The following is a 288,358-nucleotide window of genomic DNA, read 5'->3' on the forward strand; positions in this document are numbered from 1 at the left end:
TCATACAAATAAATAGTTAAAAAATCATAAATTGTGATTTCTGGAATTTTTTTTTTTGATTATGTCTCTCACAGTGGACATGCACCTACGATGACAATTTCAGACCCCTCCATGATTTCCAAGTGGGAGAACTTGCAAAATAGCAGGGTGTTCAAATACTTATTTTCCTCACTGTAAATACCTTGGAATGTCTACTTTCAAAAAAGGGGTTATTTGGGGGGAATTTGTACTTTCCTGGCTTGTTAGGGTCTCAATAAATTAGATAGGCTGCCAGTTCATTTAGATGTGATACATTTTTTACCAAATAAATGTAGCAGAATAAATTGTGGCCAAAATTTATGAAAAAAAGTACTAATTCGCTAAATCTTAGCACAGAAATTAGGAAAAATTTGTTGCTTTTTTTTCAAAATGTTCAGTCTTTTTTCATTTATAGCGCAAAAAATTAAAAACCCAGAGGTGATCAAATACCACCAAAAGAAAGCTCTATTTGTATGAAAAAAAAGGACAAAAAAATAATTTGGGTATAGTGTTGCATGACTGAGTAATTGTCATTCAAAGTGTGAGAGCACTCAAAGCTGAAAATTGGTCTGGGCAGGAGGGGGGTGCCCAGTAAGCAAGTGGTTAAGGAATAGTTAAAATGCGTGTCACGTTTTTGGCCATCTATATTGAGACATTTCCCTTCACTTGCTGTTCTGTAGACGCAACAGAATAGGAGAGAAAAGTTCTTAAATGTAAATGTAAATGCTTTCTGAGTTGTCATGGACGCAAGTGTTCCAATTTTCCCTCTGGTCACAACTTAACATTTTAGATGATACTGGTCACCAGAACAAGCAGAAAAAGTGTTTATTATTAATGGCAAGGGTTCTAACCCCTAAAACAAAAAATACAATAAATGTTGCCTTTAGATACACTTTAGCAGAGTTCTTGCTGAGACACACGTGTTCTTGTTGCTTAAAAAAAAATGTTTGCGCCTACAAATATTACATATCACCTCGCACACTGCAGTGAGTTCAATAATTCTAGGCCCATTATTCATGGTCAACTCTAAACTGATGACCTGCCCAAGGAAATTATAGGGTGTCAAAGTTTGTCGCTGTTTCATGGGAGCACAACATTTTGAGCCTTGGCATGTTGCATAACTATTTACTCGGCACAACCTCATCTTTAATATTTTACTAACAAATGAAACAATATATTGCAAAAATGTACTTTAGGCTCGCTTCACACTGGGGCGACTTAGCCGCCTGACAAATCGTGCTCCATTCAGTGCAATGGAACCGTTCTAATCAGAGTGGCTCAAAAAAAGGTTCCTGCACTACTTGGAGACGACTTCAGAGCGGTTTGCATTGGCTTCTATTACAGAAGTCATTTGTAAGCTGCATTGAACTCACCCTGTGCTGGGCGGCTTCAGAGTCGGACGACTTTGAAGCCGCCTCAGTGGGAACCAAGCCCAAGTGTATTTTTACTGAAACTTTGAGTTTCATAAACCGTTTCGCTAATATTATGTGATATAGAAAATTTTAACTATTGATGTTTTCTTCTCTAAGGTGTCTGCTTCCAGAAAATATATAATTTTTGCGGATTTTACGTAATATTCAGGCCTATAATGATTTTTTGTGCAAAAAAAATGCATAAATGGCTTTGGCAACAAAAAGGTTAATGCAGCGATTTGTGTTTTTTTTTATGTCCTTTTTTTACCTGCCTGGGGGTCAGTTTCCCAGGTAGAACTCTTCCTTTCTTTTAGGACTTGAATTCCAAAATGACCCTGCAGGGTACCTTTGGGCAGCTACAGTTCAGTTAATTAACAAGGCTTAATCCTGCTTTAAACAGGGAATGTATTAACTGCGTTGTAGTTTAACATTATCCTGCAGGAAAGATAAGCTTTTAATTGGTAACATTCACCAGGCAAAGCTAAAAAGAAAATACTTTAAAAAAATAATCTTAACCTTGTTTTTCACTCTAAAGGGTTGTGAAAGCAATCTTCATACGCCAGTTGTGTTTTTATTAAGAAGATGGAGAAACCGCCCAACACACTGCCAGCTGTGCCAGTGCTGACTTCCTTTCTGGAAAGCAATAATGATTAGACCTCCTTGAGATTTAGTTTGCAATTGCCTGTAGCTTTCTCATAGATGTCACATGGACATCATATCTAGCTAAACCTACTGGTACCTTAAAAGTCTTCTAAAAAAAAAAATGTATTGATAAAATCACGGCTACTGCTTAGTTTGTAAAAAATTCACGTGAGCAATAATTATTTAAAAAAAATCTTTATTGATTGATTGCACATTGTATTTGTTATCACACACTATTTCTTCTTTTCAAACTAGTGCTACAATGCTGTCATCTTGCAGATTGTGAACAGCAGTTTAATAAATTGTATATGGTCTTAAAGGGGTTGTAAAGGTTTGTTTTTTATTTTCTAAATAGGTTACTTTAAGCTAGTGCATTATTGGTTCACTTACCTTTTCCTTCGATTTCCCTTCTAAAATTTTTTTTCTTTGTCTGAATTTCTCACTTCCTGTTCCTCCTCAGTAAGGTGTTCAGTAAGCTGTTCTAAATGACTTTCCACCGCTCGAATGATGGTGGAAAGCTTACTGAGGAGAAACAGGAAGTGAGAAATTCAAACAAAGAAAAAAAACATTTAGAAGGGAAATCAAAAGAAAAGGTAAGTGAACCAGCAATGCACTAGCTTAAAGGAACAAATTTAGAAAATAAAAGACAAACCTTTACAACCCCTTTAACAATCCACCTCAATGGATAAATACATACATACACACACAGTGAACAAAAGTCTAGCTTTATTTCCTCAATTTTTTGTTATAGCTTTAATGATCAAGATGCAATGTTTGCTTGGCTATTATATTATTACTCTGTGTGTGGTTTATATTACAGTGAGTAATTCTTTACCAATCATACAAATTATGGCCTGTTTTACACAATATTGCATACAAAAATACTTCATCGCTAGCACAGAAAGAGGTTCTGACTTAGGCCGCGGACCAGTTTCAGCAGACATGTTCGATCGTGTGTACGGCCAACCGGACAGGTTTCCAGCGGACATTTGTCCAGCCGACCGTTTTCCAGTGGACAAATGTTTCTTAGCATGCTAAGAAACATGTCCGCTGGAAGCCTGTCCATCGGACATGTTTGGTCGTCTGTACAGACTCACCGTACATGTCCGCTCGGCCGCCATCCCTCGCATGCGTCAAAGTGATTTGACGCATTCGTGGAAGCATTGACCTTCCATGGCCGCGCACGTCGTCGCGTAATCGTCGCGCCGACGGCGTGGCCACGTCACCGCGTATCGTGTACGCACGGATTTCTGTCTGATGGTGTGTACAACCATCAGACAGAAATCTCCGGGCGGACATGTCCGCTGAAAACGGTCTGGCGGACCGATTTCAGCGGACAGTCCGTCCGTGTGTACGAGGCCTTATAGGTATATCAATCCAAACTATATTATCCATCATAAACCTCTTTGGTAAAGAAATGGACAAAACCTTTAAAAGGAGGACAGGATTTTCCGATATATACACTCTACATTTAGGTTTACACAATTTTTTTTTATTTTTCCAATAAATCTTAGTTACCAAACTTAATATATGTTATAGCCTATATTTCAGAGACTCCATATAGGTATCATTTTACTCTAATGAACCTAAAGAGAGTTTGGCACAGAAAAAAAAGGTATTTTCCATTTAGTCTAATGACGTGACCTCACTGGAATTCCTTTACTATAATACATATGGAATGTCTGTGTACTGCATAAAAAGCAAATGCAGGCCATTTAAAGGTAATGATCCTGCAAGGTGAAGCTTCAGACTAGTTAACCGTCTATGGAAGTTTAAATCTATTGTTTAAACAAAATATACATAAAAGGTGCAAAAAAAAAACAACAACTTTTTGAACATTTTAGATATTAAATAAAAAATAAATGATCTGTGTTTGACATGCAACATGTCAAAGTGCTTTAGATCAGTCGTTCTCAACCTCAGTCCTCAAGTACCCCCAACGGACCATGTTTTCAGGTTTTCCTTTACTTTGCACAGCTGCTTTAAATCAATATCAATGACATTGTATTGATAAGAACTATTTTATCTAAGAGAAGTTCCCAAAACATGGCCCGTTGGGGTTACTTGAAATCTGAGGTTGAGAACCACTGCTTTAGATGATGCCTTAAAGAGCACCTGTTGGCTAGAGAGAGAGTGGAAGCAGATATTTTATGTGCCAAACCAATAAACTAAAGCTGAACTACTGACTATAGAGACTTCTTTCATAAAGTAAACATAATTATGACACACTGTTTTTTAAGGCAGTAGAGAGCCACATTTCATGTATATGGGTTCAAAACACAAAATAGTTGACACCACTGTGTACATCACTGAATGGAACCTGTGACATTTCTGAGTTAGTGCAAGTATGACTAAGGAGTCAGGACACATAATGAGAAAAGGGCATTCCAAATAAAAATAGATTAAAAACTACCTTTGTTGCTACAAGATGAGGAGAAATCAGGTATAAGATTTCAGTTGGACTTTAAAATGTATGCACTTTTGTATTTCATGATAAATTTCCTACAAATGCTTAACATATTTGTGTGCTATCATTTATTTGCATGAAATGGGCACTTCATTTTTCATGAATTGGTATTTTATCACCATAATCAAGAAGTAATAACTTGTCCAATAATGTTTGTGCATTGCCTTTTACAGTTATGTTTGTCCAGTAACTCTTACCTTTTGATGTTAAAATATATATATATATATGTTTTACTTATCTAAAGGTAACATGTAGTATTAAACGTAACACGTGTTCTGCTTTTGTTAACTGAGCCTTGTGTCTTAAGTGTGCAATATATGCAACATGAGCAAAGCAGAGCCCAGTAGAGGTATGTTCCCGTGGCATATTTTAATTTAGTAAAGACTTAGAAATCATAAACGTCTGCAATGATTTTAAAAAAAAATAAACTGTTAAAAATGGGAAGTACCATATATACTCGAGTATATGCCGAGTTTTTTAGCACATTTTTTGTGCTGAAAATGCCCCCTCGGCTTATACTCGAGTCACCTTTTTGTGTCTGATGTCCCGGATTTTGGGGACCCATTAACGGCCGGCCGTAGGTCTCCTGGACCCCAACCTTGGCACACATGTAGCCCCACTCTTCCTCTACAAGTGTGCAAAGATTGTTGTCCTACGGCTGGGGAGCACCGATTTTTTAAAGCTGGGCACCCCTTCCATAGACTCCCATGTTAAACAGTAATTTCTCTGGTGAGGACACAGGGAACTCTGGTGGTACCGGCCGGTCGTAGGTCCCCTTGGACCTGGAACTTGGCACACCCATAGCCCCATTTCTCCTCTAGAAGTGTGCAAAGTTTGTTGTCTACGGAACCTACGGCTGGGGAGCACTGATTTTTCAAAGATGGGCACCCCTTTCATAGACTCCCATGTTAAACATCAGTCTAGTCATGGGCACAGTGAGGCATGGGCACAGTGAGGCATGGACACAGTGAGGCATGGACACAGTGAGGCATGCACATGGACACAGTGAAACAAAGTGAGGCACAGTGAGGCATGCAGACGAACACCCTAGGCCAGTGATGGCGAACCTTGGCACCCCAGATGTTTTGGAACTACATTTCCCATGGTGCTCATGCACTCTGCAGTGTAGCTGAGCATCATGGGAAATGTAGTTCCAAAACATCTGGGGTGCCAAGGTTCGCCATCACTGCCCTAGGCTTATACTCAAGTCAATATGTTTTCCCATTTTTTCGTGGTAAAATTAGGTGCCTCTGCATATATTCGTGTCGGCTTATACTCGAGTATATATGGTATATGGGAATTATTTCTAAATATTGGAGGGGCTATTGAAGCCAACAAATGTCTGTTTCATTTTACACTAGATAAAATATACTTATGGCCTACTTAGCAAACAGTCAAGAGTGAGTCTGTAGCATATTTAAATAAATACATAAGAAAAATATCTTCATAGGAAAGGAATAAAGTAAAGACTGAGCAGTCTTTGCTTGAACCATTTTCTTAAAATATGCATGGAAAAACTATATACCGCCTTTATCATTCTGAAACTTGTCTTTACATATTTAGATTCCTTTAAAAAATATCAGTCTTGGCCAAATACATGTTAGTCATGATATCTATGGTAGTATCCCTCATGGTGTCGATGATCATCCTGATAGCCATCTTCATATCCCTGGTGAGGATAACCATGGTAACCATATCCTCCATATTCATCTTCTGGGCAGCGCATGCCGAGTGACTGTTGTATAGCCATTTCCTGACGTCTGAGCTGCATAGAATCAATTAGATCATACACAATTGCCATAGACCACATGGGTGAAGGGTACCAAGATTTTACATTGCCATCTTTGCCAACCAGAAGCATGGAGAAATATTCAGGGCTGACTTGAAAGTAATTTCTTATGTCTTTCACCAAGTTAAAGGAAAGATCTTCTCTGTCAACACTGGAGCTTCCTGTGATGATCATAAATAGTTACATGTTATCAATCTGATTAAAAGAGTAAGGTTAAAGTAGACCTTTCTATAACAAGTCTGCATTAATAATTTCCTGACATGACACAATATATAGAAATAGGATGTTTTAAAAAAGCTAAACACATGGCTTTGGACAGGCTTTGTTAAAGCTCTCTGAACGCTAGTCAAATCCCCTGTCACTAAATAAAATGGTTAGCTTACAGTCCTGTTAACACCAGCTTTTGCTTTGATTTGGCTTTGCGTCAAAAATTATACCCCAAGCTTTAGTGGTACTTCAAAGCGTCTTCAAAGCCTCCATCGAAGTCTATGCAAAGCTCGCTTGAAACCCCACAGAAGCCTCATCGAAGCCTCACCGAAGCCTCATCGAAGCACCAAGCAAATTCAAGGTGTAAATGGGACTGTAAGCTCTGGGGAGAACTGGGGAGGCACACCTGGAAGCATGCAGTCAGAGATGGGTGCAGAGCCAGTAGTGAGGACTGCAATGTCATGGGCAGTGGAGCCGGGCAGCTGCAGACAGGAGGGCTGGCAGGGTCTGAAGAGGGCTAACTGGGAGCAGCAGTCCACCAGTAGGACAGCTAGCACCTAAGACTTTTGATTTCTTGCTACACCATAAGGACCTGTGGTCCCTTCCTGCAAAAGGCAATTAGTAAGACCTGGCTGAGCCAGTGTCATGCCTAACTTTAAATGTGCTAGCTGCTCCTGGGAGTGAGGAGTTGTGCATGAGGAGGGGAAGGAGAGTAGTCTGCAAGCAAGGAAAGTGCTGGAGGAGACTGAAGTAGTAACTTTGACAGAGAAGTGTACATAGTTGTCTCAATTGATATACAATCCACCAATTGATTGAGATACAATTTGCTGGGCATCTCATAATCCCCTTACCCCATCCAAGTTAAATTCCCTAATAAAAATAACAAAAAACAAGCACATGGACTGTTCATTGTCTCAAAGTGACTGGGAAGTGAATGCAGTGTTGACAGTGTGACAGGTGGGCCGCATCACTTAGCAGCCCCTATGGGGGTACCGCTAGACATATATTGATCAAAAATATATTTTATTAATGCTTCATACATGAATTACGAACAAGAAAGTACAAACTATCTTTAAAAAATATAAAGATAAATATAAACAATATTTTTTTAAATCAAAGCCTGTAGTGAATTGAGAATTAAATGTTTCCAAAATAAAAGGCTAATGAATTTTAACAAAAATACCATGTGTTATATAAATTGATCTCAAACAGTGGGTAAGTGAAGCACATGAAGGGATGGCTGATTCTACACTGTGAATTGGTATACGATTATAAAGAAATAGGAGAAGGAAAAAACACTGGAGGCCCATTCCATTAAGGTCCTAGGGCCAGATTCACGTACCAGCGCTGCGGCGTAACGTAACTCATTTACGTTACACCGCCGCAACTTTTCAGCGCAAGTGCCTGATTCACCAAGCACTTGCCTGTAAACTTACGGCGGTGTAACGTAAAGCCGCCCGGTGCAAGCCCGCCTAATTCAAATGGGGCGTGTACCATTTAAATTAGGTGCGCTCCCGCGCCGAACATTCTGCACATGCTCCGTGTGAAAATTTCCCGCCGTGCTTTGCGTGAAATTACGGTGCCCCGACGTGTTTTTTGAACGGCGACGTGCGTAATGTACTTTCGTATTCCCGGACGTCTTACGCAAGAAAAAAAAATTGGAAATTGGACGCGGGAACGACGGCCATACTTTAACATGGCTGGTCTAAATCTAAGCCATGAAATAGCAGGCTTAAGATTGCGACGGGAAAAAATGACTAGCGACGACGTAAGAGAATGCGACGAACGCGCGTACCTTCGTGGATCGCAGTAAACAGCGAATTTGCATACCTGACGCTGGAAAACGATGCAAACTCCACCCAGCGGCTGCCGGAGAATTACACCTACGATCCGAAGGTGTACGAAGTCATACGCCTGTCGGATCTATGCCAAAAGCCGTCGTATCTTGGTTTGAGGATTCCCTATCAAGATACGACGCGGAAAATTTGAAAATACGCCGGCGTATCCGTAGATACGCCGGTGTATTTCTGCTGTGAATCTGGCCCATGGTTCTTCCTATTGGATCTCTTGTATTACAACATAATTTTGAAAGAAGTGATCCTTGATAAAAATGATGGATTCATCTTGGTCTTGGATGGAATAAAACATTCAAAAATGTTTTTCAATTGCCAAAATAGGAAATTTGAACTTTTTAAATAGGCCACATGCATCCCATAATTCATCTTTTTATTCTTACCATTGATTGGGTAGAGTTCCAAAACACCACCGCCTTCAACACCAATGCCAACCATTTTCAAAATGGCCATGTGTCGTAGCCCTAAAAAAAACAGTTAATAATTTAGTAAAAGATAGAGATTTTTTTTTATCATGTAGCTCCTCTACTGCTAGTGATCTTCCATAATTAGTAACATATTACAAAGTTTATATTACATTAGTACATATTACACATACAGTATGCAGGAATAATCCAAATAATCTCAATGAGTAAAACATAATTTAAGGAGAAGTATGGCCAAAGCTTTTTTGTCCCTAACTCTCCTGTGGATCACAGGAGTGCAGTTTGCTCTGCACACCTATAACCCATTCTTAGACGACAGCAGGCTAAAGCCTGATGTCACTCAGTCAGTCCAAGCTCTGGCAAGATCCCAACTTTAAAGTCAGGATCCACCCAGATGCCTGGACTGGCAACTGGCTCAGCCTCTCAGTGACCTGCAGGAAAACTTAGCCAGCCGCTTCCACCCCTTCAGAACCCGGTGGTCCAGTGAGTGTTGGACGGCCAGAGCAGATAGCCAGTGACTGACAGATACCGGCTCTCTGTCATCGAAGATCGAGAACTGAGCAATCAGCGCGTCTTTAAAAGCACATTAGTCCCAGCCATAGGCCGGACTGGGAACATAAAATGGGGATCCTGCAACATTTAATGGACAGGCTCATTTGCAAAGCAAAACATTGAGAAATTGTAATTATACAATTCTCATTAACACAAGCAGATGTTGACTTCTGATTGTTGTGAATACATCCTCTAGTTATATGTTTGCTGCCTCTTATTTTAGGGTCAGTAGCTTTATTTAACCAAAAGATATGGACTTTTTACAACCTTATAAACTGCTCCCACCTAATTGTGGACTAAGTAAAGCTACTCATATGTATTGTAAGGGATTAGCTCTGGAGCGGGGGTGTGTGACCCCCTGGATGGGTTCACTACACACTGAACGATACAGAGAAACAGCCAAAGACGGTTGAAAACAAAGAATTTGGTTTATTCTTCCATCTAGCTGGAAACAATTGCAAGCATCCAAACAGCATAAACAAAATCAAACATAAAATAAACCCTGGCCACTTGGGGCGTCTACCTTCACCACACAGGAACCTATCTATGGAGTCTGGCACAGCCTAGTGCTGGGCAGACACTGCTGGTCATAAAGCAGAAAACAAATAGTCTTTTTGATTTTTATCACACAGAAAAATCAACAGCACCTCACCTCTTCAGAAGTATTTCTGTTCACTGCTCCCCTTCACTCAAAAAGCCTCAGGATGCAGCAATCAGTAGTAATCCTCTGGATTACTTATAGAGGCCTTAATTGCCTCATTTTGAACAGCTAAAGTTTTCCAACGCCCTTAAAAATTTCTGGCTACTTCTGCAGCCCGCACCCGATAATAATTGGTGTATTGTTAAACAAGGCAGAAATGTATCTCCCGTCTGTGAGTGAGTGAGTGAGAAATTTGTATAGCGCAACACATGCAAACTCTATTCGCCTGTGACAACACCCACAGATTTACCTGACTTCCTGTCACAGTATATAGAAATTACGTCACTCATATTTTCTTCTAGTCTAGTTAAGACCTTTGGTTTTGTTCAGGTCTAGGGGCGGAAGCTGCAGCTCTTTTTGGATACCAGTGTTAATGCCACAACACTTGCCTCATGTTTTCTGCAATATGCCCTGTCTCTATGTATTACTTATATACATAACATTTGGATCAGTTTATATATATGTTATATTATTTGTTTGTGAACATCTACATGGATCAGGTTTAGGAGGTCTAGCTGTTGAGGTTCAACAGGGCTATCTCTATGCTGCTGGCCTCATATATGTAATTCACTATCTGTGAGTCTGTACACTATGGGGGTTATTTACGAAGGGCAAATCCACTTTGCATTACAAGTGCAAAGTGCACTTGAAATTGCACTGAAAATGCACTTGGAAGTGCAGTCGCTGTAGATCCGAGAGGGGGACATACAAGGAAAATAAAAAACAGCATTTTAGCTTGCACATGATTTGATGATAAAATCAGCAGAGCTTCCCCTCATTTCAGATCTACCCCTGAGATTTACAGCGACTGCACTCCCAAGTGCAATTTCAAGTGCAAAGTGGATTTGCCTTTTGTAAATAACCTCCTATATGTCATTTTTATAATTGTCTGCTTTGTGGCATAGGTCTCATTTGCATACATTGATCCATGGGTTTTCCTTACATGAATACACCTCAGCATTGATTTCACTCATTCTGCAATATGTTTGTATTATTTAACATGAACAACATTGCAGTTAGCAGTGAACATCTGCTTGTCCTAGTCACTAACTAAACTCAAGTCTTCCTGGCTGAAAGGTGCACCCTAATGTTTTTTTTCAAAACAAACATGCAGCTCTGGTACCTTTGTGCGTTCTAACAGCAGTTAGAATTTTCACCCAGCAGCAGACTCTCACAACAGAGAACAAGAAAGAGAGAAAACATGTAATCTAAAAAAAAAGGCCTGTCGACAGCTAAGACTAATAAATGAGGTCTGGATAACAAGTACGATATGGACATAGGACTTAAAGTAGAAAAAGACAAATTAACTATAACTATTCTTAAAATGGTCCATTGCTCCTCTCCCTATCTATACTGCCTAACCTGTATAAAAAAAGATGTGTGCGCATTTCTAAGTTTAACCCGCTCCTGTCTGGTCACGTGATCCCACAGCTCCAGCTTCCTTGTGACAGGGAGAAGCTGCTGCTTGGAGAGGAAGGAGCACTGACAATGGATGGGCCATGGGAGCCAAGGATGATGTCATTTCTCCAGGAATTTACTGCCATTGTAAAGTGCTCCCTTACAGAGAGATGGAGGTATGTGTTTAGACTAGAGTGGATAGAAAAAAGGTAAGTGGAAGGAGGGGGAGGGTGCATTTTTAGGAACAGTTCGGCTTTTCTTCTACTTTAAGGCTTTATCCCACACAAAGCACTTATTAATGCATAGCAGACACAAAGTCCCCCTCCATGCATAGAAAGAGATAGATTGCAGCATAAGCCCCATATGACATTTATGTTTAGTAATGTAGAATGTTATCACTATCTGCTTTTGGGGATCTTCTGTGTAAATGCAAGAGTCTACTGTCCTATTGTTCTTTCACATTGCTCTTATGACGTTTATAATGTAGGATGTGATATATCCCTGTATCGGGTTTGGGAACAGATATATTGTATGCAAATCCAGGATCTGATTGTCCTTGCATATTGCTTAAATTTTTAACAAGTTCTGCTTTTTAATAGGCAGCGAGTTATGCCGCGTACACACGATCGGTCCATCCGATGAAAATGGTCTGATGGATTTTTCCATCGGTTAACCGATGAAGCTGACTGATGGTCAGTCGTGCCTACACACCATCAGTTAAAAAACCGATTGTGTCAGAACGCGGTGACGTAAAACATAACGACGTGCTGAAAAAAATTAAGTTCAATGCTTCCAAGCATGCGTCGACTTGATTCTGAGCATGCGTGGATTTTTAACCGATGGACGTGCCTACAAACGATTGTTTTTTTTTCTATCGGTTAGGTATCCATCGGTTAAATTTAAAACAAGATTGAATTTTTTTAACCGATGGATAAATAACCGATGGGGCCTACACACGATCGGTTTGGTCTGATGAAAAGGGTCCATCAGACCGTTCTCATTGGTTTGACCGAACGTGTGTACGCGGCATTAGAGCTTGTTTTTTTTAGACCATGTTTCCTGTTTTAGGGGGCGAAGCCACACTCTTTGATGTATTTTGTTCCAGGTTTTGAGTCTCAATAATTTCCATACAGTATATGAAGTAAATAATTTGCAATACTATACACTCTGCTGACTAGTGCATATATGTATTAATTTGTATGTCCCTTTATTGCTAGACTAATCTATCAGTGTAACTAATCTAGGCCTAATGACATAAGGTTAGCTATGAAGACAGACACCTTTGCTTAGTAAACAAGTTACATGTATTTCCTTTAAAAATAGGAATATCATATACTAACAACAGATATCTATAAAGTCTATAACAATAATAATAATAATAATAAACGATACTTATCCCCTCCTCTGGGTAAACCTTGCAGGCTGAGCTCAGATGGAAAAATAGATCTCTCTGATTCAAACCGTCCTATTTAAAGAACCTCAATCGTATCTCATTCAAACTCCCCCCCATTGCCAGCCCACTTGCCTTTGGACCAATCGTTGCATTCCCAGGACCATCCTCCTTATTACTGACTGTCTTGCCATACTTGGCCTTTGGGGGCAGTATTGTCCATATAATCTCCAACAGCTTGCTGGCCTTTGATGATTGCCATTTATGCTGGCAGTTGCACTTCCCTTTGTCTGTGGAGGGGCTAATCAAAGGATCTTGCAGACAGCTTGGAGCTTCTAGTATCATGTAAATATAGAGGTTTAACAGGCTACATTCCAACCTGGGGGGGGGGCATCCTGTCCTCCAGGGCAATGCAAGCCTCAGCTTGTCTGACCGTTGGTAATTAATATACAGATATATACAAAATCCAGAAATTATATTAATTCATGTTGCCTTCCAAACAGTATATATCATACATTCTTATCAGTCCCTGCCCTTAAAGAGCCTACACGCTTCCTTACCTCACATACATATAAGATGCATTAAGACAGCTAACCAACCAGCATGGAAACACACACACGCACAGAACAAACTTCATGAGGGTAGTGTCATGGCTGGGATTCAAACCACTAGCCTTTGTGTTCCAAGGCAGAAGTGCTAACCACTAAGCCACTATGCTAACTTGGAGCTATTTTTTTATTCAATTATTGTTAGCTTCAGTTAATAGTCTTTTAAAACGACCTGATTTGCAACAGCATTTTCTTCTAAAACAGTGAGATTGAAAAATATGCACTGTATAAAATGTGGTTTAAATGGCATTTGTCAGATGTCATTATCTTGTAATTTTGTTCTTCTAAGAGCTGCATGCAGTGTCTGAAAATGATATTGTGCTTTAGTGTGGTATAAAAGTTACTGGATCATTGTCTGCCTCCTTACACTTCTTATCCTGCTGCTACTCTCTTTGAAAAAGAAGCTACCCATTGATCCTGTAATTGTGAATCAGGAAATGACACACAAAAAAGCAAAGCAAAATTCAACTATTTGACTACAAAAGGGGGAGTATAGCCTCAGATAAAGAACATATAATATAAATAGAAATGTACCATCATCCCAGTTGTAGTAGAAAGAAGGGGAGAGTGGGAACAAGGGAATAGTAGCTGAAGCTAAACCCAACATTGCCCACTCAATTAGTTTTGAGGGGACTATCTCGGTACTCATAAAATACAATACAACTATTTGACTACAATGCTTGCCCTATAGTGATAAAGCTGTAGCCACCCACAACTATAATTGTCTTTACTTGTTGAAATTCGGTGCCACATGACATATCCTTTTTTATGTAGTCAGGAATGCAAACTACTACATACATATCCATCCAAACCTGTTTCCGGTGGAATATGTGGTCCGAACCTCATGAATGAAAATGGATAATGTGGACCGCATTTATAAAAGGTAGCACAGTCCAGCCACTTTACAGTGATAGCCTAAAATCCCATGTTTAATTGTCTTTGAGCCAGCTAAAGCTAATGTAAGATTCTTAACTCACTAAGGAAATTGTCTCAACCACAGCAAGGCTGGGTTCACACTATATGTGGAGCAACTCACAGCAGGGGGTCCAGTGCGTTCCTGTTCTTCATTTCAGGGGTGAATCAGGTCAGAATTTTTGCCTTAATTTGGACCTTAAAGTGAGCCAAAGAAACACAGGACCCTTCTACAGGAGATGTGTGAAACGACTCCATTGACTCCCTTAGTACTGCATTTCCATCTTCCACCCGACTCCCCTGCTGGCAAGACTCATGTTTTTTTTAAAGGGGTTGTAAAGGAAAAAATGTTTTCCCTAAATAGCTTCCTTTACCTTAGTGCAGTCCTCCTTCACTTACCTCATCCTTCCATTTTGCTTTTAAATGTCTTTATTTCTTCTGAGAAATGCTCACTTCCTGTTCTTCTGTCTGTAACTCACCACCGTAATGCAAGGCTTTCTTCCTGGTGTGGAGAAAGCCTCTCGAGGGGGGAAGGGGCAAGCAGGCAAGTCAGGACACTCTCTACTTTGCAGATAGAGAAAGGAGCTGTGTGTTAGTGGGCGTCCTGACACTCCTGCTCACCCCCTTGCTCCCTCAAGAGGCTTTCTCCACACCAGGAGGAAAGCCTCGCATTACTGTGTGGAGTTACAGACAGAAGAACAGGAAGTGAGGATTTCTCAGATGAAATAAGGACATTTAAAAGCAAAATCGAAGGATGAGGTAAGTAAAGGAGGACTGCACTAAGGCAAAGGAAGCTATTTAGGGAAAAAAAATCCTTTAAAACCCCTTTAAGGGCTCACTTAGTTCTCTGCAAGCCCCACTCCCTGTGGATTGGCTAAGGGCCCCTAAATATGCAAGACAACCCTCCTAGCTTCCGCCCACATATTTCCAGAATATTCTCCAACCTAGGGGGGAGGCACCAGAAAGAGAGAGTATGCATAAATATCTATGCAGAACAGCAAAAGAGTCCAATTTGAGCGATCAGAGTAACTTTCCACTGATTTCAATGCACCAGATGCAGCATCTTTGAAGTATCTCTAGGCAAACAGATAAGAAGAATAGCAGTGTGCAATCTGAGTGTAGTATATTAACAGGTTAATTATGGTAAAAAGACAAATGGCAACTCACATTGGGATTTATTTACTAAAGCTGGAGAGTGCAAAATCAGGCTCACATTTGCATAGAAACCAGTCAGGTTTTATTGTCAACACCTAATTGAACAAGCTGAGGTTAGAAGCTAATTGGTTTCAATGCAGAAGTGAGCCTGATTTTGCATTCTCCAGCTTTAGTAAATAAATCCCTCTGTGACAGTTAAATTCAGGCTCATCATGTAGTAAGGGCTTCTGATGGACAGTCTCACAACTACAGGGAACCTCAAGCCAAGATAGGATTACTGGGTAGATGGATACACCTGCAGGACCAAAAGAACACACCAGGAAGCACCAAACTAAGTGCAACATTATTAGTACTGAGAAATACTTGTAAATTAGTGACCTACATGTGTAGCAGGTACTTCTCCAGCCTGATATAATCTATTAGGGGACAGCTGTCTGCTGCAGCAGTGTGGGCTTTGTCACCCCCCTTTCTCTCTTCACACAGACACTCAGAACTGCTTGTTTGGAAACTCCCTATTGGAGGTTGTCTGTAAACTCCCTATTGGACGAGCCAGAGCCAATCATGAGACAGCAGCAAAGGACTGTGGGGGAAGGAGATAAAAAGCCAGAGGAACTAGGCCAGAGCTTCTTTTTGCCTGCAAACCATCAGGAGAGCATCTGCATTCTATGTGTGTGTGGAATCGCGGCCTACCAAGGGACACACAGCCTCCAACTCCAGCCCAGAGGAACAGATTGTTCATGCAGCTCCAGCCCAGAGGAACAGATTGTTCATGCAGCTCCAGCCCAGATGAACAGACTCTCCATGCTAAAGAAGGACACCCTGCAACATCTTAAGGACTGAATGTCACTGAGACACACCTGCATCTAAGATCGAAAGATCGCTCAGGGGAGGACCGCTGACTGTGTACAGGATTTGGTGAGGGGGCTTTGCCCAGAAACCTTTTAATGCTTTTCATAGAATACCACATCCAAATATTGTCCACAGAGCGCCTACATTGCCGGTGAAGATAATAAAATGCAAAGCTTTGCTCCAGGATATTATTGCGGTTGCTCTTAAAGGGGACACACCACGGGTATTGATATCCTTTCACTGGGTGTGTACTAGAGGTATTGTAGGCCAGCCTGGGGTTCCCCTTTAGCCACAGCATCCCACACACACCAAAAGTTATTGGGGAGTCTATTTAATCTGTACATATTGTTACCTATTGCTTTTGTTGTTTGCATAGTGTTCCTGACTCTTTTCTTTAAACTGTTTCAACCAAGTCCTGGGTACTTACACAGGTCCTGGCTTACTAATGTTAACCTGAAATGTACTTTTCTTCAAGTAAACTACAAGAAGAACTGTGTTGTGTATTCCTGCTGAGTTATACCATTAATCACATTGCTAGGTGTGCCAGAGGGGCTGGGACAGCTCATTGGGGTTAAAAGGCAGAGTAACGGACTGAACAAACAAAAGCAGCTCCCTCGGGGGTTTGCTACACATGGAAAGAAGAAATGGCACTGTTTGTATGTAATCCATGAGTGGTCGACTCATGCATCTGGGATGGGAAGCCTTTTCCTACAACTTGCAGCCTGGAAAGTCCATACATCAGGCTGAATGAGAGCTTAGATGAGGAAGTGGAAACAAGATGGCGGAGAGATTCTTGTGGGATGCAGAGCAGGTCAGATGTGATCGTCTGCTCTGCACCTGATTTTAATTGTCACAATTTGTGTTGCCATTTGTCTTTTCACCACAATAAATCTTTTAGTATACTACAATCAGATAATGTACTACTGTTCTAATTATCTATTGTGTACAACTGACATGTGGACATAATGTGTATGGTGGACACAGCAGGCCAGAGATCATACAGCTACCTGGCCCCTAGGGCAGCGCTCCTGCCCACCTGTATTTTTAGAATGGGGGGGGGGGGGTGGTTAAAGTCTGATGGCTTTCTATCTCTTTTAGGCTTGTACTGCTGCATGTTATGAATTTTGACATACAGTATTTTTGCTTAAAAGTGCCTCAAAATACCATTTTCTTTGGATAAAAGTGCTGCATACTTCCCTCACACGTCAATGCTCTGTGCTAGCAAAGCTGAGTTCCATTCTTTGGCACAGACTTTGTATTGCAAATAAGGGGAGGAGTGTGCTTTACCAGGCCTGTTGCAAAATATAGAGTGCATTGAGTCTAAAATTGACCATACACTGGTTCCTGATAATATAGCAGAAATACGCTCAGTGAGTGACCCTATCTGCTCCTCCCGCCCTACATCCCTCAATTGTAAAAAATCAAAGGAGCCCGGAGTAAATTGTCAGCTGCATCCAATAAGGCACTGTTTGAGTATTTTGACAGCTGGTGAGGATGGTTGTCAGAATACAGTAGCCACAGACAGGGGCAGACTGACCATTAAGGCACTCGGGCACTGCCCGAGGGCCCCATGCCACTAGGGGGCCCCATCAGGGTTGCCAGACTCAGTAAAACCAGGGACAGTATGTAAAAATCTGTGTTTTTTTTTTACATATGTCCCTGATATGTTCAAAATCGACATGCTTTTGATGTGAAAATCCTGAGATTTTAGCTGCCCCACCTGTACACTGCCTTCTGGCTTGGTGGCCATCTGTAAGCCCGGGGGCCCCATAATCTTCTATTGCCCGAGGGCCCCATGAGTTGTCAGTCCGCCCCTGGCCACAGGTGAGAGATGTCCATGCTTACTGTGTAGCATGGATGAAGGAATTTGCAAACCTAACTTTGTTACCTGCTCCCCCACACCTTGCTGTGGTTCCTCTTGCCAGTTCATATTCCCTTGTGTCCTGTAGTGGTGGTAGGGACCAATGGACTCATAGCAATTAAACCTGATAAAGGTTCAAACCTTTCTCTACTGTACCAAACAAAAGTTGTTTTTTATTTGTGTCTTTATGGGAGCAATTAGCCATCCCCAATTGACACAAGGGGCCAGATTCACGTAGATCTGCGGGGGGGGAAACGTATCGCATTTACGTTACGCCGCCGCAAGTTTTACGGGCAAGTGCTTGATTCACAAAGCACTTGCCTGTAAAGTTGCGGCGGCGTATCGTAAATTCTCCGGCGCAAGCCCGCCTAATTCAAATGATCCGGGTAGGGGGCGTCGATCATTTAAATTAGGCGCGTTCCCGTGCCGAACGTACTGCGCATGCGCCGTCCCTTAAATTTCCCGACGTGCATTGCGCTAAATGACGTCGCAAGGACGTCATTGGTTTCGACCTGAACGTAATTGACGTCCAGCCCTATTCACGGACGAGTTACGCAAACAACGTTAAATTTCAAAATTTCGACGCGGGAACAACGGCCATACTTAACATAGGATACGCCACCTAGGGGGCATGTTTATCTTTACGTATCTCTTACGGAAACAGCTTAAATTTACTGCGACGGGCAAGCGTACGTTCGTGAATCGGCGTAACGACTCATTTGCATATTCTACGCCGACCGCAATGGAAGCGCCACCTAGCGGCCAGCGTAAATATTGCACCCTAAGATACGACGGCGCAGGCCGTCGTATCTTAGGCATGTTTAAGTGTATCTCAGTTTGAGAATACATTTAAACATACGACGGGCTTAGATTCTGAGTTACGTCGCTGTATCTACTGATACGCCGGTGTAACTCTTTGTGAATCTGGCCCAAGGAATGGAAGTAAGGGCAAATCATCTTTAAGGGAACAAAGCAACAAAAACCTTTCCAATGCTATCAAATGTAATATTTGCAAATTAAACCAATCAGACTATTGGTTTTATTTTTCAGGGGCTAAAAAAAAATCAAAAAATTATTGGTAATTTTCTTCTCATTCTTCACATTTTTACAAAAAACAAACAGCCCACATAATGTAAATTAGGTTCCTGTGTAATCTTTTTATATAGTGTTGAGGTTTGGTGTAGCCATTAGGTGGAGATGTTGCCTTTGTTTAAAAGTAATGATCAGAAGCAAGGTCTTCCATGCATGTATAATGGTTATTCAGTGATATACATGCCACAGTACCAATCACTGAATAAGTTACATAGTTAATTGTGTTAAAAAAAAGACATGTCTAGCAAGTTCAACAGAGAAAAGAAATATATAAATAAAACCTGCATCCTCAGAACTGTAATGCCCTGTAAACACGATCGGAATTTCCGATGAAAAAAGTCAGACGGAATTTTTTCAAAGGATATTCTGTCCGTGTGTGGGCCCCATCAGACTTTTTTCGTCGGTGTTTAGAAATAGAACATGTTTTATTTTTTTCTGATGGAAAAAATTCCTATTGGAAATTCCTATCGTCTGTGTGGAACTCCGACAGAGAAAAAACCCACGCATGCTCAGAATCAAGTCGACGCATGCGCGGAAGCATTGAACTTCATTTTTCTCAGCTCGTCGTAGTCTTTTACGTCACTGCGTTTTGGACGGTCGGAATTTGGTCTGACAGTGTGTATGCAAGACAGCTTGAACGGAATTCCGACGGAAAATTCCATCAGATTTTATCCCATCGGAAATTCCGATCGTGTGTACAGGGCATAAGCCCACAGTTAATCCAGAGGAAGGCAAACAAATCCATATAAAGCATGATCCAATTAGGGAAAAAAAGCATTCCTCCCTGATCCCCAAGGTAATTAGATTCCCCCTAGATCAACAAATCGTTGTGTTATTTCCTATTAATAGTAGCAGACAGTCATATTTTGTGCATTTGGAAACACATCCAGTTTTTTTTTTTTAAAGCAAATTAGAACATATTCCCATGGAAGGGGGTCAAACTTTAATTTTCCTCCCAGACACTATGGCCCGGATTCACAGAGAGCGGGCGCACATTACGCCGCCGTAGTGCAAATAATATATGCTATGCCGACACAGAGCAGAAAGGCAAGCATGGAATTCACAAAGCCAATGCTGCCAAAACTGCGCTGGGTTTCGAAGGCGTAAGTCGGCGTAGGTGGAAGTGGGCGTGAGCCATGCAAACTCATGTAAATGAGGCGTGACCCCATGCAAATGATGGTCCGAGCACCAGACAAGTACGTTTACCGAACTGCGCATGCGTCGTGCCGTTGACGCATCCGCCTGCACATGCTCACAACCACGTCGGAACAACTGCCTAAGATACGCCGGATCACTGCCTATGCCATGAACGTATCAGCCAGACTCACTTCCAACGTAAACTACGTAAAATACGCCAGCTTGTATTACTTGGTGCAGACCTTTGCATGTCTGCTGCTGGGTTACACCTCCTTTATGGGGCTTAACTTTACGCCGGACGTACAACTTACGCGCACCAGTCGTAGCCTGCGTCGGGCGCACTTACGTTCCTGAATCACGGTATTTTCCTCATTTGCATATTTGAATGGCTGATCAATGGGAGCGCCACAATGCATCCAGCCTAAATATACGCCCACGCTACGCCGGCGTAGGCAAGTTACGTCAGCTGGATGAAGCCTATTTTTAGGCGTATCTTAGTTTGTGGGTCCGGCACACAGATACGACGGCGCATATTTGCAATTATGCGGCGTATCTTGAGATACGTCGGCGCAAGTGCTTTGTGAATTCGGCCCAAAGAGTTTTCAAATTGTGTTTTACAGTGGCCTCAAAGTGAACGACTATTCAAGTGTACCATATAGGCCATCTAATCACCCTCCATAGTTAGATGAAAATACAATTTCCAGGGCTCAATCATCCAATAATATTTAACAGCAGCTATGTATTTATCTCCTCTTACTTTTAGCAAGATTATGTCCGCTGCCACTGTTTTGCAGTGAAACTACCTGTATCTTAAAGCCTAGTACACACTATTAGAAAACTGGACATAAATATCCTTGTTCGATTTTCTGTTCATTAGTACACTGCTTTCTAAAGCCGATATGGACTGGTCAGGTGGAAATTTCCAAAGGGACATTTTAAAGGGGTTTTACATTTTCTGCATTAGGGTAATAAACTCCCTCTCTTGCTCCTCATTGGCTCAGACACAGCAGCGGGAGCTATTGGCACAGCCAGTGAGGAGGAAGCCAGTGGTAAGGCGAGGCCAGGCCCCTCTCTGTGTGTCATATAGACACGCAGCATGGGGCTCAGGAGCGAGCCTGCGCAAGTGCTTCCAAAGCTGGCAGTCTGCTATGGGGACACTTGATGTGGGGCGGAGCCAGGAGCGCCGATGGTGGACCAGAGAAATAAAATAAGCTCATCTCTGAGGATCTAGCATACTGACATCTGGTCATTCCCAAAACTGAGAACAGATTATTAGAATAAAGATCTGCTGTAAGCATGGGAAAAAAATCAGTGCCCTGCTACATAAACATTCTGATAATGGCAGCTTTGCTGTATCTCGATATACCTGTATGCAGTATCTGGATAGCTTTATCTGAATATGCCTATATACAGTATATAAAATGTTTTGATTGTATGAATGCACATCATAATAATAAGCATTTTACAGATATCATCAATGTTACATGCTGAGAAAGTGAATGCTGTTTTGCTGGGCTAACCCGCTTTAGCACGACATATCAGACATATCAGTGTAAACTAGCTATAAGCTTACTTTACATAAGTTATATTATGCTGGTATATTCGTCAGTGATTTACAGAGAACATAACCCAGCGTTAATAGTAAAAGGGGGAAGGGTCATGACCTCTATAGAACTTTTTTATGTCAGTGGGAAGATTTCTGTTTACTGTTTTGTCACTGGGACAAGAAATTGAGGAAACTTTCCGTAATGAGGACAAAAATAGTAATACAAATAATACAAATAAAAATTCTAATTGTTTCTGTATTAAAATTGTATACATGAATATGTTACCAATCCTTATCAGCCTGCGATGATGTAAGATGAAATACTCCCTTACTGCAAATCCCGTTTTTGCCTGAGTCTCTCGCTGACTATAAATAACATCATCTGAGACCGGGCAAGCAGTTACCCATGACTAAGTCACGTGTCTAGTGACGTAACGCGTGGGGGAGGAGTTACGAGTGGGACGGATCGCAGATCCGAATGAGGAGAGTGCATCAGACACGCTGAGCGGCTTTAATCGGAGGATTGGTGCTTTTGTCTTAATGCTGTCTTAAACTCGGAGGATTCGTGAGTGTGACCTTGTCAGAAATCATTTATCCCATTCGTTTTGTTCATGCTATTTGCGCTATGAGATTTCTTTCTCTTGTTTGATTTCTATGAGCTGTATCAGTGTGGAGGAGGCGCTGCATATATATGAAACAGAAGTCTGCAGAGTGTGATTACATCTCACATCTTTCAATCATTACACTGATCTGGGTGTTGTTCACAGAAGAAGCACTGGTGTATCCATGCAATTGGACTAATTGTTGTGTGGATCTGTATATATACATTTTGGATTTTGAATCACTTGTATTATGGTTTTCACATTATCTTAGTTAATATTCAGCGCATAATACTATATATAATTTTGCACTATTCGTTTGACATACATCACTTATTGCTGCGTTTATTATTTGGTAATTTTTTTAATGTCATAATTTTTAAATATTTAATTAGCGCTGTAGTACTATTTTTATATATAATACAAATATGACAAGAGTTCCTTACTCTAAAGAAAAAACCCTCTGTTATACATTCTAAACCTTTCCTTATTCTACTAAAAATGCAAATTTCTTATCACTTAAGCTTTAAGTGCTCACTAAACAAAGATGGGTACAACACAGTAATTAAGGGAGACGTATATCGAAAGCGTTTTTGGCTATACTTTTCCTATGGATCACAGAAGTGCAGTTCGTTCTGCACTCTTGTGACTCCTTTTCAGCCGACAGTTGGCTAACATAACAGACCCAGTCTGAAAACAGTAGACCGGACCAGAAGCTGGCTCAGCCTCTCAGTTCGCCGATGAGAGGCTGAGCCAGCCGCTCCCACCCCCTCCACAGCCCAGTGCTCCAGTGAGCGCTGGAGGCGCAGAGCAGAGGGCTAACACCTTCCTCTGAGTTCACAGGAGCCAGAACTACAGAGGAAACATTGGCTATCCATGTACACCGACAGTATTGACTGTCAGGGTGCATTGAGAACAACACTGGGTGGTATACATTAACCACAATGTTGATTTACACCAAAACCACTGGGGACCAGCAAAATTGGACTACTGGTTGGTGACTACTGGGATACATTATATATCAGAAGTTGAGGTGGACGTGTGCACGGATTTATCCCACACTTTACCCAAGGTCCTTGTGGGCCTAACCTTAAAAAGTTTACTGGCATTCCAGAGTGCCCACTCACATACATGGGTTACTACAGTATGTAGAATGTATTTGTGCCATTAAAAATACAACATAAAAAGGCATATAAGCTTGGTAACAATAAAAAATATAAGCTATTTAGGGATTCTTGTTTGAGTCCTTTTTATTTATTTGCAGAGGAATAACATTTATCCTTCTTACTACATAATGGCCTTTATTTATGCCTCCTGTATGTTTGCATTCTAACTTTGGCACACTGTCAGGTTTATTTTACATTGCAGTGCAAAGGGCACAGACGTGCAGTGTGACGTTAATGTTCAGATTTCATCACTCCAGTGTTGCCAAACTAGTTGATTTGTGATTTTATAAATGTAGAGATTATTTTATTTGCAAGTTAAAGTAGAGCTGCACATTCCGTTAGACTTAGAGCTCTATACACAGATCTCGAGTTGTCGATCAAATTATAAATGGGCACCTTTCCTGATCTGCAAAACCTTCATAAAGCCTAAGGACAATTGAAGAAAAAAAGGTATGTATACACAAAAAAATAAAACTGAGTGAGGGAAGTAAAATGGCTCTAAATAAACTCAATTTGTATGCCACCAGCTTCATACAGGACCCATTCTGACGAAGCAGCAATTTTATGCATATGTTCTTGTCTGCTCATTATGATTCCAGCAGTTTAAAGGATCTCCCTGTTAGAAAAGAAATGTGCTCTTTGACATCATTCCAGGCAATAATATATGTCTGGAAAACATATGGGTTTTGGGATAACCGCTTGTTGGGCAGGCAGCCAGGAAAAAGAAACTAAGTCATCAGCTGTTGAGATGAATTGTTTTAAAGTTGACCCTTGCCTAAAGTCACTTACTTTGCCAAAAACCCATCATAAAAAATTGATAAAATGAAAAAGTCTTAACTAGAGATACGGGTACAATATATTACTAATAGATCCACCAACAGCTACTACATAAAAATATTTTGTTTTGTCTTTTATCTTTTTTAATACTGTGAGATGAGATGTAGTGGTGTACCTCACATATCTAGAAAGCAACGGGTAGCAGATAGGGATAAGCAGAGAAGTGAAATTCTGGTTCATTAGAAGTCCTTGTAAATGTGCATTTTCTTTCATGGTAAACATTTCTAATCTATTAAAAGCACCATGTCCCCTCGCTTTTCCTTAATGGTCTGATGCAAAATTATCAGGAGAAGGTAACAAAATGAGGAAATGTTATTAGAATTTTTAGGCATTGTGGGTTTGTGTTGACTGCTCTAACCCTGGTGCCCTAGGCACCATCCCACAAGTGCCAATGGTAAATACAGCACTGTTTATCCTCCAGAATAATGCTGACTTTCTTCTATACATATGGCAACCTGTATGTTATTTAGCATTTAGGCTGATCTTTTTGGGAGGGGGCAATGAAAACATGTCCTAAGACAACATTGGGTGCTGGTGGACCTTTCTACTAGGAATACATTAATATAATAATACAATATTAATAGCCTGGTAGGTATTGGGTTACTATTTTATTTTTGGATTAAATTGACATGCTGCCTTGCTAATCTTCTGCAAATGCTACTATGCTAACTCACTTGACTTACCTGGAACAAGTATGTAAATCCGGAAAGCAAAAAACAATTATAAATGGTATATGTCCAGTAGAGGATTTTTAAGGTAGATATATCTCTCAAAGAAATATCACTACATATACTGTATATGTAAATGGCCCCTACCGACTGCCCTGGGTGTATTTCTTTAAGGGGTGTTTATGAGCCCCACATGCTGACGGACCTGAGGGTATTTTACCCCTGTCTTTCTGTGTTCCATTCTAGAAACCCCCTCTCACGAGGAAGCACCAAGCGAAATGTGTTGAGATCTTCAACTCCTCCACAGCCAACATCTTGATCAATATATTATTGTGCTATATGTCCATTATTTTTTGAGGTCCGAGGAGGATCACCCTAAATGACCCTCTGATTTAATGTAAATACCTACTGTGGATGGGTTTTTAAGGGGTTGCTGACAGGGGTTGTTCATATACACTATGTGCATACTTTCTTTTTGAGTGGATTATTATTAGTTTTTTGTTTGGTTTGGTTTCTTTGGCTGTTAATATAGCCACTATGTTTAGTGGTTATGTCTTAATAAAACTTGTATTTTAAAGATATATCCGCTGTAAAGTGATTGTCATAGTTATTTTCTTTTTAAATAGCATGTTATACTTACCTGCTCAGAGCAGCCCAGAACATTTTCTGCACGGCCGTCCCCCCCGTCAGTGATTCTGACTCCTCCTGTGTTTCAAGTGCCCCCATAGCAAGCTACAGTTTGACTTGGACCTACCCTTCCTCATAGGATTTATTTGACAGCAGCAAGAGCCAAAAGAGTCCTGTGAGGTAAGAGAGAAAGAGCAGTGCTGCTGCTTTCAGGCACAACGCTGGATCGATATTGAGCTCAGGTAAGTATTCGGGGGGAGCTTATCCAGAGAATGCATTAAATTGATTGTAAAGTCAGTTTGTTTCCCTCCATGTTATACTTACCTGCTCTGTGCAGTGGTTTTGCACAGCGCGGCAAAGATCCTCCTCTTCTTGGGTCCCTCTTCGACTCTCCTGCCTCTCCCTCCTATCGAGTGCCCCCACAGCAAGCAGCTTGCTATGGAGGCACCCGAGCAGAGTCACAGCTTCCTGTGTCGATTCAGGCATGAAGCCCGAGTTTGGCACTGCCCCCTCTCTCTCCTGACTGTCTAAGTGACATTATTTGACCGTATCGGGATACAATGGCGCTGCTGCTGTGTCTCAACCAATCAGGTGAAGAGTCCTGGATGGGCGAGGAATTTGTAAACATGGCTGAAGAGAGATGTGGCTCAGGTGAGTAATAGGGGGTGCTGGGGGGCAGCTGCTGCACACAGAAAGTTTTTTTAACTTAATGCATAGAATGCATTAAGATAAAAAACCTCCTGGCTTTACAACCCCTTTAAGGTAAAAAAAAAAATTCTGCCTTTACAACCACTTTGCATGTCTGTGCAGCTGCATGGGGGTGGGAATCAGCAGGCTGTGTTGACGACCACCACCACCACCAACAACAACAACAACATTAACGCCGCCTGTGTGTCTTTCCGAATCAAAGTTATTTTTCACCATATTAAAGGAAGCCCGGCATTAACCCAATAAAATTGTATCTTGGTCCTACTGGACATACAGTATATATCATTGTTTTTATTACTTTAGGGATGTGGTGGTAAGAGCTTGTATACCCCTGGCATTTGCTGTATATATTAGGAAAGTCAATTTCAGAAAGCCTTATCAAAATGCTTGTTCTGGGTGTGTGATTCAAAGTACAGAGCCGATGGAATTGGCAGCGAACTTGCATTTGTAGAATGAGGAGTCGACAATGGCAGTCTCAATGTTTCTTTAAGGAAAGGTTTTTAAACACGGTAGAAACAATAAAGCAAAAAAAGAAGAAAGAACTTTGGGACGTATATACAGATATTTAGGTCCCCATAAATCAACCAAAATCATATCAGATATGGCCTAGCTAATTCACATTTCTTGTTCTAGAAACAAAATGTTAGGAATGTTAACCTCACCTTTTCTAAAAAATGTATGATCCAGAGAACGAAAAAGAAAAAAAAAAATTGGCAAGACCGGTGGTCTTTATCTGTAGGCATGTTGTTATTTTGTATTCTGGCCAAGTGACTCATGAGGGAAAACCCTGAGGTATATGTTTACATGTACAGTACTGTATTGCGTTTCCAACTCTCCCCCTGACTTTGTAACTTGCTGATCTCCAGGAATCTACTACATGGATATAATTTATGTGTACCTCCATTCTGATATGCCTGAAAATGAAGTAAGGGATGGCTAATGCATGCATAGTTAGCTGGCCTTGTATATCTCTCAGGGTCTCCAGTGGCGGGGACTGAATTTCCTGCACTGTCCCTGTTTCTGCCATTAGAAAGCCAAACACAAAAAAGGCCTGGAATATTTCACTCACAACTGTTCCCTGAGCAGCCGCTAATCACCTGGAACACACACAAATTTCTTATCCGTAGGCTGCTCATTCTGTTAGGCACTAAAGCAAAACAAGGAATAAACAAGGCTCTCCTGTCTCTTCTTGGCTTCATTGGGAAAACTGGAAACTGTTTATAAATGTTCTCTTTCTACATGATACCCTTGCAAAATGCAAAGGAAACTACGGTCACATAATATTTTATGTAAATGTGATTAGCTTAAAGTAGAACAAGCAAAGTAACAAAAAAAATAAAAAAATATCCCACAGTCTGTTAAAGTGGTTGTAAACCCTCTGATACTACTTGCACCTACAGGTAAGCCTACATTAAGGCTTACCGGTAGGTGCTTGCAATATCTCCTTAACCTACACGGTTAAGGAGATATTTGCAGAAAATCTGTCACTGATGTATACAGCGCATGTGCGCCGTAAACAACGACACAGGCGCACTGAGCGTGCCGGTTTTATCAATGGGATAATGGCGGAAACTCTCCCATGCGAGGGGATCGTGCCGGTCCCGCACGCATGAGCCGGAGTGACGTCATCGCCGCTCCGGCCAGTCACAGCGCCGGAGCGGCGATACACAGAAGGGACTCTTAGGCAACATGGCGGCGGAGGGGAACGAGGAGCGCTTTGGGGGCTTTGATCTCAGGTAAGTCATTCATAATGAGCTACTGTAGTATGCTATGCATACTAGCTCATTATGCCTTTCTCTTGCAGTTTTTTTTCAGAGAACAAAAAAGAGGGTTTACTTTCTCTTTAAAAGTATTACCAAAGCAGTTTTTGTTTTTGTGTTTCCCGTAACATAGGTTTATTACATGTTGTTTATAGCAGTAAATTAACAATTGGAGTAGCAGCGTTGTCAACCTATGGGCAGAATAGACATTCTACAGTGCTATCCACTGCCTTGTGGCAACCCCTATGTGATACTGAAAGTAAGTAGCGGTGCAGGGGGGCGCTAACGCGTTTCAAAGGAACAATCCTTTGTCAAAAACCACTGCACCTTCCTGGATCTCTAGTGGAAGCTGCAGGATCCTTGTTGCATGACTACTGATCTCAATTTGGATCTTGCTGAAATTCCAGACGGACATTTCTGAAAGCTGGAACTTGTAGTGCACTGAACTGGTCTGTGGATTCTTTTTACATTTGCTGGCCTAAGCAGGGTATACATAAATCCGAAAATTCAGCTGCTTCAGTAGGAACCTGGCGAATTTCAGTCTGTGTGTACCATGGTCTGTTCAACTGAAGCTGTTCTAACAACCAGCTTCTGTTGAATAGTCATGCTGGAAAACCAACATGCTGATCTGTGTATTCAGATGGGGATAGTCCCCGCTGTCAGAATACAAAGGCACAGTGGGAGAGATCCCTGCATCAACATTGCTTTGATGCTTAAACAAGAAAACAACGTGTATACCCAGCAGTGCTGATCCTGACCTCCCTGGGGCCCTAAGCAAAATGACATGGCACATTAAAGTTGAGAAGCGGGGGGAGGGGGTGTTCTGCTGTCGAAAATGACATCTTACATTAAAGTGCGGAGCAGGGGGTGCTGACTTCTTACCTCTTCTCCCATGCAGCCAGTGAGTTGAGAAGCAGTGTGAGGGGCCGTAAATGACTTCTCACCAGGCGGGGCCTCTAGTAATTTGTGGGGCCCTCCGCCGCTTTGCGGGGCCCTAAGCGGCTTGTATAGTGAGCCTATAGGGCGGATCGGCCTTGATACCCAGCATTCCTAGCATTTTGGCTGTAATTATGCTACCTTGCCTTGCTCTTTCTGGCAGAGTGATCTCCTGCCTGGCAGAAAAATTATAGTTTTTCACAGCATTGTAAGAGAAAGGGAGCTTCACAGGACGTGGGCGCAGGTAATTAAAACTACTGAACACCAGTGATGTGGTATATGGTGCTGGGCGGTAGTTATTGTGTTGGGGGTTATTGTGCATGGTGGGGCTTATTTTGCTGGATGTTATCATTTCTGGCCCTGAAACTTGCTTGGGGTTATTGCTACAAGTTATCATTGCTCTTCCTGACATTTGCTGAGGGTTAATTTCTGGCATTTACTGTTTATTTCTGTTTCTATTATAACATGTGATTCAAGGTCATAGATTTAGCGCCCCACTTAGACTCCCAGCAATTTTTTTTTTTTTCATTTGGAAAAAAGGTTCAAACCATATGAATAGAAGCTGATTTTTATAAGCACCTCCGATACTATTATAGGTTATCTCAACCCCTGTAACTCACTTAAGCTGGCCAGCTTGTCAAATAATCTAAATAACGGCATTAAAAATATAAAAATAATTTGTATAGTGAATGCTATAATTACAAGTATTTAACCACAGTTACCAGAATACAATGGGCTAGATTCATAAAGCCCGCCGTAAGTTTGTGCGGGCGTAGCGTATCTGAGATACGCTACGCCGCCGTAACTTAGTGAGGCTGGGGCTGGATTCACAAAGAACCTGCGCCCTACGTTACGGTGGCATAGCGTAAATCTCTCGGCGTAAGCCCGCCGAATTCAAATCGAGAAGAGGTGAGCGTGTTTTATGTAAATAAAACATAACCCCACGTAAATGACGTCTCTAACGAACGGCGCATGCGCCGTCCGTGAACGTATCCCAGTGCGCATGCTCCTAATCACGTTGCAAATAGTCAATGCTTTTGACGTGAACGTAATTTACGCAAAGCCCTATTTGCGAACGACTTACGCAAACGACGTAAAATTTTCAAAATTCGACGCGGGAACGACGTCCATGCTTAACCACTTAAGCCCCGGACCAATATGCAGCCTAAAGACCCAAGGTGTTTTTACAGTTCGGGACTGCGTCGCTTTAACAGACAATTGCGCGGTCGTGCGACGTGGCTCCCAAACAAAATTGGCGTCCTTTTTTCCCCACAAATAGAGCTTTCTTTTGGTGGTATTTGATCACATCTGCGGTTTTTAGTTTTTGCGCTATAAACAAAAATAGAGCGACAATTTTGAAAAAAAAGCAATATTTTTTACTTTTTGCTGTAATAAATATCCCCCAAAAACATATATAAAAACATTTTTTTTCCTCAGTTTAGGCCGATACGTATTCTTCTACCTATTTTTAGTAAAAAAAATCGCAATAAGCGTTTATCGATTGGTTTGCGCAAAATTTATAGTGTTTACAAAATAGGGGATAGTTTTATTGCATTTTTATTTTTTATTTTTGTTTTACTACTAATGGCGGCGATCAGCAATTTTTTTCGTGACTGCGACATTATGGCGGACATTTCGGACAATTTTGACACATTTTTGGGACCATTGTCATTTTCACAGCAAAAAATGCATTTAAATTGCATTCTTTATTGTGAAAATGACAGTTGCAGTTTGGGAGTTAACCACAGGTGGCGCTGTAGGAGTTAGGGTGCACCTAGTATGTGTTTACAACTGTTTGGGGGTGTGGCTGTAGGAATGACGTCATCGATCGTGTCTTCCCTATAAAGGGAATGACGCGATCGATGCGCCGCCATAGTGAAGGACGGGGAAGCCGTGTTTACACACGGCTCTCCTCGTTCTTCAGCTCCGGGGAGCGATCGCGACGGAGCGGCTATAAACAAATAGCCGCGCCGTGGTCCCGGATCGCTCCCCGAGCGGACCCGACCTCCGCATGTAGCGGGGGGGGTCCCGATCGGACCCCCCACCCGCTAATAGGCGAGGACGTACGTGTACGCCCATGTGCCTGTACGTGCCATATTGTGGACGTATATGTACATGCGGGGGTCGGGAAGTGGTTAACATTGGCTATGCCTCATATAGCAGGAGTAACGTTACGCCGGAAAAAGCCTTATGCAAACGACATAAAAAATCCACCGGGCGCACGTAAGTTTCTGAATCGGCGTATCCAGCTCATTTGCATATTCTACGCTGAAATCGACGGATGCGCCACCTAGCGGCCAGCGTAAATATGCAACTAAGATACGACGGCGTAAGAGACTTACGCCAGTCGGATCTTGGCCTAATTTCGGCATATCTTGCTTTCTGAATACAGTAAGAAGATACGCCGGCGCAGCTTTGAATTTACGCGGCGTATCAATAGATACGCCGGCGTAAATTCTTGCTGAATCTAGCCCAATATCTTCAGCTATAGTGCGCATTTAATGTAAATAGTTCTATAAATATATAAATGTTTTAAGGAAAAATATATATATTTATAATTTGTAAATAAATTAATAATAAACTTTTATTAGGTATAATCTGAACATATTCTGTATAAAGGGGGATCCATTTTTGCTTTCAAGTACTGCACAGTGATTTTGCTTTATAGTTTTTTATCTATAACGAGTGCTCAACTTGTGGCCATTGGGGCCCTCTGATGTGCCCCTCAAACCAGGGAAGTGCTTGCCCAGGGTCGACAGACAACACATACACTGTGCTTTTGCAATGGGCACATTAGCACCAAGAAAATAATTAACATATATTAGGCTGCTTTCACACTGATCCACGGGTGCAGCACAGTGCATCGTTGGGTTAGCTGCATTGAGCCATAGACTTTTCTTATATCCAGTGGGTTTAATGCATTTTCAGAAAGTGCACCACACCTGCAGGATATAATATAAGTCTATGGCAAAGCACAGCTAATCTGCAGGAAAGCCAAAGGTGCATTGCACTGCACTCGTGGTACGGGTAAACCACAGCGTACCAGTGTAAAAGCAGCCTTATAGGGGGTTCAGTACAGTAAGGGCTTGTTTAAATTTGCAGTTTAGGGGTGGTATATCCCCATAGTTGAGACATCCTTTTACCACACCCTCCAAACATTGGTGCAGAATCAGGGGTTGCAATGATGACCCTCCCCTATGCTCCAGGGAGTCCCTGCAGCCTCCCTGTCACATTCTGTTTAACATTTAGACAGGAAAGGTAGCAGGGGCATATACAGGAACTCCATTTCCTTCCTGCAACCTCTGAAAGCCGGCTGCAGGAGGAAAATGTTCATTATTCTATTCAAAATTCAAAATTTGGAGCCATTAATTTCATTGTGGTGTGCGATTGGTTACCGTGGCCCCTGCTCTTCAAAAGGTTGAAAACTCTTACACTATAGCTTCCCTTTTTATTGCCTTTAATAAAGTAAACCTGACACAGAAATTATTTGTAGATCCTGAGAAAAAGTCATCTGACTGTATATAGAAATCCATCCTGTTCCTGCTCAGATTGCCAAGACCCTGAAACTGAGCTGCAGCACGTGGCCAAGACCATACGGCCTTCTAACAGGATAGAACAGGCCTCGCCATGGTCGACCAAAGAAGTTGAGTGCACATGCTCAGCATCACATCCAGAGGTTGTCTTTGGGAAATAGTGGTATGAGTGCTGCCAGCATTGCTGCAGAGGTTGAAGGGGGGGGGGAGAGTCAGCCTGTCAGTTCTCAGACCATACGCCGCACACTGCATCAAGTTGGTCTGCATGGCTGTCATCCCAGAAGAAAGCCTCTTCTAAAGATGATGCACAAGAAAGCGCACAGTTTGCTGAAGACAAGCAGACTAAGGACATAGATTACTGGAACCATGTCTTGTGGTCTGATGAGACCAAGATAAACTTATTTGGTTCAGATGGTGTCAAGCCTGTGTGGTGGCAAACAGGTGAGGAGTACAAAGACAAGTGTGTCTTGCCTACAGTCAAGCATGGTGGTGGGAGTGTCATGGTCTGGGGCTGCATGAGTGCTGCTGGCACTGGGGAGCTACAGTTCATTGAGGGAACCATGAATGCCAACATGTACTGTGACATACTGAAGCAGACCATGATTCTATCCCTTCGGAGACTTGGCAGAAGGGCAATATTCCAACGTAATAACGACCCCATACACACCTCCAAGATGACCACTGCCTTGCTAAAGAAGCTGAGGGTAAGGCTGGATTCACACCTATGCATTTTTTGTGCATTTTGCAGATTTGCACTACAGTCCATTTACCATGGTTTCCTATGGAACACGTTCTGTAGTGCAAATTTGCAAAATGCAAAAAGCACTAAATGCATAGGTGTGAATCCAGCCTAAAGGTGATGGACTGGCCAAGCATGTCTTCAGACCAGTGTTAATTTTGGCAGAAATTTAGTTTAAGTCTTATGCCGCGTACACACGACCGTTTTTCATGACAAGAAAAATGCAATTTTTTTAATTGGTCGTGAAAAATGGTCGTGTGTAGGCTCCAGAGCATTTTTCTCGACAAGAAAGATGGCCGTTAAAAATGTAGAACCTAGGCACATCTCATTGGCGCATTCGGTGTACCCAGCTGAGTGCCGCTATTTCTGGTGTGCCAGATAAACGTGAAGGTTAATTAGCAGTGCAACTGGCTGTAGTTGCAATGCCAGTCCCCTTCCTACATGAAAAAAGAATGAATGAAAGGCAATTCGAAAGCGCCGCAACACAAGCGCTTTTAACCCCTTCTTGGTTAAAAGCGCCCCGCTAGCGGCCGAAAAGGGCCTAAAGCCCAACTGGTCAGATGTAAAATGCACAAATTGATAAAGCTCTGTGTTCATAATTGCACCCTTAAAAGTAAATTTTTAAGTGCAAGCACGGCAGGTGCCTGAACTTGAATTGGTATCAGCCTCTTGCTTGATTAAAAAAAAAAAAAAAAAAAAAATGTAGAACCTGCTCTATTTTTTCTCATCATTTTTCATGTCGTGAAAAACGATCGTGTGTACGCTTTAATGTGAGGGAAAAAACGTGCATGCTCAGAAGCAAGTTATGAGACAGGGAAATTAGCATAAGCAGCCCAAAGGGTGGCGCCATTCAAATGGAACTTCCCTTTTATAATGCCGTTGTACGTGTTGTACGTCACCGCGCATTTTTTTCACGATCGTGTGTATGCAAGGCAGGCTTGAGAGGAATCACGTTGAGAAAAACTTCGTTTTTTTCCATGACATGAATAAAGGTCGCGTGTACGCGGCATTAGTCTTAGAACTGAAATGGCATTTTAGTTTTAGTCCCAATGTAGTCTTCTGCAATTGTTTTAGTTTTAGTCGTATTTAGTCATCTAAAATCGAATGGGTGTAGTTAAATTGTAATGCATTATTTAAGCATTTCTCAAAAATTTCCAAACTCATTATATACTGCTGGAGTGAAAAATCAAATATGTTAATATTTATGTTATTGAGGTATGAACATGTACTACAGACTTTTGATGTCAAATTTCAATTTAGTCTCAGGCCCCATACACACGAGAGAATTTATCCGCGGATACGGTCCAGCGGACCGTTTCCACGGATAAATCCTCTCAAAGATTTCCGCAGATTTCTATGCGATGGAGTGTACTCACCATCGCATTGAAATCCACGCGGAAATCCTCTGGCGATGACGTGTCGCGCCGTCGCCGTAATTATGACGCGGCGACGGGCGCGACGCTGTCATATAAGGAATTCCACGCATGCGTCAAATCATTACGACGCGTGCGGGGAATCCCTTTGGACGGATGGATCCGGTGAGTCTGTACAGACGAGCGGATCCATCCGTGGGATCCGATTCCAGCGGATAGATATTCTGTGCATGTCGACAAATATTTATCTGCTGGAATTCGGAAATATCCGCGGATAAATATCCGCCGGAGTGTACACATAGAATCTATCCGCTGAAACCCATTCGATGGGATTTATCTGCGGATAGATTCTATGGTGTGTACGGGGCCTTAGTCTTTTGACTAAAATGGCATTTTGGTTTTAGTCCCATTTTAGTCTTTTGACTAAAATGCCATTTTAGTTTTAGTCGTATTTTAGTCATCTCAATTGTTTTAGTTTTAGTCGACTAAAATGGTATTAAGTTAATCAACTAAAATGTTCTAGTTGGTTTTAGTCTACGAAATTAACACTGCTCCAGACCTAAACCCTATTGAGCATCTGTGGGGCATCCTCAAATGGAAGGTGGAGGAGTGCAAGGTCTCTAACATCCACCAGCTCTGTGATGTCATCGTATAGGAGTGGAAGAGAACTTCAGTGACATCCTGTGAAGCTCTGGTGAACTCCATACCCATGATGGTTAAGACAGTGCTGGAAAATAATGGTGGCCACACAAAATATTGATACTTTGAGCCCAATTTGGAAATTTTCACTTAGGGGTGTACTCACTTTTGTTGCCAGCGGTTTAGACATTAATGGCTGTTGAGTTATTTTGAGGGGACAGCAAATTTACACTGTTATACAAGCTGCACACTCACTACTTTACATTGTAGCAAAGTGTAATTTATTCAGTGTTATCACATGAATAATAAGATATAATAAAATATTTACAAAAATGTGAGGGGTGTACTCACTTTTGTGAGATACTGTATATATATCATTTTTTTGTTTGGGGATTTTACTTTTACAGGTATAATACTAGTACCATTTCCTTTCACCGCCCTCTCTTCTCTTTCCTCTCTTTTTCCTTACCAGGGATTGATTCAAAGTAACATCTTACCAGCGGCGCTTAGACGCTCACTTTACAGTGGGCATTTGGCGCCTAACTAATCTCAAAATCAATCAAGCAATTAATAATCAAAATTTACATGTAATTTTTTATACATATTTTAATAGATTTTTCATTAATTGAATATTCTTTGAATGTGTTTTGTTATATGTTTACTAACTGTATTCTCTGCTTAGAATATGCAACCTATTACCCACACACATGCATAAGCAGCTTGGATTTGCTTATTTTTTTATAATCACCATTTGAATAAATAAAATTCAATTTTTATAGGTGATTGCAGGATATTTACCCATATTACAAGCTTGTCCACTAAGTGCATACAGCTGCTGTTGATATGCCCACTCTTCATCATTGGCAGAAGATATGATGAGCAGTCTTCTTCTCCAGCGGAATCTATAAAAAAGAAAACAAGTTCATTTTCTATGCACTAAATCTATAATTCTATATCATTAATTTTTGCCAGGGAAGAAAAAGCATCATTATTAGGTTTTATAAAATATATAATATATAATAAAAATGTTGAGATGTTAAGACATTACATTTCTAGGATTACAATATTACCATTACCATTACCATAATTGGTACTAAGATTTTTAGTTTTTTGTGGGGAGGTTAAATTTGAAATTCGACGCGGGAACGACGGCCATACTTTAACATGGGCTGTCTATTGTTACACCACCTAAATAGCAGCTGTAACTTTGCGACGGGAAAAGCAGACTAGCGACGACGTAAGAGAATGCGACGAACGCGCGTACCTTCGTGGATTGCCGTAAACAGCTAATTAGCATACCCGACGAGGAAAACTACACAAACTCCACCCAGCGGGCGCCGAAGTATTGCATCCTAAGATCCGGATCTTAGCCAAATGCCGTTGTATCTTTGTTTGAGAATTCCAAATAAAGATACGACGCGGGAAATTTGAAAGTACGCCTGAGTATCAGCAGATACTCCGGCGTACTTTTTCTATGAATCTGGCCCTTATTTTCTATTTATCTTACATATTTTTTTGGACCAATTTAGACATTTCTTTTACACAATCCATTTTTTGCGCATAGTAGTGCAGGGGATCAGACACTTCTTATTTGAAAAATACCTGTTGATCTGATAAATTTTCAATTGAGCTCCAAAGTTTCTGTTGCAGGCTGACAATATAGGGCCAGATCCACAAACGAATTACACCGGCGTATCTATCGATACGCCGCGTAATTTCAAAGTTCCAGCGTCGTATCTTTGTTTTGTATCCACAAAATAAGATACGACGGAATGAGGGATCGACCTGACAGGCATACGTCTTAGTACGCCGTCGGATCTTAGGTGCATTTTTCCCGGCGGCAGCTAGGTGGTGTTTCCGTTGAATTCCGCGTTGAGTATGCAAATTAGCTAGATACGGCGATCCACGAACGTACGTCCGGCCGGCGCATTTTTTTACGTCGTTTGCGTTCGGCTTTTTACGGCGTATAGTTACCCCTGCTCTTATGAGGCGTTCTCAATGTTAAGTATGGCCATCGTTCCCGCGTCGAAATTTGAATTTTTTACATTGTTTGCGGAACTCATTCGCGAATAGGGATTTGCGTAGAATGACGTCACCGTCGTAAGCATTGGCTTGTTCCGGTTTAATTTCGAGCATGCGCACTGGGATACCCTCACGGACGGCGCATGCGCCGTTAAAAACTTTGTTTACATCGGGTCACGACGTATGTACATAAACCACGCCCCCATCACATTGATTTGAATTGCACGCCCTTACGCCGCCAAAGATACACTACGCCGCCGTAACTTACGGCGCGCATTCTTTGAGAATTAAAAAAAAAAGTAAGTTACGGCGGCGTAGTGTATCTTAGATACGATACGCCCGGCGGAAATATGCACCGATGTATGTGGATCTGCCCCATAGTGTCTTTTCTAAACTGAAAACACAACAAATGGTGTCAGCTCTGCCCAGTTGTCTTTTGCTAACTTACAAGATCCTTCCTTTTTTCCTCATCTCCACAACACAGAGGGCAGATTGTTTTGCAGTCCAAAGTAAGAACTAGGAGGGATGATTAGACCCAGTGAGATAAAACAGTTTAAAAATAATGAAGGATGCCATTTTTTTTCTGATAGGATCAACTGGTATTTTTTTTTTTGTGCACTTATCAAACAAATAAAATAAAATGCTTTAAATTGTATATATAACACACCAAAAGAGAGCAAATAAGATCAGATCAGATCCCCCCCCCCCTTCAGTGCCACATTTGGCACCTTTCAGGGGGAGATGGGAGCAGATACCTGTCAAATCCAGGTATCTGCTCCCACTTCTGGGCATAGATTTGTGCGGTGAACTACGCAATGTCAGGCCCCTCCCCCCGCTGTCTTCTGGGAGACACACACGTCCCAGAAGACAGCAGGGACCATTCAGATCGCGCAACCTGACACGGGCATGTGCAGTAGAAAAACAGGCTGTGAAGCCGCAAGATTTCACTTCCTGTTTCCCTTAGTAAGGATGCCGGTACCTGCAACTGGAGCCAATGGACAGGTCAGCTTCAGGTGAGGACATCGCAGGTTCCCTGAACAGGTAAGTGTCCTTATATTAAAAGACAGCAGCTGCAGTATTTGTAGACTAGAGCTGGGCGATTTTTCCCCCTAAAAAAAATCTGTGATTTTTTTTATAAAAAACTCAATTTACGATTCGAATCAAGTTTTTTTTTGATGGACACCGCGCCGGTCCTGAGGAGCTGCAGGCATGAGTTTTTAGGCGAGGCCGTGGCTTCAGCCTAGTCAGGGCCGAAGCCTAAAAACTCCTGCCTGCAGCTCCTCAGGATCGGCGTGGTGCCAGCGCCGCTCCTGGGGGGAAAAAACGATTTTTGTCAAAATCTGAATCGATTTGACCTACCAACTCGATTTTTTAATCAAATCGTTTTTTGCACAGCCCTACTGCTGACTTAAAAAAACTAAATCCCCAGCCGGAACTTCCCTATAAGCCTAGTACACATTATTATTTAATTTTTTCCATTCAGCCCGCTGGGAAAAAATTTGAAGATCTCGGGAGGACCAGCTGTACTAACTTGGGAGTACCTGCAGAGAGGTTTCGTTCTGACAGGGGGACGACCCCCCCCCCCCACCAGAATACACCGGTCAGTACTCTCAGCCATTGGCTGAGAGAGAGAACTGATCGGATGAAAATCAGCAGACCTTTTTTGATCATGCCCCTTCGGCAGAACTTGGCCAAATGATTGGCTTTTGTTGGATCGGCTGCAGGGTTGGCTTCTGTACACATGGGCCGAATGTCAGCCGGTTCAATAGTAATTCAGCCAGTTCAATTGTGTACGGGACTTTAGGGTTTACATACACCTTTAACATTTTGTCAATTCTTTGTGTATCAGTACTGCTTGCACATTAAAGAAAGAAGTACATTTCAAAAGCTTGTCCTAAAAAATGAACTGTTATGCCGCGTACACACGATCGGTTAAACCGATGAGAATGGTCTGATGGACCATTTTCATCAGTCAAAACCGATCGTGTGTGGGCGCCATCGGTTAGTTAACCATCGGTTAAAAAAAAGGCAACTTGTTTTAAAATTAACCGATGGATTCCTAACCGATAGGACAAAACCGATCGTTAGTAGGCACGACCATCGGTTAAAAATCCGGGCATGCTCAGAATCAAGTCGACGCATGCTTGGAAGCATTGAACTTTGTTTTTTTCAGCACGTCATTGTGTTTTATGTCACCGCGTTCTGACACGATCGTTTTTTTACCGATGGTGTGTAGGCGCGACGGACCATCAGTCAGGTTCATCGGTTAACCGATGAAAACGGTCCATCGGTCCGTTCTCATCGGATGGACTGATCGCGTGTACGCGGCATTAGTACAAATAGAAAAGGATTACATAAAGTACTAATTTGTGCTGTTACAAATGCACTACACGTGTTTTTGCATCTTTATCTGAATATCTGGATATCTTTGAAAATGAATACTAATTTAAACCGGCACACCGGTAATGAATTTAAAAATCTATAGATATTTATTTGTAGAAAAATATATAAAAAAATATACATTCATAAATAACAATATAATAATCGTCAAACTATGGCCCCGACAGGTACTAAAGTCACACTTCCACAACATTGTAATAGTATAGGTACAGAGGTGGCTCTAGGCTTTGTGAGGTCTTAGGCAAACCCTGACATGGGGCCCTACTCACGCCCATGATGGGAAAAATAATTCAAGGACAAGAGCCTATTCCCCACAACCCTGGCTGGTGGTTGTGGGGTCTGCGGGCAGGGGGCTTATCGCAATCTAAAAGACCCCTTTAACAAGGTGGCCTCCAGATCCTGGTGTCACCTGGTGAACCCGCCCGCTTGTGACGTCATTGACTGAGGGCATTCTGGGTCTTTGACATCACAAGGGGTGGGGTCACCAATATTCACTGGTTGTTAGGGACGCTGGCGGCTCTGCTCCTGAGTCAGGGCTCTTAACGATGCCTGAGCACAGCAGCGTTAAGGTTCCCTGTCCCTCAAAACTGGGTTAATGCATTGGGTAAGTTAGGCGGCCGAGAACCCCCTGTGAGCGCGAGGCCTTAGGCGAGCGCCTAATTTGCCTAATTAAAGAGCCGCCTCTGTATAGGTATACTCAGATTATGAGGAATACATAACCAACAAGCAATAATGATACATATGGGGTGTGTAGCCTTGAACAGGGGTCCAATATGCAGGATTTTTATTCTTGCTCTAGATATCTTTGACTGATAAGAATATATTTTGTGTGTTGCATGTGTATAAGGTTTTGTGTCAATCCCCTGCTGTCTAAGTTCTACTTGGTCCACATACCTGTAATGCAGTAATACTTTTTATATGCCCACAAACCAAATTATTTCCTATGGAGAGGAGCATAACATTCCTTACATTTTTGTAAGAGAAAATTGCTTTTCTATCTACTTTATCGGTAGCTTTCCAACAAGCACTGAAGCAATAAAATCTTTCTTCTGTATATTTCAATACCGGCTTTGAAAGCAGTTCACTTGCAAATTAAGTTTACTGTAAAAATATGAATAGCAAAAATATAATTCCTTTTGGATGATGGAAGTTTTTTTTTTTTTCTTCAAATCTATTGAAGTAACAGACATGAGTTATGTGACATACTGGGAGATCAAATCCTGCTCAAAGGCTGAAATCACTCTATCCAAAAGACTCCAGCAGAAAAACATATTAAAGCGTATTTCACTGCAGAAAAATGCTATGTGGCTGCAGAGGGAAAAAAAATCACATCTTTTGTTAATTGTTCTAAAGTCATCCTTTTTAACGATATGGTTATTAAAGTAAATTATTGCTCAATCTAATGAGTTTTCATTACTTACTCTCCACCTCATCTCATCTTACGGTGCTATAGTGCAAATGGTTATGCGTGGTACACTATTAAAAGATAAAATGACCATTTAAAGAATTTTAGCCTGCCTAAACTTGCAAAAATTCAATTTTGGAAAAATAAAACACTTCTGTTTCTTGCAATACTGCTAACGGATACATACTGTAAATTGCATTCTATCTCAAAATTGGAGTAAGATCTTAAAGGGAAGTTCCACCCACAATTTCACTTTTTAAATATAAATACCCCTGTAATACACAAGCTTAATGTAGTCTAGTAAAGTTAGTCTGTAAACTAAGGTCCGTTTTGTTAGGTTGTTACAGCATTTAGTTCGTTTATAATCTAGAAATAGACCGTGGTCATCTTAAGTGTGGGCATCATGAAGCCAGACTGTATGACTTCCTGGATTTCAGCCTTGCAGATCTCGCACATGCTCAGTGCTACACAAGCGATGTAATAGGTTTCAGTCAGGTTTCCATAGCAACGGGAGTGTCAGAGGAAGTTTCAGCCCCTTCTCTATGCACATAGGATATTTGCAAGGACTACTGGGATACATGATGCCTATCCCAGAAACCCTTGCGAATAGCCTTGTGACTTAATAGCCTAGGCTAATAAGGAGGAGGAAGTAATGAAGGACTACAAAATAAAGGTATTTACAAGCAACAAAATAAATAAAAATTGTCCATTCTGAACACTATGAGATTAGGGCATGCAGCACAGACAAACATAAAAAAAATGGGTGGAACTCCACTTTAAAGTGAAGCTGTGACCAACCTGTGAGCATTCACATATTTATATATTCTTAACAATCAGTAAATTAGCTTCAAACACATTCCCACTGACCTCTATAGCTGCAGACACTGTGGAACAATTCATACTAAAGGAAGCAGTGAAGTTGTTTAGGTTGGGTCTCAGCAATCTGCTCTGCTTTATTTTATTCATTTCTGCTCTGTGTTTAACCACTTTCCGACCACCGCATGCAAATGTACGTCGACAACATGGCATGGGCAGTCAAATGGACGTACCTGTACGTCCCTTTAAATTTGCCGCCCAGCGGGCGCGCGCGCGCCCGCCGCGTGCCTTGTGAGTGTGCTCGTGGGTCCCAGGGACTCGATGTTCGTAAACAGCCCACGATTGCGGTTGACAAAGGCAGAACAGGGGGATGCCTTTGTAAACAAGGCATTCCCCTATTCTGCCTAGTGACATGTCACTGATGGCTGTTCCCCCGTGATCGGGAACGGTCATCAGTGATGTGTCACTCGTAGCCACACCCCCTAACAGTAAAAATCACTCCCTAGTACTGACTTAACCCCTTCAGCGCCACCTAGTGGTTAACCCCTTTACTGCCAGTATAATTTTTACAGTAATTAGTGCATTTGTATAGCACTGATCGCTGTAAAAATGACAATGGTCCCAAAAATGTGTCAAAAGTGTCCGATGTGTCCGCCATAAAGTCGCAGTCACAATAAAAATCACAGATCACGGCCATAACTAGTAAAAAAAAAAAAATAATAAAAATGCCATAAAGCTATCCCCTATTTTGTAGATGCTATAACTTTTGTGCAAACCAATCAATAAACGCTTATTGCGATTTTTTTAACAAAAATATGTAGAAGAATAAACTGAGAAAAAAAATGTTTTCTTATATATTTTTGGAGAATATTTATTATGTAAAAAGTAAAAAATATTGCATTTGTTTCAAAATTGTCGCTCTATTTTTGTTTATAGCCCAATTTGCACAATTGTCAGTTAAAGTGACGCAGTGCCGAATCGCAAAAAGTGGCTTGGTCTTTGGCCAGCGAAATGGTCCGGGGCTGAAGCGGTTAAATTAGTAATTAGAAGGCTTTTATGTTTACCTTTGATACATCTTATTGTGTATACTTGTCTTTGAATGTACTATTTAGAGGCCTCTCCCCATTTTTGCATTTGCATTGAAAAATGTTAAAAAAAAAATATTGCCCAAAAAGGCCTGTAGGATGTTACTACCGGGAGGGGGGGTGCAGAGTGAGCTGAAATTGAAAGACATTAATGCAAAGTTTACATTGACGCTTTGCAGTATTTCCTCAGTCTTTCAGTTTGAGTAACACTGGATATCATTGAACCTGGAAAACTGAGAACTTCCTGTAGTGAAAATGACAGCACCAGAAAATTAATCTGGAGTTGGATTTTAACACATCCTTATTTCCTAAATCTTTCTGAGGCCCCGTACACACGGACGGATAATCCGCTGAAAACGGTCCGCTGGACCGTTTTCAGCGGACATGTCCGCCCGGAGATTTCTGTCTGACGGTTGTACACACCTTCAGACTGAAATCCGTGCGTAAAGTGGGCGGCCTTGCAGTTCAAAGCTTCCACGCATGCGTCGAATCAGTACGACGCATGCGAGGGATGGCGGTCGGTCGGACGTGTCCGGTGAGTCTGTACAGACGACCGAACACGTCCGACGGACAGGTTTCCAGCGGATAGATTTCTTAGCATTCTAAGAAATTTTGATCCGCTGGAAACTGGTTGATCTGCCGGACAATTGTCCGGTCGGGCCTACACACGACCGGATCTATCCGCTGAAACTAGTCCGTCGATCCAGTCGTGTGTACGGGGCCTGAGGCTGTGATATGTGTGGCAGTATAGCACGTGTATATATCCTGTTTCCCCGAAAATAAGCCCTACCTCGAAAATAGGACCTAGTGTTATTTTCGGCAAATGCTGCAATATAAGCCCCACCCCGAAAATAAGCCCTAGTTAAAGTTGTTGTAAAAACAGAACGTAAGTCGCACCCACGTATAAAAAGGGTGTTCAAACCACACATGTTAGGTATCGCTGCGATCATTAGAGAGTGAGAGCAACAATTCTAGCACTAGACCTCCTCTTTAACTCAAAACTGGTAACCTGTTAACATTTTTAAACGTTGCGTATGATGATTTTTAAGGGTAAATGTTTGTTGCTATTCCACAAGCGGGCGCAATTTTCAAGCATGACTTGCTGGGTATCAATTTACTTGGCATAACATTATCTATCACAATATAGAAAAAGGTTTGGCTAACTTAACTGTTGTCTTATTTTGTATGTAAAAAAAAAAAAAAAAATCCCCAAAAAATGTGCTTGTAAGACCTCTGCGCAAACACAGTGTGACATAAAGTATTGTAACAACTGACATGTTATTCTCTAGGGTGTCTGAAAAAAATAGATATAACGTTTGGGGGGTTCTAAGTAATTTTCTAGCAAAAAAATTAATTTAAAACTTGTAAACACCAAGTCTGAAAAAAAGGCGTGGTCCTTAAGTGGTTAAAAGAGAATAATGGCCAAATGTCTCTTATAGCTCACAGGAATGCAATTATTTTGCTCCAAGCTCTGGAAGGATCCTGACCATATTGGTGAGATTCACCCAGCTGCCTAATTGACAGCTGCGCCTGCCCCCTCCCCAGCCTAAGGCCCCTTTCAGACGTCCGCTCCGCTCGTCCGTTCATTACAAGTCCGTTTACGGACTTGTAATGAATCCCTATGTGATCGCGTCCGTTAGCGGATGGAGCATCCGCTAATGTCCGCGACCATCCGCGTCCGTCGGGATCCGCTTTTGTGAACGGAAGAAACCCTATTTTTCTTCCGTCCGGCGGAACGGATCGGATGCAGACGGACAGACGGTCCGTCTGCATCCGATCCCCCATAGGGGAGAGCGGAGCAGAGACAGGGCGGTCTCTGCACTGTGTGCGGGGACCGCCCTATCCGGCGACAGCTCAGCGGGCATGACGGAGGATCCCCGCTGAGCTTTGGCTGACACACGGAGCGGACACAGAAACGGTCCACTCCGTGTGAAAGGACCCTAACACTACAGTGAGCTCTGGAAAGACAGAGTGGAGATCGGCGACTGACCGTTACTGCTCTATGCTCAAAGTACATCAGAACTGAGTAATCCGAGTTCAGGTGATTACTCAGTTCTTGGGCTTAGAGCCGATATGGGACCGCTGATGATTTACACATTTCAACATACAAGTAAGATGATGTCTAATGCTTATGTGTTTGCCAGAATGAGTGTGCAGAAAGAAAGAGCCAGATTTGGTCACTTGTAAGCTGGACGTTTCTAAGAAACTATACAGTATTTGTCTTTTTATAATTAGAAAGGCTATCATGCTTTGCAAAATACAAGAGCCCTGGTTGTATTTGTATTGTATTGTATTTTGATAGTAATAATACTACTAATATTTTCATTAAACTATTTTAAAAAGGTTATAAAACATATTTCACAAACTAGTAAAGTTGAAGGAAAAATACTATGGGGCAGATCCACAAAAGAATTACGGCGGCGTATCTATTGATACGCCGGCGTAATTTTAAATTTCCTGCGTCGTATCTTTGTTTTGTATCTACAAAACAAGATACGACGGCATCTGGGATCGATCCGACAGGCGTACGTCTTAGTACGCCGTCGGACCTTAGGTGCATTTTTTCCGCCGGCAGCTAGGTGCCGTTTCCGTCGAATTCCGCGTCGAGTATGCAAATTAGCTAGTAACGGCGATCCACGAACGTACGTCCGGCCGGCGCATATTTTTACGTCGTTTGCGTTCGGCTTTTTCCGGCGTATAGTTAAAGCTGCTATATGGTGGCGTACTCAATGTTAAGTATGGCCGTCGTTCCCGCGTCAAAATTTAAATTTTTTACGTCGTTTGTGTAAGTCGTTCGCGAATAGGGATTTGCGTGGAATGACGTCACCGTCGGAAGCATTGGCTTGTTCCGGTTTAATTTAACGTATTTACATAAAACACGCCCCCATCACAGCCATTTAAATTCCGCGCCCTTACGCCGACAAATATACACTACGCCACCGTAACTTACGGCGCAAATTCTTTGAGGATTAGAAAAAAAAAGTTACGGCGGAGTAGTGTATCTTAGATATGCTGCGCCCGGCGGAGAGAAACGCCGAGGTACGTGGATCTGCCCCTATGAGTTTTGATTTTTTCTTTTACAAGGTACCGTATTTATTCGAGTATAACGCGCAAAATTTTATACCAAAAAAAGAAATCAAAGTTTGGGTGCGCGTTATAAACGAGGACTGGGGTGGGGTGGCAGTGGCGGCCGGTCCATTGAGGGCGCAGGCGAATTGTGAGTTCGCACTGCGCCTTTTCCAGGCTGCAGCCGCTCACTGTACGCGAGGGTGAAGAAAAAAAAAACGTCCCCACGTCGCGTACAGTGGGTGGCCCGAACTGGGGGTGAGAATTCTTATTATCCGCTGTATGGTCGCCACTTCATTTCCTCGCCTCGCCCACACGTTACGGTAAGCATTGCTTATGTACAATTCAGTGTTTTGCGTACCGTAATTCAGTGTTCTTCATATTTTAATTGATATACTGGTACCCGTAAGATGGAAACTCAGAGTATCAAGAGAAAACGTTCTGCATATGACGCTTCATTCAAGCTCAAAGTTGTTGATCATGCTGAAATTCACGGAAATCGAGCAGCTAGCCGAGAATTCACTGTACTCACTGTTTTGTCAATTACAATGATTTTATACCGATTTTTAATCGAAAATTAGGGGTGCGCATTATACACGTGTGCGCGTTATACTCGAATACGGTAGTTTATTAACAGATCTAAACGTATCATATATCCAGAATGCAACAAAACTTTTTCCTTAAGGACAAAAAATAAGTGAGGTAATCAAACACTGATCGAGGAAGTGGGAACACTTATTATGAATGTATGATTGATAAGTGCTTGGGCCAGTAGATTTTGTTTCATAACTATTAAGTCTTTGAAACTTTCAGGGATGTTTCTCAACCCTTGTGATATCAAGACCCCGCCCCCCCCTGTACTAGAACAGTATACAACTGAATAGTTTGCATGTGGCTTTAAAATCACGGTACGTCAACGAAGGCCAAAAAAGCTTCGGCCATACTTCACTAAAATGTCAGGCCCCGTACACACGACCGAGTTTCTCGGCAGAATTCAGCCAGAAACTCGATCGGAGCTGGATTCTGCCGAGAAACTCGGTCGTGTGTACACTTTTCAGCGAGGAAGCCGACGAGGAACTCGTCGGGCCGAATAGAGAACATGTTCTCTATTTCCTCGTTGTTCAATGAGGAAAGTCGGCCCGCCGAGATCCTCGGCGGCTTCAACACTGAACTTGACGAGGAACTCGATGTGTTTGGCACGTCGAGTTCCTCGGACGTGTGTACGGGGCCTCAGAGTTAGCCAAGATGGCATGCTCAGGCTGTGTTGTTACGCGACGGGAGCGCTCGTTCTGGTAAAACTAGCGTGAATACCCTGGTATTTGAGGTTGTACACCAACATAATATTTTTTACTTTTTGCTATAATAAATATCCCCCAAAAATATGCTGCAAGAATAAAGATGTTATACAACACATACAGAGATTTGCCATCAGAATACATGGATCAAGAGGCTAAAATCGTCTCCGCAAATTCCTGTGATCTGCCTTGGTTAGATATAACCTGCATGGCAGCAAAAAACAGCATAGCCACAGAACCAGCTAAACTCTGCGCTGGCACTAAAGAATATTTGGCTATTAGTCAGGAATGTCCAATTTGTCTAATGGGTTTCCTCTAGCTGTTTTGGTAGTTTGTATTCCATAGACTGCTTCCATATTCCATAGACTGCTTAATTGTTATCTAAAAGTGTGAAACTGAATGTGAACCCATTGCAACTGTATCAGGCTGTAGCAAACCATTGATTTCTATCCTCTGTATTCCTAGTATATTTGAGAGGAACATGACATAGATAAATTATAAAGAAAAATCACACAACGATCTAAAACAAAAGTGGCTTACAAATTAAGCGAATAAGATATTCATGCATATTGGCCCCACCATTGGCCTTGTATCAGAAATTCTGGATTCCATGTGTGTTCTTGGAAACCTAAATCGTAGAAGCTTTTTCTGTTGTGGTTTGGACACTCCTGTATAAAGTTCCAAGTTGCAATGCGCAATGAAACATCTTTTGCTGTGATTTTAAACTTTTCACCTATGTCCAATTCAGAAATCTGTATTATAAAACTGAACATTTTTGTCTTAGACGCCTATTTTTTTTAACTTTTTTTCTTGATGGAATTTTTATTGGCCATACATTTGCCAAACCAACTGACCATTTGAAATGTCTGTGTGGTCAGCAGTTGCATAGTTGACTAGATTTAAAAAAAACAAAACTTTTTCCCATTTAATTTATCACAAGGAGATGGGAGGGAATTTTCCTGTTTCTCCCAATACCAATATGTAAAAAAAATCCTTGTCTACAACACTGAGAGGGTAAGGGCCATTTCAGACGTGCGGATCGTATGTCCGTATTTCATCCATCCGTTTTCGGATGAAATATGGACATACATGTATCCCTATGGGATTGCGGATGTCAGCGGATGAACTTCCGCTGACATCCGATCTCATCGGTCCCCACTATGGTCCGTTTCTGCAGATGGAGGAAAATCCTATTTTTCCATCCATCTGCGGATTGGATCGGATGAACACGGACTGATGGTCCACGTTCTTCCGATCCCCCCATAGAGGAGAGTGGCGATCTGACAGGGCGGTCCCTGCAGTGTGCAAGGACCACCCTGTCATCTGCCGGCTCTGCAGGGATCAACGGAGTGATCCTTGCTGAGCAAGCGGATGTTAAAGGTACAGATCCTCACGGGATACGTACAGGTGAAAGGGCCCTAGGGCTAGTGCAGATCTTGTTTTACACGTCAGCCACATGTTTGTTTTGTTCAGTGATGATTCTTCTGGTTGGGGATTGGGATGTCTCTATTATAAATGATAAACATACCTCTTTTGCCCAGCTGTAAAATATTTAAAGCAACCCATCAATCACATTTTTTTTTTTTTTTAAGTATCAAATACCCTTTTTCAGCAAGTACGGTATGTACTCACACTTGCTTAGTTGTATGAGATAATGACGCAATTTCCCACAGTTGGCGGATTTCATACATACAAAGTGGGGAGACAGCTGTGAGTCTCAGGAAGTCACAAATGGCTCCAAAATGGCAGCAGGATCAACAGTTTTTTTTTTTTTATATTTGCAAAAAATATACTCATGATGAAAACCAGTGACAATCAAGAATCTAGTGGTTCAGAGTGGTTACTTATCGTATGATCACTCTTAGTTCCATAGGTGTGCGCACAGGGTGTGCCAGGTGTGCCTGGGCACACCCTAATCACCCTGTGCTGCGCAGATTCCCCCTGCTGCTTGGCTGCAGAGAAAGGGACTGGGGAATCTCTGTCCTCCACTCTTTCTCTGTCTCAGAAGTGAGTCATCAGGGGTCTATTTAGCCCCCTGATATTTCACCAAAGCCCCCCAATGGGGCTCCTTAATAATTGTAAAAAAAATAGTAACAAATAATAAAGAAAAAATTGTAAAAAAAATAAACAAATAATACAAATAAACTACTGACATCAATCTCTGCCCTACTAACATCATCCACTGCTCTACTGACACTGTCCATTGCCTTACTGCTATATATACTGTACAAACACACGTGTATTTGAGCTTTGGGGTGCACACCCTAATGCCATAGGCTGCGCACACCTATGCTTAGTTCTACGACAGTGATCACATGAAGACTGCAGGTTCATTGAAAGAAAGTCTTCAGCCTGCAGATTATAACCGGCAATAACGTTCACCTGAAGTGCCATCTATTTAATAGTGTACAGTTTTGCTTCTATGTCAGCCTATACATTATCTGAAAAAAAAAAAAAAAAAAATCTACCAAAATAGGAATTGAATCCTTATTTTTTTTGAAGAGTTTTAGCTATATTCATAATTGGCCAACACTTTTTTATATGAACATTTAAAATTGTCATGACATAATGTAATTGGATCCATGGTAATTTCTTTTGATGTGGCAGGGAGCTGAGGAACATGAGCTGGTTGTTTGATGAGATCACAGTGGCTCTTTTCCAATGCTTTTAATAAAAATGTTTATGGAAAATACATGTGTTTTACTTACAAGATAAATGTAATTTGTTTATATAAGATGTATTGTTGTACTTGCCATAGTAAACTTAAAGTAGAGGTCCACCCACCGCTGCAAAAATGAAAAGCCAGCAGCTGCACACAGGGCCGCCATCAGGGGGGTACAGCCGCCACAAGTGTAAGGGGCCCGGGGCCCGAGGAGCCTGCCCGGGCCAGAGAAGGCAGGACAAGTGGGGGGGGGGGGGGGGGGGGGGGAGCTGTGCTGTGCATTACACAAACGATCTCCCAGCTTCTGCTGTTCTTGTGTCACTGAGCTCAGACATCAAACTCTTTACTGCCACCTTTGGTTACCAAGTGCATGTTCACAGTTTGTGTGATCTGTACTGTGCTTCTCAGCAACAGGCCCAGGCCTAAAGCTGTGTAAGGGGCCCAAACATTTCTGATGGATGCCCTGGCTGCACATACTGCAGCTGCTGACTTTTAAATAATCGGACACTTGCCTGTCAGGGAGTCCAGTAATGTCGGCACCACAGCTGATGTTTCTACCAGCTGTCAGGTGAATGCCGCCTCCATTGTGAGTAGGGGAACCCGGCAGAGAAGCCTTAAAGCGGGGGTTCACCCTATAAAAAAAAATAAAAAATTTCTTCTAGCATAAAATTAAGCATAGTAGCGCGAGCTACAGTATGCCTGTATTTATTTTTTTTAGCCCCGTACTCACTGTGCTATCCTGTATTGAAGATTCCGACTCCCCGTGGGGAATGGGCGTTCCTATCCAGAGGGAAGGTGATTGACGGCCGGCTATGGCACGTCACGCTTCTCCGGAAATAGCCGAAATAGGACTTGGCTCTTCACAGCGCCTGCGCATAGTCTGTGCGCAGGCGCCGTATAGCGCCGTGAAGAGCCGAGACCTACTCCGGCTATCTTCGGGGAGCGTGACGTGCCATAGCCGGCCGTCAATCATCCTCCCTCTGGATAGGAATGCCCAATCCCCGCGGTGGAGTCGGAATCTTATCTATACGATTGCACAGTGAGTACGGGGCTAAAAAAATAAATACAGGCATACTGTAGCTCGCGCTACTATGCCTAATTTAATGCTAAAATGTTGGTAATGAGGGTGAACCACCGCTTTAAGGCTTCACGCCGGGAACCCTACTGTGCATGCGCTCTGCTCCTCTCTCCTACTGGCCCGGTGGCCGGGGAAGGAGGCAGGGGGAGCCCAGGCGGTGACGTCAATACCCACGGCTGAGGCTCCCGGAAGTGGGAACAGGATAACTGTGAAAGACAGGTATCCTTTCCCCCTTCCCCCCAAAAGGTGCCAAATGTGGCACTGAAGGGGGAAGGAGTACAATGAATTAAACTTTTGGGTGGAACTCCGCTTTAGGGTAAGCCTCTAAATACAAAGATATAATACAGGTCTTAGACAAAAATATGAAAACACCAGGTAAAGGAATGAAAACATTATCCAATATGGTGTTGGATCACCTTTGGCATCCAAGGCTGTCTGAATTCTCCTGGGATTTGACAAATATTATTTCGGGGTCAGAATCCTGCACAATGTTGTTTTTTCTCGTTTGTTCAGTTGACTGCGTCAGCTGCGCTTATGCTTATCAGATGATGTTTTCCTGGAAACTGTATATGCTGTCATAGGGAAAGGGAGTTACCGCTACAGGTGGATATGCTTCAATGATCAGTGTCCTCTTAGGAAATCAAGGGTGCCAGCAATGCACAAGGCACAAGGCAAACCTCTGACGCGTTTTGCCCTTTTAACTAATGCTTAGTCATAGCTATGACTAAGCACTAGTTAATAATGCGAAACGCGTCTGCTGTTTATCCCTTCATTTTTGCTGTGATTTTTCCTTTTAAATAAAGACAACCATCAAGGTTTTTTGGAGTGTGGCTGTCCATACATTTTCTGTTCCACTATATGCTATCAAAACCGTTGATACCGTACCTCACATCACCGCAAATAAATTGTCAAATTCAGCAGTCACACAGGCACCAGCTATGTGGGCACCAACAATTTGCCATCTTTGAAACTGAGTAAGCTCTGACATGACTCCTTATTACTAGCAGTGCATGCAGTAAATTAAGAAAGTGAGGCTTCCCATCTGTTAGATAGGTGTCTCAGACAGTGGAAGCAAAACATTTGTGAGGAAAGGGAGGATAGCCTGATTTAAGGTCTTCCTTTTCCTTTATGGGATGTTGTTGGCTGCAGTTTAAAGCCCCCATTGATTGATTTCAGGGGGGGGGGGGGGATTTGTGATAAGTCAAAAAAGGCCAGATGATTGGGAATGTTCTAGAAGTTCTGGGGGGTCCTCTAGGATAGGTCAGTTAAGGTCACTTGACTCCCCAGAACTTTCAGAAATTCCCAGGACCCCTATTTAGGCAGAAGGCTGATTTCAGGCTGATTTTGTTTACAGATTTAAAGTATTTTTTGATTAAAAGAGTTATGGTGAATTGGTAATATTTGTGAAAACCAATAAACAAAGCTGCACCGTTTGGTGTGTCTAGTGTTCTTTGTATGTTTGGAGTTTATGCCACCTACTGTCCCATGTTACATCACTTCTGCTTTCAACACAAAACGTGATGTCACTTTCAGGCTCAGTTCACATTTGAGCCACATGCGGCTCACAGCAGGAGTCCGATGCGTGCTGGTTCACCATTTCAAGTCTGATTTCAGCCCGAATTTAAGAACAGGCCTTTTCTGGAACTTTTTGCTTAAAAGATTTAACTATAATTTTTGCTAGAAAATTACTTAGAACCCCTAGAACATATTTTTTTTTTTTTTTAGCAGAGACGCTAGAGAATAAAACAATGGTCTAGATTCACACAGGGCGGCGTAAGTGTGGGCGGGCGTAGCGTATCGTATTTACGCTACGTCGCCGCAACTTAGAGACGCAAGTGCTGTATTCACAAAGCACTTGCGTCCTAAGTTACGGCGGCGTAGCGTAAATGTGCCGGCGTAAGCGCGCCTAATTCAAATTGTGAAGAGGTGGGCGTGTTTTATGTAAATAAAGCATGACCCCACGTAAATGACGTTTTGAACGAACGGTGCATGCGCCGTCCGTGGACGTATCCCAGTGCGCATGCATTGGATAGAATGCCTAAGATACGTCGAACACTGCCTACAACGTGAACGTAACTAACGCACAGCCCTATTCGCGTACGACTTACGCAAACAACGTAAAAAGATACGCTTGTTCCGACGTCCATACTTTGCATGGGCTGCGCCACCTAAAGAGCAGCTTTATCTTTTCGCCGGCGTATGTCTTACGTAAACGGCGTAACTAATTGCGACGGGCATACGTACGTTCGTGAATCGGCGTATCTTGCTCATTTACATATTCAATGCGGAAATCAATGGAAGCGCAACCTAGCGGCCAGGGTAAATATGCACCCCAAGATACGACGGCGTAGGAGATTTACGCCGCTCCTATCTTGGCCAAATCTATGCGTAACTGATTCTATGAATCAGGCGCATAGATACGACGGGGCCATTCGGACTTACGACGGCGTATCTGGAGATACTCCGTCGTAAGTCTTTGTGAATCTGGGCTGATGATTTTTGCAATATTTTATGTCACACCGTATTTGTGCAGTGGCCTTTAAACGCAATTTTTTTTTGGGGGGGGGGGGGGGATAAACTTTTTTGATTAAAAAAAAACAGTTAAGTTAGCCCAATTTTTTTTGTATAATGTGGAAGATGATGTTACACCAAGTAAATAGATCCCTAACATGTCATGCTTTAAAATTCTGCATGCTTGTGAAATGGCGTCAAACTACGGTACTTATAATCTCCATAGGCGAAGCTTTAAAAATCTTTACAGGTTACCTGTTTCTAGAATTATTGCTCTCACTCTAACGATCGCGGCGATACCTCACATGTGTGGTTTAAACAACATCGTTTACATATGTGGGCGCAACTTACATATGTGTTCATTTTTTTCTTAATTATTTTACTTTAAATTGTTTTATTTTTACACTGTGCCTTTAATTATTATTTTTTTAATCACTTTTATTCCTATTACAAGGAATGTAAATATCCCTTGTAATAAAGGGAGGTGAGGTGGAGTGGTGTTAGGCCGCGTACACACGATCGGTCCAAACCGAAGAAAACAGACTGAAGTTCATTTTTATCGGTCCAAACCGCCCATGTGTACGCCCCATCGGTCTGTTGTCCTTCGGTCCAAAAAAAGAGAACTTGCTTTAAAATCGAACCGATGGGCGGCTGACCGATAGGTCAAAACCGATGGTTAGTACGCAAAAGCATCGGTTCAAAACCCGCGCATGCTCAGAATCAAGTCGACGCATGCTTGGAAGCATTGAACTTCGTTTTTTTCAGCACGTCGTGTGTTTTACGTCACCGCGTTCTGACCTGATCTGTTTTGAAAACAATGGTGTGTACGCACATCAGACCATCAGTCTGCTTCAGCGGTGAACCGATGGACTGATCTTGTGTACGCGGCCTTAGACGTCGCTTCGGTCCTCCAAGGGCATAGAGTCGGTGCCCTCACTCGACTTCCTGACCATCCCTCCAGCAGATTGGATTGTTTCTGCCCTTTACCGAACCTTCCGAGAGGTCATCCCTCTGGTTTCTCTGCCCTCACGTTCTGTCAGCATCTTATTGTAAGCATATTTGCATTCAGGATACCAGATTGACTCCTAGTACTGGCCCTACCTCACCCAGTTTTAGTACTGCTGATGGACAGGGCAATATAAGAACCCGATAACAATTTACATTTAGGTACGTACACTGGTTAGATGAAAAAATAAATGTCACGATTAATTAATGAATATATAGCTGCGTACATTTGTCTTTTTTATATCTGCCTTGAGTTTAGCGTTAAAATAAGATTAATAGAACAAATAAAGAGCCTATTGAGTATTATCGCTGTATACTGCTCATTTAATCTTTGCAGACACTGATAGTTTTGTAGAGCAAAAGTAATTTTGTTATCTCGAGCATTGACTAATACAAAGAGCTGACACTGCAGAATGAGTTCACCCCGTCAAAGGAACAGAGACATTTCAGTTGGAAAATAAACCATTCACTTCTACATCTTAGTGACAGAAACAATAACAAGTGCAGGAATTCCAGCTCAACACCTCCCAAGAGATAATTCACTTTTATGAGTGACCTCCTCATTCTTTTAAAGACAGTTCAAACATCCATCATAGCAACTCATGAAACATACAAGATGTTAAAGATCTACAGTCGTGGCGAAAAGTATTGAGAATGTCACAAATATTAATTTTCACAAAGTCTGCTGCCTCAGTTTTTGAGATGGGAAATTGCATATACTCCAGAATGTTATGAAGAGTGATCAGACGAATTGCAATTAATTGCAAAGTTCCTCTTTGCCATGAAAATTAACTTAATCCCATAAAAACAATTTCCACTGCATTTGTGAAGAAGGCTTCAGGGTGCCCAAGAAAGTCCAGCAAGCGCCAGGACCGTCTCCTAAAAAGGATTCAGCTGCGGGATCGGAGTGCCATCAGTGCAGAGCTTGCTCAGGAATGGCAGCAGGCAGGTGTGAGCGCATCTGCACGCACAGTGAGGCGAAGACTTTTGGAAGATGGCCTGGTGTCAAGAAGGGCAGCAAAGAAGCCATTTCTCTCCAAAAAAAAATCATCAGGGACAGATTGATCTTCTGCAGAAAATATGATGAATGGACTGCTGAGGACTGGGGCAAAGTCATATTCTCCGATGAAGCCTCTTTCCGCTTGTCTGGAGAAGAAAAGGTGAGCGCTACCATCAGTCCTGTGTCATACCAACAGTAAAGCATCCTGAGACCATTAATGTGTGGGGTTGCTTCTCATCCAAGGGATTGGGCTCACTCACAATTTTGCCCAAAAACACAGCCATGAATAAAAAATGGTACCAAAACACCCTCCAACAGCAACTTCTTCCAACAATCCAACAACAGTTTGGTGAAGAACAATGCATTTTCCAGCACGATGGAGCACCGTGCCATAAGGCAAAGGTGATAACTAAGTGGCTCGGGGACCAAAACGTTGACATTTTGGGTCCATGGCCTGGAAACTCCCAAGATCTTAATCCCATTGAGAACTTGTGGTCAATCCTCAAGAGGCGGGTGGACAAACAAAAACCCACTAATTCTGACAAACTCAAAGAAGTGATTATGAAAGAATGGGTTGCTATCAGTCAGGAATTGGCCCAGAAGTTGATTGAGAGCATGCCCAGTCGAATTGCAGAGGTCCTGAAAAAGAAGGGCCAACACTGCAAATACTGACTCTTTGCATAAATGTCATGTAATTGTCGATAAAAGCCTTTGAAACATATGAAGTGTGTGTAATTATATTTCACTACATCACAGAAACAACTGAAACAAAGATCTAAAAACAGTTTAGCAGCAAACTTTGTGAAAACTAATATTTGTGTCATTCTCAAAACTTTTGGCCATGACTGTACAGGTACATTTGCTGTAGCACTTGAAATGCTTAAAAAAATGTAAAAGACATATATAAATGGAGCTGATTCCTGAAAGTTGAAGAAAAGAAAATGAGCACAAAAGAGTTACTGCAATAGCAACCAATCAGGTTTCACCTTTGTTCCATAAAATCAATTAGGCAGTACTTCTGCTTGGTTGCTATGAGCAATACCTCCAATATTGTACACTTTTTAAAGCCACTTTTCATCTCCAGGGAACAAAAAGTAAAATGATAAGGCAGCTTAAATACGAGGAACAAATGTATGGCCTACAGTAGAAGTTACACAAACTTTCTAAACAAACGGCAAGTTCACTATCTTTCAGGCTTTATGGGGCCAGGCTGTAGCCAGTGGGAGTCTAAAAATTCCCAGTGTCACTGGGTGTAAACAAAGTTTCAGGACCAATGATCAATGAGCAGAAAAAAAATGACCTAGCATCTATGGTCCAATGAAGGGAGAATAATCTTCCCCGTATGAGGAATAATACCCCCACTATTGGTGTCAGTGGGAGGAATAGTGCCTCATCTTGGTGTCAGTGGGAGGAATAGTGCCTCATCTTGGTGTCAGTGGGAGGAATAGTGCCTCATCTTGGTGTCAGTGGGAGGAATAGTGCTCCATCTTGGTGTCAGTGGGAGGAATAGTGCCTCATCTTGGTGTCAGTGGGAGGAATAGTGCCTCATCTTGGTGTCAGTGGGAGGAATAGTGCCTCATCTTGGTGTCAGTGGGAGGAATAGTGCCTCATCTTGGTGTCAGTGGGAGGAATAGTGCCTCATCTTGGTGTCAGTGGGAGGAATAGTGCTCCATCTTGGTGTCAGCGGGAGGAATAGTGCCTCATCTTGGTGTCAGTGGGAGGAATAATGCCTCATCTTGGTGTCAGTGGGAGGAATAGTGCCTCATCTTGGTGTCAGTGGGAGGAATAGTGCCTCATCTTGGTGTCAGTGGGAGAAATAGTGCCCTAAGGACTACTAGATAAAGAAAAGAGCTGTAATTTTAGAACCACTTGTGTTTAGAGTATTCTGCATGCGTCAAGTGTCCGCGTGACAGGAGAACACAATACAAATCCCATCAGCAACCCTCAGCATGCAACATTATCAACAAAAACTCAGAGGCTCAGAGCATACAGTGCCATTCCATTTGAAGGACAGTGAGGGCTAAATCTCTACATTTTAAAAGGGGGGGGACTCACATATGCATAGCTAGGGAATTCAGTGCATAGTGTACATAGCACACTTGCACATTATGACTCGGCTGCAGTTTCTACCCCATCCCATTCTTCCTGGTCCCACGCCGCTCTTTTTTGGGTATTGGACGGTCAATGACGATGTTAACCACTTAAGACCCTGACCATTATGCAGGTAAAGGACCTGGCCAGTTTTTGCGATTCGGCACTGTGTCGCTTTAACTGACAATTGCGCGATGTGGCTCCCAAACAAAATTGGCGTCTTTTTTTTTGCCACAAATAGAGCTTTCCTTTGGTGGTATTTGATCACCTCTGCGGTTTTTATTTTTTGCGCTATAAACAAAAATAGAGCGATCATTTTGAAAAAAAAAAATGCAATATTTTTTACTTTTTGCTATAATAAATATCCCCAAAAAAGGCAGGGAGGGGGGTGTTTAGGGTGGAGAGGCAGGGAAGGGGGTTATTGTTTAAGGTGGAGAGGCAGGGATGGGGTGTTTAGGGTAAAGATGCAGGGAGGGGGTGTTTATGGTGGAGATGCAGGGAGGGGGTTGTTTAGGGTGGAGATGCAGGGAGGGGTGTTTATGGTGGAGATGCAGGGAGGGGGGGTGTTTATGGTGGAGATGCAGGAAAGGGGGTGTTTAGGGTGGAGAAACCCCACAGCTGCCAGTCACTGCCACAAACCACAACACTCAGCAGCCCCTCCCCCCTCTGCAGCAGCTGAGAAAAGTGATCAGAGGTGGGGGGAGGGGGGGCCAGGATCACGGCAGGACACAGTACTCAGCTCACTGGGTGGAACAGTCACACTCGCTTTGCTGCTCTGCAGAGGAGACCGAGGAGGGGGAAGCTGCCCGGAAGCATGATGGTGCTGAGAGAGAGAGAGAGAGAGAGACATGCCATGTCGCCAACAGCAAATAGGGAAGGTCGGGAATCCTCTCTGATCCCCGCACTCACCTGGTGCTCTCTGGTACACTGCCAGCTCTGTGTCCATCCATCCGCTGCCATTATCCACACTTGCACATTATGACTCGGCTGCAGTTTCTACCCAATCCCATTCTTCCTGGTCCCACGCCGCTCTTTTTTGGGTATTGGACGGTCAATGACGATGTTAACCACTTAAGACCCGGACCATTATGCAGGTAAAGGACCTGGCCAGTTTTTGCGATTCGGCACTGCGTCGATTTAACTGACAATTGCGCGGTCGTGCGATGTGGCTCCCAAACAAAATTGGCGTCCTTTTTTTCCCACAAATAGAGCTTTCTTTTGGTGGTATTTGATCACCTCTGCGGTTTTTATTTTTTGCGCTATAAACAAAAATAGAGTGATCATTTTGAAAAAAATTCAATATTTTTTACTTTTTGCTATAATAAATATCCCCAAAAAAGATATAAAAAAACATTATTTTTTCTCAGTTTAGGCCGATAAGTATTCTTCTACCTATTTTTGGTAAAAAAAATCGCAATAAGCGTTTATCGAGCAAAATTTATAGCAGTTACAAAATAGGGGATAGTTTTATGACATTTTTATTAATCATTTTTTTTACTACTAATGGCGGCGATCATCGATTTTTTTGTGACTGCGACATTATGGCGGACACATCGCACAATTTTGACACATTTTTGGGACCATTGTCATTTTCACAGCGAAAAGTGCTATACAAATGCACTGATTACTGTGAAAATGACCATTGCAGTTTAGGAGTTAACCACTAGGGGGCACTGTAGAGGTTAAGTGTGACCTCATGTGTGTTTCTAACTGTAGGGGGCGTGGCTGGATGTGTGACATCAGTGATCGTCGTTCCCTATATCAGGGAACAGACGATCACTGACATTGCCACAGTGAAGAACGGGGAAGGTGTGTTTACACACACCTCTCCCTGTTCTTCAGCTCCTGTGACCGATCGCGAGACACCGGCGGTGATCGGGTCCAGGGGTCCTGCAGGTGCGGTCATGGAGTTTCGGACCAGGTAGCGTCCGCGTGCCGAGAGGGCGCACGCAATCCATGGCTGGGCTCTTAAAGGCGACATACCTGTACATGCCTGTGCCCAGCCGTGCCACTTTGGCGACGTATATCGACGTTAGGCGGTCCTTAAGTGGTTAATACACATATGCACAGAGACAATGCATGTCTTTCTTTGCAAAAAAATTGCCTATGCAGTCAAATGGCCCCAGTAGATATAACCAAAAAACTAAAAACTGTGCAACTTTGTAAAAACATATTTTTTTTATATTTTTAAACTTGTAGGCTATTTAGGCCCCCGGTTTAGCATCCCCCATAGTCTGCTTGTTGCTAGAACACAAAAACCATTGGTTTTTATTCCTGCAATGCTAGGCAGTGGCGGCTGGTGAAGTTTTAGGATGGGGGGCGCCAGACCACGCCCCGTTCTTTTGACCCATCCCACATCTCATAAGCCCCACCCCTTATATAATCCACCCACTCCGTCCCCTCTATTCCACTAACTTCCACCCAGAGTGTCAGGAGTATACAGCTCAGCATCACAGGACCGAGTATACAGCTCAGCATCACAGGACCGAGTATACAGCCCCAGCATCACAGGACCGAGTATACAGCCCCAGCATCACAGGACAAAGTATACAGCCCCAGCATCACAGGACAAAGTATACAGCCCCAGCATCACAGGACAGAGTATACAGCTCAGCATCACAGGACAGAGTATACGACCCCAGCATCATGGGACAGACTAAACAACCCCAGCATCACGGGACAGAGTATACAACTCAGCATCACAGGACAGAGTATACAACTCAGCATCACAGGACAGAGTATACAACTCAGCATCACAGGACAGAGTATACAGCTCAGCATCACAGGACAAAATACATACCTCCCAACTGTAAACATGCGGCACGTCACGCCAAAAAGTGGGTGTGGCCAGACTGTTATCAGTGGAGGGGGCTTAAGGGGCATGGTTAAACAAAACCAATCCCCCCTACCACCATCCCTCTCCCCATCATTACACAGTACCCCTTCCTCAACACTACCCCCCATTGTTACACAGGACTCCCTCCCTCCTACTAACCCCATCAATAAACACAGAGAGATTATTTGTTTAGGGTGGAGAGGCAGGGAGGGGGGGTGTTTAGGGTGGAGAGGCAGGGATGGGGGTGTTTAGGGTGGAGAGGCAGGAAGAGGGGTTACTGTTTAGGGTGGAGAGACAGGGGGTGTTTAGGATGGAGAGGCAGGGATGGGGGTGTTTAGGGTGGAGAGGCAGGAAGAGGGGTTACTGTTTAGGGTTTAGAGACAGGGGGTGTTTAGGATGGAGAGGCAGGGAGGGGGGTGTTTTGGATGGAGAGGCAGAGAGGGGGGTGTTTAGGGTGGAGAGGCAGGGAAGGGGGTTATTGTTTAGGGTGGAAAGGCAGGGAGGGGGTGTTTAGGGTGGAGATGCAGGGAGGGGGGTGTTTAGGGTGGAGATGCATTGAGGGGGTGTTTATGGTGGAGATGCAGGGAAGGGGTTGTTTAGGGTGGAGATGCAGGGAGGTGGGGTGTTTATGGTGGAGATGCAGGAAAGGGGGTGTTTAGGGTGGAGAAACCCCACAGCTGCCAGTCACTGCCACAAACCACAACACTCCTCAGCAACCCCCCCCCCCTCTGCAGCAGCTGGGAAAAGTGATCAGAGGTGGGGGGAGGGGGGGCCAGGATCACGGCAGGACACAGTACTCATCTCACTGGGTGGAACAGTCACACTCGCTTTGCTGCTCTGCAGAGGAGACCGAGGAGGGGGAAGCTGCCCGGAAGCATGATGGTGCTGAGAGAGAGAGAGAGAGACATGCCATGTCGCCAACAGCAAATAGGGAAGGTCAGGAATCCTCTCTGATCCCCGCACTCACCTGGTGCTCTCTGGTACACTGCCAGCTCTGTGTCCATCCATCCGCTGCCACTGTGATCAGCTCCTCGCCTTACATCAAAGGGTCCCGATCCCGGATAGTTGCCGTTACTCTCCAGGATCGGGACCCTGAAAGTGACGAGGCAGTGCTGAAAAAGCACCGCCCAATCACCCTCCGGTCTGGCTAATAAAAAAGACAGGGCAGGAGCCAGGGACAAATCAGTGGCGAGTGGGAGTATGTGCAGGCGCACAGCTTGCGCCCTGCACACACCCTAAACATGGGCCAATCAGCTTCCCAGCTTGCAATCAGCTGATTGCAAGGTGGGAAGCTTCCCATAGACTGCCGTGTGTCCGCCCCCTCGGACGCTCTTAAAGTGACCTTTTTTATTTTAATTTTTTTTAAATTTTTTTTGTCAAAAGCTTGGGGGGGGGGGGGGGCGGCGCCCCCCTATGGACTGGCCACCACTGATGCTAGGGACGATTGGCCAAATACTCCAGATGTGACTTTTCTAATTGGGAGTTCTATGGCTAGGCTTCTAGGGGGGGCCCAAATGGCCTACAGGTAGGATAAGAAAATGAATGATCATTTTACAAACTTGAACAATTTTTTTATATCTACTAGGGCCTCTTGACTGCATAGGTTATTTTACGGTTCCATTTTACGCTTGTTTCCCATCATTTTTGTACAAGCCGTGTCTACAAGCCTTATACAAGTCTGTGTCTACTTCAAAGAGAAAGTTTAGCTGAGAAAACCATTTCTAGGGAAGAACGAACGGACCCGTGGTAGAAATTCTCAATCATCCAGTGCCTCGAGCCATCTGATTCTGAGAGTTTTGAAATGTGATACTCGTTTTCAGCTCTAGTTATACTAAATTGCACACACAGGGGCTTCGGTTGATATTCAGGTACTTTGATTGTATGTATCATGATTTTGGCTAACGTTCCTTTTATTCATTTACTTTCCTTCCCTAAATAATAAAAAAAAAAAACGAAAGAGGAAAAAATGTATAGACAGGGAGTTGATGTAATAAACGTATAGATGTCACGCAAAAAAATAAAGAATATGCTGAGTAATGTTCTGATCTCTTTGTTTTAAATTCTCACTTACATATTAGGAATATCCTCTCAGTTGTAAACAGAGATTCATTTGCTTAACACTCAGTTGTTCCAAAATACTGTTATATTTACTTGACAAAAATGTCAACAGCATGCAAACTAGTGGAAAGGAAATGAGAAAGAAGAAGGAACATATGGCCTCTTGGTTTACACTGACTTGTTAGAAATGCTTTTGCAAACATCTCCTGATATTGCGCTTACATATACTTGCAGATCCTATTTTCAACGGAGGAACTCGACGGGCGAAACACATCATTTTCCTCGTCGAGTTCCTTGTTAGGCTGTCGAGGAACTCGACAAGGCAAGTTTCTCCATTCCCGTCGAGGAAATAGAGAACTTGCTCTCTTTTTGGCTCGTCGAGTTTCTCGACATTTTCCTCGACGAAAATGTACACACGACCGGTTTCCTCGGCAAAAAAATTTCTCCCAGCAAGTTTCTTGCTGGTTTTTGCCGAGAAACTCGGTCGTGTGTGATTTATCAAAGATTTCAAAGACCAGAAAGCCTAGTAAAACAAGAGAAGAAATTAATCATTCTAGTTGTCTTTTTTTATGTGACCAACAGTTTTAGAAGCTGGGCAGATCTTTAGTGAAAGTTAGACTATGTCCAATTTTTTTTTTTATCATATTCATCCCCCATGCACTCTAGTAAAACCTGTCACTTTACCCAATGACATCATAACAGTGGACACTGAAGTCTGCGGATCACCGATGTCAGGAGGTAGGATCTAATGCCGCGTACACACGATCGGTTTGTCTGATGAAAACGGTACGTTTTCATCAGACTAACCGATCGTGTGTGGGCCCCATCGGTTTACTAGGAACTTGTTTTAAAATTATCTGATGGTTAAAAAAAACGATAGAAAAAAACGATCGTCTGTGGGGAAATCCATCGGTTAAAAATCAACGCATGTTCAGAATCAAGTCGACGCATGCTCGGAAGCATTGACCTTCATTTTTCTCAGCACGTCCTTGTGTTTTACGTCACCGCATTCTGACACAATCGTTTTTTAACCAATGGTGTGTAGGCACGACTGACCATCAGTCAGCTTCATCGGATACCTGATGGAAAAATCCATCAGACCGTTTTCATCGGATGGAGCGATCGTGTGTACAAGGCATAAGAGAACAACCCGATCTATTTCCTCCAGATACAAAGCATTATTTTGGATCCCATATTGTGCAGTTATTGGCAGGTGGGTTCAAAGACAACTCATGTTATTGTGCACAGCAATGCAGGCCTACCTGGCTGCTGAGGGTGGTGATGTATCAGTAAATTAACTGCAGCACCTGCTGGGTTGTCACCCTCCTAAAGGTACACTGGAGTGCTGGTAGGATCACCAGGTACTTTTAGAAAGAAAGAAAAAATTTGGTAACTGCAATGTGGCACATATTTTATATTTAGGAATATGAGGGAAATTATTGAAGTTTGAGTATATACTATATGTATTTGAATTACACTCAACAATAAATGAATGCAGTGCCAGCGTAAATATGCGCCCAAGATACGACAGCGTTGGTCGGATGGAGCCGAAATTCAGGCGTATCTCCTTTGCAGAATCAAGTGCATAGATACGACGGCGCATCCGTGGACTTATGCGCCCCTACTCCCCGTGGTGCGGCACAGCTCAAACACCCCCAGCAAACCCCCCTACCACCTGCTGTCCTTACATTGGATGTGGGTGGGGAGAGCAGCAGTTGGAGCTGATGCGGCCATCTTCCAGCCCTGTCCTTAAGCATAGCGGGCTCTGGGAAAGCTGCTCTGGTGTCCTCTCCTGGAGCAGTAGCAGCTTCTGCGGTGCATCTGCTCTCTGCTCCTCCAATAGGATTGCCTGACATTTTGGCCAATCATGAAACGGGTTTCACGCCTGCTTCCCAATTGGCCGGAGGATCAGTGTTGCAACAACGAATATTCACTGTTGCAACACACCACCAGAATTTACTCAATTCCTGCTTTGGTGGCAACCCACATTTTTGGGTTTCACCAGGTCAAATATAGGGACTCAATCGCCATAGCATGTACACAGACAGGGGTTCTAACTCCTCACCACTCCAGACTTAAAACAGTTTTTCACTTTATATACACTTTTATTTACATGGGGGCAATTACATTTTCACATATAGTATATGATTGCACACCAAGGGCCAGATCCTCGTAGCGTGGCGCATTGTTGCGGCCGGCGTAGCGTATCTCTGATACACTACGCCGCCGTAACTTACAGCGTATTTTCCTTATCCTCAAAGAAGTTGCGCCGTAAGTTACGGTGGCGTAGTGTAATTTTGGCGGCGTAAGGGCATGCAATTCAAATCGATGTGATGGGGGCATGTTTTATGTAAATACGTCGTGCGCCGTCCGTAAGGGTATCCCAGTGCTCATGCTCGAAATTAAACCGGAACAAGCCAATGCTTACGACGGTGACGTCATTCTACGCAAATCCCTATTCGCGAACGACTTACGCAAGCGACGTAAAAAATTCAAAATTTGACGCGGGAACGATGGCCATACTTAACATAGGATATGCCTCATATAGCAGGGGTAACTATACGCCGGAAAAAGCCGAACGCAATCGACGTAAAAAAATGCGCCGGCCGGACGTACGTTCGTGGATCGCCGTATCTAGCTAATTTGCATACTCAATGCGGAATTCCACGGAAACGCCACCTAGCGGCCAGCGGAAAAATGCACCTAAGATCCGACGGCGTACTAAGACGTACGCCTGTCAGATCGAGCCCAGATGCAGTCGTATCTTGTTTTGTAGATACAAAACAAAGATACGACGCGGGAACTTTGAAATTACGCGGCGTATCAATAGATACGCCGGCGTAATTCTTCTGTGGATCTGGCCCTTAATGTTCCCCTCCAAACAAAAAGACTGCAATGTAAAGAGACGGGGAATGGTGCACACGTTGTATGACAGTTCTATAAGACTTTTAGTTAAATAAAATGTAGATCATACTGTGTACATGACCTGGGAAGCTAAATAAAGGTTGGGCTTAGAAATATCTGTTCTTGTTTACAAGAAAGTGATTGTGTTGTGATTGAATGCAGATTTTTTTGTAGAAATGTTAAGTGGCTGCCTGGCTTCATTTCAGCACAAAGATTACTGAATTTATGCTTGCAGCGCTTGGCAGACAACACAATACTTGCAAAAAATGTAGAACTGTAGATATAAATTGCAGCAAACCCATTTCATGGCTTGCTAGCTATTGATTAAATGAAATAAATTGCAACAACCAAGCCATATTTTGATTATGTTTAATTTTCTTTTTTAAACAAAATGTAATAGGTTGTAAAGAAGAGCATCAATCGTCAAATATTCTCATCTTCTGGAATAGCAACACATTGCCAAAGTGATTAGGCTGAATCTTTGTTTTGACAACCATGTTTCGACTGCTAAGAGCAGGAGGGGTCCCATCTATTGTAAACTCCACACTTGTGCATAAGTGTTGTATAGATATTAAAGTACAGCAAAAAAAAAAAAAAAAGGATGTCCTGAGAACAACCCTTTATATATTCTACAGATAAAACATACATACTTAAAGCGGAGTTCCGGCCACAATTTCACTTTTTAAATATAAATACCCCTGTAATACACAAGCTTAATGTATTCTAGTAAAGTTAGTCTGTAAACTAAGGTCCGTTTTGTTAGGTTGTTACAGCATTTAGACACTTTATAAAATAGAAATTGACTGGGGCCATCTTAAGTGTGGGCATCATGAAGCCAGACTGTATGACTTCCTGGATTTCAGCCTTGCAAATCTTGCACATGCTCAGTGCTGCACAAGCAGTGTCAGATCAGGTTTCAGCACCTGTGCTGTCCAAGTCACATGATTCTTTGAGACTGGGGAATGCACAGACTCCTGGAAAGTTACACCCACTACATTCCCAGCAGTCTGTGCGGTGTAGGTTAGGAAGCATTAAGCACCTAGGTGCAGGAAGTGGGAAGATTAACTATTCTGCCTAGCAACAACACTTTGAAGGCATCTAAAAAATATTTTTTTTTCGTAAAGGACTAATGAATTTTTTTTAAAACTACTGATGTAATGTTATATTTATGGGTGGAACTCCACTTTAACTTTTACATGTATAGCATAAACAATGAAAATACTACCTGTAAAGATCCTCATCCTTCTTCCCTCTCCTGTACATCCATTCAGGCTCCATTCTCGATTGCTGTACTGAATTAGCGCTTGTGTGTTAAAGTATTGTGAAAGCTTTTTGTGGCCATATTTCTCTTCTGGGTCAATTATTTCTGCTCTCCTTTGACCCAGAATCAGACGGCAGCTGGCTCTGGAAGCATCCTGCCCATATTGTGGGGATCCACCTGGATGCATGATTTGCAGCTGGCTCAGTATCTTAGTGTGCCAATCAGTGGCAGCAGGTGTTTTATTTTTTTTGGGGGGTGTGGCAAACAACCCCCCCCCGGGGCTGCCGGGGAATACTAGCACAAGGCCCCTACTCCCCGTGGTGCGGCACAGCTCAAACACCCCCAGCAAACCCCCCTACCACCTGCTGTCCTTACATTGGATGTGGGTGGGGAGAGCAGCGGTTGGAGCTGATGCGGCCATCTTCCAGCCCTGTCCTTAAGCGTAGCGGGCTCTGGGAAAGCTGCTCCGGTGTCCTCTCCTGGAGCAGTGGCAGCTTCCGCGGTGCATCTGCTCTCTGCTCCTCCAATAGGATTGCCTGACATTTTGGCCAATCGTGAAACGGGTTTCACGCCTGCTTCCCAATTGGCCGGAGGATCAGTGTTGCAACAACGAATATTCACTGTTGCAACACACCAGCGACTCGAGTCCACCCTATTTTGAAGCCTATTAGAGTCTCTGATCTAATCCAGTGTTTAAAAAAAAAACCTGGCCACTGTAATTCATGCCCTGAAAGGGGCCGGACACAAGAATAGGGAGTGGCCGCAGCGGCCGTGGATAGATTCATGCTATGCATGAATCTATCCACTACATAAAGGGGGAGGCAAGTAGAGAGGGGGCGGCGCCCCTAATGGACAGGCTGCCACTAGTACCAATGAGAGCCAGAGCCACCTGCTCCAACCCTCTCCCCAGCCTGGCTCTCCAGTAATCACTGGATGGGCAGAGCACAGAGCGGTGATGGACAGTTAGTGCTCTCCGCTCGGAGCGGGCCAAGAACTGAGCGATCGGTGGTCATATGATTGCTCAGTTCTCAGGTTCAGAGCCAGTGGGGAACAGCTGCAACATCAGACCAATACTGTTGAGTGAGGCTGCATTCACAGTGTATCGTTTTCAGGTGTTTTTTTTGGGCATTTTTCTGGGATTTTTGTACAGGTCGAAAGATCACCAATGTAAAAAGCAGAAACACTTCTTTAATCTGCCTAAAAAGAAGCATGTGAATGGGCCCTGAAGGTAAGTATGTATGTTTATTTTTTCATAACCCCTACATCACCTTTAATTACTTTAAATGGGTTGCCTAACGCATCAAGAAAAGGGTCAGTCAGCTTTTTTGCCAGTGGAATTCTGTGCTCCATGTACAATGGGATGGTGCATTGAGGTGCCTTTCAAAATTAATGGCACCGCATATGTGTGTAAACACAACACAGGAGTGTGAACAGGCCCTTAAAGCGTCTGTTATCCCAATACTTCTTATTCCTGATATGTGGCTGCTGTACCGTGTACCTGTATGAGAAAATATCCTGTTCTCTTTATATTGCTGCTTTTGTATGAAATCCCTGATGTTCCCGCTATTCCCCTTGCTTTACTATTAAAAACTGACCTCACTAAACAAGAGAACACACCATGGTCAGTTCTCTAGCTATGCTGGGAACTCAGTATGCTCTCCTCCAATGGTTAGACTTTTCCTGACACGCCCCCACTGCACAGTCATTTACCCTGACAAGCTCAGTGTTATGCTGCTTCTCTTCCCCCCAGCTATTTTGCAGCTAAGAACAGGGGGAATGTGGTCACTTATAAAAAAGAGAAAGACGTTTTTAATTTATTTTTGCATTTAATTTCTGTGAGCTTCAAGACATATTTTTCTATTTTTCTGTGAGCATCAAGCCCTTTTTATAAATAATACAATCATATTTTTTTGTAAATATCGGGCCAGGTTTTATATGGCTTGTTTAATTATTCTTTAGTGCAACTAAAAAAGTTTTGACTCTATGGTGCACATTTAATTGTAAAGGTCTTCTGGGTATAGAATGCCCAATGCCCATTTAGTCACTTTTTTATTTTCTGTTCTCTTATAAAAATAATAAAAAAATAAAATTTCAGTTTTTTTCACTATATGGCATACACCTAAAAAACTGGTAGTTTCTGGTGGGGATGGTGACCATACGGATGCCCAGGGCACCACTAGGTGGGGTAGGAGGGCGAAAATTATTAGCTGGCCCTGCTCCATGTACTAGCGCATATAAGGTCCGCTAATAATTGTGGCAATTAAACACCAATTTTTGCCAGGTCTTTGTTGTGGCTCAGCAGGACCTATGGGCTTCTAGCATTGGTTTCTGCCCTTGGCCATCCCTGAAGAAGCCATTTTTTGGCTAAACATGTTGAGCTGAAGTTACTGCACCTTTACTGTAAATTCATGGATGCTCTAGGAGCCAGTGCTGATGGTGTATACAGGTTAATTTTATGAGAGCAGCAAGAGGTAGGGTGACCACATTTCCAAACTACCATTCAGGGACACCCTCTCTTCTCAAAAATCAGCTTGTGCTGTAACGAATCACAGCACAGTGATTGGACACAAGAGGCAGGATTTATGATTTTTCCAATCACAAGCAGGGGGCGGGATTGTGTTCCTCCAGGCATTTCCAGCCAGGACAAGTACAGTCAGTAAGTAAAGTGGTGATGTGGCGGCCTTTTTTGGTGGCATCAGATTGGCCTGGGGAGTGGCTGTGTCAGGTTCATTCCGGGACACTGTATTGTCCTTGAATGAATGTGCCCGGGACAGACCTGAAAAATGCGGGACTGTCCCGAACAATCCGGGACACGTGGTCACCCTAGCAAGAGGGGGAGGGGCGGCTCACACACACACAGACAGAGCGGGGAGGGGGGAGGACGACACAGGAGCAGAAAGTAGAGCAGATAGCAGGCTGCTGATGACAGAGGCAAGTAAACTGACCACGATGTCTAGTCTCAGCAGCCATGATACATCGTGGTCAGTTTACAGAGGGGTGGGGAGAAACTGGCAGGATCAGCCAGGTTTTTAGGTGTTACAGGGGGCCAAATGACACAGGACAAGCCCTGTGTCATACAACATGCTTTAAAGGAGCAGGATCAATTTTTAGGGGGGTTAACAAATGCTTTAACCACTACCCGACGGCCGTACAACTTTATACGGCCGCGGGGTGGTTCTCAATCTCTAACAGGCCGTAAAAACACGGCCTGCGCGCGCATCCAGCGGTGCGGGCGCGCGCATCCGACAGCGGCGCGCGCGTGCTCGCCGCATTGCTGAGATACCGATGCGAGTGCCTGGCGGCCGCGATGTCCGCCAGAGACTCGCGATCGACCGGCTACAGGGACAAGACGTGGAGCTCTGTGTGTAAACACAGAGATCCATGTCCTGTCAGGGGAGAGAGGAGACCGATCTGTGTCCCTTGTACATAGGGACATAGATTGGTCACCTCCCCCAGTCACCCCCCTCCACCTACAGTTAGAACACAATTTAGGGTACACATTTAACCCCTTCCTCACCCCCTAGTGTTAACCCCTTCAATGCCAGTCACATTTATACAGTAATTAGTGCATATTTATAGCACTGATCGCTGTATAAATGTGAATGGCGCCAAAAATGTGTCAAAAGTGTCCGATGTGTCCGCCATAACGTCGCAGTCACGAAAAAAAATGCTGATCGCCGCCATTAGTAGTAAAAAAAAATAATAAAAAAAAATAATAATTAATTCCCCTATTTTGTAAGCGCAATAACTTTTGCGCAAACCAGACGCTTCTTGCGATTTTTTTTATTTTTTTTTCCCAAAAATATGTAGAAGAATACGTATCGCCTAGACTGAGAAAAAAAATGTTTTTTTTTTTAAATTGGGCTATTTATTACAGCAACAAGTAAAAAATATTGTTTTTTTTTCAAAATTGTCACTCTATTTTGTTTATAGCGCAAAAAAATAAAAACCGCAGAGGCGATCAAATACCACCAAAAGAAAGCTCTATTTGTGGGGAAAAAAGGACGTCAATTTTGTTTGGGAGCCACGTCGCACGACCGCGCAATTGTCAGTTAAAATGAAGCAGTGCCACAAGCTGAAATTTCACCTGGTCAGGAAGGGGTATATGTGCCCAGTAAGGAAGTGGTTAACAACACTTTTCTGGTGGTAGGTGGCTTTAAAATAACCTTTGTGGTGACAATGATGTCACTGCTCTGCTTTTCCAGTCAGAGAATGGCTTGCATTCACTGAGAAAATGTGAAGTGTTCCTTGAATGGCACCCATGCCGTGGGAGCATTCTCCTGTGCTCACAGATCACTGCAGTAGCGATGCCTACTACAGTAATTTTTGGCTTCCATATGGATTGACCAGTTATGGCACATACCAACATATATTGGTCCATACTGGACCAATGTAACAATGCAAAAAAAAAACTAACTTCAGCTTTAAAATGACTAGCACATACTGAATGCACCACCCTTATAATGGCAGCTGGCTCAAAGGAAACTTCACAAATATTTTGTGGATATGCTGTGCGATTCTGCCATTTCAAGGGACACAGATGATTAATACCGAAGGTAATGAATGTCATGTATTTTATTTATTTTTTTTGTTCTGGGTTTAATGATACTCTAAAAGCTCAGGAAATGTAAACTGATCCATCTGTGGCTGCAAAGATAAAGGAGACAGAAAAGATCAATCCAGTTTGGCAATATTTTAATCATTTAAGCAATGATTTGTTCATCTGTTACCAATCACTGTATTTCCTTGGATGATTACTATGTAAAATTAATCCAGATGATTACAGAGAAAAAAACATCTAATAAACTATTGTGTGGGATAACACACTGGAGAAAAACAATGCTCTATTTAAATATTAGAGTTTGACTATACATATATGTGTATTTACATGTACACCTAATACTAAATACACATTCATACTGTAAATCAGGGCTCAAAATTTCAAGTCTTGAGCTACTAGCCAGGCCTCAAGGGTTACTCGCTGCCAGTTGCCCCACCCAACCCCTATCCTGCCCACCCCTAATTCCGCCCCTAAGCACGCCCTCATAACAGTGGCGTAACTAGAACCTTCAGGGCCCCGATGCAAGAAACCATGAAGGGCCCCCCTGACCCCCTGGACAGGGTTCTTTTCTCCGAGCTCAGTGGCGGAACAACAGGACTCGGTCGCTAGTGGGTGGCTGCATATAAAGGAACCAATTCAGTGGCTGCAGGAGGAAAATTGAGAGATTGGTTCCTCTATGCCAGTGTTTCTCAATATTTTTCCAGCCAGGGCACCCTTGAAGTATACTCTTAGGTCAGTGAAGGTGAACCTTGGCAACCCAGATGTTTTGAAACTACATTTCCCATGATGCTCAACTACACTGCAGAGTGCATGAGCATCATGGGAAATGTAGTTCCAAAATATCTGGGGTGCCAAGGTTCACCATCACTGCCCTAGGTGAATGGGGCTGCACTGCAACCACCCTGCAACTGTGTGCATTGCAGCTTAGTGATGATGCATTTAAGGGGTTAAAACAGCAGTACAGGCCTAGGTGTAATCAAATGGTCCACATAGCAGCAAATGGTTAAAACCCAAAAGTAATCTAAATTCAAGTGAGAGTCAAAGCAGCCAGATGCTGTCAGTACCAATGCAAAAGCATATGGTAGTCAGGAGTCATGCCAGAGGTTGTTTCCAAGGTGGGTGTTATGTGCAGAAGAGGAGTGCGGAGTTTCCAAATACTGTACCAGAATGCTGGCAACAAATAATAGTTGAGCATGAGAAGGCCTGGTGCAAAGTATGTGTAGTATGTGTAGATGTGTAGATTATTTGCTATTTGCATTTTAGGTATTTGTTTCTACTGTTAAGTTGACCTGACTGATCTCTTTTTTTATATATATACTGGTTACCTTTGTGAGGCAGTGTTGAAAAGATAATTCATTTTTATCAGTCATGAAATCTGTGTTGGTAGAATAGAACTAGAATGACAGCTTTAAAATGTCTTCTAATGCCTTGTACACACGATCGGAATTTCCGATGAAAAAAGTCATCGGATATTCCGATCGTGTGTAGCCCCATCTGAGTTTTTTCATTGGATATTCAGATGAATTTCATCAGAGTTTAGATATAGAAAATGTTCTATTTTACTTTGATGGAATTCCGTCGGAATTCCGATGTGATTTGGCCGGGCAAAAGCCTGATCGTGTGTACAAGGAATAACACCTTCCCCTGTCTTTTCACCCTCTCTGCTTACTAAGTGATTAGAAGACAGAGCACCAGTCTCTGTATTTTTACTTCAAGGAAGGAGAACATTTTACAGCCAAGTTGTGGACATTCAAATATGTACATGTTTTTAACTAGCAATAAATGAGCTTTAAAATAAGTTCTCACTGATCTTTGTAGCTGTAGGTGCTGTGGAGCAATTAATCCTCAAAGTTCACAGCAGTAGCACTAAAGTCTTCCAGGTGGGGTCTCCATTCTCCCTTTGTTCCGGTTCACCTGCTATTCGTTTAAATCAGAGATTGGAAGGCTGCCAACTCACTGTGACCTACAGTTTGTTTAGTGTGCTGCTCAGGCTCGATCACTATGGGGAGTAGTGTGGGTAGTGTTGCACCACTAGAGCTCGTCCCAGCTCCTGTAGTCACTGGAAGGAAGAGCGAAAAGATCCCCGGTGCCACACATCCACATAGTCCTATGGTGCTATGAGAGAGACAATCTCAGCCTGGGCTCCCACCAGGCCACATCCCAACACATTTCACTCCGCCCCTTGGAGCTTAGGCATGGTCATTCCTATGACTAAGCTCCAAAGGGCGGAGTAAAGTGTGTTGGGGGTGTGGCCTGGTGAGAGCCCAGGCTGAGGTTGTCTCTCTCATACCACCATAGGACTATGTGGATGTGCAGAACCAGGGATCTTACCTGTCTTCCTTTCAGTGCCAACTCTCTGCTAGAAGGGGAAGAAAAAACAGCTTCTGAGAGAAACTGAAAGTGAAACTGTTTTGGTTGTAAACTTTGAAGATGTATAACTTCACAGCACCTACATCTAAAGGGGTCAGTGAGGGCTTTTTTGCAGCTTATTTACTAATCTAGGATTGGATGAGAGTCAAGATTAGCGTAGGTTTACAGCATTCTAGAACATATATGTAATCTTATAAATAATTGTATACCTTATTGTGTAAATACAACAAATTAAAAAACAGTGTGCAAACAAAACCCCAATAGCTAAAGTTCAACAAAATGTGAAAATCAATACTGTATGAATTATGAAAGATCAAAATTAAATAAGTGATATTAGCCTACTAAATAAATAGAAAGTAAAGTGAACAAATGCAACGATGTGCAAAACACCATATGATATATGGATACAAAATTGTGCAAAAAACTGCAATGTAATCATCAAAATTGTAGAATTAGTGCAAGTCCAAAAAAATATAAATAAAAATCAAATATGTAAACATTGGAAGTGATACCCCTCCTATATGTATCACAACAGATTTATAAAGTGACAATGTGCATCAACCTATCATATATATATATATATATATATATATATATATATATATATATATATATATATATATATATATATATATATATATATATATATATATATATATATATATATATATATATATATATATATATATATATATATATATATATATATATATATATATATATATATATGTAATTAAATATATAAAAATATGCAGGCAATATTGGAAAGTCCCAAAAAATATTAACCTCCCTGGTGGAATGATTCTTTCAGATGTTAGGTTCTGAAAGCGGTACCATTATTTTGCATAGAAATTTGGCGTTTTATATTGTAGGCCTGCAATTCTTAGGAATAACTCACTTAAATCTGTCCAAACAAGAGTCTAGTAGACATCCTGGGTATGATAAAGTTTGAAACACAAAATCATAAATTATAATGAATAACTATAAATAATTATAACAAATAATAATATAATAGTAATTAAAAATTATTACTTTCAGTGTTTGATGATGAATTTCCCCACAAATCACTATCCCTAAATTCTGCAAGTGATTCTAATTTATTATCGCTGTTTTTTAGCTGGTCTAAAACCACTTTTGACATACAGGGACACTTTCTGGTTGTTATGGACAATCTCCAGTTTCCAGGCAGAAAGAACAGTCTTTATTATATAAAAAAGCATGCAGGTCACTGGGCAGACCACTAGGGACAAAGAGGGTGTGTATTTATTTCATACAGTACTGTAATGTGTAACATTACAGTATACTCTATGGCCCGGATTCACGTAGATCGGCGCATCTTTAGAGCGGCGTAGCGCATCTCATATGCGCTACACCGACGTAACATAGAGAGGCAAGAACAGTATTCACAAAGCACTTGCTCCCTTTGTTGCGCCGGCGTAACGTAAATTGGCCGGCGTAAGCCCGCCTAATTCAAAGTAGGAAGGAAGTGGGCGTGATCTATTAAAATGAAGGGCCGAACGAACGGCGCATATACTCCCTAAGATACGAAGGCTCAATGCCTACGACGTGAACGTAACCTACGCCCAGCCCCATTCATGTACGACTTACGTAAATGAAGTAAAATACGACGGCTGTTCCCTGGTCCATACCCTAACATGACTTACCCCTGCTTTATGAGGCTTAACTTTACGCCGGATGTACGCCTTACGTAAATGGCGTAGATTACTGCGACGGGCGTAAGTACAATCGTGAATCGGCGTATCTCGCTCATTTACATATTCGACGCGTAAAACAATGGAAGCTCCCCTTGCGGCCAGCGTAAATATGCGCCCAAGATACGACGGCGTAGTAGACTTACGTCAGTCGGATGGAGCCAAAATTCAGGCTTATCTAGCTTTAAGAATCAGGCGCATAGATACGACGGCGCATCAGTGCACTTATGCGGCGTATAGAAAGATACGTTGGCGTAAGTGCTTTCTGAATCCGGGCCTATGTGTACTGTATTTAAATTTTTTGGAATTTGATGCCAATCTCCGCCCCCGTGCGTCGTAACGTCGCAGGGAACAGAGCTCGGCGGCACACGGCACTGTGTGAATCGAGCAAAGAGACAGCTCAATCACACAGCGGGTAGACATTGCAGGATCCAGGGGACAAGGTAAGTAATCTCTGCCTGGATACTGCGATGCAATCCCGAGTCTGGCTCGGGGATACCGCTTATGGTACTGGATTTCCACCCCGAGCCAGACTCAGGAATACCGCCAGAGTGGTTGATGATGGTAAGTGAGAGGTGAAATATTTTAATGATGTGAAGGCTAACCAAGCCACCAACAACCAGTGTTCAAACAGTACTTCCCTCGCCAATCTCACTAAATGACCTCAAAGTGGTTGTAAACCCTCGGGGACAAGTTACACCTACAGGTAAGCCTAGATTAAGACTTACCTGTAGGTGCTTGCAATATCTCCTAAACCTACACGGTCTCAGAGATATTTGCAATTTCCCCGAGCGACGCCTTCTCCTGCACATGCGCTGTCTTGAAAGGGCATGCTGTGCCGTTTCAAGCCGGAGTCATGCCGTTAAAGGTGGCTCTCGCGCGCATGCCGGGCACGGTCACGGAGCCGGAATTTTATAATAAGAGGGGTGAAGATGGACGCTCGCTGCCATGGAGGAAGACGGCGACATTGTGGGCTTTCTACTGCAGGTAAGTGTCACATAATGGGCTACTATGCGATGCATAGTAGCCCATTATGCTTTATCTTTTCAGGGAGACATAGAGGAAGTAAACCCCATCAGGGTTTACTTCCTCTTTAACAGCTGGAACTGTGAGCCTTCCAATAGCCTCTGCTATGCTCTGCTGTATTTAATCAGTCCGATGTGTATCTCGCCATGGAACACACGATGAATGAGAAGAAAAAAGAAAAAATGCTTCTCATAGCGTACCACAATTCAGACAGGCATTCATGAAACAAAATACAAAATCCACTCACATATTCCAAGTGCCCACCCGGCACTAAGGAAAACACGTTCAGCTCAGTCGGTGGTGGTGCTGTGGTTGTATCACACAACACCGGCTCCAACCACTCAAAAATGCGATACCGTTAGCATCCCTGTCTCACTCTACGCCCGTTTTGTCTTTCAACGTCTTTATGGCGTTTACTAATATACTCGGCTAAAACAGTAGTTGCAAATTATGACGTACTACATACTGCTGTCTTTTCTTTTTCATACATTTAGCTCTTAAAGGGGTTGTAAAGGATTTTTTTTGATTTTTTTTAAATAACAAACATGTTATACTTACCTCCACTGTGCAGCTCGTTTTGCACAGTGTGGCCTGATTCACGTCTTCTGGGGTCCCTCGGCGGCTGTCTCTGGTCCTCCCCGCAAGAACTCCATTCATGCGAGCTCCCTCGCATTGTGTGGAGTCCTTGCGGGCACGCTCCCGTGATACAGTGAGCGGTTATGGGCGCTCGCTGTATCACTTGGCCCCGCCCCCCCCGGTGCACCGCGTCATTGGTTGTGATTGACAGCAGCGCGAGCCAATGGCTGTGCTGCTTCAATTGACCAATGAGTGAGCCATGAAGCCCGTCCAAGATGACAGGTCATTCACGGCGCAGGACTTTCGAGGGGTCAGGTAAGTAAACGGGGGGACTGGGGAGGCTGGTATTGTTGGAAGTTTTGCCTTTACAACACCTTTAAGGGAATAAGTAGAGAACAAAACCAGTAAACACATTGCACTAACATGTCCACAAACCCTTGCTAACACTAGAACAAGCATGCCTCAAGGCTTCCTGTGAATATATCCTGAACTTTATTTGTACCATCCACATTGAGGTTGGGTACCAGCAGTAGAACACATCCTGTGTATAAAAAGTGCTCTAGTTGACATTTAGAAGCTCAGCCTAGCTCAACTATTATTATTATTAAACTTACCTTGACAGGAAACTTTCCAAAGACCTTGTTTTGTCTTCCCTCTTGCAAGTAATTCCATCTCTTTTTTGCTTCTCCATTTCTTTTATTCTTGACTGGAATGTATCAACGAGGTCGAACACCGACTTCATGGCAATGGGCACTTCATAATATTGCTGCATGAAGCACAAATAGAATATTTATGGTATATCCTTGATAGTTGCTTTTATTGTCACTGGAGACCATAAATGGGAACTTCATGCAAGGACTTGCTACATATTTTTTTAAGTTTTAATATAAATAAGTTAAACTACTGTAGCAGTAATGGTTACGTGTAGCTACTGTCCAACACAGTATGACATTACAGAGGTTCTCATTCAATAGTCAAGGCTAAATCATTTTGTATGTCATAAACACTGGGCTGATGATACAACAATTTCTAATTTAATATTTCTTGACCCTGACACATACTTTCTCTCAACTATGAAACATGTCATTGTTAGAGCTCTGCTTGATGTAAGAATATAAAAAGGATGGATATTTTTCTATTCATTCAATATGATGTTGATGTACAGAAAAAAAGTGAATTGTAGCAGATATGCAAAAGAAGAAAATCTATATTAATATAAGAGAAATGCCATCAAACCAAAAAATAAAAAAAGCTTTTTCAGGCTACCTCACTAATATGATTTCCTACTGAAATTTTACACAATTGAAATTGGGAGAAATCGACTTGAATGCATGTAAAGAAATTTATTTTTTTAGTTTTGGAGCTTAGTTTTGGAGCTCTGTCAGTACTGTAGACAGTTTGTAAGGGAAAATATAAAATTTTTAGGTTGTCACCAAAACAAAGGTGAAGGTAAATTATTCTGTTCGAAAGACATCTGTCTAAGGGGGTAATAACTTTTGCAAATTTCTTTTGACTTCATGCTGTATCCCTAGGATGGTTATTGAAAGGAGATCTCCACAATGAAATACAGACAACAAAAAATAAACCTCCACATACTGTATGTTAACCCTGTTATCCAATACAAAAAATGGTCTTAAACTTTAATAACAACATATACTATACTGTCAAAAGTATTGGGACCAGGGCTTTTTTTCAGGGGGAACTTGGGGGAACTGAGTTCCACCACCTCTGGCTCAGACCCTTTGGTGCCTACTCACCACAATCACTTGTAAACACAGAAGTCTGGTTTCTGTGTGTACAAGTCACAGCTCTGCACTCTGTGTGTAACCCCCTGAACTCTACACTCTGTATGTAATGCAGTACTGGTATTTAATGCCCCTTTAAGACCCTTCTACTGTTTGTGAAATCTGAACGGGTCGTGGTTGAGTTCCTGCACCTATTTTCGGAGAAAAAAAGCTCTGATTGGGACACCTGCCTTTACATGAACTTGGCATCCCAGTCTCATGCCCTGTACACACGATGACTTTTTGTGATGAAATAAAATGACATCTTTAAAAATGTCATTTAAAATGATCGTGTGTGGGAAAAACATTGTTTTATGTCTTCTGAAAAACGACCAAAAAAAAATTAGAACATGCTTAAATTTTTTGTCATTTTTTAAAATGTCATTTTTTGTGTCATAAAAAATGATTGTGTGTGGGCAAAAACAACGTTTTGAACCCGCACATGCCCAGAAGCAAGTTATGAGACGGGAGGTAAAACTGCCATTCATAATGGAGTAAGCACATTCATCACGCTGTAACAGACAAAAAAGCACGAATCATCTTTTACTAACAAGTAACCAGCTAAAAGCAGCCTCAAGGCGAATAGAACTTCCCCTTTAGAGTTCCGTCGCTTTGTTCATCCTTTTTCAAAAACGATGGTGTGTGGGCAACATAATTTTTAATGATGAAGTTGGAAAAAATTCATTTTTTTCATGATAAAAAATGCCATTTTTTTTCATCACAAAAAGTGATCGTGTGTATGCGGCATTAGTCTGTAGGGTTCAATATTGAGTTGGCCCTCCCTTTGCAGCTATAACAGCTTAAACTCTTTTGGGAAGGCTGTCCACAAGGTTTAGCAGTGCGTCTCTGGGAATGTTTGACCAATCTTCGTGAAGCACATTTGTGAGGTCAGGCACTGGTGTTGGGTGAGAAGGCCTGACTCGCAGTCTCTGCTCTAATTCATTTCAAAGGTGTTCTATCGGGTTGAGGTCAGGACTGTGCAGGCCAATCAAGTTCCCCCACCTCAAACTCGCTCATCCAGCCAGGTCTTTATGGACCTTGCTTTGGGCACTGGTCAAAATCATTTGGTGGAGGGGGGATTATGGTGTGGGGTTGTTTTTCAGGGGTTGGGCTTGGCCCTTTAGTTCCAATGAAAGGAACTCTAAAAGGTGTCAGCATACCAAGACATTTTGGCCAATTTCATGCTCCCAACTTTATGGGAACAGTTTGGGGATGGCCCCTTCCTGTTCCAACATGACTGTGCTCAAACAAGGTCCATAAAGACAGATCATTAAAGATATTTACAGTTTTCTATATCTTCTAGCACCTTTTCTTTTGCTTTGCTTTTAGATGTTTTAAGAAAAGTTTGGAGAATTATTATGTTATTTGTTACTTTCAATACTACTACTTTGCAGTATAATTTGTATGATTTGCTATTACTACCTTCGCCAGACTACCTCAGTACAGATTTGTCAATTCTGTTTTATATCTTTACAAAAGGTAATTGTGTCAACTGTTGGTTGTTAACTAAGTGAAGAAATTTTCAGCAAAATATACCACTAGTATTCTTGTGCTGTCAGTTTCTGCAGTGAAAATACAAAGTTAGGCTGAGCTTGAAACATTGTATGAATAAAAGCCTCATTAAGCAGCAGGAATTCTTCATCTTTAAATATTATCTGGAATCTGTCTGCTTAAATGTATGTTAATAGATCAAAATAGCTATCTGTAAGTGACTTCTATTTACTAAACCTACTGCTGGCTGTGAAGTTATTATTCACCGTGATATCTGAATCTCTGACTCTGTTTTAAATATATGGAGGGTGAAATTTCTTCTGTGTGGCTGTCTAGCTTTTAATACTGAACCATGGCATGGCTTGGCAGTCAGACATCTACCATTTTTTAGAAAGGTCAGCTATGCTAGGTCATTTAAAGGGATTGTAAAGGTTCACTTTTTAGTTTCTAAATAGGTTACTTTAAGCTTGTTGGTTCACTTACCTTTTCCTTCAATTTCACTTCTAAATGTTTTTTTTTCTTTGTTTTCTTTGTCTGAATTTCTCACTTCCTGTTCCTCCTCAGTAAGCTGTTCAGTAAGCTGTTCTAAATGACTTTCCACCGCTCAGATGATGGTGGAAAGCTTACTGAGGAGAAACAGGAAGTGAGAAATTCAAACAAAGAAAAAAAAATGTCCCAGATTCACAGAGAGCGTGCGCACATTACGCAGTCGTAGCGCAAATAATATACGCTACGCCAACGCAGGGCAGAGAGGCAAGCATGGAATTCACAAAGCCAGTGCTCCCAAAACTGCGCTGGGTTTCGTAGGCGTAACCCGGCATAGGTGGAAGTCGGCGGGAGCCATGCAAATGAGGCGTGACCCCATGCAAATGATGGGCCAAGCGCCAGACAGATACGTATCACGAACTTCGTATGCGCCAGGACGTGGACGCATCCCTCTGCGCATGCTCACAACCATGTCGAAACAACTGCCTAAACTACGCCGGATCACTGCCTACGGCGTAAACGTAACCTACGCCCAGCCAGACACACGCCAGACGTAAGCAACGTAAAATACGCCGGCTTGAGTTCCCTGGTGCAGACCTTTGCATGTCTGCTGCTGGGTTACACCTCCTTTATGGGGCTTAACTTCACGCCGGACGTTCAACTTACGCGCACATCGCGTAGCCTGCGTCGGGCGCACGTACGTTCGTGAATCGCCGTATTTCCCTCATTTGCATATTTGAATCGCAAATCAATGGGAGCGCCACATGCGTCCAGCCTAAGTTACGTCGGCGGGATGAAGCCTATTTTTAGGCGCATCTTAGTTTGTGGGTCCGGCGCACAGATACGACGGCGCACATTTGCACTTACGTCGACGTATCTTGTTCTACGTCGGCGTAAGTGCTTTGTGAATCTGGGCCTTAGACGGGAAATCGAAGGAAAAGGTAAGTGAACCAACAATGCACTAGCTTAAAGGAACCTATTTAGAAAATAAAAGACAAACCTTTACAACCCCTTTAAGTGTTCCCAGCTTGATGGGTTTGTATTATACTGTGTGCAGAAAAATAAAGAAAACGGATATGTGCCCATAAGGCTGCATTCACACCTAAGCGTTTTGTAGCCTGAAGCTATAAAACGCTAGAGGGGAAAAATACATTATTCTCAATGGAGATGGCTCGCGCGAATCGGGCTGATTTGGGCATTTTTGAACGTTTGTATTCCCATAGAAACAAATGGAAACGCACGATTCAAGCGTCTAGCGCGACAACGAGCGTTTCTACGGGCGTTTTGGCGCTTTAATCTGTTATGTGAAATAAAACATTCACCCAGGAAGAAGATAAAAAAAATCTACAAACATAGCAACAAATGATGAAAGAGATGATAATTTTTCCTATTGGCTAAACTAAAAAACCACAAAGTTCAAAAACGTCGGACAACGCTGTATGAAAACGCGCGAATACGTGTAAATACACGCGACAAAACGTGCGACCAAACGCCGGAAAAAACGACCAAAAACGATACGCTCAGGTGTGAATGCGGCCTTACTTCTTCAATCACCTAGTCATTTCTAGGTACGTTTATTTTTTAAAAGCTGCACTCCAGGCAGATATTCAAGTGATTGTAAACATAGGATTTTTTTTTTTTCCTTTTAATTACAAACATGGTAAGCTTACTTGCTCTGTGCAATGGTTTTCCACAGAGCAGCCCCATTCCTCCTCTTATTGGGTTCCCCACTGGTGCTCCCTCCTGCCCGGTACCCCCATAGCAAATCACTTGCTCTAGGGGCACTCGTGCATGCTCAGTCCCGAGCCCTGCCCTGCTCTTTGTGTCCACTGACATACAGAGCATGGCTCAGCCCATCCCTTCTTTCTTCTCACTGGCTGTGATTGACAGCAGCAGGAGCCAATGGCTCACACTACTGTCTCTCAACCAATAAGGAGAAAGAAAGCCAAGAGTGATGCTGCTCTTTTCTACATCACTTGATTGAGATTGGGCTCAGTTAAGTATAAGGGGGGGGGGGCTGAGGCGAGAGAGTGGTGAAAGGATAGAACCTGTTTTTTATTGCTGTGTTCCTGTTAGGGAGATTTACCCTCTCTAATTATCCGATCATCAGTGTCACTGTGAATGAAAGTGAGGGTAAATGTCTTTATTTTTATTCTGTATAAGCATTTTTTTTTGTATTATTATGAGTTTGATTTATATACTATATTTATATATTTCTAACAGAAAATTAAGAATCTTAGGCCTCATACACACGATAGGTTAACCAGAGGACAACGGTCTGATGGACCGTTTTCATCGGTCCAAACCGATCGTGTGTAGACCCCATTGGTTATTTAACCATAGGTTAAAAAAAACTTGCTTTAAAATTAACCTATGGATTCCTAACCGATGGGAAAAAAACGATCGTTAGTAGGCACGACCATCGGTTAAAAACCTGCGCATGCTCAGAATCAAGTCGACGCATGCTTGGAAGCATTGAACTTCGTTTTTTTCAGCACGTCGTTGTGTTTTACGTCACCGCGTTCTGACACGATCGTTTTTTTAACTGATGGTGTGTAGGCACGACGGACCATCAGTCAGCTTAATCGGTTAACCTATGACAACGGTCCTTCAGACCGTTGTCCTCTGGTTAACCTATCGTTTGTACGAGGCCTAATGCCGCGTACAGACGGTCGTTTTTGGGTGATAAAAAAAAACGACGTTTTATGTGATGAAAAAAAACGACGTTTTTGAAACTTCATTTTTAAAAACGACGTAGCATACACACCATCGGTTTTTCAAAATGCTCTAGCAAAGCGCGGTTACGTTCAGCACGTACGACGGCATTCTGTTCCATTCAAGCTCGCTTCATAACTTGCTTCTGAGCATGCGCGGGTTTTAAACGTCGTTTTGCCCACACACTATCGTTTTAAATTACACAAAAAACAACGTTTTGAAAAATGACACAAAAAATTCAAGCATGTTCGAATTTTTTTTTTGTCGTTTTTCAGAAGACATAAAACAACGTTTTCCCCACACACGGTCATTTTAAATGACGTTTTTAAAAACAACGTTTTTTTTTCATCACACACAACGACCGTCTGTACGCGGCATTATGCTTTTAAATGTCAATATCTCCTGCATGATAAATAGGTTTGCCTTTTCTGCTTTACCTTTTTTAAGTTGATTGCAAGAAGAAATTTCCAAACTACTGTGTATAGCATATTACAAGACTTTTTTTGTGATATTTATAAAGTAGTTATTTTCTGCTATACAAAGTTAGAACATATTGTCCAATGTGGGTTGGGTGGCTTGACCTTACAAATAACCAGCAATCTGGCTTTTTAACAAGAATTTCTTCTTACCTACCAATTTAATATTTTTTTTTTTTTATCTTTGCAGTCCAAGGAATTTTAAGCAGTCAAGCTTTCATTCCAGGGGTTGTATACCATCTATTACACAGTACATAATGTAGAAGTTAAATAAAGTTCTGTAATTTAGCTGCACTGTAGAATGGCTGAATTAATTCATTATTTAATCAATTAACCAATTCATCTACAGCTGAAAACAGCTTCATATTACAGTAATTATGTGTAAACTGATTTGTTTTATTGCTAGTATACTAATAGCCAAATGCTACCCATAGAATTCAAATTAAACATGTGCTTTTCTCATGCAGGAAAAAGAAACAAATTGAGTCCAATGTCCCCCTTATCACCTGCACATACGCACCTATCCTTTAGGGCTCTTTCACACGGAGAGGACCGTTTCCGGGTCCGCTCCGTGTGTCTCCGTCGGCTCAGCGGGGATCCCCGCTCAGCTGTCGGCGGATAGGGCGGTCCCCGCACACAGTGCAGGGACCGCCCTGTCTCTGCTCCGCTGTCCCCTATGGGGAACCTGATGCAGACGGACCGTCTGTCCGTCTGCATCAGTTCCGCTCTGCCGAATGTAAGAAAAATAGGGTTTCTTCCGTTCGGAAAAGCGGATCCCGACGGACGCGGATGCTAGCGGATGCTCCATCCGCTAACGGACGCGATCCCATAGGGATGTATTACAAGTCCGTTAACGGACTTGTAATAACGGATGAGCGGAACGGACATGTGAAAGGGGCCTTACTCTCTTATAAATCTGTCTGGGAGCAAAGTAAGACAGCCCTGGTTAGAATTAGACTTTGTTCACATCTATGCGGGTGTGGGGCTGTGTTTAAATTGCATGCGTTCTAACACACGCAGCAAAAATGCTGTTTGGCAGATGTCTGTTGGTGCCATTAATGTTTAATGGCACATCCATGCATTGGAAACCACGACACATTTTACGGTGTGCAGAAATCCATAGCACTGCGTGGTTTCCATTGGGCTGCAGAAAAGATTCAGGGACCTATTCCCTGCATTTCCCACAGGTACAGCAGCTGCTGTGCCCACAGAAACATGGCAACATGTGAACCTAGCTTTAGAGTCATTGTAGTTGACATTTTATATGGGGCTAAGGAATTTAGAAGCACCAGGTATTTTCTTTGATGCTGACTACTAAATGGAGGTGGTGAGGGGAGAAGTTAAAAGATTTGTAAATCATTTTTTTAATTTTTTTAAATAACAAACATGTCATACTTACCTCCACTGTGCAGCTCGTTTTGCACAGAGTGGCCCCGATCCACGTCTTCTGGGGTCCCTCGGCGGGTGTCTCTGGTCCTCCTCGCAAGAACTCCACACATTCCCTTGCTTTGTGTGGAGTCCTTGCGGGTGCGCTCCTGTGATACAGCGAGCAGCCATAACCGCTCACTGTATCACTCGGCCCCGTCCCTCGGCACGCCGCATCATTGGATAAGATTGACAGCAGCGCCAGCCAATGGCTGCGCTGCTTTCAGTCCATCTGCTCTAGCCAATCAACAGCCAGGCTAAGCAGCGAAAAGGATGTCGGGGCCGAGCGCGGGACTTTCGATGGGTCAGGTGAGTATAACGTGGGGGGGCGGTATAGTCGGAAGTTTTGCATTAAGGTGGAAAAACTTTTACCTTTACAACCCCTTTAAAGCGGGAGTTCACCAGAATTTTTTTTTTAACATTAGATTGAGGCTCATTTTGTCAAGGGGAATCGGATGTTTTTTTTAAAATCGAAGCAGTACTTACCGTTTTAGAGATAGATCTTCTCCGCCGCTTCCGGGTATGGTCTTCGGGACTGAGCGTTCCTATTTGATAGACAGGCTTCCGACAGGCTTCCGACGGTCGCATACATCGCGTCACGAGTAGCCGAAAGAAGCCGAACTTCGGTGCGGCTCTATACGGCGCCTGCGCACCGACGTTCGGGAACTTTCGGCTACTCGTGACGCGATGTATGCGACCATCGGAAGCCTGTCGGAAGCCTGTCAATCAAATAGGAACGCCCAGTCCCGCAGCCCATACCCGGAAGCAGCGGAGAAGATCTATCTCTAAAACGGTAAGTACTGCTTCGATTAAAAAAAAAACACCTGATTCCCCTTGACAAAGCGAGCCTCAATCTAATGTTAAAAATTAACTTTTTGGGTGAACCTCCACTTTAAGTATGTGCTGCTAGGGTGGCATTAAAGCAAACCTATTTTTTCCCCTACATGGGCAAAGCACAGGTTTGCCTTAAATAGGTATTACAGCCTGGGGAAAAAAAAGGCAGCAGCTACAAACACTGTAGTTGCTGACTTTTAATATATGGACACTTACCTGTCCAGGGGGCCCACAATGTCAGCACTCCAGCTGATTTTTTGGATCAGCTGTCAGGTGCTGCCGCTGCCATTCGTTGTGAAGGAAACCGGCATAACGCTGCCATTCATTATAAGGGAAGCCGAAAGGCTTCACAGCCAGTCCCCTACTGCGCATGCGTGAAGAGCATTGCGCTTTCTAATTGGCCCAGCAGCGGAGGAAAGAGGAGGGGGCCGGCGCTGTCTCCCGGAAGTGGGGAAGAGTACCTGTCAAAAACAGGTATACGTTTCCCCCTCCCCCTGAAAGGTGCCAAATTTTGGGTGGACCTCCCCTTTTAGTTGACATATTGGTTTATTTATTATAACAGTGGTGGTTTATGATAACACTCAGCCACCAATCTAAAACAGTTTATATTAAAATGTTAAGCTTTTGGTTGTGGATGTTCATGATTGCTTATTGCAATAGTTTACATAACACCATTGCTTTTGCATTATTATTCAATACTACTAACACAAATAAAGCCAACAATAACACAGGTCATTGTACAACATAAAACTATACATTAAAAATATTACCTACCTTAACCTTCATATCTAAGTCTGTTAGTACCATGAAGAAATCATTATAGGTCATGCCATATTCTTTCCTTAATTCTGTATTGAGTTCATGGTCCAGCAAATCATCATCTCCAATTACTTTCATAGGCTTTTCATTGTCTTAAAAAATAAGAATGAAGATAACACATTGTAACATGAAATGTAATAAAAAATACAAATATTGCTATATACAATGCATGGTATTCTGCAGTTTCCTTGCTTAGAATGAAACTGTGCCCAAACTTTGAACATTAAAGTATCCACATATTCCGAACAACCTTTAAAATTACAGCAAAACAAGCCCTCACCTCTGTAGCTATAGGCATTTTGGACAAATTCACAAGGGCACGGAAATCACATTTTGTTTCCCCTTTTATGGAAACAGAATCTTGGCAACCTTCCAGTCCTCTGATTTAAACAAACAACAGGTGCTTGAAAGTTGTAAGAAATTGAATCAACTTTGGAGTCTTTTTTGCTGTTGTTACCCCAATCCATTGGGATCACCTAGGCAATTCAAGCTTATGTTCGCCTCTCCCCCTCCCTCCCTGCAGTCTACTGGGGGACATCAGCAGTTCCAGAAGAGTGCTGGACCATTTAGAAAGCCCAAGTCCCACGCATGTGCAGTTGGCAGCTGACTGCCCACAGTTAAGATGCTGATGCCTGGGACCAAAGAAAGATGGAAAAAAACTGCTTGGGTGTAAATCCTGAGACAGATAAGGGTCTGTTTATTAAAAATCAGCAGCTTCCATTTTTGTAGCTACTGACTTTTAATTTTCAAAAATATGACTGGAGCTCCCCCTTACTATTTTACCTGTGCCACTCTGCATAGAGATGAAAAAGCATGCTCAAAGTGGTCCCCGAGGGCATAAAAATGATGCCCTGAAAATACAGTATATGACAACACAGAGCAACATCTGATCTCTTCAACACAGTAAAACTGTCTGTATGAGAAGAGACATGTAAATTAGCTTGAGACCAATTCCTTTTATGTTGTAGATTTTTTAAAACTTTTTTTAAAGGTAGAAATAATAAACCATTTTTAGTGCCTCTCTTTATTACATGAATACTTTCTGATTACTAGATATGTGCATTCCCGTTTGTACGAATGTTATTTTCATACGAAAATGTTCATTTTCGTACCTGCAGAATAATGTGTACATACGAAAAAATTAAAGCACCAAAATACGAAAAGGACGGGATTACGAATGAGCCGCATAACGAACAACCGCAAATACGAACGAACGATCTGACGAAAATACGACAAAACGAAAATGGCAAAAGAACGAAAATTACATCTATAACAAAAAATTTGCATTCTGTATCCAGTTTGAATCCCCTCTCTGCTCGTATCCTCAGCCGTATGTTCACACGACATCCACAAAAAAAGATTTGCATTCTGTATCCTGTTTGAATCCCCTCTCTGCTCGTATCCTCAGATGCATGTCCACATGACACCTACAACAAAAGATTTGCATTCTGTATTCTGTTTGAATCCCCTCTCTGTTTGTATCCTCAGCCGTATGTTCACACGACATCCACAACAAAAGATTTGCATTCTGTATCCTGTTTGAATCCCCTCTCTGCTCGTATCCTCAGCCGTATGTTCACACGACATCCACAACAAAAGATTTGCACTCTGTATCTTGTTTGAATCCCTTCTGTGTTCGCACCCTCAGTCGTATGCTCACACGACATCCACAACAAAAGACCCGCACTCTGTATTTTGAATTCCTTTTTTCTGTTCGTATTTTGGATTCAACAGAATGCAAATCTTTTGCCACAGATGTCACACGAACACACGACCGAAAACACCAAAAGAAAAAGGACCCAAAATACAGAATGCAAATCTTTTGTTATAGATGTAATTTTCGTTTTTTTTAATGGGAAGTGAATGTAGTTAGTAAAGCAGCTTCTCTTTTGTGCTGAGTAGTACAGTAAAGCCAAATAAACTTGTCTGTGGATTTTCATCTGAAGGGAGATCAGTTGGCCAGACTTTTGAACACAAAAATGGTTTTCTGATGGAGTTTAAAAACGAACAAATTTTCTGAGAACGAATGGAAAACGATCGTTTTTATGTTTGTTGTTAAAAAAGTCTGACCAAGTGTATGGGGCTTAACAATCGTTAATATGGATGAGCCGCGTGTTGAAAGTGCAGCGAATCCCACGATATATTTACGAAAGTACAAAATGACGAAAATCCTTTTTCTGTTCGTATCTTCAGTCGCATGCCCACATGACATCCACAACAAATTGTCATAGATGTCACACGAACACACGACCGAAAACACGAACAGAAAAAAGAATCCAAAACACAGAATGCAAATCATTGACGAAAATTATTGTCTAACAAGTAACGAACATAAATTAAACAAATTAACGAACCATCCCGCATGTACGAAAATAAAACGGTAACGAAAATATGAAACGATCGGAATACGAAAAAATCTCGTCGTACGAAAAACGAACAGGAAAACGGGCGTCTTACGAAAAACAAACGGAAACGTGCCTACGGAACGATACGAAACAGAACAAAAAAAAAAGAAAAAAAATTCTGTGCACATGTCTACTGATTACTATGTGATTACATATAAATACATTTGTAGGTTGAATACAGCCTTATGGTAAAGTTTTTATGGAGAGGTCACCTGTCTGTAATAAAAATAACTCTATTCAAAAATAAATTACATAAATAGCAGTTGTGTAAAAAAAATATGCTGCGCTGGTTAATATACCAAAAAAAAAAACCCTTAAAAAAAATAAAAAATTACATAAATCAGAGTTGTGCTAAATATAGACATGTGTGTAATTATAAGCCAACATCATCACACACCGCACAAAGCATGGACCTTCATATAAATAAATAAATGTCATTGAATAAAACTGTGATACAATCCACCAAACGTGATAAGTCCAATTCAGTGAGATCAGATTGTGTAACAGCAGACACCTCCACCAAACCTCTTTTGGGCACACGCTCACCTTTTGGATGGACATATTACAAAGATCTTATTTTGCCTTTAATCAAATCAATTGGACTCTAAAAACCCAGCTGGATGCTCCCAGAGCTCAATCAATCCTCCTCAGAACTCTCACTCAGTAAATGCAGCACTCCTCTCAGCTCAGGTGATAAAGCATGGATCAATGCTTAAAAGGATACAAAAAAGGATAGTGCTCACTGAGGTATTTTATATTAAAGTGGATGCAAACCATCACATATACCCAGTGAAGTGAACAGCCTCAGATGATACACAGAGATTAAACAAATCCTCATACATAAGTTTCACATGTATATCTGTTGTCTTCAGCTTTCTATACTGTTCAGAAAGTGCACATCGTGTTAGAATTTTCTCTTCCTGTTCCCCCCACTGGGTGTGAATTCTTGGCATACACTGTGTGACAGCTGATTGGAGGAAAGGCACACACCCCCTCTTCACATAGGCAAAGGAAGGAAATAACGTGCAGAGCTGTGCTGTGAATAGACCAGCTGTCTGCTAATCTTTTTCCATGCACCACCCCCGACTCAAATTTTAGAATGGTTTTATCTCGGTTGTTGGAAAGCTTGTCAGAAGTTATCATGCTGATAACAGAAGAACCAAGGAGCAGAAATACACAATAATTAGGGCTTTACAGATAGATGTGCCCAGGTCAAATTTCATAAATGGGGTTACATCCACTTTAAGAAAAGAAAAAAAAATGCACTCACATAATAACTGAATAAAATCACTATCACTACCAATATCACTTTAAATCCATTTCAATGCTGATCGTGTAGATGGCTCCAACATCGGTAATATACAGATACCTCCCTATTTTGCAGAGTGCTACCAAGCCATGCCCCAGGCAAAGTCCTACATGTTTTGTCTTTCTGACTTCATTGGGGTCACCAGAAAAAAACGTTTCCTGGTTGCCCCGTTGACGAAACGTGCAAGACATGGCTTGGTAGCACTCTGCTCCTCTGGCTTGTCTGCTCCCCCTGCTGGTGGGAGGCAGACAAGGTTACTAGATCCAGCATGAATAGTTCAGTGAGGGCATAGAGAGCAGCTACAGCAAAGTGTCCTAACTTGCTTTCTCTCTCTCTAGCCAAGCACCGTACATAAGCAATGGATGCTGCTGCACTTCACCTTCATTGTACATGTACAGTACCTTCACTATTACAGGCTACAATTTACTACCATCGCTCAATTAGCTAGTAATTTAGCCTTGAAGCATAAATTAGAATTCAAAATTACCTTTACCTTTAAACCTATATTAAATATTCAGGTAAAATATGATCCAAATGTTTAGTTTTTATATATTGTATGCTTGCTTGAAAAAAATACAATTTAATTTAAATTAGGCTAAAATGATACCAGCTCATTAGTTATTATTCCACATGGCTATATGATTTAAGTATATGATTTATGTATGTTGAAGCTCGTAAAAAGCACCCTGGAGTCATAGTATAGACTAAAACCACAGAAGTTCCAGCGTTCTGGGTCTAATTTAGTATGAGACTAAACTACAAATCATGTAAATAACACAGTAAATGTATAAAAGGCACAGAGAGAAGCACAATCTTCCATCAGAGAGTTCTGTGATCATTGTTTGAGACATTTCTAGAAACAGATGAAGAGTAAAAATGTTAAAAATACTACAAACACCACTAATAATATTAATACCAATAGCAGGACTGTTCCACTGAAACAAATTGTAAATAATTTTGTCAAGAAGCTTACAAATGTTTAGTAAATCTCCCCGTGACCTAAAGTAACTCACCCTCCCCGCCCCATGTATACTTATCTGCTGTGGTTTGCCACAATCTTCACATTCCAAATGTATAAATCCTCTCAATATAGGCCCGGATTCACAGACACCGGCGCATATTTATGCCGCCGTAGCGTATCTTTTTTACACTACGCCGGCGCAACGTGGAGAGGCAAGCATGGAATTCACAAAGCAAATGTTCCCAACGTTGCGCCGGCGTAACGTAATTTCGTAGGCGTAAGCCAGTGTAAGTGTAAGTGGGTGTGACCTTATTCAAATGATGGTCCGAGCGTGGTGCAATGCTTTATGCCCGGCGTATCATGAACGGCGCATGCGCAGTGACGCGGACGTATGACTGCACCCCTGTGCGCATGCTCACAACTACGCCGGCGCAACTTCCTGGGACACGCTGGCCAACCGGCTAACGCCGAGCGCATAAATACACCCAGCCATACGCCCGTCCGGCGCAAAAGTACATCCTGCTTGTTTCCCCCCCTGAAGCAAGGTACTTTTGCTGAGCGATGGCAGCTGCAAATGTAGGCAAGGAGAGGAGGAAGAGGAATTTTTCGAAGGAGGAGAGGGATGTCCTTATTTTGGAAATAGTGAAACTTGATAAGTACCTCCATGGTGCCCACAGTGCCAGGACCAGCAGGGCACGTAAGAGGGAGATACTGGAGGAGATCACCCTGGAGGTCAATGCCATCGGTAATGAGACCAGGACCCCCGACAATGTAAACAAAAAAATAAATGACATGAGACCTCGGGTCCGGGACAAGCTGGCCCTTATGAGGAGGCACGCCAGGGGCACGGGAGGAGGACCAGCCTCTGCTCTGCGGTTGACGGATGAGGAGGAGGTCATCGCCAAATGTCTGGAGAGGGAGCAGGTGGAGGGCATGGAGGGCTTTGACTCCGGAGACCAGGCCTTGAGGACAGGTAAGTGTGTTTTATGACCCCTTTTCCAGTGTGTAGCATGTGAGGGGGTGGAAGGGAACATGTGACAAGTGTGTGGGTCCACCAACATGTGAATGCTTTGTGTCATCTACAGATGTGCTGGAGGGAGCGGACCCGTCGTCAGCTGCTGGACGAGCCATCCCATCCTCGGAGGAGTGTGCCCACACCTCTCCTCTAGAGGAAGTTGAGGAGGAGCAAGTGGACTTTGAGGAAGGTGTATACCTCCAGGAGGAGAACATCATCCCTGGACCCTCCCAAACCTCCTCCCCCATCAGGCAAAGCCCCTCACCCTCCTCCCCCATCAGGGGAAGCCCCTCAGGGTCCACCCCCATCAGGGAAAGCCCCTCAAGGTCCACCCTCATCAGGGAAAGCCCCTCAAGGGCCTCCCCGTACAGACGGCCCCAAGCCTCTCCTGCCCCCAGGAAGGCTAGGCGGAAGACAAGGGGTGTTTCTGAATCCCTCCAGGAAAATCTTGCGATGGAACAGGCCCACCAGACCCGCCATATGGGTGCTATAGCTGGGGACCTGTGACGTGTGGCAGACAGCCTGGCCTCCTCGGCCCAGATAACTGACAGCCTGCAGGATGTGAGTGGTAACTGCGCCACTGTGGTCACCTGCGTTGGGGAGCTGCAGGCCACAACAGCAGGCCACGTGGCAGAGGTTAAGAGCCTGGTAGTGGCTGTACAGGCCAATACTGCTGCCATCGAGGTGGAGGGGAGGCAGACGAGGCGCCACCAGCGGCACACCACCATCCGCCAGCTGCGGATGCAGGCGCAGACTAACGCGGTCCTCACCCGCATTGCCCTGGCACCATGCCTGGCCTGGCACCATGCCTGGCCCATGACAGGGCAAATGAGTGCCTTTTTTGTTTTTTGTTTTGCTCAGTTTATGAGCTTTTTTCTTTTTGAGTGTCGTGCACAGAAGGATGTGCCTCCAGTAAGGTCATGCCATGTCGGCCAATGGCATGAACCCAGTAGTGCAGGCTACAGTGTGACTGGTGTGTGAATGTGGGTGACATACCTGCCAGCAAGGTGTGTAACCCTGGGTCGTCGGGGAGAGGTTATCCCCACGACCGTGTGAATGTGGTATGAATGGACAGTAACACCATTGGGGCCTTGGCGTGGCGTTGCTGCTCCCAAGTCCTGCATGGTGGACTTGGGCTAATCCAATGTGAGGTGGATGTGGTGTGTGTGAGCACAGGACCCCAGATGGCAAGCCCCCTTTTTTTAAATTTTGAGAAAAAAAAAATTGGATATTTTTTTATTTATTTTTTTAAATCTTTTTAGTTCCTTTTTTTTATATATATTTTTCTGTAGTTCGTCTTTCTCAATTCGCGGCAGCACCCCCCAGGCCCATGCCTGAAGCTGTGTAAGGGGCCCCATAATTCCTGATGGCGGCCCTGCCTGGCATGTTGGCATACAGATGTGTTGTGCTGCAAGTGTGGTTGCTCAGCTCGTCCGTAACGGTGCTGCTGCAGCTGCTGTCCAGCTGACCTGTGCACGTCTGGTGCTGAGTTACACCTGCTTTATGTGGAATAACTTTAGGCCGGACGTTGAACTTACACGTATCGCACGTAGCCTGCGCCGGGCGCACGTACGTTCGTGAATCGCCGTATCTCCCTCATTTGCATATTTGAATACAAAATCAAAAGGAGCGGAAAATGCGCCCAGCATAAATATGCGCCTACGATACGCCGGCATAGAAAAGTTACGTTGGTGTATCTACTTTTGTGGGCACGGCGCACAGATACGACGGCGCATATTTACACTTACGTGGCGTATATCGAGATACGTCGGCGTAAGTGCTACGTGAATCCGGGCCATAGTTTCCAAATCAGACTTTTTTCAGCCCTAGCTAAATATACCATATGTTCCTGATGAACAAAGCGATCATAATCATTTCCATCTTCATAAACCAATGCCAAAGTGTCAGACAGCAGATCCCGTTCCCTCTTCACAGAAAAAACATGCATGCTCAGCCAACCCAAGTGTGCAAGCTGCCAACAAAGTAACAATAACAAGCCTGATAGGATTGTGCGTGCATAGCCCAGCCGTTCTGCATAACTATTGCTATATCTATCCTTAGCCTATTATTCATATAAAAACATATACAGTATCTCACAAAAGTGAATACACCCCTCACATTTTTGTAAATATTTATTACATCTTTTCATGTGAAAACACTGAAGAAATTACACTTTTGCTAAAATGTAAAGTAGTGAGTGTACAGCTTGTATAACAGTGTACATTTGCTGTCCCCTCAAAATAACATAACATACAGCCATTAATGTCTAAACCGCTGGCAACAAAAGTGAGTACACCCCTGAGTGATAATGTCCAAATTGGGACCAAAGTGTCAATATTTTGTGTGGCCACCATTATTTTACAGCACTGCCTTAACCCTCTTGGGCATGGAGTTCACCAGAGCTCATTCGTGTTACAAGGTCTCAGGTGTGAATGGGGAGCGGGAGTGTTACGTTTTGTGTTATCGCTCTCACGCTCTTGTACTGGTCACTGGAAGTTGAACATGGCACCTCTTGGCAAAGAACCCTCTGAAGATCTGAAAAAAAAAATTGTTGCTCTACATAAAAATGGCCTAGGCTATAAGATTGCCAAAACCCTGGAACTGAGCTGCAGCACGGTGGCCAAGACCATACAGCAGTTTAACAGGACAGGTTCCACTCAGAACAGGCCTTGTCATGGTCGACCAAAGAAGTTAAGTGCACATGCTCAGCGTCATATCCAGAGGTTGTCTTTGGGAAAAAGACGTATGAGTGTTGTCAGCATTGCTGCAGAGGTTGAAGAGGTAGGGGGTGGTCAGCCTGTCAGTGCTCAGACTATACGCCACACATTGCATCAAATTGGTCTGCAATGCAATGGTCGCCCGAGAAGGAAGCCTCTTCTAAAGATGATGCACAAGAAAGCCTGCAAACAGTTTGCTGAAAACAAGCAGACTAAGGACATGGAGTACTGGAACCATGTCCTGTGGTCTAATGAGACCAAGATAAACGTATTTGGTTCAGATGGTGTCAAGCGTGTGTCGTAACAACCAGTTGAGTAGTTCAAAGACAAGTCTGTCTTGCCTACAGTCAAGCATGGTGGTGGGCTACAGTTCATTGAGGGAATCATGAATGCCAACATGTACTGTGACCAGTGGCGTATCTAGGGTATGGCAGCCATGGCAAGTGCCATGGGCGCCATATGAAGAGGGTGCTGTTGAGTGGCTGGGCAGCAAGGCACTTACCAGGGTCTGAGAGTCTTTTCTTCCTTCCTCCTGAGCATAGGCAGGATCTCCTTTTCAGCACCTTTGCTGATGAACAATGGCAGCGCTATCTCTGCTGCGTTCAGCCACAGCCCTCCCCTGTTCTCCCAGGCTCTCCCATTCCATCTGGTCGGATTGGCAGCGCACAAAGAAGGAGGAACATCAGTTTCTCCCTCTCCTCTGTGAAAATTGAGGCCTTAGGTGATGAAGATTTTATCACTTCCAGTATTGGTTCTGCATTTACCTGGCCTTGGAGGGCAGAGGAGGGATCAGGGTTCTAATAAACACCAGATTTATCCATAAAGAGGATATGTCACTACCCAAGGTATCACAAGGGATGATAAATATCACTAGTTTTGTTAGCTGTTTTTTTTTTTTTAAGATTATCTGAAAGATGGGTTTCAAATGTTTCGACAGGGGCACAGTTTCAGTGCTTGCCATAGGCGCTATTTTCACTAGATACGCCTCTGACTGTGACACACTGAAGCAGAGCATGATTCCCTCCCTTTGGAGACTGGGCCGCAGGGCAGTTTTCCAACATAATAACGACCCCAAACACACCTCAAAGACGACCACTGCCTTGCTAAAGAAGCTGGGGGTTAAAGGTGATGGACTGGCCAAGCATGTCTCCAGACCTAAACCCTATTGATTTGTGGGGCATCCTCAAACGAAAGGTGGAGGAGCGCAATGTCTCTAACGTCCACCAGATCCGTGATGTCATCATGGAGGAGTGGAAGAAGGCTCCAGTGGCAACCTGTGAAGCTCTTGTGGACTCTATGCCCAAGAGTGTTAAGACAGTGCTGGAAAATAATGGCGGCCACACAATATATTGACACTTTGGGCCCAATTTGGACATTTTCACTTAGGGGTATACTCACTTTTGTTACCAGCGGTTTAGACGCTATTGGCTGTATGTTGAGTTATTTTGAGAGGACAGCAAATTTACACTGTTATACAAGCTGTACACCCACTACTTTACATTGTAGCAAAGTGTGATTTCGTGTTGGCACATGAAAAGATATAATAAAATATTTACAAAAATGTGAGGGGTTTACTCACTTTTGTGCGATACTGTATGTACAATATATAATCTATAATTATTGTAAAAGAAGAATACAGGAAGTAGAATGTAGTTTTAGTTCGCCACCCAGTTTAGAGATAAACGGTGGTGAACAATTTTGATGCTGGACTTCCAGAAAGTGTCTGCTGTAGTAATGGAAGAGGTGGGTGGGTTTATAATAAATGTTTGGCTTCCCTCTTCCTCTCAGTCCAGTAGCGAGTACCTCCTTCCTCTTCCCTCAGGAACACATAAAATGTGTACCACACCCCCAGAGGTCTGACCTCTGTAGCCTGCACTTCTATTGTTAAAAGAATCGCCATGCAAAATTCTGAAAAAACACAAATTAATGCCTTATGACAAATCTGGCTGTTCTGTCTCCCGTACCACACAGTAATCAATGGGGTTCTAATGCACATGCATAAGAAGAAGGACCACAACCCAGAATTTAGTGACAGTGCTGCTGATCTCCTCTAACCTCACATACCAGCAATCAGCTCTCAGAACAGGAAGTCTCCGAGTCTCACTAATAACTGATATGTGGCTCTGTTTGGTAGATTGTATGATATGTAAGGCCACAAATAGGGTATAGTTAACAGTAGATCTTTTGCGCTAAGAACTGATTGCTGGTATCTGGAAAGTTTGCTGCAGGTTAGAGGAGATATGCAACACTGGCACTAAGGTTCAGTTCACAATTGTTCAGGCTGTGTTCTGTGGGTAGGGCAGACAATTCATTTCAATAGGCTGCCCTACACGCAGAAGCAAAGCGAAAGATGTCCCGGACCCTATTTGAAAATATCACCACAGCACCAGGCGGTTTTACGTGTGCACAAATGCTGGCATTTTGCCAATGCATAGAGGTGCCATAAAAAATTTAATGGCACCCCTGCATGTCTGCGAAACAGCAGCATGCCTCTCTCCTACGTGGGCGACGTGCACGAGTGTGGCACGCAATAGTATGAATTTAGCCTAAATGCTATGTCTTCTCTTGGAGCCGTTTGGAGTCCTTGGGTGACCTAATTATGCTTCAATACCTTGTGCATGTGCAGTAGTGGACTGTAGGTAATAACATTGTGTAGCTACTACGCATGTGTGGTAGCAATGGCATTTAAAGCTAGGCATAGGTGTGCGCAGCCTATTGCATTAGGGTGTGCACCCCCAAAGCTCCAACACATATGCATTTGACATACTTACCGGCCTCTTCCCCACTCTCCATCCTAAAACAATGGGAGGAAGAGCAACAAAGTACATGGGGGACCCGGGCACCAGGAACAGGGAAAGGAGGGGTGGTGGGGTGGCATATATTAGTACCGATCCCCTATACGTTTCTCCTGTGGCAGCTGTTGACAAAAGGGAGAGGAGGAGAAGCCAACTTTCAGCTGCTACAGGAGGAAAATACAAATCGGTTCCACTAAATTCCACCCCGCTCCCTCTCCTGTCCATGTTCTGAGTGTCGGCAAGGAAGGATTGTGGTTTACCTGTCACCTGCCCACCATTGACAGGTTGTCAACCCCAGGATTAGGGTGTGCCCAGGCACACCTGGCACACCCCCTGCGCACGCCTATGAAGCTAGGCCAGTTCCATCCACAACAGCTATACCTAGCTGGAAGAAAAAGGCGAGAAAAGAACTTGGCCTTTTCATACCTGGCCCTGCCAGCTGACATTAACATTCTACCCCCTGGCTTCTGCTGCAGCTTACACAGACACTAAAATCCTTGGCCTAGTAGCCCATACAATCAGCTGCCCACCCGACCTCTGCTGCTAGCAGGAAGGAATGCATCTGAAGTTATAGCTGACAGCAACTCAAGGAGACACCACTCATCACCATGCCGGCAACCACCCCCCTGACCACCACTGTGCCAACGACCCCCCCACCTTGCCATTGCCTGCTGTTAATTCTCACCAGCGTGCCATAAACCTCCTTATTACTGCATCTTCATGCCAACCCCTCTCACCTCCACAGCTAAATACCATCTCACTCCCCCAAACCATACCTGCACCCCAATCCCCACCTCCACTGCGCTTGCCCCCCATTCACCCACATGCCTCTACTTACTACCGCACAAACGCTCACATCTGTGCTCGTTTCTATGGTACCAATAAACACTTCTGCACTTTCCACCACTACAGTGACACTAGGGTTGCCACCTCATCCCTTTAAAACAGAACACATATGAATTACACAGGTTCTGTGGCTGATTAAGGTGGTAATTGAACTCAAGTGGAGCCTTATCTAAATTAAATTAGCCTCAGAACATGTGTAATTCATATGTGTTCTGTTTTAAAGGGATGAGGTGGCAACCCTAAGTGACACCTTCTTCCATATTCAATGAACAGGCACAATTTTGCTACTTTTTTTTACTAAAGTAAGGCAAGTCCAGTATCCCTTCAATTTTTGTTAACATTTGCATTATCTAAATAGGACAAAACATTTCTTAATAATTTGCAAAAATCATATTTTCCATTTAAACGGCTTCTAAATACAAAGGCCCGGATTCACAAAGCACTTGCGCCGACGTATCTCAAGATACGCCGTCGTAAGTACAAATGTGCTCCGTCGTATCTATGCGCCGACCCACAAACTAAGATACGCCTAAAAATAGGCTTCATCCGACCGACGTAACTTGCCTACGCCGGGCGTAGCGTGGGCGCATATTTACGCTGGACGTATTTGGCGCACCCATAGATTTTCTATTCACATATGCAAATGAGGGATATATGCCGATTCACGAACGTACTTGCGCCCGGCACATAATATACGCGGTTTGCGTAAGTCGTACGTCCGGCGTAAAGTTATTCCCCATATATGAGGCGCAACCCATGCAAAGGTATGGACCAGGGAACATAAGCCGTCGTATTTTACATAGTTTACGTTGGACGTGAATATGGCTGGGCGTAGGTTACGTTCACGCCGTAGGCAGTGATCCGGCGTATCTTAGGCAGTTGTTCCGACGTGATTGTGAGCATGCGCACTGGGATGCGTACACGGGACGGCGCATGCGCCGTTCGTTAGATGTATCTGTCTGGCACTCGGCCCATCATTTGCATGGGGTCACGCCTCATTTGCATGTCTCACGCCCACTTCCACCTACGCCGGCTTACGCCTTAGAAACCCAGCGCAGATTTGAGAGCAAGTGCTTTGTGAATTCGGTGCTTGCCTCTCTGCGCTGCGTCGGCGTAGCGTACAAAAGATACGCTACGGCGGCATAAATATGCGCTGATGTCTGTGAATCCGGGCCATTTATACCTAATTCAAATGACTATTACGGGCTGTTATGTCATTGTCTGTAACTGTAACTGATTTGGGCTTACTCATCGTCTAAATGTCTTTTTATTACATCAGCACATAGACTCACTGAAGAACAATGTATGTGTCATCCTTCTCAGCTGTTACAGTCCAATTTCCACTTCATACAACAGAGAGAATTTCTATTAATTTTATACAAAATAGTGCAAATAAATTAAAGAATTTGGTTATATAAATTTTTTTTGCATTCATTTTGCATTATTATTTATGTTAACATTTTTTTCATTGTATTCCAGTGGCTGGGACATTTGCATTATTATTCAAGTTATGCTATTTATGTTAAACTTTTTTTTCATTGTATTCCAGTGGCTGAGGAATTTGTTGATTTAACGTCTTTTGAAAAACAGGTAACCATGGAAACATAAAGCACAATTATAGCCCAATAGTTTTGCAAGTGGTAATCAAGAAAGCAAACCAGTCCCTTGAGTGCTACATTTGCTATGCAAGCTCAAATGCAAAAGTTATCTTTATACAGCAAAACAAAATGGTTCTAACGGAAAGCCGTGTTACCATTGAGAAAATGTCTACTGTGGGGTGGGGTGGGGGAGGGAGGAGTGGCCTTTCACAAACTAAGATGGTCTAAACTGCTGGAACTTTGATGGCAATACATGGCCAAATGATGTGACTTTGGATTACAAAGAGAAAATGGATCAATGGTTAAACAGTATAATTTTTTCTGTATAATGCCCCTCCACCGGGAATCCCAGGGGGAAAACTGAGAACCTGCTCGGTCACTTTCCCCGTGTACACACCAGAGGTTTTCCCATCGGGAAAACTGCGGTGAGAGTTTTGGCCGGGAATTCTGGCCGTGTGTATGCTCCACCGCAGTGTTTCCCATAGGGAAACTGCCGGGGAAAAGACTGCCTGGAAATCGCAGCAGGAAAAAAGAGACATTTTTTCCTACCACGTTTCCCGGCGGTTTTGCTGTCGGGAAAACTGCCATGGAGCATACGCACGGCCAGTTTTCCCGTCCAAAAGCTGTCTTGGCAGTTTTCCCGATGGGAAAACTGGTCGTGTGTAAGAGGCATAAGAGCAAAGTATTATAGATTTGTAACCCATGGACTGGTGGAGGAAGCCAACAATAGAAGGAGAGGCAATGGTACCACAGCAGGGCATTTTAATGGACTTCCAACCTACAAACATAGAAACACACATATATTTCATATTTGCATATAAATGTTTCATATTTACCGGCAGTTGGTTTTCTAAAAATACTAACCTCTAGGTTTTCTGTAGTCATTTACTACTGTGCTGTGATGAGCCTGATTTGCCTGTTAAATCTAATCTACTCTCTTTTCAAACTATTCAAGACCCACATTCATTAAGCAGAAAACAGATCCGTGCTTCATCCTTTCTGCTAGATTATGCAAGTTTGTATGGGTTTATATTTGGAGAAAAGCAACCAATGAGTGGGCGAGAAGTGTTGGTTTTTCTCATTAGCCTGGCAAGTGCTGCAGAGAAAGCTGCCATGGAAGCACCTTCCATGGAAATGGAAATTAATCTATGTACTTTGCAAAGTGTTGCTTAAAATATACTGATCCTACCTGAAATATTGTATGTGTATATATATATATATATATATATATATATATACATATATTAATTCTGAATTAAACACCAGCTAATTCTACAAGATGTCTAATACATTTTTTTATTTTCTCTGACCTAAAATACAATAATCAAACATTTTTTTTTTTTTGGATAGAACATTAAGTGAATAAAAAATATATACTAATATATGCTGGTATTTATCACCCAAGTATACAGTAGCAATACACGTCTAGTTTTGAAGATGACTTAAAGGGTATCTCCATTTTTGCAGTCAAATTTGAGAAAAACCACACTTGATGTTCGTTACATTATCCCATTCACACAGCATAGCAACTTTTTTGAAAGGCCAAGTTCGGCAAAAATAATACATGCACATATGTTTGCAGGTTCAAAAATTAGAATTTTTTATTTTTTTCTGAAGCCTACAAATTATTGCTCCTGTGATCCGTGGCTGCAATGTCAAGCTCCTGCAGAATCTATAGATTTCTGCCTGTACCTCCCTTACTGCAGACAGTAATGCCGCTTACACACCATCACTTTTTGTGATGAAAAAAAACGACGTTTTTAAAAACGTCACTTTAAATGACCGTGTGTGGGGGAAAACGTTGTTTTATGTCTTCTGAAAAACGACAAAAAAAATTTGAAGCATGCTTCAATTTTATGTGTCGTTTTTAAAAACGTCATTTTTTACTTCACAGAAATTGACCGTGTGTAGCAAAAAACGTAAATTAAAACGTTTTTACACCCGCGCATGCCCAGAAGCTAGTTATGAAGCGAGCTTCAATGGAAAAACGTGGTGAACGTAACCTCGCTTTGCTAGAACATTGTGAGAAAAACGATGGTGTGTAGGCAACTTCGTCTTTGAAAATTGAAGTTTCAAAAACGTAATTTTTTACTTCACAGAAAATGTCGTTTTTTTTCATCACATAAAGTGATGGTGTGTATGCGGCATAAGGCTCGGTTCACATTAGTGCAAATTAGGTTTCCCCTGCATCCAATTTGCAAAGCAGGAGATTGTGACCGATTCTCTATGGATCCGGTTCACATATTTCTGCAGCGGATCCGGTGCGATTTTGGTCCGTTTCAGGTACGAATTCAGACAAAAATTCGGACTGAAATCAGACCTGAAACGGTGAACGAGGACACACCGGACTCCTGCTGTGAGCCCCTGCGTGCTCATATGTGAACCGAGCCTTACTGGAGAGTAGGAAGATCAGTGAACTATGAGAGTGCTCACCAGCACTCTCTCAGTTCATTGAGGACTTCAAGCCATCTCCCGCGGTTCACTATGAATAAACAACGTGGCTGTGTGTGCGGAAACCTGCATGGCTGTGCTCTATTTAAATAATGTTACAACCTAAATATGGGTGTAATATGTAACATGTTACCAAAGTTAATAGAATAGATTTTTTCTTTTATTACATGCATTATGTAGTTAACAAATAAATTTACCACTTGCCCTGCAGAAGATTTACCCCCCTTCATTACCAGTCAGTTTTTTGTGATACAGCACTGCGTTACTTTAACTGACAATTGCACGGTCCTGCGACACTGTATCAAATACCATTTATGTAATTTTTTTCCCCATAAATAGAGCTTTCTTTCTGTGATATATGATCATCAATGCGTTTTTATTTTTATGCTATAAACAAAAAAAGACTGTCAATATAAAAAAAAATAAAACAATATTTTTTACTTTCTGCTATAAAACATATCCAATAAAAAATTTAAAAAAAATCTAATTTCTTGATAAATTTGGGCCAATATGTATTCTGCTACATGTTTTTGGTTAAAAAAAAAATCCCAATAAGCGTATATTCATTGGTTTGTGCAAAAGTTATTGGGCCAGATTCACAGAGCAGATACGACGGCGTATCTCCTGATACGCCATCGTATCTGTTGTTCTATCTATGTGACTGATTCATAGAATCAGTTACGCATAGATAGCCATAAGATCCGACAGGTGTAATTGTTTTATACTGTCGGATCTTAAGATGCAATACCGCGGCCGCCGCTGGGGGGAGTTCGCGTCGTAAACCAGTGTCGGGTATGCAAATTAGAAATTACGGCGATCCACAACGGTTTTTCGCGTTCGCTACGTCGCCGCTAGTCTAGTTTCCCGTCGCAAAGTTAGTCGTTTTTTTTGGTGCCTTAACTTTACACAGCAATCGTATTGCTGTATAAAGTATGGCCGTTGTTCCCGCGTCGAAATTAAAAAAATAACGTTGTTTGCGTAAGCCGTCCGGGAATACGGAATTACGCTACGCGCGTCGCCGTTCGAAAAAATTACGTCACTTCGCGCAAAGCACGGCGGGAGTTCGGAAACGGAGCATGCGCGGTAGGTCCGGCGCGGGAGCGTGCCTAATTTAAATGGCACACGCACATTTGAATTGGCCCGCCTTGCGCCGGAGGCCGCCGGCGTAGGTTTTCATCGCAAGTGCTTGGTGAATCAGGCACTTGCGATGAAAAATTGCGGCGGTGTAACGTATCTACGATACGTTACGCCGCCGCTCATCTATGTGAATCTGGCCCATAATGTCTACAAACTATGGGATGTTTACTGGAATTTTTATTTTATTTACTTTTTACTAGTAATGGCGGTGATCAGCGACTTATAGCAGGACTGCGATATTGCGGCAGACATTTAGACACTAACTGACACTTTTCATGATGATCGGTGGGTGCCATTGACCCGCCACCCACTGATCGACATCTGCTGTGTTTAATCCTAGCACGGCCAGGTAGCTGGCAGTGCGCGCACATGCCCAGGGCCATCTTTTCCATTGGGCACGCTGGGCAGTTGCCCGGGGGCCCCGCTTGCCTGGGGGGCCCCACCGGCTGCCCAGCAACCCCAGTAAAAAATTGTGGAGAGTGACGGGTTAGAACTGCCCATGCCCAGTTTGCGGAAATCACAGAGAAGATCCGGTCCTCCACGAATGCGGGGGGTTGCTGATGTAAGGGGGGAGTGAATGCAAAAATGTAAGGGGGCACTGATATAAAGGTTCCCCCTCCTATATTAGTGACCCCCCTTACCTTAGTGTATTTACTCTATAGAAGGTGGTCTCTGGTCATCAGAGTGCCCCCCACATCCGAGTTCCCCTTTACATCAGAGTCTGCAGGATTCCCCCTTACAATGCAAGGGGGAACTCAGTCTGCGGACCCTGATGTAAGTGGGAAAGAGAAAGCAGTGGACTCTGATATAAGGTGGTCTCTGGTCACCAGAGCCCCCCTCCACATCAGAGTTCCCCCCTTAGATCATGATCTGCAGCCTTTCCCGTTTACATAAGAGTTCCCTTTCACTGTAAGGGGGAATCCTGCAGACTCTGATGTAAGAGGAAACTCTGTGCTGGCTGGGTTATAGTAACCTGACCTTCATGTCAATGAAGACATTTTTTTTTTTTTTTACTTTTGTTTAACTTAAACACATTGCTAATAGCACTAGCTATATGTTTATAGTTTAAATACTGACATTTGCATTGTTCGGCACTGAAAACTGTAATTTTAGGTACTTTTTTTGCAGTGGCAATAAAAAATGTGGTTCTGCCAGTAAATTTTATAATTTTTGTCAGTAAATTCTTGTGCGTGATTGTGTAGACAGGGCCCCAGTGCACTGTATTGCCCGGGGACCTATAATGCTTTTAAGATGACACTGCACATGCCCCCTACCTGGAAGTGTTAGATCATGTACCTAGTACGTGATCTGGCACAGCCGAGCTACAGTACCTTGCTGCCGTAAATCTGTTAAACGGTCAGCAAGCGGTTAACCTAATAAAAAATAAAAAAATTTAATGCTGAAAACACAGAAGTTGTTCTAAAAAAACAATCAATGCTTCAATAGAACTAAGAATATCCTAGTAAATAAGTGACATTTCTCTGAAAAGGAAACAGCTCTGCACAAGGCTGTGTTTAAAACGCCACAAATTACCAGTTTACAGATTATCAGATGTTCTCTGCATTTTAAACACAACACTTTCAGTGTTCATTGGTCAACCTACAGAACACACATTCATGTCTATTTTAAGAATGTGAAAAGATCAGGGAAATGGCTCAGGAACTGGTATAGTTATAGCAAGCAGCACTTTAAAATGCAGCACCATAGAACGTTCTTACGATAACCTGTCGTTATAGATTTTGTCTAAATGATACTTTCATCACTTGGATTCATGACTTGACACCTTATGAATTTAAAAATAGTTACACCAAAATACACATTGATGAGTATTTCTTTAGCACTGAGCCTACAGTAACTTGTGTTTAACCAGTTCCCTGCCGAGCCATAGTAATATGACGTTGGCAGGAACTGTCTCTCCCTCAGAGTGGACGTCATATGACGTCCTTTGCATCGCGGGTGCTAGGGGGCGCGTGCGCCCGCAGCAACGCTCGCGACCCGGTGCGCATGCCCGGCGGTCCGCGATGTTCATCGGGCACCCGCGATTGCCGGCAATCGCGGCAGGAGTGTGGATCTGTGTGTGTAGACACACAGATCCACCTCCTGTCAGAGGTGAGGGGACCGATGTGTGTTCCCAGTACAGAGGAACACAGATCGGTCTGCTCCCCTTGTGAGTCCCCCTCCCCCTACAGTTAGAATCACTCCCAGGGAACATATTAACCCCTTCAGTGCTCCCTAGTGTTAACCCCTTCTCTGCCAGTCATATTTACACAGTAATCAGTGCATTTTTATAGCACTAATCGCTGTATATATGTGAATGGTCCCAAAAACTTCAAAAGTGTCAGATATGTCCGCGGTCACAATAAAAATTGCAGATCGCCACCATTGCTAGTAAAAAAATAAAAAATAAATAAAAATGCCATAAATCTATCCCCTATTTTGTAGACGCTATAACTTTTGCGCAAACCAATAAATATACGCTTATTGCGATTTTTTATACCAAAAATATGTAGAAGAATACGTATTGGTCTAAATTGATATTTATTAAATCAAAAAGTAAAAAATATGGTGTTTTTTCAAAATTGTTGCTCTTCTTTTGTTGTTGCTCTTCTTTTATAGCACAAAAAATAAAAACCGCAGAGATGATCAAATCCCACCAAACAAAAGATCTTTTTGTGGGGGGAAAAACATAAAGATTTCATTTGGGTACAGTGTTGCATGACCGCGCAATTGTCATTCAAAGTGCAACAGCGCTGAAAACTAAAAATTGGTCTGGGCAGGAAAGGGGTGAAAATGCCCGGTATGGAAGTGGTTAAAGATTGATCTTTTAGGTATGGATCAAAAGAGGCTTACTACAAATTGCACACAACTAAAACAAATTAGCAAGAGTATTCAGTAACATATACAGTGGAACCTTGGATTGCGAGTAGCGCGGTTAACGAGCGTTTCGCAATACGAGCACTGTATTTAAAAATATCCTAACTTGGTTTGCGAGTGTTGTCTCGCAAAACTAGCAGGATTCAGGCCAAGCGGTGTGAAGTACCATGTTTGGACTGAGGTGGGGGGGCACCAGAGCCGAATGGCGCTGATCGTAGCCGATCTGTGTCGTTCGGAAATGCACGGAAGGGTCTGAGGAGAGTTTTGGCTGACCTCTGCAAACCTTGGAAATTGAAAATTTACATCCTTTTTTCCCCACAAATAGAGCTTTTTTTGGTGGTATTTGATCACCGCTGCGTTTTTATTTTTTTGCGCTATAAACAAAAATAAAGCGACAATTTTGAAAAAAAAAATAATCTTTTTTACTTTTTGCTATAATAAATGTCTCTAAAAAATATATGAAAAAAAAAATTTTTTTCCTCAGTTTAGGCCGATACCTATTCTTCTAAATTTTTTTGGTAAAAAAAAAAAAATTGTAATAAGCGTTTATTGATTGGTTTGAGCAAAAGTTATAGCGTGTACAAAATAGGGGATAGTTTTATGGCATTTTTATTAATCATTTTTTTTTACTAGTTATGGCGGCGATCAGCGATTTTTATCGGTACTGCGACCTTATGGCGGACACATCGGACACTTTTGACACATTTTTGGGACCATTGGCATTTTTACAGCGATCGGTGCTATAAAAATGCATTGATTACTGTAAAGCCTCGTACACACGTCCGAGGAAATTGACGGGCAAAACACATCGTTTTGCTCGTCGAGTTCCTTGTGAAGCCGCCGAGCCACATTTTCCCATTGCCGTCGAGGAAAAAGAAGACATGCTTTCTTTTTGGCCCGACGAGATCCTCGGCGGTTTCCTCGTTGAAAAGTGTACACACGACCGGTTTCCTCGACAAAAAAAAAACCCAGCAAGCTTCTTGCTGGTTTTTGCCGAGAAACTCGGCCGTGTGTACGAGGCCTGAAACTGTCAGGCCTCGTACACACGACTGAGTTTCTCGGCAAAAACCAGCAAGAAACATGCTGGGAGATATTTTTTTGCTGAGGAAACCGGTCGTGTGTACATTTTCGTAGAGGAAACTGTCGAGAAACTCGATGAGCCAAAAAGAGAGCATGTTCTCTATTTCCTTGACGGGAATGGAGAAACTTGGCTTGTCGAGTTCCTCGACAGCCTAACAAGGAACTCGACGAGGAAAACTATGTGTTTCGCCCGTCGAGTTTCTCGGTCGTGTGTACGAGGCTTGACTTGCAGGGAAGGCGTTAACACTAGGGGGCGATCAAGGGGTTAATTATGTTCCCTACAGTGTTTTCTAACTGAAGTGGGGATAGGGCTGACTAGGGGAAATGACAGATCGCTGTTCATACTTTGTATGAACATACGATCAGTCATTTCTCCCCCTTGAAAGAACCGGGAGCTGTGTGTGTACACACACGGCTCCCGGTTCTCGTTCTGTCACGAGCAATCGTGGGTGCCTGGCGGTGATCGCGCTTGCATCGGCACCGGGTGCGAGCAGGGGGGGCGCGCCCCTAGTGGCCACAGAGCAACATCGTGTTATATTACGTGGTTTTGCGCAGCCGAGCCAACCTGCCGCAGTAAAACTGTTATACTTCTCATCACAGCATTCATTGTTATTTGTTCTCGAAGGTTTGACACATCCAGAGTACAAAATCAAACTATAATTTACCTCCTTCTTTCCCCTAGGCCAAAATTAGCTGAGGGGCCACTTAGGTCATATCAATCTGTGGTTTGGATGGGTATGCCATTTTTTTTGTGTGTTTTTTAACATATTACAAAAAATATCATAAGGTTACTTAGTTCCTACATGTCTGTCCTGTCTGTTTCGCCATACTTCTCAGTGTCACTCTCACCTATCTCTTGTCACCTTAGGCTACAAATGTTTATTAACAGTCAGTTACTGGTACATTGAGTGCTCTTATAAATCTATACCATATATACTTAGGTCCTGCTGATGTCATTCCAGAAGTCTTTTTACTTCAGTTTCTGCTTTACTTACTGTCCTGTCTTGTCTGCCCAAGGCCTCTTGCACACGGTACTACTGATGTTTGAGCATCTGCTTTTTTTTATGTCATTTCATATGTATTTGGTGCAGATTTACAGGTAGTTCTGCATGTATTTGCACATATATATATACACGTTTGCGGATTCGTGAGCACAATACCTTCCTCTGCGCTAGTTTGATGTGCATGTGGGCTACAGTTTAGCTCAGGGAAAAAAAACGCTGTGCTCAGCTTTTTCAAGCTGCGGTGTGCAAGAGGCCTAAAGCTGGCCACACTCAGTAGAACTTTGTTTTCATTAAGAAAAATAATTTTGCAATCAACAGTGGGGGTAAAATTCCAAGGAGCAGGATGAAATATTTCTCAAATTTATGTTTGGGAAAGTCAGTAAATTTACTGACTTATGGTAAAATTAGTCTTGCGAATCTGAGTCTGGGGTTTACTAAAGTTCAGGGCTGGGTGACTCACCCTTGCAGCTCTCTGCTGCCTCCCCCTGGTCTAGAATGTTGGAGAATCTTATACAACTAGAGGGTGGAGGTTACGAGGAGCTGCCTTGAATATTTATGAAGCCTTGGCCAATCCTCAGAGGTAGGCTGACAGGGGGCTGAGACCACACTATAAATAGACATGGGCCATGCTAGCAGGGGCAGTCAGGTGTAAAATGAGATACAGTGTTGAGGAGACTGACGGTGGCCCTTAGGGGCTCCCCCTAGTCTGGGGGGGGGGGGGGTCTCCTGCCTTGGGCCAGGGCTTGGTGCTGGAACGATCTTACCATAACACACGGGAGGAAGTCTTCCTGGAGGCACGAGAGGGGACAGCGTAAATAGTCAACACTGTGGGGACTAACAAAGGGGGGAGACTGTGACATGTAGCCAGTCTCCCTTGAAGACAGCGGTGTGGTTAAGTCTAGTGATCACCTGAGAGTCAGCCCGGTAGGCTGGTGAAGAGTCAGTTGGGTGGACTGGTGGGGACAGCCAGAAGGGCTGGTGAAAGGGGCGACTTCAGCCAGGTGGGTTGGCAGTGCCTAAAGAGGTGGTGCTGGGATGAGTGGCCACAGAGAAAAAGTTACAAGCCGTTTCACTAAAACTGTGCTACACAAAGAGGGACTACGAGTTCCTGCCTGTAATGGGCTGTTGCTAATCTGACTGGGAGCCTATCAGATAAATCAAAGTGGTTCAGCTAGAGCAAACAAGTGTGTGCATGAGGAAAGTGAAGGATGTTGTATATAGCATAGCTCCCAACTGTCCCTGATTTCGAGTAATGTCCCTCTGTCCCTCATTCCTCCTTATTTGTCCCTCATTTTGGTCTGATCTATATAGTTGTATATAAAATTCACTTTTTATCTATCAAAAAGTGTTTTCCAGCACTAAACCTTTCATCTGATTTCTAAATTGTTGCATTTGGAAATTCCAAAAGCCAATATAAAGGAATAGTAGTTAAAAAATTGCATGCTCCGTGTGGGTCCCACAGACTTGATGTCCACCGTGTGCCCGCGATTGTGTCACAGAGCTGCAGAACAAAGAGATGCCTATGTAAACAAGGCATTTCCCTGTTCTGCCTAGTGACAGGACAGAGATCTACTGCTCCCTGTCATCGGGAGCAGTGATCACTGTCGTGTCATTTTTAGCCCAGCCCCCCACCCCCACAGAATCACTCCCTAGGATACACTTAACCCCTTCATCGCCCCCTAGTGTTTAACCCCATTCCCTGCCAGTGTCATTTACACAATAATCAGTAGGGATGCACCGATATATCGGTGTCGATACATATCGGCCGAAAACAGCTGTTTTGGTGACATGCCGAAACGGCTATAAAGTTGGCGATATGGGCATCGGGGGCCCATAAAAAAATGGTCGCTGGGCTGTCACGGCTCCGTCCTCTGCACGAGCCAACGAGTGTCACTGCCTCCTGAGTCCTCCTGACTCGATCGGCTATTCAAAAATGGCGCTGGGTGGCGCCATTACGTATCTGCTTATGCGCCGCCCGGCCGAGCGGATACAAGCTTTCCCGAACCCGGGCTCGGGAAAGCTTGTATCCGCTCGGCTGGGGCGGCGCATAAGCAGATATGTAATGGCACCACCCGGCGCCATTTTTGAATAGCGGATCGAGTCAGGAGGACTCAGGAGGGACACTTTGGTAGTGACACTCGTTGGCTCGTGCAGTGCACTCGCCATAGGCAGAGGACGGAGCAGTGACAGTCCAGTCCAGCAGAGCCCAGCACAGCACAGAGCCCAGCAGCTCAGAGCCCAGCCATGTCCAGCACAGCCCAGCCATGTCCAGCACATCCCAGCTTTAAGGTAATAAAGAAGCTGGTGGAGGCAGTAGGTGATGGTGGCAAGAGGTGGTGGGGGCATGAGGTGATGGTGAAAGAAGGTAACGGTGGCACCGTGGCAGGAGGTGGGTGAGGTAATGCTGGCAGGAGGTGATGGTGGCAAGAGCCGATTGTGGCAGGAGGTGGGGGTGGTGGGTGCAGGAGGTGGTGGCGAGAACAGGAGGTGATGGCGGCAAGAGCTGGCAGGAGGTGATGGTGGTGGGGGCAGGAGGTGATGGTGGCAGGAGGTGGGGTGGTGTTTTAACATACAATTATAAAAAAAAAAAGAAAAGTAATTTTCGGTTTCGGTTCGTTTTCGGCCTGACATTTTTTTCTATTTCAGTTTCGTTTCGGTTCTGAAATTTCTATTTCGGTGCACCTCTAGTAATCAGTGCATTTTTATAGCCCTGATCGCTGTATAAATGACAATGGTCCCAAAATAGCGTCAAAAGTGTCCGCCATAATGTTGCAGGCATGATAAAAATTAATAAAAAAAATACCACAAATCTATACCCTATTTTGTAGAAGCTAAAACTCTTGCGCAAACCGATCCATATACGCTTATTGCGATTTTTTTTCTTTTTCTTTTTTTTTTTAACAAAAATATGTAAAAGAATACATATTGGCCTAAACTGAGATTTTTTTTTTAATATATATATATATATATATATATATATGTATGTAGCGCTACCCCCGGAGGAGACGCTACATGATTTGGGACCAGCCTACTAAGTTACCCTGGCAGTGTCTAAGGGTGTAACTGTGAGAATAGCAACAGTGAGTGGAGGTCCAGACATCCAATAAAGAGTTTTCAGTGCTTTATTGTCCAGGCCAAACACGGCCAACATTAACATACATTAGGAAGGTCAAGGTTGATGAAGGAAGAAATAGAACCATGCGGTATCATGCCTGGATATAGAACTAAGGAATACACTGCTCTGCATTAAACTGAATGTATACATGTCGCCACTCTGCTCGGAGTGGGTAAAGTGCCCCCGGACAGACCCCTATGATAGGCCTGGCAGCCGCAGCGTCACTCTAAATAATACTGGGAGGAACAGGTCTCTCACACAGACCTGTCTCTAGGGCCCCCACCACGGACCAATTTCTATAGAGTACTTAAGTAAATAAGGACAGAGAATCCTCCCAGTAGACTTCTTTTGCAAATGGTCCCCGGATGACAGCAAGCATACCTGTCAGTGGTCCGGACACCCGATCCCAAACTAGGATCCTTTCAGTAGGCCTCGGAACCCAGTGCAGCACTGGGGTCCCTTCTCTCATCGGGAAGAGGTTCGCTGCAAAGTTCAGCTCTGGCCAGGTGGACCACGCCGGCGGGGTCCATGGATGCGCGTACCCTGAAGGTGGATTCCGCACCTGGAACGGGGACCCCGTGGAGAAGATCTGCTCTGCCAGAACACCTCTAGCGCCAGCTGCCGGCCAGGGGTGACACTGCACTCCCTGACCACAGTCTGACCCAGTGGAACTTCCAGAATGACTGCAACAGTCACAAATCCAAAGATGCCAAAAATAGCAATAAAGGGAAGTGACACAAAAATGGGGAGAAGAAAAACAAAACACAGCTCTTTCTCCTGGTGAAATGTTCTGAAACTGCTATAGGAAAGTTGACCAAGTCTCCACTCTAACTGGCTGAACCCAAACCCTCCCAAGAGTTCTTGCACAATAGTTCTTGTGGTTCTGGAGAAGTAAGGGGTCAAAAGAGGAAACCGGGAAAAGAAAAGAAAAGAAAAAAAAATTGTCAACTGGAGTGGGGCATACTTGTCCGTAACTTCCCTTTTTTTTTCAATAAATGCCCGACCAGGCAGGCTGCCTGATCACACCCAGGGCCCTGGTAACAGGGGTAACGGGAGCATCAGCCTCCCAGATGGAGCAACATGTCCCGGGCTGGAGGAACAGTGAGCCTAGCCAACGAAGGAACACATAGCACACGATAGGCTCACCCGCTCCTCATGGCAAACATGGGCCGCTGGATGCTCACTGATTGGTTGCTAGAGGTTACAGCACATCACTGCAGAGGGGCTTGATATGCATATGAATGCCACCTTTATTTCCATATGAATGTCGTCACTATTTACATATGAATGCTCCTGTTATTTACATATGAATGACGGTTATTTACATGTAAACACAGGGTCTGCAGGTGAGTCATCTGTACACAACAATAGGGCAGAGCTGGGCAGCATTAGTAGAAGCACTTCACACTGTCACACTGAGATATCAGGATACGCAGTAGTAGCAGCACTTCACACTGAGATATCAGGACACAGCATTAGTAGCAGCACTTCACACTGAGATATCAGGACACAGCAAAGGACTAAAACTTACAGGGACAAGGGAATTTAAACTGGGATAGTTGGCAAGTATGAGACAGCTGCTTTGGGCCCCACAACAATGACAGTGACAAGGGCAGCTGCCCCTTTTGCCCTGCCTTAAAGACAGCCCTGATCTCTGCACAGAGGTATAGGATCTGGATTAAGAGCAATACATCTAGGACCATTATTTACTGTTAACCTGTAAAGGCGTTCACCTATAGACCATTTTGAGTACCATTGTTTTTTGGTGTTTCAGAGACACATACAATTTTAAGGCTTGAGATATTTTTTGTCTATTTACTCAAGGCAACCTCATCATTTATATTTTACCAAAAATGGGAATTACATTGTGCTTGTGTTCACTTTAATTAATTTGAATGCATTTTTTACTAAAATAAGAGTTTGTAAAACAACAGTGCAAAAGCATGAGACATAACATTTTTTTTTAAACTGTCACCATTGTATTCTACAGGCTCTATGCTTTTGGAAAATATATATAAAATGTTTTTTTGAGATTTAAGTAGTCCCCAGGGATGAACTGTGTATTTTAACGTGGGCTAAAAATGAAAAAATGCAGCGAAAGGCCTAAAACTGGTAGAAAGCAACACAATCTCTTAATCTCCTGTCCCAGCAGGTCTTCAGCAAGGATTATAATTGCACATGTCTGACATTCAGATATTCACTAAAGGGAGAATCAATAAATCTCTAGATGAAATATGATCATGTCAGTATTTGACAGCAAGAAATAAAAAGTGCCACATAAAAATTTACTTTTGCAAGTAACATTTGCAAAAATAATTTAAAACTAGTACATTCTAATTTTCCAATTTATAACACCATATTCACAAAACAAAAAATAACTATTCAATCAAATGTACAAATCACTTAACCAAGTAGTTTGGGCCCTATAAATGGTGCCACCTTAGATTATTGTGAACATCAATTATCACATCCAAATCAGTGTAAGCAATTAGATATAATACATAACATTTTTTTTTTTTTTTACAGACAATAAAAACAAAAAAGGTTTTTAGAGTATTGCACTTTTGTGTTAAATTTCCATTCCACCAGTGCCCACTTAGCCTCATACACACGATCGGACTTCCATCGGACAAATCCACGGATTTTTGTCCGAAGGGCGTTGGCTGTATACTTGTTCTGCATACAAACGGCAGAACTTTTTCAGCCAACATTCACAAAACTACGTGTTTTTTCTGCTCTTTAGCGCCACCCTTTGGGCAACTTCTGCTAATGTTGTCTTATGGTTAGCATTGGTTCGGAGCATGCGTGTTTGTACTTTAGATTTTAGTCCGACGGACTTGTGTACACATGATCGGATAATTCGACGAAACATGTCGGACAATTTGAGAGCATGACCATCCAACATTTGTTGTCGGAAATTCTGACAACAATTGTCCGATGGAGCATACAGACAGTCCGATTATCCAACAAAACACATCCATCACACAATTGTTGTCGAAATATCCGATTGTGTGTACAGGCCTTAAATAATAAAGTCCAATTTTGCAGCATCAAAAATCCATACAATGTGGTTTGGCTTATAAACTCTATGCCAAATCACCTGGTTTCCCCTAATTTCTTGTTTTGGCTATGGTACAGGAAGTGAAGAGAAATGTCTCCAATAGGACACATTTGGCCGCCATCGCTGAAACTGCTTAAATAGTGTGATCAATTTGTTAGTCCATCTAAATCTGCAAGTCAAACACTACCCTTCCCCCAGATCCACAATGCTACAGTCCAAAGATCTCTTAATTGCCCACCACATCCGGAGTGGAAACACCCTAAGACGGGAAGTTTGTTATTGGCTGGATCACTAGGTGTAAATAAAGCAAACAAAGCCTAAAAAATGAATGATGTCGCCCTATTTAAGAATATTTTTTGGGGGTTTAGTTTAGTACTGCTTTAAGAGAAGCTTTTCTGCAATAATAAAAAATAAACATTTTCAAGCTTCACACCTGTAATGAAGATGATGCTAATAGGAATCACAGTAAAAAACTGGCATCCAATTGCACTATATATTGTCATGTTGCCAGGCAGTTGTCATGTCAGAATACAGGCAGTCCCTGACTTACGAACACCCAACTTACAAATGACTCCTACTTAAGTACGGCCTCAATCCCTACGCTGGTCCTGGATACCTCCAAGCAGCTATCTTGCCACATTCCACACTGCAGTACTGCATGGTCAGAAGAGCCCCAGAAGCGCCCGCCACATACCACATCCCTGCACAGGTGGACGCCGGAACATCCCACATCCCTGCACAGGCGGAAGTTACACTTACAAGCCGTCTTACAAACAAATTTCACTTACGAACAAACCTACAGTCCTTATTGTTTTCGTAACTCGGGGACTGCCTGTAATATTCAAAAATGTGTTCTATTCAAAAGTGTTTTTTTTGTATATAATTACTTGTGTATAAATCACAGATGATTCTGTTTAATTTATTGTACAACGTCAAATTGTCAAAGGTTGGTTGGCAAAAACAAATGCAAATTTCATTGTAAGCATCCTCCTGATGCCCCGTACACACGACAATGAGAGATTTTCGTCAGGAATCCCGACGGTATGTATGCTCCATCGGACTTTTTCCCACAGCAAAACTGCTGAAAAAAAAAAGAGAGCAGGATCTCTTTTTTCCCACCAGGAAAAAATCCTAGCGGGAAAAACGTTTGTCTATATACTTTTCCGACGGGAAAAAAACCATACATGCTCTGAAACAATTTGACGCATTCTCGGAAGCAGAGAACTTTTGGTGGCTCGTCGTGGTCTTTTACGTCACTGCGTTTTTGGCAGTCAAAAGTTCACTGGACTTTTGTGTGACCATGTGTATGCAAGGCAGGCTTGAGAGGAATTCAGTCGGGAAAACCATTGTTTTTCTTCCGAAGGGAAAACCGCTCGTGTGTAGGTGGCATAACACTTATCATCACCCTTTCTTTTTCCCAACCATTGCAAGCATTCTAATCCAACCCTGAAAATTATATACACCACAGCACAGTGTGCTTTTGTGCGTTGAGCCACAGTGCAACATGATGCATTGGGGCAGCCCGTTCAAAATAAACTGACTGCAATGCACCTCAACACATGAAATAATAGGTGGAATCTTCAATTTTTAACAGCGCAGCATACTACTGCCCTGCAGTGTGTTGCATGTGTGCTTTAGAGGTGCTTTGTTATGCCATTTGCAACAGAAGGCATCACCGCACCAATGCAAATAATGTGCATTACTGCATCACGATTATGTGAATTGACCGCTTTTCCCTACAAGTTCACATACCATAAAAATTAACCTTTGCGATAACCAGTAGGATTAACCCCTAACCAAACACTAAGGCCTTGTACAGACGATAGGATTTCCGCTGGAAACGGTCCGCCGGACCGTTTCCAGCGGATAAATCCTCTGGCGGATTTTGATCTGATGGCTGTACACACCATCAGATCAAAATCCCAGCGGAATACATCCGCGGTGACGTGGCCGCGCCGTCGCCGCGACGATGTTGCGGCGACGTGCGCGACCCTGGAAGGTAAATACTTCCACGCATGCGTCGAATCAATACGACGCATGCGAGGGATGGGATCGGACGGACTTATCCAGTGAGTCTGTACAGATGACCAGATAAGTCCGGCGGACAGGATTCCAGCGGATAGATTTCTTAGCATGCTAAGAAATTTTTATCCGCTGAAAATCCGTCGGCTGGATTTTTATCCGCCTGAAAATGTTCGCTAGGCCGTACACACGACCGGATCTATCTGCTGGAACTGATCCGCGGATCAATCCCAGCGGATCGATCCGGTCGTGTGTACGGGGCCTAACAGTTAATAGATAAATAAATAAAGCAATTCCTTCAAATAAAGTCCACTGCCCTCATAACTAGGGTTGTCCCGATACCACTTTTTTAGGACCGAGTACAAGTACCGATACTTTTTTTCAAGTAGTCGCCGATACCGAATACCGATACTTTTTTTAAATGTGTCCCCAAATGCAGCCATGTCCCCCCCATATGCAGCCATGTCCCCCACATATGCAGCCATGTCCCTCTAGCCATGTCCCTCACATATGCAGCCATGTCCCTCTAGCCATGTCCCTCACATATACAGCTATGTCCCTCTAGCCATGTCCCTCACATATGCAGCAATGTCCCTCTAGCCATGTCCCTCACATATGCAGCAATGTCCCTCTAGCCATGTCCCTCACATATGCAGCAATGTCCCTCTAGCCATGTCCCTCACATATGCAGCCATGTCCCTCTAGCCATGTCCCTCACATATGCAGCCATGTCCCTCACATATGCAGCAATGTCCCTCTAGCCATGTCCCTCACATATGCAGCAATGTCCCTCTAGCCATGTCGCTCACATATGCAGCAATGTCCCTCTAGCCATGTCCCTTGATGCGGCGGCGCGATGCGGCGGCAGCGGCGGGGGGGGGGAAAGTATTCTATTTAGGTATCGGGGGTATTTGCGCGAGTACGAGTACTCCCGCAAATACTCGGTATCGGTCCTGATACCGATACTGGTATCGGTATCTGGACAACCCTACTCATAACCCAATCCCTCTCTACTGGGTTGAAGATCCAAGCTTGCTAAAGGGTCTTCAGGATCTGATACACTTCTGGGTATGTTGGATGCCTGGTTCCCCCTGTCCTGTAGGGATGTACGGCCGGCATGGAACACCACAATTTGATGCTCACAGAAGTGTTGAATGCTGAACGTTCTTCAGCAAGCTTGGATATTTAACGCAGTAGAGTTTGGCATTGTAGCCAGCCAGATAAGTCAGGAAAAATTGTACTTTCGCTAAATATATATTTTGTATCAATTATTATATGTTGTTTTCATTTAGGATTGAATAAAGGACCTTTATTTTATTTTTTGTATAATTTGTTTTAATGAAAAAAAAAAAAAAAAGAACATACAAAATATTCAGAACAGAGCGATCTAAATAAAACAGAGCAAACATATCTCACCAGCTACTCGCATAGAAGTAGTCTTTGAAAGTAACACAGAGCGGTACCCATATTCTCTCCGTAATGTCCTTTTACACAACCATGAAAGCACAGAGAGGGAGAGAAAGAGAGAAGAACAGAAAAAAGGGGAAAGAAAGGAATAGGAAGGGAGTGGGGAGTCTGCCTCGGTCTAGCCTCTTCAGTACCATAAATGTCAACAAATCTCACATTACTTAGGTTCAGACATAAGTTCCGCATAAGCGGTTGTATACTTGAAGGCAAACCAGCAGCACCAGATTTTCTTTGCCAGATCAGACTTACCGGTATTTCTAAAGGAAAGCGTGAGGTCTTCTGTACATATGGTCAACTTCCACTAGCCATTGGCGCAAAGCCGGTACTATTGATTGTTTCCAGTAACGTGGAATACGTGCTTTTGCAGCATTAAGCATGTTAGGTTTTATAGATTTCTTATATGTTCCCACTTTTGCTGGAAACAATTAAGTTACACTACCCATGGATCATTAGGAATTTCAAAACCCTGTATCTCTTTGGACCAATGTAGAAATAAAGAACCCTTATCATTAACAATCAAAAATTTTCCTTATCCTTAAGATTACATTTTTAGCTCTTGACTCTGAGGCTAAAGCCAGCCATAGATGGTTTGAATTAGGGTTGTCCAGATACCGATACCAGTATCGGTATCGGGACCGATACCGAGTATTTGCGCCAGTACTCGTACTCGCGCAAATACTCCCGATACCAAAATAGAATACTTTTTTTTTTTTTGTGACATCGAACACAAATTGGATGGCACCATTGGATGGCACTGATAGGTGGCACTGGCATTGATTGAATGGCACTCATAAATGGATGGCACTGATAGGTGGCACTGGCATTGATTGGGTGGCACTGATGAGATGCACTAATAAGCTGCCTCCCTGCATTGATGCACTAATGGGCACTGATCTGCACTGATAGGTGGCACTGGCTAGCTGCACTTTTGGGCACTGGCACCGATGAGCTGCACTGACAGTGATCACTCCTTCAATGATATGTAGTTTTCCAGTACCGTATGCTAAAAAACAGCCCCAAACCATGATGTACCAGTTCTTCATAATTCTAAAGAAAATATCTTTGGTCTGTATTGTGGTTTGAAAACGGTCACATGACATTAAAAAAAAGTATCGGTATTCGGTATCGGCGACTACTTGAAAAAAAGTATCGGTACTTGTACTCGGTCCTAAAAAAGTGGTATCGGGACAACCCTAGTTTGAATCCTGGCTGGTTTAGCAGGGACCGGCCGAAATTCGAACCATGTATAGGCAGGCTGAATGTACCCAAGTTGATACAACCAGCCTGTCGGATTTTCATGCAATTATTGCTAGACACTGACTGTGCAGATGGGGGAATCAAGCAATTTTCTTTTCTTACAACCTGTGTTTGCAGGACAGAAAATCGCTCCATCTACGGCTGGCTTTACTCTAAATAAACTTTTAACCTGGTCAACCTGGTCAACTGCAAAAACTAAGCTATCATCTGAACTGTTAGACCACTACTTACTAACACCTTGGCAGCTATTGGACTGATAGCCGCCAGTTCCCTGTTAATTTGTAGCAAATTATAAAATTGCAGCACCTTCAATATCTGCTTTGGAAATAGGGCTAAACACCAAGACTAAAGTAGGTGGGAATGCACAATACTGAACTGTTGTATTTGAGCAAAAGTTAACTGGTGGTTGCTTTATGAAACCTTCCTGATTATGTTCCTCAAAGTTTGATCAAGTCAATTGCTCCCAGATGTTGGCTTTCCTCACACTGCGAAAGCTGGAAGGAACATATTCTGTTTTAATCTTCTTAATGAAAGTGTACACTCACATGTACGTTATATTGTCATGCTTTTGTTTGCACACCCTACCCCATCATTAATACATGGGATTTTTACCAGCTTGTTGACACAGCTGTGTCCTCTGCCACATCTGCGATGTTCCAGGCTTGGTCAAGCTAACGCCTTCAATTCAAAGCGGTTTGAAAGCCTTGCCTGACTCTGTTTCTTTGGCTATATTAGCTACCTGCAAGTTTGCTGTCTGGCCCTGATTTATGGTTCTAGGCATTCGATTCACTTGCAAGGTTGTCATTACATCAGACATTAGTTAAGATTCATAGTACACTGTACACATGAGGCCTGATTCACAATGGATCCAACTTCGAGAGCACATGTCGCATGACATGCAAAAATCAATTGGCTAGATTCACAAAGAGTTACGCCGGCGTATCAGTTGATACGCCGTCGTAACTCGGAATCTAAGCCGTCGTATGTTTAAGTGTATTCTCAAACTGAGATACACTTAAACCTAGCTAAGATACGACGGCCTGCGCCGTCGTATCTAAGCTGTCTAGTTCCGCCGGCCACTAGGGCCGTGAACGCTGATTTACGCCTAGAATGCGTAAATCAGCGAGATACGCCGATTCACGAACGTACGCTTGCCCGTCGCAGTAAAGTTACGCCGTTTACGTAAGGCAATTCCCGGCGTAAAATTAGTCGAACAAATAGCTGGACTAGTCAATGTTAAGTATGGCCGTCGTTCCCGCGTAGAAATTTGAAAAATGTACGTTGTTTGCGTAAGTCGTCCGTGAATGGGGCTGGACGTAATTTACGTTCACGTCAAAACCAATACGTCCTTTTGGAAAAGGTTCCTGCACTACTATGGTCCGACTTCTGTCCGGCTTTTACAACGTGGAAAAAACGTGCATGCTCAGAAGCAAGTTATGAGACGGGAGCGCTCGTTCTGGTAAAACTAGCGTTCGTAATGAAGTAAGCACATTCATCACGCCGTAACAGACTGAAAAGCGCAAATCGTCTTTTACTAACACGAAATCAGCAAAAGCAGCCCAAAGGGTGGCGCCATCTGAATGGAACTTCCCCTTTATAGTGCCGTTGTACGTGTTGTACGTCACTGCACTTTGCTAGAGCATTTTTTTTCACGATTGTGTGTAGGCAAGGCCGTTTTAACGATCGGGTTGAAAAAAACTTTGCTTTTTCTAGACCATTAAAAATAAAAAAATGTACAACCCGAAAAATGGTCGTGTGTACGCGGTGTTTGTTTGATTTAGAATTTATTACTATTTTAAGTGATAAAAGTTTCTGACATCCCTTGTTAAACATGTTAATTTTGAAGGTTGCTGAGGACAAGAGAAAGGTCAGTTGCTGCACATTACATCTATTCTTGAAGTTCTACGTCAAGACAATGGGTGGAGTTATGTTACTTAATATACACAAGTGGGTGTTACGTTTGTGACAGTAGCATCACCACCTTCCTTGGAGCTATTCTAAAAGTAAAAATGCTTAGCTCGGCTTTAAGAACAGTATAAGAATCTATGTGGTTTGAGTAGCTAGTTAGGAACTTGGGGGTCACCCGACCCTGCTGGAAGGGACCCCACCCAGCAGAAAGATGTATCATCATACCATCTTACCTTTTACCTCCTTCAGAAATAATCATCTTGCCATGTGTTACCAGCTGTCATTATGTAAGCATTGTCTTTTGCTTGTCTATCTTGAAGAATAAAACTTCACATTTTTGAAGGAAGCCTAAGTCTTGAATATTGGGAACGAAGCGCCTGGGATGAGAAGACACTACTGACATAACACATGACACGTTGTCAAATGTCTCCCCTTTCTACACTTTTACAGAGTTACATCTGATTTGGCCCCAAAAGTGCTGTCCAGCAGGGAAAGGGGTTTAAAAGAGTAGTTTGGGATTGAAAAAAACAATCATACCTACTTAGGTGGATACAGCATTGCTTCAATGCTACATCTGTCCCCTGCCACCTCTAAGACCGAGAACTGAGCAATCAAACACTGATGATCGCTCAGTTTTTGGTATTTAGTGAGCAGAGAGCTGGTGACTCTCTGCATTGCCCCTCCAGCGCTCGCTGGAATGTTAGGCTGTGGTGGATCAGGAGTGGCTGGCTCTCAGGCTGAGACAGCTGTCAGCCATCTGAGTGGATCCTGACATTAAAGTAGGGATAACTCCAGAGTCTGGAGCAGCTGAGTGATGTCAGCCGACAGCAAACTGTTGGCTGAATACGAGGCACAAGAGTGCAGAAATAAATTGTGACATCACCCCCCCCCCCCAAACTTTGGGCCAGATCCACAAAGAGCCGGCGTAACGTAAATTTTTCCATTTAAGTTACACTGCCTTAACATTTCTACCTAAGTGTCCGATCCACAAAGCACTTACCTAGAAATTTTCGGCTGTGTAACTTAAATTCCGCCGGCGCAAGGCAGTCCTCTTCAAATGGGGGCGATTCCCATTTAAATTAGGCACGCTCCCGCGCCGGCCGTACTGCGCATGCTCGTGACATAATTTTCCCGACGTGCATAGCGCGAAATTACGTTACGCCGAGCTTTGTGGATCGCGTCGGGTCAATAAAGTTGCATCGGGAAAAAAAAAGATACGGCGGGAAAAAAAAAATTCAAAACAAAAAAAAATCGCGTCGCTGGACAGAAGGGTCTGCTTTTACATGGTGTAAACAGTTTACACTTTGTAAAAGCAGCCCTAATTTTGCGTTTGCAAACTAAAACTTACGGAGAAAAAACTAAGCGTAAAAGCTTTGTGGATCTCCGTAAGTGCTAATTTGCATACCCGAGGCGGCATTTCGACACGAAATGCCCCCAGCGGTGGATGCGGTACTGCATCCTAAGATCCGGCAGTGTAAGTCCCTTACACATGTCGGATCTTCTGCCTAACTATGGAAAACTGATTCTGTGGATCAGTTCCATAGTTAGAAACAGGGATACGACGGCGTAACAGCAGTTACGCCGGCGTATCCCTTTTGAGGATCTGGCCCTTTGTACCTTAGTATAGTAGTGTTTAGGTAGGGTGACCACGTGTCCCGGATTGCCCGGGACAGTCCCGCATTTTGCAGCTCTGTCCCGGGCATATTCATTCCAGGACAATACAGTATCCCGGAATGAAACTTACACAGCCACCTCCTGGCCGGGAATGCCTGGAGGAGCACAATCCCGCCCCCTTCTTGTGATTTGAGAAATCATGAATCTCGCCTCTTGTGTCCTGTGCTGTGATTCGTTACAGCACAAGTGGATTTTTGGGAAGGGAGGATGTCCCTGAATGGTAGTTTGGAAATGTGGTCACCCTAGGTTTAGGGTTTACTCTCTGTTCAACAAGTTTATTACCAGTAGTATTTTTTATTTGCCTTTGTTTTACATATTTGTCCTGCAATTATTGTTTCTATTCCTTTAAGCTATTGCGGTAGTGTATATATTTGCAATAAATATTCCTCATTCAGTCCACGTGTGTCAGAGAGTGTAGCGTCGCTTGTAAAGTCACGAGAACAGGGAACCCAAGAAAACAGCAACATCTTTGGGGGGTGAGCACTACACATATTTGAATCCATTTTCTGTTGAATGGCTCACTACCTCTGCTGGATTACATACTCTTTCGGTAAAATCATTCTTTCGAAGATTGGTTTTGAACTTTCCTCCTGTTAGTTGGAGGTCATGTCTTGTGTTCTTACAGCCCTCCTGTACCTCTTTCACACCCTTGAAATATGACTTTCTGGTCATCTTTTTTTCTCTGTCTGTCTTTCTTATTTTATTCTATCATCACAGCAAAGTGGAAAAATTCACCAATGAATTTTTGTAGGGTCACCTAATGTGCTCACTGCTCTTTGACCCAGAACTTCTGTTTAAGTCTAGTCTGTCCTTTTCAAAAGAACTTTTTCAATCTACTGACAATCTGTGCTGTGTTTAGCAACAGACAGGAAGCGCAAATTAGCTAAATAGGAACAATAGCTGTGAAAGAGGGATATTCACTTTAATCCATCAGACATTAACACTGTCTATTTGTATTTGCTTTAAGTCAATTGAGTTTCCCAATATACTAGCAGTAATATGATTTGATGTAAACTTGCCCTAACCCAGCTTAAAAGTGTAAATTTTTTGACAATTTTCAACATGGTTAGCTGTCAAATTCAGTTCCAGTAAACATGACATGACACAGTGAATCATTTTGCTCTATCTGATCTGTTACATTCACAAAAAATAGGATTTTTATAACAGCTTACCTGTAAAATCCTTTTCTTGGAGTACACCACGGGACACAGAGGTCCCTCCCCTCTTATTGGGATATAAATTGCTTTGCTACAAAAACGGAGGTACTTCCTGTATGGGAGGGGTTATATAGAGGGGGACTTCCTGTCTTTGGGTGTACCCGTGTCCATTCACCTATAGGTGGCGTATAACCCACATAGTAATTACTATACCTGCTCTGTGTCCCATGATGTACGATAAAGAAATAATACCTTTGGGTAATGCCAGAGTGGCAAGGAGGGGAAACTCCAGGCCCACAGCTAAATACACAGATGAAATACATATATGGGAGCTATTTTATCTGTTAATGAATTTGTATTTTTGTCCATCCATTTCTGGGATTTACACAGGAATGCTATACAGCACAACTCTGTCTGGCAGGGCAGGATGCCTGATTTTTCTTAGTTCAATGATACATCTAGGTAATCTAGGGATGCCCAACCTTTTGAAGAGCAAGGGCCACTTAAGTGACTTGGTAACCGGTCGCGGGCCACAATGAGTGGAGCCGGCGGATGACAGGTCTGAGTCCACTCTGCATATCGAGCAGACACGGACACAGCCCACTCTTATACTCTACGGGCCCTTCAATTCGTTCCACCCAGGCGATTTTCTCTACCGCCGACTTCATTCACAACACTGATGCTCTGGGATGACAGATCGGCGATCTGAGCTTGCCAACCAGTCATCCCAGAGCAGGAGGTCGTGGGCCACATCAGAGGGCTCCGCGGGCCACATGTGGCCCCCGGGCCACTGGTTGGGCACCCCTGATCTAGGTCTTGTTCCTGCCCCCTACGTGTGACTGAACAATAAAGCACACTTATAAGCCCATTCCTCGGTCACTCTGCTATCTTGTTCTATTAGCATCAGCTTCTTCTTGTCTAAGCTTTGCTGTACAGAGACTGCAAGAGGCTTATACCAAGTCAATTCCAGTGGGAGTCACGCCAATACCCTCCCCTCGCTGTCTCCTGGGAAACACACTGGTCCCACGAGAGAACGGAGACCAGTGAGGTTGCGCTGCACTAGTCGCGCATGTGCAGTAGGGAACCGGCAGTGAAGCCGCAATGCTTCAATTCATGATTTCCTCACCAAGGATGGCGGCAGGGGCAGTGGAGAGACGAGCGTTTGCTCGGCCTCGGCTGCTGACATCGCGGGCACAATGGACAGGTAAGTGTTCATTTTTTAAAAGTCAGCAGCTGCAGTATTTGTAGCTTCTGGCTTTTTAAAAAAAAAAATTGGGGTGGACCTTCGCTTTAACAGCTCATTAACACATGGTATACAAACAAAAAATACAGCACTCTGTGTTATTATCTACAATATTTTCAAGTACATTGGGCCAGATCCACAGCCAGCGGGCTTAACCTAAATCTTCCTATTTAAGTTACACCGCCGCAAAATTTCTACCTAAGTGCCCGATCCACAAAGCACTTACCTAGACATTTTCGGCTGTGTAACTTAAATCTGTCCGGCGCAAGGCGTGCCCAATCTAATGGGGCGAGTCCCAGTTAAATTAGGCGCGCTCCCGCGCCGGACGTACTGCGCATGCTCCCGACCCGATTTTCCCGACGTGCTTTGCACGAAGTTACGTTACGCCGAGTTTTGTGAATCGCGCCGGGTAAAAAAAGTTGCGTCGGGGAAAAAAAGAGATGCGGCGGGAAAAAAAAAAAAATTGACAGCGTCGCGGGAAAGAAGGGTCTACTTTTACATGGTGTACTAACTTTACACTTTGTAAAAGTAGCCCTAATTTTGCGTTTGCAAACTAACAACTTACGGAGACTTCACGAAGGGAAACCGCTTTGTGGATCTCCGTAAGTGCTAATTTGCATACCCGACGCGGAATTTCGACGAGAAATGCCCTCAGCGGCGGCCGAGGTACTGCATCCTAAGATCCGACAGTGTAAAAGTATTACACCTGCCGGATCTTAGGAATATCTATGCGTAACTGATTCTGTGAATCAGTCGCATAGATAGAAACAGGCATAAGACGGCGTATCAGTAGATACGCCGGCGTATACCTTTTGTGGATCTGGCCCTTAGTGACTATATAAACCAATTGTGTACTCTTTGGGGTTGATTTACTAAAAGCAAATAGACTGCGCACTTTGCAATGTGCAGTTGCTCCAGAGTTTAGTAAATGAGGTAAATCTTCACTTTGCAAAGAATAGCCAATCACATGCAAGGAAAAAAATATATATATATGTTTGCTTGCACATGATTGGATGATGGAAGTCAGCAGAGCTTCTGTTCATTTACTAAGCTCTGGAGCAACTGCGCTTTCCAAAGTGCACAGTCTATTTCCCATTAGTAAATCAACTCCTTTGTTTCATTAAGTAAAAATAAAGTGCAAAATGCTATGAAGTGCATATGTGATTTTCAGGGTCAAGTCCATCCCAAATTAATTTGTGAAAATTACATAGTAAAATGTCCTCCATAAAGTGCAATCCCCACAGCATAAAAACAGGGACTTTTCACTCTCATTTTCTCCTTGCTGATCCACTGTGTGACACTATCACCCAAAGAAAAAACACACTTTAGCCCTGCTGCTACTTTGAAATCATTTCTATTGCTGTCCCCTCTCTTCTTTCAGATTCACTATTGTATTGGTACCAGTGGCCTCAGTCACCAAGATAGAAAGCGAGGGGAAGACAAACATAAGGGTAAGGAGAAATATTCCAATGTGGGGACATTTGTTCTGGGAAGAGAAGAGTTTTCTCTAATTTCTTGTTCTGTTTCTGGGAAGTGCAGGAACATTTTCGCAATGGTAAGCAAAGAGCAAAAAAATGTCTGACAGGGGTTTTAACCCTCCTTTTACTTGATCCGAAAATATGTGGACTATATATACAATTTAAAGTGGTTCTAAAAGAAGTTTTTTTTACCTTTGTGCATTCTATGCATGAAGGTAAAAAAAACATCTTCATACAGCTCCCCCTCCCTATCTCAAATCAGCCGGCTGTTTGTTTGAGCTTGACATGCTTGGTATAGCCTGGGCCAGCACCAATTATAGGGTGCATTCACACTTGCAAATACACCCCGCCCACGATTACCTGCGAGAAACCCCCTTATAATTAGCTGTGAGTAGGTACCCCCCTTGAAAGCAATGGGAAGTTGATGGCTCCAGAAGCTAAGCACGCCCACTTGCATGTAATCTCTCAAGCAGCGATTACTTGCAAGTCATCGCCCCCTGGACACAGGCAGTCTGCGTCTGAGTAACTGTCTCAGTAACTGATGGGGGTAATGCTTTACTCAACCCCAGAACAAACTTCCTACAGTGTGTGGATGCAGGCACTAATGGCGCCAAAGTTAGCATAGTCACTAGTGCTTTCAGCGGTTATACTGGAAGGTCACATAACACCAACACAGATATGCAGCAGTATTTCTCCAGGCACAGAAAGGCACATTACAGGCGAGGCCTGCTTTAACTGGACAGCATCTGCAGGAGGGGTTGCTTGCTGGCAGGATGGCAGACTCAGCTGGTGATTCCAGGAAGCTATGGTGGAGGTAGCGACAGCAGCTCCGGCCACAGGTACTTGAGGGGTCCTGCAATATCTCTATGCTTGCCCTGATGCTAAAAAACTATCCCTTACAAGTGAGTTCCTATACCTACTCTTTTTACTCCCAAATGCGTGCCAAATCAAGCAGAGCACAGTTATTTATTAGCACTGCCCCACCCATGCGGCCATTAAAGATGGCCACCGAAGGTCACCATGAATTGCATTGTCCAACCAATCGAACAGCTGCTCTCCCTGAGACACCTACAAACTCTGTAGAGCAGTGGTTTTCAACCTGGGGGTCGAATGACCATTTTCCAGGGGTCACCAAATCCTGGGCTGTTCCGGAAGCCAGCGCTGCTCTCCCAGTCTTTCGCCAGCACTGCCACTCATCCCCTATCCCCCAACTCCCCCCACCAAGGAGTATTAGAAGACATAAAAATAGAGAATACATGGAAGGGAGAGGAAAAGAGAGGGAGGAACAAAGAAAAAGGAAAAAGGGATGGGAAGAAAAACAAGAAATTAGGATAGAGAGAGATAAAAGGAGAACAAAGAGAAAGAGTGGTACATCCTAAAATGTACCATAAGGTTTTTAACACTGTACGAGTGAAAGGAACTCAGGGAGCACTAAATGTCCGTGGGTTAGGGGCGCAAATTATTTGTCTTGCCTTGGGTGCTGACAACCTACACTACGAAAATAATTTTACTGTTAAGGGTCCCACAACTTGGGAAATTTTATCAAGGGGTCACGGCGCTAGAAAGGTTGAGAGCCACTGCTGTAGAGGAACATCATTCCCCTAAGTCTCCACTCCATGCATATAGTAGCCAGATGCCACCTCTTGAATGGAATAAGAACTATACCTGCTTACACCCACACCCAAGCCCAATTCCCCCCCACATACTGAGAAGATGAGGAGAGGGTGAAGTGTTCTGTAGTCCAAATCAGGAGTGAACAGCTTAGAAATACAATGCTGTATCTGCATAAATATAGTACAGTGAGTGTTGTCAACCTAGGACAGTAGGTGTGTGGCTGCCAAGATTACCAAGTAAAAACAAAAGAAAAAGTCCTGAAAAAGTGGTAAGGTGCAATAAAATAAATGTTTGTTTGTGAGACTTTATTGGGATATAGACTGGACAACACTTGTCTCTTCTGAAAATGTTCTCTGAATGCATGAGGTTCTTTTAGGATGTCGTGTCTACACAGCATTGTTCGTTTTTGATTGCCTCCTGACTAATAAAAAAAAGCCATTACAACCGTCATAACCAAGTAAACACCCCTTTCTTTCAGACTCCATGTGCAATTTTGAAACAAACAGAAATGGAATGGAGAGCTCCAGGTGCAGGTGCTTTACATATAAAATCTCATTCACAGACGTCAGAAGCCGACAAACAAAAAAAAAAGCTAGATTTTTTGTAACAAACCTACACTTTTACGCACATTGTGATAGCTCCATAGAATATTTTTACTCCCCTTACCATTTTTCATTGTTGGGCCCCTGGGGGAAGCTGTATGATTCTGCCTTGAGGGATTTTAAAAACAATCTGCCAGCAGACAGAAATATTTTAATTCATCGGTCTCCTCTGGGGATAAAGGCTATTTACATGACAGTAATTGTTAGGTTAAAAACAGAACAAGCTAGACAAAGAAGAAATCATGGGCAATCAAATAAGAGAAAAACAAATAGGTGCATATTAAAATTGTACATACCGAGTTGGAAGTGGTCAATTTTCATTGTGCTGTTTGTTAAAGTGCCAAAAATTGTAATGATTGAGATTTTTCGTATGGCCATTTCACAGACTGACTCAAGATACTCATCTCGCTGTTGTGAATACATGTTATTTTCTTCCTTTGGTGTGGTAATAAGCTATATATAAAATAAAAATAATATGAGCTTAACAACAAATGTGACAGTACTTAGTCAAGATTAATAAGGTTGAACCAAAAAAACCTTAAAGCATGGCCCAATTTGCTTTACGAAGACGAAAATTTGTTTTTGACACCCAAAGGCAGATACCTCCTAAATCAATATTCTGTGTTGTTATCTCTTATATTAGTAGCCTTTTATTTTTTGAGCATTTGGATATCCTGCATATTCAAGTTCTCTTTTAACACAATCTTCTGAGTCTGAGTTTGAAACCAGTACCTGTGAAAGACTATCCCCTAATTTCACAGCTCAGTATGTACGGACCTGGCGGCGAAAGGGTTAAAGGCTTAAAGGGGTTGTAAAGGTACATTTTCTTTTCCTAAATAGCTTCCTTTACCTTAGTGCCTCTTGTCTTGTCTATTTAAAATCATTGCAGTTCTCAGCTCACTGACTAAGCAATGCTTTTGCAATCTAGCTGCCATGCCCTGTGCCTAACTGCTATTCATAAGGAGCTTTGGTGAATACCGGCTGGCCATTAGATTCTGTGTCCTGAGAAAACCCAGATTTTTTACTTTTACCTTACATTTTCCGGCCAGGAGGGCATATATTTTCCCCTTTTTGGCTGAAAAGGTCTTGGCTTGAGATACCCCACTTTGAGAGAAGAATGATCAGGTATTCTCCAACATTTCCTACTTTTCAGCCTTCCTCCAGTGTTTATTTGAGGAACCAGGATATACGTCATCTGCTACCAGTGCCCTCTTACGCCAGGGATCCACCACTTTTTGAGACAATATGCTCTCCAGTTCTGCACTCTCTCGAACAATGATGCCTTGGGCACTACTTTTTAGCAAGGCCTTACAGACAGAATCAAGAATGAGTTATCCAGAAGAACCATTCCTACAAATTTGGATGAGTTAATATCCCAAGTCATTCTCAGTTTACATCCCCTTGACCCATGGAACTACTTTCACAGATCATTTCTGTTTCTGAAGAATCTATGCAGCTTGAAAGAGGAATACTCTACAGGGTGCCTCTAATTCAGCTTATCCTAGCCACAAGGTCAATTTAACTGATTTCAGATTATGAGATCTCCAACAAGTCATATAAACTAGTTTTGGAGGTTCTTCCAGACAATTCTGTGATAGACTGGGGAAAACTGACTGTACCTACCTACCTACTATAGCCAGGGCCGCTAATAGAAATCATGGGGCCCCGTACAACCTACCTGACGGGGCCCCCTTCAGTCCCGCCCCTGGTCCCTCCTTCAGCCCCACCCCTGGCTCCGCCCCCTGGCCCAGCGACTTGACATCGGGACATGCCAATGCCATAAATGTACTGCAGAGACAGTGCTACCCATGCCGCCAATGCCATAATGTACTGCAGACAGTGCCACCAATGCCATATTGTGCTGCAGACAGTGCCACCCATGCTGCCAATGGCATAATGCCATTGGCAGCATAGGTGGCACTGTCTGCAGCACATTACGGCATTTGCGGAATGGGTGGCACTGTCTGCAGAACATTACAACATTGGCGGCATGGGTGGCACTGTCTCTGCAGGCAGCACATGCGTTATGGGCCATAATGCATGTGCTACCTGCAGACAGTCCCACCCATGCCACCAATGCCGTAATGTGCTGCAGACAGTGCCACCCATGACCCAATGCCATAACGCATGTGCTACCTGCTGATAGTGCCACCCATGCTGTCAATGCCATATTGTGCTGCAGACACTGTCATCCATGCTGCCAATGGCATAATGCCATTGGCAGCATGGGTAGGCACTGTCTCTGCAGGCAGCACATGCGTTATGGCATTAGCATCATGGGTGGCACTGTCTGCAGCACATTATGGCATGGGTGGCACTGTCTCTGCAGGCAGCACATGCATTATGGGCAGACAGAGCCACCCCTCCTCCACCAAGTATAGTCCAGCCTCAGTACAGACCCCCATCTCCACTAAGAATAGACCCTCCTTCCTTAGTACAGCCCCCCTTCTACACTAACTACAGTTACCCCTTAGTATAGGCCCCCCCACTCCACTAGGTATAGACCACCACCTCCCTCAGTACAGACCCCCCTCTCCACCAAGTATAGTCCCCCCTCAGTACAGACCCCCCTCAGTCCAAACCCCCCTCCACCAGTATAAACCCCCTCCCTCAGTACAGACCCCCACTAAGTACAGACCCCCTCAGTACAGACAGCCTCTCTCAGTATAGAGCCCCCTCTCAAGTACATACCTCCCTCAGTCCAGACCCCCCTCCACTAAGTACAGATCCCCCTCCACTAAGGACAGACCCCCCTCCCTTAGTACACAACCCCTCCACTAAGTAAAGACCCCCCCCTTCCTCAGTCCATACCCCACTCCACCAGTATATACCCCTCTCCCTCAGTACAGATCCCCTCCACCAGTATAGACCCCCCCTCCACTAAGTACAGACCCCCCTCCCATAGTACAGACCCCCTCCCATAGTACAGACCCCATCCCATAGTACAGACCCCCTCCCTGAGTACAGACCCCCTTCCTGAGTACAGATTCCCATCTCCACTAACTATAGTCCCCCTCAGTACAGACCACACCCCCTCACTATAGACCCCCCTCCCTTAGTCTAGGCCCCCTCTCCAATAAGTACAGACCCCCTCCCTTAGTACAGTCACCTCTTAAGTATAGACCCCCCTCCCCCAGTCCTGACCCCCCCTTAAACTACAAGGCCCCCCTTACACTAAGTACAAGGCCACCCTTACACTAAGTACAGACACCCTCCCCCAGCTCAGAACCCCTATACTAAGTACAAACCCCCCTTACACTAAGTATAGAGACCCCTCCCTCACTCCACACTCTGTGCCCCTCCTCCATCTACGACAATACAGTCCAAACAAATCTTAGCTCAGCATACACAGCAGTGTCCCTCCATTGGTCTGTGTACACCTCACACCTCACTTCAGGCTTGGGCAGTGGACATCCCATAGTAAGTGTCACCCTTTCCTCCCTCCTCCCTCCTACCTGTTGCAGCACTCGCTTGCAGCTGGAGAGGAGACTCAGACGAGGATCGCGTGCAGCCGCGCCGCCCGGGTGGAGATCGTGACATCATCATGTCTGTGAGATGTCACTGGCTCAGTAGGGAGGAGGAAGCAGGACACACGCCAGGCACGGCTGCGGAGCTGGGTGTGTTATTCCAGCGGGGTCAGCGGAAAAAAAACCTAAGGAGAGTCAGGATGGTGTAACCCTGGCCGCACCCCCTGCACCTGCCTAGCAATGCAATTGCCCGCTGGCCGGGACTTGAGCCAGCACAGGGAGCGGTGCGGAGGTGGTATTCTTCCGCACCCGAAATAGACAAAATAGTCCCTTCCCTCCTGCGATCTAATAAAACGAAAAAAAAAAAAAACGGAAAATCTTAAAGGGGAGGGGGGGGGGGGGTGGGGGGGATCGGTGGTATGGCAGTATCAAATGGTTGTGGTGGTTGGGCATTTGATGGACGTTAAGGGACACGGCTGCAGGATTTTTTTTACTACATTAACTTCTTGATCTGATCAGGTTGCCGGGCCCCCCTGCTGGCCGGGCCCGGTACAAAAGGGCCAGCTGTACTGGCCTATCAGCGGCCCTGACTATAGCTAGTCCTGTCTTATAGGCTGAGCATGTGGTCCCTACAATCTTCTTCATGTACAATAAGCCTATTTCTCTCGGCTTTAGACATATTTATCCATTTTAACTTGATAAATTCCAAAAAATTCTGAAACAATGTAGCATCTGTCCAAATATTGTTGCAAACATGAATCTTTAGAGCCAGTTCACACTGGGGCGACTCAGCCGCCTGACAAGTCGCGTCCCATTGTATTCAATGGAACCATTCTAATAGGAGCGACGCAAAAAAAAAAAGATTCTTGTACGACTTCAGGGGCGGATCGGGGCGACTTGCATTGACTTCTATACAGAAGTCATTTCGCAAGTCGCCCCTGAAGTCGTCTTCAGGACGCCTTGCCTAGTCGCCCCCGAATCGTGCCGCCCCAGTGTGAACCAGCTCTGATGCCTTTTGTTTACATATGATTCTGCATACAGATGGATCAGGTTAAATGGAAATAAATTTCATGAAAACGCAGTGTCAAATCTAAGCCATTCATTTATGTAAAATGCACCCTTCATACTTTAACCTTTGTATTACTTTCCTTAAAACGAACTACCGTATATACTTGAGTATAAGCTGACCCGAGTATAAGCCAAGGCACCTAATTTTACCACAAAAAAATGGGAAAACCTATTGACTCGAGTATAAGCCTAGGGTGAGAATGCAGCAGCTACTGTAAGCAGGAAAAGAGGGTCAACAATGCCCATTTGCGAGCCTCACTGTGCCCATTTGCAGCCTGACCTCGCTGTGCCCATTTGCAGCCTGACCTCACTGTGCCCATTGCAGCGCTTCAACTCGACCATCCTCTCACGTACATACTGATTGTAACGTTAAGGAATGTGCCATTGTGGATTACCAGAGGGGTCAAATACCTGTGCCACATATACGCCCCACAGGACTTTAAATCCTTCACCCAGATGAGAGAAGACTTTGACTTGACACCCACTTATTTGTTCTTTTACTATCAGCTTAGACACGCTGCACGGGCTCAGTTTGGTTCCCTAGTCAGTCCGCTTGTGACTCCTGACTTAGAAAAACTTTTGCGTTCCCCGGACCGAACAAAACTTATCTTTACCTATTATTTAGCTCTGGCTGTGAACTCTAACCCTAGATTTAAGACATCGCAACAAAAATGGGAATCCCTAGACATTTCTATGACGGAGGATGACTGGTCCGAGTTCTGTGACACTTTGAAGACTTCTGTTATATCCCCCAGGAACAGAGTGATCCAACTAAAAAATTTCCACCAATCTCACTTAACCCCGGTAAGATGCACAGAATGGGCATATTACCCTCGGCTGAGTGTTTTCGAGGATGTGGTCACGCTGACGATTTTATCCATTGCTTTTGGAGTTGCCCCATTGTGCGGGACTTCTGGAAAAGTATAGGATCCTTCCTGTCTTCCGCTTTGGGACTTCCCAATATACTAGACCCCAAGAATTGCCTGTTGGGGGTCCTTGGTGATCTTGCTGTGCCCTCCCAGGTCAAACGATTACTTTGTATCCTGTACTTCTACACTAAGAAGTCTATCCTGCTGACCTGGAAGGGTGCGGCGACCCCAACTAAAGGATTGTGGTTGAAAATGGTTAACAACACTCTACCGCTTAAAAAACTCACCTTTGAGATCCGAAAGAGGAACAAGACATTCCATAAGATCTGGGACAGGTGGCTGGCTAGCCCCCTGACCCTAGCACCTATACAGCCATGAGGGAAGGAACTGGTAACAATGTCCCCTTACACCGTAATACCTTCTGTATGCAGTCCCGTAGGGTGTTAATTATACATCTACACTTTGATGTGTGTCACTTTCTATTCTGATTTACGATCTACATGGATGCACTGATATGCTATTGATACAGACTGATGTAGGTGCGAACTGTCTGTTTTGACTGTATGTACTGTGCCTTTTTTTTTGTGTTGGTTTTGTTTTGTTGTTTTGTGTAAAAAATTCAATAAAAATATCTTTAAAAAAAAAAAAAAAAGGAATGTGCCATCACTGTGGGGAACGTGAGTCTCCCTGGGTGTACTCGTAGTATGGCAGGATCCAGCTGGTTCCCCCGGCAGGTCCCGTTACCATAACACCCATGGTAATTTTCAGCCTGACCTCATCGTGCCCATTGCAGAATTCGATCTGTGTACCCGAGTCCGTGCAGTGTTAAAAACTCGCGCTCCTCCTTGTGCTGTTCCGTGATAGGCGGAACACTCGGTTTCCCAGCAAACACTGTGTTCAGTGTTCCACCTATCACGGACGCCCTCTCGTCCTATCGTCTATCCTGAGTCCGTGCAGTGTTAAAAACTTGCGCTCCTCCTGCATGGACTCGGGTACACAGATCGGATTCTGCAATGGGCACGGTGAGGTCAGGCGGCAATGGACTCAGGTACGCTGACTCGAGTATAAGCCGAGGGGGTAATTTTCAGCCCAAAAAAAGAGCTGAAAAACTCGGCTTATAGTCGAGTATATACGGTAGTAACTTTACAGCAAAAATGTCATTATAAAGTGTTTATTTGCCATAGCAATTATATGAACTTTAAGTGTGATTCACAGCAAGAGCATACTTCTTGTTAACCTTCTGTAGTCCCGAAAGGAACTTATATGATGCTTTCTATTAATTATGCATATACTCTAAAATTTTATGTAAAGGATGTCAAGAAGGCCTGACTCGCAGTCAACTCAATATTGAACCCTACGTACTAAGACTGGAATGCCATTAAAGTTCATGTGCGTGTAAAGGCAGGTGTCCCAATACTGTTGCCAATATAGTGTATTTTCTTTGTTTATTTATTATGGTCAGGAGTAAAAAAAATTATAATATTTGAACCATTTCCTGATCGTAGGATGTCCATGGACGTCCTTAATTTGAAATGGTTATACTGGGATGATGCCCAGTATAATTTTCGAGCACAAAGATTATGATTTTTACATGTAGGAGAGAAATGCCAGAATTGGCCATGTAGGGAAGTAGTCCCTTTAAAAGAGTTTTTCAGTTTTAGAAAGGCTGGTCTAAAAGATGGCTGTCAAACCTTCAGAAAATTCAGCAATATATCTAAAGGAGGTTTTATTCAGTAGTATATCAAGAGACACAATATTTATACTTGCATTACATTTATATCTGTATGTCACTTCAGTTGCAAATGCTGGAGGGTTAATTCTTACATTACCAAGTTGTTACTGATGATTAGGGATGAGCTTCGAATTCGAGTCAAACTCACGTTCGACTCGAACATTGCCTGTTCGACCGTTCGGCCAACAGTGAACAATTTGGGGTGTTCACGGCAAATTCGAAAAGCCGCGGAACACCCTGTAAAAGTCTATGGGAGAAATCTAAAGTGCTAATTTTAAAGACTTATATGCAAGTTATTGTCATAAAAAGTGTTTGGGGACCTAGGTCCTGCCCCAGGGGACATGTATCAATGCAAAAAAAAGTTTTAAAAACTGACATTTTTCGGGAGCAGTGATTTTAATAATGCTTAAAGTGAAACAATAAAAGTGAAATATTCCTTTAAATTTCGTACCTGGGGGGGGGGGGGGGGTGGGTGTATAGTAGGCCTGTAAAGAAGCGCTTGTTTCCCGTGCTTAGAACTGTCCCTACACAAAGTGTAATTTCTGAAGGAAAAAAAGTAATTTAAAACCACTCGTGGCTATAATGAATTATCGGCTCCTAGCAATACAGAGAAAAGTCATTCATAAAAAAAAAAAAAAAAAAATGGGGGCCCCCCAGATTCAATTACCAGGCCCTTCAGGTCTGGGATGTATTTTAAGGGGAACCCCGCATCAAATAAAAATAAATGATGTGGGGTTCCCCCAAATATCCATTTCAGACCCTTTATCCGAACACGCAACTTGGCAGGCCACAGGAAAAGAGGGGGGACGAGAGAGCGCCCCCCTCCTGAACCGTTACAAGTCACATGCCCTTAACATTAGAAGGATGCTTTGGGGGCCCTGTGACCCTGTGACCCCTCAAGGCACCATGTCCCCGTGTTGATGGGGACAAGGGCCTCATCCCCACAACCCTTGCCTGGTGGTTGTGGGGGTCTGTGGGCGGGGGGCTTATCGGAATGTGGAAGACCCCTTTACCCCTTGTACATTGTACCCCTACCATTTCACAAAGAAAGTGTAACAATTGTAAAAAAAAAAACACAGACACTGTTGGGAAAGTCCTTTATTATTAAAAATTTAAAAATAAAAATAAAAGATTCCAGCGGTGGTAATCCACTCTCGGTCTCCGCTCCAACGCTGTCGGTATCCTGCGATGGGTGATCTCCTCTCCGGGGTCCAGCGATCTGAAGATCTCCTCTTCATCCAGGTCCAGGATCCAGCGATGAGATGTCCATCCAGCGCAGCGCATCACCTGTCTCCACCGGAGACACCCTGGGAATGACACGGCTTCAGCCAGTGACAGCTCTTATGTAGGTGAGGATGGGGTCACCCGTCACGTGACCCCATCCCCCTCTGACGCAAGGAAAAACACAGGCTTTTCCAGTGACATATGGGTGAACCCGCCCCCCTCTGATGTAACACAGGTTTGCCGTTACATCAGAGGGGGGCGGGGTCACCCGCACGTCACCTCGAAAGCCTGAGTTTTCCCTTGCGTCAGAGGGTGACGGGTGGCCCCGCCCTCACCTACATAAGAGATGTCACTGACTGAAGCCCCGCCATTCCTGGGGTGTCTCCAGTGGAGACAGGTGATGCGCTGCGCTGGATGGACATCTCATCGCTGGATCCTGGACCTGGATGAGGAGGAGATCTTCTCATCAATGGACCCCGGCGGAGAGGAGATCACCTGTTGCAGGATACCGACAGCGTTGGAGCGGAGATCGAGAGTGGATTACCACCGCTGGAATTTTTTTTTTTTTTAAAGGACTTTCTCAATGGTGTGTGCGTTTTTTTTTTTTTTACATTTTTACACTTTCTTTGTGAAATGGTAGGGGTACACCCACACATTTTTTTTTCTTAATGACTTTCAATGCCTTTTCTCTGTATTGCCGGGAGCCGACAATTCATTATAGCCGTGAGTGTTTTTAAATTACTTTTTTTTCCTTCAGAAATTACATTTTGTGCAGGGTCAGTTCTAAGCATGAAATTTAAAGGAATATTTCACTTTTATTGTTTCACTTGAAGCATTATTAAAATCACTGCTCCCTAAAAAAACTGCAGTTTTTAAAAAAAAAATTTGTATTGATACATGTCCCCTGGGGCAGGACCCGGGTCCCCAAACACTTTTTAGGACAATAACTTACATATTAGCCTTTTAAATTAGCACTTTATATTTCAAACGTTCGTGTCCCATAGCCTTTAACGGAGTTCTAAAGTTCACACAAACTTTTGGTCTGTTCGCAGGTTCTGGTGCGAACTGAACGGGGGGGGGGGGGGGTGTTCGGCTCATCCCTACTGATGATATTGGTCAAGTGAAAGTTGCACATATACTGTATGGCCTGCTAAAGCCCTACTTCGGCTAATGCTGTAACACTTACAACATAGTAAAACTAAAAGATATCATTTGCTCTATATAATTAGGATAAACTCTTACCAATAGTCTTCGTTTGCCTTCAAAATTTTCCAGGAATGCTGGCAGTGACCTTCGTGGACTTTCTGTGTATATTTTCTTCACTGGCTTTGTGAAAATGTCTTCCTCTGCTTTGATGACCTTCTTGTTCTTCTTAGTTCGATCTTTTTCAGTCTTGATCTTTTTATCTGCCTTATCTTTTTTAGCTTGTTTTTCTTTCTTGGGGGGTTTCTCAGCTTTTTCAGCTTTCTTTTTTTTCTTTTCGGTTTTATCAGCTTTTTCCTCTTTTTTCTGTTCCTTTCCTTTCTTAGGTGGAATGTTTGCTTCCTCTATGACCTCTTCCACCTGGGGTGTTGTGGGTTTGCCAAGGTCAAATTTGTCTTCATATTCATTATTTAAAATCTTCTCCACCCCTTTCTTTTTAGGAGGTTTGGCTTTTGTAGGTTTCTTTTGACTTGGAGTAATATCATGAGAACTGTGGTCCTTTCTATCTGTGCGGTTATCCACAAACCGCCCTGTGCTTTCTTTTGTATCATGCACTGTTGTGGTTGTTGAAATAACGGGAGCATCTGTGTGGGACTCATGGACCATTGGTTTGTTTGTTTTGCTTGTAGTAGCAAAGTGCTTTCCTGTCTGCACATGCTGTCTAACTCTGTGTTTATCTGTTCTCACAGGAAAGTAATGTACTGCTGTTTCTGGATCTTTTGTTGTTACTTCAGCTTGCACGTGTAATTTGTGAGTCTCAGGAGTGGCATAAAATTTAGTAGTCCATGGTTTAAGAGTTGTAGGAGGGACTGTTGTAGGTAGCGTTGTAGGTGGTCTTGTTTCTGTAGTTAATATTTGTGTAGTTGCCTTTGTTGGAGGAGGTAAGGTTGTGGCTTTGGGTGTTGGTGTTGGTGGTACTATAATAGTCTTTCTTGTAACTTTTACCCTAGAAGACCTTGTAGGAACTAAATTTCTTCTTGGCTCTTCCTTCTTAAATGTGATTTGGACAGTGCTGCTGGCTTGGGTAGGCTTCACAATCCTTGTGCTACTAGTAGTACTGCTGCTGCTAACACCTCCACTACTTGAACTACTACTACTACCGTCTCCTTCTTCAGATACCTGTCCCTCAACTCCAGCTGCTTTACATTTTTGTACAAAGCCTTTTTGCCTAAGTTTTTCTATTTTTCTTATAGGACTTTGGTCAACAACCTCATACATAGCTTCTAGACGCACAGGATAAGGATACTTTTCCTCAATTTGTAAAGTCTTTTTAAGAAGAACCATACCAAATTTTCCTTTTTCCAGTTTTAGAGAAGTCATCATTTTGGGTACAACTGATGGATCCAGCGACTGTTCTAATATCTTTCCTTCATTTGTAATACGTCTGATTTTTCCTCCTTCTTCTCCTTCCTCGTGAAATATGACAATCTGTTGAATGTGTCTTTCAGCGAGTTCACAATACACATCATTTTTAAGGAGGCTCATCATCAGGCGATAATAGCCATCAGATGCGTGTGGAGCAGAGATAATCCAGACTCTGTTTTTCCCGGCGAAACTTGCCAGGATATTTGGTGAATTTGAAGCTGAAGGGAATCGTGCTGTTCTAGAACGTGCAGAGGTTGCACTGTCGTCTTTCAACATTCTAGCCTGCATTTGTCTAAAAGCAGGCCTTTGCTGTGGGTTAACCTTTTTATCACGAGGTCGACCCTCATCACTCAGCATAATTTGTGATAAATTTCTCTTATTTGAGTCTTTATTTACATTATGAGTTTGTGTTTTAGATAAATTGGGATGTTGTCTCCGATTAGGTATTGTCCTTGTACGAAAAACTCTGTCCTTATTGATCCCCTGAGATCCGTCAGAAGCACAAAGTATCCACACGGCCAGCAAAACTGCTAGGCGACATGTTAATGTCCAGTTCATTGTGGAAATGTCTGCAAAACAAAGCAAAAAAATAAAGCCTATAATTTGTATTTTTAAGTAACATGTAATTGTAATATATTCTGTAAACGAAATAGAAATACAAATAAAAAAATAGGTACTTAAAGCTAAAATCCAGCCCAACCATGTAACAATTTGAAATCTATTCAAAGTATTTTGTTTGGTTTTGGAAAGAGTGGGAAAATGTTAATTTTCTTTCCCATTTATATTTGTCTATGATCCTACTGGGGGGGGGATTTCACTTTCTGTCCCTGCAACACCAAGACAAGAAACGGATGAGCAGTTGTTAGCGAGAAGGGAAGGTACAAGCAGCAATATTACTCTTTTCCTTGTGTTACCTTGTGATGTGATTTTGTTTCTTGCGTGTGTCCCAGTTGGGCAGATTTGCAACCATTTCTTGTTCAGGAGATTGCCCCAACAGGAACAGCAACAAAAGCTTGACATCGGCTCCAACTATGAATGTATCCCCACAACTTTTCTTTAGCAACAGATAGAATAGGGAAGAGTTAAAACACCCGCAATGTTTTTTTTATTGCTATTTAAAAATGTTCATAGGAGTAATTTCCCTTCACTTCTTGTTGCTGAGATGCAACAGAAGTTAGGGAAAATCTTACAAAGTTATGCCCCGTACACACGATCGGAATTTCTGATGGAAAAAGTTAGATGGACTTTTTCCATTGGAAACTCCGACCGTGTGTATGCCCCATCGGAGTAATTTCATCGGAAATTCAGATGAATACCGTCAGAGTTTACATAGAGAATATGTTCTCTTTTCCTCCGATGGAATTCCGTCGGACAAAGGTCTGATCGTGTGTACGAGATTTGAGGAATTCTCCTCTTAGACTGTTGTTCTCAGGTGTCCCCTTGGTTTCCCTTGTTCTGGGGATAATTCTAATGCACACACTTGGATTTTCCGTCGGAAAAACCTTGGCTTGTTTCTCCAACGGAATTCCGCTCAAGCTTGGCTTGCATACACACGCTCACACAAAAGTTCTCCGTCCGTCAAGAACGCGGTGACGTACAACACTACGACGTGCCGAATAAGGTGATAGCCAATAAAGTCTATGTACGTCTCAGGCTGGCTATAAACATTTGCACAAATTATTACATGCATACAGTGAAAAAATGCAGCCAAACACATGGCCATAATTGCTGTTTTAATTTTGGTTTACATACCGGTAGTTAAACCCTACAGACCAAAACCAACCAGTGTTCATGGGCTCAAAGCATACAATACTGCTGTGTTCAGATCAGTGCTAATTTTGGCATTTTTATTTAGTTTTAGTCATAGTCTTTTGACTAAAATGCCATTTAGCTTTAGTCCCATTTTAGTCATCTGCTATTGTTTTAGTTTTAGTCGTAATTTAGTAGATTAAAATCACTAGTACAAATGTGTTCAGTGAATAGGCAGCCAGTCATCAGAGTACGGTAATGCCTTGTGCAGTCATCAAAGTAATGCCTTGTACACACGATCGGTTTTCCTGGCGGTAAAAAGTCTGCCGAGAAAACCGAGAACCTGCTCGGTAGCTTTTTCCCCTACACACGGCCGGGTTTTCCGACAGGAAAACTGCTATGAGAGCTTTGGTGGGGAAACCCGGCCGTGTGTATGCTCCACCGCAGATTTTCCCCATAGGGAAACTGCCGGTTTAAAAACCGCCGGGAATCCGGCAGGAAAAACTGCGATGGAGCATACACACGGCCAGGATTCCCGGCCAAAAGCTCTCATGGGGTTTTTTTTTTAAAAGAACAGCGTGGGGTCCCCCCCAAATCCTTACCAGGCCCTTTGGGTCTGGCATAGATTTTAAAGGGAACTCCACATCAATCTTTTTTTTTAATTGGCGTGGGGTCCCCCCAAAAAACCATACCAGACCCATATCTGAGCAAGCAGCCCAGCAGGCCAGAATAGGGGGGCGATTGAGCGCCCCCACCTTCTGAACTATACCAGGCCGCTTGCCCTCAACAAGGGCCTCATCCCCACAACCCTTGCCCGGTGGTTGTGGGGGTCTGTTGGCGGGGGGCTTATCAGAATCTGGCAGCCCCCAGGACCACCCTCTATATGAATGGGTAGGGGTACATTGTACCCCTTCCCATTCAACATAAAAAGTGTCAAAAAGTAAAAACTACAAAAAGTTTTTGACAATTCCTTATAAAAAAGTGTCCCGCAATGTTCATCCATCTTCAATCACGCCACTCGACGGACCCGAAAAATAGAAGAAAAAAGCTCCACCTCAATGGGAGGCATCCCGCCGGCTGCTGTCTTATCGCTCTGACAGCTATTATATAGGCAAGAGCGGGGCCGACTGGTGATGTTACTGATTGACCCCACCCCTTCTAACATCATGTGCTGTCAGAGGGGGGCGGGTCATCTGGTCTTTTAAAAAAAAGGAATTGTCAAAAAAATTGTCTGTTGCAGTTTTTACTTTTTGACACTTTTATTTGGTGAATTGGTAGGGGTACAATGTACCCCATAAGCATTCACATAGGTGGGGGCCAGATTCTGATAAGCCCCCCTGCTCGCAGACCTCCACAACCACCGGGCAAGGGTTGTGGGGATGAGGCCCTCAAAGCACCCTCCCCATGTTGAGGGCATTTGGCCTGGTATGTTTCAGGGGGGGGGGGGCGCTTGTTCCCCCCCATCCTGTCCTCCAGGCTGCATGCCCAAATAAGAGTCTGGTATGGATTTTGGGGGACCCCACGCCAATTTTAGAATTTTTTATTCTGGCATGGACTTTCCCTTAAAACCCATACCAGACCCGAAGGGGAGAGGAAGTAAACCCTCTTAAATTAATACAGGAAAAAAACACCTGCACGAGAAAGGCATAATGAGCTAGTTTGCATAGCATACTAGCTCATTATGTGGCACTTACCTGAAATCGAAGCCCCCGAAGTGCTCCTCGTTCCCCTCCACCGCCGCTGCCATGTCCCCTTGCAGCTTTTTCCTGGTATTGCCACTCCGGCGCTGTGATTGGCCAGAGCGGCGATGACGTCACTCCCGTCCATTCAGAATGCCGGGACGCTCAGTGTGCCTGCGCCGTAGACATCGGTGCAGTGTTTTCTGCTTATATCTCCTTAACCATGTAGGTTAAGGAGATATTTCTTGCACCTACAGGTAAGCCTTAATCTAGGCTTACCTGTTGGTGCAAGTTGTCAAAGTGGGTTTACAACCACTTTAATATTCATACCAGATCCAAAGGGCCTGGTATGGACTGGGGGTGGGGGAACCCACGCCATTTTTTCCCCTTGATTTGTAATCTTTATTGCCGGGAGATGGTAATACATTACATCCGCGAGCAGTTTTAAATGACATTTTTTCCTTTTAGAAATTTAATTTTGCTGCGGGACTGTAAAACACATCATACAGATGCACAACTTTAAAGGCAGACTAAGGGGACCCCCCAGGCTTGATATTTAAAGGAATATTTCATTTTTATAGTTTCACTTCTTAAAGGGGTTGTAAAGGTCCAATTTTTTCCCTAAATAGCTTCCTTTACCTTAGTGCAGTCCTCCTTCACTTACCTAATTCTTAGATTTTGCTTTTAAATGTCCTTATTTGTTCTGAGAAATCCTCACTTCCTGTTCTTCTGTCTGTAACTCCACACAGTAATGCAAGGCTTTCTCCCTGGTGTGTCCTGCTCGCCCCTTCCCTTGGACTACAGGAGAGTCAGGACGCTCTCTACGTTACAGATAGGAGCTGTCTGTTAGTGGGCGTCCTGACTCTCCTGTAGTCCAAGGGAGGGCGCGAACACGACACTCCACACCAGGGAGAAAGCCTTGCATTACTGTGTGGAGTTACAGACAGAAGAACAGGAAGTGAGGGTTTCTCAGAAGAAATAAGGACATTTAAAAGCAAAATCGAAGGATGAGGTAAGTGAAGGAGGACTTCACTAAGGTAAAGGAAGCTATTTAGGAAAAAAAAATTGTACCTTTACAACCCCTTTAAGCCTTTAACCCTTTCACCGCCAGGTCCGTACATACTGAGCTGTGAAATTGGGGGATAGTCTTTCACAGGTACTGGTTTCAAACTCAGACACAGAAGATTGTATTAAAAGAGAACTTGAACATGCAGGATATCCAAATGCTCAAAAAAAAAATGTTTTTGCATTGATACATGTCACCTGGGACAGTACCCTGGTCCCCATACACTTTTTAGCGCAATAACTTGCATCTGAGCCTTTAAAATGAGCACTTTTGATTTTTTATGTTTGTGTCCCATAGACTTTAATAGGGTTTTCATGTTCACACAAATTGTCTGTTCGCATGTTCTGGTGCGAACTGAACCAAGGGGGGGGGGGGGGGGGTTCGGCCCATCCCTACAGTGCATTGACGCTGGCTGTCATCAATGTTAAATTACCACAGGCTTTCACAACTAAAATATTGCATGACTTCAAAAAATAGGGCATGTGGTATTTTAGTAGTATTTTTTTTATGAATTTTAAAAACATTTTTTAAAAAACGCTGTGTGGTATCTTACCGCATACTCGATTGCAGTAAGATACCGCTTAGTGAATGGAGCCCATTGTTTGTCATATCGCATTGTATTGTTTCACTGTGTTGGGACATTCATGGGTCACATGTTGGTTTTACTTATTATTAATAACACTGGTTAATTTATAGTGGGCATTTAGTTGGCCCATTTGGCAAACTGCAAACAAGTACATTTGAAGTCTACATGGCCACAAACTTGAAACATATCCCTACCGATTGTTAATAAAGAGCCACACAGTAGGCTGAATTAGACAGCAGCACAGTACCATGCAACTAAATTGTTTTGGGTGGTCTGTGATGGAGAACACATTTGCTATGTTGCTGTTTGAGACATACACAGATACAGTCTGCAACATGCATAAATAAAAAAACAAAAAAAAAACATTGTAATTTTTATAGTCTAGGGACCGTAAATAACAGAGCTACTGTATAGGTCATGGCAGGCAATGTTTGCAAACTGGTGAGTGTGACCTCAGCATTGCCCTATTTGTGTAAAAGTTAATGTCAATAGGGGGGAAGGGCAGTCCTCAGCTAATAGAAGAGGGGAGGGAAAGCAGCAGTGATGTACTGCCAGACAGTCAAGCAGGGAAAGGATTAAAGCAGTGATAGGGTTGACACCTTTTCGTCAAGCCAAACCCAAACACTTTTTGTAGTACATTAAATTACCTCTGTACAAAGCAATGCACAGCAATTTTTGATGTAGTATACACTATACATACATATATTTTTGTGATTAAATACGATTTCTAGTCATATACAGTATATATGGTTAGTCCCCCTTTACATCAGAGTCAACAGAGTTCCCCTTTAGATCTAAAAACCACAGAGTTCCCCTTTACATCGGAATGCACAGGGTTTGTTCCCCTTTACATCTGATTCTGCAGTTTCCCTTTACATCTGAATCTTCAGGAAAGGAGTGCAGAGGGTATGATGGGAGCAGTATGTACAGGAGAGGAGTGTAGAGGATATGATCCTGGGAATATATACAGGAGAGGAGTATGTACAGGAGAGAAGTGTGGAAGGTATGATGGGGGCAGTATGTACAGAAGAGGAGTGTGGAGGGTATGATGGGGGCAGAATGTACAGGAGAGGAGTGTGGAGGGTATGATATGGGCAGTATGTACAGGAGAGGAGTGTGGAGGGTATGATGGGGGCAGTATTTACATGAGACGAGTGTGGACAGTATGTACAGAAGAGGAGTGTGGAGGGTATGATGGGGACAGTATGTACAGGAGAGGAGTGTGGAGGGTATGATCAGGGCAGTATGTACAGGAGAGAAGTGTGGAAGGTATGATGGGGGCAATATGTACAGAAGAGAAGTGCAAAGGGTATGATGGGGGCAGTATGTACAGGAGAGGAGTGTGAAGGGTATGATATGGGCAGTATGTACAGGAGAGGAGTGTGGAGGGTATGATGGGGGCAGAAAGTACAGGAGATGAGTGTGGACAGTATGTACAGGAGAAGAGTGTGGAGGGTATGATGGGGGCAGTATGTACAGGAGAGGAGTGTGGAGGGTATGATCAGGGCAATATGTACAGGAGAGAAGTGTGGAAGGTATGATGGGGGTAGTATGTACAGAAGAGGAGTGTGGAGGGTATGATGGGGGCAGTATGTACAGGAGAGGAGTGTGGAGGGTATGATGGGGCAGTATGTACAGGAGATGAGTGTGGACAGTATGTACAAGAGAGGAGTTTGGCGGGTATGATGGGGGCAGTATGTACAGGAGAGGAGTGTGGAGGGTATGATATGGGCAGTATGTACAGGAGAGGAGTGTGGAGGGTATGATGGGGGCAGTATGTACAGGAGAGGAGTGTGGAGGGTATGATATGGGCAGTATGTACAGGAGAGGAGTGTGGAGGGTATGATCATTGCAGTATGTACAGGAGAGAAGTGTGGAAGGTATGATGGGGGCAGTATGTACAGAAGAGAAGTGTGGAGGGTATGACAGTGGGCAGTATGTACAGGAGAGGAGTGTGGAGGGTATGATGAGGGCAGTATGTACAGGAGAGAAGTGCGGAGGGTATGATGGGGCAGTTTGTACAGGACAGGAGTGCAGAGGGTATGACAGTGGACAGTATGTACAGGAGAGGAGTGTAGACAGTATGTACAAGAGAGGAGTGTGGAGGGTATGATGAGGGCAGTATGTACAGAAAAGGACTCTGAAGGATTTGACAGTGGCAGAATTGGAAGGCATTTCTTGCAGTGTCTGTGGGGTGACCAGGGAGTGATGTTGTGAAGATAAGGGAAGGAAAGTGACCATGGAATTATGTCCCTCAGCTGGGGGGGGGGGGGGAGAAAGCAGCTCTGAGTGATATCTGTCAGCTGGATGTATGAAGTGGCCTGGGGGTGATGCAAGCTGGGCGGAGTTGGGGGCTGAGAAGTAGTCAGATAGTGTTCAGCAAGAAGAGCTGGCTGGCCACTGCTAGTAATCTAGCTAACACACGAAGATATCGGCGGCCAGCCCTGAAGAAGAAGACACCGCAGAGCGAGCGGGAGAAGAACCGGGGCCAAGATGACAGCGGAGAAGATGGGAGAAGACCCCCGGTGAGCAGAAGAAGACCCCGGGTGAGCGGAAGAAGACCCCCGGAGAGCGGAGAAGACCCCCGGAGAGCGGAAGAAGAAGGCTCCCCTCCTAAAAGAGCTAAAGAAGACGGGGGGCCCCCGGAGCTGACTAATAAATTACTTTAAAAACCCTGTGTTGTGTGTTTTTTTTTCCTTTTACAATTTGCCTCCATGTGAATCGGTAGAGGTACGATGTACCCCATATTCATTCACCTAGGGTGGGGGGCCGGTATCTGGGGGCCCCCTTATTAAAGGGGTCTCCCAGATTCCGATAAGCCCCCGCCCACAGACCTCGACAACCAACGGCTAGGGTTGTCGGGAAGAGGCCCTGTCCTTATCAACATGCAGTGCGCCCCCCTGCCCCAGAGCACCCAACCCCCCCCATGTTGAGGGCATGCAGCCTGGTACGGCTCAGGAGGGGGGCGCTCGCTCGTCCCCACTCCTTTCCTGGCTGGCTGGGTAGCGTGCTTTGGATATGGGTCTGGTATGGATTGTGGGGGGACCCCCCCACGTCAGTTTTTCGGCGTAGGGGGGTCTCCTTACAACCCATACCAGACCTAAGGGCCTGGTATGCTCCTGGGGGGGGGGAACCCATGTTTTTATTTAAAATTTGGCGTGGAGTTTTCCCTCTCAGGATTCATACCAAACGCCGCAGCTAGAATTGGCGGGAATCCAAGTCGGATCTCCCGTCGCTTCTATGACGGCTTTGTCTCCATCTCGGCAAGCCAGCTCGGCGATGGGGCTCGTAAGTGGTCAATCTCGCCAAGAAAGGGAGCGAGATTGACACAATATCGCGGTCACCTACTGTATGTCTGGGACAACAAAGATAGGAAGGATAGTCTGTGACATAAACATCATACCAGGCTAGCTGCCAGACACTACTGGGTATTGTAGAGAGCAGACTTTAGTTGTAGTGGTTACAAAATATTGAGAACAGGGAAGAAGAAGGTCTTGGTTTCACTTGACCTCTCTTTTTCTTATTCTTCTATCTATAGCTCATCAACGAAGCCTGCTCAGAAGAATGTAATCTGAAAAACATTTCAGCCAACTGAATGCCTGCAGTGGCACAGCTTCCGTTTATTGAAACATACAAACTTTATTGGGTCTATGGGGCCTAGGGGCTGACAACGGGGCACAAAAAAGTTTATACCCTCATGCCTTTCCTATGACATGGATTACTGGAAATCTCCGTATATCATTGTTCTGTTTTACCCCTTTCTAAATTACCAAAAAAAAAGCATCAGCAAGCATAGAACCTGTGTGTGGTGGTCCTCAGTTGCAAACAAAAAGTTTGAAAGCCATCCAACCTCAAGCCTTGGTATAGCTACCCACCTTTTGACACCTATAATTTAGTCATTATTTAGAAGGCAATATTTTGTTTTAAAGTGGTGTGATTTTCATATTTAGAATCTCAACATTACAAAGCTGTGAACATAAACATCAAATAGCACTTTTCTTCTGCAGAGTGTATGCTGAATATTTTGAACCAACTGAGAATGTCAGAACGAAGAAAACTCATATTCCCTGACATCCATGCTATCCAAAAGCAGAGTTTTCAGTATTACATAACTTTTAAAAGTTTCCTAACCTCTTTATCATGGGCATCACCTAAAACAGCCTGATGCCTGATATAGGTGTCCATTTATGAAACTGATCCGCGGTGATCCCAAGGATCACAGTCCATTAACGGTTTATGAAACAGACATGATCGGGGGAGAACATGTTTTCCCCTGATCATCTCTACACAAAAAGAATCCATCATTGACTGACACAGAAATGGACAGTTTATGAAGCTGTAATCTCAGCACTTCACAAGCGATCTGAGTCAGAATTTACACTCCCCGATTCACCAGCTCAGAGGCGGAGAATCGTGGAGTGAAGTGTAACGGTGTCAATTTGCTGTCCCCTCAAAATAACTCAACACACAGCCATTAATGTCTAAACCGCTGGCAACAAAAGTGAGTACACCCCTATGTGAAAATTTCCAAATTGTGCAAAATCATCCATTTTCTCTCCCCGGTGTCACGTGACTCGTTAGTGTTACAAGGTCTCAGGTGTGAATGGGGAGCAGGTGTGTTAAATTTGGTATTATTGCTCATACTCTCTCATACTGGTCACTGGAAATGGCACCTCATGGCAAAGAACTCAAAAAAAGAATCGTTGCTCTACATAAAGATGGCCTAGGCTATAAGAAGATTTCCAAAACCTTGAAACTGAGCTGTAGCATGGTGGCCAAGACCATACAGAGATTTAACAGGAGAGGTTCCACTCAGAACAGGCCTTGCCATGGTTGACCGAAGAGGTTGAGTTCACATGCTCAGCGTCATATCCAGGGGTTGTCTTTGGGAAATAGACGTATGAGTGCTGCCAGCATTGCCTCAGAGGTTGAAGGGGTGGGGGGGTCAGCCTGTCAGTGCTCAGGCCATACACCGCACACTGCATCAAATTGGTCTGCATGGCTGTCATTCAAGAAGGAAGCCTCTTCTGAAGATGATGCACAAGAAAACCTGCAAACAGCTTGCTGAAGACAAGCAAACTAAGGACATGGATTACTGGAACCATGTCCTGTGGTCTGATGAGACCAAGATAAACTTATTTAGTTCAGATGGTGTCAAACATTTATGGCGGCAACCAGGTGAGGAGTACAAAGACAAGTGTGTCTTGCCTACAGTCAAGCATGGTGGTGGGAGTGTCATGGTCTGAGGCTGCATGAGTGCTGCTGGCACTGAGGAGCTACAGTTCATTGAGGGAACCATGAATGACAACATGAACTGTGACATACTGAAGTAGAGCACGATCCCCTCCCTTCGGAGACTGGGCCGCAGGGCAGTATACCAACAGGATAACGACTTCAAACACACCTCCAAGACAACCACTGCCTTGCCAAACTCCATAAAAGCCTCTTATCCGAGCATGCAGTCTGGCAGGTCAGAAAACAGAGGGGACGAGTGAGCACCCCACCCCTCCTCAACATGGGGGTGGTTTGGGGTACTAACATTTTTTGCAATATCAAAGGTGCACATAACTTTAAGACTTGGCATATTTGGTATCTATTTACTTGACTCAACCTCATCTCTTTAACTTTACCAAAAAATTGGCATTGTATTGTGTGTGTTTGCACTAAAATTTATTTTATTACCGTAATATTTTTCCATTAAAATTTGCATTTGATAAAAAGTTGCACAAATATGTAACAAAGTTTTGCAACTATCATCTTTTTATTCTCAAGGGCCTCAGAAAATATAGAATGTGCAGGGGGTTTAGGTAATTTTATTGCCAAAACGTTTGCTCTAGAGCCAAACTAAAATGTTGTATTCAATTTTTTTAAAGATTTTTGTTTTTTAACCGCTTAAGGACCGAGCCTCTTTTTGACACTTGTTATTTACAAGTTAAAATCATTATTTTTTTTTGCTAGAAAATTACTTAGAACCCCCAAACATTATATATTTTTTCAGACAACCTAGATAATAAAATGGCGGTCATTGCAATACTTTATGTCACACCGTATTTGTGCAGCACTCTTACAAGCGCAAATATTTTTGAAAAAATACACTTTTTGACTTAAAAAAGAACACAACAGTAAAGCTAGCCCAATTTTTTTTTTTATATTTTGAAAGATAATGTTACGCCGAGTAAATTGATACCCTACATGTCATGCATCAAAATTGCTCCGGCTCGTGGAATGGCAACAAACTTTGACGCTTAAAAATCGCCAATTTTTTTTACAGGTTACTAGTTTTGGGTTACAGAGGAAGTCTAGTGCTAGAATGATTGCTCTCGCTCTATCGATCAGGGCGATACCTCACATGTGTGATTTGAACACTGTTTCCATATGCGGGCGCGACATACGTATGAGCTTGTTTCTGTGCGCGAGCTCAGCGGGATGGGGTGATTTAAAAAAAAATCTTATTTATTTTACTTTTTATTTTTTATTTTTACACTGTCCTTTTAAAAAAAATGGGTCACTTTTATTCCTATTACAAGGAATATAAACATCCCTTGTAATAGAAAAAAAACATGACAGGACTTCTTAAATGTGAGATCTGGGGTCCAAAAAAAAAAACAACCCTCAGATCTCATCTTCATATTTACACTTACATGCAATAAAAAAATAAAAATACATCTCTTTTTTTTGTGCAAAAAAAAAAAATCCCCTTTAAGACCATTAGGTGGAAGTTACGTTTGACGTCGCTTCCGCCATTCAATGTTATGGAGCCGAGCGGGGGCTATCTTTCCCTCACTTGGCTCCAGGCTAGGGTGACAATGACCACATTTCCAAACAACCATTCAGGGACACCCCCCTTTCCAAAAATCAGCTTGTGCTGTAACAAACCACAGCACAGTTAGAGCCCATTCACACCTAGGCGTTTTGTCGCCTGTAGCGCGACGCTCACAAACGCCAGAGGGACCAAAATACATGAAAGTCTATGGGGATGGTTCACATCTGAACGCTGATGCGCCTGACGCCCATCGCCTGTAGCCAAAAAAAGTTCCGGACCCTTTTTTGACGCGCGTATCGGGCGGTTTGGGCGTATTTGAGCGTTTCCATTTCCCATAGAAAGTAATGGAAACGCTCGATTCAATCGACTTGCGCGACAACGGGCGTTTGCTACGGGCGTTTCGTCGCTTTAATCAATAGAACTCGTTGCCCATGCAGAAGATTAAAAAAATCTACCAACATAGCAACAAGTGATGAAAAGATGATAGTTTTTCCTATTGGCTAAAATAAAGAACGTCAAAGTACAAAAACGTCGGACAACGCTGTATGCAAACGCGCAAATAAGCATGAATACGCGCGACAAACCGCCGGAAAAAAACGCCGAAAAAAACGCCGAACGACCGACGCTCAGGTGTGAATGCAGCCTAAATGGACACAAGAGGCGGGATTTATGATTTCTCCAATCACAAGCAGAGGGCGGGGACTGTGCTCCTCCAGGCATTCCTGGCCAGGACAAGTACTGTCAATGAGTAAAGCGGTGATGTGGCAGCCTTTTTTGGGGGCATCAGATTGGCTTGGGGGGTGGCTGTGTCAGTTTCATTCCGGGACACTGTATTGTCCTGGAATGAAGGTGCCCGGGACAGACCTGCAAAATGTGGGACTGTCCCGGGCAATCCGGGACACGTGGTCACCCTACTCCAGGCCTCAGGGTCAGGGGAGAGGACGCGATAGTCTCCACTGCTACCGACGGCTCCGGTAAGCAGCGGTGAAGACCGAAGAGGTGATCTTGCGGTGAATCCGCCGCAGAGAGCACTTTTATCCTAAAGTGCACCGCCCGTGTTTCAGAAAATACTGGGGTTATGGCAGCTAGCTGGTATTTAGCGTCAAAGTACCAACATACAATGACGGTGATTTGCGCTAAATGTATTTTTTATTTAATTTATTGTTTACAAACTTAAAAATTAGCATAAATATTTAGTTTTCATTTTATATTTGGAATAACTTTTAATGTATCTTTTCCTAGACTATTCCTAGACTATTTTATATTATCTGCAGTATGTAACATGTCTATTGCTTTTATCTGCATCTTGCTGGAGAATTTACATGCATATTAAACATTGCGATACATTTTTATGTTTTTTTTTGCTTCCACAACCTGCATGAATATTTTTCTGAGTCATATCATTCTCAACCCTCCCCCCAACCTCTTTAGCTTCTGTCTCTGCACAGCCCAACATTTGGCTTCCTGAAATCTTTTTCATAGTCTCTCCGCTTTGGCTGTTTGAACAAATGCTGCAATGTTTCCCCCTTTTCCCTGAATGGTCAGCTGTATCAATATGGCCTAATATATTTGCAAAAAAAAGTAAATTTGCTACATGTGCAGTTCTGTTGCAGGCTGGAGGAATGCCAGTGAATTGTGGGTAAAGGCAGCAGTACAAAAAGGGTTAAACCCTTCTCTAAGCGACAAGAAAAGTAAACTTTTGCTGGAGTAAAAAATAAAAAAATAAAAAATGCAGTAAAGTTGCAAACATAGGTGTAAAAACAAACCAAAGAGCACGCTATTCCTGTAAAAAGGATCATTCATTCAAAAGCTATTGAATTAAATTACAGGTTAACATACTTTTCTTTGGAAAAAGCAACCGTAAGAACCACATGATCTTATTTTTAGCTTAAAAATAAAATAAAAACAAAATTTAAATACCGCCAACTTGCAAAATAGGTTCAAAACACAGATTTCAATCAACAAACCTGCCAACTCCTACCCCACCCATAATAATTGTGCCCCCTAATTATGCAACTTATATAGTCAATGCATTTCTTCTTGTACTTTCCGATCACGTCTGGAAAAAAAAAAAAAAAAAGTTGGAACGTTTGGAAAGAAAACTTTACACGGCTGACATTGAAAGGAATGACGGTTGGCGTGAATGTTAAAGGTTGTGATTGATTACCTTGTCTCTCCTGCTACCAATTACACATCCATTTCTGTCCTGTGATGGAGTCAGCTGTCCTCTTCTAACATCTGGCTTTTCAAACACTCCTTGTCTTCTCCTTCATTTTCAACTTCTGCTTGGTCCTTTGTTTGTGGAAGGGATGAGTATGGATTAATCGAAACGTGTAGTCTTGTCTGCAGGAAATGACACAATTTCTCACAGGCCACTGTTTATTCTGCTCCCCAAACTCCTGCTTCCTGTTCACTTTTATAATTTTCTTTTAGGGAGGAAAAAAAAAGAAGAAAAAAAAAAAGTCTGCTGCGCTCTAGAACTAATTCACACAAGAGCAAGCAGCCACTGCAAGCCAGAGAGAAAATTTGGGAAGAATTTAACTGATCAGCACAACACCGCCTCCTGCCCAATAGAAGTACTGAGGGAGGGCTGAGGACTCTCATATTCCTGTGGGGTTGAAACATTACACATCATCAGAAAGCAAGGACAGATGTTCGTTACATAGGCTAAATTTACTTACTTTCTGATTAATGTTTGCTTCCTGTAGTTCGAAGTTGATGTAAACCTAACTACGACATTTCATTTGCTGTAAAAAAAAAAAAAAAAAGTTGTATTTTTTGCAGGCTGATCTCTCGCAGCCTGCAAACACATTCTCCAATGATGGCATAGCTCCCAACTGTCCCTGATTTCGAGGGACTGTCCCTGATTTGAAGCAATGTCACTCTGTCCCTCTTTCCTCCCTCAATTTGTCCCTCATTTTGGTCTGATCTATATAATTGTATATAAAATGCACTTTTTATTAGGGCTGTTACTGATTAAAATTTTCGTGCTCGATTAATTGTTTTTTTTTTTAAATCGACTAATCGACACATACAGATACAACTACTTTTAGCTGATTTCCTTGCAGGCTGATTCCAAGTGCAGCTACCAACCACTGGAAAAATGGATAGCAGGATACCAAAAACACACAAAGGCAGCGCTCGATGGGAATAGCATTAAAACTTTTATAGTCTTCAAGTAGGTAACAAAATAAATATTGCACTGGAGATAAAATCGATGTAGCTAGTAATACGAGTGCGAGTAATATCAAACGGTAGCAAAAGCAGTCATAAAAACCTGTAGCTAAGTATGATGCTGGTATAAAAATGTGTACAACGATACCACTGCTGAATCCAGATGAGGAGGGGTTAACATCAGTCCGTAGGCATGTAGATGTCCCATAAAGGGAACTATCACAACTCCCGGTGGATGGCTGTAGAATCTCAGGTTGATAGAGGGAAGTGTAACAGTCCTTGCGAGTGGCAGATAGTAAGGTCCCGCCGGAATGCAGATATGAAGGCACAGCAAAGGAGCCCTTCAGATGGACACGGCAAGCCCCGCCGAGGTCCGTGATGTCACCGGATCTCCGACGGAACTCCCTGAAGACCCTGAAGCCAGCGTAGAGGTGAGTACTGATCAAGAATTTTGATTGATGAAGAAAATTAACGATTAATTAAGGAATTAATAGTTAATTTCCACAGCCCTACTTTTTATCTTTCAAATAGTATTTCCCAGTGCTAAACCTTTCATCCAATTTCTAAATTGCTGCATTTGTCAATTTTAAAAGCCAATATAAAGGGATAGGAGTGGTAAAAAAAGCACTTGTGGATTTAATTAACCATTTTTTTGGTTAATTCTCCTTTAAGGGGTGTGACAGGGGGTGTGTTCTATACCCACATACGTTTTCTAGTAGGTGTCCCTCATTCATGTTGGGAGGTATGTGATGGCTGCATAGCATCTCCTAAGCCTCATACATACACGATCGGATTATCCAACGGGAATTGTGTGATGACAGGCTGTTGGAAAATCTGACTGTTTGTACACTTTTTCCGCGGACAAATGTGGGATAGCAAATATGAAAAAAGTGTAGCGCTTATTTTTGTGAATGAATCCGTTAAAACCACATCTTAAATGTTGCTAACAGACATATATGTAAAGTCTTAATTTCAGTGACACCACGTGACTGGGTATAGTCAGTGAAAAAAAAAACACGCGGCCAATAAATCAAAAACGAAACAGTCCTCTATTGAGACCAAACACAAATAACAATCCAAAAATATAAAGAGAATCAGCAAGGTTGAAGTTGAAGAATCCCTCATGGATAGGACCCACTCTGTGAGAGGATAGAAGCACCACCACTGATGTAAGAAGGAGGCTTACCAGATGGTGTTGACATGGAGAGGTGTATACCATTCAAGTCAAGCCAGGCTTATACAATCAATCGACAAGATGGGTCCAGCTGGTCCTGAATCCGCATATCAGTTGACACCGCAAATTTTAATAAACACCAGGAACTGTAACATACATGTAGTCATGTTGGAGCCACAGACAGGGTAACCACATAACATGCGTAATGAGAAAAAACTCACATAGTGTGATACCGTAAAAGGTAGTATTTATTAAAAAAGATTTCAAATTGAACACTTACATTTGGAAGAGCATCACATATATCATAAGCATATCATAAAGTGCAGGAGCGATGTGTGTGGATGGGTTCACCCGACGCGTTTCAACGAAACAGTCATCTTCTGGGATGTAATGTGGGAATTACACCCCACATGTGGGATAGCATGCTTTAAAATTGTCAGCCAACAATTGTGTGTTGTCGGATTTTCTGATCGTTGGAACAAAGCTCCAAAGTACAAATACGCATGCTGAGAAGCAATGCTCACCATAACACAAAATTAGCAGAAGTTGACCAAAGGGTGGCACTAAAGAGCTGAAAAAACACGTAGTTTCATGTTTTTTGGCCGACAATTCTTTGCCATTTGTATGCAATATAAGTTCCTGGCCAACGCCCTTCGGACAAAAGTCCTACGCTTTGTCCGATGAAAATCCGATCATGTGTACGAGGCTTCAGAGTGGGTTGCCAGATGGTGACAACAGTGGACCATGCCTTCGTAAAGCTGGGTATACACGCAAAAATGTATTCTCCCATCCAGACAACCAGATTACACAGTTTGTGTAGTTATTTAAGTGGTTATTAGCTTGATATATCATTTAGTTAAGTGAGACAAATGAACAAGTGAATGAAGGGTCACCATTATTATGAGGACTGATTAAAAAACAAAAAATTAACAGATTCCCCCATCCACACAAACGAGGTAGATGGAAGAATCATCCCTGCTGTGCCGTTTTATTCTGACAGCGGGACTCCTCCACTGTCAAAATACACTGATCAGTGTGTAGACAGGGAGATTTTATTGCTGCCCCAGCCAGGAAGTAAAGTGTTAATTGTGTTTCCCGGTTCTTTTCTTGGCAGACTTTTCTGGGTCCGATCCACTGGTTGCGTATATCATAAAAAGAGACAGGGGTTTGTACCCAAGGGCCTTGGGGACTTGCACGCACATGGGAGGTTCTTGAAAGTCTGTGTTACCGTCGCTCCGTCCTGTTGGCCTGCTGAATATGCAGAGTCCAGAGTGACAATTATTGCATGTCTGCCCTCAGAACCCTGCTACAGCTGGAGGAGCTTCTGGGATTTGCAGTCTGCTCTGAAGATTTCAATCTTCGATACTATCATCATGGACTCTTGTGCAGGTATGCTGGGGCAGCCACAAACCTGAGTTAGAGACTAAGGATGTTAAGAAAAGACTGCAATTTATATTAAACTGTTGTGTTAAATTATTCTTCAGTAAAAATTTTGAAATTTTGCCTGAAGTAACTCAAGGGGTGTATTGCAAGTAACCGGTACATATAGTCTACAGCACGGGTCACTAGGCACATTGGGGTATGAAGATAATGGCACAAGAGCTAATACAGCGTGAAGATACAGTAGTTACCAAGGGTAATGAGGGATTATCTAGCAGCTTGTCATAAGCGTGTACATATGGCAGGTGGGATAACTTCTTCCAGGAGGAGTTGTTGTCGGCACTTTCTCCGTGAGCCGGTCTGTCTCCCATGGCAAATGCCTGAGCGCTTGGATTTTTGAAGCTTTGAGCACCTTTGCATTACACTGAAATGCACCTTTTACCATACAATCCACCTCCTGTGGATGTACATCAGATAGTAAAACCTCACAGCATCAGAGGTCAGGTCCTATTCATAAATCTTGCACAACACTGTACCCTTTAGAGCAGGGGTGGGCAATTATTTTTTCGATGGGACCACATGAGAAACTAAAAATATTTTGGAGGGCCGGGCCAAAAGGCTAAACTCAATACTGCATAAAATCAATTGTATTTCTTTATAAAAAGCAGTAAATATCATTGTTGGACAACTGGTACAAGTACTTGTTATAGTTAAACAATGAAAAAGTGAGGTTGCCTTACAAGAAAAATTTTTTTATTAAACAAAATTTCCCAAAACAATGAACATTTTTCACTATTTGTGACTCATATTAGTGAAAATTATGGTTTATGTATGTCTTATTGTCTTAGTGATTGATTCACATCACAACTTCATTGATAGCTTTTTTTTGTATGATTTTTAGTTTTGCTCATTACTGCCACACACGTGCAATGCATGGCTGCATGTGTGTGGCAGTGATGAGCAAAAGCAAAAATCATACAAAAAATAAGGGTATCAATTTCAAATCAATGATGTTGTGATCTTAATCAATCACTAAGACATACATAAACCAGTGTGCCATCAATTGCTGCCAGTGTGCCATCAATTGCTGCCAGTGTGCCATCAATTGCTGTCAGTGTGCCACCAGTGTGCCATCAATTACTGCCAGTGTGCCATCAATTGCTGCCAGTGTGCCATCAATTGCTGCCAGTGTGCCACCAGTGTGCCATCAATTGCTAAAAATGAAAATGACAATAAATGGTGAACAAAGTTCAAACAAATCAAGTGAATAGTCCCGCCACACGGGCAATTTGGTGAATTAATCTCCCAGGTGCACAAACGAAATCCACAAGAAAAGTGCTTTAAAGGAAAGGATCCTCCACCAAGGTTAAGAAGGGCCTCTTACCGGATGGAATTGATCTCCAGGTTATAAGAGATCTCACACAGCATGATAAGAGGTACTAGGATAATCGCATAGACAGCCACAGCATAGGAATCCTTATCACAGCAAGTCCTCATAAGCCAGAAACTCCCCAATAGATCATCCAGATGTATGCAAGAAAAACAAAGGCTCACATAGTGTAAAATCCTTATGTTTTAATAGAAAGGGGTAGATGCAAATACACTTACATTTAGTAGTTGAAAAACGTGCACATAAAAGCCGGCCAGCTTTGGAATCACAGCCCGTATCGGGTACAAGGTACGCGGTGACGTCAGCACGCCGCCTCCCAACGTTTCGTCGCAAAACTGGACTTGATCCCGTGATCAAGTCCAGTTTTGCGACGAAACGTTGGGAGGCGGCGTGCTGACGTCACCGCGTACCTTGTACCCGATACGGGCTGTGATTCCAAAGCTGGCCGGCTTTTATGTGCACGTTTTTCAACTACTAAATGTAAGTGTATTTGCATCTACCCCTTTCTATTAAAACATAAGGATTTTACACTATGTGAGCCTTTGTTTTTCTTGCATACATCTGGATGATCTATTGGGGAGTTTCTGGCTTATGAGGACTTGCTGTGATAAGGATTCCTATGCTGTGGCTGTCTATGCGATTATCCTAGTACCTCTTATCATGCCGTGTGAGATCTCTTATAACCTGGAGATCAATTCCATCCGGTAAGAGGCCCTTCTTAACCTTGGTGGAGGATCCTTTCCTTTAAAGCACTTTTCTTGTGGATTTCGTTTGTGCACCTGGGAGATTAATTCACCAAATTGCCCGTGTGGCGGGACTATTCACTTGATTTGTTTGAACTTTGTTCACCATTTATTGTCATTTTCATTTTTAGCGCGATCTTTTTTCCCTTTAATCTGTTTTTGTGTAGTATAACACTTTTGATCGCAGCTTCACATAATAATTTTAAATTAAGCGCAATATTTTCTTTGTACTATGCCATCAATTGCTGCCAGTGTGCCATTTAAAGTTTATTTTCATACATTTTTCTCAGTTGTACCTTATCCTCTTAATTTGTCTCCTTTTCCCATTCATTTCTTCCTTTTTTCCTATTCTCATTTCTCTATCATCTTTTTATTTTTCACTCGTATTTTTTCTCTTATTTTCCTCTGCTTTTCTGTTTTCCTTATTTTTCTCTTTATATAGTCCCCTTTTTTTTCTATCTGTTCTTCCCTCTTCTTCCCCCTTTTTTATCTCCTTTTTGCCAGTGCCACCATTCATCTTTATCGATTTACACTTTCCTGTCTCCTCCTCCATTACCCCCTTTCTCGTTTACCTGTTTTGCTTCTTCTGTGTCTCCTTTACTTGTCTCCCGATCTGATGGCTTCACTTCACACGTGTCTTCCTCCCTCCTGTTGTTTTTTGAATGGACGTAATCTGTCTGGGTGGGCGGGGTCTCCAGACATCATACGTCATCAGCGGCCCCATCCCTGGCAGCGTCGGCGTTGCCTAGCTACTGCAGGCAGCAGAGCGTGTGCGGGGACAGCAATAGCTGTTTTGATTGGATCCAACCTGCTTCCTAGCAACCACGGATCCCTGCACAGCACTCATGCTGTTCAGTGTCTCCGGCTTCTCCCAGCCCTGCTCTGATGATAGATGACATTGGGCAGGAGAGCCTGGAGACTAGAGGAGACACAGGCACAGCCGCATAGAGGGAGGTAAGCGGTGACCGCGGCCTGTGTTAACCCTCTCCAGGCCGCGGTCCCCGCTTACCTCCCGCTGTGCGGCCCGGTCATAAACAAATATCGGACTGCGGCCACCCCGAACCTCACTCAGCTGCGGGCCCCATAGCGCCCGCGTGGGTCGCTATGGCGGTAGTTCCGCCACGGCCATCCACTACAATGCTATTTCTAGCGATCCGCCCGGGGGCCGGATTAAAAGGTCCGCCGGGCCGTATACGGCCCGCGGGCCGTAGTTTGCCCACCTCTGCTTTAGAGGCAAGAGTGAATCAATCCAGTTAGAATTATTGCATCCAGTACCTGCTACAGGTATGGGTGCACCACCTTGACTTTCTGTACTGATAAAACTGTAGCATCCTGTACAAATGACCAGGGCTGGTACAAGAGGGAGGAAGAAGGAGCGCATGCGCTTGGCGCAATGTTGTTATGCAAAGAAAATGGCATACTGGGAGCCTATGTCCACTCCATTGACCAGTTGTTTTACTGACAGGGATGATGGAAGTGTCATTCCTGTCAAAACAAAACAAAACAGGGGCCTTGATAGCTGCTGGAGGGATGATTCTACTCTTTACTTTTTCCAATAGCAGCCTTCTGTGCGGAAGAGAGAAGGACACCCACTAAAAACACAGTACAAGTGCCATCCTCTCTAATACAGCTGCTCCACCTGCCGCAATCCTACACAACTCAATTGCACTGTAATACTCCTGGCTTGATGCTTTTACCATCCTGCCCCATTTCACTGGCACAACAATTGAACCTCACCAGAAGACTGCTGTCCCTCTAGGTTGGACCAAGAGACAGCCAGCCAGTAAGCACCTTCTCCCAATGACAGGCTGCATGGAAGCTGTGGGGTTGGACTGGTAGGCAAGGTTAATGAAGGCAGGCTATCTAGAAATGGGCTTGTTTTGTTGAATGCACTAACAGAGCCCTCAGATTCTTTATCCTACTGACACAGATGCCAAAAAAGTCCTTCTTAAAGGGGTTGTAATGGTACAATTTTTTTCCTCTAAATAGCTTCCTTTACCTTAGTGCAGTCCTCCTTCACTTACCTCATTCTTCGATTTTGCTTTTAAATGTCCTTATTTCTTCTGAGAAATCCTCACTTCCTGTTCTTCTGTCTGTAACTCCACACAGTAATGCAAGGCTTTCTCCCTGGTGTGGATTGTCGTGCTCGCCCCCTCCCTTGGACAACAGGAGAGTCAGGACGCCCACTGAAGCCTCGTACACACGACCGAGGAACTCGACGGGCGAAACACATCGTTTTCCTCGTCGAGTTACTTGTTAGGCCGTCAAGGAACTCGACAAGGCAAGTTTCTCCATTCCCGTCGAGGAAATAGAGAACTTGCTCTCTTTTTGGCTCGTCGAGTTTCTCGACAGTTTCCTCAACGAAAATGTACACACGACCGGTTTCCTCGGCAAAAAAATATCTCCCAGCAAGTTTCTTGCTGTTTTTTGCCGAGAAACTTGGTCGTGTGTACGAGGCCTAACACACAGCTCCTTTCTCTATCTGCAACGTAGAGAGCATCCTGACTCTCCCGTAGTCCAAGGGAGGGGGCGAGCACCACACTCCACACCAGGGAGAAAGCCTTGCATTACTGTGTGTAGTTACAGACAGAAGAACAGGAAGTGAGCATTTCTCAGAAGAAATAAGGACATTTAAAAGCAAAATCGAAGGATGAGGTAAGTGAAGGAGGACTGCACTAAGGTGAAGGACGCTATTTAGGAAAAAAAATGTTTACCTTTAACCCCCTTAGCGGTAAACCCGAGCGTGACTCGGGGTGGGTTTTCCATGTTAGGATCGGTATCCCCGAGTCACGCTCGGGGTGAACGTGCAGAGTGTGCAGCGGCGCGGCTTACCTGCTCGCTGAATCCACAGGCAAGTTACTTACCTTGTCCCTGGATCCAGCGATGCCACCCCGCTGTGTGAGCGAGTGGGTCCTCCTCGCTCGATTCATAGTGTCCCCGTGTGCCGCCGATCTCCGTTCCCTGCGACGTTACGACACACGGGGGCGGAGAACGGCGCCAAATTCAAAAAAGTAAACAAACACTATACATACAGTATACTGTAATCTTATAGATTACAGTACTGTATGTAAAAAACACACACCCCCCTTGTCCCTAATGGTCTGCCCAGTGCCCTACATGTACTTTTATATAATAAAAACTGTTCTTTCTCCCTGCAAACTGTAGCAACCAAACGTGTCCCTTTATGTCAAAAATGGTTTTAGATCAGCTAGAAAACAGCGATAATAAATTATAATCACTTGCAGAATTGTGCGATAGCGATTTGTGGGGAAATACGTCATAAAAAAATAAAAGTAATGACAGCGACAATTCTGCAACTGAGCAAATTTCAGTGATTTTGAGTTGATTACATTATTGAATAATTTTTATTATAATTATATTATTATTTGTTATAATTATTTATAATTATTTATTATATTATAATTTATAATTTTGTTTTTAAAAAAAAATCATACCCGGGATGCCTACAAGACTCTTGTTTGGTCAGATTTAAGTGAGTTATTCCTAAAAATTACAGGCCTACAGTATAAAACGCCAAATTTCCTTGCAAAATAATTGTACCGCTTTTGGTACGTAATTCCAGACAGAATCATACTGCCAGGGAGGTTAAGGTCCATATACATGAGCTGACTTTTTGACAACAAGTGTCAGACGGACTTGTTTAATCGGACAATTTGACCATGTGTATACTCCATCGGACAAATGTTTTTTGTTTTTTAATGGACAAATGTTCGCTGTGAATGCTCTCAAACTTTGACAACAAATGTCCGATGGAGCATAATCCGATCGTGTAACAAGTCTAAAGTTTAAACACGCATGCTCAGAACCAATGCTAAAGATCACACAACAATAGCAGAAATTGCCCAAAGTGTGGCAGTAAAGAGCTGAAAACCCACAGGTGAAAGTTGGCTAAAAAAGTCCTGCCGTGTGTATGCAGAACAAGTTCGGAGCAAAATCCACGGAAAAGTCTGACAGAAGTCCAATCATGTGTACGAGGCTTTAGACCAGGGATCCTCCAACTACGGCCCTCCAGCTGTTGCGGAACTACACATCCCATAAGGCTTTGTAAAACTCTGACATTCATAGGCATGCCTAGGCATGATGGGAATTGTAGTTCCTGAACAACTGGAGGGCCATAGTTTGAAGACCCATGCTATAGACTGACACCACTGACGCAGCAGGATTTTTTCCCCACTGATACAGCTGCATTTTTCTTTTTAGTGACACGACTGACATTTTGTTCTACCAGTGACACCACTGACAGAAGGACATTTTTTCCTTTCAGTGACACTACTGTCGCAGGGGCATTTTTTCCATCCAGTGACACCACCGATGTAGGGGCTATTTTAAAGAAAAATACATACCATGAAGACATCAGTGACGTTTGACAACATTTTGGCCTAGGCCAGAAACCAAGAAGCAACTGTAGAAAATGTAAAAAAAAAGGTTTAAAACAAGAAAATATGATATAACTTCCTACCTATTTACTAATACTAACAGCATAACGAATAAAAATAAATAATGTTACTTGAGAGAGTTTAGTTCCGCTTTAACATTGTATAGCTTATATTACATATTAGTGATTTGGCCTACACTTTAAGAATAAAGACACAAGAATACAGAGTTATAGAAAGAAATCTTACAGAAGAAAAAAAAAATCCTGTTTGCAAAGTGAACATTCTCTACTGTCATAGTAAATCAACCCCAATGCCTTCACTTGCCATCAACAAATGCAAGTATTTTATCTTAGGCCTGGTACACAATAACGATCTGATGTTAGTCATTTGTAGCTGGATTCAGGTAGGGTTACGCCGGCGTATCAGTAGATACGCCGTCGTAACTCTGAATCTACGCCGGCGTAAATTTAAGCGTATTCTGGAAACCAGATACGCTTAAATTAGGCTAAGATACGAGCGGCGTAAGTCTCCTACGCCATCGTATCTTAGGGTGCAATTTTTCCGCTGGCCACTAGGTGGCGCTTCCGTTGAGTTTGGCGTAGATTATGTAAATGACTAGATACGCAGATTCACGAACGTACGTGCTCCCGTCGCAGTAAAGATACGCCGTTTCCGTAAGAGGTACACCGGCGTAAAGATAAAGCTGCCCCCTAGATGGCGTAGCCAATGTTAAGTATTTGAAATTTTTACGTCGTTTGCGTAAGTCGTCCATGAATGGGGCTGGACGTAATTTACGTTCACCTCGAAACCAATACGTCCTTGTGGCGTACTTTGGAGCAATGCACACTGGGATATGTACACCGTACACCGGATATGTGCGCCGTTCGTAAAAAACGTCAATCACGTCGGGTCACCACCCATTTACATAAAACACGCCCCCTCATCCTCATTTGAATAAGGCGCGCTTACGCCGGCCCCATTTACGCTACGCCGCCGTAACTTAGGAGGCAAGTGCTTTGTGAATACAGCACTTGCCTCTCTGACTTACGACGGCGTATCGTAAATACGATACGCTACGCCGCCGCAAAGATACACACATGTACCTGCATCTAGCTATTGGTCTTTTGACCGTCGGGAAAACCGATCGTGTGTACTAGGCACTTCTCTACCAAAACTAAAGCAAAACAGTTTACCTTTTTATGCACTTCAACTTATTCTATTAGTCCATGCAAAAGCATGAAAAAGCGTAACTGATGGCAACCTATTAGGTTTAAGTTTATTGCTGTCAGCTCCAATCTGCCTGCACCTGGAGTGCCAGTGGCAAGAGCTAAAGTCTAGAAGAAATGCTTAGTGGTTTTTCTAGGACTTGACTTTCCCCTAGTATTTCTCCATGCTAATAACATTTGAACAGCTCCTCTACAAATATTTTTTTCCAGTCTAAGTGATTGTATAGATCATACATTCCTAGCCATCGCCTGAGAGGCATGTAGAGCACAATAGACTCTCATCACAAGAGAATGCTTTGACTTTCTTTACAGGAATTATTTGCGTTTCCAGTGGACCGATCATCGTAGCCAGATGTTGAATATTATTGCCGAGATTTTACACAAATACTGAACTGTAAGCCATGTTACTGTAAATCCAATAGACTTGGGGTAAATGGCTGCTCAATCAATTATTTCTAGCAATTCATTTTATGGCATAAGTACTGTATACCTGGCAGATAAACTACCGGTATACACTAACCCTTTTTTTTCCACACACATGCTAAAATGTACGTTTGCTTTACATGAAAATGTACTTAAAATCTTAAAATAATATATATTTTCAGAATGCAGAAGACCTATAGGATTAAAACATAGTTGTTGCAATTTTTATCACCGTCGTTAAAGCCTACACACGTCCCCCCCCCCCTCCCGCCGCCATCCGGTGCTTCTCCGGGCTCTCCCGTGGCGTCGGGGCCCCGGAGAGTGAATCGACCAGCGCTGGCTGGGGAAGCATAAAGATGACTGGTGACCAGATGGCCTGTCGGAGGCCCGGGCGCGACGTTATTACGTCACGCCCGGTACCCGGAAGTAAACAAAGCCGCAATCGTGGCTGTCGGCGTGAGATCGGTGAATGTTTTTTCACAATCTCATGCTTGTAAGCCTGGAGGAGAGATGCGGGGTCTTATTGACCCTGCATCTCTCCATAAAGAGGACCTGTCACACTGATTTCAATTACAAGGGATGTTTACATTCCTTCTAATAGGAATAAAAGTGATAAAAAATAAATAAAAAATAAAGTGTAAAAATAAAAAAATGAAGTAAAATAAAAATAAAATTAATTTTTTTTAAACGCCCCTAATCCCGGTAGCTCGCGAGCAGAAGCAAACATGCATTCAAGTCCTGCCCACATATGTAAACGCCGTTCAAAACCCCACATGTGAGGTATTTCCGCGTGAGTTAGAGCGTGTGCAACACTTCTAGCACTAGACCTCCTCTGTAACTCAAAAATAGTAACCTGTAAAATGTTTTAAAGCGTCGTCTATGGAGATTTTTAAGTACTGAAGTTTTGCGCCATTCCATGAGTGTGCACAATTTTAAAGCGTGACATATTAGGTATCTATTTACTCGGTGTAACATCATCTTTTACATTATACAAAAAAATTGGGCTAACTTTACTGTTTTTAACCCCAAAAAAGGCGTTTGAAAAATGATTGCGCAAATACAGTGCGAGAAAAAAAAGTTGCAATGACCGCCATTTTATTCCCTAGGGTGTCTGCTAAAAAAATATATATATATAATGTTTGGGGGTTCTGATTAATTTTCTAGCAAAGAAATTTTGATTTTTACATGAAGGAGAGAAGTGACAAAATAGGCCCGGTGGTCAAGTGCCTTGACAAAAATCCAGAAAATCACATTGCGTGATTTTTAAATAATTAATTTGCATTTTATTGCCCAACATAAGTATTTGATCACCTACCAACCAGTAAGAATTCTGGCTTTCACAGACCTGTTATTTTTTCTTTAAGAAGCCCTCCTATTCTCCAATGATTACCTGTATTAACTGCACCTGTTTGAACTCGTTACCTGTATAAAAGACACCTGTCCACACACTCAATCAAACAGACTCCAACCTCTCCACAATGGCCAAGACAAGAGAGCTGTGTAAGGACATCAGGGATAACATTGTAGAACTGCACAAGGCTGGGGTGGGCTACAGGACAATAGACAAGCAGCTTGGTGAGAAGGCAACAACTGTTGGCGCAATTATTAGAAAATGTAAGACGTTCAAGATGACGGTCACTCTCTCTCGGTCTGGGGCTCCATGCAAGATCTCACCTCGTGGGGCATCAATGATCATGAGGAAGGTGAGAGATCAGCCCAGAACTACACAGCAGGACCTGGTGAATGACCCGAAGACAGCAGGGACCACAGTCTCAAAGAAAACCATTAGTAACACACTGCGCTGTCAAGCTAGTGGTATTAATACCGTTTACCAGGATGTTTATCAGGCTGACCAATTACTGTGGGCTTTTAAGAAAGGAAGGGTGACCCCTGGAAGTCACACCTCTCTGGTGTCTTGCTGCAATGAAGTAGCAATCTCAGTCTGGACTCCCACCAGGCCACACCCCAAGCATTTTACTCCGCCCCCGGCACTTATGAATGGGGATCTTTTAGTGTGGGCTTTTCCCAGTTAACTGTGCTGATTTAGTGTATGTTTCTAGGGAGTCCCCAGGAGAGTTATTCTTGTTGCATATGTATACTTCTGGACTTTCTAAGACATCTTTTGGGTGCCCCACAGAAGAGTGTAGAGCTACCCAGGCTGGGAGCAGTAGAGACCATACTTGAGCCTCCACAGCCATGCTAACCATCTGCTCCTAAGCTAAAGCATACTTAAGAATCATGACTTCAGGGAACTTCTGCTCCTGCTGTGTTCTTGGGGAGTTATGCATATTTACTACCTAACCTGCTGTGTGCAAATTGCTTCTGCTATTTTGTGCTTCTACAGTACATAGATCTATGCCTGGGACGTGTTATATTGTTTTGGGATATGCAGTATAACCCCACTCTCCCCCTTTAGATATTTTCCAAAGATAAGAAACAGTTCAGACAATTTACAGTTACCTAGTGGCTGCTTTAATGAACTCACTACATGCCAAGGGTCTACCTTGGCATGTGATGGGGCCCTGTAAATTTAAAGTTACCAGGGGACATTCCTAATATAATGTTGTTTTGATCCATGGGGTAAAGGTTTTACATACTGTAGCTATAAGTGCACATGGAAAATGCAGCAGTGCATGAAAGAATTGTTATCACAGGTGATTTTAATATGCTTGATATTTGCTGGAAGACCTTATTATTATTATTAATATTATTATACAGGGTTTATATATCGCCGACAGTTTACACAACGCTTTACAACTCGAGGGTAGATAGTACAACTAGAGTGCACTTTAATACACTAGGAATCAGATATGTAGTATTTATAAAAGCAGATTTATCAATGTTAAAATCTTATTACCCTTCACAGAGCTCTACTGGACTTATTTTGGCAATACATTAGTAGATTTTCAAATATTTGCATGAATATTTATATGAACATTCATACAAAACTAATTTGTACATTCAAAGACTGGATAGATGTTGTTCGAAAATGTAACTTGCTATTTCAGATGAATTGCTTTATAAATACGTTTCCGACTTGTTTTACTTACCTGAGAGCAACAAGAGAGGGTTGCTAAACTAAAAAAAAAGTTTCTATAATAAGCTTTAATTTGGCATATGAGTATAGACATAAAATGACCTTAAGCTCATGTCTAACAATGTTGGGACATACTAAAACCACCTGTATATTTAACATCTGTTGTACGCATCTTGTACTTACACAGAATCATATGCTGAGTCAAGAGATGAGTATTGGTCCCAGACATTCTATTATTAACTCTATTTTACAAGAGGTTTACAGGAACAAAATATTACTAATGCTCAAATGCTGCATCATTGGCTGGAAAAACCATTTAAACACATTAATGCATTTCACAGTATTTTAGTAACAGATCAATGAATAGTCATGGTATAAATGATTTTTCCATAAGTCATACTAGAGAACTCCAACATGTCCAAAGAACAAAGGGCCAGATTCTTAAACGAAATACGACGGCGTATCTCCAGATACGCCGTCGTATCTCTGAGTTCTTAGAATCAGTTACACATAGATTTCCCGTACATCCGACTGGCGTAACTGTGTTACACCGTCGTATCGTAAATGCATATTTACGCTGTCCGCTAGGTGGCGCTTCCGTCGAATTCCGCGTTGAGTATGCAAATTAGCTAGATACGCAAATTCACGAACGTACGCCCAGCCGACGCAGTACATTTACGCCGTTTACGTTAGGTTTTTCCCGGCGTATAGTTACTCCTGCTATATGGTGGCGTAAGTGCGGCGTACCAATGTTAAGTATGGCCGTCGTTCCCGCAACGAAATTTGAAAATTTTACGTTGTTTGCGTAACTCGTCCGTGAATGGGGCTGGACGTAATTTACGTTCACGTCAAAACCAATACGTCCTTGCGGCGTATTAGGAGCAATGCACACTGGGAGATTCCCACGGACGGCGAATGCGCCGTTTGCAAAAAAAACGTCAATCACGTCAGATCCCACAACATTTACATAAAACACGCCCCCCTGTTCCAAATTTGAATTAGGCGGGCTTACGCCGGCCGATTTACGCTACGCCGCCGCAACTTACGGAGCAAGTGCTTTGAGAATACAGCACTTGCCCGTCTAAGTTGTGGAGGTGTAACGTAAATCAGATACGTTACGCCCGCACAAAGATACGCGATCGTATGTGAATCTGGCCCTAAGTTAGTACAGGAATAGTCGTAGTAGTGTGTGTATACTACTCCAGAGGTGCTCGGCATTCTTTATTTCGGGACTACAAATGTTAATCTTCCATTGTTTTTGGACCCCAAATGTTAATTTCCATAGTTTTGAAAGCCTAAAAGAGTCTCAAAATTTAGGAGACTTTATATGCTCCATATTGTGTGCCAGAAGCGTTTGGTTACTTTTTTTTACTTGTGTGCAGGCAGCCTATAGAAAGAGAATGGCAGTGCACCGGCTGTACAGACTTACCTGCACAGGCAAGTTTGACAAGTACACAGGGACGGGTCGGGTGCATAGACCCAGGTCACAGAGCCTGTGCATAGTTACTTACACATGGAGAAAAATGCTGTGAATCTCACTCATTATTTGTGGTATCCTCCGCTTTGGTGGAGTCATGGTCACCTGATCTTTGACTTTTGAATAAGATGCCCATTGTCAAATAAATGTAGCATTTACCCGCTTGATGTGTCGGGTCCTCTCTTCTTGTGCTAATGACTCTGCGAACATTTCTGTACTCTCTGACATGCCAGGTTGGGCTGAGACTATGGTAGCAGACATCTGTGCATATAAATACTCTCAAACACAGCAACACATATACACTAGAAAATTACACAGACCTTTAGTCAAATATGCTGTGATTTGTGTGAACAAGGAGAAATTATACTGGGGTGTATATATCAGGAAGAAATTACTATACAGAAATGGGCTCACCGTCCAAGATTATGACACAGCAGTTAACGATCAAACATTAGCAAACAGTAATATCATAATGATTAATTGGTACTATTAGCAAACTGCAAAGGTAAACATTTAATAATACACCTCTTTCTTTAACCTACACAAGGTGGCCAGCTAAGGTGGGAATAGAGGACCTCTAGATGCTTACCTCAGCAGTTAGTAGCCCTCACGTACTAAACTTTGTGCTGGCCAGTTCGTTAAGGTCCAAAACCTTGAGTTGGAGCACTCTAATGCCGCACAATCATTTTTCGGCTTGTAAAAAACGACGGTTTTTAAAAATGTTATTTAAAATGATCGTATGTGGGCTTCACATCATTTTTCGGGTTCTAAAAAAAAAAAAATTCGAACATGCTCAATTTTTTAACAACGTTGTAAAAAATTATTGTGTGTGGGCTTTAACGCCGTGAAAAACCAGCGCATGCTCAGAAGCAAGTTATGAGACGGGAGCGCTCGTTCTGGTAAAATTTCCGTTCGTAATGGAGTAAGCACATTCATCACGCTGTAACAGACAGAAAAGCGCAAATCGTTTTTTACTAACACGGAATTAGCTAAAGCAGCCCAAAGGGTGGCGTCATCCGAATGGAACTTCCCTTTATAGTGCCGTCGTACGTGTTGTATGTCACCGCGCTTTGCTAGAGTATTTTTTTTTAACGATCATGTGTGGGCAACGTCGTTTTAATGATGAAGAGGCTGAAAACGTTGTTTTTTACAAGCCGAAAAATTAGCGTGTGTATGCGGCAGAAGTAGTGCCCCTTTAAGAGTTGGTGCATGTAGGGTAAATCTAGATTTCCTTGTAGGTAAATCTTCCCTCTGATAGTCTGCAGTGTATGGCTGTCCAGCGGCCGCTCGCAGGTTCTGTACAAGCAGAGACTATCTGTCCAAGCACCAGGTTCAAAGGGCCTCTCTCTTACTCTCTGGTGGTATCCTCATTGTGTGGTTCTTTGCTGCACAGCAGGCTACTCACAGCTTAGGTCGGGATCCAAGGCTCAAAATAGAGATAGCATCTACTCTGCTTCCCCTGCTTCCAGATTGGGGGATATGGGATGAGTGGCAGTGCTGGCGAAAGACTGGGAGAGCAACCCAGGCTTCAAGAACAGCCCAGGATTCAGTGACCCCTGGAAAACGCTGACAATGTTGTGATAAACATGGCAGGCTACCTGTTTTTGTTTTTGTTTTTTGAAAGCTGTCAGCTGTCAACAGAGAACCCTCTGCACTGAATCAAGGAAATGCTGTATTAGAATTGTGAGCGGGGTTGAATCAAGATTGCAATTTTTTAATGATTAATCATGCAGCTCTAGTGTCACTGCAGCTGCTTCTTACCTGTCAGTTAAACACCAGGTCACCAAAAAAAATTATAGTCAAAATCATTTTCTATAGCTTGAGAAAACATTTTGTGGTATAACAGTACATTTTCTCAAACAATTTATTTCTTGCTTATTATATTTAAAGATAATGCTCCTATTTACACTGTGCGAAAGTCATTTTTTTAAATCTCACCAGCACTTCAAAATAGACACAGACAATACATACACACACACAGCGGGATCTTGTTACATATGTTATAAAGTCACATGTTTTCCATATGTTACTACTTCTCCTTAACATGCACACGAGTTATGAATAGTGTAGGGATTACTCAGTGTATGATCTTTGCCATATTTCCTTTCCTTAAGAAATATTCATCCCTCCTGGTTGATTTAACACCAAATTCCTAGACCCAAAGGATTACAACTGTGTGGTCAATCATTCTTCCCAGACATACTTTGTGAGACCAAATTCAGAATTTAAGCAGCTCCTAAACTTGTATACAGATGCTACAAAAATTAGGCATATTGTTCTCCATCACCACTTAGAGACAAAGGTGGGACCATATATGAAAAAACAGTTAGCCACCCATGTCCATATGTCATGACAAATGGAATATCAGTCTTGTGAAGAATGAGGAAACCGAAATGCTGAGGATTCTGAGAAGAACAGAGCCTGCTGGGAGCAACTATGACATTTGGGTAATGTAGTCCCCAGGGAGACTGAGCCTATATTGTAGATTAGCTCTGGGACTACATATTCCAGCATTACCAGAGCTTTGTGTGGAGCAAAAGCAATGAAAATCTTAGAAAGAATGGGGTGAAACACACATATAAGGCTGGTATTGGGTCATTTTGCCACAGTGTTGGGAATGTAGAGAGGTTGAGTAACAGACATCTCCTGGTCTGTGGAAATGCCACTGTCAAGCCTGGTGTCGCTGCCTCGTCCTAGAGAGAACGTCACTACAGCTGACATTGCTGAGCCCCCGGATGGAGAGTGGGAGGAGACAGGTCATCACCATAAGAGTTGGAGAGAGGCTGCTGGCCATACCCTACCACACCCTACTTAAGCAAACACTATTGCCTTCTGGGGACACTGCTCAGACACCTACATCCAGGGTCAGAGGGACATAATTGTGAGCACTCCACACTAGATGTGGCCCCCAATGACCAGTAGGGTAGAGTTTGACAAAAACTTTGATATAATAGCATTGCTCCCTAAACAGGACCTTCCCCAGTTTAGGGGGTTATTCACTAGTCTACTTGTTTATTACCAATTGTATATGTTAATTTGTTATTGTTTCACATTCTTAAAGTGTTTATTGTCGTTTTCCATTTCTTTGGTTGTTGAAGTACTGTATATATTGTTGCAATAGTTGTCACTTTTTCAAGCCGGGTGTGTTGGAGAGCATGGTACTGCTTACATAGTCTTGGGCTCTGTGATCTGGGGACCCAAGAAAACAGTGGCTCCTTCAGGTGCTACAATTGTAATAAAACAGAGAGCAGTGCTAATATGATCAAGTCAGGCCTTGTACACACGACCGAACATGTCTGCTGAAACTGGTCCGCGGACCAGTTTCCGCGGACATGTCCGACCGCGTGTAGGGCCTAGCGGACATTTTTCCGGCCGACCGGACAGGTTTCCAGCGGACAAAAGTTTCTTAGCATGCTAAGAAACTTGTCCGATGGAAAGCTGTCCGTCGGACATGTCCGATGGTCAGTATGACTCATCGGACATGTCCGCTGGTTATGATGTATAACCAGCGGCCCGAAATCCCGCGCATGCGTTGAATTGATTCGACGCATGCGTGGAAGCATTGAACTTCCGTGTCAGAGAATGTCGGTGTCGTATACGTCACCGCGTTCTCTGTCCGCTGGGATTTTGGTCTGATGGTGTGTACACACATCAGACCAAAACATCCCAGTGGACATGTCCGATGAAAACTTGTTGGGTGGTGTGTACGAGGCCTCAGAGTTACTATTAGCACCATCCAGAGGCACCCAGCTTTGGGAAAAGGCAAAGAGAAAGAAATATGTCACATGACTGGCCAAAAGACATTGGGAAAAGATAAGTATTAAACAAAATAAAGCACTACGTCCACACAGGAAGGCCTTTAGGTGAGGGGAATGAGGCCATTGGGGGGTAGAGGGATGTACCCAGATTTAAGATTTAAAGGAACATGTTTTTTTACGTAACAGCAAATATTCAACTGTTACATAGCTATCTTCTGTAAACTACCAATTGCCCTGTCCTCTATGTAATGGAGAAGAAGAGATTGGCCGGGTACTCACGAACAAACATGTACGGTGAAAGCGGTCCGTCGGACCGTTTTCACCGTACATGTCTGCCAGAGGGCTTCTGTACGATGGTTGTACACACCATCGTACAGAAGTCCGCGCGTAAACAATACGCGGGGCGTGTCCGCGTCGTCGCCGCGACGATGACGCGGCGATGACACGGAGACGTGGGCGGGCCTGCCATTTAAAGGCTTCCACACATGCGTCGAAGTCATTCGACGCATGCGAGGGACGGCGGGCGCCTGGACATGTACGGTAGGTCTGTACTGACGACCGTACATGTCCGAGCGGGCAGGATTCCAGCGGACGGTTTTAAAACACGTCCACGAATATTTGCCCACTGGGAAAAGGCCCGGCGGGCAAATGTTTGCTGGAATTCGGCCCGCTCGCGCCTACACACGACCAAACATGTATGCTGAAACTGGCCCGCGGACCAGTTTCAGCATACATGTTTGGTCGTGTGTACGGGGCCATACAGATACATTTGTAGTCAATATTAGGACAGCAGCCTAGGATGACAACCATAGCTTCCTCCATAGCTACAGTTGAGGACAGGAAATTTGTTATTTGCAGGATTACCAGGTGAAAATAAAGCAAAAGAATCTTAAAAAAAGCAAATGCAGCCACCACAACAAAGGCTAGTAGGCTGCAATATATTGCATTAGTGTTGGGCTTGGATAAGAGTGGTTTTCACTGGCCATCCCACAAGTAGAAGACCTGAGGTTCTCAAGGCCAAGAGACATAGGCTAATGCCGCGTACACACCATCTCTTTATGTGATGAAAAAAAACGAAATTTTTTGTGAAGTAAAAAACGATGTTTTTGTAACTTCAATTTTCAAAAACGACGTTGCCTACACACCATTGTTTTTTCACAATGCTCTAGCAAAGCGAGGTTACATTCAGCACTTTTTTCTATTGAAGCTCGCTTCATAACTAGCTTCTGGGCATGCGCGGGTTTAAAAACGTTGTTTTAAACGTCGTTTTTTGCTACACACAGTGATTTTTTGTGAAACAAAAAACGACGTTTTGAAAAATGACACAAAAAATTGAAGCATGCTTCAATTTTTTTTGTCGTTTTTCACAAGACATAAAACAACGTTTTCCCCCACACACGGTCATTTAAATTGATGTTGATGGTGTGTACGCGGCATAAGTTTACATTTTTGACAGTTTATACAGCGGTGGATGATTTTTCAGAGGGCACTGAGCAATTTAGTACAGTGGTTAGCAAATGTTTAGAAAGGGATAATGTTGTCTCCTAAATAAAATGAAAATTTCACAGATTTTTTTTTTTTACAGCCTGGGAATAAATATTACTGCCAGGAGCCAAGCATTTGGCTTGCATTTGCAATGCAGTCCCACTGACGTCAATTACTGAGTTTGAGACGCAGTGATGCCTGTCAGGCTAGACAAGACCCATTAAATTTGCCACTGTTGCAAAACAAATTACCTGCTGCTTTTGCAGAACACTTTCCGACTGCATGTTATGTCTTAAATGCACAGTCAGTGGCTGTATAAAAGTGTCTTAAATGCTTACTGCCCTATGCTGACCATGTAAACAAGGCCTTATGCATCAGCCTAACTGAAGTGTCCGTTTAATAAACTGAGAAGTTTTTTCTCAGTTCAGTTCTCCGAAGTTCTCAGAGGAAAACTATCTCCTCTGCAGTCAGTTAAATAAACTGAGAACTTCAGTTCTAAGAGGGAGAACAGAGGAGAAGTGCTTCCTCTGAAAACGTCCGAGATCTGTGTAAAAGTGGGCTGGCTGCCTGTAATCTCGTGCGATATTGTGAGATTACAGTGCAGCCGAGTTCAAAAACGTTTAAAAGGACATGTACAGTAATTACATGTTTTCAGACATGTGATAACTATATATATATCCTGTATATATACACATGTGTGTGTGTGTGTATATATATATATATATATATATATATATATATACACACACACACATATATACAGCATACCTCCCAACTTTCTGAGATGGGAATGAGGGACACCTATCAGCAAAAGTATGTAGGCATAGGACACACCCCTTGCCACGCCCCCTTAAAGGAGAATTGTACAAAAAAATAAGATTGGTTAAACCCACAAGTGCTTTTTTTACCACTACTATTTCTTTATATTGGCTTTTGGAATTTACAAATGCAGCCTTTTAGAATTTAGATGAAAGGTTTAGCACTGGGAAACACTTTTTGATAGATAAAAAGTGCATTTTATATACATCTGTATAGATCAGACCAAAATGAGGGACAAATGAGGAGAATGAGGGTCAGAGGGACATTGCTCCAAATCAGGGACAGTCACTCGAAATCAGGGACAGTTGGGAGGTATGATACAGTATTTATATATATGTATACACACATACATATATACAGTATATATGTATATATACACAAATACATGAATATATATCCCCAAACAGGATATTGCAATAAACCTGTAGGTAAATAAGAGAACCAGAACCTTTGCTAGGTGGAGGTGGACGAATGAGTTTGATAAAGTTGGCAATGGCTCCACCCAGGGTGGGACCTCTGTGAATAGAGGAAATCCCCTTCCTGGGAAATTAATCAGTAACATAATCAAACTAATTTGGAGCAGAGGAACTGCTGCAGCCAGCATATAAAACTAACCATAAGTTTATAGATGCACACCAATATGGTAATAATACAAGCTTTATATAATAATAATAAAATAATAATAATAGCACATACATCCAATGTACAAACAGGTATTATTTGCAAAAGGGCCCAGCAGGAGTGAAAACCCCAAATTTAAAATTGCCGGCAGAAAAATTAAAACAAAACGTACACCTGTGCTTCCGAGGTCGCGGTGACGTCAGTTCGTGGCAAGGGCGGAGCCACGCACTGACGTCACCGTGTTAACGTGACCCCGGAAGCACGGGTGTACGTTTTGTTTTAATTTTTCTGCCGGCAATTTTAAATCGTTTTTTTTTATATATGTATCGTGATATTATTTAATAAATCCACCAGTACGGTATTTCAATATTGTGAGCCTCCCATCTTTTTCTGGAGTCCCCTTTGGGATGCTGAGTCTAGGAGCTGATTGCTTGGTGAAGGGGGAATCACCTACCTGAGGGTTTTCATCTGGATGGTATATATACAGCCTGGAGCCAAGCGAGGATCTGCTGGGAACGCACAACCGTTGGGATCTTTCATCACTCATCAGGGTGGATGTTCATGCCTTCATGACCTCCTCTAACAGGGGGTCCAACTATTCTGGTAAGGGTACCCACTTACCATTTGTTTCTGGTGTGATCGTGAGGAGCAGTTACATCCAATCTCATAACCAAATTGGTGGTGGACTTTTCCTTCACTTTACTATATTTTTCCTGATGTCACTATTTGAATTGGACACTTCAACATTATTATGTTTTGGACATTAATTCACTAATTATTTTGGATCTTGTGTGGTACATTGCCATTATCCCTTATTTATTTATTTATTTATTTAATATATTTACACTTAACTTGGACTAATTTCAAGTTGTGTTTAATTTACACTTATTTTGCACTAATTTCCAGTTGTGTAGATTTTTTTGCGCTACCTATCTTCCCTTTTTCCACATTTTGTTTACATGAATATCACATGTTTTTTAGGTGTGCAGCTCTGTTTATTGATCTAAAATTCACTTTTTTTACTTACCAAGTTTTTTCCTTAGCGCAGTATATTTTCCTTTGTTTCTTGAACCTGTAAATTAAAACAATACAGTATCTAACATTCAAATGCCTATACCAACATTTATAGTGACATAATGTAATAAAGTGCTCAGTGCAATTAAAGTGTAGACAAATAAAGTGCAGTCATATAAAGTCCATCCAATGTGGCGTGTTGAACTTGTGAACATTTTAAATGGTTCTCAGGTGACTTTCCGTGCTCCCCTCCAGGGTCCCCACTCACCAGAAAGAAACTTTAAATGAAGATGTGTTGCAGCAAAGCCCAGATGCAGGAGCCCCTGAGGGCGATCACAATGTATAATTCATCTTGTTGCCGAAGACCTGAAGACAAGATCAACAATGATGGGGAGATCCTCCAACCATTGTCCAACCAGCCTGGAATGCAGCTTCTCATTAGCAGAAACTCCTCATTGTCAACTGGCATTACCTAAAATAAAAAATAAAAAAACTTATAAGTGTTTATATGACCTTATTGAATTCAAGTTGTAATAAACCCTCACTGTTTTTATGTAAACACATTACCCGCTTCAGCCCCGGACCATTTTGTAGCTAAAGGACCAGGCAACTTTTTGCAATTCGACACTGCGTCGCTTTAACTGACAATTGCGTGGTCGTGCGACGTGGCTCCCAAACAAAATGTTTTACTTTTTGCTATAATAAATATCCCCAAAATATATATATATATAAAAAAAATGTCCTCAGTTTAGGCCGATACGTGTTCTTCTACATATTTTTGGTAAAAAACAACCGCTATAAGCGTTTATTGATCAGTTTGCGCTAAAGTTATTGCGTCTACAAAAAAGGGTTGGTTTTATGGCATTTTTTTTACTAGTAATGGCGGCGATCAGCGATTTTTATTGTGACTGCGACATTATGGCGGACACATCTGACACTTTTGACACATTTTTTGGACCATTGTCATTTTTACAGCGATCAGTGCTATAAAAATGCACTGATTATTGTAAAAATTACACTGGCAGTGAAGGGGTTAACCACTAGGTGGCACTGTAGGGGTTAAGTGTGCCCTAGTGAGTGATTTTTACTGTATGGGGGCATGGCCTGGCGTGACACGTCACTGATTGTCATTCTCGATGACAGGGAACAGATGATCACTGCCACTGCCACTAGGAAGAACAGGGAAAGGTTTGTTTACACTTACCTTTCCCCGTTCTTCAGCTCTGTGACCCAATGGTGGGACACCGGCGGCAAACAGGCCCGCGGTTCCTGCGGGCATGGCCATGGAGCTCAGGACCGGGAGGCGAGCATGCCGCCACTGGCGCTCGCGGCCCGCTGCTGGGATCTTAAAGGGGACGTACCTGTATGCCCTTTTGCCCAGCCGTGCCATTCCAGCGACGTACATTGGCGTGCAACGGTTCTTAAGTGGTTAAAAGAGAAGTATGTTTTTTTTGTTAATTCATACTTACCTCGGTGGATGGAGCATCAGACCGATGCTGCAGCTGTCCTCCGCATCTCTGAACTGAGCCACCGAACATCACTGATCACTCTGCTTCTCCACACTCACTGGAGTGCTAAGCTGTGGAGGGGCGGGGAGAGGACGTCTCAGCGAGCTGAGACTGCCATCAATCAAGGCAGCTGATCGGATCCAGACTTTGAAGACATGATGGCGCGCTGCAACAGTGATGTTAGCGGAGAGCGTACTTCAGACCTAGACTTCTTTTTTAAGCATAAAACTTACAACTTTACAACTTTCAAAGCTGCTGGCTCCCACTTTCTCAGTGCTGCTTTCCTGAACTTCTAGTCTTCAGAGGAAAAAGTTTATAGTGGACAACGCAGTCTCCAGTCTGTTGGCTTGAAGAGGGATTGGGGAGGAGGAGGAAAGAGCAAGGGATTGCCTTGCAATCCTAGACTACAGTCTATGTGTTACTATTGACGCACACAGAGTAGGGAGACACAACTCTAGACCTTACATGCAAATTTAACTCTATAGGATGCAAATGAAAGGGGTCATCCTGAAACACAAAATTTGGGGCAGTAAGTGTGGCAGAAACATAGGCAAGGATTAAAGAATAAAGAAAGTGCATACTCATTACTCAATAAGTAATTAAATCAGCTGCTGAAAGTGCTTTAAAAAACAGAGAGTTTAACATCATTTTAATTTGTTTGCTAATTTTCACTTATAAGTAAAATATTTGTATTCATAATATTGAAACTACAAGCTAATGATTAACTAAAGCAGGAGGAATATTTTTCTGGAGGAAAATTAGATTTTGGTGGCTAAATAATTTTGTAATTACCAAGTTTTTGGCATTTTTCTAATAATTTTATAAGTATGTAGCACTACCCCCGTAGGAGCTGCTGGTTTAGATTTTGGATCTATGCTCTGCCTATCAACCCCAGAAGTTTGGCTCGAACCCTCCCTTGGCACAACTGGACAACACAACAATTGTGGAACCCACTGGCAGTTGGGAACCACAATGATATTGTACAGTAATAAAGATATAGTTAAATGTTATTACCTTGTACCGACCACCTGTCCAAATGGTAACAAATAAGGCTCCACACAAAATGCAGTTTAACCAAGAAGAGAAAAGATAAAACAGGGTTAAACAAACAGCAGTTGACTTCTTACAACAAGTTTACCCAATACAAACTGAAAGCAGTCCTGCGTAAGAACGCAGTGGAGGGATTTCCCCAATGCAATACTATCAGCACTGGAGTACCTCTCCACTAGGCCTCACCCAGCTCTCAGCAACAATATGTAGCGCTCACCCCCGAAGGAGCAGCTGTTTAGTTTGGGATCGGCCTATTTAACCACTTGACCACCGCCCCATGTCAAAAAGACGTCCTGTTTTTAAAGTTGAATATCTCGATAACGGCAGCAGCTGCTGCCACAACCGAGATATTCATCTTTTCAGGGGGCGGTGGTGTACACGATAACGGCGGTCTCCGCGGCGGATTCGCCGCGAGATCGCCGTTATCGGTGGCGGGAGAGGGGTCCCCCCCTCCCGCCGCTCTCCCGCGCCCTCCGCCGCTTACCGGAGCCGTCGGTAGCGGCGGAGGGGATCGGATGTGTCCGGCAGCTGAGCGGGGACGGGACTGAAGGAGAAATCTCCTTCACCCGTCCTCATAGCTCTGCTGGGCGGAAGTGACGTCAAAACGTCAGTCCCGCCCAGCCTCTTAAAGAAACATTTTTTTTTTGTCATTTGAAAAAAAAGACATTTTTTTTTTTTTTTTTTTTTTTTTTTTTTTTGCATTTAAGTCTAAATATGAGATCTGAGGTCTTTTTGACCCCAGATCTCATATTTAGGAGGACCTGTCATGCTTTTTTCTATTACAAGGGATGTTTACATTCCTTGTAATAGGAATAAAAGTGATCAATTTTTTTTTTATTATTTCAGTGTAAAAAATTATAAAACTAAATAAAAATAAATAAGAAAACAAAAAAATTTTTTTTTAAAGCGGCCCATCCCGACGAGCTCGCGCGCAGAAGCGAACGCATACGCGAGTAGCGCCTGCATATGAAAACGGTATTCAAACCACACAAGTGAGGTATCGCCGCGATCGTTAGAGCGAGAGCAATAATTCTAGCCCTAGACCTACTCTGCAACTCAAAAAATGCAACCTGTAGAATTTTTTAAACGTCGCCTATCGAGATAAAAAACAAAAAGCCGCGCCAAGATTAGGTTGATAAAGTCCACTACTACAGTAAAATTAATATCGATGGATAAAGTCTGTGGGCTTTTAAGCAGAGGCAAAGGTTGCACTCAATAGTAAAAGGACACTGGTTCCATGTAGTGTGGCACAATGCTGTATTGATGGATGTAAATTCCTCCAACACCCAGTGACATGCATGCAGTATGTGAATTCCTCCACCTGAAAATCAAAGCCTCTTACCAGAAGGTAAGAAATCAAAGCGGATGGCTATAGCCCAGCCTCGGCCTTTACTTTCTCCAGGGATCCCAGATCAAGAAGTCTGCAGTGTCACAATCAATAGATCACAGTCGCTCCATTGGAGGGAGTGTATAAAAAAGAAGACGCATATAGCGTAATACCGTACAGTAACCAAAATTTATTAAAAAGTAGTCTACTTACAGCAATGTTGAATAAAACAGTCAATGTGTTTAAAAGTTGCAAAAGCCGGCCGGCAAACAGGAGCCCTTCCTCCCGAGCGTGGTGACGTCACTGACGCAGCCTCCCAGACGCGTTTCGTCACAAGCTGACGTTATCAATGGGGGTCGAGATTTTTAAGGGTAAAAGTTTGACGCCATGCCACGAGCGGGCGCAATTTTTAAGCGTGACATGTTGGGTATCATTTTACTCGGCGTAACATTATCTTTCACAATATATAAAAAAATTGGGCAAAATTTATTGTTGTCTTATTTTTTAATTCAAAAAAGTGATTTTTATCCAAAAAAAGTGCGCTTGTAAGACCGCTGCGCAAATACGGTGTGACAAAAAGTATTACAATGACTGCCATTTTATTCCCTAGGATGTCTGCTAAAAAAAAATATATAATGTTTGGGGGTTCTGATTAATTTTCTAGCAAACAAAATTGTGATTTTCACATGAAGGAGAGAAGTGCCAGAATAGGCCCGGTGGTCAAGTGGTTAAGTTACCTTTTTGACTTGGTCTAGGGGTGACAGCTGTGAGTGTGAATAAAGAGCAAGTGTCCAGACGTCAATTGAGTTTCAATGCTTTATTCCAAGGCCCAACACGGCCAACATCAACATGACACACAGTAGAGAAAAGTTGATGAGCGTAGAGAAACTTTAGTATCAGGCCTTGGATATGAAAGAGAGAAAGCCTGCTCTCAGCAATAATGTAACCCAATTCGTCACCACCACAATCAGGGTGGGTAAAGTGCCCCCGGACAGGCGTCTATCACATGCCTGGCAGCCGGAGCGCCACTTAAGTATCACTGGGAGGAACAGGCCTCTGCCACAGGCTTGACAATTTGAGATTTGTGAAATTAGATTAAGTGAGTCCTCCCAGTCAGTTCAGATAGTGTCACCCACTGACAGCTTGAGCATACCTGCCATGTAGTCTGGTGACTGGATCCCCGATGGTTCGTCTAGGCCTCCCGGACAACCTCTGATTCTAGGTTCTCCCGAGCCAATCCCCCATCGCACAGCTCCCGGCTTAGGATCCTCTTAGCAGAAGGTTGGGACCCAGCCAGTCGCTGGGGCCCCTCTCTTGGTTAGGATGAGGCTCTGCACGGTGCATGACCCCAGTAAAGCAGGCCACGGTGGCGGGGCCCATGGATGCGCGCACCCTGAAGGTAGGTACCGCACCTGGAACTCGGGCCCTGCACAGAACAGAGCGGCCAAAAGGCGGTCACCCAGATATATCCCCCTCCCAGCATGCCCAACAAGGGAAAACCTCTTCTGATTGGCTGCTAGGAGAAGGTGGGTCTGTCAGAACCCCTCTAGCGCTAGCTGCCGCCCAGGGGTGATAACGCACCCCCGGAGCACAGACTGACCCACAGGACAAATTCTGAAAATTGGCAACAGCCTAAACTTTCATAAACTGTGAATGGGAGTAAACTAATCCTCCCATTCCTAGTTATTCTAGCGTAGCGCCCGTACTAAAAATTAAGGGGGCGCTACAAATAATACTGCACAAATGAGTATAGAACAATGTGAGTCTATATACTCTTTGGCTCCCCCTAGCGGGCAACTCTCAGACACATGTCCTACTATGTTAGCTCAGACAGTCAAACTGAATCCTGTAACCATTCCTTCCGGTTAACCATAGTCTTAGCTAGCTTTAGTTGGTGCACATTAACAATTTGTAATCCAATGGGTATGAAGAAAAAGAAGTAGCGAACATTCACAGTAAATATAGCGTGCTGGCAAAACAGGCGCCAATTCTTTCAATGCACAGTCACTGCCGGATGCAACTTATCCCTGCATGTGGCGTGTTAACCTCAAACAATAATAGTGAGTCTATCAGATCTCCTGCGATACAGTTATTATAACGCTGGGCAGGTGCCCTCTCAACAAATGAGGCCTCGCCTCTCCGGTACGCTCCGTCTGTAGTATCCCGGTTCTCAGCCTCTCCACCACTGGCAGTCCCTGGTCCTCCACGCAGCCGTCACAAAGGGCCGGTGGATAGGTGACTCTGGTTGCTGAGGAGCGTAGATCAAACACTGCGTTACGGATCCCCCTCAGGATAGGCGATCCGCTCTGGGGACTGTAGGCCCAGGCTTCTTTGGCCTAGGCGCCCTCGTAGCAAGCCTCAGCACAGGCTTCCTGCTTGTTTGAAGATGCCGTCCCAAGAGGCCGGATGCAAGCCTCCCCTTCCTTTAAGTAGCTCCTCCCAGAAGGCTGGGCGTGTTACAATGCGCTCTGGTAGCACAGTAGCACTGTGGGCATTGTAGTCTGTTAAACACCCAAGGCAATAAAGTCTTTATCTCCCTGTACTTCAAGGTCTATAATGCATTGTTCTAATATAATTAAACAGAACAAGCAGCAGCATTATAACAATTGAACACCGGAGGGAGTTGAGTTCCTTCTCAATCGCAAACTGTAGTCTATTAGCTACTTTGCAAAGTGACACCTTGCTACAAATACATAACATAAAATAAATACAGTTTTATTTTGCTCATTTGTGTAGTGCTATCTTTCACCAAGAACAACAAATCATCCAAATCAGTCCCCCATTCCCAAAATGACAGTCACAAAAAGGATCAGTGTGGTTATAAGCAAACTAATCAATTATCATTTTTTGTAATGTTAGCAGAGTTCAGAATACCCAAAGGAAATGCATGCAATCACATACATGAAAACATACAAACTCCATGCGTAGTGTTGCAAGACCCCAGTGCTAGCTGAACCACCAAGCTTCCTCTAAATAAAAAACATTTAGAAAAATACTATATTTATGCAAACAAAGTATATTTGAACTGTTTTTTGGTTTTACCAATTTATACTGTGAAACGTTGTCATTTTACAACACTACAAGTTTCTTAAAGCTGGCCATAGATGGAAGGAAATTCATCTGGTTCAGCAGGACCCAGACAAATTTCAATCCATACGGGGCAAATTCTGCTTAACAGGATTGTTGGAAAAAAATACAATGGGGTTGATTTACTTAAAGGGGAGTTCCACCCACAATTTCACTTTTTAAATATAAATACCCCTGAAATACACAAGCTTAATGTATTCTAGTAAAGTTAGTCTGTAAACTAAGGTCCGTTTTGTTAGATTGTTACAGCATTTAAATAGTTTATAATCTAGAAATAGACCGTGGCCATCTTAAGTGTGGGCATCATGAAGCCAGACTGTATGACTTCCTGGATTTCAGCTTTGCATATCTCGCACATGCTCAGTGCACAAGCAATGTAATAGGTTTCAGTCAGGTTTGCAAGGACTACTGGGAAACATGATGCCTATCCCAGAAACCCTTGCAAATAGCCTAGGCAAATAAGGAGGAGGAAGTAATGAAGGACTACAAAATAAAGGTATTTACAAGCAACAAATTAAATAAAAATTGTCCATTCTGAACACTATGAGATTAGAGCATGCAGCACAGACAAACATAAAAAAATGGGTGGAACTCCACTTTAAGGCAAAAAGACTGTGCACTTTGCAAGTGCAGTTGCACTCATTTTCCCCAGAGCTTAGTAAATGTGGTGAAGCTCTGCTGATTTCCATCATCCAATCATGTGTATTTTCTTTTCCTTGCACCGGATTGGTTATTTTTTTTAAAAGTGAAGCTTCAAAACATTCACTAAGCTCTGGGGATAACGAGTACAAATGCACTTGCAAAGTGCACAGTCTATTTGCCTTTAGTAAATGAACCCCAATGTGTCGGTGGGGACAGGAGGATTCTTCCATCTACCTCTGTTTTTTTTTTAATTAAGCCCGCTGGCTGATCAAAAAAAGATGATCAATCTATAGCCAGCTTTACTGCTTGCAGTTATTGTAAGAAATGTTTTTGCAATGCTTTTACATTTTCCTTATTTTGATAGTAGAAAAGGTTTAGCAAAATCTGTAAATTTGTGTCTCTTGGAGATGTTTGCTGTAGTAATTCTTAAAATCTAAATGCAATAGCATGAAATCAGCTCATCGCATTTATACATTTTTCAGTAAAAATCATGTCGATTTGGCATTGTTTGGCATTGTTTTCTGGTTTGTGTTTCTTTTCTTACTTTTGATCTCTTTTGATCTCTTGTTTGTTCACGAGTTAGACAACTGCCGCCATCATTCAGCAATTTACTGCTTGTTTGTTGTTCTTCACCAAAGCTTCATAGATATTTTAACCCAGCCTGTAAAATCCTATTTGATATTCCTTTTAGAAGTTTTTGAAGCCTGTGGTACTTTGATTTCATTGGTGGTTTGGGACTATTAAATAATTTTGTGTGCATGCACCTTTTCGAGCCTGAGGTCCATTGTTTGTATTTCTGTTCCAAACTAAATAAATCAGAGGTGTTGAGGCAAAAAAAAAGGGCAGTTCAGACATTCAATGAAAACAAAGTCTGATTCACGAAAAAGAACACATAATATTTTCCAGCTCACCCCTTGCTTATTTAACCCATTTTTTTTTCATGTCTAATTTGTTGTTTATTTTTATTTTTTGCTTCCCGCATGAGGGAGAATTTCGTTTTCAGCCAATAAAATAAATAAGTGAGTCTTGGTGCTCTTGACATACAGAGTTAAAGTGGATGTAAACCCCCCATTTTTTTTTTTTATGTCACAATGTAGAGTATAAGATTTCCTATCATCTGTGCCCAGTCTTAACACACAGAGTTGATCCAGCTCTGAGCAATCCTCTTTTATTGTTCAGTGAAAATTAACAGACTTCCAGATAAAATCCTGTCTAAATAAAAAGTCAGTTCCTCTCTCCTTGCTTTGAGTGACAGGTTATTTACACATCTAGCTTGGACATGTTTATCATATGTTATGTTATGTTTATCATAATATGAGGTGATCCACAGTATAAAAAAAGAGAAATCCACCCCTCCCCCACATAACACATCCTGGTAATATACAATGAACTGTGAATCACCTCATATTATGATAAACATAACATAACATATGATAAACATGTCCAAGCTAGATATGTAAATAACCTGTCACTCAAAGCAAGGAGAGAGGAACTGACTTTTTATTTAGACAGGGTTTTATCTGGAAGTCTGTTAATTTTCACTGAACAATAAAAGAGGATTGCTCAGAGCTGGATTAACTCTGTGTGGCAAGACTGGGTACAGATGATAGGAAATATTATACTTTACATTGTAAAAAAAAAAAAAAACAATACTCAAGACTCATAACCTTGAACAAAGATGTTTTAGAAACATACTGAATAATAAACATAGGCAGTTTTTTTTACTATCTGTAATTCTGTTTTACCGGTCCATGCACTCAATAGCCAGGCAGGGGAACACCACTATTTGAGCTTTGAACTTCCTTAACCACTTCCGTACCGCCTCCTGCACATATACGTCGGCAGAATGGCACGGCTGGGCACAAGCACGTATATATACGTCCTGTACTTGTACCTAGCCGTGGGTCGCGGAGCTGAAGAACGGGGAGAGCCGTGTGTAAACACGGCTTCCCCGTGCTTCACTGTGGCGGCGTATCGATCGCGTCATCCCCTTTATAGGGGAGACACGATCGATGACGTCACACCTACAGCCACACCCCCTTACAGTTGTAAACACTCACAAAGTGAACCCTAACTTCTACAGCGCCCCCTTGTGGTTAACTCCCAAACTGCAACTGTCATTTTCACAATAAAGAATTCAATTTAAATGCATTTTTTGCTGTGAAAATGACAGTGGTCCCAAAAATGTGTCAAAATTGTCCGAAGTGTCCGCCATAATGTCGCAGTCACGAAAAAAATCGCTGATCGCCGCCATTAGTAGTAAAAAAAAATATATATATAAAAATGCAATAACACTATCCCCTATTTTGTAAACGCTATAAATTTTGCGCAAACCAACCGATAAACGATTATTGCGATTTTTTTTACCAAAAATAGGTAGAAGAATACATATCGGCCTAAACTGAGGAAAAAAAATAATTATATATGTTTTTGGGGGATATTTATTATAGCAAAAAGTAAAAAATATTGCATTTTTTTCAAAATTGTCGCTCTATTTTTGTTTATAGCGCAAAAACTAAAAACCGCAGATGTGATCAAATACCACCAAAAGAAAGCTCTATTTGTGGGGAAAAAAGGACGCCAATTTTGTTTGGGAGCCACGTCGCACAACCGCGCAATTGTCTGTTAAAGCGACGCAGTCCCGAACTGTAAAAACACCTTGGGTCTTTAGCCAGCATATTGGTCCGGGGCTTAAGTGGTTAAGCCTCGTACACACGATTGGACTTCCAGTGGACTTTTCCGTAGATTTTGGTTAGAAGGGCGTTGACTGTGAACTTGGTATGCATACACACGGCACAACATTTTCAGCCAATTTTCACCAAACTACGTGTTTTTTCAGCTCTTTACCGCCACCCTTTGGCAGGGCCATCTTTTCCATTGGGCACGCTGGGCAGTTGCCCGGGGGCCCTGCTTGCCTGGGGGGCCCCACCGGCTGCCCAGCAACTCCAGTAAAAAATTGTGGAGAGTGACGGGTTAGAACTGCCCATGCCCAGTTTGCGGAAATCACAGAGAAGATCCGATCCTCCACGAGTGCGGGGGGTTGCTGATGTAAGGGGGGAGTGAATGCAAAAATGTAAGGGGGCACTGATATAAAGGTTCCCCCTCCTATATTAGTGACCCCCCTTACCTTAGTGTATTTACTCTACGGAAGGTGGTCTCTGGTCACCAGAATGCCCCCCACATCAGAGTTCCCCTTTACATCAGAGTCTGCAGGATTCCCCCTTACAATGCAAGGGGGAACTCAGTCTGCGGACCCTGATGTAAGTGGGAAAGAGAAAGCAGTGGACTCTGATATAAGGTGGTCTCTGGTCACCAGAGCCCCCCTCCACATCAGAGTTCCCTCCTTAGATCATGATCTGCAGCGTTCCCCTTTACATAAGAGTTCCCTTTCACTGTAAGGGGGAATCCTGCAGACTCTGATGTAAGAGGAAACTCTGTGCTGGCTGGGTTATAGTAACCTGACCTTCATGTCAATGAATACATTTTATTTTTTACTTTTGTTTAACTTAAACACATTGCTAATAGCACTAGCTACTGTATATGTTTATAGTTTAAATACTGACATTTGCATTGTTCGGCACTGAAAACTGTAATTTTAGGTACTTTTTTTGAACTGGCAGTAAAAGATGTGGTTCTGCCAGTAAATTTTATGATTTTTGTCAGTAAATTCTCGTGCGTGATTGTGTAGACAGGGCCCTAGTGCACTGTATTGCCCTGGGGCCTATAATGCTCTTAAGATGACACTGCCCTTTGGGCAACTTCTACTATTATTGTCTGATGTTTAACATTGGTTCTGAACATGCGTGTTTGTACTTTGGATTTTAGTTGGACGGACTTGTGTGCACACGATCGGATAAACCGACGTAACAGATTTTTTGCCAGACAGTTGGTGAGCATGAACAGCCAACATTTGTTGTTGTTAATTCAGCCAACAATTGTCTGATGGAGCATACACATCGTCGGATTATCCGACACAACACATATGTCAGACAATTATGGCCATAAAATTTGATCGTTTGTACGCCTCCATTGTAAGAGGGCCCTTTTGCCACTGAACACCAATTTAAGGGGTGGCTTTCTGAACTGCACTGACCACCGATGTATGGGAGCTCTTTTGTAATCATCCCCTATACTAGCCACCAATTTATGTCAACTACATTAACCACCAATGTACAGAGGTATTTCACCATGGACCAACAATGTAACGAGACACTACACTTTTCAATCCCTCTGGTTCTTTTTTTTTTAAGGCAATTATTTATAGATTAATTTCATGTTTATTTATAAAAAATGTCCATATAGGGCAAGGTGATGATAGGAAAAATATCTGTTTTGGGTGTGCCATATTCTTTGTTTTTTTCATTCATTAAAATATCTACAGCTTTAATTATAATACTCACTCATAACTCAACAAATATAGCTATTATTACTGATACATCAGACCCATAATTTGTAAGGTGAGGGGCTGAAATGGCAGGATCTACTAGCAGGCCATTTCTTCTTAAATTCATTTTTCATAAGATAAATTTTAGCAAAACGCTTGAGGGGAGTGAATACTCTTCCAGTATTTGGCTAATCCTCATATAATGCACATTCAATTTGTGCATGGATAGGAAAAGTCTTTTTTGGCTTTGCCATCCTCCCAGAAGTCCATAGGGGCTTGTTTGGTCTGTGGAGACTCAGGGGCAGATCCACGAAGAAGTTACGACGGCGTATCTATTGATACGTCGCGTAACTTCTATTTTGCTCCGGCGTATCTTAGTTTTGTATCCACAAAACAAGTTACGCCTGATGCTGGGCTAGATCCGACTGGCATACATCTTAGTACGCCGTCGGATCTAAGGTGCATATTTACGCTGGCCGCTAGGTGGCGCTTCCGTCGAATTCCCCGTTGAGTATGCAAATTAGCTAGATACGCAAATCCACAAACGTACGTCCGGCCGGCGCATTTTTTTACGTTGTTTCCGTAAGGCTTTTTTCGCCGTAAAGTTACCCCTGCTATATGCGTATTCAATGTTAAGTATGGACGTCGTTCCCGCGTCGAATTTTTAAAATTTTACGTTGTTTGCATATATCGTTCACGAATAGGGCTTTGCGTAGAATGACGTTCACGTCGTAAGCATTGGCTTGTTGCGGGTTAATTTCGAGCATGAGCACTGGGATACCCCCACAGACGGCGCATTCGCCGTTCAGAAAAACGTCATTTACGTCGGGTCAAGTAAAATTAACATAAAACACGCCCACATCTTTAACATTTGAATTCCGCGCCCATACGCCGGCAGATTTACGCTACGCCGCCGTAACTTTAGAGGCAAGTGCTTTGTGAATACAGCACTTGCCTCTCAAAGTTGCGGCGGCGTAGCGTTAATACGATACGCTACGCCTGCCGAAAATTACGATCCGCTGCGTGGATCTGGCCCTCAGGTTCTAGACCATGGGTCTTCAAATTACGGCCCTCCAGTTGTTCAGGAACTACAATTCCCATCATGACTAGTCATGTCTGTGTATGTGTGTTACAATGCCTCATGGAATGTGTAGTTCTACAACAGCTGGAGGGCCGTATGTTGAGGATCCCTGTTCTAGACAAAGACTATTTCAGTGAGTCTACAGTGGAAAACAACTTTTTGTGTTTTATAAAATGCAAGGGTTGAAAAATCCTCTGCAGCTTCTGCTACAATATCTGTTTTGTTTTCCTCTATTTCATCCCAAAGAGGTCTCTGATTTATAAACAAAGTCAGAGAGGCAGTGCAGAATTTTTGACCTATGGAAACTGAGGGTTCCAAGAGTATTACAAGTTTTCCAAAGAATACAGACGTAGTGGCAGAAAAATCTGCTTTTATCAGAAAAGGAAGTAGTTTGCGCTCCTGAGAGGAAGCTAAAATCAGAGGATGGGAGTGATTTAATAACAGGGCATTGTTCCAGGACAAGGAAACAGTCATTACTCTAAGTGGTGTTTTGCGTTTCCTGTAGGTGATCAGCAGAATTCCATGCACCTGTGATCCACCATTGCTAAGTAAAGGGTACGTACTCACAGAATTAATGTGAAGGAATGGGTTTTCCTTGTTCAGAATGCAGGTTCCACTATAACCCAGATGCTGACCGTGTTCCTTGGCTGTGTCTTTGTAGCAAAAGTTAAAAGGAAGTGTGTAGCGCCTGTGTACTTTCAGTACCGGTGCTATTCTAAATTTAAGGGGGATTAGAGAGTTAGTTAGCTCTCATCCAGTTGATTTGTTCAAATTGGGCCTCTGCTTTGGCTGGGCTGTACTGTGGGCTCATTCTGTTGTTGCTGGGGTGCTATACCAACCCGGGGTGACAGGTGGCGCCAGTGGAGTCCAGGCTAGGGTGCCTCTTGCCAGCAGCCAATCAGGAGGGGTTTTCTCTCGCGGGGCATGCTGGGAGAGGGTACTTCTGGAGCGGACACCATTGGGCGGTGTCTTGTTCCTGGTGTGGCGCCCACCTTCAGGGTGACCACACATCACGGCTCCCCGGCGAGATGTCCTACCAGGCTGGGGTAGGAACACCACGTGGTGTTCGTGGTTCCGGACCATGTTGGCCCAGAGCAACTGAAGCTGTGGTGGGGCCCAGTGGTCGACTGGGTCCCCAAATTCTGAGGAAAGATCCCAAGCGAGATAGCTGTTCGGTGGGGAGTCAGCCTGAGGAGAGACAAGCGAGGCAGGCAATCCAATAGGGCCTCGACAATCCATCAGGGATCAAGGTAATCGGACACTGAAAGGTTGGATGTCAGCCACCTGTCAGTCAATGACCCAATTGAGAACTACCTGAGGGAGATTCAGGCATAAGTACTACTGAGGAGGATTTTCTTCCATGATCCACGTTCTAGGGAAGGGTCTGTGGCAGAGACTTGTTTTCCCTCAAGGTTCCGAGTGATACTCTGGCTGCCAGGTCGGTGTAAGAGGCCTGTCCAGGTACACTATACCCACTCCGGCTGGAGTAGCGACGAAAGTAAAGTGTCGTTGGAAGCAGGACTGCTTTCATACTGTTGAGCTATTTCTCCTCGTCTTACATCTCTGCTATCTACCTCAAGTTTTACTGTTTACTGTGTTGGGTAAAATAAAAGCACAAGAAAATACACCTGCTGTTTGGACATTCCATTTACTGAGGTTCTCATCATCTACCCTAGACCCTCGCAGAGGTAAACACCCACCCCAATCTAAAACCAGCGGCTTCTTCGGGGGGTAGCGCTACAAGTGCATCAAACATGGGGTGGAAGTTTGTCAGACAGGAACTTGTTAGGCACAAGTAAAATGGGGAAAAACACAATTAAGTGAATACCTTCCCATCCCTTTGCCTACACATCTGCTTGGGTGCTAAGCCATGTGGGTTGATATATTTGGAACAGTCAGGGGTCAAGTCCTGGGGAAAAAAGTGTGGGAACTCTCATCCAAGATCCACTCCCCCACCAAAAAAAATAAAAATATACGCTCATATGCATAATTACTAAACCGCATGTTTTTTTTTTTTCGATCCACAAGTTCTTTCTAAATCCCGCGATAACTCGCGGCAGGCCTCCGCAATGTCTCCTGGGAACAATGACAAGAGCTCCCAGGAGACATTGCGGCATCGAGGAAGTGAAGGAATACACTACCCGATGAATCCATATACAGGAAGTGGCCAGTAACATAAAGGATTACTAAGGTTCACCTGACAGTGACTCGAGCTGGGCATCGCCACTTACTGAAGGATTGGCTCGGCTGCTCTCAGCTGCTCTAGTCCTGCAAAGGGAACTGGGTTCCTGCTGTGAAAAAAGTGCAGGGATGCCGTTCCCACGTGTTCCCGCAGGACTTGAGCCCTGGGAACAGTCCAAATTACAGGGAAGCACTGTCTTACCTTGGCTAATGTTGCTAGACCCATTTATGGTCCAGGCTTCCCCTGTCAAAGTGAGCAATAACTGAGCATATCTCCGAAGGGATCTTCAGGGTCTGGTCACAAAACATTGGGTTAACAAGGTAAACACTGAGAGTTACTGACCTGGAAACTGCTAAATAACCTAGGACAATACAGTCAAATCTTGATAGAAGTGTCTGAACTAAAAAATAAATGGTTTATAAAGTTAAAAAATATCCCCAAAGGAGAAGAGACCCATAACCTAAGAACACTAGCAAAAACTAGAGTCTTACGAAGTGAGTGGGGTATATGAGAATACTCTAGGAGCAGCACTAGCAAAGTTATTTGTCAATGTCCAATCACCTGATGGTAGCCTGCATATAACCCTTGGTCTATGACTATAGCCATGTGTCCTGTACTATACCATTAACATAAATTGTATTCTGGTATTTCTTGTTTATTTCATGTGCCTTGATTTGTATTTTTCTACATTTTCCTGCAGACCAATCTGTCCAGCAACGTGACAGTTACAGTGGTTGGAAAAAAACACTTGTGACACTTCTACACCGACCACCAATGTTAGGGGGATTTAGACTGACCAACAATGTAAAGGGGGATTTACACTGACTACCAGTGTATGAGCAATTCTGCACTACACTGACCACCAATGTAAAGGGAAATGTACACTGATCACCAATGTTATGAAGAATTTACACTGACAACCAATGTAATGGGGGATTTCACATCAACAGCCAATAAAGTAGCATTTCTACACTGGCCACCAATGTAAGGGGGATTTACACTCACCACCAATTTAAAGGTGGTTTCTACATGGATCCCCAATGTAAGGGAGGATTCGGAACTTTTTTTTTTGGATATCTTTAATAAACACCAATATAAAGAGGAGTTTCTACACTGGCCACCCATGTAATGGGGATTTCCACTGACCACTAATGTAATTGGATCATTTACAGTAATCACCAATGTAAAGAGGGATTTACACTGACCACCAATGTAAGGGGGACCTTCACACTGGCCACTAGTGTGAATGGAAGGATTGTATACCAAGCCCCAATGTAATGAGAAGATTTACTCTGATCACCAATGTAACTGAGACATTTAGCCTGCATGCACATTTGTGTGTGTTGGATATACATGCAAAATCGCTTTCCTGACACCACAGAAACATGCTGCCCTTTAGCAGATACACAGAAGTGCCATTAATTGTTAATGACACCCTCATGCATGTGCGTATTCACATGCATCAAGATTTAGGGTGCTGTAGCACCATGAAAAAATAGAGAACTCCACGCTATGGTAATATATTAAAGAAGCTGCTCCCCTAAAGTGGTGTGAAAACAACTTTAGCAATGTGGGGGTGTATAATAATAAGGGGGCGCTACCCACGCGAGTGAGACACAGTGCATCTGGTGCTCTACATCACATCTAGCTGTAACACGCTTGATTCCTTAGTGCCAAGGTCTCGGCACTTGCACAAGTAAGCGGCCATTTGGCTTTTGTTTTTAATCTGTTTTACAATAAATCGCAGAACTTCACTATGGTCCGTTTTTCCTCATTTTATCCATGGTAATTTCTTCTGTTGGAGTCCATTCTTGGCCAGTCCCATCCAGGTAGCAGTACAGACCTTAGGCCACCAACTGTACTAAAGCTCCACCTGATCCTTTTTTTTAAATGAAGGGTCATGGTGGTATGGTAAGTCGGCACTTACCTCTACCTCTCACCGGGTGTCGTCAGTTTGATATCTGTTCCGTGGTGATGGTGTCTACTCTCAAGTCAACCATTTGATGCATGGACTTACCAATGCATATCATTTAGTGACCATTGCTGCATTTTTTGGACCTGTTTGCACCTATTTTTTTATGTGATTATATAAGCACTTGCACTTTAAATCACCATTGCATTGTTGACCGTATAGTTAATATATTGTTTAAAGCTAGAATTTGGAATGTATCTATACTGTAGCACCATGTTCTTTGTAGAAGGGTTCCACCTCCAATTTGCTTACCTTTGCAGAACAGGCTGATGTTAGGCTTAATGACTATAGTTTGTAGGCAGGACTTTCAAGCATGCTCCTTTACCTCCCAATGGGCAGCATTCAGCAAAAGTGATGGTAGATATGACCTCAGGGGGACATAATATACATATGAATGCTGCCTCTATTTACATATCAATGCCACATTTTGTGCCTATTTACATATTAATGTCGCCGCTATTTACATATCCATGAAGGTTATTTACATGTAAACACAGGGTCTGCAGGTGAGTCAACTGTAAATGGCAATAGGGCACAGCTGGGCGGCAGCAACAGAAATATACACTGAGATATCGGGACACAGCATGGGACTAAAACTTCAAGGGATAAGGGAGTTTAAACTGGGATAGTTGTGTAGCATTACCCCCATAGGAGCTGCCGGTTTAGATTTGGGTATTGCATGTTACCTCTAAGTTCGTTGTCAGGGGAAGAAAGTCTGTAGAAATTGCAATGTCCACACAAGATGTAAAACCTTCAACTGTTAGGTTTTATTTTTGCTGCATAAAACTTGTGAAGAAAGTAGAAGGAGAGAAGGGGAAGGTTCAGGTACGCGGTACAGAATGCACAAAAAGTATCTAAGCTCCAGTATTTATCACTCTCTCCTGAGTGGGCATTGCTCACCCGGATAGACCCCTCTCACATGCCTAGCAGCCGGGATGATGCACGGACAGTATGAGAACAGTCTCTGCCACAAACCGTCCTTAAGAACGAAAGATGGATAGTCAGGGATCCTCTGCCACAGGATTTAAGTCCCAAACTTCCTACCTTACAGCAAAAGAGCCGTTAAGCAGATCAGGCGGACTGTAAGACAAATTGGGTAGTGGATCCCTTTATAACAAGGTCACCAGGCCTATCCAGAGACATTAGCTTGCCTTGCTTGGTCTCCCCCAGGGCAGGTCCTCCCCCGGCTTCCTTCGTTAAGCAGCTTCCCCCACTTGGATGGACAGCTTGGAATCCCCTCTTGAATCATAGGCCCCAGCCAGCATAGCTGGGCCTACTCAATAGAGATGCAGGCTCAGACCAACTTGGTCCCCGGGCTGGAATCACACACACGTGCCTCGCGCCAGGAAGGCCACGAGGCGAAGGACCCCAAAAAATAGCGTCTGACCCTTAAGTATCCCTTCCTAGCATGCACAGCGGGGCACCACTCCCACTGGGCTGCTGCCGAGAAGGGTCACTTAACATACCATGGTTCGCTTGAGTTCCAACATGGGCCCTGGGTTGGTAAGCCACCTACAGGCAACCAGGGGAAAATCCTACCAAGCATAACCATTAGCCAGGACAGAGGCCAATTTCACAGAAATTCAGAAAGGTCTGAGCCCATTATTGGCTCAAACATCCCCTAAATTTACAATAGTGCCCCAGTCATTGGGAGCAGGGCACTACAGTTGGAAAGTATGAGGCAGCTGCTTTGGGCCCCACAACAATGATGGGGCCCCTTTTGCCCTACCTTAAAAACGGTCCTGGGCGGAATCAGAGTGAGGGGGTGTTAATACTAGACTGCAAATTGGAAGTTATATATTTGCATAGACAGTGCAATTATAAGTGTTATTAGTTGCATTTAGTGATTTCAACAAAACCCATGTTCTTAAAGGAAATCTGTCAGTACAGTAAAGATACTCAACAGGAAGCATTAGAACTTGGGTTGCCACCTCATCCCTTTAAACCCAAACACATATGAATTACACAGGTTCTAAGGCTAATTTAATGCAGATAAGACACCAAGTGAGTTTACCACCCTAATCAGTCACAGAGTCTGTGTAATTAATACGTGTTCGCAGTTAAAGGAATGAGGTGGCAACCCTAATCAGTACACTACAGGCATCTATCATTTAATGCAGATAGCTTTACATGACCCCTTCAGCTTTAGCCGTTTCCTTGACTCCTGGACTTCAGTTATGCCTTTTCTTGAAAATTCTAATGGTTCCACACAGCATACTTCTATGCTGGGCTTCCTTACTAGCCAAGGGAAATATGCAAGAGATGGAATCAGCCCTAAACACCTACGTGACCCATTATTCAGTACACTATTGGCACTAAAGGGTTCATGCGAAAAGTATGTTCACATACAACTTTAGTAATGACAGATTTACTTCTGAACTTTAAAAAGCTAAAACATTTTCCTTTTTTCCCCCATTTATATTTTTATATAGCAAATGTTAAAGCTGAATGTAAATACACTAATCAAAGTGAAGCATGCTCTAATGCTTATTCATTGGCGCTATAATAGCTTGTACACTTTGTAGTCCAAATTGTGATCCAAATCCTGATAACACATTTCATAACTGTCAGCCGATATGTTAGGTTTTAAGAAGCTGTGGCTGTCATATGATTGCCAAATAATAGACCATTAAAAATAAAATTTCTGTACAGCTTGACCTACAAGAGAAAATTGTTACAATTTTACACAAATCAACCCTTTACATGCAGTGTATTACAGAGTAATTCAAAATGATTATAATCCTCTTAAATGGAAATAAGCTCAAATAATGCAAGCATACAGGATGTTTTTTTTTTTGGCACATTTAAAAAGAACTTGTACACAAATAAATATTTTTTCATTTGTGTGTCAATTCTGTGTCAAGCCAAGTCAATGTGGCTGCACATGTGCAACTGTGGCATTCTGTGGTGTCCACGGGGCCCTTAGGCCCCGTACACACGAGAGGATATCCGCTGGAAACGGTCCGCCGGACCGTTTCCAGCGGATAAATCCTCTGGCGGATTTGGATCTGATGGCTGTACACACCATCAGATCGAAATCCGCGCGGAATACATCCACAGTGACGTGTCGCGCCGTCGCTGCGACGATGACGCGGCGACGTGCGCGACGCTGGAAGGTAAATACTTCCACGCATGCGTTGAATCATTACGACACATGCGAGGGAGGGAGCGGACGACTGATCCGGTGAGTCTGTACAGACGACCGTATCAGTCGGCTGGACTGGATTCCAGCGGATAGATTTCTTAGCATGCTAAGAAATTTTTATCCGCTGGGAATCCGTCGGCTGGATTTTTATCCGCCATAAATGTCCGCTCGGACGTACACACGACCAGATCTATCTGCTGGAACTGATCTGCGGACCAATCCCAGCGGATAGATCCGGTCTTCTGTACGAGGCCTAATGGTTTTGAAATAGCAAAAAAGCCATAACATATCTTGTACTACTTTAGAAGCATCTGAGCATCATAAATATAGGAATTGGAACTGGATTTTTAAGTTGCAACAAAATTCAAAATGTATATCAAAAAATAATATATATTATACAAAGAATAGAAAAGATATAAAAATCCATCATATATTCAATAGAATTTCATAAATGCTAGCAGACAAATTTCTTGACATGTTTCGTCATATAATTTGCTTCCTCAGGAGTTTGTCACGCATTACTTTAATATAAATTAAAAGGGCAACATAGTAAAAACACATAAAACAAAAATTAAACACATTAAAAAATACACTAAGCAATCATGTTCTGGCCTTATATAGAGACAAAATACTACACAAAATTCATAGGAAAGATTGTGTTCTTGGTAGTACTACCTTCTAAGCGACAATTTCTAGCTGTCAATCAGTAGCCAGCACTTCCTAGGCCCCGTACACACGTCCCAGAAACTCGACGGGCAAAACACATCGTTTTGTTCGTCGAGTTCCTTGTGAAGCTGCCGAGGATCTCGGCGAGCCAAGTTTCCTCATTGACTAACGAGGAAATAGAGAACATGTTCTCCATTTGGCCCGACGAGATCCTCGTCGGTTTCCTCGGCCGAAAGTGTACAGACGACCGGGTTTCTCGGCAGAATACGGCTCCGATCGAGTTCTGGCTGAATTCTGCCGAGAAACTCGGTCCTGTGTACGGGGCCTTAGGGGTCAGGACAAGTATTGTAAGGTCACTTTAAGAGAATATACCTTTTCTTGGAAATGCAATGCAAACCTATATGTTTTTAGAGGGAAGATTAAATAAAAACTGTGTGCTAAAGTCAACAGTACATCCAGAATTACAGAAAGCTAAAGATATTTGAAAACTTCAAACTTTTTCAACAACAAAAAAAGCTTGATTCCACCCCTTCTGCCTCCTTAGCTCACTATTACTTATAAATATGATGGAAGAACTTTATATCCAATGGAAAAGCTTGGAAGCAAGAGGGGGCAAGGCTAGTCTAACTTTGAGTTGAAACTGCATTAAACTTCAGCTGACAATAAATTTGCTAGTGATTGTTAAATGTGCTTTTCATGGTAGGTAACTTCTGCTTATGCATTTTTTTTACTTATATTCAGTTTGAATTGTCAGAGTTTGTGACAAGTTTACTTAAAGTGGTTGTAAAGGCAGAAGGTTTTTTATCTTAATACATTCTATGCGTTAAGATAAAGAACCTTCTGTGTGCAGCAGCCCCACTAATAGTTACCTTGCCCCATCTAGATTCAACAATGTTGCAGGAGTGTCTCAGCTGCCTGAGACTCCCCTCCACATTGGCTGAGACAGCAGCTCCGCGCCATTGGCTCCCGTTGCTGTCAATCAAAGTCAGCCAATAAGGAGAGAAAGGGGGCAGGGCTGGTCTGCGGCTCCGTTTCTGAATGGACAAAGGGGCTGTGGGAGCACTCAACAGGAGGGAGGGGCCAGGAGTACCGAAGAGGAACCCGAAAAGCAGAGGATCCGGGCTGCTCTGTGCAAAACCTCTACACAGGGCAGGTAAGTATAACATGTTTGTATTTAAAAAAAATAGCATGCTGCAATGTTCCAAACTGTTTAGAACACCCACCAGCTGAATGGCCTGAGGATTAACCACCATGATATATTATATACAGAATATAAATATAATAAAAAAGTATGTATTTTGGGGGCAGCCTATATCAGTGGCTGGGTTATAGGGTCTGCTCATCCCTTGGACTGCTCTTCCCTTCAGGCAGCACTTCAATGATATTCCTGGCACCTCCTTGGAATGGCTGTAGCTGCTGCAATATTTCATATATAGCTGCACAGCAGCACCAATGAGACATTGGCTACCAGTAGAAAATTACTCAAAAACATTTTTTTTTTTAGCGTACAAAACTGTGTCCTCCTCTAGAAGGATGAAAAGTGTTAGTGCCTGTGTCAACAGGTTATTTTCAGCTTGCTCTTGACAACATCAGCATAAGAAGCTTCTAAGATAATTTAGAACTCATTGACAGGTACATTTGACATCCACCCAACTTGCATTTGGCCTGCTTCAAGCTGTTTTGGAGAGAGAAGCTGTTCAAACATGAATAAAAGAACATCTACAAACATGGGCGTCCGCTGAACTTTTTTCAGAGGGGGGCAACATTTTAAGGTCTGGTCGTGTGATCTTACCTTTGTCAGTCAACAGCGGCTGTAGGGGAAAAAGAGCTTGGCGATGGCTGATAAAGCCTGATGAGCAGATGTCACACATAGGTTCCCATGTCACAGTTGTTATTGGTGCGCGCTCCTCTCCTATTGTGGCCATACAAATGCTACTGTCTCCTTATGTGCCCAGTGACACTGACCTTGCAATGCTGCCATCGCCGGGACAAGGTTATCTGGTGACCAGGATGAAGATGCCAAACTGCGCTAAATTTTGGGTGTCTTCAGTTAGCCAAAAATACAGATTTCTTGTAAAAATTAAGAGCTACATACAGATTGCCCAAAATGATTTTTACTTAGCGAGAGAGAGATTTTAAGACATTTGAAACTGACCCATGGAGATTTTTTAAGTGTCAAAATTTGTCATCATTCCACGAGCGGGCGCATTTTTGAAGCATGACATGTTGGGTATCAATTTACTCGGCATAACATTATCTTTTACAATATGGGCTATATGTTTTTCTATTAAAAGGTGGTATTTCTATTGTATTGCAATGACCACCATTTTATCTTTTATATATAATGTTTGGGGGTTCTAAGTCATTTTCTAGCAAAAAAAGCTGTTTTTTAACTTGTAAACAACAAGTGTCAAAAATAGGCTTGGTCTTTAACCACTTCCCTACCCGCCCATAGTCATATGACGTCCACACATGGGATCTCCCATCCTGGCCGTCTAGGGGGCACGTGCCCTAAAATGCAATCAATCTATCCCCTATTTTGTAGACGCTCTAATCAATAATTTGTTTTACCAAAAATATGTAGAAGAATATGTATCGGCCTAAACTGTGGAAAAATTTTGATTTTTTGGCGATATTTATTATAGCAAAAAGTAAAAAATATTGTTTTTTTTTCAAAATTGTCGCTTTATTTTTGTTTATAGTGCAAAAAAAAAACGCAGAGGTGATCAAATACCACAAAAAGAAAGCTCCATTTGTGGGAAAAAAAGGACGTCAATTTTGTTTGGGAGCAACGTCTCACGGCCGCGCAATTGTCATTTGAAGCGACGCAGTGCTGAATCACAAAAAGTGCTCTGGTAAGGAAAGGGGTAAATTCTTCCAGGGCTTAAGTGGTTAAAGAGGAACTGCAGTCTGCTCACATATAGGGTTGAGCGAACCCGAACTGTAAAGTTCGGGTTCGGTACGGACTTTGGGTTTCTCCCGAACCCGGACCCGAACCCGAATAATTGGAAAAAGTTCGGGTCCGGGATCGGAGTTCGGGGAAAAAAAATACGCGGAGGTCCCCACAAATTCAATAACCAGACCCTTTAGGTCTGGTATGGATATAAGGGGAACCCCGCCGTCAATTTAAAAAAAAAATGACGTGCGGTTCCCCCTAAATATCCATAACCAGACCCTTCAGGTCTGGTATGGATATTAAGGGGAACCCCGGCGTCAATTTAAAACAAAAATGACGTGCGGTTCCCACTAAATATCCATAACCAGACCCGTTATCCGAGCACGTTGACCTGGCCGGCCGCAGAAAAGAGGGGGGGACAAAGTGCGGCCCCCCCCTCTCCTGAACCGCACCAGGCCACATGCCCTCAACATGGGGAGGATGTCCCCATGTTGATGGGGACAAGGGTCCTCAATCCCCACAACCCTTGCCCGGTGGTTGTGGGGGTATGCGGGCGGGAGGCTTATCAGAATCTGGAAGACCCCTTTAACAAAGGGGACCCCCAGATCCTGCCCCCCCCCCCTGTGTGAAATGTAATGGGGTACACTGTACCCCTACCATTTCACGAAGGAAGTGTAAAGTCTTGTAAAAAAAACACACACACACACACCGTAGAAGAAAGTCCTTTATTAATAAAAAAAAAAACTCCAGCGGTGATAATCCACTCGTTCCCGGCTTCCTGCTCCAACGTTGTCCCGATCCTGCGACGGCTGCGGGTGATCTCCAGCGATGAGAAGATCGAGCGACGGCCGGGTGATCTCCGCTCCAGCGATGAGAAGATCCATCCGGAGCGCAGCATCCCCGACCTCCTCTCAGCGCTGGACACAGCCCAGCGAATGGTGCGCTGAAGCTGTGACATTACTTATATAGAGGAGGCAGAGCCACCCGTCACGTGACCCCGCACCCTCTGACGTACCCTCTGCTACGTCACTGGGGTTCCTGGGCTTCCCCAGTGACATAGCAGAGGGTACGTCAGAGGGTGCGGGTCACGTGACAGGTGGCCCTGCCTCCTCTATATAAGTAATGTCACAGCTCCAGCACGTCATTCGCTGGGCTGTGTCCAGCGCTGAGAGGAGGTCGGGGATGTTGCGCTCCGGATGGATCTTCTCATCGCTGGAGCGGAGATCACCCGGCCATCGCTCGATCTTCTCATCGCTGGAGATCACCCGCAGCCGTCGCAGGATCGGGACAACGTTGGAGCAGGAAGCCGGGAACGAGTGGATTATCACCGCTGGAGTTTTTTTATTTTTTATTAATAAAGGACTTTATTCTACGGTGTGTGTGTTTTTTTACAATACTTTACACTTCCTTCGTGAAATGGTAGGGGTACAGTGTACCCATTACCATTTCACACAGGGGGGGGCAGGATCTGGGGGTCCCCTTTGTTAAAGGGGTCTTCCAGATTCTGATAAGCCTCCCGCCTGCATACCCCCACAACCACCGGGCAAGGGTTGTGGGGATGAGACCCTTGTCCCCATCAACATGGGGACATCCCCATGTTGAGGGCATGTGGCCTGGTGCGGTTCAGGAATGGGGGGGCCGCACTCTGTCCCCCCCCTCTTTTCTGTGGCCGGCCAGGTCAACGTGCTCGGATAACGGGTCTGGTTATGGATATTTAGGGGGAACCGCACGTCATTTTTGTTTTAAATTGACGGCAAGGTTCCCCTTAACCACTTCCCGACCGCCGCATGTATATGTACGTCCACAGAATGGCACGTACAGGCAAATGGGCGTACAGGTACGTCCTTGCCTTTCCGCGGGTCGGGGGTCCGATCGGAACCCCCCCGCTACATGCGGCGGTCGGATTCCCGCGGGGAGCGATTTGGGACGACGGCGCGGCTATTCGTTTATAGCCGCTCCGGCGCGATCGCTCCCCGGAGCTGAAGAACGGGGAGAGCCGTATGTAAACACGGCTTCCCCGTGCTTCCCTGTGGCGGCTGCATCGATCGAGTCATCCCTTTTATAGGGAGACTCGATCGATGACGTCAGTCCTACAGCCACACCCCCCTACAGTTGTAAACACACACTAGATGAACCCTAACTCCTACAGCGCCCCCTGTGGTTAACTCCCAAACTGCAACTGTCATTTTCACAATAAACAATGCAATTTAAATGCACAAAGTGAAAATGACAATGGTCCCAAAAATGTGTCAAAATTGTCCGAGGTGTCCGCCATAATGCCGCAGTCACGAAAAAAATCGCTGATCGCCGCCAATAGTAGTAAAAATAAAAAATAAATTAATAAAAATGCAATAAAACTATCCCCTATTTTGTAAACGCTATAAATTTTGCGCAAACCAACCAATAAACGATTATTGCGATTTTTTTTACCAAAAATAGGTAGAAGATTACGTATCGGCCTAAACTGAGGAAAAAAAATGTATATATGTTTTTGGGGGATATTTATTACAGCAAAAAGTAAAAAATATTGCATTTTTTTCAAAATTGTCGCTCTATTTTTGTTTATAGCGCAAAAAATAAAAACCGCAGAGGTGATCAAATACCACCAAAATAAAGCTCTATTTGTGGGGAAAAAAGGAAACCAATTTTGTTTGGGAGCCACGTCGCACGAGCGCGCAATTGTCTGTTAAAGCGACGCAGTGCCGAATTGTAAAAACGCCTTTGGGCATTTAGCAGCATATTGGTCCGGGGCTTAAGTGGTTAATATCTATACCAGACCTGAAGGGTCTGGTTATGGATATTTAGGGGGAACCACACGTCATTTTTTTTAAATTGACGGCGGGGTTCCCCTTAAAGCGGGAGTTCACCCATAAAACAATTTTTCCCCTTAGATGGATGCTCGTTTTGTCTAGGGGAATCGGCTAGTTGTTTTAAAATATGAGCTGTACTTACCGTTTACGAGATGCATCTTCTCCGTCGCTTCTGGGTATGGGTCTTCGGGAGCGGGCGTTCCTTCTTGATTGACAGTCTTCCGAGAGGCTTCCGACGGTCGCATCCATCGCGTCACTAGTAGCCGAAAGAAGCCGAACGTCGGTGCGGCTCTATACTGCGCCTGTGCACCGACGTTCGGCTTCTTTCGGAAAATCGTGACGCGATGGATGCGACCTTCGGAAGCCTCTCGGAAGACTGTCAATCAAAATAGGAACGCCCAGTCCCGCAGCCCATACCCGGAAGCGGCGGAGAAGATGCATCTCGTAAACGGTAAGTACAGCTCATATTTTAAAACAACTAGCCGATTCCCCTAGACAAAACGAGCATCCATCTAAGGGGAAAAAGTGTTATGTACAGGTGAACCCCCGCTTTAATATCCATACCAGACCTAAAGGGTCTGGTTATTGAATTTGCGGGGACCTCCGTGCATTTTTTTTTCTAAAAGTCCGTGTCCCATTGACTACAATGGGGTTCGGAGTTCGGGTTCGGGTTCCCGAACCCGAACTTTTTTTTTTAAGCCGAACATCCAGGTGTTCGCTCAACTCTACTCACATATTTATGTAATAAAAACATCTTTGCCATCTTTGCCATTCTGAGGCTTCCCTCCAACCACTTTGCATATAATTGTATATACTGTGATTCTGTACTTGCCAAATATGCTGCAGAAATCTCCATCCACTAAGTCTGCCTGCATCAATTTTAACTGTTAAGCTGAAGCTGCTGCCTGATCACTTCCTGGATTTACACAAACACACAGAGAAACACCTCCAGCCCTGCATCTCTCATTGGCCCTCTTATGACGCACCCCCCTCCCTTCCTGGCAAACTCTCACAAGAGTGAGAGAGAGAGCTGGGCATGATGTCATAAGCCTAGGCTAATGAACAGACAATAAAAAGGAAGTGGGCTGTATAAGGTATTTACTGGCAGAAAAAAAAAACATGTTTTACTATCCAAAGTTATAACAACAAGGGCAGAAGATTTAAAAGATGAAAGGATGAAAAAAAAATGATAGAAATGGTCCGCTTTAAGTGATTAATATCAATTTCTTACCTTATCTCTTTTACAGGGTTTTTATTGGTTCAGTGAACATAATGATCATTACCTTATCTCAAGATGCAATTAATGTGCAGCAAAACCACAATAGACTTTATCCAGAAAAATGCTAAATAAAAAAGGCCTTTTATAATAAATTGTACTGTATTGGGGCTATAATACAAGTATAAATTAACAATAATAATAAAAATTATTTATTCTGATAAGCATAACTTTTGCAATTTTCACTCACTTACTAATTCATTTAATAATGTAATGTATGAAAGATTACCTAAAGAACAAAAGCAGGAAGCCAAAACTACCCTCCATCCAACACCAAACAATGTATGCAGTAAAAAGTTGTAAAAAAAATAAAAGTACAACATTCTCTTCGTAGGGAGGGATGAGAGATGTTGTACTATATTACATCCTGCCATTTTCCTGTTATGCGTTATTCAATACTTTATAGTATTAAACAGTTTTTGTATATGTCCCATGAAGCGCTTGTTTTCTTTAAATTGTTGGCTAGACTAAGCAATTTTTAGTTCTGCTGTCAATACACATTTCAAGTGACATTTGACTTCTAAATAGTGTGTATAAAAGCACTGTCCCATGATAGATAGTTCTGGCAAGCGTCCAAAAATCTTCACAACAAAGGCCTTTGATGTCTGATGTCCAATCTCGATTTCTTTCAAGAGTAACTCATCATTTTCTAATATACTTCACAGCTTGTACAGTTTAATAAAATAGAAATACTGTATATAGAGTGTGTCATTTTGATTTTCTTTCATTAACCATCGGAGGCCCAGGTTCCATTTTAAAACAGTGTTGGTTTGCCAGTGTTTTGTCTCAATGTCCTGGTTTTAAGATGCTTGATCTCGAAAATTGTACATCGGGCTCACATCCCTTTTTCTCTTGCCCAAACAAGGTCAAACCGCCTCCATTTCTCCCCTCTGTCAACACCCCAGACCTTCCTTGACTCATCGATTCTGGTCGTGCACCTGTCAGAACAATTGGGGTTAAAAGAATATATATATATAGGCCTTTATATTATGCATTATATGTATTTTTCATATTGTTCCTATTCCTGTATATTATGAACAAAAGAGAAACCATTTTGTCTCTAAAGTTGAATCATAGTTCAAAGCCTATGAATAAGGCCTTGTTACCAGAATGATTTTATGTCATAGGCCTCGTACACACAACCGTTTTCCTCGACAGAATTCATCAAGAAACTTGGTGGCAGAGTTTTTTTTCAGAGGAAAAGGGTCTTGTGTATGTTTTTCATCGAGAAAACTGTCGAGGAACTTGACGAGGAAAAAAGAGAACAAGTTCTCTTTTTCCTCGACGGGAGTCTCAATCTCCTCGTTGTGTTCCTCGTCGGGCTGGTTTTCGACAAGAAACACGTTCGTGTGTATGCTTAGAAACCCGCGCATGCTCAGAATAAAGTATGAGACGGGTAAAAGTAGCGTTTGTAATGGAGATAGCACATTTGTCACGCTGTAACAGACTAAAAAGTACCATTAAAACGTAAAAGAAATTGTGAATAACAAAAAAGAATAAATATATTGAAGAAAACAAAATCCAACCCAATTGTCCTCCCCAACCTCCAGAGATACTATAATCTGTATAATCCAATCCAGACCCATTAAATTTAAAAAAATATAATAGATTGTTTAGATCTATAAGGAGGATAGATGCCTAGGGTAAACTCCACCCCCCGACACCCCTAATGGAATCACTCTGTGCCCTAAGAGGCAGAATAACCCCTATCATCCCCCCTCTCTTTTAATAGATAATAAGAATATCCCGATAACAGGACAACTTCAAAACCATCCTCCATATAACATACCTAAGAGGGTTTAAGAAACCATTACAATTAGGTTCAATCAAACCATTTTAAAATAAAATGTAACATATGGGAAGAATAATAAAGAATATATATTATTCTTGTCAAAATAAAGGAAAAGAACAATATATGTATGCAAAACTTGTTCCTTATACATATAATAAAAAAAAAAAAAAAAAAAAAGAAACAACATAAACAAAATAATAAGAGAGAAAGAGAAATAATATTAGAGAAAAAAAAGACAGCATAATAAAAGAAAGAAAGATAGAGAAAGGAGTTGGAGAAGAGATAAAGAAGGACAAAGAGCCTACCTGTCAAAGTGCACATCAGTCCAAAGCGAAAGCTAATACTAAATCCGCAAGGTATATGAGATTCCCATAAATTTCAACCAAGGCTCCCATATTTCATTGAACTGGGTAAGTTTATCCATCATGGAGCCAATTCTTTTTTCTTGTTCCATTATCCATGTGACTTTTCTTTTCATACTTAGTATAGAAACCGATGGTTTCTTCCAGGCAGCTGCTATAGTAATTCTAGCACCCGTCAGGATAAATAATATCAGTTTTCTGGTAACCTTTTGAACCTGAGGTATGAATCCATTTAGCAAAGCAATCGCCGGGGACTGATGTAAATTACAACCCGTGACCCGTCTAATAATATGGAATACCTTGTTCCAGTATCCACGTATCCTTGGACATTCCCACCATGTGTGTATCATAGAGCCCACCCCATGGCATCCTCTAAAGCACAGAGGTGAGGAGGAGGGATAAATAGATGCCAATTTTAGAGGAACAAGATACCACCTGGTAAATATTTTCACATTTGCCTCCATAAGAGGCACACTCATAAAGCCTTTAATAGATCTAATAAAGTTTCCACACCAATCTTTCAAGTCCCATTCATCATGAAGTTCCCTCTCCCAAGCTAGCATATGAGGTAATTTATTATCATTTGTCGCAAGTGATTTATATATAACCGAAATAACTCCCCTTCTCTCCGAAGCTTGATCACATTTATGCTCATATGGAGATAGACGTCCAGATACAATTTCGTCAGTCCAAAGTCTCTGAGCATAATCGTATATTTGAGAAAATCTAAATTTCTCAGAGGAAGGAAGATTAAAATTATCCACAAAATATTGTTCAGAAAGGGGACCTAAATGTGAAAAAAAACGCCCAATACGGCACACCCCCTTGTCACGCCACCATTTAAATGATTCGATATCAAATTATTTTGATTGGTACTCACCTCTCCGCTGGCTTCTGGGTCTTCAGGGAGTTCCGTAGGAGATCTGGTGACGTCATAGACACCGGCGGGGCTTGCCGTGTCTATCGGAAGGGCTTCTTTGCTGTGCCTTCATATATGCATGCCGGGGCCTTACTATCTGCCACACGCAATGGCTGTTACACTTCCCTCTATCAACCTGGGATTCTACAGCCATCCACTGGGAGTTGTGATAGTTCCCTTCACGGGACATCTACATGCCGACGGACTGATGTTAACCCCTCCTCATCTGGATTCAGCATTGGTATCGTTGTACACATTTTTATACCAGTATCATACTTAGCTACATGTTTTTATGACTGCTTTTGCTACCGTTTGGTATTACTCGCACCATTTTTACAGTTTATGTAGCTACATCGATTTTATCTCCAGTGCAATATTTATTTTGTTACCTACTTGAAGACTATAAAAGTTTTAATGCTATTCCCATCGAGTGCTGCCTTTGCTATCCATTTTTCCAGTGGTTGGTAGCTGCACTGGGAATCAGCCTGCAAGGAGATCAGCTAAAAGTAGTTGGATCTGTATGTGCGTTAAAATTTATCGAAATTATTTGATTAATCGATTAAAAAAACAAAACAATTAATCAAACACAACGTGCCAGATCCTCAAAAGGGATACGCCGGCGTAACTGCTGTTACGCCGTCGTATCCCTGTTTCTAACTATGGAACTGATCCACAGAATCAGTTTTCCATAGTTAGGCAGAAGATCCGACATGTGTAAGGGACTTACACTCCCCGATCTTAGGATGCAGTACCGCATCCGCCGCTGGGGGCATTTCGTGTCGAAATGCCGCCTCGGGTATGCAAATTAGCACTTACGGAGATCCACGAAGCTTTTACGCTTCGTTTTTTCTCCGTAAGTATTAGTTTGCAAACGCAAAATTAGGGCTGCTTTTACAAAGTGTAAACTGTTTACACCATGTAAAAATCGACCCTTCTGTCCAGCGACGTGATTTTTTTTTTGTTTTGAAATTTTTTTTTTTCGCCGTATCTTTTTTTTTTCCCGACGCAACTTTATTGACCCGACGCGATCCACAAAGCTCGGCGTAATGTAATTTCGCGCTATGCACGTCGGGAAAATGACGTCACGAGCATGCGCAGTACGGCCGGCGCGGGAGCGCGCCTAATTTAAATGGGAATCTCCCCCATTTGAAGAGGAACGCCTTGCGCCGGCGGAATTTAAGTTTAACAGCCAAAAATTTCTAGGTAAGTGCTTTGTGGATCGGGCACTTAGGTAGAATTTTTAAGGCAGTGTAACTTAAATGGGAAAATTTACGTTACGCCGGATCTTTGTGGATTAGCCCCAACATTTTTAATCAATAACAGCCCTAAAAAAATGTAATAATCTATATAATAAAAGTGAAAAACAAAAACAAAAAAAATGTACCGTATTTATCGCGGTATAACGCGCTCCCGCGTATACCGCGCACCCCGAATCCTGCGGAAAAAACGTTTTTTTGTACTTACAGTTTTGGTGTCTTGCGTGGCGTCCATCGGCGGCCTCGTCGGGTCTGGCGTCCTTCTGCGGCTTCGGGTGTCCTCTTCGTCGGTTCCGGCGTCCTTCTGCGGCTTCGGGTGTCCTCTTCGTCGGTTCCGGCATCCGTCTGCGGCTTCGGGTGTCCTCTTCGTCGGGTCCGGCGTCCTTCTGTGGCGTCCTCGCGTCCTCCCCGCTCGTTTCCCGCGCCGAGTTTGAATACTGCGCCGACATATACAGAGCGCAGTACACTTGTGTATTGTCGGGCAGGCTCGGCAACTCTTGCGCTGACGTCCTGTACGTCCAGGACGTGAGCGCGGAAGGAGCCGAGATTGCCCAACTATACCCGAGTGTACTGCGCTCGGTATATGTCGGCACAGTATTCAAACTCGGCGCGGGAAAGCGGGTATCGGCGTACACCGCGCACCCACGATTTTGCCCTGATTTTCAGGGCAAAAAAGTGCGCGGTATACGCCGATAAATACGGTAACTGTCACCCTGCATCCACTCACAAATGCATATGCGTGCACAGGGTGCACACATGCATGTACACCGCAGTTACAAGGTTTTGTTGAAAACGTTGGAGTGACAGCAATCATTTTATTGCCATGCTTCATGGTTAACTCTAAACTGATGAGCTGTGAGGGCTTTTAAAGTGTTGCCTAACTAGATTTTTAGATACCATCGTTTTTTGCAATACCACTGGTGCATGTAATTTTAAGACTTGACAAGTTTTGTATGTATTTACTCAACGCACAACTTTCTTTTAAATTTTACCAAAGAAATTGGTTGTTATGCCGTGTACACACAGTCAGAATTTCCAACAACAAATGTTCGATGTGAGCTTGTTGTCGGAAAATCCGACCATGTGTTTGCTCCATCGAACATTTGCTGTCGGAATTTCCGACAACAAAAATTTGAGAGCTGGTTCTCAAATTTTCTGACAACAAAAGTTGTTGTTGGAAATTCCGACCGTGTGTACACAATTCAACGCACAAAAATTCTACGCATGCTCTGAATCAATTCTACGCATGCTCGGAATCTGATCTACGCATGCTCAGAATCATTTAACTTTTTCTCGGGTTGTCGTAGTGTTGTATGTCACTGGGTTCTCGACGTTTGGAATTTCCGACAACATTTGTGTGACCGTGTGTATGCAAGACAAGTTTGAGCGAACATCCGTCAGAAAGAAATCCACGGTTTTGATGTTGGAATGTCCGATCGTGTGTATGCGGCATTACTATATAATATGTATATTATGTTTGTTTGTACTAAAATTATGTTTAGTGTGTATTTTCCAGAAAATATGCATTTGAAAAACAGTTGCACAAATATCTGGCAACATACAAAATTGCAGCAACCATGGCCCAGATTCTCAAAGGACTTACGACGGCGTAGCGCCATGTACGCCGTCGTAAGTCCGAATGAGAGCCGTCGTATCTATACGGCTGATTCTTAGAATCAGTTACGCATAAATTCGGCTAAGATACGAGCGGCGTAAGTATCTTAGTTGCATATTTACGCTGGCCGCTAGGTGGCGCTTCCGTAGATTTCCTCGTCGAATATGCTAATGAGCTAGATACGCCGATTCACGACCGTACGTGCGCCCGGCGTAGCAAGATATGTAGTTTACGTAAGACATACGCTGGCGTAAAGTTACCCCTCATGAAGCAGGGGTAAGTCATGTTAGGTATGGACGTCGGAAACGTCGGAACAGCGTCGTGTTTTACGTCTTTTGCGTAAGTTGTCCGTGAATGGGGCTGGACGTACGTTACGTTCACGTCGAGTAGGCATTGAGCAGGCGTAATTTAATTTGAAAATTCGACATGATACTGAGCATGCGCGCGCATGCACCGTTCGTTAAAAACGTCAATCACGTCGGGTCACGATACATTAACATAAAACACGCCCACACTAGCCTATTTTGAATTACGCGGGCTTACGCTGGCACAGTTACACTACGCCGCCGTAACTTTGGCCGCAAGTTCTTTGAGAATACGGGACCTGCCTCACTAAGTTACGCATAGATGGCACTTTTTTGAGAATCTGGTCCCATCTTTTTATTCTACAAGGCTTTTGCTTTCAGAAAATATATTACATTCTGGGGATTTAAGTCATTTTATAGCCAAAAATGCATGTTTTAACATGTGTGCAAAAAATGAAAAAGTACTCCAAAAGGGAACTAGTTAAAGTGTTAAAGTGTTTTCATGAATACAAAGGGTTATTCTATCTCTGCTTATTCATGTTTGGAAAATTACAGAAATTACAACCTTTGCTTTAACTCAGATGTTGCTGAATGTATGTATAGGAGTAGTGCGCCCATGATGTTCTAATTTGTTTTTGACATTTTTGTGGTTTTGGTCAAATACAGTTGCTGCGTACTGGCACAGAACAGGAAAACAGAAGATGACCATTTTGTACAAAGAGGAAGAGTGGCGTATAGGGGCTGTTAAGGACACAGGTACTTTAGATTTTCTGTCTCTAGTTTTTGAGTAGTCAGTACATGATTTGAATGCCTTATAATTTAGCCAGGGTCTATTTGAAATCTCTAGACTTATTTTTCTAAACTAAAATGTGCAATTATATGTAACTACTTGAACCTAACTAAAGAAATAAATAACAGGTTGGCAAAAGCTTTAAAGATTATAAAGTGGTGCTGCGGGAGGCCAAAACATGGCTTGGTGGATCTGAACAAAACCTAACTTGACCTAGGGACTGATTCTAACTTTGTGTGTGGGGGGTGGTGTCATTACAACATGACAGAGGTCACTGCTCCTGATGACAGGGAGCAGTAGATCCCTGTCATGTTGCCAGGCAGAACAGGGAAATGCCTTGTTTACACATCTGCAGCTCTGTGTCACTATCGCGGGCCCCGGCACAGTTACATGGAGTCCACATGGAGTCTGCGGGACCCGTGGGCACAGCTACGGCGTATGTGGCGTGCGCACGTGCGCCCACTAAGCCGTGATTTAAAGGGGACGTACTCCCATTTGTGCAGCCGTGCGCTGGTCAGCAAGCGGTTAAACAAACATGTATTAAGATGGGCATTGTTGCCTTTTGGGTTTATGTAAAATCTCCACTAACAGCTGTAAAATATTGTAATTATAAATATATTTCATTTAGTGTTTCATTGTGGGTGTGTAATATAGCTTCCAATTTGCTAATTTTAAAGGTTAATATGCATGGTATTGTCATAAAAAGTGTTTGGGGACCCGGGTCCTGCCCCAGGGGACATGTATCAATGCAAAAAAAAGTTTTGAAAACTACAGTTTTTTCGGGAGCAGTGATTTTATTAATGCTTAAAGTGAAACAATAAAAGTGAAATATTCCTTTAAATATAGTACCTGGGGGGTGTGTATAGTAAAGTAGCGCATGTAAAGTAGCGCATGTTTCCCGTGTTTAGAACTGTCCCTGCACAAAATGTAATTTCTAAAGGAAAAAAGTAATTTAAAACTACTCGCGGCTATTCATAATTTGTCGGGTCCTGGCAATACAGATCAAAGTCATTGAAAAAAAGGCAGGGGTCCCCCCCCAGTCCATTATCAGGCCCTTTGGGTCTGGTATGAATATTAAGGGGAACCCAGAACCCCCAAAAAATGTGGGTCCCCCCAAATTCCATATCAGGCCCTTCAGGTCTGGTATGAATATTATACCAGACCCATCAGTTCTATGGATTTGAAGGGGAATTTGCACCAAAATGAAAAAAAATGGCGTGGGGTCCCCCCAAAAATCCATACCAGACCCTTATCCGAGCACGCAACCTGGCAGGCCGCAGGAAAAGAGGGAGGACGAGAGAGCGCCCCCCTCCTGAACTGTACCAGGCCACATGCCCTCAACATGGGGAGGATGCCCCTATGTTGATGGGGACAAGGGCCTCATCCCCACAACCCTTGCCTGGTGGCTGTGGGGGTCTGCGGGCGGGGGCTTATTGGAATCTGGAAGCCCCCATTAACAAAGGGGATCCCCAGACCCCCAGATTCTGCCCCCCCTATGTGAATTGGTAATGGGGTACATTGTACCCCTACCATTTCACAAAAGAAAGTGTCAAAAATGTAAAAAAAACACCTCTTTCATACTGCCAGCACCCAAAAAACGCTGGTAAAGCGCTGCAAAAACTAGCTGAGCACTAGCGGGCGCTTTTAACCCCCACTACTGGCCGAATAAAGGGTTAAAAGTGCCCACAAAGCACCACTGACAGCTTTGCAGGCGCTTACCATAGATTTCAATGGGGAGGGGCTCTTTAAGGTGGTGTATTCACCGCTCCTAACGCGCTGCAAAGAAGCTGCTTGCAGGACTTTTTTTGATGCCCTGCCAGTGCAACGCCTCAGTGTGAAAGCACTCTGACTTTCGCATTGGGTTTGCTGATGTGGCATCTTTCAGGTGCTTTTTTTAGCGCTACAGCGCCTGAAAAACGCCCAGTGTGAAAGGGGTCTTAGTAAATCTCCCCCATTATATTCATTCGTTTATCGGCTGTGTTGCCATGTAGTTTCAATATGCACTGGCAAAACGCCTCTTAGACTGTTTGTTTCCATAGTCACCTAGATAGCTGTACCTATTTACAGCATCATTTATCAAGGAAGAGTGAAGCAGCACTTACCGTATTTATCGGCGTATAACACGCACAGGCGTATAACAAGCACCCTAACTTTAAAAGGTAAGTTTCAGGAAAAAAACTTTCCACAGCCCCCTGCGTATAACACGCAGGCACAGTTTACCCTCTATTTTCAGGGTAAAAAAGTGAGTGTTATAAGCCAATAAATACAGTATTTATGTGCTTTGTCCCTTTTTTTCAAAGCTATATAAGGTAGCACGAGTGCAAACAAGAGAGGTGAATTAAGCAGCAACACAGTAAGACTTCACTTCCTAAGTTGCTTTTGAGCTACCATTCTTGTTCGGAGTACAACAGCCACCAGAGGTATTGTGAAGCCTAGAGCAATCAATGAGAGAACAGCTCTCAAGTGTTAAGCCATAAGAATTTGCTGTTTAGCTATTGTAGAAGTGCTGGTACCTCAACTGATGCTAGTTCCTGTATGCTCCACGGTGGACAGCGTCAGCTCCTAACATTTATAGTTCTCTCCCATTACTTCACAGCAGGATGACAACTACAGTATACTTAAACCCTTAGGTTGTCATCGATTAAGTGGCCCTCAAGTTGAATACACTGCATATCATTCTGCTCTGCCACTGCATAACATGAAGAGTATGGATAAAAGTATCCTCTGTTTCCTGGCCAGTGACAGTGGCCTGGCTAGCAGTTCCAGCCTGAAGGTTGGCCACCAGGGCCATCTTAATGAAAGGGAACTCCTGGGCACTGCTCACGGGCCCCAGGTACATGGGGGGCCCCACAATAATCTTGCATTACATTATACTTGCCAACTGTCCCGGATTTGCTGGGACAGTCATGCTTTTTACTAAACTGTCCCAATATGGTCGTGTCCTGGGAAGTGTTCTAGAACCTATACTGTACCCTCCTGATCCCAGAATTGTGCCCTCATGACACCCCCCCCCCCCTTACTGTGCCCTTCTGAATTGCCTCCTGTACTGTGTCCTTTGCATTGACTAGTCTTTGTAAAATCAATTTTATTGAAAGTACTAATGAATATATGATTAATTCTATCAATTATTTATATTTTATTTATTGAAAGTAGGTATGTAAATTGGGGCGAGCTGGTGGGGCCCCAGTGCATTACTTTGCCCAGGGGCCCATGATGCTATTAAGACGGCCCTGGTGGCCACATACAAGTATTGAGGGCTCATTGTGCTGGGACGGTGCTGGAGGGGTTTTCTTCCCACAGAGATGTGAACTTTGAACAATAATAAAATGGACTGAAATAAAAAATAAAAATAACAATACGTATTGTGGTGGTGGGACTCTGTGTGACCTTAAAGGTTGCTGGTTTATGCCATATTTTGGAGAGAAAGACGCACTAATTGCACAGCTGTGTGTTCAGCTATTTAGTTCTGACCTGACTATGGCTCAGAGCTCCACCCAACAGACAGGAAGTCTGTTTCTGGGAGTCAGGTGGCCTCCCATCCCTCTGAGAGGAGTCAGAGCATGTATGTTTGCAGGAGGCAGATATCATTGATGATTGAGCAGCAAGGCGCTGACCAGGAGTAAGCTAGGAGAGAGCTTAAAGAGGAGTTCCACCCAAATTTGGAACTTCCTCTTAACCCACTCCTCTCCCCCTTACATGCCACATTTGGCATGTAATTTTTTTGGGGGGGGAGTGGGGGCTTCAGCACGAGTGGGACTTCCTGTCCCACTTCCTCCTTCCTGTAGGCGACTAAGCTTAATCGCCTTCAGGAAGTGGCTGCTGTAGGCGATCGCCTAGGACACGTCACAGGTCCTAGGCGATCTCCTGGCCAATTACACGGCGCGGCGCCGGGCCGGGCCGCTCGCGCATGCGCAGTGCCGCGCCGCTCGCGCATGCGCAGTGGGTGCCCGGCCGTGAAGCCGAAAGCTGTCACGGCCGGGTGCCCACACTGAAGATGAAGACGCCGGCCGGGGAGGGGGGGAGAGGAGCGGAGCCCCGGCCGGCGCGTCGCTGGAGCGCTGGAGCAGGTAAGTGCCTGTTTATTAAAAGCCAGCAGCTACACTTTTTGTTGCTGCTGACTTTTAATAAACATACAAATGGCTGGAACTCCCCTTTAAAGTGGAGGTTCACCCAAAAAAGAAATTTTTAACATTACATTCAGCCGAGTTGTCCTAATGACAATCGGCTGTTTTTTTTTGGTTTTTTTCCCATACATACCGTATTTTCACCGCCGGTTCCGGGAATGTCTTCTGCGGGACTGGGCGTTCCTATCTGATTGGCTTCCGACCGTCGCATACTACGCGTCACAAGTTGCCGAAAGAAGCCGAACATCGGTGCGCAGGCGCCGTATAGAGCCGCACCGACGTTCGGCTTCTTTCGGCAACTCGTAATGCGCTGTATGCGACGCTCGGAAGCCTGTCAATCAGATAGGAACGCCCAGTCCCGCAGAAGACATACCCGGAAGCGGCGGTGAAAAACGGTATGTACGGGAAAAAAAAACAAAAAAACAGCCGATTGTCATTAGGACAACTCGGCTGAATGTAAAGTTAACAATTTATTTTTGGGTGAATCCCCACTTTAACTCTAGGAAACTCTTTTGTTCTCAGGAGCAGACCTTAAGCCTAGGGTAAAGGCCTGAAACAGCCGGATGGCAAGAATGAAAGCCAGGAGGCTTAAGTGTTGAGTATGCAAGATACAGCAATGGTGGAGCCCCTTGTGATGGCTACTGATGTATTTGTACACTTTTTGTGCTTTTAAATAAAAGTGGGCTACCAGGCCCTTAAAAATTCAGTTCAGGATTGGCGTATTCACTAAAAACGCACCTACCGCTGGAGTCCGATTACCCCAATCTTACAGTATGTAAAGTAACAATCAATAAAATAAGGCCTATTATAATGATTTCATTTGCAGAAATATTTTATTATGTGAGCATCTGACACCATCAAGTTGAACAATATGAAACATGGTACCATACAAGGATAACAATAGCAATGAAATATTCTAACATTTTACTATAGTGAATACTGTAAGCCACACATGTTCTACAAATAAAATAATAGAATCAGGCAAAACATGAAATGTTGCAATAGATTATCATATTAACCACTTAACCACCAGCCGCCGTCATATAACGGCGGCAAGGTGGTTGCTTAACTGGGGGTTGCCGTTAATTAACGGCGCCCCGCAGAAGCAGCAATGCGCGCCGCCTCGGGCGCGCACACAGAAGATTCTGTGCGCGCCGGGTCTATGAGACCCGGCGCTACACAGATCAGGGAAATTGACCAGTAACAGTGGTCTTTTTCCATGTGATCGCGCCGTCCAATGACGGCGCGATCACAATGTAAACACAGCAAGGTCAATGAAAGTTTATCTCCTCTCCTCTCCTCACACAGTATCAGCGAGAGAGAAGAGGAGATAAACTGTGAGTTTTGCCATCCATAACAGTGCCCCATAGTGCCCATCTGTGCCCATATTGCCCCATAGTGCCAAATCTGTGCCCATATTGCCACATCAGTGCCACATCTGTGCCCATAGTGCCACATCAGTGCCACATCTGTGCCTAAAGTGCCACATCAGTGCCACATCTGTGTCCATAGTGCCACATCTGTGCCCAGTAGTGCCACATCTGTGCCACCTGTGCCACACCAGAGCCGCACCAGTGTCACCGGAGCCGCACCAGTGTCACCAGAGCCGCACCAGTGCCACCAGAGCCACAACAGTCCTATACCAGTGCCAAAACAGTGCCGTACCAGTGCCGCCTGTGCCCACCAGTGCCGCCTGTGCCCACCAGTGCCGTCTGCGCCCACCAGTGCCGCCTGCACCCACCAGTGCCGCCTGCGGCCACCAGTGCCGCCTGTGCCCACCAGTGCCGCCTGTGCCCACCAGTGCTGCCTGTGCCCACCAGTGCTGCCTGTGCCCACCAGAGCCACCTGTGCCCACCAGAGCCACACCCGTGCCACTACAGTGCACATAAGTGCCGCCTTCTTCTAATCAGTGCACACCAGAGCCACCAGAGCCACCTGTGCCCACCAGAGCCACCTGTGCCCACCAGAGCCACCTGTGCCCACCAGAGCCACCTGTGCCCACCAGAGCCACCTGTGCCCACCCGTGCCACTAAAGTGCACATAAGTGCCGCCTTCTGCTAATCCGTGCACACCAGAGCCACCTGTGCCCACCAGAGCCACCTGTGCCCACCAAAGCCACCTTTGCCCACCAGAGCCACCTTTGCCCACCAGAGCCACACCCGTGCCACTACAGTGCACATAAGTGCCGCCTTCTGCTAATCAGTGCACACCAGAGCCCCACCAGAGCCACCAGAGCCACCAGAGCCACCTGTGCCCACCAGAGCCACCTGTGCCCACCAGAGCCACACCCGTGCCACTACAGTGCACATAAGTGCCCACCTGTGTCCATCAGTGCCACCACAGTGCTCTGCAGTACAGCCTCACCAGCCACCAGTATGGCAAAAAAATTCTTTACCGGTGAGCAGGCCGTACATCTTCTACTTGCCATGAGCGATGAGAGCAGCGAGGAGTCTCTGTCCGATTCGGATTCGGCCTATGAACCAGTTATAGACAGTGGGTCGGATTCAGAATCTGAAGAGGAACGTGGGCCCAGGAAAAGAAGGGGTGCTGGCGTGGAGAAGCGGCCTACTCCCAGACGCGCAGGGCCGTCCACCTCAAGCGATGTGCCGTCCGCCTCAAGCGATGTGCCGTCCGCCTCAAGCGCTGTGCCGTCCGCCTCAAGCGCTGTGCCGTCCGCCTCAAGAGCTGTGCCGTCCGCCTCAAGCGCTGTGCCGTCCGCCTCAAGCGCTGTGCCACTGCAACAAAGGGGCCATGCCAGCCTTCCCTATGGCCTTCAAAACCCCCTGTGGCTTCCCCCTAATTCCGGAGCAGCAAATATCCCCCCTTTCACTGCCCAGCCAGGTGTCCAGGTGAACACCGAAAACTTTTCAATGCTTAATTTTTTTTATTTACTTTTCACCGAAGATTTGCTATCCTTCATTGTGGCCCAGTGCAATCTCTACGCACAACAGTACATAAGAAGTAACCCTGGTTCCAGATATGCCCGCCCCTTTGAGTGGAGAGAACTAACCGTGGACGAATTTAAAATGTTCTTAGGCCTAACCTTTACTATGGCACTTTAAAAAAAAAACCAATTGTACTCCTACTGGTCCACCAAACCCATTCACCACATGCCACTCTTCTCCTCCCTTATGCCAAGATCCCGATATTTAATAATTATGCGGTTCCTCCACTTTAACGATAACGCCCAGTGCCCTCCCCGAAATGACCCTGCTTTTGACAAGCTATATAAAATTAGGCCACTTCTAAATTTTTTCGCTCAACGATTTCCCCAATTATATACCCCTGAACAGAACATATCCGTGGACGAGTCCCTTGTCAAATTCTCAGGCAGGCTGGGCATCAAGCAGTTCATCCCCAGCAAAAGGGCCCGATATGGGGTCAAAATGTACAAGCTTTGCGACAGAGCCACAGGGTACCTCTACTCATTCATGGTGTATGAAGGGAAGGACTCGCAACTGCATCCCCCTGAATGTCCAGAGTATATGGGAGTCAGCGGAAAAGTGGTCTGGAATCTGATGTATCCACTCTTTGGAAAGGGATACCACCTTTATGTGGATAATTTCTACACCAGCTTGCCCCTGTTTCGCTGTCTTTACCTCCGGAATACCCCAGCATGTGGCACAATAAGACCCAACAGGAAAGGCTTCCCGCAAAAACTGGTGGATCAAAAGCTCAGACGAGGGGAGTCTGCAGCATTGAGGAACCAGGAGATATTGGCTGTCAGGTGGAGGGACAAACGGAACGTCCACATGCTTACATCAATCCACGACGACACCTGCGTGGAAGTCCCCCAAAGAACCGGCCCAATCCAAAAACCAAAGTGCATCTATGATTATAATTTGTTCATGGGGGGAGTGGACTTCAATGACCAGATGATAGAACCCTACCTGCCCACAAGAAAATCCCGCCACTGGTACAAGAAAGTGTCCATTTATTTTTTTAGTTTGGCCTTTTATAACTCCTATGTAATCTACAAAAAGTCATCAGAGAACCCCGTATCATATCTGGACTATCAAGAAGAAGTCATCACCGCCCTTTTGTACCCCGAAAACCCACCGGAAAATATTCGCTCTGATTCTGTGAGCAGACTCCACGAGCGTCACTTTCCTGAGAAAACCCCCTCCCCTGAAACAGGCCACAGAAATCAGAAGAGGTGCCGGGTGTGCTCCAGAAGAGGAATTCGAAAAGACACTGTGTATTACTGTCCCGATTGTCCTTCCCAACCAGGCCTCTGTATTGGAACATGTTTCCGCCGTTACCATACGTTTCTTCATTATTAGGGACGTATGGTAAACGCAATTCTAATTTCCTGTAATTTCCCCCCCCACACCCCTTATGCCACTGCACTCATACCTCTGCCTTCTCCGGAACCGACCATGGCCTGTTATACAACCACTCTTTTGCCTAACCCTAAACATACCTCTGCCTTCTCTGGAACTGACCCTGGCTTGTTATACGACCACTCTTTTGCCTAACCCTAAACTGTACCTACATCTGCCTGCTCTGGAACTGACCCTGGACTGTTTGACCACGTTTTTTGCCTGCCCCTTGGATTGATCTTTTACCCTGCTATACTAGTGGGAACACAGGGGTCTCACATATGTGAGGGGCTCCAGAATTGTTTTTCTGGATGAAAAAACTAATTTTTTAGTTTTCTCATTCCCGGATTAGGGTCTGGTTGCCCGGAGGCTTCAAAGAGATTTGGGTGGGAGAAGCCTCTACCCCTGTCCCCATTCCCCTACCCATGGCCCGCTACTTGGACCATGTTCCTACCAGGACGAATATTTTTCCTGACTATGGACAATATTCCTGCCTGCTGCCTGCTGCCTGGACAATTCCATTCACTGTCGCTGACCAGTGACCACGTCCCTGCCTGCTGCCTGGATCGGGGCTCTCCTTCTGTGGACAATTGCACTACTAAAACCACAGGTAATCTTCTTTTTTTTTACCCATTACTCAGCAGAATGTATTTTAGGGTGTAATTCTTGGTATGTACATGCTGTGTTAGAAATATGAAGGCCCTTCAAAAATGTGATAGATTGTAAGGAAATTGGATGTGTAATTTATGTCCCTAGAACACCTGATGGTGCTTCTTGGATGTTGGGCCTCTGTATGTGGCCACGCTGTGTAAAAGTCTCACACATGTGGTATCGCCATACTCAGGAGGAGCAGCAGAATATATTTTGGGGTGTAATTTTTTCTATGTACATGCTATGTGTTGGAAATATCCTATAAATGGACAACTTTCTGTAAAAAAAATGCGTTTTTATTTTTTTCCACATTTTCCAAGAACATCTGGAAAAAAATGAACTGTTCAAAAGACTCATTATGGCTCATAGATTATACGTTGGGGTGTTAGCTTTCCAAAATGGGGTCACTTTGTGGGCGTTTCTATTGTCCTGATGCTCCAGGGCCTTCAAAAGTGTAATAGGTGGTTGAGAGATTAGATGTGTAATTTATGCTCCTAGAATGCTTGAAGTTGCTACTTCGGTGTTGGGCCTCTGTATGTGGCCACGCTGTGTAAAAGTCTCACACATGTGGTATCGCCATACTCAGGAGGAGCAGCAGAATATATTTTGGGGTGTAATTTTTTCTATGTACATGCTATGTGTTGGAAATATCCTATAAATGGACAACTTTCTGTAAAAAAAAATGCGTTTTTATTTTTTTCCACATTTTCCAAGAACATCTGGAAAAAAATGAACTGTTCAAAAGACTCATTATGCCTCATAGATTATACGTTGGGGTGTTAGCTTTCCAAAATGGGGTCACTTTGTGGGCGTTTCTATTGTCCTGGTGCTCCAGGGCCTTCAAAAGTGTAATAGGTGGTTGAGAGATTAGATGTGTAATTTATGCTCCTAGAATGCTTGAAGTTGCTACTTCGGTGTTGGGCCTCTGTATGTGGCCACGCTGTGTAAAAGTCTCACACATGTGGTATCGCCATACTCAGGAGGAGCAGCAGAATATATTTTGGGGTGTAATTTTTTCTATGTACATGCTATGTGTTGGAAATATCCTATAAATGGACAACTTTCTGTAAAAAAAAATGCGTTTTTATTTTTTTCCACATTTTCCAAGAACATCTGGAAAAAAATGAACTGTTCAAAAGACTCATTATGCCTCATAGATTATACGTTGGGGTGTTAGCTTTCCAAAATGGGGTCACTTTGTGGGCGTTTCTATTGTCCTGGTGCTCCAGGGCCTTCAAAAGTGTAATAGGTGGTTGAGAGATTAGATGTGTAATTTATGCTCCTAGAATGCTTGAAGTTGCTACTTCGGTGTTGGGCCTCTGTATGTGGCCACGCTGTGTAAAAGTCTCACACATGTGGTATCGCCATACTCAGGAGGAGCAGCAGAATATATTTTGGGGTGTAATTTTTTCTATGTACATGCTATGTGTTGGAAATATCCTATAAATGGACAACTTTCTGTAAAAAAAAATGCGTTTTTATTTTTTTTCCACATTTTCCAAGAACATCTGGAAAAAAATGAACTGTTCAAAAGACTCATTACGCCTCATAGATTATACGTTGGGGTGTTAGCTTTCCAAAATGGGGTCACTTTGTGGGCGTTTCCATTGTCCTGGTGCTCCAGGGCCTTCAAAAGTGTAATAGGTGGTTGAGAGATTAGATGTGTAATTTATGCTCCTAGAATGCTTGAAGTTGCTACTTCGGTGTTGGGCCTCTGTATGTGGCCACGCTGTGTAAAAGTCTCACACATGTGGTATCGCCATACTCAGGAGGAGCAGCAGAATATATTTTGGGGTGTAATTTTTTCTATGTACATGCTATGTGTTGGAAATATCCTATAAATGGACAACTTTCTGTAAAAAAAAAGGAGGAGCAGCAGAATATATTTTGGGGTGTCATTTGTGGAATATACATGCCATGTGAGAGAAATAACCTGTTATAATGACAATATTGGTATGAAAAAAAAAAAAAAAAAAAAATCTTAATTTTGCAAAGAATTGTGGGAACAAATGACAACTTCAAAAAACTAACTATGACTATTACTAACTACCTTGGAATGTCTACTTTCCAAAAAGGGGTCATTTGGGGGGTATTTGTACTTTATTGGCTTGTTAGGGTCTCAAGAAATGAGAGAAGCTGTCAGTACTTCAGGTGTGATCAAATTGTTCAATTTTCAGAAATTGGTACCATAGCTTGTAGACCCTATAACTTTCACCCAGACTAAATAATATCCAAATTTTTTTTTTTTTTTTACCAAAAATATGTAGCAGTATGCATTTTAGGCCAAATGTATGAGGAAAAATTACTTTTTTACAAAATGATATGATAGAAATGAAGAAAAATTCATTTTTTTACAAAATTTTCGTTCTTTTTTCATTAATAGCGAAAAAAAAAAAAAAAACGCAGAGGTGATCAAATACCACCAAAAGAAAGCTCTATTTGTGGGAAAAAAAGGACAAAAATTTCATTTGGTTACAATGTTGTATGACTGAGTTATTGTCATTCAAAACGTGAGAGCACCAAAAGCTGAAAATTGGTCTGGTTATTAAGGGTGTTTAAGTGCCCAGTTGTCAAGTGGTTAAAAACCATTGTCATTATCTTACCTTTCGATATATTTGAATATATAACATTTTCTGTTTTACTGCGATGAAGATTTTCTAATGATTATTTGTAACAGTATAAATAAATGATTTCATGCAAAGGTTGTTTCCTGTTCCATTTAATTTTTTTTCTCTGACTGCATTGTCTATGTGTTTCCATTTGGTGGTGCTAGAGATCCAATGGTTGTCTAGTCCATCCTCAGTGTGAAAATATAACATACTGTTTTGTTTCTTCGTTGCAGTCCAATTAAAATACAGTAATATAATCTGTGACTAGAAGTGTTAAGATATAGTTAACAATGAGATTATTTTTGTAAATGATAAATACAGGGAGTGCAGAATTATTAGGCAAATTAGTATTTTGACCACATCATCCTCTTTATGCATGTTGTCTCACTCCAAGCTGTATAGGCTCGAAAGCCTACTAGCAATTAAGCATATTAGGTGATGTGCATCTCTGTAATGAGAAGGTGTGTGGTCTAATGACATCAACACCCTATATCAGGTGTGCATAATTATTAGTCAACTTCCTTTCCTTTGGCAAAATGGGTCAAAAGAAGGACTTGACAGGCTCAGAAAAGTCAAAAATAGTGAGATATCTTGCAGAGGGATGCAGCACTCTTAAAATTGCAAAGCTTCTGAAGCGTGATCATCGAACAATCAAGCGTTTCATTCAAAATAGTCAACAGGGTCGCAAGAAGCGTGTGGAAAAACCAAGGCGCAAAATAACTGCCCATGAACTGAGAAAAGTCAAGCGTGCAGCTGCCAAGATGCCACTTGCCACCAGTTTGGCCATATTTCAGAGCTGCAACATCACTGGAGTGCCCAAAAGCACAAGGTGTGCAATACTCAGAGACATGGCCAAGGTAAGAAAGGCTGAAAGATGACGACCACTGAACAAGACACACAAGCTGAAACGTCAAGACTGGGCCAAGAAATATCTCAAGACTGATTTTTCTAAGGTTTTATGGACTGATGAAATGAGAGTGAGTCTTGATGGGCCAGATGGATGGGCCCGTGGCTGGATTGGTAAAGGGCAGAGAGCTCCAGTCCGACTCAGACGCCAGCAAGGTGGAGGTGGAGTACTGGTTTGGGCTGGTATCATCAAAGATGAGCTTGTGGGGCCTTTTCGGGTTGAGGATGGAGTCAAGCTCAACTCCCAGTCCTACTGCCAGTTTCTGGAAGACACCTTCTTCAAGCAGTGGTACAGGAAGAAGTCTGCATCCTTCAAGAAAAACGTGATTTTCATGCAGGACAATGCTCCAGCACACGCGTCCAAGTACTCCACAGCGTGGCTGGCAAGAAAGGGTATAAAAGAAGAAAAACTAATGACATGGCCCCCTTGTTCACCTGATCTGAACCCCATTGAGAACCTGTGGTCCATCATCAAATGTGAGATTTACAAGGAGGGAAAACAGTACACCTCTCTGAACAGTGTCTGGGAGGCTGTGGTTGCTGCTGCACGCAATGTTGATGGTGAACAGATCAAAACACTGACAGAATCCATGGATGGCAGGCTTTTGAGTGTCCTTGCAAAGAAAGGTGGCTATATTGGTCACTGATTTGTTTTTGTTTTGTTTTTGAATGTCAGAAATGTATATTTGTGAATGTTGAGATGTTATATTGGTTTCACTGGTAAAAATAAATAATTGAAATGGGTATATATTTTTTTTTTGTTAAGTTGCCTAATAATTATGCACAGTAATAGTCACCTGCACACACAGATATCCCCCTAAAATAGCTAAAACTAAAAACAAACTAAAAACTACTTCCAAAAATATTCAGCTTTGATATTAATGAGTTTTTTGGGTTCATTGAGAACATGGTTGTTGTTCAATAATAAAATTTGTACTTGGAGTCTCCACATGGACTGAGGATGCGAATATGGAAAGATAACCTGAACAAGACCTGAGAGTGTGCCGAATGGTCACGTGGTCAGTATGCCTAAAAGGGGGCATACCCAAGTATGAAATGCATGAATGAAAAGAAATAAAAAAGGGGGAATGGGAGGGTGGGGACAAACGAGAAGGTCCGGCCGTGGGGAAGGAGAAAGGAGGGCGGGTTTATGAACCCCCCGACTCCTCCTACAAATTCAGGCCCGCCTACGGCCGGCCTTCCCATTTGTACTTGGAGTCTCCACATGGACTGAGGATGCGAATATGGAAAGATAACCTGAACAAGACCTGAGAGTGTGCCGAATGGTCACGTGGTCAGTATGCCTAAAAGGGGCCAAAAAAGCAAAGGACACAGGGGTACATGATGAAAATGTTTAATGCAAATGAAAAGACCACCTAATCAGTCAGGTGCATAAAGGCCCGAGCCATCTCAACCTGCGGATCTGGAATATATCTGGCATAGCAACCCGAATTCCACCTCCCCAACTTCCTGATGATGTGGGCCGGGATTCCTTGACGGGATGCTGCCGAGGCTGCCCCAATCCTGAATGAATGACCCGACCAGTTTGCTGGGTTCAACCCCAACCTAGCCCACAATGTGCGGCAATGGCTGGTGAACTGGGCCGTCGTGAGAGGAGCCACCGGGAAAGGGAGCAAGGGACTGTCCATGGGTTTGTTGCCAATCAACATCCTGAGCTGATCTAGCACCATCACAGGACACCACGACCCACCAGTCTCGAAGTACGTCACGTTGGTGCCAGCCCCCACCTGCTGGGTCTTGCAGGCTGTCATAAGCAAATTATAACAGTGTGGATGTCTGGCCAACTGACCGATCGTGAGGACCCGGGAACCAGGACCGGAACGGCAAAATTCGCCTGGCCTGAGGAACCCAAAAAAGGCTAAGTAAATAGCCGCCTTGAGTACCCCACTGAGGAACCTCCCGAACGGTAGCCCATCCAGCAACCCGGACATGCCACGGAAAATGTGCCCTGTGACCGGGAGACGACAAGTGGTAACTGGAGGGCACCTCCTCTGTACACCCCTTAACGCAGCCTTAATGATGTGGGCTGAAAAAGGAGAAGTACGATTGGGATCCTGCAGGGACAGGTGGTGCTGCACCCCGGCGAGGTATGTCCTGATGGTGCCATGAGACAACCTCAGCCGAGTGTGGCAGTGAGTGACAAATGCCAACAAGAAACTGACATCGATGCTGTTGCCACAGGGGTGCAAAGACTGAAAGACCAGGAAGGCCTTCCAGGCCGTGGCGTAAGCCTTCCTGGTGTTGCTTGTCAGAGACGCCCCAACTAAATCTGCCGCTTCGCGCAAGAGGGTGTCTAGTCCAGCATCAGCAGGGAAGCCCGCGGGGATGGTGTGGCCTGTGCATCGGCCTGCGGGACCTGTAGGAAAAAAGAAGGGAAATTGAGCCGAGAAAGGGCATCAGCCGCGCCATTCTCCGCCCCACTGATGAACCTGCACAGGAAATGGAACTTGTGACGCAGGGACAACCAAATTAACCTGCGTACCAAGGACATAATGACCAAGGACCGGGACCTACCCTTGGTGATGATCTCTACGGCCGCCTGGTTGTCCGTGGAGAACACCACTGTCTGCCCTGCCCACGAACCGCCCCACACCCAGGCTGCAGCTACTATGGGGTAGATCTCAAACAAGGCAGATGATTCCGTGAACCCCGGAATGGCCAAAACCTCCTCCGGCCAAGGACCTGCCAACCAATGAGTGCCAAAAATAGCAGCGTAACCCACCGTGGCCGCCGCGTCAGTTCCTACCTGGGGAGAGGAGCAAGACTCCCCAGGAATAAACATGGCGACCCCATTCCAATGTCGGAGGAAATCGTCCCACATGCGGAGGTCAGCCAACGCGGCTGCGTCTAGATTGACCCGTGAGTCTGAATCTGGTGCTGACGGCAGCAAGGCTAACAACCTGGAAATGAAAGATCTACCCTGTGGGATGACGCGCATGGCGAAGTTTAACATGCCCAGAAGAGACAACAACTCCACCCTGGTACAAACCTGAGAGATCGAAAAGGTATGAATACATTCCCTGATCCTGGCGAGTTTGTCAGCCGGGAGCCTGGCTTGCATGGCTTTAGTGTCCAAGATGACCCCCAAAAAGGTGAGAGTCCACGCTGGGCCCTCAAGTTTTTTGGTAGCCAGGGGCACGTTTAGCGCAGAAAAAACAGCCACTAGTTTCTGCAAATCCAAAGGGGTGCGCTGGGGACTCTCGATGAGGAGGAAGTCATCCAGGTAATGGATGACCGCCTGACATCGCTCCTTGTGTACCAGAATCCATTCAAGCGCTTGGGCAAACACATCAAAAAGCCAAGGACTACTTTTGGACCCGAAGGTGAGTCTAGTGGCAAAATAATACAACTCTCTCCACTTGATCCCGTGCCACTGCCAAAGTGACGGCGTGATCGGGAGGAGTTTGAAGGCGTCCGCTATGTCTGCCTTGGACAGCCAGGCGCCTGGCCCTACCTCGATGACTCGCTGGATGGCCTGATCTATTGACGCATACTTGAGGGAAAACTCCTCTGATGGAATTAAGGAATTGAGGCTGGGAACAGCGGAGCAATGAGGGGCGGACAAGTCATAAATTAATCTTTGTTTATTTGAGAATTTCCCCTTGACCAGACCCAACGGGTTGACCCTCCAAGCCTGGAAAGGAGATACAGCGAAAGGGCCAATGACAAAACCTTTGTCCAGTTCAGACTGTAGCAAGGTGTCCACCGCCCTCAAGTCCCCGCAACATGACCTGAGGTTGGGACATTCGAAGGTCTGCAGTGGTAAGGTAATGAACCCGGTGTGAAAGCCCTGAGTAAAACCCTTCACCAAAAAGGGGCCTAGCTCTGTGGATGGGTGAGAGGACAGCCAGTCCTGCAGCAACCCAACGTTGATGTGGCTTAGTCAGCTATTTTTTGACAACCTCAGAGAACAGGTAGATTTCGGATGGGCCCTGAAACATCCTGAGCAGATGTGTAGCAACCGGCACTGACCGTAGTTGCAAACCCCGTGGTTAAAGTTGTTGCAAATAGGGGATTTCCCCAAATACTGAATAGGCCGGCCCAACTTGTCCACAGTGGGTGCCTGTGCTGGTGCTGGGAGTGACCCGGGGAAGGCTCTGGAAGTGCCTGGAAGGGCCGAAGCTTCCGAGTTGGGGCACCAATAAGCCGTGTGGGAAGATGACTGGCAGGTAGCGCAAACTGGTGACCTTAACCCCGCAAAATGGCGACAGAACAGTTCCGTATCCACACGGCTCCAAACTGCCACCACCTGGTGCTGGGCCCACAAAGCGGCTGCTTTGGCGGAAAATGAACGGTGGTAGTCATAGAACGCCGAGCCTCCGAATTTGTGACCCAACTCTACGACAGCGTAGAGATAGTGGTCCAACTCTTCTCTTCTGAGGGGGTTCGCAGAGCAGACCACATCCCTAAACAAGCTGAACGCTAGCACGAACTCGGGGATGGAAAGCTTCCGGTTCAGTCTATGATCCCTGGCTTTGATAATCACAGAAACGTCCCCACAGGCGTAGGACTTGTTGTCAGCCATGTCATGGGTGGCTATCAACAAGGACGCCAGGTTGACGTCCTTCCCATCAAGGATGTCCTTCCTGATGCCTGCCGGGATGAAATGCGCTGGGGTGACGGAAGGGACACCGGGACTGGTACCTGATAGCGGAGGCACAGGAATCAAGGGAGCCTCAGGGACTACCAGGACCTCCGGAACAGCCGGGACCACTGGGGCAGGAACTGGGCTGGCCTCCAGCACTTCCACCCTGGCCCTCAAGTCCTGAAACGAGCCCGCTAGGGAGTTGAGGGTGGAATGGATTTGCGTCAAGGATGCGGCCATGGCCCGCAGAGTGACCTGTTCCGCGCTGTCTGTACTGGCCGGGGAGGGGAACAAAAGTCTGAACAGCTCAGCTTTGCGAGCCGAAGCCGGGTGGGAAATGCCCCTGCGCCGTAACTCTGCAATCAACCTTGGCACGGTCCAGGCTCTCAAGGTAGGCGTGGAGCCCCGATCTGACCCCCTCACCGACCCCCTAGCTGAAGCAGGGGAACCCGAGACGAACTCCTCGATATCCTCTGCTTGCGACATGCCCTAAAAAAAAATTGATGAAAAACAAACACCGTGATAGAGCCTTACATAGACCAATGAGGAAAACCCCCGCCTAATCCCCCCCTCCTCCCCACTCTTGAACCCACCTGACCTGGATCGGAACAAACCTAAACCCCCCCCTCCCCCCCCACTGGGAGGGCCGAGCCATCTGCCGACGCAGACAAATTAAAAACGAAACACTCAGGCCCCCCCCCTCTCGGACCTTGAAACGAGACAGGTCCCACGCTTTAGGAGCTGCTGAGTAACTATATGGGTGACGAAAAGAGGACCCGAACGGGTGAGTAGACTTGCCACTGCTCAAGTCAATTAAAAATGAAGCAACTCAACCCGTTACAACCTAAACGATTTAGGCGACCCTCAGTGGTAGGCAAACCCTTGATGACCGTGGACAGATCAGGTTAAGTTCCCGGAACCCGGCTTACCTTTACCGGAAATCCCACACCTAACAGGAACCTTGCGTCTGGTACCTGTAACAATAGACGTAAAAGGACTGAAGTGCGTCAGTCCCCCCTGGACGAACCAGGCACAACGAGTGTGCAGCGAAGTGCCACGTAAGCATGAAAAACGGAGAAGGTGACCCATACCAGCCGGTTGAGGAGAACTTGCCACTGACCAAGTCAATTAAGAACGAGACATCTCAAACCGTACCAGCCCACCGTTTGTGGAAGATGACTACCCAGTGAAACCACGACCCCCCCCCCCCTTTCCTGTGCGACTCCACCCCCCCCCCCCAAACCTGCGGAAAACCCACCCCCACCTTCTGCTGGTGACACCTGCGTGCCCGCTGAGTGACGTGGAACCCGCACCCTGCGTGTGAATAATTGCACAAAAGGAACGATATGCCTGACACTCACTGCAAACGGTTTTGACACGACCCCTGTACTTTACGTGAAAACGAGACTGCACGAAAACAGTCCTGGAGCAGAGAAAGAAAGAAGAAAAAAACAAAACAAACGAAAGCCATGAAGGAAAACGATGGACATGTACCAACCAGACAATATTTGCTGAGAGAGATAACAAAAAAGTAAACTGAGCCACGATTGGCGTATCAAAAATGTACGAACGCATGCGCTCGGCTGGCTTACCTGGAAAAGGTACTTTGTTCACCTGGAGTGGTTCACCCCCGGGAGACCAGGACCTCAGAGTGACACCCTAGGGCTCAGTCCCAGCAAAACACTTTCACCAGCTGCAGCTTGGAGGGATGCGGAGGATCAAGAGATAACTCCTAACTGGGACACATGTATGAAAAAAAATTTTTATACCACATGGTGTACATAGACAGAAAACATCCTGCGCAGGGAATGAAAGGCATGAATTATGGATGAAAAAGGTCTTCCACCGTCAAATGAGAAAAAACCTGCAGAAAACCCCTGGTTACCCTGAGCACAGCAGCGCCCCCCCCCCCCCAGGTCTCCTCACTAATCAGGCAGTCAAGGAGCGCCACAGAAAACCCCCCCCCCCCCTCCCAACCAAGATCCCCTCATCTCCATGCAGCCAGAGCCAGAGAGCCACAGGACCCCCCCCCCCCCCTCCCTCCCACCCACAGTCTCCTCACCTGCACTACCGCCGGAGAGCCACAGAAAACCCCCCCCCCCCCCTTGCCGATGATGTGACACAGCACTGCCCGATGATGTGACACAGCACTCCCCTCGATACCTGACACGTAGCGGCCGAGCGAGGAGAGGGAACAGCCCTGAGCACCTGCCGTTGGCGATCGATGGGGCCGAGAGCGCCGAAGAGCCGAGGAGCCGTGAAGGCTGGGGTCCGTACAAGCCGCCTCTCCGCCGCGTGGAGCCGATGCGTCGACTGCTGATGACGTCACGCCGACGTCACGTGACAAACGAGAAGGTCCGGCCGTGGGGAAGGAGAAAGGAGGGCGGGTTTATGAACCCCCCGACTCCTCCCACAAATTCAGGCCCGCCTACGGCCGGCCTTCCCATTAATCCTCAAAAATACAACTTGCCTAATAATTCTGCACTCCCTGTAATTTGCAAGTAAAAAAATTGTCAGAGCAGCTAAAAAGGGTAAATATATGCAATGGCCCGGATTCAGGTAGATTTGCCCCTTTCTTGCGGAGGCGCAGGGCAACGTTTTTGCCCTGCGCCCCCGCAAATTTACTGCGCTACCCGCGATTCACGGAGCAGTAGCTCCGTAAATTGCGTGTGCGCTGTGTAAACTTGCCCTGCGTAAGGGCGCCTAATGTAAATGATCCCGTAGGGGGCGGGAATCATTTAAATTAGGCGCGCTCCCGCGCCGAGCGTAGAGCGCATGCTCCGTCGGGAAACTTTCCCGACGTGCATTGCGGCAAATGACGTCGCAAGGACGTCATTTGCTTCAAAGTGAACGTGAATGGCGTCCAGCGCCATTCACGAATCACTTACGCAAATTACGTAAAATTCGAACGTCGCGACGCGGGAACGACGGGTATACTTTAGCATTGGCTGCCCCTGCTATTAGAAGGGGCAGCCTTACGCTAAACACGCCGTACGTAAACGACGTAAATTGCGTACGCAGGGCTCGCGCAACATTGTGAATCGGTGTTAGTATGCAATTTGCATACTATACACTGAGCACAATGGGAGCGCCCCCTAGCAGCCATCGCAAGAATGCAGCCTAAGATATGCGTGGCATAAGAGCCTTATGCCACACAGATTTTAGGCTGCAGTCGGCGTTACGATGTTCCTGAATCAGGAGCATTCGTAACGCCGGAGCAAGTAAGCAATTGCGCTGTGTAACCTATGGTTACACAGGCGCAATTGTTTCTTGAATCTGGGCCATTATATTTCTGTATTCGGTTTTTTGATTTGTAGTCCTGACATTTATACATTTAGGCTGTGTAGGCAAATGCCTTTAAACGATAAAATCACCTTCTGAAAAAAAATTAAAAATAAAGAAAATGCACTTTTTTGCAGGTAAAAAAAAATGTGCATTTATTTGTATCTTTCTTTGGAGCCTGCAAAGCATTGCATCCGAGATCAGCAGATGACAGGTGCAATGTCAGGTTCCAATATGGGCAGGCAGTTACCAAAGTCTCAAAAACTCAATGGGCTGCGAGAGCGCTCACCAGTTCCCTTGCAATTCACTGGGAACTACAAGCCGGCAGCTACAACAATGGTACTTGTATGCATTTATTCATAAGAAACTGTGCATACATAACGGGCATAACTCCATAGTCACAAAAAGTGACAGCAGGCGCAGGGAGAAGATCTTCCAACCGCTGTCACAGGGAGGAGAGGAAGGGAGGAAGGGAGGCTGCAGCTGCTGGAACATGTTACAAGTAAGGATGAGCCGAACACCCCCCTGTTCGGTTCGCATCAGAACTTGCGAACACACCAAATGTTCGTGTAAACTTTAGAACCCCGCTAAAGTCTATGGGACTCGAAACATTTGAAATCTAAAGTGTTAATTTTAAAGGCTAATATGCAAGTTATTGTCCTAAAAAGTGTTAGAGGACCTGGGTCCTGTCCCAGGAAACATGTATCAATGCAAAAAAAAGTTTTAAAAATGGCCGTTTTTTCAGGAGCAGTGAATTTAATAATGCTAAAAGTAAAACAATAAAAGTGTAATATTACTTTAAATTTCGTACCTAGGGGGGGGGGGGGGGGAAAGTCAGCATGTGAAAAAGCGCATGTTTTCCGTACATAGAACTGTCCCTGCACAAAGTGTAATTTCTGAAAGAAAAAAAGGCATTTAAACCCGGCTTTGCGGCTCAAATGAATTGTCGGCTCTGGCAATTCAGAGATAATTCATTCATAAAAAATAAAAATAAAAAAGCTGAGGGTCCCCCCAAATTCCATTAACAGGCCCTTCAGGTCTGATATGGATATTAAGGGGAACCCCGCCGTCAATTTAAAAAAAAAATGACGTGGGGTTCACCCCAAATATCCATACCAGACCCTTCAGGTCTGGTGTGGATTTTAAGGGGAACTCCACCCCAAATTTAAAAAAAATGGCGTGGAGTTCCCCCAAAAATCCACACCAGACCCTTATCCGAGCACGTTAACCTGGCCGGCCGCAGAAAAGAGGGGGGGACAGAGTGCGGCCCCCCTCTCCTGAACCGCACCAGACCACATGCCCTCAACATGGAGCTGTGACATTTCTTATACAGGGGAAGCGGCCACCCGCCACGTGACCCCGCCCCCTCTGACGCACCCTCGTACGTCACTGGGAAAGACCGGGCTTTCCCAGTCGCTGGACCGGGCCGCTGATCACCCGTCGTTGGAGAGATCATCCATCGCTGGATAGAAGACCACGTTGCAGCAGGGGGCCCGGCCGAGAGTGGATTCACATCGCTCGATATTTATATATTTTTTTATTAATAAAGAATTTTCTTCTACGGTGTCTGTGTTTTTTTTTTAACTATTTACACTTCCTTCGTGAAATGGTAGAGGTACAGTGTACCCCTATTACCAATTCACATAGGGGGGGCCAGGATCTGGGGGTCCCCTTTGTTAAAGGGGTCTTCCAGATTCTGATAAGCCCCCCGCCCGCAGACCCCCACAACCACCGGGCAAGGGTTGTGGGGATGAGGCCCTTGTCCCCATCAACATGGGGACATCCTCCCCATGTTGAAGGCATGTGGCCTGGTGCGGTTCAGGAGAGGGGGGGGCCGCACTCTGTCCCCCCCTCTTTTTTGTGGCCGGCCAGGTTAACGTATAAGGGTCTGGTGTGGATTTTTGGGGGAACTCCACGCCATTTTTTTTTTATTTGGGGTGGAGTTCCCCTTAAAATCCACACCAGACCTGAAGGGTCTGGTGTGGATATTTGGGGGGAACCCCACGTAATTTTTTTTTAAATTGACCGCGGGGTTCCCCTTAATATCCATATCAGACCTGAAGGGCCTGTTAATGGAATTTGGGGGGACCCCCAGCTTTTTTATTTTTATTTTTTATGAATGAATCATCTCTGAATTGCCAGAGCCGACAATTCATTAGAGCCGCAAAGCCGGTTTTAAATGCCTTTTTTTCTTTCAGAAATGACACTTTGTGCAGGGACAGTTCTATGTACGGGAAACATGCGCTTTTTCACATGCTGACTTTACACCCCCCCAGGTATGAAATTTAAAGTAATATTACACTTTTATTGTTTCACTTTTAGCATTATTAAATTCACTGCTCCTGAAAAAACGGCCGTTTTTAAAACTTTTTTTTGCATTGATACATGTTTCCTGGGACAGGACCCAGGTCCCCAAACACTTTTTAGGACAATAAATTGCATATTAGCCTTTAAAATTAACACTTTAGATTTCTCCCATAGACTTTAACAAGGTGTTCCGTGGCTTTTCGAATTTGCCGCGAACAACCCTAATTGTTCATTATTCGGCGAACATTTTATGTTCGAGTCGAACATGAGTTCGACTCGAACTCGAAGCTCATCCCTAGTTGCAAGTTCCAACCATAAAAATGGGTGGAACATGCATATGTTCCAAAAGGTGAACTTATCCTTTAATGTGAAAGAGCTCTAGTGCCAATAATGTAACAATTATTTAAAGCCCTAATGTAGCTAAAAATTAAGAGTGCTTGACTATGCCCACCCTTTCCGCCAACCTTCCTCCTTTCATAGTGAATGAAACACAATCTAGGAATGGAGGATGGGTGTATGATTGAATGGTCCCCGCCCTCCTTTCATAGATCGTCTTTCTTTCACAGAAGGGAAGTACAATCAGCTTCTGTCAGACGGGCTTGTTGGAGAGTTCTAATCGATTTATTGGTGGCAGTCAAAGAGGCTGAAGCTGCTGATCAGTCTATTCTGACAACGGAGAGTCCACGCTGTCAGAATATAGTGTCTCACTGGTGAGGATTCCTCTGTCCATCTCGATTGTGTAGATGGAGGAATCTGTTCTTTTTTTTTTCGTTAAACAAAGAAGAATTATCCATCTAAGGCCAGCCAAATGTTTAAACAACAATATCTGCACTACAATGTACAGAACATTTTACACAAGGAAATATATTGTGTATTTGACACTAGAGATGAGCTTGTGGTTTGGTCTGAATATAGGATTTTGCTTGTTTGGTGGTTCGGCAATCGACCAAACTATGATGTTTTGCCGAGCCCAACCTGTGGACGAAAATTCCTTGTTGATGTCAGAGGTCAGAGGAGAATGAGCAGACTGGTTTGGGATGATAGAAAAGCAACAGTAACCTAAACAACCAGGTAGGGAGAAAGGGAGAAGCAGGGGCGGACTGACCATTGGCACTCTCGGGCACTGCCCGAGGGCCCCATGCCACTAGGGGGCCCCATCAGGGTTGCCAGGCTCAATAAAACCAGGGACAGTATGTCAAAATCTGTGTTTTTTTTTACATCTGTCCCTGATATGTCCAAAACCGACATGCTTTTGATGTTAAAATCCTGAGATTTTAGCTACCCTGCCTATGCAATGCCTCCTGGCGTGGTGGCCATCTGTAAGCCCCGGGGGCCCCATAATCTTCTATCGTCCAGGGGCCCCATGAGTTGTCAGTCCACCCCTGGGGAGAAGTTTTGCCACTCCAGGTGGGATGTGTCCTTGTTGTAATGACCCTCCTCACAGAAGCCACAGGTGCAGGCAATGCATATAGCAAGATAGAAAAAACAATCGTTGCCTTTATTGGTAAAATCTAAAACAGTACTACAAGCCACAGCAACAGCAAACTGGACAGCTGACGTATTTCACAATATTCCTAGTGTTTAATCAAAGCTATTAAAGAGAGATAGGCTACAGCAGCAGAAGACCATACCCGGTGCCCACTCCTGTCAGCTAAGAACAGGAAAATTAGGCTACCAAATTTGGACAATAGAGGAAAAACTTTGCCTGGTCTGATGAGTCTCGATTTCAGCCACGTCATTCAAATGGTAGCCTCACAATTTGTCGTAAACAACATGAAACATGGATCCATCCTGCTTTGTACCAACGGTTCAGGCTGGTGGTGTAATGGTGTAGGCATGGGCGTCCGCTCCATAGGGCAAGGGAGGGCTTTCGCCCCCCCCCCCTAGAATCAGTAGTAAGACATTGTGACACACATTTAGATCTAGCTGCGGCGGCCTCTCGAACCTGCGCCGCCGATTGTCACTGTCTCTCTCATGTCCGCGGCATATCAAGTCAGTCTGTGACTGTGTTTGTTTACCTTTCGCTCCGCTCCCCGCCCCTTGTTTTCCGGCCAGCCAATGATCGCTCACTCCCCCTAACTTTGTAGTCCAGCCTGGTGCTCGTCCTGGTGGCGTGACGTCACTCACGCCAGGAGGGGATCACGTCGGTGATACTGATGGCTGGGAGGAGCGTAGAGAGCTGTACCAAGAGGAGCCCGCGCGCTGTTGAGGCAAGTCTAACACACAGACAGTCTGTAAAGGTTTTTGTTACCAATCCCCTTAAAGCGCTAATTGTTTGCTAATTTTCAGAAGGGACGTCAGTAAAAGCAGGCTGGCTTTGCAGACAGTGCAGTAATGCAACACACATTAGCACACTTTGTACATGTTTGCACTGACATTTTTTTAATGGCTCCCCAATGCGTGACACACACACTAAAATGGCTCACTAATCGAATAATAACAATCACAATTTTATATAGTAAAAATCAAAGTGTATTGCCATGCAGCAGGTGTGTCCCTTTAGTGCATTGGGGAGCCATTAAAAAAATGTCAGTGCTTTTGCTTTGTAAACTTGATATGAATAATTTTCAATAAAAATTATTGGAAAATGAAAAAATTTCAGTGCAAACATTAATATGTGCAAAGTGTGCCAATGTGTGTTGCATTACTGCACTGCAAAGCCAGCCTGCTTTTACTGACTTCCCTTCTGAAAATACTAGTTTCGTGGCTGCAAAGCCACCAGAGACAGCCAAACAACTAGCACTTTAAGCAACAAAAACCTTCCCTTTTTTTGTTTGTATATATATATATACCCTTAAAATGCCAGGAGGGTGCACTGGTCAGTGATCATAGTAACTCATGTATTAATGTCAGTGCAGGACATTTACCCCCCTCCCCCCCGCCGCCATGCTGCATATTAAAAAAATCTTCAGACTGCATTCCGTATGGCATCATGCCATACGGAATGATGCAGTCTGAAGATTATTAACTGTGATGACTGTCTGTGATTTTTTTCAATATGCAGCATGGTGGGGGGGGGGGGGTAAATGTCCTGCACTGGTTATGGTTACTCATGTATTAATGTCCTGCACAGTGCAGGGTGCAGTGTAATGTAAAGGGGTCCAGGGTTGCAGGGTGCTGTGTAATGTTAAGTGGTGCAGGTGCTGTGTAATGTAAAGGGGTCCAGAGGTGCAGGGTGCTGTGTAATGTAAAGGGGTCGAGGGATGCTGGGTGCTGTGTAATGTAAGGGGTCCAGTGGTGCAGGGTGCTGTGTAATGTAAGGGGTCCAGAGGCGCAGGGTGCTGTGTAATGTAAAGGGGTCCAGAGGTGCAGGGTGCTGTGTAATGTAAAGGAGTCCAGAGGCGCAGGGTGCTGTGTAATGTAAAGGAGTCCAGAGGCGCAGGGTGCTGTGTAATATAAAGGGGCGCAGGGTGCTTTGTAATGTAAAGGGGTGCAGTGATGTAGTTGTGGAGAGGGGGTACACAGTAGTGATAAAGAGATATTGAAAGATGCAGGGGGCACAGTGGGGTGTTTTTACATTTAAACGTGGGGGGGGGGCGCTTTTAACCCCTGCTAGCGGTCGAAGAAAGGGTTAAATGCGACTGTGTATCGCCAGTGCCGAAGCGCCCCCCCCTGAAAAAATTTCAGCGGACGCCCATGGGTGTAGGGGATATTTTCTTGCACACTTTGGACCCCTTAGTACCAATTACTCATCATTTAAATGCCACAGCCTGCCTGAGTATTGCAGCTGACCATATCCTTCCCTTTATGACTACAGTGTACCCATCTTCTGATGGCTACTTCCAGCAGGATAATGCACCATGTCACAAAGCTCAAATCTTCTCAAACTGGTGTCTTGAACATGACAATGAGGTCACTGTACTCCAATGGCCTCCACACTCACTGGATCTCAGTCCAATAGAGCACCTTTGAGATGTGATAGTAGCGGGAGATTTGCATCATGGATGTGCAGCTGACAAATCTGCAGCAACTGCGTGATGCTATCCTGTCACTATGGACCAAAATCTCTGAGGAATGTTTCCAACACCTTGTTGAATCTATGCCATGAACAATTAGATCAGTTCTGAAGGCAAAAGCGGGTCCAACCCGGTACTAACAAGGTGCACCTAATAAAGTGGCTGGTGAGTGTATATAGCAGCAGCTAGTTATTAAGACATTGACAATCAGTGACATATCCCAGCCCATTCAGCTCCCAGCCAGAGATTCACAGCTGACAGGTGAATGTAAGCAAACTGGAATGAATGAACAAAAAAAAATAACAAAAAAGCATGGTCCCCTAAAAAATGCATACCAGACCCCCCGCCTGAAGCATACCAGGCTACATGCCCTCATAAAGGTCTAGGTATAGATGAAGAAAAGCCTTGGCCACTTTGCTTACTATAAGTAGTGTTCGGACCTTGAAGAAAGGGGGCACGTCCCAAAAGCTTATCCCGAAAATTTGGATGTTAGTGCAAATTAAAAACTATCACAGACAGTACTCAATTGTTCTTTGAACAGAACTAAGCAGCCAGCAGCTGCCATTTACAGGCAATTTGAATGGCAATTTTTTCCTTTGTAAATGTCAGTCTTGTTTTAGTGGGTTGTATAAATGTAGCACTTTACAGGCAGGTTAAGGGCAACCCTGTAGGCATGTTATTTAAAGGAATTTTGCATTTTAATATTTCACTTTATGCATTATTAAAAATCACTACTCCCTGACAAGCAGAATGTAAAACATTTTTTTTTGCTTTGGTACATTTTCCCCAAACCACGATACGCGTGAAGCTATACTGTGGATGCATTTAACCTCTTATTGCAGCTTCCTATGGGTATGGACTCCCTGGGATTAAACTTGTTTTTCAAATTTGTTTTCTTATTTTGTTACGCTGCCATTTATTGCTTTTATGTCAGTTTGGTGTGTTTGAACTATATTGGTTAGGATGGTCAGTTATGTTTGGTACATACTAGGTGGCTAGTACTGTAAATTGGTATTTACATTTCAGGGGGCTCTTTCATGAGCTATATGGCATGTTTAATTACTTAACGCTGCCTTCTGGTGACCCTTAAGTAAACCTTTACAGAATTGTGAAGGGCTCCCTTCTCGCCACCAAATGTATTGGTTCACAGGCTCTCCCAATCCTCCAGGAAGCCCAGGTCCAGGGGTGGACTGACCATTCGGGCACTGCTCGAGGGCCCCATGCCACTAGGGGGCCCCATCAGGGTTGCCAGCCTCAGTAAAACCAGGGACAGTATGTAAAAATCTGTGTTTTTTTTTACATCTGTCCCTGAAATGCCCCTTACCAACATCCTTTTTGGTCTAAAAATCCCAAGATTATAGTTGCCCCGCCTCTGCAGTACCTTCTCAGTGTGTGTATGGATACTGTGTGTGTGTGTTTGTATATATTTATACTGCGTGTGTGTAATGTGTGTATACTGTGTGGCCCCATAATCTATTGCCTGGGGCCCCATAATCTCCTATTGCCCGGGGGCCCCTTAATCTTCTATTGCCCTGGGGGCCCCATGCGTTGTCAGTCCGCCCCTGCCCAGGTCCATGATAAACCCGAGAGCGATGATGATTTAATCACTTTTGGTTTTAGAGCTGTCAATCCCTGGCTGGTACAGGTAACCAGGCAAGATCTGTGCTTGGATAGCTGCTTTAAAGGGCAGGGGAAACATCAGGGGTCTAAGAGACCTTAGTGTCTCCATAAAGGGTAACTGTCACCTGCCCTTGTGATAGCTATAAAGTTAAATAAAAACAATTAAAAAAGTGTAAAAAAATTAACTTAAAGAAAATAAATAAAAGTATTGGAAAAAAAATTAAAAGCACCCTTGTCCCCCATGCATACATGTAAATGCAAATGAGAGCATAGGTTTGGCATGTATATATAAATGGTGACTGCATCACACATGCAAGGTATCACCACAAACACTGGAGTGAGAGCAATAATTCTAGGGCCCTAATTCATGATTAACTTTCAATTGATAACCTGTACAGGCTTTTAAAGCATCACCTATGCTAAGTTTTAGGTACCGTATTTTGTCGCCATTTCACTGGCATGCACAATTTTACATTTTGATATGTTTGGTGTCTTTTTACTTTTAGGGTACATTTTGCAAAAAATGCTGATCTTGCATGTATGTAAAAAATGTCTAAATTGTCCTGGACAGCCGGTGATTAAACAAGCAGTGCAATTGATTTTGTTTTCCAGAGGATTGTGATAGCTTCACATTAAAAGGGAAGTACAGCCAAAGCTTATTTGGCTGTACTGCTCCTGTGGATCGCAGGAGTGCAGTTGATTCTGCCCACCCATGACCCGTTTTAAGCAGCTGCTGTCACAGACCCAGTCCAAACTGGAGAAAGGTTGCAACCATATGGTAGGGAGCCACCGCTAGGAGCCTGAGCTAGCCCCGCCCCTCTACAGCCCAGTGATCGCCGTTGGAGCAGACAGCTGGTGACTGACAGACATCAACTCACTGCTTACAGAGAACTGTGATCTGAGTGATCATCGGTCTTTGGTTGCTCAGTTCTCAGCCTTACAGCCAGTGAGGGACCGTTGTAGCATCGGACCGATGCTGCGTCCACATACATAAGTATTATTAAAAAAAAAAAACTTTTTAAGGTTGCATCACTGACCAATAGTGTAGATAGTGTAGAAGATGGCAGGAGTCGAAGCTGAGCTTGTCCACATCAGCTGGTCAAATCTACATAATAGTCCATTTGGGGACACTCTGTACGGTAACTGACAGTCCATGCAGACTAATAAGAAAAATTATTCAGCGCTGGAATACAAAAGAAAAAACTAGAATATGCGAGCCAGCACTTAAGGTAAATTCAAATAAAACACCTCAACAGAGCATATAAAGAAAGTAGTGCAGCGCAAAAAGAGCATATAAAGAAAGTAGTGCAGCGCAAAAAGAGCATATAAAGAAAGTAGTGCAGCGCAAAAAGAGCATATAAAGAAAGTAGTGCAGCGCAAAAAGAGCATATAAAGAAAGTAGTGCAGCGCAAAACCAAAACCATCCATGCAGACACCTCATAGCACCTGCTTAGTAGCTTTTATTTGTAACAATTTTAATTTTGGCATGGCTTTATTTTCTTAAATTATAAAATCATCTAGTAGACACGTAATGTTTGCCAGAACAAATAATTAACTACTACTGTGTTTCTTTCAAAGTCGCACAAAACTTTAGGCTGCAAATTCATGGAAAAAAGAGCAACAGGTATTTATCTAAGTGGGAAATCAAGAGGGGTTACACAATGGGATACAACTATCTTTTATGGAAATAGCTGATCATAAAATGTTCCAGTAGTATCCATACCTTTTAAAGTCATTTTGGTATGTAAAATGTATTTTTCAGGAAAATGTAAATTCCTTCTTTGATTAGTAACGCTTTACATCCATCGCCCATTGCTTTTGGATTATATTCCTTGGCAGAGAATGTACAAAAACCTAAACCAAATGTGTGAAAGAACATTGACACGTCTTCAGTTTCATCTCTTACATGTTTGACACCTTCACAGACTACTAACAATGTACACATTCTAGACTTAAAGTAGGAGCATGGACAAATTAATTAGCAACATGAGCTCAGTAATTATTTCACTTCTGATTTTGTGAAGAGAGCTGCAACATAGCTTCTGTGCTACTCTGGGAAAAGCGGGTCTAGGTTGACTGTTTTTACTTATTTCTCTCCATTGGCCTGTGTAAAAAAAAAAAAAAATCATGATAATTTTGCTGAAAACCAAATAGGTAATTCGAACCAGAAATAATATAGTTTGAATAATCATAATACATAAGTTATAGTCAAATCCTAGTCTTTGTTCTGTAAAAGTAAAATCAGGTTAAAATGAAGCAAATGTCACAAAATGTAATAAACAACTGTAAATGTAAGAGCTCATGAGATCTAAGTGCCATATGATTGCCACCATGAAGGTTATTTGGACGTCTGTTGTTTACCAGAAAACTGGTGCAGCAGATTGTGCAGTCATTTTAATTAGCGTCTTAATATACATGTTAGTCAAAGGATTGAAATTTATTTTCTCTGTAAGTGAAACATTTAACGCCAGACCAGAATAGTTTAATAGATTATTATTTTTTTAATCAAGCATTTTTGGTGACGCATTTTATTACAGAAAGTCTGGTAACAGCTCAAGAGGCAGAAAAAGCTTTTTGCTGCCTGTGTGAATTCCTTGAACAAGACAACGGGCATACAAAATACATATACAGGGTTTTACTGGGGGTCAATTTACTTATGCCGTGTACACACGATCGTTCAATCCGATGAAAACGGTCTGATAGACTGTTTTCATCAGACCAAACCGATCGTGTGTAGGCCCCATCGGTTATTTATCCATCGGTTAAAAAAATTGAAATTTGTTTTAAAATTAACCGATGGATACCTAACCGATAGAAAAAAAAACGATCGTTTGTAGGCACGTCCATCAGTTAAAAATCCACGCACGCTCAGAATCAAGTCGACGCATGCTTGGAAGCATTGAACTTCATTTTTTTCAGCACGTCGTTGTGTTTTACATCACCACGTTCTGACACGATCGTTTTTTTAACTGATGGTGTGTAGGCGCGACTGATCATCAGTCAGCTTCATCGGTTAACTGATGGAAAAATCCATCAGACCGTTCTCTTCGGATTGACCGATCGTGTGTACAGGGCATAAGAGTTAAATATCAACTGAAAAAATGCATTAAAATAATGCATGCAAAAACAATTTTACAAATGTTTAATTCACTAAGAATTTGCAGGTAAATAGCTCATGCGGTAAAATATTGGTAATGCAGTAATTACCACGTATTTTCATGGTACTGTAGCAGGTTGCGGGCCATTTCCTTAGCAATGGATGACTCATCAGCTGAATGCAAAATAAACATGCCAGCAATTCAAAATTCTTTAAAAAAAACAGTGTGGGGGCCCCCCCCAATGTATACCAGACCATCTGGGTCTGGTGTGGATTTTAAGGAGAACACCATGCTAAAATATAAAAAATAGGCTTTGGGTCCCCCCCAAAATTCATACGAGACCCTTATCTGAGCATGCAGCCTGGCATGTCAGGAAAGGGGGGTGAGCAAGCGCCCTCACTCCTGAACCATACCAGGCCACTTGCCCTCAGTATAGGGGGTGCTTGTTGATGGGGAAAATCGCCTCTTTCTCATAACCCTGGTTGGTGGTTGTGGGGGTCTGTGGGCTTATCGGAATCCCAAATCCCACCCCCCTATGAGAATAAGCATGGGGTACATAGTACCCCTACTCAGGGCCGCCATCAGGGGGGTACAGGCAGTACACCTGTAAGGGGCCCGGATGGCAACCCCCTTTAAAAAAAAATATATATATATTTTTTTTATTAGGGGTCCGGAGGTTCCCAGGGGCCCGGAGGCCCACAGGGCCCCAGATGGCAACCCCCCTTTTTTTATATATATTTTTATATTTTTTTATTTCTTTTATTTATTTATATATATATATATTAATTATTATTATTATTATTATTATTATTATTAAAGGGCCCAGAGGTCTCCAGGGCCACGGATGGCAACCCCCCCTTTTTTTTATAAAAGCATTAAATTTTTTTTCTTTTTTTTATATATATATATATATATATATATATATATATATATATATTTTTTTTTTTTATTATTATTAAAGCGCTCAGATGTCCCCAGGGCCCCATGTGGCAAATCCTCCTTTTTTTTTTATATATGTTTATTTTTTTTATTTTTGTTTTATATATTTTTTTCTATTTTTTTTTATTAGAGGGCCCAGAGGTCCCCAGGACCCTGGATGGCAGCCCCATTTTTTATAAATGTTTATTTAATTTTTTTTTATATTTTTTATTAAAGGGCCCAGAGGTTTCTTTTTTATTATTATTAAAGGGCCCAGAGGTCCCGGATGGCAACCCCCCTTTTTTAGTAACTTATTTTTATATAAAAAAAAAATATTTGTGTGTGTGTGTATATATATATATATATATATATATATTTTTTTTTTTTTATTAAAGGGCCCCCCGGATGGCTACCCCCCTTTTTTCCTTTTTTTATATTTTTCTTTATTTCTTCTTTTTTTTGTAAAGGGCCCCCCCGCTTCTTAATTGGCAGCAGCCCCCCCCCCCGCTTCTCAATTTCAGGCGGCAGAACTCCCCCCCCGGTTCTCTGCTCCAGGAGGGCCCATGCCTGAAGCTGTGTAAGGGACCCCATAATTCCTGATGGCAGCGCCCTGCCCTTACTCATTAACCACCTAAAAAATGTGTAGTGCAAAAAAAGACAATAGACGGTTTTTGACAATTCCTTTATTTAAAAAATAATAATAAATGTCCCCCCGGTGTAGATCCATCATAAATCACAATGCCTGCCACCAATGCTGATCTGAAAAAAGAAAGGATTTTTTTTCCCTTTCTTCTTTTTTTGGGTTGGGTGGCCAGTAAAGTAAGTAAGCATCCCCCCTATGCTGCACCGTACCAGGTCACATTTGAGAAAACTTGAAATTGAGAATGTACCTTTTAAGAAGGGGTAGCAAAGCATCTCCCTTTGCAAAGTACCCTGTCCGCATGTTGAAGGGACGAGGGCCTCCTCCCCACATCCTATCTTACCAAATATTTATAGGGTTCTGCAGGGGTGGGGACTTATTGGAAACAAGTATGGTGGTCCATAGATATATGCCCCCTACAGGGTACATGGTAATCTTGTTAATCCTTCCCCAAGTTAAGTAAATAAAAACACCCACACTGTGAAAAAAATTATTGCCCCAAAAAAATTGCCCAAATGTTAATCCAGTGTCAAATACGTTGTCCATGGTTGTAGATCCATGTTGTCGAGCCACATTAATCGTCATTAGGGATGAGTTGATGGTTCAGTCTGAGCCCACGTTCAAACCAAACTTTGGTTATACAAGTGTTCAGACGAACACCAGAACATTTGCCCATTTGCCCCCTGTTCGGTAGGAGCCTCAAATCATATATAGCAGCGTATTTTTACCTATATGTGATAGCACTGGGAATCCCTAATCACGTAACCAAAGGGACGGCAGTGACACCAGTGTCCAAATATGGCCATTGATCATATTTGGGCATTGATATTGACACAATATGGCTATGGTGTACATTTTTGGGGGATATTTACTTTTTTAAGAAAGGTCTTCTCAAATGTTTGACCACTGTTGTGGTCCCCCTTTTCCTGCTGCTCGGATTAATTGTCATGGGGACACACTTTTTTTCTTTTTATTTGTTTCATGGAGTCCCCTTAAAATCCATACCAGAGGCAGAGATTATTTTTCTCATTCTTGCTGTAGGATGTGCTACAGCAACAGTGGCATTTACAAAGGAAAAAAAAAACACAGTTTTTAAGTGGAAGTCTGGCTTAACACTAAAATCGCTACATCTACAAACAGCCATATCTAACCTATCTAGCCCTGTAAAGAAGAAATCGATATGCATACCTTATGGAAGCCAATCCGGTCCGGTCTACCACGGCGGAAGCTCTGCAGAGGACACAACTGATAACAGCTGTGAAATTAATGGGAAGTGACGTCACCCATAGACTTGCTACGGGGCTTCCATTGTCGGCTGCCTCCTCTGCACCCTCCTCCACAGCGACGTGGCCACTGACAGCTACAGAAAAGGTTTGTCTTCTTTTCAGGGTTAGATAGATTAGCGTTAGATCAAGGCTGTCTATAGATGTAGCGACTTTAGTGTTAGGCTGGACTTGCAAGCAAATTAAACTTCATTGCCAATTTAAAAAAAGAAAATGCACACAGACCTAAAGGTTCCTCACAATACATGACAGACCCTTAGGCCGTGTACACACGGTCGGACAAAACCGATGAGAATGGACCGAGGTTCAGTTTCATCGGTCCAAACCGACCGTGTGTATAGCCCATCGGTCTGTTTTCCTTCGGTCCAAAAAATGCCCGATCAGTCCAAACCGATGGTTAGTACAGAATGTATGGGTTCAAAACCCGCGCATGCTCAGAATCAAGTCGACGCATGCTTGTAAGCATTGAACTTCGTTTTATTCAGCACGTTGTGTGTTTGACGTCACCGCGTTCTGACCCGATCGATTTTTGGAACGATGGTGTGTATGCACATCAGACCATCAGGCCATTTCAGCGGTGAAACGATGGAAATGGCCTGTCGGACCATTCTCATCGGTTTGGAACGACGGTGTGTACGCGGCCTTAGAGGTCTGCTATGTATTTTGGGGAACCTTTGGGTTCTGTGTGAGAAATGTATTTTTCTTTTTAAAAAGAAACCAGGAGGGAGATGTCAAATGTGAGGAATTAAAAATTGAAAGCAACATCAGTGCATTAAAAATCACTACTCCCTGCCATATGAAATTCATTTTTTTTGTATGCACAGGTACATATTCCCCAGATCAATTTACACCCCCATGCTTTGACACCGTATTAGCCCAGAAAGTGAGCATTATTAGTTTGACAGATTTAGCTCCCATTGATTTTAATGTGTTTACAAACAGAAGCTGAAAGAGATCTGTCATTTAGTGGCAGCACTGTGACCTCTGCTAAAAGACTGATTCCATGTAAACAAACAATTTAACTTTTAACCACTTGAGACCCGTGCTGTAGATGAAAGACGTCCACAGCGTGGCTCTCAAGTGCCGGGTGGGCGTCCCTGGACGTCCTTCTATTTGCATTCCCCGCGCACGCAGCAGGGAAAAACTGTGCCCGGCGCATCGCTGAGAAGCCAATGTGCGTGCCTGGCGGCCGCAATGTCCGCCTGGTACCCGCGATCGGCGGTGACAGCAGAGACGTGGAGCCAGGGCTGGACTGGGACAAAAATTTGGCCCTGGACTTCATCCAGACTGGCCCACTTTGACAGGTCTCACCCATGGCGGCTGAAACACTCCCGCCCCCCCCCCGACCACCCAAGCCCCCTCTCCCCCTTCACTAGCCACTAGCCGTTCTACTTTATTAGAGTAGAACGGCTGGTACTGGTACTCTTATAGGCAGTACCAGTGGGGAGGCTAGACATTATTTCACCCGGGGCAAAAAATCAGTTTGGTGCCCCCCCTTTATGGGACAAGATTAGGCAGAAGTGAGAAACTCCCAGGCCATAGCTGTTGAGTCAGTTGTCTGTCCCCTCCCCCATGCTCCTCTGGTCCTCCCCCTGCTTCTTTGTTCCCCCCAGGTGAGTGCTGTGGGCAGGGAGAGGAGGTGAGCGCTGCGGGAAGGGAGTGACAGAGGAGCGGGGGGGCGGTCCGCTGTCACTGATGCCGGCCCACTGAGCCATCGGCCCACCGGGAAACTCCCTGTAGTCCAAATGGCCAGTCCATCCCTGCGTGGAGCTCTGTGTGTAAAAACAGAGCTCCACGTCCTGTCAGGGAGAGGAGACAGATGCTGTGTCTCTTGTACATAGGGACACAGCATCGGTCACCTCCCCCAGTCAGTCCCCCTCCACACACCAGTTTACACATTTAACCCCTTCCTCGCCCCCTAGAGTTAACCCCTTCACTGCCAGTCACATTTATACAGTAATCAATGCATTTTTAAAGCACTGTTCGCTGTGTAAAAGTGAATGGTCCCAAAATAGTGTCAAAGGTGTCCGATATGTTCGCCGCAATATCTCAGGCCTGACAAAAAAAAACGCAGATCGCCGCCATTACTACTAAAAAATAAAAAATCAAAAAAATCCATAAATCTATCCCCTATTTTGTAGGCGCTATAACTTTTGCGCAAACCAATCAATATACGCTTATTGCGATTTTTCTTTTACAATGAATATGTTGAAGAATACGTATCGGCCTAAACTGAGGAAAAAAATAGTTTTTTTTTTTTAAATTGGGATATTATTAGAACAAAAAGTAAAACATTTTGGGTTTTTTTTCAAAATTTTCTGGGGCAGATCCACAAAGAGAGTACGCCGGCGTATCTACTGATACGCCGGCGTACTTTCAAATTTCCCACGTTGTATCTTTGTTTTGAATCCTCAAAACAAGATACAACTGCATCTGGGTTAGATCCGACAGGCGTACGTCTTCGTAAGCCTTCGGATCTAAGATGCAATTCTTGGACGTCCGCTGGGTGGCATTCCCGTCGTTTTCCGCGTCGAGTATGCAAATTAGCTATTTCTGACGATCCACGAACGTACGAGCGGACGTCGCATTCTTTTACGTCGTCTCTAGTCGGCTTTTTTTGGCGTATATTTAAAGCTGCTGTTTGGTGGCGTACTCAAGTATGGCCGTCGTTCCCACGTATAATTAAAAAAAATTTTTAGTTTGCACAAGTCGTCCGTGAATTGGGCTGGACGTAATTTACGTCCACGTCAAAACAATGACGTCCTTGCGACGTCATTTAGCGCAATGCACGGCAGGAAATTTAGAGACGGCACATGCGCAGTCCGTTCGGCGTGGGGACGCGCTTCATTTAAATGAAACACGCCCCCCTACTCGCCGATTTGAATTAGGCGCCGTTACGCCGCAAGAGATACACTACGCCGCCGTAACTTACGCCGCAAATTCTTTCAGGATTCAAACCAACAAAAGTAAGTTACGGCGGTGTAGCGTATCTCAGATACGCTGCGCCGGGGCAGATCTTTGTGGATCTGCCCCTCTGTCTTTTTTTGTATATAGCGCAAAAAATAAAAACCGCAGAGGTGATAAAATACAACTAAAATAAAGCTCTATTTGTGGGAAAAAAATTATAAAAATATAATTTGGGTACAGCATTGTATGACCGCGCAATTGTCATTCAAAATGCGTCAAAATTGGTCTGGGCAGGAAGGGGGTTTAAGTGCCCAGTAATGAAGTGGTTTAAGTGGCACAGTGCATTGCTTTTCAGATTCACATGCAGGCTTAAGGATTCCCCAATGCTTGTTATTAAAAATAATTTGTTTATTTTTGGTGCTGCCCTTTAAGCCACATTTTAAGACCCTCTCCCCTCGAAACAGCATTTTTTTTTTTCATTCTTCGGTAAATGTCTCCTATGGCAGTGCCCAGCTTTTCCATACCCTTTTTTAGCTGAAGCCCTAAAAATGTCCAGAAGAAAAACTAAAAGATTTGGCTCCTATAAATTTCAGTTGGAATCAGTGCTATGTTCAGTTATTGAGAACCTTACACAGTGTTTGTCGAAGGTCCAGCAAACATAACCTTCCATGTTTACTCTTCACTAATTATGATAAAATTGTAATAAAATAAAATAAGAATATAATATAAAGTAAAATAAAATCCTCTGTTTTCCATAATGTCACTGATATCTTGTTGGATGGCTAGAGGTACACAGCTGTAAAATCGTTTTACACCAACAAGACTAAAGCCAGCAAGCATTAGCCTGCCAAACTGGAATTTCAAGATGTGTTGTTCAGTCTGTCATAAAGAAATTTGAAGAAACTGGGCAAGCTGCTATGAAAGACCTAAAAATATGTCTGTATCTCATGATCATTACTCGAAGATTACTTTTTTAAACACAAAAGGAAATTCATTGATGTTCTTTTGCAGCATCTGGCCAAATCATTTGGCCCCAAAGTCCAGGTTTCAGCCATGGAAAGAAGTCTTCTAACATTTGTATTCTGGGTTTTTTCATTGCAAAGAAACAATTTTTGCAGTAAGTTACCAAGCATAGAATATTGCAGTAATCAACATAAGGGAACATTTAAGTAATGAGTCAAAATGTTATATTTTTATGGTAACAAAAGCCTCTGTGAGAGGAAATATTAGAAAGTCTTCTTAACCTCCCTGGCGGTATGATTATTTTAAAAAAAAGGTGCTGAAATCGATACCATTATTTGCAAGGAAATTTAGCGTTTTATACTGTAGGCCTGTAATTTTTAGGAATAACTCACTTAAATCTGACCAAACAAGAGTCTAGTAGGCATCCCGGGTATGACATTTTTTTAAAAACAAAATTATAAATTATAATATAATAAATAATTATAAATAATTATAACAAATAATAATATAGTTATAATAAAAATGATTCAATAATGTAATCAACTTAAAATCACTGAAATTTGCTCAGTTGCAGAATTGTCGCTGTCATTACTTTTATTTTTTTATGACGAATTTCCCCACAAATCGCTATCGCACAATTCTGCAAGTGATTATAATTTATTAGCGCTGTTTTCTAGCTGCTCTAAAACCATTTTTGACATAAAGGGACACTTTTGGTTGCTATGGACAATCTACAGTTTGCAGGCAGAAAGAACCATTTTTATTATATAAAAGTACATGTAGGGCACTGGGCAGACCACTAGAGACAAGGGGGTGTGTATTTTTTATATACAGTACTGTAATCTATAAGATTACAGTATACTGTATGTAAGGTGTTTGTTTACCTTTTTGAATTTGGCGCCATTCTCCGCTCCCGTGCGTCGTAACGTCGCAGGGAACGGAGATCGGCGGCACACAGAGGCACTGTGTGAATCGAGCGAGGTCCCGCTCGCTCACACAGCGCGGTGGCATCGCTGGATCCAGGGACAAGGTATGTAAACCAAGCCTGTGGATTCTGCGAGGCGAGCCTGAGTCTGACTCAGGGTTACTGATCGCAGCAGAAAAATGTAACCCCGAGTCAGACTCGGGAATACGCCAAGGGGGTTAAACTAGGACCAGATTTAGGACTTTTGTTTTGCTTGTACAGGTGTGGATTTGGGGTTTTCATGAGCTGTAAACCATAATTATCACAATTATGACAAATCACGGCTTGAACTATGTTGCTTTGCATGTAATGAGTCTATCTCATAAAGTTTTACCTTTTAAGTTGCATTAGTGAAATAAATGAACTTCTGCACGATTTTCACATTTTTCGAGTATCACCTGTAGATACAATTCATAGGAATGCATAATCCGCTTGAAGAAGGAGAAAAGCAGACAAGAAGGACCTCAACCACAGGTCAAATGCACATGTCAATAAATTCTGAATGATCTCGCAAGCATCTCAAACTGTTTGCAAATTAGTGCCATCAACACAAATCCAAAGCCAGTCAACACAAGTCAACACAGGCCCTCATACTTCTTTCTGCCCTATACTAACTGTCCTGTATGGTACCCCCTCTCAAGGCATGCTGAGGCTAAATGCAGAAAGGCTTAAAAAAGTCTGTCCAATCTGCATTAGTTCTCCTAGAACTGAACACTAGAAGAGTCAGAACTGATAACTAGATGAGCCTGGCAAACTGTCAAACTACGATGAACGCAGTTTGGTTCTAGGTGTATGAATCAAGTGAGCTGAAACTAACTAAAAGGGGTCAATTCAGCAAATGGTGTAAGGGACTTGGCCAATACTGATTAACGTATATGTAAACCCAGTTACCAAAATCTCATTCGAATTTTAATGCAATTTGAAATTTAATTTTCATTATTGTTATATCCTCTTTCATTAAAAGGAAATTCACCAAGGTGCAGGCTATATTCCTTAAGGATTTTGGCCCATATTTATTTGATAGCATCACACAGTTCATTTATATTTGTTGGTCACACATGTTTAGAATCTCTTTTCTGCAACACACCAGCTATTCTATTAGATTGAGATAAGGGGACTGTGTAAGTAACTAGAGTGCATAAAATTCACTGTCAGAAGCATCTTGTTAGGGTCTGTACTTTGGGACATGGCCCATTATTCTGCATGATGTTGTCATAGGAAAACGGGTACCCTAAGGTAAATGGGTGGCCATAAAAGGGTGCATATGGCTAGCTATACTAGGTATAGGCACATGATATACTGTGTCAATAAAATGCTTGTAACCCTCTTGAATGTTTATCTCTTCATTGCTTCTTTGGACTTTTGTCTAAGATCAAATGTAGTATATGTTCTTATCAGTGTCCAGTAGGGGTGCTCTGCCTTCATTCTAGATTTTTGGCTGGGCTGGCTGTATAGTATCCCTGCTGGTATGATGTGGGTCCTGAGGCCCCGTACACACGAGGAGACATGTCCGATGAAAACGGTCCGCGGACCGTTTTCATCGGACATATCTCCTGGGAGCTTTTGGTCTGATGTGTGTACACACCATCAGACCAAAATCCCCATGGACAGAGAACGCGGTGACGTAGAAGACACCGACGTGCTTCCACGCATGCGTCGAATCAATTTGACGCATGCGCGGGATTTCGGGACGCTGGTTACACGTCATAACCAGCGGACATGTCCGATTAGGTGTACTAACCATCGGACATGTTTCCAGCGAACAAGTTTCTTAGCTTGCTAATAAACTTTTGTCCGCTGGTAACCTGTCCGCTAGGCCGTACACACGGTCGGACATGTCCGTGGAAACTGGTCCGCGGACCAGTTTCAGTGGACATGTTCGACCGAGTGTACGCGGCCTGAGAGATCCTCCCCATGGAAAAAACCCGAAAGCGTCCACTGGGTATGGCCAAGGCCGAGGTCCCTGGAGTGGAGGGACTGAGGGGCCTAGTGCCTCCTGATTCAAACTGTGCTACCTTATCCAGCTGAGGGATAGGAAGGCAGTGAGCCTGTAGTGCCAAGAGCCCCTAAGAATGGTGAACCAGGGGTCCTGAAGTAACACTAGGATCTGAGATCCCACTGTGTGAAACAGCACTAGGCCAGGACAACTCTTGCTTTTTTCTGAACCTTGCCTCATAGGCTAGGCCTTTTGGCAATTTATGTCACCGGGCCACAAGCCTTGGCCATTGAATTCACATTGGCATCCTGTTTATTTTTATTATTCACTTTTCATTTGTTTGTCAAAGCAACTTTATGTGTGTGTTTACCTTTCACTTATAGATGAAGGGTATGGATCTCTGAAGTCAAGGGGGAGGATGTGTGGCTCTTATGTTCCTTCCTCTTCTGCCTTGGGGGTCTTTCTTTGGGGAAGCCTTTCATCCAATACTCGTTGATCATAAAGAGTGGGGTCTGCCTGTTTTTTTGCATAGGTGGACCTGAATGTGCTCTGCCCCAGTCAAGAGACTTGCTCCTTGGTGGGCCAGAGAAGGGTTCTTCCTCTTTGGGAGAAGACCATGACACCTCCAAGTGCACTTTTTGGTGTGTGTTTTTTTTTATTCACTTTGATGTTTTGTTTTTACTAACTGCACCACAGGCTTGACAAGAAAAATATTGTCTCTCAGGCTGCTAAAATCCATCCATGCGGTGAGCCTCTGCAAGAAGGGAACATTTTCTCTGGCAGTGCTGGTACCCAATTGACCTTTGTGTAGTGCAATTGTAAACCCCAACTGATAGTTTGGGGTTTTAAAATTGCTGTATCCCTTGCAGTAATGGCAGCCAAGTCCTTGAATGTATTTTCAATGTTTTTTTTCAAACACAAAGTGGTAGGGAGGGGTTAAATACCCAACAGCAGCTTCTCAAGCTGACAATCCCTGCATGGAGCTCTGACTTCCCCTGCATACAGCAGACAGATGCAACATTCATTATAATAGAGGTTCCCATGTTTTCTTTATACCAGGTAGCTTGTTGACCTGCTTGTCTGTTACTGACTCCAGCCTGAACCCTGACTATGCTTCTTATATTACTGTACAATAGACTTGATCTGGTCGCCAGTTGCTGATCTGGCTTGCGTGACCTCACAACAAACCTGAGTTTCTGTGTCACGGTAATCACTAACCTGCAGTTTCTCTACCACCTGTCTGAAGTTCCTGTGGTTGGCACCCACTGTTGCAAAGTTCCTGACATATCCCTGTGTCTAGTCTCCTGTCCATCATATCCTGAGGGAAAGCTACTTAGCACAGATCAGTTGAGATAACCCTGTCTACCTGTACCAGGTTCTGGCAAGAATTATGATCCACTCATGCCACTTTGTGCCTTTGCACATAGTCATGTGGAAAGGGGTTGCTGGATGTGCCTGGGCACACCTCAATCACCTTGTGCGCATACCTCCCAACTGCCCTGGATTCAGTGGGACTGTCCAAAGATTTAAATTAAGTCCTGGTGTCCTGCTAAACCAAGCGGAATCCTTGAGCTGGCTCCACTAGCTCTGTCACTCTGTGTCTCTCTTGCAGCTGCACTTGTCACAGGCAGCTACAGAAGAAACAATGTTTGTTTTTACAGGAATGGGTGGTTAGTAAAGGCTGGCACACAGAGTAGGGACTGCAATTGGCTTGATTGAGGGGGTGAGTGCTAAAGAGCGGCATGGCAGTGGGGGTGGGACTATAAGCCAATCAGAGTCAATCATAGCCTCTCCAGCTACTCCTCATTCCGTTCTTTAGTACCCATCCCCTCCCCTCCCCGGCATAAACAAACAATGCCTCCTCTGTAGATGCCTAAGACAAGTGCAGCTGCAGAGGAGACACAGAAATAAGCTTGGCTTAATACTTTTTTTCTTCCTGGGACTCTTTAGCGTACTCAGGATACTGCAGCTATGGCTTTTCTCCCCCTTCTCCCATTCTATGGTCCAGTAGGCAGGACTATAAGTTGCTGTAATTTGGTCCCACCTACTAAAACAGGGAACAGTAGAAGGGAGTGGAGACCTGGAAATGCAATACCTGGAGTACTGTGAAGAGTCCAGAGAGGAGAACTGAGGTAAGCAGTACAGAGGTGGGAGAGACAGTCACTTACTACTGCACTCTGTACTCACTGCTGTACCCTGACCTCTGCCTCACTTAGTAGTGACCCCTGAACTCTGCCTTACTTAGTACTGACCCCAAACTCTGCCTTACTTAGTATTGACCTCGAAACTCCGCCTCACTTAGAACTGACCCCTGAACTTTTTTTCACTTAGTACTGACCCCTTAACTCTGCCTCACTTAGTACTCGTTCCTGAACACTGCCTCAGTAAGAACTGACACAGAACTCTGCCTTACATAGAACTGACCTCTGACCTCTGCCTCGCTTACTAATGACCCCTAAACTCTGCCTCACTTACCACTGACCCTTGAACTCCACCTCACTTAGTACTGACCCCTGAACTCTGCCTCTGCCTGAACTCTGCCTCACTGAGGCAGAATTCAGGGGTCAGTAATAAGTAAGGCAGAGTTTAGAGGTCAATAAGAAGTGAGGCAGAGTTCCAGGGTCAGTAGTAGGTAACAGAGAGTTCAGAGGTCAGAAGCAATAAATGGTCAACTTGGCTTTCAGACAAATGTAGTGTGGTTTCCGTGGTTTATTATGGGTGCTGCGCAGTGTACCCGCGGTTTTGTGTGGGTTAGCTGCACTTTGTCATAGACTTCTATTATGTCCCACGGCTTTGATGCGCTTTCTGAAAGCGCAGCAAAACCACACTTTCAGTTTTTGGTTTCAGAAAGCGAACAAAAAATGCGGGACATGATAGAAGTCTATGGCAAAGTGCAGTTACCCCACATGTAAACCAAGGGTAGACTACACTGCACCCATGGTGTGGAAAAATTGCACTGCATCAGTGAGAAAGTGCCCTGCTGGGGCAAGGGAAGACCAAAGGCATATTTTATGGGTACAAGAAGGCTTCTGTTTTATTTGACCATGTCCCTTTAACCACTGGGCACTTAACGTGGTTGTAAACCCATTTTAACAACTTTATGCTACAGGTACAGCTACCCTGGATATCTCCTAAACCTGCATAGGTGGCACAGGTGGGCACTGGTACTGTACCAGTGCCTCCAAAGGGAACAGTAACTCCAAGAAACAAGGGGAATCTGGTCGTCGAACGCCCCAATGACTAGACTGTGACTTCACCACAGATTAAACTGTAAAAAGAGAAAAAAGGAGAGAGAGCCTCCACATAGTGTAAATCCCAATGGTGATATGGGTATTTATTGAAAAAATATTCAAACAACTGAATATAATTTAAAAGAGAAAGATTTGCAATCAATATAGTAAAAAAAGCGCAGTGTGGAGCAGCTTGAGCTAACATGTTTTTCGTCTACAAAGACTTCGACTGGGGATCACAGAAGAGGGACCCGAGAAGAGGAGGATCTGGGCTGCTCTGTGCAAATCCAATTCACAGAGCAGGTAAGTATAACATTTTTGTTATATTTATAGGAAAAAAAGCAAGAAAAAAAGCAAGAATTTAGAATCACTTTAACGCATTATCATATTATATATTCTTATATTTTAATATTCTTCCAAATGTTAGTAGTATATTGTGCTTGTGTGCACTAAAATTCATTTAAAGCGTCATTTAAAAAACATTTCCCTCTGGGTGATCTATATACATTGCAAGGATTATAAAAACCTTTGTTGCAAATTCCTACCTTTTGTTATTCCGAAGAAATCACTGTCTGTGCCTCTGTGCCGAGTGGGTGTAATGGGAGTGGTTTCATAATTATCAGTCAGCTGTGGCAGCTGCAGAGCACTAATGAGGAAATCTGCTGAGCCTGCATCCCTTTAGACGTGTTCCTATTGGGATTATCGCACCAAAAATTTAATTTTTGTTGCAGGGGATGCCTGAAATCTGACTTGTATCTTAGTGTAGACTTCTGGGAAAATTGGTGAGCCAATCACCCAAGCAGGAAATTATGTTTCTGGGGAGTGGTCTGTGTACATAACAACTCCTGGTAGTCATATTGCATTGCATTTTTCAGAAAATTGCAGATTACAGGCTGCAGATTGAAAAGGAAAGGTATTTTTATTTTTTTAACAAGAAAAGGAAAGGTAATTTTTAACAACATTCAAATACAATATGACTTGTATTTCAATTGTATACACTATATTATTTATTTTTGCAATTTTTTCCCCGTGAAAGTGGAGTTACCCTTTAAGTTTATTTTTTCCTGAAAATTTGCATTTGATAAGTGGCTGGGCAAATATTAAAAAAATTGCAACAGCCAGCATTTTATTCTCCAGGGCCTCTGCTTTTTAGAACCCAAGCAATTTTGGGAGTATGTGTTAACAAAAAAAATGCTGATTTTAACATTTAACATGGGTAACAATTCTTGCCATGACCATTTTGAGTAAGGGCAGATGATTCATGTAGCATTTACTTCCTGTAATCCATCGGCTTTTAGCTCAGGCTTGCAGGCAGGAGGGTGTGCTTAGCTGAGCAAACCTCTACTCTCCTCCTGAAGACTCCTGGGATGTATGACATCATTTGCCTAGCCTGGAAACCTGGAAGTAACTGAAGAAATGTAAGGTTTAAAACAACAAACTATGATATATACTTTTCTATCTATTTACTAATGCTAGCAGCATAAGGATTAAAAAGTTGATTCAGAGCGTGAAGTTCCTCTTTAATAAAACGAGAGTTGGTTACATTGAGTGATTTTTATTTCAGAACATTATTCCTCGTATTTAGACAGGAGTTCTTTAAAGCAATTTGATAGATACAGTATATCCACATATAGAGAGGAAAAACATATTGAAGCTGTAAATCCTTTACCTATAATCATGTATGCCCCCTACTGTTTGACTTCATACAACTACAGCCTAGTCTGCTGATTATACAGTACCTCCCCACTGTCCCTAAAACACCCTGCTGTTCCTTGTCCCTTGGTCTGCTTTATATTCCACTACTTGATTCTTCATATAAACATACTTACACGTACCTTTTTTGTTGCTATTCATTGTTGTATCTCCAGTCTCTGTTGCTGACTATTTTAAAGTTCTTTTGGTAGCATGGCAGCATTGATACATATAACTTTACATAACAATGTAATAATGCTGTCTTATGCTCAGCTTTACATATTTCCCTTCATTAAGTTTGAGTCTTCAGAATCTTGAAATCCAGATAACCAAAAAAGAACCTACTTTTAGTTACATTTATTAAATTTAGGGCAGTAGCGACATCTGGTGGCCAATACATTGCTTCAACCAACTCGTTTAGGGTTTGTGTTGATGGGTGTTGTTTTCCTTTGTTTGACACTTCAAATCCAGGTTAGCAAAATCATATTGGGGCAGATCCTCAAAGAAATTACGCCGGCGTATCTGTTGATACGCCGCGTAATTTCAAATTTTGCGTGTCGTATCTTTGTTTTGGTATCCACCAAACAAGATATGACGGCATCTGTGTTAGATCCGACAGGCGTACGCCTTAGTACGCCGTCGGATCTAAGATGCAATTTTCCGGCGGCCGCTGGGTGGCGTTCACGTCGTAATCCGCGTTGAGTATGCAAATTAGCTTTTTCCGACGATCCACGAACGTACGAGCGGCCGTCGCATTCTTTTACGTCGTTTCCGTTCGGCTTTTTCTGGCGTATAGTTAAAGCTGCTATCTGGTGGCGTACTCAATGTTAAGTATGGCCGTCGTTCCCGCGTATAATTTTGAAAATTTTACGTCGTTTGCGTAAGTCGTCCGTGAATGGGGCTGGACGCCATATACGTTCACGACGAAAACAATGACGTCCTTGCGACGTCATTTGGAGCGATGCACCCTGGGAGTTTTGACGGACGGGGCATGCGCAGTTCGTTCGGCGTTGGGACGCGCTTCATTTAAATAAAAACACGCCCCCTACTCGCTGCATTTGAATTCCGCGCCCTTACGCCGCGAGAGATGCACTACGCCGCCGTAACTTACGGCGCAAATTCTTTCAGGATTCAAAGATTTGCAAAGTAAGTTACAGCGGTGTAGCGTATCTCACATACGCTGCGCCCACGCAAATGTATGTGGATCTGCCCCATTGTCTTTAGTTAAGTACAGGCATAACCCACTTTTAAGTACCCAATGGGGTTTATTTACTAAAGCTGGAAAGCGCAAAATCAGGCTCACTTCTGCACAGAAACCAATGAGCTTCCAGGTTTTATTACCAGGCTTAATTGAACAAGCTCGAGTTAGAAGCTCATTGGTTTCTATGCAGAAGTGAGCCTGATTTTGCACTTACCAGCATTAGTAAATAAACCCCATTGTGTACCTAAAAGTGGGGTATGCCTGTAGTAAACATGGCAGTCCAGAGGCTGCATTTGACCAGCTTTGCGCTGTGCTTCCTTTTTTTTTATTTTTTTACATGTATGCTACAGGTTCTACTAAGGTGAGCTTAAATTGTAAGAAAAGCAAGCAAACGCAGGCCTTCCTTGTCAAATGTTGACTTTGCCTTTTCGAATGTGTGTGTTTGCATTTGAATAGCAAAAAAAAGTTTGACAAAATTGCCCGTCTACATGAACGCGATGCATTAGAAGACACTGAAATACAACAAATATAATTACATTGGTCAAAACACATTTTGTTTCCGAAATAAATATTTTTTCACTTTTTTTAACCCCTTATATGTCACATGATCATTCCAGTGGATGGGGGGGGGGTTATTTAGTAAGGAGGGGGCCTTATATATAAACAGTAGGGAAGTTCAGAATCTATGGCTTACAATACACATGCTTAGTGGATGGTGGACAGAAAAAAGGGAGGGTGGGAAGGGGGGTTGCCTTTTGAGAGAAAGGCAAAAAAAGGGTCACTATTGGCAAAAAAGATAACAATCAAGCAGGAATTATTCGAAATGCAATGAATTTATTCCTAAATCAAAGTTAAATATACATCGAAAATTTTATTATTTAGAAAAAGTGCAGTAATAAAAAACAAAAGAATGGCATCGAGCAAAAAAGTGAATTGCCATAGGTAATTGACAAACAGGACACACAAATAACAAAACATAAACACTGTACTCGTCCGGACGTGCTGAATAAGCCAATGCAAACACACAATTCCAATGGGAATATAAAGTTTGCTTAGTGGAAAAATACATTTTCCCTAATTGAAGTCAATTATTAAGTGATTTACAATGGGCTAGTCCAGGGGTATTGAATTAAAATTCATGGAGGTCCGATTAGTAAAATTTTCTTCCAGCCGAGGTCCGCATCGCAGTTTTGTGCGATTACCCCGATACTTTACATCGCAGCCCAGGGGTGCAGGCACGACACACCATTCGTTTGAATGGGCTGCTGCGCCTGTGTTTCTGCTGGGAAAAGGTCCTGGCATCTTTTTAAAAAGGCAGCCACATGGAAACTGCATGATGCGTTTGTACCATGCAATTTCCATGTGCAGAAAATTGCACTTTGCATTTTAGTGCATTCACGTTTTCTGTGCAGCACCTCATTTTGTGCGCAGCTGCATGTTCCCTTCACATCTTCCCCACCACAGCCCTGTCCCCCTTCACATATCACCCCACACAGTATTGCCCCATCACATATCCCCCCCACACAGTATTACCCCATCACATATCCCCCCACACAGTATTACCCCATCACATATCCCCCCACATAGTATTACCCCATCACATATCCCCCCACACAGTATTACCCCATCACATATCCCCCCACACAGTATTACCCCATCACATATCCCCCCCACACAGTATTACCCCATCACATATCCCCCCCACACAGTATTACCCCATCACATATCCCCCCACACAGTATTACCCCATCACATATCCCCCCCACACAGTATTACCCCATCACATATCCCCCCACACAGTATTGCCCCATCACATATCCCCCCACACAGTATTGCCCCATCACATATCCCCCACACAGTATTGCCCCATCACATATCCCCCACACAGTATTACCCCCTTTACATTACCCCATCACATATCCCCCCCCCACAGTATTGCCCCTTTACATGACCCCCATCACAGATCCCCCCACACAGTATTACCCCATCACAGATCCCCCCCATACAGTATTGCCCCATCACATATCCCCCCACACAGTATTGCCCCATCACATATCCCCCCCACACACAGTACTGCCCCCATCACATACCCCCCCACACAGTACTGCCCCCATCACATACCCCCCCACACAGTACTGCCCCCTTTACATGACCCCCCCTCCACACACACAGCACTGCCCCGCTCCCCATCCTTAACATTTTCATACATTTTCCTCCCTTCCCTCTCCACTCCTACCTTTCACAGAGCGGAGGGTGGGAGGCGGGACAGTCATGGACTGAAGGCGCGGGAGCTGTCGGGTTGACTTCCCGGCGAACTGGTGATTGGCTGCTAGGACCGCCTCCTAGCAACCAATCACCTCCATCTAACATGACAGGCAGCTACCTCTCTGGTCCCGCCCACGGTCCGGGATTGTCCCGCCTCCCGCCGTCTGCTCCTCTTCTCTGCTAACAAAAGCGGAGAAGGCTGGGGACAAAAGCGGCAGCTAAATGGCGCGATCGCCGCGGTCCGGAAAGAGCAGCAGCTCGGGCCGGACACGGACCGCGGGCCGCCATTTAGTGATGCCTGGGCTAGTCCAAGCGTGGAAGGGGGGGAGGGGAGAACCAATATATTATACTTTCAAGACGATAGGTCATTTTAATCATGTAATCGCTGGTAGAAAGTGTTGCTAGTATTAGCACTTAAAGTTGTAAAGGAAAAATGTGTTTTCCCTAAATAGCTTCCTTTACCTTAGTGCAGTCCTCCTTTACTTACCTCATCCTTCGATTTTGCTTTTTAAATGTCCTTATTTCTTCTGAGAAATCCTCACTTCCTGTTCTTCTGTCTGTAACTCCACACAGTAATGCAAGGCTGTTTTCCTGGTGTGGAGAAAGCCTCTTGAGGGGGGACGGGGCGAGCAGGAGTGTCAGGATGCCCACTAACACACAGCTCCTTTCTCTATCTGCAAAATAGAGAGTGTCCTGACTTACCTGCTTGCCCCCTCCCCCCTCAAGAGGCTTTCTCCACACCAGGGAGAAAGCCTTGCATTACGGTGGTGAGTTACAGACAGAAGAAAAGGAAGTGAGGGTTTCTCAGAAGAAATAAGGACATTTAAAAGCAAAATCAAACGATGAGGTAAGTGAAGGAGGACTGCACTAAGGTAAAGGAAGCTATTTAGGGAAAGACAATGTTTTCCTTTACAACCCCTTTGATGTCTTTTATCCTTATATGTAAAGGAGGGATGCTGATGGTACTTTCCCCACTGAATATGTGTAAAGAAGGCAGCCCCCTTTTTTAAAACGCGTTGGTAGGGGGCGTGGCTACACAACTAATCATGGGAGATACATGCATGCAATGCGTTTTAGGGATGCAAACTGACCACGGCAGAATAGAACTGCTTCTGTGCTTGTCATAACAAGTTTAAAATAGAAGTCCAGAAGAACTGTCAGGAACACTATTTTTTTTTTTTTAGTATGAATAAAAACAAGATTTTCTAATAACTATAGTGTATATGTATATACACATGTTGCATCTTCATTTTTGGGGTAACATAAACTTTATGAGATACTTCTCAAAGTCTGATATAATATACCATAGGTGTAGTAGCCTATAATAATATCTGTTATTACTTTTCTGAGTTTTTTTCTCCTTCTTTGTTCCTCTTCTTCCTCCTCCTCACAGCAAACCTGCTAGTGACGGTGCTGAGCTGATAAGAAAAAATAGCAAGGTATGCCATGAAAAAAAGGCTAAGGCAGCCTGTCTGGTGCTAACTAGCAAAAAAAAAGGATAAAATCATATTGGTTGCTGTGGGAAAATATGTTTTATGGCATTTTATAAGGGTATTAAAAATGATTACAATAAAGATAATGTACAAAGATCAACTAACCTGTAGTAATCTATCAAAAATAATAGCTAAGGCTACTAAAGGTAATAGAAGGCATCTTAATAAAAGTGATCCAGCGCCACACATATATACAGTATGTATGCAGACAATATATATATATATATATATATATATATATATATATATATATATATATATATATATATATATTTATATTTATATATATGTGAATTTATAAATCTATCGGGTGTATAACAAAATCAACATTCCAGGAAGACAAAGTCAATAATCCAAGAATAAAGAAAGAAGCAAACAATAAAAAAATGTCAAAAGACAAAAAGTTGGAATTAACAGAAGTCCTCATGTGTGTGCTATTCCATCAACGACTACAATCTACTAAAACGTACTTATTCTTAAAGAAGAAGTAAACTCTGCTGACATTTACCTATAGGTATGCCTATAATAAGGCTTACCTATGGGTAGTGAAAATATCTCCTAAACGTGTACAGTTTAAGAGATATTTACATTACATGCAGCCAGTGATATCACTGGCGCATGCGCTCTGAAGGAACGCCACGGGTGCCGTTCCTTCTGAGTCCCGTGCCATGAACGTGGCTCCTGCGCACATGCGCGGGAGTGACATTATCGTGGCTCCAGCCAATCACAGTGCCAGAGCCCGCAAATCAAGAAGAAACTCTGGGGAAAATGACAGCCATCTCAGCGGTGTGCGGGCACCACTGGAACAGCTCCGTTCTAAGGTAAGTATTTCATAATGTGCTAGTATGCGATGCATACTAGCTCATTATGCTTTTGTCTTACAGGGTTTCTTATTTATTTATTTTTTTCAGAGTTTACAAACTCTTTAAAGTGATACTAAAGTCTCAATTTTATTTGTTCAAAAATAACAAAACTGTTATACTTGCCTGCTCTGTGCAGTGGTTTTTCACAGAGCAGCCCAGATCCTCCTCTTCCTGGGTCCCTCTTTAGCGCTCCTGGCCCCTCCCTCCTGTTGAGTGCCCCCACAGCAAGCAGCTTGCTATGGGGGCACCGGAGCCAAACTGCAGCCCTGTGTGTCCATTCAGACATGAAACCACAGCCCGGCCCTGCCCCCTCTCTCTCCTCATTGGCTTACTGACTTTTATTGACAGCAGTGGAAGCCAATGGCACCACTGCTTTTTCAGCCAATGGAAGGAAGAGTCTCAGACAGCCAAGTTTCTTGTGCAACATCGCTGGATCGAGATGGGGCTGGGGCTCAGGTAAGTGTTAGAATGCATTAAGAGAAATAATCTTCTGCCTTCACAACCACTTTAAGTGATCTTCACACCATGTGTAGCCATCACCATTGGGTACTCACTTCCTATATTGTCCTATGATTAATAGGTCTAAAGCGCTTGGCCTTTTTGGAGAGGTTTTGATCCTCCTCTTATCTCCTCCTGGTCTGTTTTCCCCCAATGGTGCTCAGCAAATATCACAATCGGAGGCTGTAAAAAAAAAATAGATGAGTAACAAAGGCAGTACCTTCCACACAAGCAGATGGCCATCCTGATGGAGTGAGGCCAGTAAGTGATGGGATTGCACTTGGAGTACTGAACGATACACTCCGGGGGATTTCTGTACTTATTGGGTATAGCTGGACTTACATTCTGCACTGCAATGCGGTGCTTTAATTACGTGTACTGGCATCTGATGCAAGCAGGTGTAAATGAAATCATGTCTGCTTACATCCATAGAGAACAATGGGTGGTCTGATCGGGTCCCCCACCAATCACCCCTGACTGTCCAGGTATCGGATCAAGCATCGGAGCATTTGCCTGAGTACAAGTACTTGGGCAAATGCTCGGTATCGGCATGGGTATTGTGGCAACCCTACTTCAAAGTTCTGCCTACAACTGTGGTCATAAAGCCTAACATCAGCCTGTTCTGCAAAGGTGGAGGTGGAATCCTTCTTCAAAATAACATGGTGCCACAGCACCCTGAATCTTTGTGCATGTGAATACGCACATCTCAGCAGATGCATGAGGGTGTAATTAATAATTAATGGCACTGCTGTCTATCTGCTAAAGGGCAGCATGTTTCTGTGGTGTCACGAAAGCAATTTTGCATGCGTTTCCGACACAGAGAAATGTGAACACAGGTCTCAGTTACATTGGTGGTCAGTGTAAATCTTTTCATTACATTGGGGCTTAGTGTACACTCCATTCATTCACACTAGCGGCCAGTAAGAAGGTCCCCCTTACATTGGTGGTTAGTGTAAATCCCTCCTTACATTGGTGGTTAGTGTAAATTATTCATTACATTGGTGATCAGTGTACATTTCCCTTTACAGTACATTGGTGGTAAGTGCAGAATTGCCCTTACATTGGTGGTCAGTGTAAATCCCCCTTTACATTGGTGGTCAGTGTAGAAGTGTCACCTTACATTGATGGTCAGTACAAATCTCATCGACAATGGTTGTCAGTGTAAATTCCCCCTTAAAATGGTGGTTGGTGTAAATGCTTTTATTACATTGGTATAAAACAGGAAGCAGATCGCGCTAATAATATAACAGACTGTCTATGGACAGTATATCGGTGAATGATACCATATAGTGAACAGTGAATTGAATATATTCTATAAACTTTCAATGCAAAAAATGTCCTTAATGAAAACAAATGATGCTAAAAAGTGCTTAATGGATATTGATAGATGAATCTAAAAAAGAGCCAAAAAGTCCATCATGCAGAAGGTTTCAAGTGAAGATGTCCCCAGTGCAGAATGCATACAACATATATTGAAGCAGGTGTTTCCATCAATAGATCTATCTCCAACCTCATCAGAGTCGGTCACTCCTCTCAGCCAAACAGGATGAACATATGTAAAGGAAGATGGACTCACATTAGTGTAAAATCTTCGAGATTTTAATGAATAAAAAAGGGTATGCACTCACATCTCAGTCGATTAGTCAAGGCATCCAACAATAAACAAGCCGGCCAGCTTAAACAACGAACGCCCGTATCTTCTGGGTTCCAACAGTATGCGCGGTGACGTCAGAACGTCGCCTCCCTACGTTTCGTCACTAGGGGATATTCTTATTACATTGGTGTCAGTGTAGAAATCCCTCTTTCTGTTGGTCGGTGGCAAAAAAAATTGTTAAATGGTGGTCAGTGCAAATCCCTCCTCACATTGGTGGTGAGTGTAGAATCCCCCACTATATACTTGCCAAAGATTTCCAGCTTTGCTCTACATGATCCAGAATTTGCCACAGTATACGGCCTTCTAACTAATCCCTTCCCCCCCCCCACTACTGCCACTGATCCCATCAAACCCCAGCATTGTAACTGATCACATCCAAACTCCCCCAGCATTGACATAGGTCCTAGGATCCGTAGAAGTTTTCTGTCTATTGATGGGTTCCCTAACCACCCCAGTCTATGGTGTGCAGGCAGTGAGGAGATGATGTGCTGTAAACCTTTAGCAACCAACCAATGAGCAGTAATGATGTGCACTAACATTAATCATTGAACGGTAAGGATATTCAGCAACCTCTAGCAACCAATCAGTGAGCAGTAATAATGTGCAGTAACCTCTAGCAACCAATTAGTGAGTGGTAAGGATGTCCAGTAACCTCTAGCAACCAATCAGTGAGCAGTATTGATGTACAGTAATCTCTAGCAACCAATTAAAAAACAGAAGGCATGTGCTGTAATCTCTAGTAAATCTCTAGTGAGCCATAAAGTATGCTCTAACCTCTAGCATACCTCCCAACCGTCCCGGATTACGTGGGACTGTCCCGCGATTCACGGTAAATTTTGCGGTCCCGCGATTCCACGGCACCCCCACCCCCACGATTACCGTGATTAGCGGTAAATCCCGTGGTCCCGCGATTCGCGGTAAATCCCGCGTTCCCACGATTGGTAAACCCCCCCGCTCAACAACTTTGATCCGCGGAACCCCCCCGCTCAACAACTCTGATCCGCTGACCCCCCCCGCGCTCAACAACTCCGATCCACGGAACCCCCCCCCCCCCCTAACAACTTCGTTGGGAGGTATGCTCATTTGTCCCTCATTCTGAAGTTGAAAAGTTGGGAGGTATGGTGGTGGTGGGTGGTAATGATACACTGTAACCTCTGGCAACCAATCGTAATCACTGTCTGATCTGATTTAGTAAACTGATTTTGAGTCTAGCTGCTATATATGGTACGTCTCAGAGCAGGTGGAGAGCAAAATTACATGGAAGGGGGTCCAAGAAAATATTTGCCCAGGGTCCAATAAATATTTAATATTAGTCACAGTTTCTTTGTTTTAAAGCATGGTTTTATGTCTTGATGCATGTGTGTCAAAATGCTTGTATATTAAGCCCATGTTCACACTAGCGCAATCTTAGACATCGCACTCTGCAGGTGCCAATCACATGCCATCTCTGTGAGATGTGAGTTCAGCCACACAGTTGTATGGCTGAACTCGCAATAAATTTTCAGGAAAAAAAGTGCAGGGACTTTTTTTTCACCCCCGCACTGAAATCGGATCGCATGGGTGTTCTCCATGCGATCCGATTCCTGTGCAAGTTCACAGTTTGCACTACGATCTGAGAACCGATCTGGGGGTGTCATTAACAATGTATTGACACGCGCATCGGTTCGCAGAAGGCAGTGTGAACTGCCTGCCGGAGAGATGCGATGCGGAAACCAGCGTTGTAATCGCGCTGGTTCCCGCATCGCATCAGTGTGAACCTAGGCTAAAGCAGTAGTAAACCCTCATGTTTATCTCAGCACCATTAAAAAGAATGTTATATAGCTTACTCATGGGTTCCTTCAAAAGCTTTTAAATGGGTTCCATTTAGTAGAAATTGCCCTCTTGCCCATCCGATTATGTCACTTGCGCATGCATATTTCCGTTTGCAGACACTGAACACTAATTGTGCCGTTGATGTGTAGAGCAAGGTGTCGTGGTGATGTATGCCTTACTCCATGGCATTGTAGTATATTCCCTGTGAAAATCATGAGATTATATTTAAATATGGTGTATCATTGGTTGGACTAATATACAGCACCATGGCAACTATATTTCCAGAACAAGGCTTGGCAAAAGCATAGTGTGTATGCGAACATTTCTCCAAAGATATCGCTGGCTTCAGCCGTCAAATATTACCTGCAACAAAAGTAAGGACACTCACATGGCGCAATAATATATCGTTTTGTGCTATAATGATATTTGCAGTATGTATGTGTGTTTAAAATGATTATGGCGTTCTGGATTTACTACTGCTGTAACACATGCAAAACATACAACTACACATAAAAATGCACTTCTGTGTACATAAAAATGCACATATCCAAATACAGTAAAACCTTTTGGTTTGCGGGCATAATTCGTTCCAGAAATATACTTGTAATCCAAAGCTCTTGTATATCAAAGCATTTTTTTTACAGGGTATAAAAGAGAAGAGAGGCGCCTCTAAGTGTAGCAATAAGTTGCTAAATGTTGTACCTTCATTAAATGTAACCATATTGCTTCACTTCGAGGATCCTCTCTTCTTTTTTATACTCAGTTGTGACATGACGCTACTCTTTTATCAAGACATTGTTTGTATATCAAGGCAAAATGTATTAAAACATTTTGCTTGTCTTGCAAAATGCTCTCAAACCAAGGTTTAACTGTAAGCTCCAACAAGCATCAAAGCATGAAATAAAAATTGTTCATTTGAGAACATAAATGTGAAAAAAGATTTACACAGTGACTGCATAAGATACTTATATAAGCATTGAAGCATTCTGTAGTTGTAAAAAGAATGTTTTATGATGCCCCCATTTCTGCATTTTAGAATGTTTTTTAATGTGCTAAACCCACTTCATAAAAAAACTATCAATAAATGGCGTATTACATGCTGTTCATACTCACTGTGATGCCACGTACACACGATCATTTTTCGGCATGAAAAAAAGGTTGTTTTAAAAAAATGTCATTTAAAATGATCGTGTGTGGGCTTCACATCATTTTTCGGGTTCTGAAAAACAACAAATTTTATTTTAGAACATGCTGCATTTTTTAACGACGTTTTAAACTATGTAGTTTTTCGGGTTGTAAAAAATGATCGTGTGTGGGCTAAAACGACATTAAAAACCCGCGCATGCTCAGAAGCAAGTTATGATACGGGAGCGCTCGTTATGGTAAAACTACCGTTCATAATGGAGTAAGCACATTCATCACGCTGTAACAGACAGAAAAGCGCGAATCGTCTTTTACTAACACGGAATCAGCTAAAGCAGCCCCAAGGGTGGCCTCATCCGAATAGAACTTCCCCTTTATAGTGCCGTCGTACGTGTTGTACGTCACCACGCTTTGCTAGAGCATTTTTTTAAAACGATGGTGTGTGGGCAATGTCGTTTTAATGATGAAGTTGGAAAAACTTTTTTCTACATGCCGAAAAACTTCGTTTTTTTTCATGCCGAAAAATGATCGTGTGTACGCGGCATAAGATTCATTTCTGTATTCTTTAAAAAACCTGAATGATCCTGCTGCTCTCTGATTCCACCTTCTTTTCATGTCCCCAATTCAGATAGGGATTATGCAGCTCTGGTGGCAGCTTTGCACATGTTCAGTTTTCAGTAAATTTCTATGCTGAACATTTCCTCCCTATGACATTTGAGCAGCCCATGTGACTATAGAGTCACACATGTGGGCGTATACAAAGTGGAAAAGGTCAGCCCACTTCCTTCCTTCTCCTCCTCCATGCCCACTAACCGGCTAAACACACGCAGATTAAATTGATGGGGGCTTCACCTTTCTCCTATTCTTATGCCTCATACACACAACCGTTTTTCACGACGAGAAAAAGACTGACGGGAAACACGACGAGAAAGAAGAGAGCTGGTTTCAATTTTTCATTGCGGCCGCCGGGCACACACATCGGCTCCCAAGTGACGCGGCTCCTACAGTGCGTGCTCCCCCTAGAGGGCCTGGAAGCCGAGGACGTCATATGACGGCTGCCTGAAGGGATAGAGTGTTCTTACAGACGTCATATTACTATGTCTGGGTAGGGAAGTGGTTAAAATAATTACAGTGCCATCATCCACATACAGAAATAGAAGGGACAATGTGAATTAAACAGGGTTCACACGGTTCACACTACCGCAACTTGGGATCCGACTTGTGTCGCCCCAAGTCGCGTGACACGAGAAATTCCATTGAAGTTAATGGGAGCCGGCTTAATGTACACTACTGAAGTCGCTACGACTTCAGAAAAGGTTCCTGTACTACTTCAAGGCGACTTCTAGGCAACATGTAGGCAACTTGTACCCATTGATTTCAATGGAAGTCGCCTCCAAAGTCGGATCACTGTCTTAACAGAAGCAACTTTACAGGAAAATAAAATAGTTTACTCAGGTAAACCCCTCCCTCCCACAGAGCTGATTATTCTGTGATTGGCCACAGCCAAAGTCGCCTGTCCTGGAGGCAACTTTAAGTCGCGTTGTAAGTTTCTCCAAGTTGCGCTGAAGTCACCTTGCAAAGTAGCACTGTAAGTCAGGTTGCCCCTGTGTGAAACGGCACTTAGCAATGGGTTTCATAGCAATATTTTTCTTAGCAATATTTCATATACATGAGTCTCCATATGTACGCAGCAATGTTTCTTTTCTTTTTGACAACACGGAAATTACCATGATCTGCGATGATCTGGTAATTTCCGTGTTGTCAAAAAGAAAAGAAACATTGCTGCGTACATATGGAGACTCATGTATATGAAATATTGCTAAGAAAAACATTGCTATGAAACCCATTGCTAAGTGCCGTTTCACACAGGGGCAACCCGATTTACAGCGCGACTTTGCAAGGTGACTTTAAGCTGTCCACAATCAACGCCTGCAAGGACCACTATTCAATGGGTAAAATAACTTTGGCACTTGGTACAACAACATCATGGAGATGTTACCAAGTAAGATATTATAGTGCAGATATGTTTCAGTCCAAAGGTTTTTGTTTAGAAATTCTAGTCCACCTCATGTGGGTAAATTAGGGCCCAACTGGGAAAAAACCCTCTAATGTGGTAATACAGAAACCCCAACCTGCTTGCAATGTAGTTTTTAAGAGTAGTGGAAGACAGTACAAAATTCTATATTGAAATCTGCTTTCTTCACCCCTGACTCCTGAAGTGTAGCTGCCTCTGAACAACCTGGGAACACTTGCCTCCAGTTATTTCACAACATATGTAGCACTACCCCCGAAGGAGCTACTGGTTTGTTTTGGGTGGCATGTTACCTCTGTATCTCCGCCGTCTAGGGAACTGGATGAGAGCTGCAGTAAAGTCAATGTCCACACGACAGGTGTCTTTTCTGCGCTTTGATTACCCAACGGGTCAAAATAGTATAATATATATAACTGGATATGGAAACATTCCTGCGTCCAACGACAACTTTATTTCACCACTCCAGCCGGAGTGGGTATAGTGCTTCCGGACAGGCCTCTCTCACCAGCCTGGCAACCAGAATGTCACTCAAATGAACATGATTAAGTCTCTGCCACAGACCCACCTGGAGATTGGAGACAATTGCGGTCCAAAAATCCTTCTTGACTGGATTCAGCACCCGGTTCTCCTTCAAATAGCTTTCCTGAAACACCAGCCTCGTGCTCAGTATCTCCCAGACAGGTTTCTCTTCAGTCGGCTTCCTCCAATTGGACGGACAGCCCAGGACCATCTGGCGAATTAGGGACCCAGTCGACTCACTGGATCCACCAGATAGATGAAAGTGCTCCAGACCAATGTGGTGCCGGAGCCAGGAACACTGCGACACACACACGCACACACCCCGGCCAGGAGGGCCACACACAGGGGTGGTGGGACAACTGCCCAGCCCAAGGGCGGCAACACAGTGATCTTGAACCAATGGCATCTGCCCTTTAAATATCCCCCCCCAGCATGCACAGCGAGGCGCCCAACCCTCCTGATAGGCTGCTGGGAGGAGATATTCAACTGCACTTGACCCTACTGCTGCCACCTGTCAGCCTGGGGCGGAACTCACTCCCCAGACAGTGATAGTATGCACAAACAGTACAGCCAAAACTGGAGCAGAGGCCCTCAACCTAACCAAATAAACAGGTTCAGAGCCAACTACCTCTCTGAACTCCCCCTAAATTTACAATAGCACCGGCTCTGAAAATAGCCAGGTGGTGCACATATACAAGAGGATAGTCCCTCTGGCTCTTTGGAACCAAATACAGGAAAAATACTAATAGATAGCCTACCCTTTAATCAAACAGAATCCCAAGTGGGATGATTGGGGATTTATGCCTGTCAAGAGATAAAATCATATAGATACAGAGCAATCAATTCCTCAGCTCTGTGGGATGTGCAAGTAGTATTTTGTGAGGGGTGCAAGTAGTGCTGTTTTCCAGTTCATTCCCTGAGGGAATGGGGGTAATGCAGAAACATCTAGTGCAGGTACTACAATGACCAGTTACTGCAGGGAATGATTGTGTATGGCTCATAGCATGGTGGTCATATGGCTGACAGCATTAAGGAAAAGTCAGGTTTCATACTGTGGACTAACAATGCTCAAGGAGAAAGGTATATATAGAGCTTGCACTTACGATATATGTAAACAATAGCTATATGCATTACTGTCCCTGGGGAAGAAATGTATATAAATTCCCGGTGACAGGATGGGGCGTGGGAATTTATGAATGCATATAAGGTAGTCTGGAAAATATCAATTCAAATAGCAATCATATTGGTAGCTTTGAAACCACTGAAATCATGCAAAGAATCGTGATATTTATAAAAGTATAAATATTTAATATTACAATCAATTAGAACAATTTTTTTTTTATAAAAACATGATCACAGAAGGAGACTGATAGCATCATGCAAACATTTATATACGTGTCCCATGCAAATGGTCCTACATGTTTTGCCCATTGGGGCTTCTTCAGGGTCGCATGAGTGTATAGGGTAATGTCCAGAGTGATCACGGAACATCCGGGGGTGGCAGGATGTGTACGGATCAGCTATAGCAGATGTTAGGCTGTATAGGATACAGCATATGTTGCAACTCAGATGCCTCGTGTAGACCATGGTCAGCCTATGGACGTGTTGCTGCTACTGTGACCCACTTAAACCGGGGGAGGACAGGGGGTGATAGTCTTCACTGGAAAGTGTATAGAGTGCTGAGGTAATTATACCGCAACAACCATCTCTAGAGAAAGCACTCCCTAGGGGAGGTAGATAGGATCTTGTTCCCTCGATGAGAGGCATAGAAGAAAGAAATCTTCCTGACAAAGAACTATCCAAGTGATGTCCTCCCCTTGATGGCCCCCAATTTGCTCAAGGTTGTGAATAACAGATTGGGGGTTATTTACGAAAGGCAAATCCACTTTGCACTACAAGTGCAAACTACAAGTGCAAAGTGCACTTGACATTGCACTGAAAGTGCACTTGGAAGTGCAGTTGCTGTAGATCCGAGGGGGACATGCAAGGAAAATAAAAAACAGCATTTTAGCTTGCATATGATTGGATAATTAAATCAGCAGAGCTTCTCCTAATTTCAGATCTTCCCCTCAGGTTTACAGTGACTGCACTTCCAAGTGCACTTTCAGTGCAATTTCAAGTGCACTTTGCACTTGTAGTGCAAAGTGGATTTGCCTTTCGTAAATGTGTTTTAATTCCAAAATTTTAGAACACTATTTGCAGAATATGTATGTGTGTGTGTGTGTTTTTTTAACAAAACTTAGAAAATACTTAGGGCCGGATTTGCAAAGACTTACGCCGACGTATCTACTGATACGCCGTCGTAAGTCCAAATGTGCATTGAGCCGTCGTATCTTAGGGAGTATTTGCGATGTGATTCTGAGCATGCGCGCGCATGCGCCGTTCGTTTGGCCATGCATTTACATGGGGTCACGTTTCATTATAATACTACACGCCCACTGCCTTGCTACTTTGAATTAGGCGGGCTTACGCCGGCCATTTTACGTTACGCCGGCACAAGAAAGGGAGAAAGTGCTTTGTGAATACAGTGCAAGCCTCTCTATGTTACGTCGGCGTAGCGCATATCAGATGTGCTACGCCGCTCTATAAATACGCCGATCTCTCTGAATCTGGCCCATAGACTTCACGCACATGGATGTTTATCGGCTTAAAAGCCCTCAAGCATAAAATCCCCTTCACCTTTATGTATACAAGTGAAAGGTTGATCATGGTGAAAGCAAAATGTGATGTATTTGAGGAAATATGCCATACACACATGCACAGATAAACTCTGATGCAATTGCCATTCACAAAACTGCAGGCATGTATAGCCATTCACTTGTATTGGTGGTTGTACATGCCATGTGATATTTTATGCTTGATAGTTGATAAATGTCTGTGTGCTTGAGGCCATAGCCTCCAAGTACTAAGCTCTGCTTTTCAATGATAGCAGCTAACCCAAAGACTTCTGCACTTGTAACTAACCTGTAAAAAAATCCACAAATCAGGCATTCTGATTCTCCTAAAAGTGTAACTAAGCACTCTCAATCATCAATAACTATTTTAAATTCTTATGCTGCTAAGATTAGTAGATTCAGTAGATAGGAAGGTATATTATAATCTACTTGTTTAAAACTTTATTTTTACATTTCTTGAGTTGCTTCCTGTATTTTGGCCTAGGCCAAAAATGATGTCATACATTCCTGGAGTCTTCATGGGCATTTTTTCTTTCATTTGCTGGAGGGGCTTTCTTAGCTAAGCACACTGTCCTGTCTGCAAGCCAGGGGCGTTGTTAGCCCGGGCTTGGGAGGCTGGAGCCCCGAATGGGCCCTCGAAAAGCCCCGAATCTATTTACCTATGTTTGTATTGTTAGCCCCGAGCGCCGGGGCCCGGGACCGATCTGATGGGCGAGTGCGGCTGACGACTGGGGCCGAGTTTGGCTGAGTGCGGCCAAGTGCGGCTGGGGCTGAGTTTGACCGAGTGCGGCTGGGGCCAAGTGCGGCTGGGGCCGAGTACGGCCGAGTTTGGCCGAGTGCGGCTGGGGCCGAGTGCGGCTGGGGCCGAGTTCGGCCGAGTGCGGCCAAGTGCGGCTGGGGCCGAGTTTGGCCGAGTGCGGCTGGGGCCGAGTTTGGCCGAGTGCCATAGGTCCCGCCTTCTGATGCCTGCAGCGCCAATCCAGGAGGACCATGGGACGTATGACGTGGTGGTGCGTTGCCGTTCATCATAGCCTGCAGAGTCTCTAGAAGGCAGGAATTTCAAAATGCAGCCGCCAAAGTTACAATATCCCTGCTCGGGCGGGCGGCTCTCCTTTCTCGGCTCGGCAGCTCCTCGACCCCTCCTCTCTGACAGTGACGAGTGACTGACACCACGGCTGAGCTCAGGTAAGTCGGTGTGTGTATCTATGCCATTGTCAGTAGGTCAGTGTGTGTCAGGTAGGTTAGTGTAGGTAGGTTAGTGTAGGTAGGTTAGTGCAGGTAGGTCAGTGCAGGTAGGTCAGTGCAGGTAGGTCAGTGGTCAGCATTGATGGGCACTGGTAAGTCACACAACCCCACTGCCCAGCCCCAAAAAAACACTACTCCACATACAACACCTCTAATACCGCCACAGCCCCCCACCCCCCGGTTCCGGCTTTGGACTTCGGGCTGAAGCCCCTGGTCTTTTTGCCACCTAGCAACGCCCCTGCTGCAAGCCCAAGCTAAGGGCAGATGGATTTCAGGAAGTAAAGGCTACATGAATCATCTGCCCTTGCTCAAGATACCACAGCTAGAACTGCTAAGGCCTTGTACAACCCGGAAGTCTGTCTGACTTTTTCCATCAGAAATTCTGACCGTGTGTATGACCCATCGGAGAAATTCCATCAGACATTCAGATGAATTCCATCGGAGATTACATAGAGAACCTGTTCTCTTTTCCTCTGATAGAATTCCTTCGGAATTCCCATGTGAGTTTGGTCAGGCTAAAGCCAGATCGTGTGTACGGGTCATAAGGGAGAGGGAGTGATTTCTCAACAATTAAAAACATGGGGACATGGATAGATGGGTGAGTTTTCTTTTAATAATAAAGATGAATTAAATAGCGTTAAAGATATAAACTTAGTTGTGCTTTAAACTTCTAGCTGCATGCTCATTCCAGACCAGTGACCTGGAATTTATTGAGACCAGAATGAGACAGCTAGTATTTTCAGAGGGAAGTCAGCAATGGCAGCCACCATATTTTGATTGTTACATGTTTCCTTTAAATGTAATGTTGGATTTATTTGCTTTTTAGTGAAATCCTACAGCCTTTATAATTTTATTATGCAAATTACAAGAATGTGATTTGTTTTTAAATGCAACGTGCATTCTTGTTTTAGTTCTTTCACAAACCTTAAAAACCAATATAAAGACTTCAATGGCTAGATTTTCAATAAAAGTTATAATTATTAGCCTACTAAAAGTGAAAACACTCTTGCATACAATCTCATCTGATAATTAGAGGAGAAAATATATTCCGGGCAGTAATTTGTGACTATGTAGTACATAATTTTCATGACATTTGACTACTGTTTATCTGTCTTTAGTGCTATTATAAGAATGTGAGGAATTCCACTGATCATTGTTTGAGTGCGGATAAGGTTCAATGGTTGCCATGATAATAGAAACCTAGCCTAAATGACTAATCGAAACTGGATTTATTAACCTTTGAGCGTGGGAAAGTGAAGATTAACTGTCTTCAAAGGAAGAATCAGTCCTTCCCGGAAGGATGGCTTTGAATTCCTGTGGTTAGGACAACTCATGTTTTAAAAATGAAAGCTGGTAACTATAGGTGATTCCCTCCTGCTACTGTATTTGTGACATGTATCTTGTGCCTCTGCATCTAAAATTATTACCCAGAGTGGAATAAAGAATTTTTTTACATGAGATCAGATTTGGGATGCTCACTAATCTTAGATATGTTGCTTTTCAGTGTTCTGCACTGTACCAAGCATTTCCAAACATTCTACCGTTCTTACAAATTGATATTATAAAGCCAAGAAATACCAATTTTTATTATACATTCCAACCACCTTTCAACTAAAATGTTAGCTGACAAATGACGACTGGTCATATAGCAAAGCAAAAACCAATGCAAGTGAAGCACCCTCTAGTGTGCTACTAGTGTGAGAGTAGGTAAAACATATTCTGGCTCATGATTAAGCATGAGCCATGGAATCTGGGTCGGGGTTTACCTGAGTTTAGGCTGGATGACTCATGCAGGCAAGTCTCTGGTACCTTCGCCTGACTCTGGAAGTTTCGAGAAATTTCTAGTGTTTTAGTGGGCAGAGGCCAGGAATTTTGATCTGAATACTAAGGAGAGCTTGGCCAATCCAGGCAGTGGGCCTAGCAGGAGGTTAAGCTGGCCTTTAAGTATGGGTGAGTCATGCTGGCAAGGGGAGTCGGGTGGGAGATGGAGTGCTGAGGGGACTGCCAGTGGCCCTCGAGGCAAACCTCCTAGTCTGGGGGTGGGGTGCTCTGCCTCAGGCTGAACCTCGGGCTGGCTTGGGAGGATCTTGACAACAGGAGCAGTTTGGAAGGAGTGTTCCCTGAGAGGCAGCGGGAGCAAGGAGGACATTGTGAGTACTACAGCACAGTCGGGGACTTACAAAGGGAGAGACTGCCACACGTAGCAGGTCTCTCTGGAATATTCCCCGGGACTAAGCTCTGTGAAACATGTTGGGGGTGTGGCCCGGTGGGAGCCCAGGCTGAAGTTGTCTCTCTCATACCACCATAGGACTCCAAAGATGTACTGCACCAGGAATATTTCCTCCCTTCTCTCTGGAAGATAGCAGAGTGTTTACATCATCCCTAACCTTGCCCTGTGAGTTCTCAAGAGTCAGTCATGAAGACTAGTGAAGAGTAAGTTGGGTAGACTAGTGCAGAGCTAGTCAGGTAGACTGGCAAAGAAGCAGCCAGGTGGGCTGATGAAGAAGCAGCCAGGTGGGCTGGGATTTCCTGTAGTTGGTAGAGCTGGTACCAGTGTCTATAAGGGAGTTGGAGGTACTGCAGGATGCAGGTAACAACACTTTGTGCTACTTCCTACAGGGACTGAGAGTTTCTAGTCCTTAAGGGGCTGTTGCATCTTTTCACTTAGAGACTGTCAGGTAGTTGGGAGAGGAATCAATCAGAGTTGTACATAGTAAAGGAGAGAAATCAATCAGAATTGTACATAGTAAAGGAGAGGAGTCAATCAAGAGTTGTACATTTAAAGGAGAGGAAGCAGAGGAAGCAATCAGAGTTGTACATGTAAAGGAGAGGAAGCAATCATAGTTGTACCTAGTAATGGAGAGGAGCTAATCAGAGTTGTACCTAGTAAAGGAGAGGAAGCAACCAGCGTTGTACCTAGAAAAATGAGAGGAGTCAATCAGAGTTGTACCTAGTAAAGGAGAGGAAGCAATCAGAGTTGTACCTAGTAATGGAGAGGAGCTAATCAGAGTTGTACCTAGTAAAGGAGAGGAAGCAATCAGAGTTGTACCTAGTAATGGAGAGGAGCTAATCAGAGTTGTACCTAGTAAAGGAGAGGAAGCAATCAGAGTTGTACCTAGTAATGGAGAGGAGCTAATCAGAGTTGTACCTAGTAAAGGAGAGGAAGCAATCAGAGTTGTACCTAGTAAAGGAGAGGAAGCAATCAGAGTTGTACATGTAAAGGAGAGGAGCAGGGGTGGACTGACAACTCATGGGGCCCCTGGGCGATAGAAGATTATGGGGCCCCCGGGCTTACAGATGGCCACCACGCCAGGAGGCATTGCATAGGCAGGGCAGCTAAAATCTCAGGATTTTAACATCAAAAGCATGTCGGTTTTGGACATATCAGGGACAGATGTAAAAAAAACCCACAGATTTTGACATACTGTCCCTGGTTTTATTGAGCCTGGCAACCCTGATGGGGCTCCCTAGTGGCATGGGGCCCTCAGGCAGTGCCCGAGAGTGCCAATGGTCAGTCCGCCCCTGGAGAGGAGTCAATCAGAGTTGTACATAGTAAAGGGAGGAAGTTGTCTTTGTTTTTGTTGCTATCAAGTTGGATATCCCATAATTCCTATTCCCCATCCAAGTTATTACCCCTAATAAAACATAAAAAACAAAGCTCAAAGACTGATTCTTGTGTCTGGATGAAAGCTGTAAATGCTACTTGCCTGGCTGTGCAGGAGTAGGAAACCCAGTCATCTGCGACTGCAACTCATATGGGGTAGTGCTACACAAGTTTCTTTGTTTTCTGTGCAATTATGAATGCTGAATTCTAGGTATGGATTTTATTGCATAGTTATCATTGGTCCAGTTAGAGCTATTACAGCGATCGCTGATGTCTCCAGGTGCCATGCTGAGCAGCTGCCCTGTTGCAAATTAACCATAAGGGGTTACTTGCTCAACACAGGTACCAATTACTGCCTACACACAGTCGGAATTTCCGACCAAAAGCTCACATCAAACTTTTCTTGTCGGAAATTCCAATCATGTGTACGCGGCATAACAGGAGCACAGACAGCAATAAAAACATAAAAGGGGTTCCAATCCATCTCCCCTCTATCCAAAACCAAAAAAAAAAGTTTTGCCTAATTTAGGCCGGTTCACACTAAGTGTGGCCACGGTGCATCCCCGTTCACCGTTTCAGGTCCGAATTAGGTCAGAATTTTTGGCTGAATTTGGACCTGAAACTGAGCCATAGACGCACAGGACTTCCGCGTGCTTGGCAGCCGCCCCAGAGATGTGTGAACCGGCTCCATTGAGAGTCACTCTCTTTTGTCATGCGATTTGGATTTGGCCAAAGCCACATCCAATTCACATAAGTGTGAACCCGGCCTTAAGCTTTTAAAATGAAAGGTAGAAGCTAAATGGTTGCCATGCATGACTGCTCTGAATTATCTCTGCTCTTGTTTTAGTAAATTCTCCTCCCTGCATTTCATGTATGCTGATTTAAATATGTTGAAATATTCTAAGCCAGTTTAGGTCCAGTTAGACACGTGTAGGGCTCTCCTAGCGTAAGTTGCTAGGCAAATTTAGCTTTGGCTCCTAATGTAATCAAGGAATCAGTACCGGTAATTGTTTGTTGTGGCTTGTTCAGGGTCTCATCTCTGCCTCTGGAAGAAGCATTTAGAGCTTAAGGCAGGAGATTCAAATTGACTGGCCTGAATATTTGTTGGGTTTCAGCCTATCCCTGGAAGGGAAGTGTCCAGTAGGGGGCTGGAATGTGAATACATAGTCAGAGACACTAGAGAGCAGGGTTCCTTCTTCTCGGGAGAGTTCCAGAGGTGCAGGGGCTGCTGCTTCCAGGCAGCCCATGGACTGAACAGCTACTCTAAGGCCTCATTCACACGGGCACCGTCAGTTTAGCCATGTTGAAAATGTATCAGTTCTTATTCGTTGCTCATCCGTCTTCTGTTTCGTTAATCTCCGTTTTCATCTGCATTCTGTTACGTTAACATCCATTTACATGCATAATTTATCAGTTTTTACATCCATTTTTGCATCCATTTCGATCCGTTTACAGCAGTTTCTGTGGCATTGATGGCATTACCCAGAAAGCATTTCTCCTTCCATGCTGCTTTGCAGTTTTTAGTGAGTGACTTGTTCTTGCTGTGTCCTTCCTTTGTCCTTGTCCTTGTGTGTGCTATCTGCATTATGCTATGAATTCCAAAAATTTTTGGGACAGCGTGATATTGTCATATTTGCCTGCATGTGAAGAAAGGAGAGCAAGGAAAAGAAGATTGTGGCACACAGTGCTGTGCATGCAGGAGGAGGGGGAGACAGTTTCACTGACAACCGATGCCCGAGACTGATCAGAGCCACGACCACTAAGAGAAGGGGATCGTTGCACCGGTCCCGATTGTGCCGACTGGCTCGGATGTGACTCGTACCCCCTCTTCCTGCAAAGCCACTACCTCCGGCTCTCCATGTGGGTCTGAAGGGGGGGTCTGTATTGCTGGGGGGGTCTGTGCACTGCAGGGGGTCTGTATTGTAGGGGGATCTGTACTGTAGGGAGGTCTGCATTGTAGGAGGGTCTGTAGGGGGGCTTGTACTAAAGGGGGGTCTGTACTGTAGTGGGTTGGCACTGTAGGGGGGGTCTGCACTGTAGGGGGGTCTGTGTAACATGCAGGGGGTCCAGAACTGTTAGGGGGGTATCTGTGTAACATACATGTGTCCAGAGCTGTGGGGGGCTGCGTAATGTAAAGGGATCCAGAGGTGCAGGGTGCTGTGTAATGTAAAGGGGTCCAGAGGTGCAGGGTACTGTGTAATGTAAAGGGGTCCAGAGGTGCAGGGTGCTATGTAATGTAAAGGGGTCCAGAGGTGGGGTGCTGTGTAATGTAAAGATATTGAAGGATGCAGAGGTATGCAGGGGGCACAGTGGGGTGTTTTTTACATTTTAAGGTGGGGGGTGTCAGATATAGGGTCCGCCTGTGTGCCAAATGCTCTAGGTAGGCCCCTGCGTTGAGCTGTATGAATGCAAAGGGATCTTTGGATAGGGTGGTAGATATGGCTGGACCAGAAGGCATGGGTACTCATACAAACATTGACAGAATGACCTCTGAGGGGGTTCATTTTGGCTAATAGTGGGCAATGGCATTCCTAACTCGGCAGCTCTAATACATCCCCCACATAATTAAATATACCCATATGTATCTCCATCTGCCTCTCTGCTGGTGCTTTTTGAAGTGTATGATAAATTGTCCTCAGGAAGGACGCATTTGTACAACGGACACATTATTGGTCTCCTCTCCCTGACAGGACATGGATCTGTGTGTCTACACACACAGATCCACGGTCCTGCTCAGTTGCTGGGCAATCGGGGGTGCTCAGTGGACATCGCAGCCGCTGGCACACGCATTGGGTTCCCAGTGACGCGGCGCGCGCACGCCCCCTAGTGGCTCGGGAAGGTGCAACGTCATATGACATCAGCCCAGAACGAAAGGGTCTTCGTCCCACCGCCATATGACAGCGGGCGGTAGACAAGTGGTTAAGGGGGTGTGGCAAGGGGTTGTCCTATGCCTGCATACTTTTGCTGATAGGTGTCCCTCATTCTCATCTTAAAAAGTTGGGAGGTATGCCATAGCACTCTGGGTTGTGTCCAGAGGAAGCTGGAAGGAGGCAACTGTCATGGGGACTTGTAAATCGTGATTTTCTTTCACTTTTTATTGAAAAAGCTAAATAAACATACAACCAGTACATGTTGAATTTTTTACAAAATATAAATGTGGATGACCATTGTACAAAGTAAAATAAGTGCCAAAATCTAACATGCTCTACTCACCAACAGAGTTAGCAAGGATGTACCGTATTTATCGGCGTATACCGCGCACTATTTTGCCCTAAAATCGTGGGTGCGCGATATACGCCGATACCCGCTTTCCCGCCACGAGTTTGAATACTGCGCCCGCATATAGCGTGCGCAGTACACTCGTGAATCTTCGGGCAGTCTTGGCGCCTCTCGTACTGACGTCCTGACGTCCTGAGTGTACAGGACGTCAGTGCGAGAGGCGCCCGAGCCTGCCCGAAGATTCACGAGTGTACTGCGCTCGCTATAAGTCGTGGCGGGAAACGAGCGGGAGGACGCCGCAGAAGGACGCCGGACCCGCCGAAGATGGACACCGGACCCGCCGAAGATGGACACCGGACCCGCCGAAGATGGACACCAGACCCGCCGAAGATGGACACCAGACCCGCCGAAGATGGACGCCCGACCCGCCGAAGAGGACACCCGAAGCCGCAGAAGGATGCCGGACCCGACGAGGCCGCAGATGGACGCCGCGCAAGACACCAAAACTGTAAGTACAAAAAAAACAAAAAATCTTTTTTTCCCACAGGATTGGGGGCCACTTTGGGGGTGCGCGGTATACGCCAGAGCGCGTTATACCGCGATAAATACGGTAAGTAGTGACTTTTAATTGATCCCTGCGACTGTATGCTGGAAACTGCACTGGGTACGGACAGTTGTGCATTGACACAAGGTAACCATAAACACGAATAGCCGGATTCAGAAAGACTTACGCTGACGTATCTACAGATACGCCGCTTAAGTGTAAATATGTGCCATCGTATCTATGCGCCGTACCGGCGTACCCACAGAACTAGATACGCCTGAAAATAGGCTTCTTCCGACCAACGTAACTTTCCTAAGTTGGCTTATCGTGGGCGCATATTCACGCTGGACGCATCTGGCGCTCCCATTGATTTCCTATTCAAATGTGCAAATGAGGGAGATATGCCGATTCACGAATGTACGTGCGCCCGACGCAGGCTACGCGCGGTGTGCGTAAGTTGTACGTCCGGCCTAAAGTTATTCCATCAAAAAGCTGGTTTATCTCAGCATCAGACGTACACACTACAGCTGGAGAGCAGCTACAGCAGCACCGTTACGGACGAGCTGAGCAACCCCACTTGCAGGACAACACATCTGTCTGCCAACATGCCAGGGGCAGCCGTGGTACTAGCACTACTAATGTGTCCACCGGCACGTAGGAGGGCACTGGAGAGGATATACCGCACGCGCATGAACGTCTTTGGCATAGGTGATTCAGAGGTGTATCGCATCTTCAGATTCAACCCTGCTGCCATCCTGGAATTAGCCACAACCCTGCATGATGACATCACCAGCAAGACACATCGCTCACATGCAGTGGAGACACTGGTCAAGGTACTGGCAACACTGCATTTCCTCGCCAGTGGATCTTTTCAGCGTACAAGTGGAGTCGTGTCTGGGATGTCACAATCCACCATGAGCAGATGCGTGCACCAGGTTGTTCCCGCAGTCCTCACACGCATGTCCCATCACATCATCAGACCCACCCATGAGCATCTGCGGCAGAAGGCAATGCAGGATTTCTTCAGAATTGCAAGATTCCCATGCACCGTGGGGGCCATTGATTGCACACATGTGGCACTACGCCCCCCCGTGCCACAGAGCACATATACCGCAATAGTAAGCATTGGCATTCCATTAACGTACAGGTGAAAGCCGATGCCCAATGCCTCATATGGCACGTCCGTGCCAAACACCCAGGGGCCAGCCACAACAGCTACATATATCGTCAAAGCAACATCCCAACAGAATTCGAACAGAACGTGTACGGGAACAGCTGGCTGGTTGGTGAGTGACATGGAAGTCAGGCATGACTGTCCGACCCCATGATGCAGATATCACGAGGGGCACATGCACGACTAACATCCTCCTGTCTTTTCCCTTCCAGGTGACTCTGCATATGCACTTGGGCCCCATCTCCTGACTCCATTCCGGAATCTCCAAACCAGAGGAGAGAGAAAATACAATGCTGCACACATACGTACCCGTGCAGTGGTGGAATGCACATTTGGCCTCCTGAAGTCCCGTTTCCGATGCCTGGATAAGTCCGGGGGGACCCTGTTGTATTCCCCAAACTTTGTGTGTCAGATCATCTGTGCATGTTGCATGCTGCACAACTATGCCATGAGAAAGGGCCTGGAGATTGACATATGTGATGACCTGACCCCCGAACCACACAGTCCCCCCCCCTAACTGAGGCTACCCAGTCTGCTGAGGGAAGAGCAGTCAAGAGATGCCTCGTGGTAGGCATCTTTGGACGTTAAACACGCACATTCATCATGGCACACGGACAATGCACGCATGCACACCACTGTGGTCCCTAGCTCACACACACCACATCCACATCACATTGGATTAGCCCAAGTCCACCATGCAGGACTTGGGAGCAGCAATGCCGTGCCAAGGCCCCAATGGTGTCGCTGTCCATTCATACCACATTCACACAGTCGTGGGGATAACTTCTCCCCGACGACCCAGGGTGACACACCTTACTGGCAGGTATGTCACCCCCACATTCACACACCAGTCACACTGTAGCCTGCACTACTGACCGTGTGCAGTCATAAATAAAATAAAAGGCTCATGACCTGAGCATAAATAAAATAAAAGGCTCATGACCTGAGCATTAATAAAATAAAAGGCTCATGACCTGAGCATAAATAAAATAAAATAACTCATATCCTGAGCACATAAAAAGAAAAAAAACTCATATCCTGAGTACATAAGAAACATAAAGAAGCTCATACTGTGAGCATAACCAAAAAAAAGGCAATCATTTGCCCTGACGTGGGCTGCGCCTGGTGCCACCTCTCTGGCTCCTCAGCTGCCTGGGGGGAGCCTCAGGTGGGGGGGTGGGGCATCTGGAGGTGGCTCATCCCCGGGTCTGCCACTCCTGGCAGGTGATGGCTGCCTGCCCTCCAAGGCCACAGCAATGCGGCTGAGGAACCGATTGGTCTGGGCCTGCATCCTCAGCTGGCGGGTGATGTTGCTGGTTGCGCTGCCTCTGCCTCCCCTCCTCCTGGAAGGCAGCCGTGTTGGCCTGGACCGCCCCAGTCAGGGTCTGAACCTCTGCCACAAGGTTTGCTGTGGTGGCCTGCAGCTCCCCAAGGCAGGTGACCACTGCAGCACAATCGCCGCTGACATCCTGCACTGCATCTCTAATCTGTGCCGAGAAGGCCAGGCTGTCAGCCACCCGGTGCAGGTCCCCGGCTATTTCCCCCCCATATGCCGGGTCTGCCGGGCCTGGTCCCTTGCAATTTGGTCCTGCAGGGAATACGGAACACCCCTGGTCTTCCGTGTATCCTTCCTGGGGGCAGAAGATGCTTGGGACTGTATGGTGAGGCCCTTGAGGGGCTTCCCCTGCTGGGGGCTGAGCCAGAGGGGATTCGCCTGATGGGGGGGAGGTGTGAGAGGGCACAGGCAAAACAGAGGCCTCCTCTATATAGAGGCAAACCTGGGCAAGGTTCACCATCTCCTCCTCAACCACCTCGAGAGGAGTGATGTGGCCACTCCCCTCCACCGCTGGATCTTGGCTTCCTAGGGGGTCAGGCTGAGGATGTTCCGGGGAAGATGGCGTGGGATGGCCACCGGCAGCAGATGGCCCCTGCTCCCTCCTGCACATCTGTGGATGACACAAAGCATTCACATGTTGGTGGACCCACACACTTGTCACATGTTCCCTTCCACCCCCTCACATGCTACACACCGGATAGGGGATAAAAAGCACTTACCTGTCCTCGAGGCCTGATCAAGGGAATCAAAGCCCTCCACGCCCTCCAACTGCTCCCTCTCCAGACACCGGGCAATCACCTCCTCCTCCGGGGTCAAGCTCACCTCACATGGTGGTCCGCCACCCGTGCCCTTCTGGTGCTTCCTGATGGCGGCCACCTTATCTTGAACCTGGCGCCTCAGGTCATTAATTTTTTTTTAAATGTCCTTGGCGGTCCTGGACTCATTGCCAAGGGCA

At 43.7% G+C, this 288,358-nt stretch overlaps 1 protein-coding gene and 1 non-coding gene across 2 annotated transcripts; one reads left to right on the top strand and one right to left on the bottom strand.

Moving 5' to 3' along the window:
• Positions 1 to 5,770: 5,770 nt before the first annotated feature.
• Positions 5,771 to 155,460, bottom strand: CCDC80 (coiled-coil domain containing 80). Its single transcript, XM_040338054.1, has 8 exons — positions 155,097 to 155,460; positions 139,761 to 141,655; positions 130,455 to 130,611; positions 87,324 to 87,460; positions 77,953 to 78,104; positions 36,397 to 36,500; positions 8,772 to 8,852; positions 5,771 to 6,489 (listed from the first exon to the last, which is right to left on the bottom strand). The coding sequence occupies exons 2-8, from the start codon at positions 141,642 to 141,644 to the stop codon at positions 6,140 to 6,142; spliced, it is 2,865 nt and encodes a 954-aa protein (XP_040193988.1). The 5' UTR covers positions 141,645 to 141,655; positions 155,097 to 155,460; the 3' UTR covers positions 5,771 to 6,139.
• LOC120929790 lies at positions 33,903 to 34,031 on the top strand. Its single transcript, XR_005747489.1, has one exon. It is a non-coding gene; the product is annotated as a small nucleolar RNA SNORA19 (small nucleolar RNA).
• Positions 155,461 to 288,358: the final 132,898 nt, after the last annotated feature.

Source organism: Rana temporaria, chromosome 2, assembly GCF_905171775.1.
Source record: "Rana temporaria chromosome 2, aRanTem1.1, whole genome shotgun sequence".
Taxonomy (NCBI): Eukaryota; Metazoa; Chordata; class Amphibia; order Anura; family Ranidae; genus Rana; species Rana temporaria.

What these genes read in the sequence shown, in the direction of transcription:
- CCDC80 (XM_040338054.1), bottom strand. Translation starts at nt 141,644, where the DNA reads ATGAACTGGACATTAACATGTCGCCTAGCAGTTTTGCTGGCCGTGTGG. An exon ending in AATTGACCACTTCCAACTCG is followed by an intron (nt 87,461 to 130,454) that starts GTATGTACAATT and finishes TTATTTTTTAAG; the next exon opens with ACAATGAAAAGCCTATGAAA. An exon ending in ACTTAGATATGAAGGTTAAG is followed by an intron (nt 78,105 to 87,323) that starts GTAGGTAATATT and finishes TGCTTCATGCAG; the next exon opens with CAATATTATGAAGTGCCCAT.